At 41.3% G+C, this 244,343-nt stretch overlaps 1 protein-coding gene across 2 annotated transcripts; it reads left to right on the top strand.

Moving 5' to 3' along the window:
* The first annotated feature begins 874 nt into the window (after window positions 1-874).
* LOC149451490 (SWI/SNF-related matrix-associated actin-dependent regulator of chromatin subfamily A member 2-like) lies at window positions 875-191,957 on the top strand. 2 transcript variants are annotated; one of them, XM_089690612.1, is made up of 22 exons: window positions 875-971; window positions 5,483-5,636; window positions 10,329-10,492; window positions 13,256-13,322; window positions 16,003-16,113; window positions 19,025-19,267; window positions 26,624-26,737; window positions 30,429-30,536; window positions 31,602-31,688; window positions 40,804-40,850; window positions 54,644-54,810; window positions 64,996-65,159; window positions 69,376-69,603; window positions 106,880-106,933; window positions 110,356-110,433; window positions 122,742-122,960; window positions 153,578-153,798; window positions 183,048-183,153; window positions 185,359-185,460; window positions 186,746-186,878; window positions 189,851-189,993; window positions 190,963-191,957. In XM_089690612.1, the coding sequence occupies exons 2-22, from the start codon at window positions 5,517-5,519 to the stop codon at window positions 190,996-190,998; spliced, it is 2,712 nt and encodes a 903-aa protein (XP_089546738.1). In that variant the 5' UTR covers window positions 875-971; window positions 5,483-5,516; the 3' UTR covers window positions 190,999-191,957. The 2 variants fall into 2 exon arrangements, with proteins under 2 accessions (XP_089546738.1, XP_089546739.1); XM_089690613.1 differs by lacking the exons at window positions 875-971; window positions 5,483-5,636; window positions 10,329-10,492; ... (11 more) ...; window positions 110,356-110,433; window positions 122,742-122,960 and adding an exon at window positions 151,040-151,151.
* The last annotated feature ends 52,386 nt before the right edge of the window (window positions 191,958-244,343 follow it).

Here is a 244,343-nt window from a genome sequence, read left to right as displayed (position 1 = left end):
CAAGCCCTTAAAGGAAACCTGAAGGCTTCCATCGCTGTTTTGTTTACTATTCTCGTTTTCAGGCTTGCTGATCATTTTGTTACAATATTTTGAGTCCTATTTTGAGTTCCCAGAACAACGTTGCAGATAAGGACTACTGGCTTTACGTTTCCTGAGTTATATAGATGTTCTGGTCCAGTGACTCAAATGATAAAGTATAGTGTGTAGGCATAACTTCCAGGCAACTAGGAGGTTTTTCAGGAGGTGATTAGCAATGGCAACCCCATATTTCTCCCATGATCGTAATTTAATAAACAATTTTCAGTGAATGCAGGGTGTTCCCATCACAATCTACCTTTTTGTATTCCATGCACCACTATAATTTGTGCTTGTAATCTTTTTCTTCTATTTCCCCATCCATACCACACAATTGGTATAAAAGCATCACTTCGTTACATTGTTACAACAGTCTTTTGGGCACTGAGATCTAACAGTCAGCAGAAAGGAACATGCTGATCTTCTCATGAGTGGACTGAGCAGTTCCATTCGTCATTGAGAAGATGCCAAATCTTTAGAAGTTACGCATGCTGACTTGTGATTTTTATATATTCATTGCAGCTACATTACTTTTATTCTAGTCATTTACACATGACTTGTGTCATCATGAAATGGTGTATCTTCCAACAGCTGTTCTGTGCTTTTTGAAACCACAAGCCCTGGTAACCAGTTTCCATGTCAGACACACAAGTGCAGCTGCAGCTAATCAGAACATATAGAAACTGTGTATGGGGAAGACTAATCATGCGTCATTCAAAACAATTGTGCAAGTGTTGCTGTGCTTATATGTGCCCAAAACTTGTCTTTAATTTAACATTTTTTTTTAACACATAGGATGAAGATGAAGAGTCTAGCAGATTGGAATCGGATGAAAAGAAAAGTTCTAATCTGACCAACGAGGACCGTGCAGAACAGAGCGCTAAGCAGATCATTGAGTATGTCCCGGATTATCCTTTGGGAGTCCTTTTTCATGCTGTCTATGCCAGCTGTTCCTTCCTGCAGTGTACTAAAATAAAATATAAAAATTATTTTAAAATAGCCTTCTCCAGATAAATTAATTCTTACAGTCCATATTTTCAGGTTCTGCCTTAATACTTATCTGACAGGTTTTTTTCCCCTTATAATGAATATTGGGCTATTAACGGTTTAATTATTTTCTTTTGTATCTAGTGATACAGAAATAATGTAACCTTATTATAATTTTCAGAAACACTTCATATGGTCTCTCTGAATGAAAAAAAAACAAAAAAGCTGAACTCTAGGCAGTTATAAAAGAAACACATTAATGCTGCTCTATATGCGTTAATAAAGCTTTGAGTTTATTTTTTAAATGCAGCTAGTGTAAATGCTTGAAACAATATCAATAGGTATACGAGCGCTAGGTAGTGCAGGGAAAGGCAAAACCTCTTAACCTTCATAAATCCAATAAATGTATGCTAGCGCTGCATACATTTATTAGTGTAAATGCTTGAATTACTATTAGCTTCTTGCAAACTTCTACACAACAAAACTCAAATTGGGGAAAAGAGAGGCAGGATGGGGGGAGTCAGTCAGGTGTGCTACATGCAGATGTGCTGATAGGAGTTAGAAGAATTGCAGAGAAATTACTTCATCAGTCCGTGGCTCTTCTTTCATTGTCCAGTGAGCAGCTGCAGGTGAAGAGGACACCATTGTATTCATAGTATAGTATAGTATAGGCTGAAAGTTATGTCATCCTCCTGGATGTGCTACCTGGCAGGCATTTGTAAATTTTAGAATTGGATGGCCAGAAATACAAATTGACAGATAACAGAGCCCAGTTGCACCCTTTTTATCTAATATTTGGCTATTTGGGGTGGAGTTCAGCTTTTTAAATGAGGGTTTATGGAAACATGGATATATTTTAATCCTTATTTCACTGTGGCTCCAACCCAGTCCTTTTTGGGCATGCCTATGCTAACTATGTATGATTGGGAATTTCTAAATAAAGAAAAAAACAACTCTCATGATGCATTCAGGGATGCTCAATTTGTATCGCCTGGGTCATTCAGTTATGGGCGCTGTTCAGGTAGTTTTCTTTCCACATTTAGCACTGCTGCTGCTCTGCTGCCCCCCAAATGCTTCCATTTACGCAGATAAAGTGTGCCCCCTGCCCATCATGTGTCCCCAACTAATGTAAAGTGTCCCCCTCCACCCCCAAAAAAATATAGGCCCCGCCCCCACATACATTCAAACGTAAATAAACGTCATCATATTGTAAGGTCTCTCTCCTCACTGCTAGTTCCCAGATGCAGTTCTGAAGACCGGCAGGGAGGTGAGTAGGAGATAAACCACGCAATGTTAAAAATATTAAACGTTTAAGTCACTATAAACCCCCCTTTTGTTTATAAAAGCTCCCAACATTCCTAAGAGCACCTCAGATTTAAATATCTGTTTTGTTTTTTTTGTTTGTTTAATCAGGACAGGTAGATAGTCGTGAGGGACAAGAAATTTTGGGACCCCGATTTAGTCCCTTGGACAAGTAGTTTTTTTTAAATTCAAAAACCCACTTTATTAAAACTAGTTGCAATGTATACATTTAACATACACTCACCGGCCACTTTATTAGGTACACTTGTTCAATTGCTTGGTAACACAAATTACTAATCAGCCAATCACATGGCAGCAACTCAATGCATTTAGGCATGTGCACGTGGTGAAGATGACTTGCTGAAGTTCAAACCGAGCATCAGAATGGGGAAGAAAGGGTATTTAAGTGACTTTGAACGTGGCATGGTTGTTGGTGCCAGACGGGCTGCTTGAGTATTTAAAAAATTGTCAGTCTACTGGCATTTTCACGCATAACCATCTCTAGAGTTTACAGAGAATGATCCAAAAAAGAAAATATCCACTGAGCAGCAGTTTTGTGGACGTAAATGCCTTAATGGCAGAGGTCAGAGGAGAATGGGCAGACAGGTTGCTGTGACATTCAGATGGTAGGGTCAGAATTTGGAACAAACAACATGAAAGCATGGATCCATCCTGCCTTGTATCAAAGGTTCAGGGTGGTGGTGGTGTAATGTTGTGGGGGATATTTTCTTGGTACTAGCAAGATGTACCTGATAAAGTGGCTGGTGCTTATATGTAACCATACAGAGGCAACATGCAAGCCATATGAGTTTAATAGCAGACTGAGTAAAGCATGTAAACGGGGAACCATTACAGTTGGCAGTTAATAGAACAAGTATCTATGCATAATCATATAGCAGACAGATACAGTGCTCAGCATAAATGAGTTCACCCCTTTTGAAAAGTAAGATTTTAATCAATATCTCAATGAACAGAAGAACAATTTCCAAAATTTTTACAAAACCAAGTTTTATAGAACATTTGTTTACCTCATTACATGAAAGTAAGGTTAGTAATATAACTTAGAAAGTTAGAAAATGTTCAGTTTTACTCAAATTGGTTGATGCAAAAATGAATACACCCCACAACAAAAACTACTACATCTAGTATTTTGTATGACCTCCATGATTTTTAAGTACAGCATCAGGTCTTCTAGGCATGGAATGAACAAGTTGGTGACATATTGCAGCATCGATCTCTTTTAGAGCCTGGATGCTGGATGGAGAGTAATGCTCAGCTTGTCTCTTCAGAATTCTCCATAGGTGTTCGATTGGATTCAGATCAGGAGACATACTTGGCCGCTGAATCACTTTCACCCTGTTCTTCTTCAGAAATGTAACAGTGGCCTTAGATGTGTTTTGGATCATTGTCATGTTGGAAAAATGATCGACGACCAAGGGCGGGGAGTGATGGTAGCATCTTCAGTTTCAATATAGAGCAGTACATCTGTGAATTCATGATACCATAAATGAAATGCAGCTCCATAACACCAGCAACACTCATGCAGCCCCACAGAAGGACACTGCCACCACCATGTTTCACTGCAGGCACCATGCATTTTTCTTTGTACTCCTCACCTTTGCGATGCCATACAGTTTTGAAGCCATCAGTTCCAAAAACATTTATCGTGGTCTCATCATTCCAGAGTACAGAGTCCCAGTAGTCGTCTTTTTCAGCATGGGCCCTGGCAAATTCTAGGCAGGCTTTTTTGTGCATGGGCTTTAGGAGAGTTTTCCTTCATGGACGACACCCATGCATGCAATTTCTCTGCAGTGTACACCATATTGTGTCACTAGAAAACGATCACCCCAGTGTGGCTTTCTACTTTTTTAGCTAACCACAGTGAACTTGCATTGTGATTTCAACCCTTCTCATCAGAAGACAGTGTTAACTTCCGTGGACAGCCCGGATGTCTCTGTGAGATGGTTGCAGTGCCATCTTAATTTTTGTATCACTTTTGCTACAGTATTCTGACTGATAAGTAATGCTTTGCTGATCATATTATTTTCTTTCTCAGGCCTTGTGATATTTTTCTACCATGTAGTGCCATTGCTGACAGCATGAAATGGGAGGGGGTTTTCTTTGTTTTGTAAAATCCTTTTATAATCTACTGTCTGCTGGACACCTGTTTAATGAATAATTAGACTCACCTGTAGTTGAATTTATGTTAATTAGGATTTTGAGGATGTCTAAAATTTAGCTTTGCTCCTAAGACTTTGGGGTGTATTCATTTTTGCAACATGGTCTTGAATGAATTTGTTAGGAAAAATACTTTTTTGTGTGTGCAAATTAACAAATCGTCAATGGCCCACATTTGTCGCAATATTTTGAAGTATAGTTTCCCATAGAAAAATGTTGATTCTGAAAGTAAAGTAAAGGTTTTCTGACAAATCTGTTGTGGTGTACTCTATTTATGCTGAGTACTGTATATGATCAGGTCCAGCAATCAAATATGGGTTCCCAGAAACAATAAAGGGGAGACATCTCAAATATATGTGTCAGGTTTTGCTAACCATCTGTCCCACACCTTATTGTATTTAGCAGGACAGCCTCTGTTGGTGTAAATAATCTTTTTATAGGGAACAGTAAGGTTCACCTCACATACCCAAGACAAGTGTGGTGGGGGGATTGTATCTGTAAATATTGTTTAGGAATATAGTTTGAAATTTATCTATATCAGGGTCTGGGAGAAGACGTAACAGACAGGGTTTGGGATCTAGAGATAAAGGGGAGCCCATGTGATCATGTAAGAAGTGAACAACCTAAACCCAATAAGTTTGTACAACAGGGCATAACCACATGAGATGATAAAAGGAGCCTGTTTGCAGAATAAGTAGTTTTTAAAAAATTTGCCACACGCCTGTGCACTGCACTTGAAAACCAGTTTGATGTGAAGGAAAAGATGGACATGGACAAATATGTTTTTCCTTGATTACATATTCCACATACTCAGAAATGTAAGGGGAAGGTAAATTTGTTCATAAGTAGTATTTGGTGATCTCTATGCTATATTGTATTCGAATTCTTTAATTTTTACTTCTAAAGTGAAATTGTAATGATTCGTTCTTTTATGCCCTAGGACTGCAAAGCAGGATGTGGATGATGAATATAGTATGCAGGCAGATGCAGATGAAAGACAGGCTCAGTCTTACTATGGAGTGGCTCATGCCATTACAGAAAGGGTGGAAAAACAATCAACCCTTCTTATCAATGGTACACTGAAGCATTACCAGGTACTTAAAATTTAATTTTCCATACCTGTTTTTTTTTCTTGCTGTTTAAAAGACAAAACATAACATGGAAAAAAAATGAAATTGTTTCGATCTATTGTTTTTTTGTATTCTGTTTGTTTATAGGAGTTATATTTTCCATATTTATTTTAACATCTTTCTGATTTTTATGTGGCTTTGCACTGTATGAATTGCACTTTAATGCTCCTTGTTTCTCACTACAAGGCTATAGTTGGAGGCTTGGCAGTCTGTTACTCAGCTCTGGTCTTAAATGACTACCAACAGTAAAGGACTTTGAGAATATGAAGTCAGAAATCTAACTGGTCACAATAAATATTAACAAATTTTTTTTTTTATTAAATAGTAAGGCTATATTAATTTTAAGACAAGTACAGACATTATAGAAAAGAAAGCTACATCAAGGTGTTTCCAAAAAAGGAGCGAGTTCAATAGTTAATGTATGAATACTGTCCATAGTAGCCTAAGGACTCGTGTATAGAAGAGCAACGGTAGAGAAACAACCAAAGGCTAAAAGTGCATGTAACAATATTTGCAAGCTAAAATGACACAAGAAAAAGGGAACATATTATACCCATCCAGTATGCCTCATAAAAGGAGGACGTAAACCAAGTAGATTGGTAGATGTTGTCAGTAGGTCTGTCACAGAGGTCTCCGCAAGGGTCTTGGATAGTAAAAATAAAAATTAAAGTGTAATTTTTGCTATACTGTTGTGCTCAAACATTTGACAACGCTGGCAGAAACCTTGACATTTTCGCATTGATATTGAAAAAATGGCTGATCATGCAAAAATACTGCTTTTTATTTAAGGATAGTGATCATATTAAGCCATTTATTACCACATAGTTGTTTGGCTGCTTTTTAAATGATAATGATAAAAGAAATCACCCAAATGGCCATGATCAAAAGTTTACATTTACGAAAGGTTACACACACAGGTAAAAATGGCAATTAAAGGTTATTTTCCCACATCTGTGGCTTTTTAAATTGCAATTCCTGTTTGTGTATAAATAGTCAATGAGTTTGCTCTTGTGTAGCTGCACTGAGCAGGCTAGACACTGAGTCATTGGTGGTAAATTCGGGGATCTCTTGATGCCAAGCCAATTCTAGGTGGAGCAAGAAAGATTGCATCCACAACCGCCAGAAGAATTGTTTGAGATACAAAGCAAAACGCACAGGTAAACCCCAGGTGAAATACAGGCTGCTCTGGAAAAAGATGGTGTGGTTGTTCTGAAGGAGCACAATACTTAGTGTTACTAAACCCAGGAGCCTGCACTCACTATATCTGGTGTACCACAGTACACAGAACATGGAAATGCAATTATTTTAGTAAATATAAACTGCTAAATACCTTTTCCCATCAGCAGTTAGAGCAGTCTTGTGACTTCTATCAGTGTTCAGCCAAGCACCGGTTAAAGCTTGTAGGAGGAGTTTTCTTTCTGTTCTAGGAGAATGAAGAACCGCTGACCTCTGTCTGGACAGTGCTGATTGGCCCTGTGCTGTTCACATGCATTTTCCCAAGAAAAAAAAACCCTCTGGCAATACACACTAAACTGAGCATGTGCAGAGTGACTTCACATGATACATCTTATCAGGAGATAAGAGGGGGGCACTGGAAGAAGGGGCAGGTCAGAGAAGTCAGGATCAAACAGCATTTTTACACAATGCAGAGAATTAACCCTTTAGATTCCACAGTGAGTATAACAAACATGCTTTACAGCACATACAGACTGATTTTACTGTTGTGGGTTTAGTAACACTTTAAACAAAAATGAACTGCATGGTTGAGTTGCCAGAAAGAAGCGTTTACTGGCCAATTCCACAAAAAAGACTGGTTACAATATGGCCAACCCCACCTTGACACACCTTAAATATGATAAAGTCCATATAGTTCCCCAAATGGATAGAAGTAGGTGCATAAGAGGAAAGATTTGATCCAAAAGCCGTCACCATCCATCCAAACAAATTGGCCTCCTACCAGAAGGTTTGACCGCACAAAAGGTCGGTCAACATGAGCAGTATGGTATATCCTCAAATGCAGCAGTGGATCGTCAATAGAAATCCCCTCCAGAATAATAAGCAACTTCTCCAACTTCAATAAACCTCCAAATGGCAGAATCTCCCATCTAATGGTAAAGGAATGCATAGACAAGAAAGGCAGCTCATACTGTAGTATTTAAATCAATCAATTTATTTAGGTTCCATGTACATGGATGAATATAACAACCAGTATGGTAAACACAGGATGTTTCTAACCAACAAAATGGCCACTGTCCATCCAGAGCACGATGTCGTCACACTGCAAGGCTCCACCCCATGCGTTTCATCATCAAAAAGACGTTGTCAGGCGTGACTGCTTTTGGATCAAATATTTTCTCTTATGCACCTACTTCTATTCATTTGGGGATCTCTATAGATTTTATCATATTTAAAGTGCTATAAGACCATTGTATAATTAGCGCTGCATTTATCTATCTATATCATATTATTGCCTTCAAATGTGCAAGCTGCTTTTTTATTAATTTTTGTTGTTTAGATTCTGAGCGCAAGTGTTTGTTTATAATTACCTTGACACACCTCTCTGGGTTTTTTTGTGGCCTAAAACCCGGTTACAATATGCCTGACAACACCTTAACACATCTCACCTGGCTTTTTTGTGCCATCGGCACAGTAAAGTCTTCTTTTTGGCAAGTCAACTATGCAGCTCATTTTTATTTAATTATCGTTGTATTGTGCTCCTTCAGAACAATCGTCTTTTTCCAGAGCAGTCTGTATTTCTCCTGAAGTTACCTGTGGGTTTTTCTTTGTATCTTGAACAATTTTTTTGGCAGTTGTGGCTGCAATCTTTCTAGGTCTACCTGTACTTGGCTTGATATCAAGAGATCCCTGAATTTTCCACTTCTTAATAAGGAATTTAACAGTACTGACTGGCATATTTGAGATTTTGGACACCTTTTCCATTACCTTGTTACGCAGGTCTTTTGACAGTTCTTTTCTGATGCCCATGACTCAGTATTTAGCCTGCTCTGTGCATCCATGTAAGAGCTAACAAACGTATTGACTATACACAGACACTAATTGCAATTTAAAAAGCCACAGATGTAGGAAAATAACCTTTTAATTGACATTTTAGCCTGTGTGTTTCAACTTGTGTGTCTGTACCAAGGCCAAACATTTCAGGGTATGTCAACTTTTGATCACGGCCATTTAGGTGATTTCTGTTATGATTTAAAAAGGAGCCAAACAACTATGTGATAATAAATAACTTAATGGGATCACTACACTAAAATAAAAGACCAGGAATTTTGGTATGATCAGTCATCAAAACAGTGCCAAAGTTTAACAATTTCTGTCAGGGTATGCAAACTTTTCAGCACAACTGTAAGTAAGTTTAGAAATCTCCGCTTCTGCCTGTAAAGCGCTTACTGTTTCGAACAGGGTTCCGATTCGAGACTACAGTGGATGTAAAATTTAAAACATTTTCTAGGTGGTTTATGATGCTGATTCCACTCTCACATTCAGATCCCCATTAGAAGGGAGCCCATAAAGCCGTTGATGAAATAGGATCATAGAAAAGTAAATGGTTAGGCTGAATTGTTAGCACTGTAACTTGCAACACCAAAGTCATGGATTTTGTTCGCACCAAGATGTTGCATGAATAGTGTTTGTATGTTCTGCTGTATTTGCACCAGTTACTGTTTAGTACCAGGGCTGTCAAGTTAATACTTTCTGGTACTGGTATACAGCTAGTGAAGTCACAAAGTTTGATTTGCATACTTATTCCAGGACTGTAACAATGTAGCAGGCATGGGAATGACAGCCCTGTACCTTGCGTATTTGAATTTAAAAAGAATTCAGCAGTAGGTGACATTAGTGTTATGCCAGGTTCAGTTTTCGTGTTTGCCTCGGACTGCAAGCTTCTGTTAGGCAGGGACTTGTGTCAATGGTTAAGTTTTCTTTGTAGGGTGCTGTAAAGTTTTTGTCACTGGAATATAATGAGTAGCATGAAATGGAAAGCATGCAAAAATCATTTAAAAATCACTTGCAGTTCATCCTTAAAGTATCTTGCTCATACAGCACAGGACACAGGCTAACTATTCGTAGACCCTGGGTTATAGGTTGGTACGTTCACTGGCAAAACATTTGCAGATACACATTTTCGTTGTCCCCCTAAAACCGTACCCACTTCTATGTATCAAAATAAGAACGTCTGAAAATAAGAAGCTTTTTCCTTTTGGTGTGTTTTTGATCTAGTTAATTCCCAATTATAAGAAGACTCAATACAATACATATTCCACTGTGCTGTGCGAATTTGATACCTAGCTGCACATCGAACTAACAAAAAAAAGTAAATGTCCATGATTAATGCTCTTACTAATATGATCAGTATTGGTTCAGAAGCAGGAATTACAACTGTGGCCATTTTTAGGAGGAAAAGAAAGTCCCTCCTGACTTTAAAAAGGTAGTCTGATCAAATCCCTAAACAAAGTTACCATACTAAGAGTGCATACTGTTAGTTTTAAGACTCTACCCTGTATAACAAAAAGTAATATTGTATACCCACAAAATTGTGAATCATATATTTTCCTTCAGTAGACTTCACTCCTCATTCAGCTGTAAGTCATTTCTGTCAGAAGTGCTTTTACAGAGTTGTCCGTTTTTGTTCTGCAATTTCAGATCCAAGGTTTGGAATGGATGGTTTCTCTATATAACAACAATTTAAATGGAATTCTAGCTGATGAAATGGGGCTTGGAAAGACAATTCAGACTATTGCACTCATAACATATCTGATGGAGCACAAGAGGCTTAATGGTCCCTATCTCATTATTGTTCCACTCTCGTAAGTAGAACATTTGTTTCCTTTGGTAGATTTCTCGTTGCTGCATAGTTTTAGTTTTGAATGCCCTTAAGTCTGTTCTATAACTGTTCTACTAAATATGGAAAGTATTTGGGAAGTAGAATCTATTGTATTACATTTAAATGATAGAAAGGAATTTACTTGGGAGACTTGTGTTTAGTTCTCTTCATGGTATGAAAAACAAAAATCAAACCATAACTAAGAAAGCCGGCTTATACTGTATGTAGGTTTTATGAGGTTTTATACAATACTGTTGGCTGTTACCATGTTGCTAGGACACACACAAATGTACAATTATGTAGGTACTCAATTCATTTTTCACTGCAAAGTTGCTGTTTAGTATGTTTAACACATTTTAGATATGCAGATAAATCTGATCAGCTTGATGTATGCAACCTTAAAATGTTTTCAAAGCCTAGTAGTTTGTAATTGTATATTGGCGAGGTGGTGGCCATATTTGCTTATTACACACACAAGAATACTTCCTGTCTTGCAATACTATACCATGGTTGTTCAGCACGGAGAACTGTGTAGCTGCTATTCCCACAGTAACCAAGCTGTTAGGTTGTATTCAAATATATGGTTAAATTTTAACTAAAGGCAAAACTTTTTTAAAAACTCTGAATAGGTTGGAGAGGAATTAGAAAACATGTCAAGCTTTTTTTTTTGCTGTCTTTGATACTGTTAGGGAGATTCACCCTCTCTATTTGTCCTGTTTACGATTATCACCAAAAAGTGAAAGTATTATTATTATTATACAGTATTTATAAAGCACCAATAGTTTGCTCAGTGCTGTACATTACAGTATAAGAAAAGCCCAAATTTTGGGTTGTCCCTAGAACAGGAATAGAAAGGAAATTTTTCAGCGGGGGTGCTAGCTCTCTTGATAACCGTGGATTTCCTCACTTTGGAGAGATTCCTGTCACTTCCTGTTTTGGCTATGGGTCAGAAAGTAAAGGGAGATCTTCCCAGTGGGACAAAGAGCAAACAAAAAACAAATTGATAGGGACTATAATTCATCCTTACTCTATCCAAAATGGAAAATTGAGCCGGTGTGATGGTGACATCTACAATTACTTTAAAGCTGATTTCAAGGCAGACAGCTGACATCCCTAAATGCTGGCTTTTTTACCTGTCAAATGACTTATATTATGTTTTATGGACTTCTGTCACACTGCATAGTTTAAGCAGTGCTTTCTGGAGCTCTTCTTTAAAGTGGTATTAAACCCTAAACCAAAAATATAATACATTGCAGTTTACCAATCAATAGATGGTGGTGGCTGCATTTTTTTTTTTCCTCTTAGGCTTTTTCCCTCGGTTTTCACCTGGTGATCTGGCCAGTAACATACCTCCTGTATTAGAGTGCCCCCATTCTGAATGAATAAGCACAGGGGACACCTCTGCACAGCAGCATTGTCAGCCTGGGGGAGGGGAGTTTTGATGTACTAGCAGATTTAATTACACTAACAAATTGAAGCCAAACTCCAGCTAATACTACATAAGCAGTTAGAGCAGTTTTTTCCTTTTCCCTCTTGAGAGATTTTACATAAATAAAAGTTCATTGTAAGCACCCTTTCTAGTGTTAAATGGTTTGTCTCATCTCCATAACTGATTACATCCTGCTGGAGAGCTTGTACTTTTGAAAAAAAACAATCTTAAGCTGGCCATACAGTGGAAATTCAGCAGGGACTGGACGTATTTTAATCCATGTATTGACAGAGTGGTTTTGTAGATGTTGATCTACAGATCAACTTCTGTAATACCACCCTGCTCAAAAATTTCCTGCTTGCTTCCTTGTTATAGCCAGCAGCGCTGATCAGTGCATTCTGATATTTTGATGGTGGCGAAGTCTCCCCAGTGTCAGAATACAAAGGCACAGCGGGGAGGAAGCAAGTGGTGTGGTTTTTTTTGTTTTTGTTTTGTTTTTTCTCCAAATGGTTAAATGAAAAGCTGGATCGCCAAATGAAAATAGTAGAAAAAAAGCCTAATAAAGAAAATTAATGCAGCCATTACATCTAAGAATTGGTAAGCTGCAATATATTAAATGTTTGCTTTTCAGTTTAATACCACTTTAAAGCTGAAATGTCAGTTTTAAATCTAGGATTGGGATATTGTCCAGCAGAACTGAATATATCACCTTTTTCCCTCTAAATGTTTGCCTGCTTGTCACTCACTCTTGTTGCCAGGCAAGGGGCACTTTCATAACCCAAGAAAATGAAGATTATACAGATAAGTTTCTTTTTCAATTAAAGAGGAACTCTGCTGCGTGGTCTTAAAATTTGATAGCATAAGCGGAGTATAGAGTGAACCTTGGGCATATAAATACACTTGCATGACCTTGAGCTGACAGTTCAATAATCTAAAGTCCCAGGCTCTGCAAATCAGACTTTCTTCATTCTGCAGCTCCCTCCGCTGGTCTTCTGCTTTCCTGTAGACTTGCTATGGATGCTGACCAGGCATAGTGGAGTGGAGACATTGAGAGTAGTGGTATTTTTTTATTTTACATCTCTTTAGTCTCTGGTTAACAATTTAGGAACTTCCTAGAAAGCTACTACTTTCTTTTCTGTGAAACTTTGCATATCGCACAAAAGAACTAGAGCAGTTAGTATGCATTTCCATGCAATGTCACATATCCTCCGGAACATTATTTGATGTTCCAGAATGCAGTTCACAATGTTAGTTTAAATTGGGTATTATGGAAAGTTGTAACCTCCATTTTGTTTTGCCTATGTCATTCTTCCATAGGACATTATCCAACTGGCAGTACGAGTTTGATAAATGGGCTCCTTCTGTGGTGAAAATCGCATACAAGGTATCAAGTGTTTGCTTAGAACATCAAAGATTAGAGATCTTGTCTGTGTAATTTCTTTTCATGGATTTTTTTCCCTTAAGATGCCGCAGAACATTACCACAATAACTGCAACCCAAGCTAATCATTCTAAAGAGAGTGCTGCAATAAAGACTAATTACTTTCAGATGGGAAGAAGCTGCACAAAATTGTTCATCATCATATCCAATATACTTTGATGAGTGCAATAATATATCTGCTGCGTGCCATTTTGCATGTTTGCTTGATTGGATCTATGCTTGAGGATGCCCACCTGCTTCTCAGAAATGTCACACATCGCTCACTTGTCATACTCGGCTTTGGTGATGACGGTTATAGCTATCTGCTGTGATTTCCACCTTTTTGCCTGATTAGAAGCCTTTGTGACATTTGTAGAGTGGCACTATTATTCTGTCTATCATTTTTGTAAAATACAAATGCACTAAAAAGTATTATATGGTTTGTTTACTGTATATTCACACTTCGTGGACAGGAGACTTTAAGGCATGCCAAATGCAATAAAAACAATGTGGATCTTGTATGGGTCAGAATGAAATAAGATGCTTTTAATTCCAGCTGCAACACTAAGATTACAATTAAAATTGAGATTTAATCAAGGAATCCCTAATGACTTTATTTTTACACTTCAAATAAAATGACCAAATGTCCTTATTTTATCTCCATAAGTGTATCAATAAAAGAAATGGGGCACTGTCTTATTCTAATTGACCCTATTATGGCATGACTTACTGATGGCTGAAACCAGTAATCAGGGCTGTAGACATTTTTTTAAAAACTACTTGTCAAGGACTAAATTGGGGTCCCAATCTACGTGTCCCTGATGATAATCTACTTGTCCAGATAATACAACCATATTTAAATCTGAGGTGCTTTTAGAAATGTCTGGGGCTTTAAAATCAAAAGGGTCTTTATGGCAACTTAAATGTTTAATATTTTTAACATTGCGCTGTTTATCTCCTCCTCCCCTCCCTGCCTGTCTCCAGCACCTCATATGGGGACTAGCAAGGAGGAGAGAGACCTTGCAGTGTAATAAGCACCGATTAGGTGCTCCTCAGAAAAGGGGAGTGTCCTGCTTATCCTTTATCCCTTTCGCTGCCAGAGCCGTTTTTGCATTTTTTGCACAAGTTTAGAAAATCATTTTAGGCTTGAAGATTACGAAAAATCTCCAAACATTATATATTTTCTCAAAGCAAAGACCCTAGATGGTTGTGGTTCCAATTTTTTATGTTGCATGATATTACCAATATTACTACAAAATTTCAGTAAAGAATACACTTAAGTTCATTTTTGGTCACAAAACGCAATACATTACCCTATTTTTTTTGTAGAATATAAAAGATGAGATTGCACCGAGTAAATAGATATCCAACATTTCAAACCTTAAATTTGCGTGCACTTGTAAAATGGCGATGAACTTCAGTACCCTATATTTTATGTAGGTGACACTTTTAAAGCACCTTATAGGTCATCAGTATAGTGTGAAGGAGGATGTCTCATGCTAGAATTATTGCTTTCATTCTGGCGTGCGCAGTGATATGTAATGTGTATCGCAATCAACATTTTCATGTGTAGGTGACAGGTTCTCTTAATCGAGACATCCAAGGTCTAAAAGACACTGGATGTTTCCACTTTGCTCCACTGATTGTAATGCAGTGCACATCACACTGCATTACATTCTTTCCTGGTCTCGTTCGTTGGCTGGGAAATCTGTCAACAGGGACCCGGCAGTGACATCATAATGTCACTTCCTATTTAGGACAAGAAGAGCAGGGGAACCAACTACATGTCCGGGACGTCAGGCAATATAAATTCAACATTCCTGAGTAATGAAATATAAATGGGTGTGGCTTTTTCAAATACATTATGTTGCCATGGTGCTGGACTAATGACTGACTGCATCTAAAATAAGAACAGTGATGATGCCATCTTTGAGAGTCCAAAACTCAGCGTTGGGGTGGAATTTGTACTGCATAATTGTATTATTTGGAAATGTTTGTTTTCCACAACTATATTTAATGTGAATGTTGTAATTTTAGCTGCCAGTTTGCCTGAAATTTACTATTAAAGAGACATACATTAAATGTCTGTAACAGCTGTAAAAGCAGTGGAAATTACTTCTGGTCTCCAAGACCCAAAACTGCTTTTGCCAACTGTTAGCCTAGTGTTATCTTTGAGGCACAGAGCCTGTATTCCATCTGAAAGGTGCAGTAGAATTTTTAAGGATAAGTTCACCTTTCGTAACATGTTACACCCCTATTCAGACTGCCCTCCACACTCCCCCTGATCCCCTCAGTCCCCCGTTGTGACAGCTAGCAGGGGATCTCTCTTCCCCACTAGCTGTCACAGTTAAAAAAAAAAAAAAAAAAAAAAATGTGGCCGTGTGGGGCTTTTCCCACTTGGCCGTGTCATTCATTCATAGGGTTCTGTGAATAGGAAACTACAAGTCCCCGCAGCCTTTGCAGCTGTCGGCTGCTGTCGGCTTGTTCTCAGTGAAGGTGAATTTATCCTTTAAATGGAAATATTATTTTATATATGTTTGTAAAGTGTTTAGTATAGGCTATTTCAAATCCACATAATTCTGTTAACTGCTAATGAATGGTGTTGTAAATTTCAATTTTCTTTGCTTTTTTTTTTTTTATTTCAGGGAACGCCAGCTATGAGACGGTCTTTGGTGCCACAGCTTAGATCTGGAAAATTTAATGTCCTCTTGACCACCTATGAGTACATTATCAAAGACAAGCACATCCTTGCTAAAGTATTTTGATTTTCTCCACCCTTAATCAAGACCCTTTTATTAATCACCAAAAAATAATTGTAAAACATTTTTGTTAGATGGTGTAGATTTAAAAAAATTCCTAGAAAATAGTTACTGCTCTAATTTTTTTTTTTTTTTTCTTGCTTGAGCGTATTGATATTCCATAAACCTGTATGACCTGTGAACTTAAAGAGTTAAGGTCCCCTGACAACATTTGCTGCAAGGTACCATATTCAGTTCACTTATTATCCAAAAAGACCCATGTATCAGTGTCTTAGAAGCATATACAAGGGATGCATGTTAGCTCATTTCAAATCTCAGCAGCATGTCACCTCCCAAAACATGCTATGCTGGGTTAATACACAACCAATAAAGTCCTCTCTTCATTTCAACTGTGAGAGAAGGACCATAAAGACACTGGGACTTATAATATGCAGACTACTGTGCATGACCAGTTTTCTAGAAGTTAATCAGTACCATAAAAAGTTTAAACATCCCAAAGTATACATTTTTTTCCCAGCCAGCAATTTGTTTTCACATAGCCAGATGTGGTGCATCCTATATGGGTAATTTGTAGCTCAGGCTCTTCTAATGTGCAATCAGGGGAGCATTGTACTGCCTTGATCCACAATGGGTAGCAAAAGACAACATCATTGTGCAACTCTTGATTGCGCTCTCCTGATGCTGTGTTTTACAGTTTGGCCAGTACCACCTTTTTTTCTTTTTGGATAGATTCTGCTCTGGGTTATAATCCCATTAATGCATGAATCCATGTTCAGGAGGATTTACTGGTGCATTAAAATGATTTTATTTGAAGTTGTTGGCAAGAGCTCAGGAAGTCTGGCAAAACAACTGCAGCCTCGGAAGGTGGAGTGGATAGCCGACCAATATATTCATATGCTAACGCTTTATGGAAGTTGCAGATAAAAATGTATTTATTATTTGAATAAGCTAAATCTCATACTACAGTTGGTACATTTTTCTCTAGATATTTATACTCGTGATGTAATACATTGCCCCTTGGGTAGATGTGTCTCTGTGACACATTCGCATTAGAAGTGTTCACACTTCAATCACAGGCTTTGCGCAGCTTAATTGCAAAAAAAAAAAAAAAAAAAAAAAAAAAAATCATCATCAGTCTCTAACACATGAATGCATTTGAATGAGGTTTTTGAAAAATGTGTGTCGTGACCTAAATGTACATTTAAAAGGGAATTCTTGCAAAATCCATAAATTGCTTTCTTTGGGATCTCTTGAAACCTCTAAATATATAAACTATTACTCGTTTTCTGTGTGACTGAGAAACCGCAAATATGCAGAATCTGTATGTGATAAGTGATGTTTGTAATATTATATTGTTTTGACTTTCACACAGAAAGCTTGTTTGTAAGAGTTGGCAATGGTCAGAAACGTATGTGTGTGTTTATATATATATATATATATATATATATATATATATATATATATATATATATAATATGTGTGTGTGTGTGTATATGTATGCAGGTGTACGTGTGTATATGTGTGTGTGTATGTATGTATATATATATATATATATATATATATATATATATATATATATATACATATACACATACACACACCCTCCGGCCACTTTATTAGGTACACCTGGCTAGTTCCGAATTGGACCCCCTTTGGCCTTTAGAACTGTCTTAATTCTTCATGGCATAGATTCCACAAGTTGTTAGAAACATTCCTCAGAGATTTTGGTCCATATTGACATGAGTTACTGTTGCCGTTCTATCATCTCTATCAATACATTTTCATCTACACAATTGCCACTCATTGGATATTTTCTCCTTTTCAGACCTCTCTGCAAACCCTAGAGATGGTTGTGCACAAAAATCATCAGTTTTTGAAATACTCCAGACCAGCCCGTATGGCACCAACAACCATGAACGTTCAAAGTCACTTAAAGGATAAGTTGATGTTACATGTTCACCCGATTGTAGGGTCGAACATGTAACCTGTTACCGCCCCGTCAGATTTTACTCGACCACATGGCCGCTTCACTCATTCATGGTGTTCTGTGAATAAGTGTCTCCAAGTCCCGACAGCCTTAGTGGCTGTCGGCTTGTAGTTTTCAATAAACTACCACGGTGCAGTGAAGCGCTGTGGTAGGTTCATTGAAGCTTCCTGTGCATTCCGTATGGCAAGCAGATATACTGCAGGTCTGCAGGAGATCTACTGATTGCTGGTGCAATGCTTTCCAGGCTCCTCCAGACAAAAATAATAAATGCCAGTTTTTTTATATCTGCAAAAAAATTACCTTTATTATATTTGTCCAAAAGGTGACCTTATCCTTTAAATCCCTGTTTTTCCCCGTTCTGATGCTCAGCTTGAGCAAGTCTGCTTCACCACGTGTACATGCCTAAATGCATTGAGTTGCTGCCATGTGATTGGCTGAGTAGCAATTTGTGTTCCCAAGCAACTGAACAGATGTACCTAATAAAGTGTGTATGTGTGTGTATATATGTGGGTGTGTGGGTGTGTATGTATGTGTGTGTTATAAACACTTTTTTGCGTATTACCAAATGGGGGGGGGGGGGGGGGTCTGCAGGAGCCACAGAAATGGCAGTGCACTGATCTTCCCAGTGATTAGCTGTACAGGGGGGCATGTCAGCAGACAGGCTGTGCTCCCAAGTAGAGTACAAAGAAGAAAACTATTCACACAAAGGAAGCAATGGGAAAGTGAACAGAATACTTTTTGATACACATTCTTGGAAGTATGGACACGAATCAGAAATGTGAAATGTTGGTAATTTACACTTTAGATTGTGTGACAACTTTAGAAACAAACAGTGCTTAGCAGTATACCTGTTTAAGGACAGTGCCTTGGTATCTAGCTTTCAAATTGTCTTTTTTTTGTTTTTGTTTCTTTTTTTCTTAGATACGATGGAAGTACATGATTGTAGATGAAGGACATCGGATGAAAAATCATCACTGCAAGTTAACGCAGGTGTTAAACACTCACTATGTGGCACCAAGACGAATCTTGCTAACAGGAACCCCACTGCAGAACAAATTACCAGAGCTTTGGGCCCTTCTGAATTTCTTGTTACCTACCATCTTCAAAAGCTGCAGCACCTTTGAGCAGTGGTTTAATGCCCCTTTTGCCATGACTGGAGAGAGGGTAATGACCTTTAAAATATATCAGGAAGCTGATTACAATTTAACAAGACTTGCAAAACACACAAATAAGTGTAATAGAAATGTTGATCTAATTTTGGTAGAATATTTATTAGTCGTACTTACGCTGTCTTTAGTGAACATATTACAGGTTAAAAGCATAACTTCAGGCAAAGCATTTTATCTTAACTGTACAGTACAGGGCACGTGACTTGTCTTCATAGGCCACATGTTCGAGCCAAGTAATGGCATTGCCATTGGCAGAAAGCTTGCTAGGGTCCTTTAGAACATACTCGTATAACCCTGCCCATTTTGTGAAACTCGAGTTTTTTGCTAGTGTTCTTAAAGAGAAGCTACAGTCTGCCCGAATAATTTTAAATAAATATATGTTTGTGCTTGTTTGTGAGCACTCTTCTCACATTAGGTATTGATTTTAATGTTAATGGTGCCTAAATTACTAAAATCCCTACCCGAACTGTTGCTCTAGAATGGCTGGCAACGGCCATGTCATCTGCTGGCATCTGAAGCTGCCTGCTCTTCTTTTCCTGTATTTTGGGCTGCTGGCTACCCAGCATGCATAGTAACAACACGGTTGAGCGCAGTGTTGTTGTCATAGTAACAGCAACGTTGGCGGACATCCCGCCCTGTTATGTCAACAGGGAACATGATGCCCGAAGCGGACGATGCCTTTTGACTCCTGAGATTAACGACACTGATATCCCAGGAGTCAACGGGACACTATGGATGGCATATATCGCCACAGTGACAAGACCGGAAGTGGCTGAAATGAAAAGAAAAAAGGTACTTATACTAAAAATAAAGAAAAAAACAATTGAAGCCAGAGGTATTAGCTACTAATAGGGACATGATTGTTAGGTAGGGTGTGTAGTATATTGTGTGTAATATGTATATGTATTGTAGACATTGAAACATACTGTTCATTTTTGGATAAGCCAGTGATAAGACCACTTTACACACCAAAAGGACTCCTTACTATGTTAATGTATGCAGGAGGTAATTACCTTACCTTTGTTGTGTGGGGTTAACCTGTTTTGGGTAAATATATGGAGTGTCAGGGGAAGTTTAAGAACAGGTTAGTTGCAAATAGATTGGGAAAAGTCTTAAATATTCATGATGTGCTTGTTTATGGTGAAGAGAGAAAATTTGCCATAAACAAGACAAGTAGTATCTATTTAACTTTTTCATTAAAAGCTATTAGACACATAAGATCAAACAAGCTAATAAAAGTGGCCAGAGTGCTTGCCATTGTACTGAATGGGGAAAATGTGTATATTAACACAGGACACAGAACAGAGGATGGAATACAAAGGTAGCAGAGCACAAGTGAGGATACCTGGGCAGAGCACAGGTCAGGATACGTGTGACAGAACACAGGTTGCATGGAAGCTACCTAGTTGCATATTATAGATTGGACACTTGCTGGATGGTGTAGTATCTCTATGCTTGATATGAAGTATCTTAAATGGGACTTTGAGAGCTGTTGTTTGTTGTAATCTTTACAAATATTCAACTGAATTTCTGTCATCTGTAACAAATATCTTTATCCGAATAAATGCATCTCTCTGGAAAAGGACTATTGGTTGCTGCGGGAATAGTACATATATAAATACACCCTGGTCATCCGGAGAAGGGCTGGATCTCCATGCTTGATATGAAGTATCATTATAATAAGACAACAGGGTGAAGCTCTGCTTTAAGTGATAGACCTGTTCCCCCTCTGGAGAAGTATTTTTTGTTTTTTTAAACCATGTTTTGGTTTCTTTTGGGGTTTTTTTTTTTTTTTTTGTTTTTTTGCTTTGAAGCATCTCTCAAGACCTGACTGTTTGCTGCTCTGGGCTTTCTAGCAATTTCCGTGTGGGGTCAGCCTGTAATCTTTGCTTCAGGCACTGGATCTTATGTTAAGAACTCATCTTGGTACACAGTGCAACGTATGTAGTTATCCACAGGGTGCTATACAGGTCCAGTTTATTGCTATTTCCTGGACCCTGAAGACCCTTTCGGGGGTATGTCCACTGCCATGATGGACGAAATCTGGACTCTTGGTAGGCCCAGCGTTGTGGATACGATAAAAGAGTTTCCCTGGATGTTGCCACTGGTTCCTGGTTTTTAATAGTAGAATCTGCAATGCAAAGCACACTATGCTGTTTTATAGTCAAAAGATATAGGAGTAATTGACTGTTGTGATAATCCCTGACATTTTGTCTCCATTTCTTGGAGCAAGCAATTTAAATTTGACTTTTTTTTTTTTTCTAATTTAGACTGAATGTTTTTCAGTCTGAATTTTTTTGTTCCATTTCCTTAATCATTGATTTTTTTTGGGCTTGTTGGCAGGTCTGATTGCTATGTTGTTGCCCACCCCTATTGCTTGGGTATGTCCTATTGTCTGTGAATAAAAGTCCTGTGTATTGTACTTTTAAGATAATAGGAATTTTGGCTTGCTTGTAAACTCCCTATCTAGGAGACAGAACGCTCGATCCTCCCCTCTATTTTGATCTCTCCCTATTAAATACAAGTCAAAAATTGCATTGCTAATCAATGAAAAGTGGCAGTCCAACAAAATTGTGTTCCTATAACAAAAGTCCAAAATATGTGTAAAATAGTGCTTCCAGAAAGTCCAAAAGGAAGAAGTGCTCACCAATCCAATACCACTGAAGGAAAAATGGAGAACACTTCGGAGGTCCAGTGGTAATGAAGGTAAAGTGGATGCTTACCAAATTAAGTCAACATCACTTTAGGGAATAGCCCCAAACCAATCCTCATCTGATAATGGGATGCTGTTCTGACCCTGGGCTCTACTCAGAATACACTCCCAAGTTCGTAAGCAATTAGTTCGAAGAGTAGGTTGTAAATATGTGATACGAGTGCCGTACAACATGTTGTCTTCGCACCTGTGTTGGCAGAGGAGAGAAGGCATTACGTCTGTTACAGTCTAGGCACAGGTTCCAAACAAAACAGATTTCAGGCCCTTTCTGGAGGGTTGAGACCCTCGAGGGCCTCAGCAAGTTACTAAAAATACAAAACTTCAAGATGGTGTCCACCCAGACAGTGATTGTTTTGTTCTTCATCAAGGCGACTTTCTGGTGTTGTATGGGACAAATGCCAGGAGTCTTTGCATTTGCCAGTGCATCTGATTCTCAAGACCTGGTCTACTCTGGAATGGTGGATATCCACACAGATTCTGGATACAGGCAAATCCTTCCAATAAATTGGAAGGTCTTGACTACGGATTCAAGCCTGCAAGCTGCGTGGGTATTATGTACCTGTATTCTGTGGCTGTTGGTGGAGCGGAGGTTGCCAGTCAATATCCTGTAGGTTCAGGCTTTTCGGCTGGTTCTCCTACACTGGTCTGACTGCCGCCTTGGGAGCCCCCTAGTCATAGTGCAGTTGAACAGTGCCACAGCTGCGGCATACATTAACCATGTAACCAAGGACCCTGGCGAAGCCACTTGGGTTGGTGGTGTAATGCGTGGGATGGAGCTGAGTGACATCACTTTTGGTTACGGACCAGAACTTCGGAGATTTCATGCTGTTATGCTGATACGCTATTAAATCCTGATACATTGTAAGTGCAAACTCTGGTTTGTCTTGATTCATTTATTAAATGGTTTTACACTATTGGGGACTGTTCTCTCTTCCTATATGCTGAGACTGAGCTGTGAAGAGGTTCCTGTGGGTGATTCTGTATTACCATCCTTGTAAATGTAATATCTGAGCCCTTTCCTGCCATCTGGAGTCCATTTATGGAATGATCATGCTTGTTAGACCTATGTTGATATATAGGTCCATTATTTGAGGTGGGCGGCCATCCTATTTCAGGTGGAGGGGCACTGAATTCACTTTGGCGGTGGAGCACTATCAGTGGAAGCACAAGAATTTATTTTGCTGTGGAGCACTATCTGTGGAAGCACAAGTGTTTATTGCCTTTGGGTGGATTGAGCACTGAGACTTCACTCGGGCACTGTTTATATATTTATTGATTTATATATTATTATTGTATTGTATGAGTAGCGCAGCACTATTCTGTCTAATTTAGCAGTTTAGATTTACTAAAATATTGCATTTCCATGTTGTGTGTACTGTGGGAGACTGAATATAGTGAATGCAGGGTCCTGGATATAGTAACACTTTAAAGCCCATTCCACCAGGAGTGCAAGTGCCTCTTTGGCTATTCAGCATCAAGCTTCCTTGTTAATGTTTGTAAGGCTGCTACCTGGTTTTCTCTTCACTAAATTCTACCAGGTAGATGATTATAGCTCTGTGGATGCCAACTTTGAGGTCTTGCAGGTGGTTTTGTAGTCGAACTCCCCCCTTTTTTCTTTCAGGGTATTAGGTGTGTTGGCCTTGTTGCTGTGTTGCCCACCCCTCATGTTCGATGCTTTTGGGATATCCCAGGTAGTGATGAATATGAACTCCTCTTTGTCTTTTGATGTAAGATTAATATTTTTGGTTTACCAGTAAAATCGTTTTCTTTGGAGTACATCACGGTACACAGATTCCCTCACTCTTGCATGTGTTCTTCATTGTTTTGCTACAAAGCTGAAGTTTAGCGGAGCTGGGAGGTTTTATGGCTGGGTGCAGATTCCTGCCTTTTTTGTTTTTGGCCAGTGTCCATTCACCTGAAGGTGGCAGCAATAACCCAAGTAGTTGTGAATGTTAACTTTTCTGCATCCTGTGCTGTACTCCAAGAAAAGGATTTCTATAACTATAATTAAATCAGTATGCCAATATTCAATCCACCAATGCTTAATGCACTCGGTCCCATTTGATTTGTGACTGTATTTTGTACTAAAAGGAAATCTTTTGTTTGGTTTGTGCTGTATCTCCTGCTGAAGCCCAATTTATGGGCGTTCCTATGAGTGAGTTATAGAACAACACTGATTCCACCGCCCCCTCTCTTTTGTAGTGTGTTACATGCATAATTCACATTAATATTGATATTTATTATTTTAACTCCTCATTTTTACCCATTTTTTACACCACATAGCACTGTGCAGACAGTTGCCACATTCATAGACTTACTGTCCCCTTATTGCCAGCAGTGGTAATTTATCTTTTACAGCATTCGTTATTCACAACAACAGAATGACGACAACACAAGCGCCCTGCTAGTACTGTGCCTATGGAAAATTCATCATCACCTTGTTGCAGGGAGTTGGTGTGGACACAGTGGCCACATCCATATGTTTGTGCCAGCGAGGCATTGATGTTTTACCGGTTGACTCCCCGCTCAGTGTTCGTGAGGCAGTGATAGATCTTTTACAGGCAGAGTGCTAGCTGGCGGTTTGTGTTATTTGCAACAACAGTAAGTGGACAGCTAGTACTATGCCCGTAAAAGCTTAATCACTGCCCCACCTGCACTGAGCAAGGAGTCATTCTGTAAAGGATCCTCTCCTGCCGCGTTGGCACTGAGCAGGGAATCCTACTTGTTAAAGGGCAGTCGCCTTTCTGTCAGCACTAAACAAGGATTCAGCATAATAAGCCCATTGATACTGTCTGCAGTGAGCCCCATAGAAAAAAACCAGCATCCTACTTGCTGTAGTGATGTTGTCTGGGCTCCTCCAAGAGAGGAGAGGAGGAGATCAAACCCAGCTCAGAGCCCTTTGTTTATTGTGAGTTAAAGTGATTTGAAAAGCTTAAGTTTTTTTTACCTTCATGCCCCCCAGCTCTCGCAATACTTATCTGAGCCCAATCACAGTCCGGTGATGTGCACAGGAGACTGCTTTCCTAGATCTATCTCTCCCCATCGGCTGCGATACCGCAGCAGGAGCTATTGTCTCTGTCAGTTACAGCTTGTGAGGAGGGAGCGGAGGGCAGGGTTGAGTACCGCTCTGCTGTTTCCTAAGAAAGAAATGGCGGCTTGCTATGGTGGCACTGCTTAGGGGGGAGGAGCCAGAAGCGCCAGCGGGGGACCCGAGAAGATGATCGGGGCTGCTCTGTGAAAAACAATTGCACAGAGCAGGTAAAAATGACATATTTGTTCGTTTTTTTTTTTTTTGTTGTTTTTTTTTAAGTTTTAAAAAAGCCTCAGATTGCTGATCATTCAGAATAACCAGAGCCACTATTGTATGGAATGGACATATCTTCTAGGATATCCTCCGCCCCCAAATAACCACAAGTTTTTTTTTTTTTTATTTTGAAAGGGGTCCTATTTAGAGGCAGAGTAACATGACTGAAACCTACCCTTGAAACCTCACTCAGAGCAAATGGTACAAGGAGATTGGTTTAGAAGCAAAGTTGGAGGCCCTACTCTGTACAATCTCCTTCTGAAAACCTCTACTGTATACAACTAGAAGAAAAGAACTGGTTTAGCCCAGGTCCTACAAAAAGGTGTAGGGACAGATCTGGGGCACGCTAGTTAGGATTGCAGCCAGAAGACAATGTGTTACAGAGTGCACTATGAGGATAAGAGGTTCTGTTCGTATAACAGGGAAGAAGGTAGAGAGGTATACCAAGTGTATGTCTGTCTGAAAAATAGTTTACAGTAAAGGGAGAGAACTACACAAAGAACTTGAGAAACCCCCAATCAGCCATTGGCTGAGTGTGCTGATTGGATGCCGATCAGCAGACATTTTTCTGCCATGCCCCTTCGCCAGAAGCTGGACGAACATCCGGTTGCCGTACACACAGCCAAATGTTGGCTGGTTCCTGTTGAAACAGCCGATAACGTCGGATATCTGCACGTGCGTACAGGGCTTTAGGGAGAAGTTAAGATGTGAAAAACCACATTTTAAAGCATGGATTTTTGTTGTTAACAAATGTGTTAGTCTAAATGAAAGAAACCAAGAAAACAGCCTTTCAATGTCCTTTTTTTTTTTTTTTTCTTTTTTTTTTTCCTCTTTCTCTTGCCGCTGGAAAAGATGTGATGGTATTTAATAAGCAAAACATCAAAAACTGTCAATCAATAATGCAATTTGGATTATAATCTCTTTGTGGACCAATCGGCAGCTGGTTTTGCTTATGTTCTGTTTCCTGATTTATTATACCGAGCACCTGCAGGGAAGAATTAATCCCTGAGAAGAAAATTGTAACATTGCCCGTTTTTAGCTCCTCACACCAGACCAAGCAGCTTTGTGGTAGCAGACAACAAAAGAGACCTTGGTATGCTGTCACTGATTTATAGTAATGGAATTTATTCATAAGGCTAATATCCACAATATAGGGGAGCAGAAAATGGCAAACTCCGTTAATGGCAAATATTTGCCTTGCTAGACTTCTGGGAGGAGGGTTACATATATATCTATTAATAGTTTTTTTTTATAAGAATTACAATTTGTGTTGTGTGTTTTCATAAATATGTTCATCATATAAAATCCAGTAAATGGTCTTTGTACTGTTAAAGGTGGATTTAAATGAAGAAGAAACAATATTGATCATCCGCCGTCTGCATAAAGTGTTGCGGCCCTTTTTGCTGAGACGACTGAAGAAAGAAGTTGAGTCACAGCTGCCAGAAAAGGTTTGTGATGCTAGTACCATTGAACTAATTGGTATACCATTTAGGGTTTTTTTTACACTTTACATTTACTTTATAACCACAGTTCAAAAATAGTTAGTTATATATTATGCAAGTGCATTTCACATGAGCTGCAACAGTGGTACTGCTTGTTACTGTACTGACCAGAAGAGGAAATGTAGTTGCTGTGGGCAAAAAAATAATGGGTTCATCCATAACACATGACTTTTTGTGACCAGTACATCATGTGTAGTTGTTGGCACAGCACAGGGCTTTCAACAGTGAAGACAAGTTCAGAAAAGTGTTTTTTTTTCGTTTTTTTTTTACCTGTCACTAACATAGTGTTTTACCAGCTAACAGCCTAACACCTAAAACACTTTGGATCTTGACCTCCTCTTCAGTACTTAACTTAATTCTGAAAGCTAACCCTTGCTTTTAATCACAAACTACTAATGTAAACTCATAATAAAAATCTATATAGAGGAAGTATGGAGACTGTTGTTGTTCAGCTTCCCTTCTTACCCTCATGAAAATACTAGTTGGGCTGTGTATGTACCTTTGTTCATAGGCTGTGTGTCCACTATCTTCAGAAGCTCCTACAAGAGAGACCTGTATGTGATGGGAATTTATATATTTCTTAATCTAGGCCAGGGGCATTGAATTAAAATCCACCGAGGTCCAGTCAGTAAAATTTTCTTCCAGCCGAGGTCTGAATCATGTTTGTTCTATGAGTCAGATCCTTCGCATCACAGCCCCCTTCCCCCTTCTCTTCTTAGGCTCTAGGTTCACATCTCTGTGACTGGGGAACATTGAAATTGCATCTTCCCACCCACAGAGAAATGCGCTGTACTTCAGCAAATGCGTGAAGGTGCCATTAATTCTTAATGGCCCCCTCACACATTTTTGCGTGCACCAAACCACATGGTGCTGCAGCACCATGCAGCATGATGTGGTGCGATTAATAGAAAAGAAAAAAAAAAGTTGAGACTTCTAAAATGAATGGGTTGCCCTACCCGTTTCGTGCATGTGCAAAAGCGCATGCACAGATCTGAATCGACCCTTATATTACAATCCTGTTCTTAACATCAGTCCCCCATTCACATCACAGTCACTCCCCTCCACCTCAAAATCCCTCCTTCACATTACTGTCCTCAGTCCCCTTCTTACGTTACTGTCCTCATCCCCCCCCTTATGTTACTGTCCTCAGCCCCCCTTTATGCTATTGTCCTCAGCCCCTCCTTACACTACTGTGCTCCTTTTCCCCCATTACTTTCCTAAGCCCCACCATTACTGTTCTGGTCCCCCAGTTACTGTCCTTAGTGACCCTATTAATGTCATCAGCCCCTCATTACTGTCCTAAGCCCTGTCATTACTGTCCTGAGCTCTCCCCCTTAATTGTCCTGAGCCCCCCATTACTGTCTTCAGGCGCCTCCATTATATTCCAGAGCTCCCTTAACTGTTCTCATCCCCCCATTACTGTTCTGAGCTGCCTCATTACTGTCCTTAGTCCCCTCTGTTGTTGTCCTAAACCCTCTTTAATTGCCCTGCATTCCCCCTTAATTATCTTAAGCCTCCCCCATTATTGTCTTCAGTTCCTCCATTACTGTCCTCGGTCCCCTCCATTATTGTCTTGAGTTTCCCCCTTAACTGTACTCAACCCCCCTGTTAACTGTTCTGAGCCCCTTCATTACTATCCTCAGCTCCCCCCTTTCCTGTCCTAAGCACAGTCTTGAGCCCATGCCCCCCCCCCCCCCCACACACACACCCCTTAAGTGTCCTGAGCCCCTCCATTACAGTTCTCAGTGATCCCATGTCCTCAACCCCTCTTCACAACCCCTCTTATTATGCCCCACCCCCCTTCCTTTCCTACCTTACACACTTACGTAGATGAAGGAGGATGGGAGGAACAGCAGGTTTGGCCAGAAGGCGGGAGCTGAAAGCTGGTGATTCGCTGCTAGGACCTCCTAGCAACCAATCACCTGCTTGTTAACGCATGCAGCCCCCGCCCTCCATCCAGAGCTGTCTCAGCTTCCGCTGTCGGCTCTTTGAGAATGGCGGCGGTGATGGTTCTGGGCAGAGCGGCTCCTAAATGGTGGTCCGGATTGGACATTGACTCGGTCCAGACACAGTGATGCCTCTTACCATATGCCCATAAAACATTGTACTCTCAATGCATTTTTAGTCAACAGTACAGGACACAGGCTCTTTGTAGGAGAACCCATATAACCCCTCCCACATCAAGAAATCAGATTTTTGCTAGTGACCTCTCTCTGAGCGTAGATTTGGACTTATTATTTCTAATTCTAAGTGGAAGGTTAAGACTCCACATGTTCTTCATACAAAGAATTTCTTTTTTGCACCAAGCTGCATCTATAGGCTATCTCCTGCAGCTTCTAGATTGGTGTTAGCTGTTAAAAGAGAAGTTTGGGGTTTGGAAAAAAAACACACACTTAGGTGGATGCAGAGTCAGTCCAATGCTGCATCTGTTGCCCACCAGCTCTAAGACCGAGAACCAAGCGATCAAAGACCACTCATTACTCAGTTCTTGCTCTTCAGTAATCAGAGAGCCAGTGACTTGGCAGTCACCAGCTCTACTCTGCCCCTCACGTGCTTCCTAGAGCTTCGGCCTGTCGAGATGGTGGGAGTGGCTGGTTCAAGCTTTCAGTGGTGCACTGAAAGTCTGAGCCAGCTGCCGGTCAGGCATCTGTGTGGATCCTGACTATAAAGTTTGTGATCGCTCCAGAGCCTGGCTCAACTCAGTGACATCAGCTTTAGCCCACTGTCGGCTGAATACTGTTCACAGGAGTGCAGAGCTAAATGCACTCCTGTGACCTATAGGAGAAGTAGGGCCAAAACAGCTTTGGTCCTGCTTCTCCTTTAAATTGTTGTGTCAGTCTCAATATTTTCTTATTTAAAATGTTACATGAAGGACACATTTATGAATTTTATAGCTAGTGTTTTATTCTTACCTGAAAAAAAAAATACACGTTTGTATAGTATTAATTTTGTAATACATAAAAGGGATTTTGGTACCCCTCCTTAGCAGGGTCTTATACTCTCTCCAGGTCTTTTTGTTTGAATTATCTGGCCATACATTATACAATTTTATTACTCAATTTCCTTTAGATATACCTTCAACTACGTAGTACAAGGGCATGTCTGATTACATACCATTAAAAGTGTTTAGGTTTGACCTCATATTATATGGTTTTGGTAAATCTAAAAAAAAATTGTAAAAGAAAATTGTATAATGAATAGCCAGCCTTACTTTAGGTATTGATGACATCAAATCAGCATGTTGCCCAGGGAACTACCATTTTCAGAAGGAATGACAGCGTACTGGTTTCCTTTAAGATTAACAGGTTCTTGCAGACACCACAAGATGCCTGCACTTTAGCATTATTGTTATATTTCAGTTGGCTTCACTGTTCTTTAGAATTTTGCTGTGTCTGTAAGACTGCATTCATTTTCTGTGCCACTTGAAACCGTGCCTATTTTTTTTTTGTTTGTTTAAAGAAAATCATAATTTCTTACCAAGATGCTTGTAAGCTCGAAAGAGCAGGGCCCTTGATCCCCTCATGTTTTGCATTGTATTGGTATTGTTCTGTCACATGTTCTGTTCCCCTTTGTAATGTACAGCGCTGAGCGAACTATTGGCGCTTTATAAATACTGTATAATAATAATCTCTCTTAGGTTGAATACGTGATTAAATGTGACATGTCAGCTCTCCAAAAGATCCTTTACCGCCACATGCAAGGAAAAGGTATTCTCCTCACTGATGGATCTGAAAAAGATAAGAAGGTACCTTGAATGATGTTCTTTAAATCTACTGAGGTTCCCACCAGATACATGCTATTTGTAGATGTGTTTCAAATAGATGGGTGAAATAGCATTAATGTATGTGTATACAATAAAGTCTTCCACTTTATTAGGTTTACCTGTTCACTTGCTTGGTAACACAAATTGCCAATCACATGGTAGCAGCTCAATGCATTTAGGCATGTATACGTGGTGAAGACAACTTGCTGAAGTTCAAATCAAGCACCAGAATGGTGAAGAAAGGGGATTAAAGTGACTTTGAATGTGGCATGGTTGTTGGTGCCAGACTGGCTGGTCTGAGTATTTAAAAAACTGCTGCTCTGCTGGGATTTTCATGCACAACCATCTCTAGAGCTTACAGAGAATGGTCCGAAAAAGAGAAAATATCCAGTGAGCTGCAGTTGTGTGGACGAAAATGCCTTGTTGATGTCAAAGGTCAGAGAAGAATGGGCAGACTTGTTGCAGCGACATTCAGAATTTTGCGTAAACAACATGAAAGCATAGATCCATCCTGCCTTGTATTAACGGTTCAGGTTGGTGGTGGTGTGGGGGATATTTTCTTGGCACTAGCAAGGTGTACCTAAAAAAGTGGCCGGTGAGTGTATTTAGAATATGATAGCACTGACCTCTCTTGACCAGTGGCATCAAACATGGAACACAATTTTCCTACAAAAAAATACACCTGCTGTTGGAAGTTAAAATCCAGTGATTATGCATAAGTCAGGCAAGAATGTAACCAAACCCTGTATGATTATCACAAAGAAATGATAAAATGGGGAACCTAATAAAGGCGATGTAACTGCTTTCTGTAGAAAATGTGTTTTTAAAGGGCCTTTGTTCCAAATGTTATCTTCATCCTCTGAAATTAAAATCCAGTAGCTTGGAAAAGGGTTGCATCTAGCCTAATCCCCAGTAACCACTTTGTGGCACTCCTATAGTTTACCCCTTCCAACATTGAACTTGGGTATTGCCTTTGCTTTAGATTTAAACCAACTATAAGAGAGAAACCACTGTGTTAATGACAGTGTGACTAATTTTGTGTTCTAGGGTAAAGGTGGAGCAAAAACACTTATGAATACCATCATGCAGTTAAGAAAGATCTGCAATCACCCCTTCATTTTCCAGCACATTGAGGTGAGTTAAAGGACTTGTATATTTTCACTTGTCAATGCAATAGGATGTGATGCAGTGGGACCTATATATTTGGAATACAGTATTCCCCCCGAAATTCACGGGGATTAAGTTCCAACAACACCTGCGAATTTTAAAAAACTGCAAATTTTGGATGTGGTAAAAAAAAAAAAAAAAGTAAAATGTATGGTTACTCACCAGTAATAAATACTGTACGATGAAAGCAGGGGATTTGCAGCTCCTTGGATGGTGCCTCTTCTTCAGGTACTTTAGGAGGAGTCCTATATTCTCCCAGGTCTTCTTCTGGTGGGGTTTCAGGCTGGCTTTTCTTGATAGGTTTGAGGAACATTGAAATGGGAAGTTGCTGTTGTTGTTTCTTCATGGTGGCAAGGACGGTTTTATATGCCTGAATGGCAGCATCAATGCCATTATTAACTTGAGAGCCCGAACCATATGGGGATCCCATGCTTCAATCATCCCTTGCAACTCACGGTTTTCATTATCTGGGACAGACATTCCAATGTTAGGCCCTGCTCCTCCTCCTCCTCCTCCTTGCTCTAGATCTGTTACTTCCCTCTCCTCTTCACTGAGTTCATGTGAGTTCTGGACGACATCTTCTTCCAGAACAAGCGAGTCTCATCCATGTTGAAAACTTGTTCAGGCTTGTATCCCTTCTCCTCTATGATGTGCCTGAAGGTCTTGTGGTACTTCTGTGCAGCTGTGCGGCTTCTTTGTCGGCAGATGCTGCCTCACCATGTAGAGAAATACTTTTAATATTGAATCGTTTCTGAAATCAACAATCAAACCATCCCTTACTGGCTTGAAAATCTTCATGCTCCGGTGCTGTTGATGGTCCTGGTTGCGGGTCTTCTGCATTGTCTCCTGTAGCAAACCACTGGTACAATTTCCATTTTGTCCATTTTTGGTAACGGATGATGTTACCATCCAAGGGGATGTTTTTCTTCCTGCAGACAGTGATCCACAATGCCAAGGCAGATTCCATCCTGACAATTTTCTTATTTCTTACTGTTGTTACCTTTTTGGCACTATCACAGAAACGTACTGCTACAGTGCTCCTGATTGCTGCCTCATTCTTCTTTATGTAGTTTACGGTGACTTCGTTGATGCCATAATGGCACACTACTGTGGCATAACTTCTCTGTTCACGAAGCAAATCCAGTAGTTCCACCTTCTCCTGAAATGTTTTAAACTTCTTCTGGTGCCTAAGTTCATTGCCAGAAGCCTTAGAAGGTGCAGACCGTTTGGGCGGCATCTTAGGTCTCTTGCTTTCACTCACGATAGCTACCACGTGGTAAGCTGGAAAAACCCAGGAACAACTGAGGCTGCAAATACTGAATCACAAATTTGCAGGGGAATACTGTATGTCTAAACCATGAATGGCAAGGCAATCTAATGACATTTCTACTACCTTAGGGGTTTATTTACTAAAGTTTGTTAACGCAGAATCTTGTGCACCTGTGCATGGTAGCCAATCAGCTTCTAAATTCAGCTTGTTTAATTAAGCATTAGCAATAAGACCTGGAAGCTGATTGGTTTCTGTGCAGAAGTGCACGAGATTCTGAGTGAACCAGCAAAGTGAATCAGCAAATAAAACACCATAGAGACACTTTATTGAGTCTTTATTGAGTGTTTTATGCTACTGTTGTTCTATAAAGTATTTTTTTCAGTTTGATTCTGCAAGCTAAAACTCCCAAGTTTTATAAGTTAAGTTGAAAAAAAAAAACCTGATGCTGCATCCCTTCCCCATAATGCTGCTCTTTGTGCTGCTAATGGAACAGTCAAGGTCCCAGTGTGTAGACAGAAGCTGGATACAACAGTGAATGTGTCCGCAGTCGTTAGCACAAAATTATATATAAGTATTCTGTTATATCACCCTCATAAACAAACTATTATTATTATTACATCGAGTTTATATAGCGCCAAAGGGTTTGCTCAGCGCTGTACAATAGAGGGGGAACAATACATGAAACAGTACAGCAACTACAAACAGCACACGAGGGTTAGAGGGCCCTACTCTTTCGAGCTTACAATCTAGGAGGGAGGGGGTAGTGGTACATGAGGAAGTGGCTGTGGGGGATGGAGTGGTAGGAAGGAGAACGGCAGTTAGGTGAGGGTGCGGTAGGCTTTCCTGAAGAGGTGGGTTTTCAGGGAGCGCCTGAAGGTGAGGAGAGAAGGTGACAGTCTGATGGATTGGGGTAGTGAGTTCCAGAGGATGGGGGAGGACCTGGAGAAGTCTTGCAGAGGTGCATGGGTGGAGGAGACCAGGGGGCAAGATAGGAGGTCCTGTGAAGAGCGAAGGGTACGGATAGGGTGATACCTGGGAATCAGGTTGGTGAGGTAGTTAGGGGCAGTCTTGTGAATGGCCTTGTAGGTCAGAGTGAGTAGTTTGAATTTGATGCGTTGGGCGATAGGGAGCCAGTGGAGGGAGAGGCAGAGGGGGGTGGCAGAGGTGGATCGGTTGGTGAGGTGGATGAGTCTAGCCGCTGAGTTCAGGATGGTCTGGAGCGGGGAGAGCCTGCACTGGGGCAGGCCGGTGAGGAGGGAGTTGCAGTAGTCGAGGCGTGAGATAATCAGGGAGTGTACGAGTATTTTAGTGGTGTCTGGGGTAAGGAAGGTGCGTATTTTGGCGATGTTGCGAAGGTGGAGCCTGCATGTGTTTGTAAGTGATTTGACATGAGGTTGGAAGGAGAGGTTTGAGTCCAGAATAACGCCAAGGACTTTGGCTTGCGGGGCGGGATTGATGGTGGTGTTGTTGGTAGTGATGGATAGGATGGGGGGGGCGCGGGCAGGGGGGAAGACGAGAAGCTCGGTTTTGGAAAGGTTAAGCTTGAGGAAATGGAGCGACATCCAGTCAGAGATGTCGTTTAGGAGGTGAGTGATGCGGGCGGAGAATGTGGGGGTGAGGTAGGGGGTGGAGAGGTAAATTTGAGTGTCATCAGCGTAGAGGTGGTAGTTGAAGGCGTGGGAGTGTATGAGTTTGCCAAGGGAGGAGGTGTAGATGGAGAAGAGAAGGGGTCCAAGGACAGAGCCCTGGGGGACCCCAACAGAGAGGGGGAGGGAAGGGGAGGTGGCACCATTGTAGGAAACGCTGAAGGAGCTTCGGGATAGGTAAGAGGAGAACCAGGAGAGAGTGGTGTCTCTGATGCCAAGGGAGAGTTGTTTATTGAGGAGGGGGTGATCAGCTGTGTCGAAGGCCGCAGAGAGGTCCAGGAGGAGGAGGACAGAGTAGTCGCCTTTGGCTTTGGCGGTTAGTAGGTCGTTGGTGATTTTGAGGAGGGCGGTTTCGGTGGAGTGTAGAGGGCGGAAGCCAGACTGTAGTGGATCAAGGAGGTTGTTGTCAGTTAGGTGGGCGCTTAGGCAGTCGTAGATTAAGCGCTCAAGGAGTTTGGAAGTGAGTGGCAGCAGGGAGATGGGTCTGAGGTTGTTTGGGTCAGTGGGGTCCAGGGAGGGCTTTTTGAGTATGGGGGTGATGTGCGCATGCTTTAGGGGGGAGGGGAATACGCTGGTAGAGAGGGAGAGATTGAAGATGTGGGTGAGGGAGCAGATGAGGGAAGAGGGGGGTGACCGGAGGAGTTGAGAGGGGATAGGGTCCAGGGGGCAGGTAGTGAGGCGGGCTTCTGAGAAGACCCTGGTGATTTCCTCAGTGGTAGCGGGGCTGAAGGAGTGCAGAGCTGGGGGGGGTTACGGTAAGCGGGGTCTTGGGTGTGGTGGGGGGCAGTGCGATTGCGAGGTCAGAGGAGGGAAGAGATGAGGGGGAGATGGGGGGGGGGGGGAGGCTAGGTGGGGAGGTAGATCGCGAGTTGACTATATCCATACGGATTGCATCAATCTTGTTGTGGAAATGAGTGGCAATCTCGCGGGCGGTGAGTGAGGTACTGAGTGGAGTAGGGGGGGAGAGAGTAGGGAGTTGAAGATGGAGTAGAGTCGGCGAGGGCAGGAGGAGAGGGTGTTGATCAGGTTTACGAAGTAGGCCTGCTTGGCGGCATGGAGGGAGGAGGTGTAAGTGAGGAAGGCAGATTTGTAGAGGGAGAATGCACGAGGGGACCTGGTTTTGCGCCAAAGTCTCTCTAGCGCGCGACTGCAGCGTTTGAGGCATTTAGTGTGGTCGTTCTGCCATGGTTGGAGCGGTCTAGGTTTGATGTAGCGTGTGGTTAGGGTTGCCAGAGAGTCTAGGGTAGCTGAAAGTGAGTCGTTGTACGCGGTGGTGGCTAGGTCAGGACATGACAGTGGAAGGATGCTGTCGTGTAGCCGGTCAGCAGCCGAGTGGAGGGGGCTCCGGGTTCAGGTTGCGGAGGTTGCGGCTGGTGATGGTTTGGCGCTTTGGGGGGGGGGGGGGGGGGGGAGTTAGGGGAAGGGGAGATGGAGAACGTGAGGAGGTGGTGGTCGGAGAGAGGGAAGGGGGTGTTGGTGAAATGGTTGAGGGTACAGAGGTGGGAGAAGACGAGGTCCAGGGTGTTTCCATTGATGTGAGTGGAGGATTGAGTGTGCTGTGTGAGCGCGAAGGAGGAGGTTAGGTGGAGGAATTGTGAAGTAGCCGGACTGTTGATGGGGATATTGAAGTCCCCAACGATGATGGTCGGTAGCTCAGAGGAGAGGAAGAAGGGAAGCCAGGCGGCGAAGTCATCCAGGAAGCGGGGTATGGATTCGGGAGGCCTGTAGATCACTGCAATCCTTAGGGGGGTGGGGGTGAAGAGCCGGATGCAGTGAGCCTCGAAGGAGGAGAAGGTTAGGGAGGACCTGGAAGGTGCTCAGCGGTGATAGGAGCAGGCCGACACCACCACCTTTGTGACCGCTCAGTTTTGGTGAATGGGACCAGACGAGACCTCCATAGGAGAGTGCCGCAGGGGAGGTGGAGTCAGTGGCCTGTACCCAGGTTTCGGTGATGGCTAGGAGGTTGAGAGAGTGGGAGATAAAGAGGTCATGGATGGCGGTAAGCTTGTTGCAGACCGAGCGGGCGTTCAGGAGTGCAACCGAGAGAGGGGGGGTGGATGCGGGGAGGAGGGGCACAGGTATGAGGTTGAGGGGGTTATGGCGGCTGGCGGGAGCAGTGGGGTCCCTAGAGGAGGGGTGAGGGGCCAGGGTTCGGGGAGATGTCCCCAGCGAATAGGAGAAGGAGAAGGGTGAGGAAGGTGGCATGGAGATGGGAAGTGCAGGAGCGTGTGGGTCTGATAGTGGTGGCACGTGGGTCGACGGGAGAGTGCAGTAGCAGGAGGAGGTGGTGAGTGCCATAGTGGGGAGAGGGGAGAAGTGAAGGGGCAATGTAGAGCTGTTTTGGGGGGGGTAGGCAGGTAGAGGGAGGCGATTTTTGGGATTGTAGAGAGGAAAACGAGGAGGAGGAGTGCAGGTGGCATGTTGGGGTGAGTGGGGTAATGGTCGGGTCAGGGGAGGTGAAGGGATACAGGTCAGGGCAAGCTGATGTGGAGAGTCTGTATCACCGTGGAGGAGTCCATTTGAGTCCTTCTGTAGGGGGAGAGTGTGAGGGTGGAGGGCGGCATCTGGCTGGCTGCAGTCTGTGGGTACAGTAAGCTGGCGTCCGTGGGTGCTGCGGCACGTCTTCAGTGGGTCCGGTGGTTCGGCGAGCGGAGGGGTCGTAGGGTGCGATGACCGGGGGTGTTGGTAGGCACGGCGACTGGTGATGCTGGCGGCTCGGTGACTGGAGATGTTGAGGCCAGGCGTCAGCTGCTGAGGGCTCGGCGTCGGAAGGTGCTGAAGGGCGCAGCGTCAGGAGGTGTTGAAGGGTTGTCGTCAGGGTCGAGCGGGGCGTCGCGGTAGCGATCGTCGGCCCTACGTGGTTTGCGCTCCTCCGTGATCTGTTGCGGCCAGTAGGAGAGACCGTGGCTTCAGGGGTCGTGGTGGGCCACGAGTCGCCGGGGCTTCGCCAGAGGGAATAGCGTGCTGGAAGGCAGGGTGGTGGGCTAGCGGTCCCTGGTGGGCTGGTTGGCTGGTAGTCCCAGGTGGGGTGGTGGGCAGGCGATCCCTGGTCGGATGGTGGCCGTGCTATCCCTGGTGGGGTAGTAGCGATCCCTGGAGGGATAGTGGCTTAGGGTCCCTGGTGGTTTGGGGTTTCCGGTGGATGGTGGTATCCCTGAGTGTTTCCCTGGTGGCTGGCGGTGTGATGGTGGTTGGGCTCCCTGGTGGGCAGTGGGTGCCCCTGGTGGAGTACCTGGTGTCCTGGGTCCTGGAGCGTCAGGGTGGAGGTGTAAACTAAATGTAGCTTTGTGAAAAAGTGCACAAAGCACTCTTAAAAACAATACCATAAATCACACATACAGTGCAAATACTGTAAATCTGTAACATAAAAGTAAAACGGAGGTTCTTCAGTAAAATGAATAACAGGAAAAACAGTAATTTTAACCTTTCTTCTTTATAATCCACAGTTGTGAAAACACACAAAATAAACTGGGGGGGGGGGGATTTACTAAGACCGGTGCACACAGAATCTAGTGCAACTGTTCATAGTAACCAATCCGCTTCTAGGTTTTATTTCCAAAGCTTAATTGAAAAAACTAAAGTTAGAAGCTGATTGGTTACTATGCACAGCTGCACCAGATTTATTAAATCTCCCCCGCTGCATTTTCTGTTCTCCAAGACCAAACAAAATACCACTTTGTAACAATTTCTTTCCACCTGATGCGTGCCAGAGTAACTCGCCAGAAATATATAACTTTAAGACCCCTTGCAAACAGGCTTCATAATTTACTGATATTACTCAGGAACTTGTTGACAGACTGTCCCTGAGTAAAAAAAAAACTATGTAAAGACCTGAGTAATGTTGAGTATAATACCAAAGAACGCAGCGCTCATAATAAAGTGCAATGGTGGCATATAATGCGCAATCTGATGCGCTAACAAAGTGAACATATGCGTAATATCTTTAATAAAGACAATAATTGGTAAAATGTGACATCATTTCATTGCGACATAACAACCAATTTGATATATATAAAACGTCCTGGGAACTTGCGTCAATGGTAATTTTTGCTCGTGACTTCAGTGATATGAAGAAAAAAGGGGTGTACTTACACTCACTAGACGTATAGTAATAATGCGCATATAATGTACCGTATTTTTCGCTCCATAAGACGCACTGTTTTCCTCCCAAAAAAGGGGGAAAATGTCAGTGCGTCTTATGGAGCAAATGTAAAGCGGCCAGTCTGGTATTTCTGCCGCCACCATGTCGGAATATCGGGTCGGCCGCTCAGCTCTTCTCTCCTGCCGGACCTTACCTGTTCCTCGCTCCAGCGCTGCAGTGTTCCCACGGCGGCTTCTGTGACAGCCGGGTGCTCACTGCACATACGCGAGAAGCGCTGCACTTTGTGAATGGTCCGGTGTCTTCTGGGACACATGACATGTCCCAGAAGGCTCCAGGCCATTCACAAAGTGCAGCGCTTCTCGCACATGCGCAGTGGGCATCCGGCTGTCACAGAAGCCGCCACGGGAAGAAGGAAGGAAGGACAACTCTGCGGAAGTGAGAGCGGGTACCTGTCAAATTCAGGTGCCCGCTCCCCCTCCTTCCCCAAAGGTTCGCAGTCTCTGGTAATCTCCTTTACTGTCTGCAGTCTCTGGTCATCCCCTGCACTGTCCGCAGTCTCTGGTCATCCCCTGTACTGTGTCCGCAGTCTCTGGTCATCCCCTGTACTGTGATTGCAGTCCATTGGTTCAGAATATTTTTTTCTTGTTTTTCTCCTCTAAAACCTAGGCGCGTCTTATGGTCATGTGCGTCTTATGGAGCGAAAAATACGGTAAGTAGTCATCTAGGACCCAATGGATGAGTGACACTCCAATGACACTGGAAACAACCTGGGTAAAACCTCCGGACCTCTCAGTGATTCCTTTCAAAGGATGGGGATTCCTCGCTGTCTTTAATACCCAGTAGTAGATAGACTCGGCAGGAACACCACCTTTAGTAGCTCAAAATAAATCCACCAAAAACAAAGGGCTAATATAGTGTAGCAATTTTTTATTTTCCAATAATGGTGTGCAAATTAGAGCAGCATATTAAATGATATCAGTCCATAGCCAAAAGCAGACATTGGTGGGTAACAGCTACAAATGTTCTATTTTTGTTTTATGGCTCTGTAGTCAACGCTATATTACTGTTCTATACTCAGCTGCGTGCATTGTTCTATAGACAACAATGCATCTTATTTCAGTTCTGTTAAAAAAAACTACTCATTCTTTACTCTCATATGCAAGAGGCCTAAGCATAATAAAGTCTTGTCATGTTTTAAGCCAAACTTCCAAATATCTTTCTCCATTTAAAACATCTATTGAAAATCTAAAACAACCAAATTGCACTCAAATTTGAATCATAAAAAAACAGTATGAATCAATGTACATACTACACCAAATCACTCTTAGCTTATGTCTTCTATATCCACTTTCCTCTTCTTCCCAACATGTTTTGTCCACTGGACCTTATCAAAGGATTGGACTTAATTCACTAATCACTTTTATGTTACAGATTTACACTATTTGCATTTTCTGTGAGATTTATAGCAGACAGCATTATAACAGCATTTTCTGATTTAATAAGTTATCATTTTTTTAGACTAAATGTTCAAACTTACATCTTGTTACCACAGATCTTAGGCTGGCCAAACATTATGCAATTTTATTTCCTTCAGCCACAGGTTGAAGGAAAGAAAATCACTTTATATCCCCATCAACAGTATCAGTGTTGATGGGGGAATCCCTCCCACTGTCAGAATAATATAATCACTGCTGCCCGGTATAGAGGACAATACCTCTAAAAGTCTAAAAGAAAGACTTAATTACACCCCTCTCACACACTGCAAAGCAAACATATAACTATTATTTTGGTATTGTACAAAGTGACAAGGTTTTCAGTGAATCAATATACATATTAGATTATATGTAAAATTTGCTCTATACTACAAACCGTAAACTGCAGGAGCTGAAAATGTCAGTCATCTGGTTTTCTGCCTGTTTTATTTTTTTAGCCTATGACTAATTCTATTTAAAATTACCTTCTTGAAATGTAACTCCGTCCCCTTTTATTAAATCTAGTTGAATAGTTTCTTATCTTGCTTGTATTTGTTTACAATTTCTGAATACGCCATTTCTGTTTTTGTAGGAATCCTTTGCCGAACATCTGGGATATGCTAATGGTATCATCAACGGGTAAATCATTTTAATATTTAGCATTTACTGGTAGATTTACATAATTCTAAGCATGAAGCTCCTTGCTTCATGAATAACTAAATGTGCCATTTTTCTTTTTCTCTGACATGACAACCAAAATTCCATCTGTGATTGCTGTGTTTATTTTATGTTTAATTTTTTATTAAAGCGGGATCACTAAATGTTTGCTTAAAGTGGAACTTTAGTCAGAAAATTAAGTCCTGCTAGATCATCTCAGGCTGGCCCCGTTTTGCAGGTATAGCTATCTAAAACATTAAAAATAAGTGTCTATACCAGCGGTCACTAAATGGCAGACCAAGGTCCGAGAATGGCCTTAGCAGTGCTCCTGCTCAGACTGTCAGCCCGCCAGACTGGAATGACAGATCAGCTGCTCAGCAGGGCAGTCGTCCCAGCAACTGATGACATCACTCATCAGTTGCTCCTGTCTGCCCTCAAGGTAGGGTGTGTTCTTTCTGGGGGACCTTCATGGGCACATTTATATTAAGGGGCACTATGATAGGCACATTTAATGGTAAAGAGTAATGCTGATGGGTACATTTAATCTTAAGGGGCACTCTGATTGACACAACATAGAATGTGCCCATCAGAGTGCCCCTTAGCATAAAATGTGCCCATCAGAGTGCCCTTAAAATAAATGCGCCCATCAGAGTGCCCCTTAATATAAATGTGCCCATCAGAGTGGCCCTTAGCATAAAATGTGCCCATCAGAGTGCCCCTTAAAATAAATGTGCTCAACAGAGTGCCCTTTAGCATAAAATGTGCCCATCAGACTGGCCCTTAACATAAAATAAGCAGCATACTGATGGGCAACTTTTTATGCTAAAGGGCACTCTGATGAGCACATTTATGTTAAGGGGCACTCTGATGGGCACATTTATATTAAGGGGCACTGTGATGGGCACATTTTATGTTAAGGGCACTCTGGGCACATTCTGTTGTGCCTATCAGAGTGCCCCTTAACATAAGCAGCATATTGATGGGCACATTTTTATGTTAAGGACACTCTGATGGGCACATTTTATGTTAAGGGACACTGATGGGCACATTTTATGTTAAGTGGACACCCTTGATGGGCACACTATGCTAAGGAGGCACATGTGGGCACATACTGTGGAAAGGGGCACTCTGATGGGCACATGTGATGTAAAGGGGCACTCTGATGGGGAAATATGACGGAAAGGGGTACTTTGAGTGCAAGAGGGCACTCTGACAGCAATACCTGATGTAAGGTTGGCAGTGTGATGGGGATACTTGATGTAAAGGGGTACTCTGATGTGCACACCTAATGTGATGGGGATACATGATGGAAAGTTGCACTGATGGCAACACCTTATGTAAGGGGGCATGCTGATGGGCACACCCTATGTAAGGTGTCACCATGATGGGGGAACCTTATATAATGGGGCACTCGGGGAAAACTGATGTAAGGGGGCACACTGATGGGAGACACCAAATTTAAGGGGCCTTCTGATGAAGAAACCTGATGTAAGGTGGCACTCTGATGGGAATGCCTGATGTAAGGTGGCATTTTGATGGAAATGCCTGATATATAGGGGCACTCTGATGGGAACGCCTGATATAGAGCTGTACTCTGATGGCGGCAACTGATTTATGGCGGAAGTCTGATGGTGGCACCCAATGTAATAAACTACTCTGGAGGGTGAACCTGTTGTAAGGGGGAACACTAATGGGGTCATTTATTTTTGGACCTCGGCCAGGAAACGATTTTAGTTACTGGACCTACTTGAATTTTATTTCAATACCCCTGGTCTATACTCTTTAAAATCATCAGATTCCGAGATCAACATTTTTATTTAAAGAAAAAAAAAAAAGACCTAAAATAATGTCTTGCAGATTTTCAGACAGGAGTGTGATATAATGTGCATGACTGAGTCCCTTGTCATAGGCAGGTAGCTTGATGCACAAACAAGTTTTTACTTCAAAAATTTTCATTTTAACCATAAGCCGCCCGACCAATAGCCGTTTGGTGGACGGAAAAATGCATTAGATTTCTGGGTGGACGCCATACGGCGTACTCCCGGGCATGCGCAGTTTGCACGCTTGCAGAGCTGCGCAGCAAAGCGATCTGTCACCGGCCGTATACCTCGGACACGGCCGATGACAGATCTGAGTACCGGCCCCCGTTGCTGGTACCATGTGACCTGCTGTGACCAATCACAGCAGGTCACATGACAGTTGTATACATTCATGCTTCATTCATGCCATCCATTGTATACTAGTGTCTAGCTGTGAATGGTCACAGCGATCACATGCACTTGTCATGTGATTAGCTGTGGCCTAATCACAGCTAAGCACAAAAAAAAACCCTGAATGAATCGATGTCATTCAGGTAAATGCTTGCTTATAGCAAAGTAATTCTTTGCTATAAGCAAATTGTGTAAAAAAAAAAAAAAAAAATACTGATCACTTCCCCAAAGCAGTACAATGTTATTATGGTAACATTGTACTACTTTGGTCATAGTGAAATATGAAAAAAAAAAAATCTTAAAAAAAAGAAAAAAAATTTAATAAAAAATTAAAAATAAAAAAATAAATAAAAATATTTATATATTTTTTTTTTTCTTACTGTCACCAGTCGGTGTCCCTGATCACCGCTATGCCAGTTATAGGATGACGCTGTACTGCACTGGTGACAGTATGTAAAAAATAAATAGTGAAAATAATTTTTTTAATTTTTTCATTTTCCGAAAAATTATGACAAAAAAAATACAACTTCAAAAAACTCGCCATGCCTCTTATGAAATACGTCGGATTGTCTACTTTGCAAAAAGGGGTCATTTGGGGGATATCTGTACTGTTCTGACATTCTTGGACCTCAAGAAATTAGATTGGCTGTCAGTACTTCAGGATTGATCAATATTCAGATCTATAACATAGTTTGTGAACTCTATAACTTTCCTACAAACTAAATAATACATCCTAATTTGGGTTATTTTCACCAAATACATGTAGCAGAATACATTTTGGCCTAAATTTATGAAGAACAATTATTTATTTACAAACTTTTATAACAGAAACAAAGAAAACCATGTTTTTATTTTAAATTTTCGGTCTTTTTTTGTTAATTTAGCAAAAAATAAAAGCCCCAGTGGTGATTCAATACCACCAAAAGAAAGCTCTAGTTGTGTGAAAAAAATTATAAAATTTTAATCTGGGTACAATGTTGTACGACTGGGCAATTCTCAAAGTGTGAGCGCGCTGAAACCTGAAAAATGGCCTGGGCAGAAAGGGGTAAAAGTGCCCGGTATGGAAACGGTTAAGAATGTGTGTTCGATTTTCTGATCATTTGTGGGGTCAAAGCAACATTTGTTTTCGACCACAGTGACTGGAAAATTTGAAGGAAAACTTTTCTTGATCAAACTTGTCACAAACTTTTCATACTTACCTGTTCTGTGTAATGGTTTTGCACAGAGCAGCCCTGATTCTCCTCTTCTGGGGTCCCCCACCTGTTCTTCTGACTCCTCCTGCCTTCAGAGTGCCCCTAGAGCAAGCCGCAAAGTATAGTATAAAGTGCCCCATAGCAAGTTTAAAATAAAACAAAAACAATTCTGCATTTAGAATCACTCGCTTCCTTCTCCTGTCCACAGCTACATGTCCCACGAGGCATTGCTCCTCACACATTCACAAGCTCTCAGGCACTTACTGACCTGTATGGACAGTGTACTGAGCTGTAGGTGTGCTTCTCTGTATTTTCTGATATGTAAATAAATAATGCATTCTCTGTGCAGGCCAACTAATTGGCTGACTAACGAATCGATTATGAAAAATAGTTGACAACTATTTTTATCAATTATGTTGATTATTTGTTTCGGACCTAGCTGACAGCCTAAAAATGTAATGCTGCTCAGTGAAATGGCAACCTCCTGCGTGAAAAAACAGAAACAATGCCAGCAATTTATAGCACACACTAGTTTTGGTGGCAGAATTATTATTGTGGAATGTATGTTCCTTGCTAAACATTTTTTATTAAGTTGTTATGAGTAAAATTCTGCTTTAAATACCCTTTATCTTTGTGTACATTGCTATCTTTGTATTAGTTTCGTCAATGATTTGTTTAAGCAGGAAATGAGCATGGCAAATGCTATTTACCTGCTTTTATCTGAGCTTTTCTGAAAGAAATGCTTCATTAGGTCTTGGTAATAGGTTTTTTTGACACTATTTTGTTATATATTATGCTCTGCAGCATGGGTTGATAAAGACACAGGCAAAGTATTTATAGATCCTGGATTAAAGACTCCTACCTTCTGGTGATTGGACGCAGGCACTGCTTTTGAGGACACACCGCTGGGCGCCTCTATTTAAACCCTACACCACTCCATGAGTTCTTCGTTTTTGCTAGTGTCCTAAGGTGTATCCTCTTCTTGCTTGTGAAGAAATCATGCTTAGCTTAACCACTTGCCCTCCTGAGGATTTACTTCCCCTCCTGACTAGGCCATTTTTTTGCTTTACTTCGCTGCGTTACTTTAACTGACAATTGCACGGTCATGCAACTCTGCACCCAAATTAAATTTATGTCCTTTTTTTCCCAACAAATTGAACATTCTGTTGCTAGTATTTGATCGCCTGTGCGGTTTTTATTTTTTGTGCTATTACAAAAAAAAAAAAAAAGACAATTTTGAGAAAAAAAACAATATTTTTGACTTTTTGCTATTAAACATGTTCAGTAAACATTTTTTTAAAAAATCAAGTTTCATCACAAATTTAGGCCAAAGTGTATTCTGCTAAATGTCTTTGCTAAAAAAAAAAACAAAAATCCCAATACGTGTAAATTAATTGGTTTACGTGAAAGTTATAGCGTTTACAAATGGCGCTATATATACTGGAATAATTTTTTTATTTTTACTAGTAATGGCAGAGACCAGCAAGTTATAGTAGGACTGCGGCAGGCGTTCTGACACTAGGGGGAACTAACTTGGTGTCACTCACATCCCCAGTGACACCAATACAGTGATCAGTGCTAATAAAAAGCACTGACTAGTGCTGTACTAGTGGCACTGGGCAGGAAGGGGTTAACATGAGGGGCGATCAAAGGGTTATCTGTGTGCTGAGTGTGTTTTACTATGGGGCCGTTTGTGCTTCACTGTAAGCACAGCCATCCAAAGCTGTGTGCACGAGCTGGCAGGGAGGAGAACTGTTTTGTTTACAAACCGTTCTCCTCCCCGTTGGAGATCCTCTGCAATCACCGGGTGCGACGAGTAATCACTGGCCAGGAGCCGGTGATTGACAGCCGCGGCTGCGAATTGCAGAGCGGGTAGGGCACACACTATGCTGAAGGCCCACACAACACTCAACCTCGGAGTGATGATGCTTCCTTTGCACTGAATCAGGAATCCATTTTAACACAAGTTTCTGCATCAAATTTTACCTCTATCTTAGGTATGCATCAAACGGCCTGCCTGACAGAAGCAGAATTTTCTGCATCTATGTCACAATTCCTCAGACAACTAACCACTTGAACACAACCTTCTTTGTCCAGGGCTACAAAACACTATGTCCCTTCTCCAGCTTCTTCTTCTCTGCCTGCGGTAGATCTGGATATGCCTGCCCTAAGTGAGCCAGACACGGTAGATAATGAAAGGGATATAGAAGCAGTGCTGGAAGAGGCAGCAGAAGATTTTTTATTCCCCCACTCTTTTACACCTGAAGCGGTAGTTTCACACAAAATGCTGACTAATGTGTATAAGCTTACTATGGCCTTACGCAAAAGCCTCTGCATTGTAGAATTTACCTCTCTTCTGTTTGCCATGCCCCGTAAAGTACAAAGAGAACTGTAAAATCTATAAAGTCATTCCATGTTTATGAACAAATAGAATGTGCAATCTATGACAATTGGATCGCTCCATAAAAGATTTTCACTCCTCCAAATATCTTTGCCGAACTCTGTCCAGTTGAAAAGAGGACACTAAATAGTGGTCTGTTCCTGTAGTTAATCCTGCTGTCTCAGTCAGCAGTCAGCACACAGGCCACACCCCTTGCTATTCCTTGGTCTCTTTGCATTGCTGGTTACAAAACTGAGGACTCAGAGTGGGGTAGGGTTATAAAAGAGGGACCCAGGGGATGTGTCCTAAAAAGCTTTGGCATTGTTATATCACCCGCAGGTATGAGCCTATAATCCTGGGTCTATGAATACTTTGCCTGTGCTGTACTCCTCCAAGATATGGAATTTACAGGAAAGGTTATTAGGAAAAAATAAATGCTTTACATCCTCGTTTCAGGTAGGTTCACCTAGGAGAGGTGGTGACCCTGGCTCAGGGCCTTTTTCTGTAGTCCTGGGAAAATTAGGTAGCCCAAATCCCACAATAATGTGCTCCTGCTAAGAGGTAGAGTATTTTCTTGCGCATTTTACCCTCAATGTACCCCCAATGTTGTACTCAATCTCAAGGGATTCTTTTTCCCTAGGTGCATTATTTTACATTTAGAAACCTTGAACTGCAATTTCCACTTTTTTGACCAATCTTCCAGCAATGCCAAATCATGTTCCATGTCACATGCATCTCCAGGGATATCAACCCTGTTGCACACCTTTGTGCCATCAGCAAAAAGACATACCTTACCACTTTTAGATATGTTACTTATAGATTAAATAGAATAGGACCTAATACAGAGCCTTGTGGTACACCACTAGTAACTGGTCTCTTTTCCGAGTGAACCCCATTTACAACCACACTCTAGCTGCATATCCACTGAGCCACCCAAGGGCTAACTCCTAGCTTGTATAACTTTTGTATTAGATCATTATGTGGAACTGTATCAAATGCCTTGCTGAAATCAAGATATGCCATGTCCACAGCACCACCCTGGTCCAAAACATTGGCAATATAGTCAAAAAATCCAATCAGATTAGTCTGATATGATCTGCCCTCAGTAAAGCCATGCTGCTTTGGATCCAGCAAGTTGAGTGTTTTTAAATGATCAGTGATCCTTCTTTTCAGGAGTGAATCCATTAACTTGACTACAACCGATGTTAACCCCTTCATGCCTAAGGGTAAAACAAATCGTAACGCCTAAGCACAGTTTTGCAACTTTGACATGTGTTAACAAAACCGTACAACTACTTTGTGCATCCAGGTGGATTATACCTTGTTTTTTTAGGACATTGGTTCTCAACCTGTGGGTCGCGACCCCTTTGGGGGTCAAACGACCCTTTCACAGGGGTCCCCTAAGACCATCAGAAAACACATATTTCCGATGTGTAAAGAGCAGCTACTGTGTAGAAAGCAGCTGCTGTGTTGAAAGCAGCTACTCTGTTAAAAGCAGCTACTGTGTTGAAAGCAGCAGTATTGGAGGTAAAACGACACTCATGAATTATAATTACTGGGTAAATAATTTTATGGTTGGGGGTCACCACAACATGAGGAACTGTATTAAAGGGTCACGGCATTAGGAAGGTTGAGAACCACTGTTTTATGACAAAATAAGCTTTCATTTGGTGGTAAATGGTAATGGATATCTCTTGATTTTTATTTATTACCAAAGGAAAACTGGCTCAAAATAGTAAAAAAAAAAACAAAACAGTTTTTTTTTTTAAATGTAGCTGTATATTTCTTGCTACTACCATAACCTACCACCAAAGAACAACCCAAAATAATTTCTCCTGCTCCTGACGATCGTAGTGATACCACATGTGCGTATGTTGTTGTTTGTACTCGTAGTACAGCACAGAAACAATAGTGCACAATAATTTTTTTTATTTTATTAATCCTGCCGCTAACTGACACTGACACTAATTTTAAAAATTAAAAAAAAAAGCCCTGACCAAAAAAAACTGACCCTGACCTTGACCCAAACATTAACGCTAGCACAGACCTAGATCAAACTGATTTTCTCAGCCATCAGCAGCTGAATCCGGAAGAATGGGCTCCTTACCTGGAGGTGCTTTCAGAGATCTGCCTGTGCTGATGGATGCCAGATGTGGGTCTCTTTGTGTCCACATTCAACAATGAACTGGAAAGGTTTGTATCCATAAGTAGGGATCCTTGGACTTTTCCAGTAGATGCTCTGGTTATTCCTTGAGATCTGAATGCCTGATCTATCTCTTCCCATCACTTCAACTTCTAGCCTTATGCTGTTGTACAGTATAAAGATGCACAGCATTCTTTTATTTATGATTGCACCAGCTTGGCCAAGAAGAACGTGGTATGCTGACGTTGTATGTCTCTTTAGGGACAAACTGTAGGCTTATTCAGACAGGCCGCATTTGTTGTTTTAGGGTCCGGTCTTTAATCCTGCTATGACAGCATGTCTGTTGAAGCCAAAGTCCTGAAGGATAGGAGTGTTTCTGATTCTTTGATTGCTACCCTTCTCAAGGCTTTAAAGTCGACCACCAGGAGAGTGTACCCTCATACATGGAATGCTTGGTTTGAAGTTTGTAAGTTTCCCATTATGTCATGGGGGTCTTTTTGCCTTTTCTCCAGTCTGGTGTGGAGATGTTTCTAATTACTAGATGGCCTTGATTAGCCTCAAGGGATATTTCTCTGGTTTGGGTTTGGTATTTCAGAGACCTATTGCATTTGTTGTTTGTGTGGCCCCCTTTACCTCTGTGGGCCACTAATTAGGTCTGGACTCTTTAGTAGTCTTCTCCATTTAAAACTGAGATTCTGTTGTTGATTCTTACGTGCAAGGTTGTCTTTTTGGTGGCTGTTACATTGGCTTACGGGGTCTTCGAGTCACTGCTCATGGTGTTAAGGCCTCGGCCCTCTTTTCTACTTTAGCTGGTGTCTTCATTCCACCTGAATCAGGACACTCTATTGCCATCTTTTTTTCCTAATCCTGTACATCTTGAGAAGGTAAGTCACTCTTTGAATGTAGATCGAGTTTATCTGAAGTCTACAACTTAATTTTGACAGTTCTGATTGTTCTGTCTGGGGGTCCTCACATGGGTTAGGCTGCTTCTCAACCCACTATTTCTAAGTGGATTCCTCAGTTCATTTATCAGGGCTGTTTAGTTGTGCCAGGTAGATGTTTATACAGTCAGGTCCATAAATATTGGGACATCAACACAATTCTAACATTTTTGGCTCTATACACCACCACAATGGATTTGAAATGAAACGAACAAGATGTGCTTTAACTGCAGACTGGCAGCTTTAATTTGAGGGTATTTACATCCAAATCAGGTGAACGGTGTAGGAATTACAACAGTTTGCATATGTGCCTCCCACTTGTTAAGGGACCAAAAGTAATGGGACAGAATAATAATCATAAATCAAACTTTCACTTTTTAATACTTGGTTGCAAATCCTTTGCAGTCAATTACAGCCTGAAGTCTGGAATGCAAAGACATCACCAGATGCTGGGTTTCATCCCTGGTGATGCTCTGCCAGGCCTCTACTGCAACTGTCTTCAGTTTCTGCTTGTTCTTGGGGCATTTTCCCTTCAGTTTTGTCTTCAGCAAGTGAAATGCATGCTCAATCGGATTCAGGTCAGGTGATTGACTTGGCCATTGCATAACATTCCACTTTTTTCCCTTAAAAAACTCTTTGGTTGTTTTTGCAGTATGCTTTGGGTCATTGTCCATCTGCACTGTGAAGCGGCGTCCAATGAGTTCTGAAGCATTTGGCTGAATATGAGCAGATAATATTGCCTGAAACACTTCAGAATTCATCATGCTGCTTTTGTCAGCAGTCACATCAATAAATACAAGAGAACCAGTTCCATTGGCAGCCATACATGCCCACGCCATGACACTACCACCACCATGCTTCACTGATGAGGTGGTATGCTTAGGATCATGAGCAGTTCCTTTCCTTCTCCATACTCTTCTCTTCCCATCACTCTGGTACAAGTTGATCTTGGTCTCATCTGTCCATAGGATGTTGTTCCAGAACTGTGAAGGCTTTTTTAGATGTCGTTTGGCAAACTCTAATCTGGCCTTTCTGTTTTTGAGGCTCACCATTGGTTTACATCTTGTGGTGAACCTTCTGTATTCACTCTGGTGAAGTCTCTTCTCTTCATTGTTGACTTTGACACACATACACCTACCTCCTGGAGAGTGTTCTTGATCTGGCCAACTGTTGTGAAGGGTGTTTTCTTCACCAGGGAAAGAATTCTTCAGTCATCCACCACAGTTGTTTTCCGGGGTCTTCCGGGTCTTTTGGTGTTGCTGAGCTCACCGGTGCGTTCCTTCTTTTTAAGAATGTTCCAAACAGTTGTTTTGGCCATGCCTAATGTTTTTGCTATCTCTCTGATGGGTTTGTTTTGTTTTTTCAGCCTAATGATGGCTTGCTTCACTGATAGTGACAGCTCTTTGGATCTCATCTTGAGAGTTGACAGCAACAGATTCCAAATGCAAATAGCACACTTGAAATGAACTCTGGACCTTTTATCTGCTCATTGTAATTGGGATAATGAGGGAATAACACACACCTGGCCATGGAACAGCTGAGAAGCCAATTGTCCCATTACTTTTGGTCCCTTAACAAGTGGGAGGCACATATGCAAACTGTTGTAATTCCTACACCGTTTACCTGATTTGGATGTAAATACCCTCAAATTAAAGCTAATAGTCTGCAGTTAAAGCACATCTTGTTCGTTCCATTTCAAATCCATTGTGGTGGTGTATAGAGCCAAAAATGTTAGAATTGTGTCGATGTCCCAATATTTATGGACCTGACTGTACCTCTGCAGTTCTCAGCTTTGTGCAAAAAGTCTTGCAGGTGGGTTTTCAGTGCAGTTCCCCTCTGTTCTGTTATTTGTTTTGTGTTTGGGGCATGTTGTTTTGTTGCTGTAGCCCACCCCTTCTGTTCAGAGCTTTGGGACATCCCAAGTACTGTAGTCATATACCTGAAGAACTCTCTGTCCTGTGATGTACGATTTACGATGTACGCTCAAACTTGCACCAGAGCAGGACCCTTGATTCTAGCTCTTGTTTCAGGCATGCAATAAACAGCCCACCTGACTAAGGCAGATTTTTCTGCAACTATGTCACGTTCTTGGACAACAAATCAAATGAGCAATCTTCACCACTCTGAGAATCAATGCCGAGGTATATCCATTGGAAGTGGGTTGTTATGGTAGTCGTTTCTGCTGTCTCCTGTTCTTTCATTTAAAGATTCTTCTAACTAAAAATTTGAGATGCTCTTAAAGGCTTTCTTTATCCTTTCAGGCTCAGCTTTACAACTGGCTATTGCTGCTATTTCTATATGCCAGACCACAACTAATTGGGCTAGGGCAACAATCAACCAGCAGGATTCTGTCTTCCATGACTGAACCTAATGCTCTGATAATTCCCTTGATTCCTTTCCAGTTCATATATGCCTTTCCTCCAGTAGAAATTCTGCCTCGACAGCTCCACAAAATAAAGCAAGAGAAGACACTGGTGATTTTTCATTGCACCAAACTTACCAAGGAAAACCTGGTACTCAGACATACTCAAACTTCTTGGAGACAATCACTAACTTTACCGGCATGGCTATTGGCTTGAGGGACAGGGGTATCTGACTGTCATTCTCACTAGACGTTCACACCATCGTTTAGCAGTCCTAATAATATTCAATTCCCAGCCATTTCCCTATTATAGTTCCCTTTCGATATCTCCTTGTATATGTTTGATAATACTCTTGGATGCATCAAGCACAAAGCGCAAGTTATCATTGGCCTTTCCCGCTTATTACTAAGCTTTGCAGGGAGGCACATATATTTCTGTTAGGTTTGGTTGGTGCTTTCCACCTACTAAGTCAGGTATCACGGTTTTAATTAATTAATTAATTAATTAATTAATTAATTATTTTTTAATTTACATTATATCTATTTTAAAATACTGTTTGTTATATGTATTACAGTGTGTGTGTGTACAGCAGGTAAAATAAATATTTAACACATCACCATTTTTCTCAGTAAATATATTTCTAAAGGTGCTATTGACATGAAATTTTCACCACGTCAGTAACAACCAATGCATTCCATACATACAAGAAATCAAAATAAATACATTTAGAAATTAAGTTATGTGTAATAAAATGTAATGAATGGGAAAACGTATTGAACATGCTAACTGAAATTGATTTAATACTTCGTACAAAATCCTTTGTTGATAATGACAGATTCAAGACACCTCCTGTATGGAGAAACTAGTTGCATGCATTGCTCAGCTGTGATTTGGCCCATTCTTCCACACTAAGTGTCTTCAAATCTTGAAGGTTCCATGGGGCCTCTTCTATGAACTCTGATCTTTAGTTCTTTCCATAGATTTTCTATTGGATTCAAGTCAGGGGATTGGCTGGGCCATTCTAGCAGTTTTATTTTCTTTCTTTGAAACCAATTGAAAGTTTCCTTGGCTTTGTGTTTGGGATCATTGTCTTGCTGAAATGTCCACCCTCGTTTCATCTTCATCATTCTGGTAGATGGCAGCAGATTTTTTATCAAGAATGTTTAGGTTCATTTTTCCATTCATCCTTCCTTTCAATGAAATGAAGTTTGCCAGATCCGTATGCTGAAAAACCGCCCTACACCATGATTTTTCTGTTGCAGCCTGATACTACAGTTATTTAAATTCTCATTATTTTCTGCACTCAGTTCCCCATAATGACAAAGTGAAAACAAAATTTTAGAAATGTCTGTGAATGTATTATATAGAAAAAACTGAAATATCACATGTACTCAAGTATTCAGACCCTTTACTCAGTACTTTGTTGAAGCACCTTTGGCACCAATTACAGCCTTGAGTCTTTTTGGGTATGAAGTGACAAGCTTTGTACACCTGGATTGGGGGATTTTCTGCCATTCTTCTTTGCAAATTCTTTCAAGCTCAGTCAGGTTGGATGGGGACCGTCGGGCAACCATTTTCAGGTCTCCAGAGATGTTCAATAGGGTTCAAATCATGGTTCAAGTAAAAGAAATGTTAATGTCTGAACACAATTTTGCAACTCTGACTGGTTTTTGTAAAACTGTACATATCATCAGAACTACTTTGTATATACAGGAAAACTGGCCCAAAATAGAAAAAAAATAATTCTCCTGCTCCTGGCGATCACAGCAATACCACATATGTGTATGTTAGTTGTTATTTTTACCCGTAGTACAGCCCAGAAACAATAGTGTGCAACATACTGATACTAATTTAAAAAAGGATTTTTAAGAAAAAAAAAAATCCTGCCTAAAATATATGGGCCCTCGCCATGACCTTTGACCCTTACTTGTCCCAAACACTAACCTTGCACTGACTTAGATCAAATCTTGATCTGGCTATTGTTTTTCTTCCCTCCTTCTTCTTTTTTTTTTTACACACTTTTGTTTATTTACATCTTTCTCCATACAAGGAGTGAGAGATGCATTGTATCTCTCCCTCCATTCAGAGAGATAGAAAACACAGGGGCAGGCTGCACAGTGATTACTGTGACAGATAGTCAGAGACTATCACATCGTTTAGGTGACCTGGAGCCAGGAGGACAGGTCTGGATCATTAGTACGGGACCCGGGGCTTTTGGTGAGAGCCCGGTCTCTGTTCTGGGATCTCACTGTGCAGCGTGCTCCCTGCACAAAGACAGGTATGTATATATGCGGCCCATATCCGTGAAGCCATATATATGTGTACTTTCAGCGGGAAGGGTTTTTTTTTTATTTATTTATTTAAGTTTGGGTTCTAGGCAGCATGTAAACCTTGAATTATTATTGACTGCTTTATAGTTTAACTTTTAATGATATATAGAAAATTTACAATACAAGTGTATATATTTACCTTTGTTAATAATCTTCCTTCTGATTATTTGTTTTTGGATTGTTGTCCATTATCTGCTTTTTTTTTGGTCACACAGGCCTGACTTGTACAGAACCTCAGGAAAGTTTGAGTTGCTTGATCGAATTCTACCAAAGCTTAGAGCCACAAATCACCGTGTTCTGCTTTTCTGTCAGATGACCTCTCTCATGACTATAATGGAAGATTACTTTGCTTTTCGCAGCTTTCTTTACCTTCGCCTTGATGGTTTGTATTTTTATTTGATTCTTTACTTAGAGCAATACTGCTATCATCAGAGCAGTGTACAACTCCAATTCCAAACAAGTTGGGACACTGTAAAATATACATAAAAACAGAATGCAATGATTTACAAATCTCATAAACTCATATTGTATTCACAATAGAAAATGTATCAAATGTTTAAACTGAGAAAACTTACCATTTTAAGAAAAATATAAGGTGATTTTGAAATTGATGGCAGCAACACATCTCAAAACAGTTGGGAAAGGGCAACAAAAAGCTGGCAAAGTGGTACTAACAAGGAAGAGCTGGAAGAACATTTTGCAACTAATGAGGTTAATTGGCAACTGGTTAGTAACATGATTGGGTATAAAAAGAGCATCTGAGTCAGATGGTAAAGATGGGCAGCGATTCACCAACCTGTGAAAAGCTGCGTCTACAAATTGTCAAACAATTTTAGAATTATATTAAAAATTGAAAAGAATTTAAGTTTATCATCATCTACAGTACATATCAAAACTTCCTGAAAATTCTGGAGAAATCTCTGTGCACAAGATCGAAAACCAGTATTGAATGTTTGTGATCTTCGGGCATTCAGACTACAGTGTATTAAAAACTGGCATGATTCTGGAATGGACCTCTACATGGACTCAGGAATACTGCCATAAATCACTGTGTGTGAACACAGTTAGCCATGCCATCGAAAAATGCAAGTTTAACCTCTATCATGCAAAGAAAAAGCCATAACCGATCATGATTCAGAAATGCAGTAGTCTTCTCTGGGCCAAAGTTCATTTAAAATGGTTTAACGCAATGCGGAAAACTGTTCTGTGGTCAAATTAATTGGAATGTGACTCTTTGGCAAACATGTGCATCATGTCCTTCGAACTAAAAAGGAGAGGAGACTTCTTGCTTTTATCAGCAGTTCAGAAGCCTTCATCTTTGTTGGTATGGGGGGGAATAGTGTGTATGGAATGGGCAGTTTGCACATCTGGAAAGGCACCATGCTGAAAGATATATCCAAATTTTAGCCATGCATATTTCATCAGAACAATGATAAACTGAACTGCATGCTATGCCAGCATGGCTTTGAATAGTGGAAGAGTCTGGGTTCATAACTTAACAGTCCTTTCACCAACTGGATATCTTTGGCACATCTTGAAACGAAATATGACAAAAGGTCCAGGACTGATGATTAGTTAGAATCCTATAGCAGGCAGAAATAGTACATTATTCCTCTCCCAAAACTCCAGCAACTGGTCTTCTCACTTCCCAGAAATTTGCAGTGTTGTTAAAAGAAGAGGATTCGCTACACCATGGTAAACATGGCACTGTCGCAACTATTTTGAGATGTGTTTTGGTCATCAAAACTCAACATTACCTTATTTTTTTCCCTTAAAATTGTACATTTTCTCAGTTTAACCACTTGAGCTCCTGAGGATTTACCCCCCTTAATGACCAGGCCTCTTTTTGCTACTCATTCTGCACTAATTCAACTGATAATTGCGCGGTCATGCAATGCTGAACCCAAACGAAATTTATGTCCTTTTTTTCACACAAATAGAGCTTTCTTTCGGTGGTATTTGATCACCTGTGCGCTTTTTATTTTTCACGCTATAAACAAGAAAAGACCAAAAATTTTGTACAAAAACGATATTTTTTACTTTCAGCTATAAAAAATATACAGTAAACTCAAAGTTAGTTATAAATTTATTCTAAAATGTATTCTGCTACGTTTTTGGTAAAAAAAAAATCCCAATAAGTGTATATTGATTGCTTTGTGTGAAAGTTATAGCGTCTACAAACTATGGTATAGATACTGCAATTTACGCCATTTTTTTGCTATACAGCGCTGCGCTAGTTTAACGGACAATTGCGCTGTCATGCAATATGGTACATAAATGAAATATATGTCCTTTTTTTTTAACACAAATAGAGCTTTCATTTGGTAGTATTTTATCACCTGTGCACTTTTTATTTTTGGTGCTATAACCAGAAAAATGTTGAAGAAAAAAACAATATTTTCTCATTTCGGTCATAAAAAATATCCAAAAAAACTAAAAGTTCGTCATAAATTTAGGCCAAAATGTATTCTGCTACATGTTTTTGATTGAAAAATTCCCAATAAGTGTATATTGATTGCTTTGTGTGAAAGTTATAGTGTCTACAAAATATGGTATAGATAATGGAATTTACACAGCTTTTAATTTCTGACTGCTCATCAAATTTCTTGAGGTGCAAAAATACCAGGATAGTACAAATACCCTCAAATGACCCCTTTTCCGAAAGTAGACAACCTAAGCTATCTGCTGAGAGGCATATTGAGTCCATGGAAGATTTATTTTTTTTCCACAAGTTTCTGGAAAATGACAAAACTTTTATTTTTCTTTTACACAAAGTTGTCATTTAAATTATTTATTTCTCGCACAAGCCATGGGTATATGTGGAATTACACCTCAAAATACATTCTGCTACTTCTACTGAGTATGGGGATACCACATGTGTGAGACTTTTTGGGAGCCTAGCCACATACAGGAGCCTGAAATCCAATGACCACTTGAAAGCCTGAAGGTGCGTAACTTCCTCATTACACTTCCTCACTACCTATCACAGTTTCAAAGGCCCAAACATGCCTGGATAGCACCAACCCCCCCCCCCCCCCCCCAAATGACCCCTATCTGGAAAGTAGATACCCCAAGGAATTTAAAAAGAGGCTTAGTGAGTATTTTGCAGATCTCATTTTTTCTCAAGGTTTTGAAATATAAAAAAAGAATAGAAAAAATATGTTTTTGTTTTTTTTCTTCATTTTCCAAAAACTTGTGGCAACAAATGAGATCTGCAAAATACTTACCGTGCTTTTTATCAAATTCCTTGGGGTGTCTACTTTCCAAAAAGGGGTCATTTGGAGGAGTTAGGTGCTATCCTGGCATTTCAGGGCCTCCAAAACTGTGATAGGGAGTCAGGAAGTGTAATGAGGAAATAAAGCCCTTTAAAAGCCTGAAGGTGCTTATTGGATTTTGGGGTCCTGTGCTTGGCTAGACTACCAAAATGTCTCTCACATGTGGTACCCCCATACTCGGGAGAAGTAGCAGACTGTATTTTGGGGAGTAATTCCACATATACCCATGGCATGTGTGAGCAGTAAATCATTTAAATGACAATTTTGTGTAAAAAAAAAAAAAATTATATATTTTTTGTCATTTTCCAGAAACTTGTGGTAAAAAAATAAATTCTTCTATTGATTCAACATGCCTCTCAGCAAATAGTTTGGGGTGTCTACTTTCCAAAAAGGGGTTGTTTTGGAGGGTGGGGGTGTTTTATGCCCAGCATTAGAAGTGTATGCCACACATCACTCACTCTTCTAACCACCTGAAGATCAAGCCTTTTCTGACACTTTTTGTTCACATGAAACAAATCAGTATTTTTTGCTAGGAAATTAATTTAAACCCCCAAACATTATATATTTTTTTAAAGCAGACACCCTAGTGAATAAAATGATGGGTACTACAATTTTTTATGGCACATAGTACTCGTGCAGCGATTTTTCAAAAGCAAATTTTAAAAAAAAATACACTTTTTTTTACTTTTAATGCACAAAAACACAATATATTGGTCAATTATTTCGTAAAATATAAAAGATAATGGTATGCCGAGTAAATAGATACCAAACATGACATGCTTTAAAACTGCGCGTGCAATGGCGACAATCTGCAAACATTTTTAATATCCATAGGCAACGCTTTAAAAGCCTTTAAAAGCTGCCATTTTAGATTTACAGAGACGGTCTAGTGTTAGAATTACTGCCCTTAAACTGACGTTCACGGCAATACCTCACATGCATAGTGCAACCGCTGTTTACGTTTTTCTTTTTTTTTTTTTTTGCTTTGATCACTTCTAATGCTATAACAGGGAATGCAGATATCCCCTATAACTTCAATGGGCATTGTCATATATTCTTTTTTGAGAAATCTGGGGTCTATCAGACTCTAGATATCTCCTCTGCCCTTACTTTATCTAATCAAACCAAAATCGGTGTGATCAGATGCTTTCCCAATTTACAAATGGCGCTGTTTATATCCTGCAAAACTGAAGTGATGAAATGCTTGTAGCTTCCGAATTCTTAGGCTATAGAGATGATTGGCACCATTCTGGTCTCCAATCAGCTCTATGGTCAGCTGGCAGAAACACCGGCTGCATTCTCAGGTTCCCCCGATGGCACAAGACTGCCCGAGAAGGGCGGGGGAGGGGGGGCATCACCTCCCACTGCTTGTAAAAGCAATCCTGCAGCTAAATAGCCACTATGATTGCACTTACGTGAAAGCCGATCGCCGGCTGAAAAAAACGATACCAGGATGATGCCTGCAGCTGTAGGCATCATCCTGGTATAACCATTCAAAGTCCAGTGATGTACCAGTACGTCGCTGGTCCTTGTTGGGTATATATACTATCTTCTTTTTTTTTTTTTTGTATGCAGCCTGTGGACTGAATGACAAAAATGAGAAGAAATCTCTGCCAGAAAAAGTGTGTGGTATGCCCACCATTAGAATATACCACCCTGCATCCACCCACTTCTAATGGTGGGCACACATTAGGTCACAATTTGCCACAAGCGCCAGTTCCAAGATTGAACAAATGTCTAAATAATGGCACGCTTGAATAAAAATTGTCCACATATAAGGGGTACCCATATGGAAAAGGATGACACCAAGTCCCAAACTATCTTGTCACTGCTCCCCATGTAGTCTGGGCATCCAGGGGGCTCCACATGAAGCCGAAACTTATAAGTATAGCCTGTTGTCCTCTCACAGGTCTTCTACATCTTGACCCCATATCTGGCACGCTTGCAGGGGAGAAATTGTTTGAATGTAAGGCGACCAGAAAAATTAATGAGGGACTCCTCAACGCAGATGTTTTGCTGGGGAGTATAGACATCTGCAAATTTTTGGTTAAAGTGATTTGCGAGGGGCTGAATTTTGTGGAGCCGGGCAAATTAAGGGTTACCCCGAGGATGACAGAGTGTATTGTCGTTGAAATTCATAAAACACATTATACTCTCATATCTATGCCTGGCCATGGCAGCAGAGAACGCGGGCATATGATGAATCGGGTCTGCGGACCAATACAACCGCAATTCATTTCTTTTAGTAATGCCCATGTTGAGGGTTAGGCCCAAAAAAAATGTAAATTTGAAAACCGTAATGAGTTTCCATGCGAATGGTCTGGCAAGGTTTGAATTTGGGTTGGCGGCGATAAATTGTTGTGCATATAAATTGCTTTGATCCACAATCAACGCATACAGATATTCCGTGAAAAACAGCTCCAAAAATCAAGGAGGTATGTGAAAGACCAAGATGTACTAGACCTCTGGTACTTGCCAGTTCACCAAAAGGTAGAGCAGCACTAGTACTGGCACTCTGCTGCATATGAAAGTCATCAAAATTTACCGGCAAGTGCTAATAGAGATCAAGCCTGATTCTGCCAACACTGCGGTTTTGTGTGCAATGTATCAAGTGACCTACTGACACTGCACTTGCTGGGGGAGAAGGGGGGGGGGTAAGTGTAGGGGCTAAACACAGGTGCTGGCAGGTGTCGGGGCTGATCCCGCTAACGCTGTGTTTTTGGAGACGCTATACTAATGTGAACGCTGGTATAGTGCTGAACTGATCAAAGCTATTGACCCGTTCAGACACTATACTAGCACTGGAGGTTTATTGTACATGAGTGTGCTCCTTGCAATCAAGGGGTTAAATGTGATGACTGGTGTATTGACGGGCAATCTGACACTATCTGGGAGGGGCGTGAAAACCATGGGAGCGAAAATCATGTATATATATATATATATGTGATTTTGCGCACCCATGCCGCCCTGTAGCAGTATTTCTGCTATAGGGTGGTCAGGAAGCGGTTACAGAAGAGGTTTGTGTTATGGTGCTGCGTTACTTTAACTGACAATTGTGTGGTCATGCAACACTGCACCCAAATTAAATTTACGTCCTTTTTTTTCCACAAATTGAGCTTTCTTTCGGTGGTATTTGATCGCCTGTGCGTTTTTTATTTTTTGCACTATAGAAAAAAAAGGCTGACACTTTTGAGAAACAAAAACAATATTTTGGACTTTTTGCTATAAAACATGTCCAGTAAAAAAATTTTAAAATAAAATTTCGTCAAAAATTTCAGCCAAAATGCATTCTGCGACATGTCTTTGCTAAAAAAAAACAAAAACAATACGTGTAAATTAATTGGTTTACGTGAAAGTTATAGCGTTTACAAATGGCGGGAAAGATACTGGGATTTTTAATTTTTATTTATACTAATAATGGCGGCGATCAACGACTTATGGCGGCGATCAGCGACTTATGGCAGGACTGCAGCGGACATTCTGACACTGGGGGAGAACTGACTTGGGGTCACTGACATCCCCAGTGACACCAATACAGTGATCAGTGCAAAAAAAAAAATACTGACACTGTACTAATGGCACTGGGGAGGAAGGGGTTAACATTTTTATTCAATGACATGGTTAACTGTGTGAGGGGAGTGTTTTACTAGGAGGCTGGAGTGTGTACTGCAGGGAGACACGCTGATCCGGACAGATAAACTCTTCTGTCCCGATCATCTTGTCAGGAGCTGACAGGGAACTGACAAAGAGCAGAGCTGTGTGTAAACAATGCAGTCCTGCTCTCTGTCAGTGTTTGCCGCTAATCGCCGGGAAACGGCCGGTAATGACTGACATCCGTGGCCGTGATTGGGGACACAGGTAGGGTGGTGGCGAGCCTCGCGGACGCCCCCTACCTGTTTTGCAATAGCACGTTTTAAAACGTGCTTTTGCGCAGCCGTTGCGCCCTGCAAGCGTTTTAATGCAGTGGCTGGTCTTAAAGTGGTTAAACTTTTGATATGTTTTCTATTTTCTTTTGTGAATAAAGTATGGGTTTATGAGATTTGCAAATCATTGCATTCTGTGTTTATGTAGAATTTAAACAGTGTCCCATTGGAATTGGAGTTATATAAAACCTTTCAATAGATTTGTGGTGCAAATAAATTCATTTGAATCGCCACAGAAAATTCAACCTGAGATCTGTGCCATTATAGTCTGAAACTTTCGCATGTTGGTTTTTTCTTCTAGCATATTTTTCTGATGCCACTTACAGTGGTTTATCAGTGTCACAGGATTGTAACTACATAACTGTCACATGATTATAACTATAATGTGGCTCAGGTCTAAATATAACTGTTTACCTTTTTGTTGATCACAATTTTTTAAGTCATCTTAAAGCGAAGCTCCACCCAAAAGGGGAAGTTCTGCTTTAAGCCTTTGTCCCCCGCACCCCTTTAAGGACTGGCACCTTTGAGGTGCGGGAGCGAGCGGGTACCCAAGTCTGATAGGTACCCACTTCCTCTGCGATCGTCTAAAGGCGAGCGGAAGTTGTCCTCCCCGTAGTCTTCGGGGACATGAGACAGGTCTCAGAAGACTACGGTGCCATTCACAAAGTGCAACGCTTCTTTCACATGCGCAGTGGGCACCCAGCTGTGAAGCCGCAAGCTGTCACACCCTGGTCCCCACACTGAAGATGCCGGGGAGAGAAGACGGCCGGTGAAACCAGCTGCAGTGAGGACACCACTGGACCGAAGGACAGGTAAGTGTCTGTATTTTAAAAGTCAGCAGCTACAGTTTTTGTAGCTGCTTACTTTATTTGTTTATTTTTTTTCAACTGGAACTCCGCTTTAATGTTTAAATATTGTTAGCAATTTTCAAATCCATAGTCTTACATGGGTTTGTTTAACATTAGAACCTGCCGTGAACCGTAGGGCACGCATAATACTTTAGGTCCCTGATTTCTCTTAATGGAAGGATCAGACCTACTTGCAGAGAGATTTTCCAACAATTTAAACATTTTTGGGTGATGATAAATGCTTTTGACTGAACGAGCTGAGCTTGATCGGCTTCTAGCATGTGAAAATAGTTAGCTATGCTAGAAATACTGGGCATCACATGTGATTCATTGAGGTTGATTTACTAAAACTGGAGAGTGCAAAATCTGGTGCAGCTCTGCATAGAAACCAATCAGCTAACATATTATTTTTTTTTTTTTTTCAAAGCTCACAAAAGTTGGAAACAGATTTAATAATTTTTAAAATTACCGTCATTTGAGTATGGGGTTCTTGCTTGGCCTCCTTCCAAAAAATGCTAGTTGCATGCTCTTAGTCCTCTATATTCTAAATCAGGGACTCAGAAAGTATTGAAGACCTTGCAATTTGACAGTCAGGCAGAGGGCATATTCAGCAGAGGGGTAGCATTGTCATTGGACATGATTCTCTCATTAAAGGTTTCCTTTAGGCTCGGTTCACACTATGCAGGCTGGTTTCAGGTGCGGGAAATGCATGTGTTCCCGCAACCGAATCTCACTGCTCTCAGGAGACACGCAGGTCTGCCATTCATTCTAAATGGCACCCCCACGTATCTCAGCCTGCAGAGCGATTCCAGGTACGGAAACCACAGGTAAACCACCTGGTCTCCCTGCGGCTGCATTTTTAAAAAGTGCATGCACCTTTTTTGTGCTGAAAATGTGGGCACAAACCTCCATTCAAATGAATAGGCTGCTGTGCCCAAGCAAACACGGGCCACACGGCTTGCAATAATGTGAACCAAGCCTTAAGTGCAGTGGCACTCAGCAGCATACTCTAGTTCAGTGGTTCTTAACCTGGGTTCGATCGAACCCCAGGGGTTCGGTGAGTCAGTCTCGCGGGTTCGGCGGAGGTGAAGACCCACACCCGACTCATATGATTCGTGATGACATGCCCCGCTTGTCCATCATTGGCTGCAGGTGGTCACGCAACATCGCTTAGCCCAGTGGTCGGCAAGCCGCAGCTCGCGAGCCACATGCGGCTCTTTACACGCTTTAATGCGGCTCTTGTGTGCCGGGCGCCCGCTCCCCTCCCTCCTCTCGGGCGGCAGGGACTCTGCAGCGTGATCCAAAAAAAAAAAACAGCCAGGGCAGCGCGCTCAAATGCAATGATTGGCCAGTCTCGCTGCCACTCACATCCTGATAGCCAGTGATTGGCTGTCAGGATGTGTGTAGGCGGGGCAGCGTGACGAACGTGAGAGGAGCTAGGCTCCTCTCACAGTCCGCCCTGAAGACCGGAACGGCGCGGGAATATGGCAAGAGGAACGCGCGGAGCAAAGGTAAGTGAATTGACACAGGGGGGACTTGGCTTACTACTTGCTACTTACTTACTACTACTATATAAGGGATGAATTAATATGGGGGATGAATTACTATAGGGGGGATGAATTACTATGGGGGATGAATTACTATATGGGGGATGAATTACTATATGGGGGATGAATTACTATATGGGGGATGAATTACTATATGGGGGATGAATTACTATATGGGGGATGAATTACTATATGGGGGATGAATTACTATGGGGGATGAATTACTATATGGGGGATGAATTACTATGGGGGATGAATTACTATATGGGGGATGAATTACTATATGGGGGATGAATTACTATATGGGGGATGAATTACTATGGGGGATGAATTACTATATGGGGGATGAATTACTATATGGGGGATGAATTACTATATGGGGGATGAATTACTATATGGGGGATAATTTACTATGGGGGATGAATTACTATGGGGGATGAATTACTATATGGGGGATGAATTACTATGGGGGATGAATTACTATAAAACAGTGGTTCTTAACCTGGGTTTGATCGAACCCCAGGGGTTCAGTGAGTCAGTCTCGCGGGTTCGGCAGAGGTGAAGACCCACACCCGACTCATATGATTCGTGCAGTAAATATTCATTATTATGTTTTTGTTTTTGTGTGAAAATCATGTTTTAATAATTTTGTTCTTTGTTCTTAACGGTTTTGTTCATTTTTGTGCACCTATGTATAAATATATACCTATGTTTTGAATTTTAAAAATCATATTTTATTTTTCCAATTAAGAAGGGTTCGGTGAATGCGCATATGAAACTGGTGGGGTTCAGTACCTCCAACAAGGTTAAGAACCACTGCTCTAGTTTGTTTTGCCCTGATACAAATTGAGCTAATCAAATTATTAATGAGTTGTTTAAAGTGGTTTAGTTTTTTTTTTTTTTTTTGGATCTTTCATGTACAGTACAGAATATATCTCAAGCTAAAAACTAAAACTCCTTTGCTGTTTCCTAAGGTACTACCAAGTCAGAAGACAGAGCTGCATTACTGAAAAAATTTAATGAGGAAGGTTCACCAGTCTTCATCTTCTTGCTGAGCACTAGGGCTGGAGGTTTGGGACTGAACCTTCAAGCTGCAGATACAGTCGTTATTTTTGACAGTGACTGGAATCCTCATCAGGTTTTTATCTAATTATTTTTTTATTTTATTTTTTGTTCATTGTCGTGCACTTCTCTCTACTTCTTGACTTTCATCCAACCACTCATTACTTTGCCTTATTAATAATGTAAAAAAAACAATATTGCTGTGAATTTTTTAGTTTAGATTTTTATGTAGTGTCATCTGTATAGCATCATGCAAACCTATCCTGTCTCTATATAGTATTAAAGGTAAGTGTGCTACTTTTGTGTTTACATGGGGAAAATCCTCATCTAATCTAGTAAGATTCCACCCCCGGCAACCCATTGATCTTTCCTTGATACAGGTTTAAATGTAAAGTGCACTGCAGGCTTTTTGCACCCTTTCAGCTTTTGCTGCTACATAGGTATTTTTCCATCTCCCTCTATGCTCTTCCCTTCAGTGTTCACTCTCCCTACCCAACTACAGGTGAAACTCAAAAAATTAGAATATCATGCAAAAGTTCATTTATTTCAGTAATGCAACTTAAAAAGTGAAACTAATATATGAGATAGACTCATTACTTGCAAAGTAAGATAGTTCAAGCCGTGTCTTGTCATAATTGTGATGATTATGGCTTACAGTTCATGAAAACCCCAAATCCACAATCTCAGAAAATTAGAATATTGTGAAAAGGTGCAATATTCTAGGCTCAAAGTGTCCCACTATAATCTGCTAATTAAGCCATAACACCTGCAAAGGGTTCCTGAGCCTTTTAAATGGTCTCTCAGTCTAGTTCAGTAGGAATCACAATCATGGGAAAGACTGCTGACCTGACAGTTGTGCAGAAAACCATCATTGACACCCTCCATAAGGAGGGAAAGCCTCAAAAGGTAATTGCAAAAGAGGTTGGATGTTCCCAAAGTGCTGTATCAAAGCACATTAATAGAAAGTTATGTGGAAGGGAAAAGTGTGGAAGAAAAAGGTGCACAAGCAGCAGGGATGACCGCAGCCTGGAGAGGATTGTCAGGAAAAGGCCATTCAAAAGTGTTGGGGACTTTCACAAGGAGTGGACTGAGGCTGGAGTCAGTGCATCAAGAGCCACCACACGCAGACGGATCCTGGACATGGGCTTCAAATGTCGTATTTCTCTTGTCAAGCCGCTCCTGAACAAAAAACAACGTCAGAAGCGTCTTACCTGGGCTAAAGAAAAACAGGCCTGGTCTGTTGCTCAGTGGTCTAAAGTCCTCTTTTCTGATAACTTTTGCATCTCATTTAGAAACCAAGGACCCAGAGTATGGAGGAAGAATGGAGAGGCACACACTGCAAGATGCTTGAAGTCCAGTGTGAAGTTTCCACAGTCTGTGTTGATTTGGGGAGCCATGTCATCTGCTGGTGTTGGTCCACTGTGCTTCATTAAGTCTAGGGTCAACGCAGCCGTCTACCAGGAGATTTTGGAGCACTTCATGCTTCCTTCCGCAGACTAGCTTTATGGGGATGCTGACTTCATTTTCCAGCAGGACTTGGCACCTGCCCACACTGCCAAAAGCACCAAAACCTGGTTCAATGACCGTGGGATTACTTTGCTTGATTGGCCAGCAAACTCGCTTGACCTCAACCCCATAGAGAATCTATGGGGCATTGCCAAGAGAAAGATGAGAGACATGAGACTGAACAATGCAGAAGAGCTGAAGGCCGCTATTGAAGCATCCTGGTCTTCCATAACACCTCAGCAGTGCCACAGGGTGATAGCTTCCATGTCACACCACATTGAGGCAATATTTGCTGCAAAAGGGGCCCAAACCAAGTACTGAGTACATATGCATGCTTATACTTTTCAGAGGTCCAATATTGTTCTATGTACAATCCTTGTTTTATTGACTGCATGTAATCTAATTGTGGATTTGAGGTTTTCATGAGCTGTAAGCCATAATCATCACAATTATGACAAATCACGGCTTGAACTATCTTTCTTTGCATGTAATGAGTCTATCTCATATATTAGTTTCACCTTTTAAGTTGCATTACTAAAATAAATGAACTTTTGCATGATATTCTAATTTTTCGAGTTTCACCTGTATTCTTTCCAGAAAAGCACCTTCTGTTTACCTGTTCATGGTACGGAAGCTTCGTTCAGCAAAACAACTTTAGATTGTCATGGCTCGTGAAGTTCCTCTGTGTCTCTGCTGCCCTCTTCAGTGTTGATCTTCACCTTATTTTCTCCTTACAGCGTTACAGTCCCTTGTGTGTCTGTTTCCCCTTTTATTTTCATTCTGTGCCCCCATTGTAGTACACAGATTCTGAAAGTGAAGATCATACTTTCAGTTACAGGTACTCATTCACAGCAGACAAAAGTACACATTTAGTCAGAGAAGGCTGTTAGGGAGCACCCAGCTGCAACACTCCAAAGAAATAAGAAACTTTTTAGCCCTGTTTATTAAAACTTTTTCAAGGGCTTTTTGTGATGTGGTAGCTTTATATACTATAGGCAAAGCCATTGCTTTGATGTGTTTAATGTTGAATAATACATGTTGCTTATAGCTACTGATAGATATTCCTGCCCTCTTTTTTGCAAATTTTTACAAATTGCAATAGCTATAGTGTAGTATTTCGGCATAACACAGGCATGCCCCTTTCTAATATTCTCCGTGAGCCCATGTATGAATAGAACAGAACCCTTGTATTTCAAAAGGATATAGTTTTGTGTGTTTCTTTCTCTTATGTTATGGATCACCAGGTTTCAAAAGTGGGAGCATTGTCATAGAGGATGAACATGTTCCCAAGACCTTGGCAAACTGACTTTTATGTTATCATAAGTCATATGTTGCCTTTTAGAGGGGTAGATTGCTGGTATGGGAAGCATGTCCTCCTTCATGTGAGGAGAATAATTTTCCTAGTGTAGAAAATGAGCATATTTTTTTATGTACAGTAAGTTGGTCATACAGAATTGCTTGAAAAGTCAGCTTCATCACCAGCCCTCGAAGGCTAAGTCCGCGTCTTATACAATGTTTCATGTTACACTCATATTTGTTAACATTCCAGTACATTAAGCCCCTCCGCCACCATGATAGATGGGGCATGAGCAGAGTGCACAGAAGAGTCGTCCTCCCTCATGGTTGTATAGTTCAGGTGCACTTCCTTCAGCCAGGTTCGTATCTCTGTATGGACTTCAGGCTGGGGGAACACACTGAGACAGCCTGTGCATTGCACCCATGAAGCACTGATTATGAGTGTATTGCTCTGCAGTTTTTTTTTGTTTTTTTTTTGCAAAATTGCAGTAAATGCATATAATATATTTAAAGTGTTACTAAAGGCAAAGCATTTTTTTTAGTTTTGGGAAGAGTGGAGAGGGATTAGGACACTTGCAAGTTTTTATTGCGATCTGTGCCATCATTAGGGAGATTTGCCCTCTCTATTTGTTCCATTTACCATTATCATAGAAAGTAAAAGAAAACCCCAAATTTTGGATAGTCCCCAGAAAAGTAATAGAGGGAAAACCTTACAATGGGGACACTAGTTTTGGTGACCTGGGGGTCCCCAAGGAATTTCCTTAATTTGTAGGGATTTCCTCTCCTTTCCTTTGTGGCTATGGGACAGGAAGTGAAAGGAAATCTCTGGAACCACAGATGGTGAAAAAAAAAATCTGACAGTGGTTATAACCATCCCTTGCTCTATCCAAAATGGGAAAAAAAAGTTTTGCCTATAGTTCTACTTTTAATTAATTTTTACAAAAGCTGGTCTGTAAAAAATAAGTAATTGAGGCATAATCCCAATTTATATAGTATAACACTGATATATTATCATAATCACTGAGACCGTTTAATGTTAATGTCCTTGAATTTAGATCAGTCATCTGGTTCAGTGTGTGGAATCTTACTTTTATCCATTTTCTGGAAATTGGGATATCTAAGGTGTTTGGTACAAAGTATTGCTGAGTAGAGTCACTGTTGGTGTTGCCTTCCTTTTCTGCTCAGTATAGAGAAATTTGATATTGGTTAGGCTGAGCTTTAGTAGCATGATTGAAATGCAATTAGGGAAGCCTTATACTCTTCCTGAAATTGCTGGAAAGGTTTACAATTTTGCTTGGTAAATAGTGTATAAACTGAATTCCAGCAACACACCATTTAGCAATATTGGGGATAGTAAAGTATTCTGAAAGGTAAGGGTTTAACCAAATTGTTATTTTACAGGGTATTTTAGACAGACATATGTCAGTCATAATAATTTGGTGAGATATTTGTGGGTAATGTTTACATTGCTTTTTAATTTATGTGCATAGGACCTACAAGCACAAGACAGAGCACACAGGATTGGTCAGCAGAACGAAGTGCGCGTGTTGCGTCTTTGCACTGTAAATAGTGTGGAGGAGAAGATTCTTGCAGCCGCTAAGTACAAACTGAATGTTGATCAAAAGGTTATTCAGGCCGGGATGTTTGATCAGAAATCTTCCAGCCATGAAAGGAGAGCATTTCTTCAGGCCATTCTAGAACATGAAGAGCAGAATGAGGTATGTGTTTTTCCTATGCCCTATCACAGGTCAAAGGCAAGTCAAAAAACTACTGATTGATCTTTTTTGTCTCAAAACCTTTTATGGAGAGAAGGGGGTTTATGTGAATATGAATGTTGCAAGTAAAGTAAACCTGTCACAAATATGAGCCCAATTGAAACTGATCATACAGTTAGGAAAATGCATAAACACAGGTTGACTTCAGTAAAACTACATGAAACCATCCAATTTTTACATTGTTGGTTAGACTGAATAAAGACACTAGTCCATCCAATTCAACCTAAGTCTGTGTGTGTGCATGTGAGTGTATTTGTTTATGTCACTATCATTTTCAATGTAGTACATTGTGTTCGCTTAGAAACACATATAAAAGTTTTTTTCAAAAAGTAAAGACCTTTTTACTATGTTTAAAATTGACCCGCTTATCGTCAAAATTCATTGTGTGGCCGTGTGTCTTTAGAGACCTTAGTTTATATAGCTTGCTCCCAATGCTGGTCACCATTTGAAGATTTGTATATTGCTTCTACTCCAGGGAGTTTAATATTGTAGTCATCCTTGATAACGAAGGTCCTCCAGCCTCCTCATTAGCTTTCATTAGCTTTGTTGCCATATTCACTTTAGCTCAAGCACATCCTTCCTGAGGACTGGTGACCTGAACTGGACAGCATACTATGTAAGTGTCCAAATCAGAGTTTGATAAAGTGATACAATTAATTTTATCTCTTGGGTAAATACACTTTTAAATTCATACCCTAAATTTGCATACGTTACTCCATTTACAACTAGTTGCCGTCTTGGCTTCCCACATCAATTCCAGTAGGGTTTTTTTTTGTTCTTTAATTAAGTAAAGTTGCCCTTCATTGACAGGGCTAGTTGTATACATTGTCAGAATAAATTGTGTTGTGCAGCAGTGTTGCATCACTGCCTTTGCAAACCTATCATATACAGTAGACTACATATTACGTTTTGGTGTGAGATCTCAGAATTAGCTTAAAATGTATCTGAAGCCAAAACTTGTTTTGTCTTTTGGATCGGGTGGTGATGGGTTAAAACCTCTGTCAGGATTTTATTGATAATGTAGAAGAAATCCAGCATGCTGGGTTCTGATTAACTGCTTTACAGGAGTTCCATAGCACAGCTGCAGTAACTAGAACTCGTGCTGATTGTCCTCTACATTAGATTTGGTGGGGTGTCATGGTTTGCTGAGAACCCTTCTGTACACCAATGAGGTGAATGTTTAAAACAGTTTGTTTTCATTTAGATTTTTTTTAGTGCTAGGTAGGTCAATTGTTAGGGAGCTTTAATCTCCAAATTTGTATTGACAGCTGTCATTTGAAGTCAAAAGAAGGAGAGTATAACATTTTGAGTTGTCACCAGAAGAAAAACGGAATCTTCCAATGGTGCCACTTATTTCTGTAACAACTGCCTGAGAGGGTAATTTACATGACTTGGGAAAGATTTACTCTCACTTTTTTATCTAGTCTCCGGGACATGAAGTAAAGGTAACTCTCTCTCAATTGAAACACAGATGCCCAAAAAAAAAACAAAAACCTGACAGGTTTAACCAATACCTACTCTATCCAAATACTTTTGAGTGTAGAATAGTGATAACAACATTAAAAGAGAAACTATGAAGGTTTTTGTTTTTTTTATATATATTGTATATGAGTTGATTAGCTTAAAATAAGTTTTCCTTTCCCTAAGCATGTAAAATTAGGGATGCTTGCATAATGTGCTCCATCAGCTTTTTCTCTGCAGTCTGCAGCTAACCCTCACCTTCATATCTAACCATTCCCTTTGACCACTGTTGTATGTGGTAAGAATTAACACAGATTTTACAGCAGGCAGAGATGTCTTTGCCTGCAGGCTGTAATTGACAGCCTGGTCTCACCTTTTCTATTCAATGCCTGGGGCAAGGTGGTGGCTCCCAATGAGGGGAAAGCTAGGACTCTGGTGACTGTTTCTAAGCATATTTGGCAGTAGTTTCCTTGAAAAACGGTAAAGGATTGATTTCATCTACATAATCTTATAAATTAGTATTAATGTTTGATGAACCTTGTCTCTGTGTTTAAAATTGTAAATGCATGTGTATGTAGATCCAGTACATGTACAGGCTATAGGTATTGCCCAGTAATATTGTGCTGTAACTGTGCTTCATATTTTTTGCTCTCTATGCAAGTCTCAACTGTGGCCCCTGACATCACCAAAAGGACACAATATTCATATCTATATATCTATACACACACACACATTATGTACACACAGTGGGTATAGAAAAGAATCCCCGCGCCCCCCCCCCCCTTAAAATTAAATTTTGTTGCTTTGCAGCCTAAAAGGAAGACACAGACACAGTTTTTTTCTGTATATCAGTAACATTTTCAAATTTTCAAAAACAGAATCACTGAGTTGGAAAAAGGATCTCCCCCTTGTGTCAATATTTTGTTGAACCACCTTTTGCTTTAATTACAGCCTTTAGTCTGTTGGGATATGTCTCTTCTAACTTTGCACATCTAGACTTTGCAATATTTGCCCACTCTTCTTTTCAGAACTGCTCAAGTTCAGTTACATTTGATGGTGATCGTTTTGTGGATTGCAGTCTTCAAATCATTCCACAGATTTTCAATGGGGTTTAAGTCAGGGCTGTGACTCGGCCATGCAAGGACGTTCACCTTTTTCTCCTTCAACCACTGTGTGGTTATTTTGGATGTGTGCTTTGGGTCATTGTCGTCATGTTGGAAGGTAAACCTTCTTCCTTTGACAACTTTCCGGCAGAGGGCAGCAGATTTTTCACAAGAATTTGATGGTATTTTGCCGCATCTATTTTTCCTTCTGTCCTGACAAGTTCTCATGTCCCTTCTGCAGAAAAACACCCCCATAACAGGATACCACCTCCATACTTTACTGTAGGAATGCCGTTATTTGGATAGTGAGCTGTATTGGATTTCCGCCAGACATATTGTTTGGTGTTGAGGCCAAACAATTTAATTTTAGTGTCATCTGACTATAGCACCTTTTTCCACATGGATTCAGAATCTTCAAAGTGCGTTTTGGCAAAGCTCAGTCGTGACTGCATGTGGCCTTTCTTCAGGAGCGGCTTTTTTCTTGCAACCCTCACAAGCCACATTTTAGAGAATTTGCGATGTTGCCACATGTACACAATGACCACTCTTTGTCATAAGTTCCTGCAACTGGTTCAGAGTTGCTGTAGGCCTCCTGGTATCCTCTCTGACCAGTTTCTTCCTGACTCTTTCAGTTTGGAGCGATGTCCTGATCCAGGGATGGTCTGTGTTGTACCCAATACCTTTCACATTTAATAGACTTCAATGTGCTTCTAGACATTGATAAAGCCTTTGAAATTTCTTTTGTAACCATCTCCTGAATTGTGCCTGTCTATTGACTAACTTTATTCCAGGGATCTTTTGACAGTGCCTTGCCGCTAATAGTTGATAGTTTGCTTCAGTTAAACTACCAGAGACTGAAATACTCCAGGAAAGCTCCTTTCATGGTGAGCTAATCAAAATGACCATTGGAAAAGTGATTAGCTACACCTGATTGAGTTTACAAGTCATTTTTAGGAGGGGGGTGATCCTTTTTCCAACTCGGTGGTGCTGTTTTTGCATTGTTTTTTTGTCTGACATGTTGGTGTTCTGTCTGCAACTTGAATGTTATAAGTTGCACTTACATAAATACAGCTGGATAAAACAAAAACTGTGTCCGTCTTCCTTTCAGGCTGCAAAGCATGCAAACAACAAAATGTGATTAAAGAGGGGTGATTCTTTTCTATGCCCACTTTGTGTGTGCATATATATGTTTGTGTGTGTGTGTGTGTATGTATGTATATATATATATATATATATATATATATATATATTCATTCAGGTAAAGTAGGTACATGATCCATACATACAGAGAAACCAAAACAAATAAGTTCAGAAATTAAGTTATGTGTAACAAAATGGAATGGCACAGGGAAAAAGTATTGAACACACTAACTGAAACCCCTTTTGGCAATGACAGATTTAAGACGCCTCCTGTATGGAGAAACTAGTCGCATGCATTGCTTAGGTGTGATTTTGGCCCATTCTTCCATACAAACAGTCTGCAAATCTTGCCGGTTCCGTGAGCCTCTTCTGTGAACTCTGGTCTTTAGTCCTTTTCATAGATTTTCTATTGGATTCCAGTCAGGTGATTGGCTGGGCCATTCTATCAGCTTTATTTTCTTTCTTTGAAACCAATTGAGAGTTTCCTTGGCTTTTTGTTTGGGATCATTGTCTTGCTGAAATGTCCACCCTCTTTCATCTTTATCATCCTGGTAGATGGCAGCAGATTTTTATCAAGAATGTCTTAGTACATTTTTCCATTCATCCTCCCTTCAACAATACGAAGTTTGCCAGTATTGTATGCTGAAAAACAGCCCCACACCATGATGTCCCCACCTGCAAACTTCACTATTGGTATTTTGTTTTTGGGGTGATGTGTAGTGCCATTTTGACCTCCAAACATGGTGTGTATTATGGCATGCAAAGAGTTCAATTTTGGTCTCATTTGACCAGACTATAGTCTCCCACTATTTCAAAGGCTTGTCTAAATGTTGTACAGCAAACTTTAAACGAGCTTCAATATGCTTTTTCTTGATCAATGGAGTCTTGTGTGGTGAACATGCATACATGCCATGGCAGCTGAGTGCATTACCTATTGTTTTCTTTGAAACAATTTTAGCTGCTAATTCCAGGTCTTTCTGAAGCTCTCCCCAAGTGGTCCTTGGCTCTTGGACAACTCTTCTGATAATTCTTTTCACTCCTCTGTCAGAAATCTTGCAAGTAGCACCTGGTCCTGGCCAGTTTATGGTGAAATTAGGTTCTTTCCATTTCCAGATTATGGCCCCAGTGCTCACTGGATCATTCAGAAGTTTAAAAATCCTTCTGTAATCAATGCCATCAATATGTTTGTGAAGGTCTTGAGAGAGCTCTTTTCTTTTACCCATCATGAGGTATTTCTTGTGTGACACCTTGGTAATGAGACAATTTTTATAGGCCATCAGTTGAGACTGAACCAGCTAATATTAATTTGCACTGACAAGGGGCAGGATTTCTTTCTAATTATTGATATAATAATTTGGTGTCTTGGCTTTCCATGCCTTTTTTGTGCCTCCCTTTCTTTGTGTGTTCAATACTTTTTCCCTGTGTCATTCCATTTTAATACACATAACTTAATTTCTGAACTGCTTTGTTTTGGTTCCTTTGTATGTAAGGATTGCATGGGTTGTTACCAATATGTGGTGAAAATTTCATGTCAATAGAACATTTAGAAATATATACCTAGAAAAATGGTGACATGTTCAGTAATTATTTTACCTGCTGTGTGTATATATGTGTGTGTGTATGCATGTATGTGTGTGTATGTATATGTGTGTATGTGTATATATATATATATATATATATATATATATATATATATGAGTGAGGAACAGAAGTAATTGAACACCCTGCGATTTTGCAAGTTCTCCCACTTAGAAATCATGGAGGGGTCTGAAATTCCCACTCTGAGAGACAGAATTAAAAAAAAAAATTCAGGAAATCACATTGTATGATTTTTAAAGAATTTATTTGTCTTACACTGCTGAAGTATTTGAACACCTGAGAAAATCAGTGTTAATATTTGGTACAGAAGCCTTTGTTTGCAATTACAGAGGTCAAACGTTTCCTGTAGTTCTTGACCAGGTTTGCACACACTGCAACAGGGATTTTGGCCCACTCCTCCACACAGATCTCCTCTAGATCTGTCAGGTTTCGGGGCTGTCGCTGAGCAACATGGATTTTCAGTTCCCTCCAAAGATTTTCGATTGGATTTAGGTCTGGAGACTGGCTAGGCCACTCCAGAACCTTGATATGCTTCTTACGGAGCCACTCCTCGGTTATTCTGGCTGTGTGCTTTGGGTCGTTGTCATGTTGGCAGACCCAGCCACGACCCATCTTCAATGCTCTGACTGAGGGAAGGAGGTTGTTGCTCAAAATCTCACAATAAATGGCCCCATTCATCCTCTCCTTAATACAGTCCACTCGTCCTGTCCCCTTCGCAGAAAAGCACCTCCAAAGTATGATGTTGCCACCCCCATGCTTCACAGTAGGGATGGTGTTCTTGGGATGCAACTCATCCTTCTTTTTCCTCCAAACACGATGAGTGAAGTTTAGACTAAAAAGTTCTACTTTGGTCTCATCTGACCACATGACTTTCTCCCATGCCTCCTCTGGATCATCCAGATGGTCATTGGCAAACTTCAGACTGGCCTGGACATGTGATGACTTGAGCAGGGGAACCTTCTGTGCATTGCATGATTTGAAACCATGACGGCGTAGTGTTCTACCGACAGTGACCTTTGAAACTGTGGTCCCAGCTCTCTTCATGTCATTGACCAGCTCCTCCCTTGTAGTTCTGGGCTGATTCCTCACCTTTCTTATCAGTGATACCCCACGAGGTGAGATCTTGCATGGAGCCCCAGTCTGAGGGAGACTGACAGTTGTCTTCAGCCTCTTCCATTTTCTAACAATTGCTCCAACAGTTGATCTATTTTCACCAAGCTGCTTGGCAATTGCCCCTGTAGCCCTTTTCAGCCTTGTGGAGGTTGTCTCTGGTGTCTTTTGACAGCTCTTTGGTCTTTCCCATGGTAGTAGTTGGTGTCTGACTGACTGTGGGGTGAACAGGTGTCTTTAAAGAGCTCAGACAGGTGCTACTAAGTTAGATTAATGAGTGGAGTAGAGGTGGACTTTTTAAAGGCACAGTAACATGTCTTTGAGAGCCAGAATTCTTGCTGTTTCTTAGGTGTTCAAATACTTATGTTCAGCAGTGCAAGACAAATAAATTATTTTTTTAAATTCTGTCTCTCAGAGTGGGAATGCACCTACAATGTGAATTTCAGACCTCTCCATGATTTCTAAGTGGGAGAACTTGCAAAATCACAGGGTGTTCAAATACTTCTGTTCCTCACTGTGTGTGTACAGTGGGGATCGAAAGTTTGGGCACCCCAGCTAAAAATTTGTATTAATGTGCATAAAAAAGCCAAGGAAAGATGGAAAAATCTCCAAAAGGCATCAAATTACAGATTAGACATTCTTTTAATATGTCAACAAAAGTTAGATTTTATTTCCATCATTTACACTTTCAAAATAACAGAAAACAAAAAAATGGCGTCTGCAAAAGTTTGGGCACCCTGCAGAATTTATAGCATGCACTGCCCCCTTTGCAAAGCTGAGACCTGCCAGTGTCATGGATTGTTCTCAATCATCGTCTGGGAAGACCAGGTGATGTCAATCTCAAAGGTTTTAAATGCCCAGACTCATCTGACCTTGCCCCAACAATCAGCACCATGGGTTCTTCTAAGCAGTTGTCTAGAAAACTGAAACTGAAAATAGTTGACGCTCACAAAGCTGGAGAAGGCTATAAGAAGATAGCAAAGCATTTTCAGATGTCAATATCCTCTGTTTGGAATGTAATTAAGAAATGGCAGTCATCAGGAACAGTGGAAGTTAAAGCAAGAACTGGAAGACCAAGAAAAATATCAGACAGAACAGCTCGCAGGATTGTGAGAAAAACAATTCAAAACCCACGTTTGACTGCACGATCCCTCCAGAAAGATCTGGCAGACACTGGAGTTGTGGTACACTATTCCACTATAAAGAGATACTTGTACAAATATGGTCTTCATGGAAGAGTCATCAGAAGAAAACCTCTTCTACGTCCTCACCACAAAAATCATCGTTTGAACTTTGCAAATGAACATATAGACAAGCCTGATGCATTTTGGAAACAAGTTCTGTGGACCGATGAGGTTAAAATTTAACTTTTTGGCCGGAATGAGCAAAGGTACGTTTGGAGAAGAAGGGACACAGAATTTAATGAAAAGAACCTCTGTCCAACTGTTAAGCATGGGGTTGGATCAATCATGCTTTGGGGTTGTGTTGCAGCCAGTGGCACAGGGAACATCTCACGAGTAGAAGGAAAAATGGATTCAATAAAATTTCAGCAAATTTTGGATGGTAACTTGATGCCATCTGTGAAAAAGCTGAAATTAAAGAGAGGATGGCTTCTACAAATGGATAATGATCCTAAACACACCTCGAAATCCACGGGGGATTACATCAAGAGATGTAAACTGAAGGTTTTGCCATGGCCTTCACAATCTCCTGACCTCAACATAATTGAAAATCTATGGATAGACCTTAAAAGAGCAGTGCGTGACAGACAGCCCAGAAACCTCAAAGAACTGGAAGACTTTTGTAAGGAAGAATGGGCAAAGATACCTCAAACAAGAATTGAAAGACTCTTGGCTGGCTACAAAAAGTGTTTACAAGCTGTGATACTTGCCAAAGGGGGCAGTACAAGATATTAACTCTGCAGGGTGCCCAAACTTTTGCAGACCCCATTTTTTTGTTTTCTGTTATTTTGAAAGTGTAAATGATAGAAATAAAATCTAACTTTTGTTGACATATTATAAGAATGTCTAATCTGTAATTTGATGCCTTTTGGAGATTTTTCCATCTTTCCGTGGCTTCTTTATGCACATTAATACAAATTTTTAGCTGGGGTGCCCAAACTTTCGATCCCCACTGTATGTGTGTGTGTATGTATACGTGTATATATATATAATATATATATATATATATATATATATATATATATATATATATATATATATATATATATATATATATATATATATATATATATATATATATAGACACACACACACACATAATGTTACATACTTGGGTATAATGCTACATAATGCTTGGGTTTAGGTTTGAAATTACATGTAATTTATTTTGTAGGTTCAGCTTACCGAGTCAGGTTCTGTTTTTGAAGTTGTATACAATCATGACACAAGCACTCGTCTTACAAATATTAGATCACATATCAAATAAAAATATTAAATATTTGATCAAAAGACATTTCCAACTCTTCCCATGTGGGTTTCTTGCTATATGAAGAAATGTTGACAAAGTTATTTCTCACATCACTACATGTTATGGATTGCATCCCTTTCGAATTTAAGGGTAATGCTCCACAGAGCTTTGCTCAGGGGTGTACCTACAGGGGTCGCAATTGCAACCCAGTCCCCCTGTACACCTGGATAGGAGGAGTGCTGAATTCCTGTAGGAGGGAGAAGAGGAGAAGCAGGCATTCAGCAGCTGCAGGAGGAAGATTGAGAGATTGGTTCCTCTATTTGCAGCTGCTCCTCCTATTCAGCTTCTTTCTGCCATGTGTCATTTACCGGTCCCTTCCTTTTCTGTACCGATCCACCAGCTAGAAAAAAAATGTTAAAAAAACAAACAAAATTAAAAAATTAATGACACTAGTGGCAGAACTACCAGGGTCGCAAAGTTTGCTCTTCTGACCGGGCCCCGGCGTTCATCCTCCGGTTTGGTGTCATGGGAGCCTTCATGGTTTTTTGCATCGGGGCCCTGATGGGTCTCGTTACACTACTGGCTTTGCTCAGTACAGTAGATAAGACTGTGAAAAGGGTTTGATTGCACTTTTTCTATTAAATATGAGATCTTTTTAAAGACAATTCAAAGCAATTTCTGGACACTACATGTAAACCGCAGTAAGTGGGATATTTTTAAAATGCACCGTAGGAGCTCACCTAGGTGAAAACTGGATCATTGGGTATAATTAATTGTCCAAAACTTTCCTTGTCCTTTTTTTGTTGTACAACTTTGGAAGTGTTAAAGCACAGAGTTATAAATGGGTCCTTAGATGCCATCCCACTGCAGACAGCAAAAAAAAGCATTGGTAGCAAAGCAATATGATCTAGCAACCTGTCCCATCCAGGCATGAAACCTGCACAGTTCTAATGCTATGGAAGTCCACTGTCACATTGAATCATGGTTAGAGTTCTTATTTAGAGTGAACCTATAACAATAGAAGGTATCGGATATTCTGCTTCTGACTTGTTTTTTTAAGTTTACAGCTTTGTGGCTATCATCTTGCTCCTAGTTTTTCTACCAAGTGGGTCACTGACCTGAAATTAGCATGCAGCGAATGAACTCTGAAAAGTCTGGACCCTTTTCCCACATACTAGTCTTAGGTCAGTGACTAATTAGGTAATCAGTATGACAGCCCAGGAGCATGCATCTTAAGAAAACAAAGAGCAGAGACAGGTGCCATTCAGTATCCTTAAAGGGGGGGCACAGTTGCCTTGCAGCAATAATCAGTTTAAATATGTGTGGCATCTGTCAGTATTTTCTGCCTTGTTATTTTGCTATTAATACCTGACTTGACACATCAGAAGAAATCAAGCTCATATTTGAGAAATGTGCAAGCTACTATTTCCAATGAGTAATGGAATGAAGAGTTTCCACCAGGAATGAACAGAGATTACAGATATACAAGTTTTCTCACTGTATGGGTATTATGTTTTTGTGCTCCTCAAATATAAAAGACTAGTTCCATTTGAATTGTTCTATAAAGAGGGGAAAGTAATTGTACCTGTTTTTGTTGTGTTTCCAAAATCTAACTCTTTCATATCGTTCGTTTCTTACAATAGGGGGACAAAAACAAGTAGGGCTTAGAAGGTAAAGGGGGGATAAGGAAAACTGAAAGGTGGCAAATCGTAACGGAGACCATGTCTGTTTCCTTAGCCGAGTGTGTCCCCATAATGCATCTTCTTAGGTAAAAGGTCTATCTTAATTGTGCTGCACACAGGTTTGTACCTTAAGGTGATTGGACAATGGCAAGCTTGAGGACATGCCCCCTGGGGCTCCTTGCCTATGTCCCTACTCCACTCAGTGAGTCCTCAGTTTTTTGCTAGAGAAATAAGCTTCACTAGATTGTTTGTTTTTTTTCTTTCCAAGAATTTTGCAATCACCCCCCCCCCCCCACCACTATCTTCTACTGCCTACACAGAAGTTTGGTATCCAGATTGGTGCAACCTTGGTAAAATCTTGGGAGCCATAACTGAATCCCCATGCTATGAGGAGTTGCTTTGAGCACTGGATCCCTTGTGAGAAGCTCACCTTGGCACTTGGTGCAATGCTTTTGAGTTAGCAACAGGGTTCTATACAAGTCCAGGGTCGTGGTCCATAACTATCATCCCTTTTCACCACGCCGAGTGAATTCTGGACTTTAAATGCAGTACCTTATTGTGGACTGGTATCACTGATTAGTTACTGATTGTGCTTGAAATGTATTCACTTCGCAGTGCACATTTTTCAAATTCAACCACTCAAAGCTCAGTTTCAGGTGAATGACTAAGTGTTACATCAACCTCAACAGAAGTTAGACCCTGATATGCCCGTCCTAGAAGAGGCAGAATCAGAAGGGAATGAAGATTCTGTTGAGGCAGTATTGAAGTGAGCTGTGAAAGATTTATCTCCCTCACATTGTCACTATAGTGAAAAGAGCACTTCACGCAGCATGCTTGTTAATGTCGATAAGCTCATTGCCACTGTCCGTACCAGTCTTGGCATTCTGAAAATTGACACTCCCCTATCTTGTCATTCCCCTTTTGGCAAAAACTTGCAAAACATTCTCTGTTCATGAACAGGTTGAATGTGCAGTCTGTAACGATTGGGTCATTCCTGAAAGGCTTTTCACTCTGTCCAAAAAATGTTTAAACTGTATCCAGTGGAAAGAGTTTGCAAAAAAGTGGGCTATTCCTGTGGTTGATCTCTGTCATCTCTGTCCTAAACAAACCTCTCACTGTACCTATTTGAAAGATTTCTAACCTGGCAGGCCTAACCTTGAAAGCAGCTCTCACTGCAGTTATGTATGTCAAACTGGAGCTAACTACACTGTGTGCACAGTTATTAGGCAAGTTGTATTTTTGAGGATTAATTTCTTTATTGAACAACTACAGTTCTCTTGGTACATCCAAAATGTTAATAAACCTCAAACTTGAATATTATTTAAAAAAGAAAAAGTGAGTTTTTGGCTTTCTTAAGAGAATATCTGTGTGAACAATTATTGGGCAACTATTAGTGTGCAGAATTATTATGCAACTAAATAAAAAAACTGAAAATGTTCCAATCTCACTTATTTATTTTTATCTGTTAAAGTGAGAATAATACATTTTATTATGATTATACAGGATTTATATTATGCCAACAGTTTGCTCAGCACTTTACAATATAAAGGGAGACAATACAGTTCAATATAAGAGGGTTAGGAGAGCCCTGCTCCTTAGCGCTTACAATCTAAGAGGGAGGGGCTAGTGGTACAAAAGGTAATAACTGTGGGGGATGAACTGATAGGAGAAATAGAAGATTTGGTAATTAGCTGAAAGCAGGATAAGCTTCCATGAAGAGAGAGGTTTTCAGAGATCGCCTAGAAGTGGGCAGAGTAGGCGATAGTCGGATAGATTGGGGTAGAGAGTTCCAGAGGATGGGGGAGGCTCTGGAGATGTCCTGGAGACAAGCATGGGAGGAGGAGACAAGGGAGCTAGATAGCAGGAGGTTGTGGGAGGAGCGGAGAGGACAGTTTGGGTGATATTTGGAGACAAGATTGATGATGTAATTTTGGGCAGAGGTATAAATGGCAGAGAGGGATGGCAGATATGGAATGGTTGGTAAGGTGGATGAGTCTGGCAGCAGCATTCATGATAGACTGAAGAGGGGATAGCCTGCGATTAGGTAGGCCAATGAGGAGGAATTTACAATAGTCAAGGCGAGAGATAACAAGAAAGTGAATAAGTTGTTTAGTGGTTTCCATGGTTAAAAACATGCTTATCTTGGAGATGATGCTGAAGTGAAGTTTACAAGATTTGTACAGTGATTGGATATGGGGCTGAAAGGACAGATGGGAGTCCAGGATTACACCTAGTACCCTGGCATGAGGGGAGGGAGTGATGGTAATATTATTGATCTTGATGGAGAAGTCAGGGTGGCACGGGCTGGAGGGAATAGTATGAACTCCATTTTAGAAAGATTTAGTTTGAGGAAGTGGAGTGAGATCCATGCTGATATGTCACTTAGTAGGTTAGTAATGCGAGAGGAAACCGAAGGTGTGAGGCGAGGAGTAGAAAAATAGAATTGTGTGTCATCAGCATAGAGATGTTTCTTAAAGCCATGGAAGTTTATCAAGTGACCAAGGGAGGAGGTGTAGATGAAGAGAAGCGGTCCAAGGACAGAACCTTAAGGGATTCCTACAGAAATAGGAAGTAGAGAGGAGGAAACAGAGTTATAGGTAACACTGAAGGAGCGCTGCGATAGGTAAGAGGAGATCCAGGAGTGAGCAAAGTTTCGCAGGCCAAGAGAGTGGAGTTTTTTGAGGAGGAGGGGATGGTCAACAGTATCAAAAACTGCAGAGAGGTAAAGTAGTAAGAGTATGGAGTAGTGGCCATTGATTTTAGCAGTTAGGAAATTATTAGTGTATTCTAGCGGGGCAGTTTCAGTGGAGTGAGTGAAAGCCAGACTGTAAAGCGTCAAGAAGGTTGTTATTAGTGAGGTAGGAGCCTAAGCGATTGTAGAATAAGCGTTCTAAGAGTTTAGAGGTAAACTGGAACGGGGAGATGTTCAGGTTGGTGGGGTCCAGTGAGGGCTTTTTAAATATGGGAGTGATCTGTGCATGCTTTAGAGGGGAGGGAAAAGCACCAGTAGAGAGGCAGAGATTAAAGATGTGAGTGAGTGAGGGAGCAAAGAATAGAAGAGGATGACCCTAGTTGTGATGTAACAGAATCCAGGAAGCAGGTGGTTGAGATGGGCTTCTGAGAAAACTTTAGTGGGCTCTTCAGTAATAGCAAGGTCAAAAGAGGAAAGTGTTGAGGGAGGTTTAGTATAAGGTATGTTAAGTGGGATAGATGTCTGTGTAGAAGAGATGCCCCTACGAATTGCATCAGTCTTGTTTTTGAAATGGTTTGCAATCTCGTAAACACTGAGTGAGTTACTGGGTGGCGATGGAGAGAGTAGAGAGTTAAAAGTAGAAAAGAGACGTCAAGGACTGGATGAAAAGGTATTAATAAGAGTGGCAAAGTAGGCTTGTTTGGGAGCATGAAGGGAGGAATTTTATTTTAAGAAAGCAGATTTATATAGGGTGAATGATTTCTGGGATTTGTTTTTACGCCACAATTGCTCCAGTGCACGACTATATCTCTTAAGATTTCTGGTGTCCTCAAGTCTGCCAAGGTTGTAATGTTCGGGGCCTGATACTTTGTGTAGAGGAGCAAGTGAGTGTAGTGTGGATGAAAGTGAACTGTTGTAGAAAGAAGTGGGCAGGTCAGGGCAGGACACAGGAGAGATTTTGTCATAGAGTTGGTCAGTTGCAGAGTAGAAAAGAGAAGGGTTAAAGTTGCGAAGCTTTCTGCGGGTAGTTGTTTGCTGCTTGGAGGGATAGGTGTTTGAAGATGAAGACACAGTGAAGGTGATGAGATTGTGAAACAGCTCAAAATTTACAAATAAACATTTAAAAAAAAAAATCAGTGACCAATATAGCCACCCTTCCTTTCAATAACAATCATAAGCCTTCAAATCAAGGAGTCTGTCAGTTTTTTGATCTGTTGACGATCAATGTTTCGTGCAGCAGCAACAACAGCCTCCCACACACTGTTCAGAGAGGTGTATTGTTTTCCTTCACCATAATTCTCTCATTTACAAACGGCCCACAAGTTCTCAATAGGGTTTAGGTCAGATGAGGAAGGGGGCCATGTCATTATTCTTTCATCTTTAAGGCCTTTACTGGCTAGCCACGCAGTGGAGTACTTCGATGCATTCGATAAAGCATTGTCCTGCATATAAATATCATGGTCTTCTTGAAAGATGCAGACCTTTTCCTGTACCACTGCTTGAAGAAAGTTGGTCTTCGAACAACTGGCAGTAGGTTTGGGAGTTGGTTTTGAGTCCAACTTCAACCCAAAAAGGTCCAACCAGCTCATCTTTAATAATATCAGCCCATACCTTGCTGGCATCTGAGTTGAAGTGGAACTCTGTGCCTTTTACTGATCCAGCCACTAGCCCATTCATCTGGTCCGTCAACAGTCACTCTCATATCATCAGTCCATAAAACCTTTGAAAAATCTGTCTTGACATTTCGGCGTATGTGTCTTGTTCAGTGGTGGTTGGGTTTCAGCCTCCCTTACCTTGGCCATGTCTCTGAGCACTGAATACGTTGTACTTCTGGACACTCCAGGTAGGTTGCAGTTCTGTAATATGACAGCACTGGAGAATAATGGGTTCCTGGTAGCTTCATGTTTAATTCTTATGAAATCTTTTTCAGGTAATTTGCATCTTTTTTTTTTTTTTTCTCAACATGTTTCCTACGACCCTATTGGCTATTTGCAACAAAACATTTGGTTCTGTAATCACACCCCAAAATCTTAGGAATTTCAAGAGTGCTGCATCCCTCTGAAAGGACCTTTTTGCTTTTCAGGGTCAGTTAAATCTCTTTTTTGACCCATTTTATCTGAGGAAAAGGAGCTGCCTAATAATTATGCACATGTTGATATAGGGTGTTGATCTCCTTAGGCCACACCCTCCCTCATTACACAAATTCACATCACCTGATATGCTTAAATCCAATAAGCATTCACGTTTATACAGCTTGGAGTTGGACAATATGCATACAATTTTTTTCCAAAATACTTGCCTTATAATTGTGCACATAGTGTAGATTAGAACAGTGAATAGCAACTGTGACCCTGTATTTCAGGATTGTGCAGTTTCTGAGCAATTACAACAATTACCTTCTGCTTTTTTGTGTGTAGATGCCTTGGAACACTCATGAAGTAAATATCCATAATGGCTCTTATAAACCAAATCATTAGAGGTCCCAGACGGGAAGGTTATACATCCTCAGTGGAAGGTACCAAAACCATCCTCCTCAGGAGCCTCTAGCTTCTCTAAGTGCAGAGCACATGCCAGCTCTAGCCTAACTTCAAATTCAAAACCTAAGTTTAGCTCTTCTTTTGACATATGGCTTGGCCTACATACCGTCCCCAAATTCCTCTTCATAATGAAGAGGTGGTCTGTGGGTCCCAGACCTCCCACAAACTAGGGGTTCAAAAGAGTACAAGATAGAGTTCAAAATTCAACTTACCACTTTCTTCTTCAAATCTAAAAAAAATTGTCCAAGAACAGTCAGATTTGCAGAATACCCTGAACCAGCTTGTGCACCAAGGAGTTGTATCGGAACTGCCACAGGACAAGTTCAAGGGATTCTACTTAAAGCTGTTTACAGTATCAAATCCCAGTTAGGGTAGTGACATCTTTGATCAGGAAGATGCATTCTTAATTTGTCCCATCCTCAGGGCCTCACAAGGGACACACTGCTTCCAAGTCCACCACTGCTCGATGAATAAGAAATCTAATCTGTATAGTTTACACTCTCACGGACAAATCTCCTCCTGCACTATTAATGCACCCACTCCACCAGGTTGGTGGGAGTTTCCTGGGCACTTGGACACCTGCCGAATAGCTTACACAGAGGGAGAATTTTTCTTTTTCATTATAAGTGAATGATTTGTTTATTGCCTCATGCCGACACTTTGTTACTGGTGTGTGGTTATGTTCGAAACGACACCCTCCTGTCAGTGTATTGATCTAGGTGGACTCCTAGTTAGTTGTGATGGACATTGTATGCGAGCAGTGGGGTTAACAAAAAGTTAGGATTTCAAGCAATCTGTGTGATTTTTGTTCAATCTGTATTTATTGCCAGTTTTATAGAGGAAGATAACACAAAGGTACAAACAATTCAGAAGTATATCAAAAAGAAGATGGGTAATAAGAGTATAGATCATTTCACTTTAATAGAAATATATCACATACATTTTTGTACTAGCACAAGAAAGATAGTTACAGAAAAGGGCGCACAGCACATCATTAGGAACAAGTATAAGATCATGAGTAAACATATGAACAGGGGACTCTGTAATACCCAATGTTACATATAAAAGCAGTAATGATGGGAGCACACCACTGACTATAAAGGAGTGATAAGTGTAGCAGGCTACACACCTTTACGAGTGAACAGATAAAGGAGATAGGGATAGAGATTCAGGTCAGAAAAGAGATGAAAAAGGGGGAGAAGGTAAAAGATATCCTCCACCGTGGCTACATAGAGGAGGGATCAGTGTCACTGTCAACCCAGGAAAGGAACTCAGAAGTGGACATGAGGTCCAGATAAGTGAGAACTTGTCCTCTTTTCCTGCTTTCTGCACCAAAAGGCGTCCCAAGTCTTGTGTAGACTCCAACTCGTTGGCCCATTCCCCAAGGGATGGCACAGTAGTTGATTTCCATTGGCGCTGAATGACCGCCCTAGCCGCAGCCACAAAGTGTCTCGAGATATCTTTCTTCACGGATTTAAAGGGTCCAGGCATCATGGAGAGAAGGGCTATCTCAGGAGAGGGATGAACAGTTGTGGCCATCAGTTTACTGTATAAATCGAAGATATATTGCCAGAATTTCCGGATTGGGGACAGGCCCACCAAATGTGTAGCATATTGCCCTGGGAGTTTTGGCAACACCAACAGATATCAGGAATGGAGGCGTTAAGCTGGTGGAGGACCAATGGACATCTATACCACCTAGTTACCAGTTTAAATCTTTTTTTCCTGGGTTTTGGTGGCAAGAGAAAGTTTGTGAGTTAAAATAAAACACTTTTGCCAATCTGAAGGGGAGATAGTGTGGTGGAGGTCTGCTTCCCAAGCTTGTGTATATTGGGGAAAATCAGGAGAGGATGCTTGTAAAAGATGTGAATATAGTTGGGAAACTACATGGGTAGGAGGGTCTGCTTGTAAAAGGACAGATTAAAATTCTGTTGATTTAGCAAGAATGTCACATACGGAAGGCAAGGAACGGACATATGACGCAACTTGCAGGCTCTGCAGCCACATTAATGGAGTGGATGGGGAGAGCACAGAAGGGATGTCTAAAGTCAGGGATAGGTCTGCTTGGAAGGCTTGAGCAAGCCTCCTGTGATCTTGTTTACGCCATTCTCCAAATCCTGAGACAGAGAGGGCTGGGTGGGGGAAAGCTGGAGTCCTAAACAAAGGGGTCATGGGTCCAGTGAATTTAGAAAGAGAGAGGTCAAGTCAGGGAAGGTCTGAGATGTGGTTCCAACAACATACTGGGCATGAAAAACGTAACTGTGAAAAGACAACATTCCAAAAAAGTTATGTAAGGTACATAGTGTCAATCCCTGTAGAAGTGTGGCATGAGCAAGGCATTATCGACAGGGCACAGTAAATGACCTACATGGCCTGGTAGGAGGCTCAGCGCTCTACAGCTGACATCTCCTGGTCCTTAGAGATATAGCAGGCGATATAAAGAAATAGATAAATCATATCAAACAGTAAGACCCCAATGAGGCATTATCGACAGGGCACAATAAGATCCCAATGAAGGAGACCCCCACAACAGTCTTGAGTGTACTACCAGCCAGATAGGAAAGTTGACTAATTTAGCATATGGGAACAAATAAGCAGCCTAAAGGAAAAAGGTGCACATCTTAAAAGGAGACTCTGAGGCTCCATCTGAGAGGAGCGCAAAGGCTGTATATTAAGTAGGAATCTGCATGTAAAGGTTAGGTAGTTTGGGGCAATAGGAGGCACTTCGGGAGAGAATCCTCAAGGTGGCCATCTGGAAAGCTATGTAGTAAGGCTACTGTAGATGGTAAAGCCTTGGGGTATTGTATTAACAGGGAGTTGAGTACGATATCCGTAAAAATCCCCAATCAGGCCCTGACCCGTGTCCACATCAGTTATCTCTTGGGTGTGATACCAAGAAACGAGGGCAACGAACTGCAGATAGTGGGAGAGGCAAAATACTCCCCATTTACAGAAGATGCCACATTGGTCAAGGACTGAGCGGGGCTCAAAACAATAGCAGAAGAGTAACAATAAACAAATCCCTCCTAATGCCCCAGCTAAATAAGTAACACAGGAAAGGGCATATGAAGAACTCGTTTAGATATAGGCATATTTCTCAGATGAGGTACTTTGTTTTATAAAGAAGTAGATTGCACAGCTCACAGTGGAGAGTCAGGTCAGTCCTCTGGTGACACAGGCGAGCATGATCCTCCTGGGCCAGAGTCAGGGCGGAGATAGCAGAGCTTGAGTCTGAGATTTGCCGTTTCATAGTTTCCAGTTCCTTGTGGAGGTAGGATTCCATTTTGGATGCCCTGTATTCGAGGTCCACCCAAAAGGCAGAGATGAGGGCCATGGTCTCTGAGCTGGTAGGAGCATGCTACTGAGGGTGACAATGCTGCCACATGACCTGTAGAACTGCACTGGCATACTTTTTGCAGATTAAGTTCATGCTCTGCAAGGCTGAGTTCACACATAAACGCAGAGCTGCCAGAGCGACTCACTGCTCCAGCAGCTCTATGTTGCCAGCTGTGTTGAGGGACAGTGTGGTGTACAATTCTGTGCATCACACAGCTCCCCCTTTTTTTTTTTTTTTTTAAATAAACATTTTGAAGTGTAAAAAACATATACTTCACTCACTGCAATATAGGGCAGTATGATGCGCTGCGCTGTCTTACGTGGCAGTGCAAGTCGGCACGGTGTGCTTTGGTTAAATGCAGCATGTCTTCATCGCAGTGTCAGGCTGCACTGCTGTGTGAATGAGGACACATTGTTTCCTGTGTGTCCCTGCTGTGATAGATGTTTTACCATGCAGTATATTGCCTGTCGCCACATATAGTGTGAATTCACCCAAGTGATGCAGGAATATTGAGACCTATAGTTTCCTATGTAAGGTTCAAGAACTGTAGAAACATCAAAGGGTCTGGTTTCCCAGCTATAAGGTTAGTATACTTGCATTTACGCCGCAATTTTTTTCATCACTTTTTTGAGTTGTTCAAAGTTAGTTTCAGTCTGCAGACCATTGTCTAGCTGTCTAGTATTAGTGTGAATCTGCGGATTTAAAAATTTTACATTTTAAAATCTGCACAACTGTTCGGGGCTCAGCCTGAACAACTGCATCATTCGTTCACAGCAACCTGTGAACAAATTTACTACAAGTCTTATCTGTTACTGCAGCAGATGGCTTATAGTTCTCAATTGACTGCCAGGGCCCCAATGAGCTTCTTTGTAGACCACTCATACTGCCTACAACTCTGTATAGAGGTACAGGCAACAGAGCTGCAGGAAGTATGTGCAGGAACCTGGCATTGCTCCCATGATCCACTGATCACAGGTGCAGTGCTCTGCACCCTGCTGTAAAAAAAATAATAAATGTTATTTTTTTTCCTGCTAAAAAAAAAGTGAACTTGACCCTTAAAAATAAACAACTTAAAGGATAAGTTCACCATTGGGAACATGTTACATGTTCCACCAGTTTTTAAGGTGGAGCATGTAACATTTCCCCACTGCTGCAGCTGCTGCCCAATTTTCCCCCTCCCTATGGTAGCAGTTCGAGGAGAAGTTCCCGGTAATAGCGGTAAGTTTTTAAAATTAGCGAGGTTGTGCAGGGCTCAGAGTTCTATGAATGAATAAACTACAAGTACCAACTTCCTTTGCGGATGTCGGTTTGTAGTTTTCAATGGACTACCACGGCACTGTGGAAGTTCATTCATTCATTCTTCTTGTCAGTGTTAAACTGTCTGCTTGTGCAAGGTACAGGCACACAGATTAAACTGAGAGTTTGCAGGAGATCTGTATAGCACCAGCAATATGCTGATAGCTGGTGCAATGCTTTACAGGCTGCAAAAAAAAGTAAACCATGCACTTTTTTTTTGCCTCCAAAATAAGTGCATTTATTATTATTATTTTATTTATTTTTAAGTGAACTTTAATGAATGGATGAAAATCATTATTTCATCCATAATTGATCAGTGTATACCCCCACATAACGTTCAAAATGTTCACAATCAGGTAAAACTTCAGGGATGTTTTACAGACAGAAGTAACAAAATAAGTTCACAACATGTAAAGAAGAAATGTCTTATGAATGAAAGGTGTAATATCTGGGTAAGTAGGTGTGCTTCTAGAAAAACTGGAGAGGGGTGATGTCAGGCTCGAGCCTACCAATGTGCACATGAAAAAACACAACTTATTGTTCTTTTGTATATCATGAGCATCTGGAGGCCTGACCAGGTGATTTTACTGCTACTTAATCAATGGTAAGGATAATACAATGCTTGCATCAGTGCAATACACAGCTGTGTATGTCTGAATCCATAAAGCATAGCTCAACCTCATAGTTCCACTATAAAATCCTGGCAATCCAGACTAACAGCCAAGCTGTCTTTATTTACATTGTGTACAGAAAACCCTTGTCATATCTACCAACAGAAACCAAAAGTACAACATATTGTTCTGAAATTGTTATACATTGGTTACATTCCGCATCCTTCAGTAGGATAAGTCAAGTGCTCACCTTAGCTTCTTGGGTAAATGTGAACTTAGGGTAACAGTTGGCCATAGGTGTGCAGGTATCAACTTGAGAATCAAAGGTGAGGACACTTCTATGCCTTTTCAGTGCCAGGACCTACCATGGTACTCTAAGAGTGTTGGGCAAGCAGGTGTAATTCCTCTCCACTTCCCCCACCCCATCACCAAAAAAAAAAATGTTTGCAGCTGCTGATCAATATTACATGGTTTGTGGGGGTTTCTTCTCTATTACATTTAGTTGTCATAAGCTTCCTCAAGATGGCACCATTTAGACACAAATACCCTACTACACTGTAAATGTGCTCACAGGCAACACAAACTACAATGCATATTGCGGCTGTTGCAGCATGAAGTCATTAAAGGACAAGTTTACTTTTGTTCACCTGTTTTTTTTTTTTTTTCTAAATTTCAGCTTCCCTATGTACCGGTATAGCATCAATGTAGTACTTTTGCAGAAATTCAAAAGCTTTCCATTTTTTTCTATCCACCTTTATGTCAGTGTCAAGATGGCTGTAATAAAAAGCTTTTCCATTACTTCTGCATTATTTCCTGCAGAGACTTTAGGTCATGACACAGGTAGGAATTGACCAGCGGACCTCATTGGCACACATCCTGCATCACCTACCCTCCTACCTACCACCCACTTCCAGGTGCACAGATATTAAATGAAAAGAGATCACTGTTCTCACTAACTACACAGTCATCAATATTTATTTTTTCTACCTTAACTTTCATCTTGAATAGATCATTAGTTTGGCATAGTGTGCTTCATGAACAGATTGCAGCCTGGGTGGATAGAGCTGTAGTATTGAAAACAGGAGAATTGTGTTCTGGGTTCTGTAAAGTTCACATTCATTTTACAGTCTGATTTGCACAGTCTCCTTTAGATCTACCATCACCGGTGTGGAAATTTTTGAAAAAACTACTTGTCCAGGGACTAAATCGGGGCCCCAATCTACTTGTCCAGATTAAAAAAAAAAAAACGTATTTAAATCGGAGGTTATTTTAGGAATGTCTGGGGCATAAAGAGACTTTATGGCGACTTAAATGTTTAATATTTTTAACATTGCGCTGTTTATCTCCTCCTCCCCGCCTCTCTCATGAACAGATTGCAGCCTGGGTGGATAGAGCTGTAGTATTGAAAACAGGAGAATTGTGTTCTGGGTTCTGTAAAGTTCACATTCATTTTACAGTCTGATTTGCACAGTCTCCTTTAGATCTACCATCACGGGTGTGGAAATTTTTGAAAAAACTACTTGTCCAGGGACTAAATCGGGGCCCCAATCTACTTGTCCAGATTAAAAAAAAAAAAACGTATTTAAATCGGAGGTTATTTTAGGAATGTCTGGGGCATAAAGAGACTTTATGGCGACTTAAATGTTTAATATTTTTAACATTGCGCTGTTTATCTCCTCCTCCCCGCCTCTCTCCAGCACCGCAGCCGGGTATTAGCAGGGAGGAGAGAGACCTTTCAATATTATGAGCACTGATTGGCTGCCCATCAGGAAAGGGTGGGTCAGGGCTTATACTTTATCCCTTTCGCTGCCAGAGCCGTTTTTGCGTTTTTTGCACACGTTTAAAAAAATCATTTTAGGCCGGAAGATTATATAAAAACCCCAAACATATATTTTCTGAAAGCAGAGACTCTAAAGAATAAAATAATGGTAGTTCCAATTTTTTATGTCTCATGATATTACCGCAAAATTTCAGTAAAAAATACCAGTAAGTTAATTTTAGGGCACAAAAAAGCAATAAATTGTCTTATTTTTTTGTAAAATGTAAAGGATGAGGTTGCAGCAAGTAAATAGATATCCAACTTGGCAAACCTTAAATTTATGCACGCTCATGAAATGGCGACAAACTTCAGTACCCCATATTTTCTTTCTATAGGTCGACACTTTTAAAGCTTCTTATAGGTCACCAGTTTAGTGTTACGGAGGAGGCCTAGTACTAGAATTATTGCTCTGTGTATCGCAATCGACTGTTTCATGCGTAGGCGCCCCAGTGTGTGCTTTTTCGTTTGTACGTGCGTATATGTGGGGGTGGGGGCCTCAATATATTTTTCAGGGGGATGGTATGTGCTTGGGTGTAACTTTCATTTTTTACAATTAAAAAAAATAAAACTTTTTTTTTTTTTTCATCACACGGGACAAAGTCCCCTATGTGATGATTTTTGGTGACAGGTTCTCTTTTTAGACGTCCAAGGTCTAAAAGACCCTGGATGTCTCCCCTCTGTTCCACTGGGGATTGCTCTTTCCAAGGGATTGCATTACAATCTTTCAATGGGGACCCATAAGTGACATCGTAAGGTCACTTCTGGGTCAGCACAAGAAGAGGAGGGGAACAGACTTGTCCACTCTTCTCCCTTCCCTCTAGCCGACGGCGAGCCAGGCCCACGGATGGGCAAGCGGAGCCTGGGAGACCTCACACCGGGGGCACGGAGAGGCTGGCACTGTCTGGAAGCAATCGGCGACAGCACTGCCTGTGATTGCTTCACCTGACAGGTGAGCCCTGCTGCTTACCTGCAGCAGGGCTAAAGGTAGAAAGAAACTACCTGCTCTGCACCCGGAACTACATGTCCTGAGCGTCGGGTGATAGGAATCCAACATCTCTGCATCAACTATGTAGTGCAAGGGCCTGTCTGATTGGATACAGAGTGATTGGGTAGATAGGTGGGCCCTCCTATTTCATAGTTCTGGAAAATCTAAAGGAAATTGTACAGAGAAGTACATTAATGCTATATTGGTACACAGTGTAGCTGGAATTTAGAAAAAAAAGGTGAACTTATCTGTAAGAATAGATTTTTATAATTATTCATACAGTATTGTCATGAACTTGTACTTTGTGTTTCAATATAGATAAATGGCCATGCAACCAATTTTGTTTGCCACATGTTTTCTAAGGATAATGCAAAATTTTGCATCATTTTATAATTTTTAAACATAAAAGAATCAGAAAACATAGGGGGTTTAGGGGTCTTGCCACATTTATTTATCACAGTGTAGCCAAATGATTTTTTTTAATAAACTAATAATTCTGAGGACCTTGTATAAAATCTATAAAAATATTTGCATATTGCTGAGATCAAATTCGATTTTTAAAAACTTGGCACGTGATAGTTATGTTAGTTATTCTTGAATTATAATGTGTAGTCTTTTAGGATTGGTCTCAGAATACCTGTCTCAGAGGCAAGTCACAGGCCCGAACCTCCATTACTCCTCACAACCTTACTTCATATTGAAACAGATGGTTTCAGTCTCCCGCTTAAAAATTTGACCAGACACTTGATAAATGCAGCATGAGTTCTCATCCCCAGATTTTGGAGCTCTCCCACAGTTCCTTCTGTGAAGGAGTGTGTAGAACATTTAGACTACATTCATGATATGGATGCCTTTATGCACTATAAACTAGACAGACTAACTTCCATAGCACATGGCAGGAATGGAAAGATTTTCAAACCTGTATCCTATAAACTCATAAAAGGACTGAATTAAAGTTGATTTAATTTCTTTAGGAAATACAATGAATGCTATATACGCTCCTATTTTCCAGACATCGTGATTCCCCTTTTCTGTTCAGTCCTTATTTTTTCCTTTCATTCTTACTGGGTCACACCCTTGGATTGAAATATCGGATAACTATCTCCTCTACCTGACTCACAAGACTACTAAAGCGGAGGATGTGCCCACATTCTCTGGACAAAATTGCAGGATAGAGGGAGTAAGACGTTTTTTGGAGGGATTTTTTTTCTCTCTTTCTCCTCCCTCCCTCTCCCTTTCCCCATTTTTCTCCCTTTCCCCCCTTTTCTCCCTTCTTGTACATTTAAACTCAGTTGGACAGTCTCTGCACAATCTTGTCTCTGTACTCCTACAGGGTTTGCAGAATTGAGTACATCGGAGCTGTCATCCTTGCATGTAATACATTTTTCTGCTTGTCAATTTTTTATTTACTAACCTTCTTAACCAATCTTTATGCAAGAATTAATATTGTTACCATAGTTTTCACTGTTTATTTGTACAATATTTGCTTGTATTGTAAACATTATCTTTAAAAAAAAAAGTTAAAAAAACCTGTCTCAGAATCCCCTGAAGGAAATTGCCTTTCCTGACTGCACACTAGATCTAGGACAGTGATTTCATTGACATTGAAGCTGTATAGCTCTACCTCACATGTAGTGATTGACAACTGTCTGCATACTTTCTTAAGAGCTAGTAATAGCTCTTTGTCTGTACTTGTTAAATGCACAAACTTAGCTCTCAGCAGAGCAAATAAAATGAGATCCACATAATCACGCAACTGAGCAGATTTCTGATTACACTTTTTGGGACAGGAAACAAGATGAAAAGTAATATGTCTGAATGGTTAGTATAGGAATATTGAAGTTTATTATGTATTTCCTTAAAGGCTAAGTTTCAGACTTCTGAAGACATTGCCTACAGCTTTCTGCCTGTACCTCTGTACGGGTGTTATTAGAAAGCTGTAGGAAGTGTCAATGAACTGCAAGAATGCCCACAAGCGCCCTCACAGTTCATTGAAAACTAAAAGCCATCTGCCACAGTGGCAGATGGGACTTGTAGTGCATAGAATCCTGTAAATGAATGATGTGGCTGTGTGGGTGGAGCCCCGCATATTTTTAAGTTATGACAACAGGTGCAGAGAGAAGAACCCTGCCTACTGTCAGGGATGAAGGGATTGGGTTGCAAACAGGTGCTGTATAGTTACATGTTACACCTTAATTACAAGTGTAACATGTTGTTAAAGGTGAGCTTGGCAATAGCATTGTATTCTGCAAATCTGCTATTTGCCATTCCATATCAGGCAACTCCAATTGTCTTCAAGCAGGTCCTTATCTACTCGAGAGGTCTCAAGAACCATACCAAAAAATACATTTTTTCGCAAATACCAACTGGCGTTTATGGTCACTTCTATTGGCCTGCCCTCTGCTGCACCACACCTTACTGTTAGTTGGTGAGGCCATCCATCACAGTGATGGGCAGAATAGTTAGGTACAGGAGATGTGCCAGAGCCAGGAGCTAGAGAGGGTGATTAATAAATAATAGGAAAGCCATCCCTTTTGCCTGGGTCCTGGACTCCTGTAGAGGCATCGGTTTTTTAATGTCATTGTCTGTATGAACAATTTTGTTCTCCCCACAGGTTCGCTTTAATTAAAATTTAAATATATTTTAAAATATCCCCCATGCTTTTTATGCTGTTACAGCAGGGAAATTTGGCAGGGATTTTTACATATTGCGCTATTTTTACACGATACAGGAGCCCTTCTTGGATTTGCTAGAAAAAGCACTCCCTCTTTCCATCATGAGTGTAAAAAAAAAAAAAAATTACTTTATTTCATAAAGTACGGCACACAGAATGTTCATATAGGTGGGTACCTTTAGGTGTTTAGACATTGGCAAAGCTTTTGAGGTCAGCCACCCTGGTTTCTTCCCCTATATCCTACCCCACTCCATGAGTTCTCAGTTTTGTGTTGGTGTCTGAAGGTGGTTAACCTCTTTTCTCCACAAATAAAAAAAACCCTTTGCTTTACTAGTTTCTTTTTTTTTTCTTCCTTCTTGAAACTTTAATGTCTTTAGCTTGCTGCTGTCTTCTCATACCAGCATATAAGTAGTGTATTTGGATTTTTGCAGCCTCTGTAAAATCTTTGGAGCCATACCTGGACCCAAGGCTTTGGGGATATCCTGTAATGTTGCTTTGGGCATTGTGTCCTGTGTGTGCACTCACCTTTGCACTTGCTGCAACGTGTTGATTTAGGCACAGGGGGTCAAGGGCTGTGGTCTATTGCTGCAGAACCCAGTCCCTGAAGACCATTTGGGGTTATGATCACCATTGCAAGCAAATCCTGGACAATTTACACAGTCTAGCGTTGTGGACAAGTAAGACAGGGTCACCCTGTACCTCTGGCTGCTACTGTATAAATTGGGCTATGTTTGGAATGTGCTGGCTTTTAACACCAGTCTCCGCATCCTATTCTATCTTTTTTTCAGGCATGCAACAAGTGGCCTTTTTGACGAAAACAGAATTCTCTGCATCTGTCACATTTCCTCAAACGTATTATGGCCTTAATAGAGCCATCTTCAGCTAGGGCCCAAACATGCAATGCCTCTTCTACTTTTCATAACCTAATTTGGACCTGATATGCTGGTCCTAGAGGATGCAAACGCAGAAGGTAATGAAGGGTGATGTTGAGGCATTGTTGGAAGAAGCTTCTCCCCCAAATTGTCTTTTATATTGCACTTCACACAGCATGCTTGCTACTGATGAAAAAGTCATTGTCTCTGGCCGCAAATGCCGTTGTACAGCTTGGCTCTCCTCCATCTCACAGTACACCTGTGGGTACAAAGGGAGCTGCAAAATCCTGCAAGGTATTCTCTGTTCATTAAAAGATACACTCACCGTCCACTTTATTAGGTACATTTATATATGTTTATTTGCTAGTACTGGGTTGGACCCCCTTTTATTTTAGAACTGCCTTAATTCTTTGTGGCATAGATTCAACAAGGTGTTCGAAACATTCCTCAGAGATTTTGGCCCATATTAACATGAGTTACTGTTGCCTTTCTATCATCTCGAACCAGTATGCCTATTCTCCTCTGACCTTTGACATCAACAAGGCATTTCCATCCACACAACTGCCACTCACAGAATATTTTCTCTTTTCTGGACCATTCTCTGTAAACCTTAGAGACGGTTGTTCATGAAAATCCCAGTAGATCAGCAGTTTTTTAAATACTCGGACCAGTCCGAAAACAATGCCACATTCAGAGTCACTTAAATCCCCTTTCTTCCCCATTCTGATGCTTGGTTTGAACTTCAGCAAGTCGTCTTCACCACATCTAGATGCCTAAATGCACTGAGTTGCTGCCATGTGATTGGCTGATTAGCAATTTGTGTTACCAAGCAATTGATTAGGTGTACCTAATAAAGTGGTCGATGAGTGTAGAATCTGCAGTAAATGACAACTGAATCACTCCAAAAAGGATTTTGATTCCACGCAAAAATTATTTGCCCAACTCTATATAGTGGAAAAAGTTTGCAAAGGAGTGGGCTATTCCTGTAGTTGATCCTTCATTCTGTCCTAAACAAACCTTTCACTGTGCATATTGAAAAGGTTCCCTTTTCTAATGATTCTGTAGATCTAAATTTTGAGACTCTCTCACTGCAAACATCAGTATGTCAAACTGCAGCTAACTGAACTAGGACAATGAAAAATCAACATGACCCTGTATATCCGATTGTGCTGTTAAAGAGCAATTACAGCAATTGCCTTCTGCTCTGCTTTTTGTGTGGATGCCCTAGAATATGTAGTCTCCAGAATGGCTCTGCTCTCCATTGGCATGCACTGGACCTAAAGATTGGACAGCTGATGTTGCCTGCATAAGGCCCCTCACAGGTATTCCCTTCCAGGGAAGATATCTATGTAATGAGGCACTTGACCAATCAATCAAAGAGGTCACTGGTGGGAAGGTTTTACTTCCACAGGGGAAGGTTCCAAAACCCCCTTCCATCTCTTGTTCCATGAAGTTGTTGTGCCAGTACCACCACAAGTACCAAAGCCCAACTGGGTATTTGTCCTATTCTGGACTTAAAGTCCGTCGAACCGAGTCCTTTAAATTGCAAAATGTTGCATGGAAACGGAAAAGTTAGTAATTGCCCCTCTGAGACGGGGGGGGGGGGGGGGGGTGTATGGCATCCATAGACATCCAAGACACCTATCTGCATGAATCAATTTACCCACCTCATCAGCAATTTCTAGACTTCACATTGGCAGACAAATACTTTTTGTTGCACTGCCGTTCATCTTATCCTGTGCTCCCAGAGTGTTCACAAAAGTCTTACCACCTCTCTTCACCCTTCTATTGGATTCCAATCTTGGCATCCAAGTCGTGATGACATCTTAAGGACTTCTCTCCCTTCCAGCAGAAAACGTCCACAAGACAATTCAGATGCTCTGTTCGTTTGGCTGAGTTATCAGTTTCAACAAATCTGCTCTCCAGATTGGATACTTGTGTCTGGTTCTGGACACATTCCAAGCAAAAGTCTTTCTCCCAAAAAAGAAAGTAATCTCTTTAAGAGCACGTGCTCAAAAATCTAGATCAGAGCCATCTCATAATTAGAATCTCCATGAGAGTTCTAGGCCCTATGGTAGTCACCTTCGAGGCAGTACCATTCTCGTAATACCATTCAGTAACTCTCCAGCTAAGCATCTTGTCGACCTGGAAAAAGCAGGCTCCTTTTCTCAAATTTTACCATGCTCCTGTCTAGCCAAGCAAGATATTTCTTATCTTACTGGATCACCACCACAGCTTTAACGGTCCTTTCTTCCCTATTTGAAGGTTATCACAACAGATGCAAGTCTCTTAGGCTGGGGAGTGTTCCAGTCCTTGACAGTCCAAGGAATGCATACAGTAAATTTAAAAATACCCTTCCACACTACGGTCTAAAATCCCCTCAAAAATGTCTCCGCTGCTATAAATATGTCTCACCCCGTTAAAATAACAAAACAAATTACAGCACTGAATATCCATATACAGTCAGGTCCATAAATATTGGGACATCGACACAATTCTAAAATTTTTGGCTCTATACATCACCACAATAGATTTGAAATGAAACGAACAAGATGTGCCTTAACTGCAGACTGTCAACTGTAGTGCAGACTGTCAGTGAAGCATGGTGGTGGTAGTTTCATGGCGTGGGCATGTATGGCTGCCAAGGGAACTGGTTCTTTTGTATTTATTGATGATGTGACTGCTGACAAAAGCAGCAGGATGAATTCTGAAGTGTTTCGGGCAATATTATCTGCTCATATTCAGCCAAATGCTTCACAACTCATTGGACGCTGCTTCACAGTGCAGATGGACAGTGACCCAAAGCATACTGCAAAAGCAACCAAAGAGTTTTTTAAGGGAAAGAAGTGGAATGTTATGCAATGGCCAAGTCAATCACCTGACCTGAATCCGATTGAGCATGCATTTCACTTGCTGAAGACAAAACTGAAGGGAAAATGCCCCAAGAACAAGCAGGAACTGAAGACAGTTGCAGTAGAGGCCTGGCAGAGCATCACCAGGGAAGAAACCCAGCGTCTGGTGATGTCTATGCGTTCCAGACTTCAGGCTGTAATTGACTGCAAAGGATTTGCAACCAAGTATTAAAAAGTGAAAGTTTGATTTATGATTATTATTCTGTCCCATTACTTTTGGTCCCTTAACAAGTGGGAGGCACATATGCAAACTGTTGTAATTCCTACACCGTTCACCTGATTTGGATGTAAATACCCTCAAATTAAAGCTGACAGTCTGCAGTTAAAGCACATCTTGTTCATTTCATTTCAAATCCATTGTGGTGGTGTATAGAGCAAAAAATGTTAGAATTGTGTCGATGTCCCAATATTTATGGACCTGACTGTAAATCACAAAACGTGTACAGAAATTCAAATATAACAATAATCTTGGTGAAAAAAAAGATATACTTAATGGGCAATAACAGTGGTGAATGCACTGCACTGACAAATTCCTCTAAAGAGTCCAACAGTGTAAAAGGATCCAAGTCCAAAAGCGTCGTGTCTTAAAATTTTCATCCTCGCGAGATTATTTGATAAGCGATAAATCTTCACTCTGAAAGTGCTCTTCACCACTCTATAGGGAACGCACTTACTGAAGGTGCATGCCTATCTTTACACAAGAGTAGGCAAACACTGCTTTAGATGTCTTCCACACAGGTGCTGTAAGTTCACTTTAAGGCTCTCTTCTCTTCCTTTAACAACAACATTCAATGTTTGAACATGTAAACCTGTAGACAAAAGCCCCAATAGTTTAGTACCATTTAACCAAACTTTATTAAATAAAAGATGCCAATACACTCAAAAAAATGAAAGAATACAGGCTACAATGAAAACATGTAGAGCACAATGGTGTCGGCAGGATACATGAGAAAACTGCTGGCTGACAGCTCACCGGTCACAGCACACACGGAAACAGATGGATAACAGTCCAAAGAAGCTCCCAGCACCCCCTACGAGTTCATCAAGATTGACTTTCTTATGTAAAGATAGATACACACATTCAGTAAGTGTGTTTCCTAAAGAGTGGTGGAGTGCACTTGTTGGAGTGAAGAATTATCACTTAAAGGAATCACCTGGTGGTTGAAATTATGCACTGTTGGACTTTTGTTTTAGAGGAATTCATCAGTGCATTCACTACTAATCTGTTATTTTGCACTAAGTATATACAGTTGCAAGAAAAAGTATGTGAACCCCTTGGGATTACGTGGAGTTTTGCATGAATTGGGTATAAAATGTGCTCTGAACGTCATCTGAGTCACAACAATAGAAGAACACAGTCTCCATTTGTAGACAGTCTGTCTTACCGTGGACACATGAACATCAAGGCTTTTGGAGATACTTTTGTAACCCTTTCCAGCTTCATGCAATTCAACAATTCTTGATCGTAGGTCTTCTGAGAGCTCTTTTCTGCGAGGCATGGTTCACATCAGACAGTGCTTCTTGAAACCAGTAAACCCAAAACAGGTGTGTGTTTTTTAAGGGCAGGACAGCTGTCAGCAACACATCCAATATCATCTCACTGATTGGAGTCAAGGTTGGCTCACTCCTGGCTCCAATTAGCTCTGGGAGAAGTCATTAAGCTAGGGCCTCACATACTTTTTCCTCCCTGCACTGTGAATGTTTACATGTTATGTGCAATTAAACCATGGCAACATCTAATATTTGTGTAGTATTATGTTCAGCAGACTGTGTTCTTCTATTATGATTTAGATGACGTTCAGAGCACATTTTATGCCTAATTCATGCAAAACTCCACGTAATCCCAAGGGGTTCACATACTTTTTCTTGCAACTGTGTATATATATATATTTTTTTTTTCACCAAGATTGTTATAACCAAATTTTCATACACATTTTGTGATTTATAAGTCCAATTGACCCTGTGGCACTAGACCCCCTTCTAAAGTGACACCCAATCCAGGTGCAGTCAGACAATCCCATGGCTGTGGCCTAGGTCAGCTTCAAGGGGGCACCAGGAGTCTGGCTGTCTAGAAATAGTGGACAACTGGATAACTGATTACCTTACCCACCATCACCTGGATCAAGGTAATGAGCTCTTCGTCCAGATGTCTTCAACCTGATATTCCAAAAATGGGGAACTACAGATGTAGACATTCTAGCTTCCAGATTCAACAACAAACTAACAGTGTTTATAAATAAAAAATTGTAGTGCTGTGAAGTCACATTAATAGTCCAAGAATGACAGTCTCATCAACTTGGCCTATTAAAATTAATTCATAGTTCCTCTGTGCAACATATGTGTTGTTATACTCTATTTCCTCCGATCAAAATCAGACTATTAACCTACAGAGGACTGAATTCAGAGATACCCCGAAAATCAAAGTGAAAAAATTATGCAGCAGGCTGGTCCATGTTGCTGAAATTTCATTGCAACAACTCAAAATGATACTCAGTAGTTTTTATGGCACCCACATGCTTGTATGCTTGCCTGACAACGTCGGGGCATGCTTCTAATGAAACGACGGGTGGTGTCCTGGGGTATTTCCTCCCAGATCTGGGCCAGGGCATCACTGAGCTCCTAAACAGTCTGAGGTGCAACTTGGCGGGGTCACATGGACCGAAACATGATATCCCAGAGGTGTTCTACTGGATTTAGGTCAGGCAAGCGTGGGGGCCATTCAATGATATCGATTCCTTCATCCTCCAGGAGTTGCCTGCATACTCTCGCCACATGATTCCGGGCATTGTCATGCACCAGGAGGAACCCAGGACCCACTGCACCAGCATAGGGTCTGACAATGGGTCCAAGGATTTCATCGTCTAGCCTGTACAGGTCTGTGCATCCCTCCATGGATATGCCTCTCCAGACCATCACTGACCCACCACCAAAACACCAAAACGATGTTACAGGTAGCTTAACATTCTCCACAGCTTCTCCAGACCCTTTCACAAATGTCACATGTGCTTTGTGTGAACCTGCTCTCATCTGTGAAAAGCACAGAGCGCCAGTGGCGAACCTGCCATTTCTGGTGTTCAATGGCAACTACCTGTGCAACCTCTGTAGGGTCCAGGCATCACCTCATGCTACCAGTAGTAACCCTGATCCTAACCAAATATAAAACTAGTGAAAAACAGAAACGATGAGTATGGAAAAAATGTCAGTGGCCTCCACCTGTAAAACCATTCCTGTTTTGGGGGGTTATTGTTGCCCATCTATTGCGCCTGTTAATATCATTAACACCAAAGGAGCTGAAACTGATTAACAACCCCCTCTGCTACTTAACTGACTAGATCAATATCCCAGGAGTTTAATTGACCTGATGCTATACTCCTGAATAACAAGTTTTCCTTTAGTTTTTTTTTTGAGTAGTGTATGTGTTGTTCTACTCGATTTCCTTTGATCAAAATCAGACTATGCACCACTGGAAATCAGAAGAATTGCCAACTCACCACAAATATATGCTGCCCTGATATAAATTGCTATATCAGTGTTTTATCTACTCATCACAAGACCATCGTCCTGCTTGTGTGGCTCCTGGGGGACTGTTCCACTCCTCCTACTACACTGTGTATCTTCATTTGTTTTTGGTGCCGCATTGATACAAGTCCAATACCACAAAGGAGGAAGGAGTGGAGCAGTCTCTCAGGAGCCACAAATGCAGATGATGGTCTTGTGATGATTAATTAAAACACTGATGCTGCACTTTATATCAGCGCAGAATATATTTGTGGTGAGTTGGCAGTTCCTCTGATTTCCAGTGGTGGATAGTCTAATTTTTATCAGAGGAAACAGAGTATAACAACACACTATGAATGAATTATAATATGCCAAGTTGATGGGACCGTCATCCTTGGACTATTAATGTGACTCTAGAGCGCTGAAATTTTTTATTTATGGTTCATGTGAAAGGTGGTGCATATTTACCTGTATTTGCTAGCCACTTATTTTTACACTAATAGTGATTGCTGACTTTATATATTTTTGTTGTAAACTACCAGTGTTTGTTGCCAGAACCAGGGTTCCTCTAGCTCTAGACTCGGATTTCTTGATAATCCTCTTGTCTCCATTCAGTCAAATGTATACCCTCTAATTCTACTTCATCTGTTCAAGAAAATTAAAGTAAGAGAAAAATAGTGTTCCTATTTGCACCAAACTGCTACAGATGAGCCTCTGGCTTTAATGACATGGCTGTTGAAACCCATGTCTTAAAGAATAGAAAAGTAAATTGTCACCTGGAAATCTTTTTTGGCTGGTGTGACCACAGCTACTTTGTCCCAGAGATAATACTATGCCATGCATTTTTGCCTTCCTACAAGCATGTCTTGACTAGAACTTGGCCTTAAAGTGGTATTAAACCCTAAACCACAAATGTAATATATTGCAGCTTACCAGCAATTAGATGTAGTGGCTATATTAGTTTTCTTTTTTAGACTTTTTTTCCTTTCTTTTCCCCTGGTGATCTCGCCAGTAACACACCCCCTGTATTATAAAACACTACTCTGAATGAATGAGCACAGGGAGCGAATTTGGACAGCACCATTTGGACAGTGCCTGGGAGGAGGGTACTTGCATATTTAAAGACACTAAGAAAATTAAGCTGAATTCCAGCTAATACTTTAAAGCAAACAGTGTTTTTCCCTTTTGGGATAAAGGTTTTACATAAAAGCTGATAATTTTAAGCACCCATGCCAGTGTTAAATGGTTTGTCCTATCTCTGTAACTGCAAGAGAGCTTTTCTGGCTGGATCACCAGAAGAACAGAGAAGAAAGAGAACCTAAAAAAGTAAACTAATAAAGTCATCACATTTAAGAATTGGTAAGCCGCAATATAATAAAGGTTTGCTTTTAGGTTTAATATGGATTTAAGCTTTCTCAAAAGTCAAGTCTCGGCCTTAACCATCCTTTTTCTAAGGCCTCTGGCTTTGCTGTTTCTCTTGAAGGAATTTTTCTTTTAAGTGGATCTTCACCCTCAAATTAAGTGTCCCTCTTATCCACCCCTCTTCCGCTCTGCTTCCTCCATGTCAGCTTTTTTTTTTTTTGCCTTTTTTTTTCGGAAAAGGGTTTGGTCCCACCTCCAATACATCTCATTTGTCTAGGCAAATGACGTGCTTTGCTTCCTGAGATAAATACATCACCTATCTCAGGAGATCTTAGTGTTTCATTCATAAAGGAGATGAGAGGTGGGCCTAGTGGCATATCATTGGGAGGCTCGCTGGCTGAACCTGGAAGAGCCAATTCCATCAGTGACGATGACGGCACACACAAACATGGCAGCATGGGACCCAAGTGACTGTTGCTGAAAATAGAATCTCAGCAGGACAACGCTGGATCTGCTGGGTGGGTAAGTATGTGAACTGTGGAGAACCCATTACAAAATAAGCAGGGTTTAAAAAAAAATAAAGGGGTAGTAAGAAGGTGAAGATCCACTGTGTGGTGTATCCCGTTATAAGCTCCCCTTGTGGCATCCTGTGCGTCCTTGGTCTCTCAGCTTGGCACTTTCTGCCCTGTAGAAACCACCCTTTGAACCTATCAGGGACATTTCCCTAGAGGATATTTATTGCAAAGTATCCTTCTTGATCTCCGTCATGTCTGTCAGACCTGTTTCTGATCTGGTGGCCCCTTTCCTCTAAAGAGTCTTTCTTCATACTTCACAATGACAAAGTTGTCTTGTGCCCAAGGCCATCTTTTCTTTCAAAGGTAGTTTCAGTATTCCACCTTAATGAGGATGTTGTCTAACCATGCTTATGTCCTGCTCCTAAGCATCCAAAGTAAATCTGTCTACATTGTGGGGATGTGACTAGAGCCATTAGAGTATAACTCAGGGCTACTGATTAAGTCAGATGGGTGCTCTTTTTTTCCTGTCCTTGATAACCCACAAAAGATAGCCTGCTTCATATTCCACCATCGCACGATGTGTATGGAATCTGGTTGCAAGAGCTTACATTCTCAAAGAAATATCTCCTGCGTTTTTATGCGCCCATTTCACCTGATTGGTGGGAGTTTCCTCGGCACCAAGCCTCTGTAGTTCAGTTGTGTAAAGCTACCACATGGTCTTCTGTTCTTACTTTTTCAAAGTTTACCAGGTGGACATCCAATCTTCTGCCAGTGCAGTTTATGGCCTTTTGACACAGTTATTGCTTACCCTTCTTTTTCATTGCTTGGTGTGTGAATCTGTCTCTGTCCTGTACTGTACAATTAAGATGAGAGGAATTTTACCTTACCTGTAATTTCCATATCTTGAAGCCCTTTCCTTGGTTTACTCTGCATTGCTTGCTACAAAACTGAGGACTTGTGGAGTTGAGTAGGTTTATTGGGAAAGTGCCCAGGGGCGAGTCCTCAAACGTTCTGCCAGTATCTAATCACCTGAAGGTACATACTTATAACCCACAGTGTATGAATAATCTGCCTGTGTCTTGTACTGTACTCCTGGATATAAAAATGTACAGGTAAGTCACAATTCCTCTTTTTGCATATTTTCAGAATACACAAAACATAAAAAGCAGTGTATGCAGAGAGGAAACCTTTACACATTCAGTCAAGACACGAAGGAAAGCATAATGGCAAAGTTTGTTAGGAGCCAGCCTTTTGGACATTGCTGCACTGGTTTCTTCATCATGGAACACTTAATGACCAGAGACTAGGGACACCTAGTATGACAAATCCTCCTGCAGTATGGTGGCAGGATACACAGCAATATTGATTTAATTTTTGTTTTTTTTAATCTGCTATTTTCTTTAAATTCAGCATCATTAGGAAACCAGTGTATTTAGTAATCTGGGGTATTCAGGGAAAAAAAATAAACTGTTTCTGCATTATTGATAGGTAAATGTTACTGTCTGTATGGATGTTTAGTAGTGAGGTTTTTACATTGTTAAGACTGTGCTCCTGTCTAATATAGTGTTGTACTGATTGACCTAGAGCCAAAAGAAAGATGAACTTTCAGGAGATAATTGCCAAGAAGGTGCCAGCCAGGTTGGTGGTTTCAATGGCTTCTGCAGTGGTCAGTCTTTTGCATGTAGCACTTGTCATCCATACATATGTTGTCCTTTTATTTGCATATTGCGTTATTGGCTGGGGCAGTCAAGGTGATGTACAAGTCATATTGCAAAATGTGCTGATGTAATTGGCTCTAACAGCAGCAACAGCTTACATTTCTTTCCTTTTTTTTAAATACATTTTCATTGCACTGTTTCTGTACCGAATTTTATTTATAACATGACATAATTATTTTTTTTTTCCAAAATCATTTTTGCTAGAATTGTCTGCTTATTTTTTGTTGTTGAAATACATTCATTCTGTTTGCATAAACAGTAGTACAGTTGATTTCTCAGTATGAAAACAAATAAAACTCCAGCTTGATATAACATGGTAATTCATAAGTTACACAGTCAACAATATTTTTAAAGCTGTTAAGTCTTAAATGCTAGTATAGATTTTTTTTTTTTTTTTTTTATAGGTTACAGGATAATTTTGTAGTCTGAAAATACAAGTAGGGTTTCTAAACCCTTTTGTCTGTGTTGAAAATGTTATTTTCAAAATAATCAACCATAGAAAAGGGCTTCTTTTAGCCTATACCTATACCAAAAAGGTAAGTAAATATTAGCACTGTTTTTGATGGTAATAAAAATATTACCACATTACAGTGGGTTCCTTGATAGTAGCAGCTGCTATATGCTAGAAACGCCTGTGTGTTTCATAGTTAAAGGGTTAAACAACTTGAGAAGATAAGTTCTGAACTGCTGATGATGGAAGTAATATAACTACTATGCAATTCCCCTAAACAATACATACTTCCATTAATACAAGTGAACGTATAAATATATAATTGTATATTAATAATAATGAAAAATTATCATCATAATTCACTGATTAAAATTGTTATAAGTTTATCCACCATGTAGTGTCCTTTTTAAAACATCCAGCTTGTGTAGCAGGTGAACAAATCTCTCATCTCAATAAAATATAGTGCTAGTGCTTCCACTGTTTCCAAAATGTACCCCAGTGGCAGAAGTCGCTCACCGGATTTGACCTCTGGTAAATAAATAGGACAAACCAAGATGTACTGCAATCTCCAATGGACAAGACCCTTCCAAAAAGCCCAAACATAGAAAGCACAGAAAGAAGATGATGATATGGCTTGAAAAGTATCACTTCTTAAAAATCTATAAAAACATACCGCTCAAATTGTGCTTGCAAGGGAACTAGAAGCAAAACAGCATCTGATTATCTCTAGTTGTATTGAAAAGCAGCTGTTCTAAATATAGGGGGTATATTTAGGTAGAGCAAAGATTTTCTTTCTAATTACTGGTTACATATGTACTAAAGTTACATAGTTGAGAACAGGCAATCTATTCACATGCATAGTTTTAATCCCCTGTCTTGTGCAACCTCCCTTTCATGCTTAGTGTTGTGTGAACACAGCTGAGAGAGGGGGCAAAGCATGAGCTGACAATTATTTTGTCCCAACTTTTCTCATGTTTAGTCTTTAGGGCATGTACAAGGTGTGACAATTTAATGGGCTGTAAAAAAAAATTGTTTTTTTTACCTTTTACAGTAGATGAAATTTGAAGACTGCGTTCTTTCTGATCTTATGTCATGATTAGAGGCACCATCTTTGCGGAACGTTTTCTCATTCCCAAATTCTCCATTGGAATCCGTCACGCTGTTTCCCTGTTCTTGTTCAATTCTGCCATCATTCGCACACTGAATCTTCAATCTGAGCATATAAGGGTTTGCACTCTGTCCATGTTTGCATCCGTCCCTTGCGTTTTTGGTTGCCCACTTCTTGTGTCATTGTGGACATCTTCCTACCCCTCCTTTAAATCGCCTATACCATTCAAAAACACTTGATTTCCTCATGAAATGTTCACCATAAGTCTGTTGTAATAGAGCTAAAGTTTCACTCACTTTTGCCAATTCGCACGCAAAATTTGATGTTAATCCACTGCTCCAGATTCCTTTTACTCATTTTGCTCCAACAGCGCAACACACAGATGTTATTTTTTCCACTACTCTGTAATGCCTGGGTGGCACACCAGTTGACTCAATCAAGTGCATGTCAGAACACGCTCAAGTGTGAATGGCTGTGACTCACCACCATACTACTACGCCTTGGGCATTCTGGGAATTAAATTGTCACACCTTGTAGAATATGCTAGTGGGGCATTTGTGTGTACTTTTAAGACCTAGAGGTGGCCATTCATCTAGGTTTTTGGTCATTTAACTACAAATAATACAGCTAATGAACACCAGTTGTGCATAGAAATAATATATGCACGCACTTTCTAAAAGACCTTCCTTTTTTTTTTTTTTTTTTTTTTTTTTACACAATATGCAAGCTTATATATCGCCCCTCACTCCAACTCTGAGCAACAGTGGGATCTGGTCAGTGCTAAACCAGCTGGTCTGGTTGATTTCTCCCAACAGTTAGATTAAGTTGTCTGTTCTAGCCTTTCCTAAATGTATCAATGAAAGGAGAACTTGTTACCCAATTCTAGGAAATTGGTCAGACTTGGCAATGCTCAGTTCTCCCCAAGTGACAAGCAGCTGGCTCAGCCTCTCAGCTGCACTGCTGGGTGACTGAGCCAGTCAATCCTTCCCCTCCCCAGCCCGGCATTTGAGGGCAGAGCAGAGAGCCAGTGACTGACAGTCACCATTCTCTGCTTGCAGTGGAGTGGAGAACTGAGCAATCAGTGGTGTTTGATTACTCAGTTCTCAGTACAGAGACGGTGGGGACAGATACAGTATCGGATTGATGCTGAATTCACCTAGGTGGGTATCATTTTCATTTTTAATCTTTTGTAAACCCCATACTTCTTTTTTAAAATCTTAGCACATAACATTAATGTGTACTGTGTGTCCTGTGGACATGCCAAATTCACTATATCGAAATCCCAGCTTTAGTTTTTTTTTTTTTTTTTGACAAGCCTCTCCATCCTTTGATCTTTTCATGCTGTGTAATGGTAGCTTGACTATTACAAAAACTATTCCATATATACATTTTAATGCACTTACATTTTTTAGAGGTTTATTTATATATGTACATATTTTTTATTGGTTTCAAGGTTTGATTTGTGTGTTCGTGTAGTGCATTCACATGATTTTTGGGTTACTTATGAGTGGACGGCCATAAATATATATATAAATATTATACACATCCACACCCCAAGAAGTGGGTCTTACAGGATATGAAAATTACTTGTCATGTTGTTGATATAGTAAATAGGTACTGGTAGTTTATTCTGTTGCTCCTTATAGAGTTTTCCTAACTTATTAATTTCTTTGTTATGTATTACTGTATGTACCACAATACAGGTTCTTTATGTGTTTTCATTCTGGGGCAGATGCCTCTTCACTGACATTTCTCACATCACTGTTTGTGTATGCTTCTTTAGGAGGAAGATGAAGTTCCTGATGATGAAACTCTAAACCAGATGATTGCACGCCATGAAGAAGAATTTGACCTTTTCATGGTAAACAGATTAGAAATTGCATTTTTTGTGACCTCTCCATTATGAGATAGCAGCACTGTCTGCCATACAGATATTCATTAGTGATTCTTGACAAATCTTTCAGAATTAAAACATTTATTAAACAGCATCATGGGTCTAAAATGACATTTTATCAGTATGTGTGTTTTAGCTTAAACTGGTAAGAGTGAATTCAGTTATTCCATGGTAGGTCTTGCTCTTTACACAGAGCTGAGAGATGTGAGACCAGACTGTCTTATGTTTATGGTAGAGCTGTTTAGTTCTCTTCGTAAATTTATGAAATATGTTTCTATGCAAGAACACAGAATAATTTGTTCACTTTTTAACCCAACCTTGCATTTCAGTCATTGAAAGTCAGCATATGCTGTGCTTGTGCTGCCCCTACCATGAGTGGCCAAGCACTGCTGATGAAATGAGGTATAAAGCATCCAACACAAATAAAGATAGCATTTTGATCATTTTAATTTGCTACAGGCATTATATAGCCTTTTGTAAAGATGAATTTCTAGTTGCATACCGTACAATCTATATGATATCTTTATTAATAGGGAAGCAAGGATGACCCATGAGATTGCACCATTAATGGAACCAAGTACACTAACTTTTCTTCAGAACAGATATTATTTCCATTGTTATACTAGACTGCGGAGAGTCTGTTTATCAAGGCATCAGTTATGGATCAAACTTCCATATACAAACATTTTAATAGCTGTGATTGTTTTCCTAATTTGCTGTACGTTGTGTGAAAGTAAAATGTAACTCATCTCCCACTGAATGACCCAGTATTTAATGTTCTTGAACTGTGAGTTATAATGCCACCTGCAGAAAGACTAGGTGCAATAAAACTTGAGACCAGCCTCTAGGGGCCATAATTCCTTTCAAAACCAACTAGTTCAGTTTAACCTATCGTCCCAAAGCAAGCAAAACCTTGATGTGCCTTATTGCAAGAGCAAGACTCTGCTTCAGGTGGCATATCCTACAGCTACAGAGGTTGGGCACTAACAAGCGCGCTCTATATAATATACAGTTGTGTTCAAAATAATAGCAGTGTGTTGAAAAAAGTGAATAAAGCTCAAAATCCTTCTAGTAGCTTTTATTTCCATACACACAAATACATTGGGAACACTACACATTCTATTCCAAATCAAAACATGAAAAAAAATATATCAAATTTGTAGTGTTCCTCTTAAAAAATTGAAGAAAAGTGAATATTAGACTGTTCAAACAAATAGCAGTGTTTGTATTCTTCTTTACAAACTCAAACATTCACTATATAAACTGAAAAATGTTTGAAGATTTTGCTTTCCTTTGAATCACTTAATTAATATTTAGTTGTATAAGCACTGTTTCTGAGAACTGCTGTACATCTGTGTTGCATGGAGTCAACCAACTTCTGGCACCCATGAACAGGTATTCTAGCCCAGGATGATTGGACTACATTCCACAGTTCTTCTCTCTTTCTTGGTTTTGCCTCAGAAACTGCATTTTTGATGTCACCCCACAGGTTTTCTATTGGATTAAGATCCAGAGATTGGGCTGGCCACTCCATAACGTCAATCTTGTTGGTCTGGAACCAAGATGTTGCACGTTTACTGGTGTGTTTGGGGTCGTTGTCTTGTTGGAACACCCATTTCAAGGACATTTACTCTTCAGCATAAGGCAGCATGACCTCTTCAAGTATTCTGATGTATTCAAACTGATCCATGATCCCTGGTATGCGATAAATAGGCCCAACACCGTAGTATGAGAAACATCCCCATATTATGATGCTTGCGCAACCATGCTTCACTGTCTTCACAGTGTACTGTGGCTTGAATTCAGTGTTTGGGGGCCGTCTAACAAATTGTCTCCGGCTACTAGGCCCAAAAAGAATAATCTTACTTTCATCAGTCCACAAAATGTTGCGCCATTTCTCTTTAGGCCAGTCAATGTGCTCTTTGGCAAATTGTAACCTCTTCAGCACGTCTTTTTTTCAACAGTGGGACTTTGCGGGGGCTTCTTGCAGATAGCTTGGCTTCACGTAGGCGTCTTCTAATTGTAACAGTACTCATAAGTAACTTTAGACCTTCTTTGATCTTCCTGGAGCTGATTGTTGGCTGAGTCCTTGCCATTTTGGCTATTCTTCTATCCATTCGAATGGTAGTTTTTCGCTTTCTTCCACGTCTTTCAGGTTTTGGTTGCCATTTTAAAGCATTTGCGATCATTTTAGCTGAGCAGCCTATCATTTTCTGCACTTCTTTGTATGTTTTCCCCTCTCCAATCAACTTTCTAATCAAGGTACGCTGTTCTTCTGAACAATGTCTGGAACGACCCAGTTTCAGAGAGAAATGCACTGTAACCAGCATGTACAACATTTGCTGCCTTCCTTCCTTAAATAAGGGCAATAATTGCCACCTGTTTTTCAAAGAATGAATGACCTCACTAATAGAACTCCACACTGCTATTATTTTGAACATGCTCCTTTCAATTAGTGATTCAATTACACAGAATCAGCAGCATGCATGTCATGATTGTGGGGTCTGTTGGATTTCTATTACTCTACTACACCTGCTAGTAAATTATTTGCCATGTAGAAATATCATTTCTACCAAAAACAGTGATTGATCAGGTTAGTGATGTCTGACTGCTATTATTTTGAACACAACTGTACATTTTCTGGCATATCCACATTGATCTCAGGATGCAATATTTTTTTCAGGTCTGTTTGCAAGTGGGTTGTGCATACGATTCCCTCCTGTTTATTTCCCCCAGTGCTTTTGTATGCTATGTTTGATACTACTGTGCAAGGGTATCACTTTGTTTGCAAACCTTGATAATTTTCCATGCTGGACTCAACCACCTTGTCTGAAGCTAGTTGCTATTCAAAGAAGGAGTATTCACTATATGCCTTCTTTGCGACAAGTGGGGACTTCGTGTCTGAACAAAAGACACAGCTTTATCTGGGCCTTCCCAATATCTTTTGATTTCAATTTGTCAATTGTCTGCGGTAAAAGCTGTGGCCTCTTCATTGGCTGTTGCAGATTACATTACAACAGAGGCCTTTTACTCTTCTATGGAGGGATTTATGTTGCACTATTCATAGCTCGTGACGCAGCCTTGTGAATTGGGCTGTGTATACTTTCACCCATCTACCCATCTTTACCCAGCTGCCTGGTGAAATCAAACCTTGATGCACCAATCCTGGATGTATTGGTCTTAGGTCTTTCAGTGGCTTTGTCTACCCTTACCATCAGAAACCAGCGGTTGCCCTTTTCATTGTTTCACTTTGCAGCACTTTAAATTTGCAGGATTCTCTGCGCTTTTACTGTGATGAAGTAGCTCACAATCTACTAATGGTTCAGATGCTGTTTACAGGAGGCCCATTGATGCGGCTGACATCTGCAGGCTGAAATCGTGGCCCACTTTCCTTGAATCTATCCCATCCTTGGAGTTTTTCCTGGCCCTGTTGGGTGTGGCGGGCTTATTACTTCTTTCTTTGCTGAAGTCTTTACTGCAGTCATGCATGACTTTATGGCACAAATCAAACCGTTTACTTCCATGCTATTCCTTGCAGATTCTGTATCTGATCAGCCTGTGGCTTTAGCAGCTTCTGTGCCTTCAACCTCTAAGACTGATTCTGGGTCACTTCAAATCTTACTGCACAAGTTTGCCTCTGAGGAGACACAGTCTTCTACTATTACTCCCAACTTAAGACTGTTGTAGTTCCTCTTTTTTTTTTTTAAATTTAAATATTATATTATTGTTTTTCAAATCACCATTTTAAATATAGAAAAAAAAATAAAACCGGTAGAATACATTACATATATCTGTCAAACATTCCCCACATATAACCTTAGTCTTGGTGACCTTTTACCCCTCCCCTTTCCTATTCAACCCCCCCAACCCCGCTTTGATTATGCTCTTTTAATTTCATACTTAAAAATCTATTCCTTGAGTAATACTGATATTATACTATACTTATCCCCTTTAACTTCTTTTCCTTATTTCACATGTTTTAGGTATAAGTCTGACTTTTTAAATTGCACCCACTTTTCCCATCTTGTACAGAAGACCTCCATTTTATCTTCCTCCATATGGCAAAGTTCCTCCACTCTATATATCTTCTCCACTCTTTCTACCCAACCCTTTATTTTCGGTGCCTGTTGTTTCCTCCAAAACTTGGGTATCAGTCCCTTCCCTGCATTCAGATAATACAATAATCCAGTTTTTTTATATTTTTGACTGAGAACGTGGTACCATAAAGAAGACAAGTCTTGAGGTCCTTAGGAATATTTACCTTTGTTATTTCCTGAATTATACTCACTATACCCTCCCAGTATTTTTGAATTTTTTGACACTCCCACCATAGGTGAAATATTGTACCTCTCTCTCTACATCCCCGCCAACATAAAGGTGAGTTTTCTCCACTTATTCTATGTGCTTCATATACCATCTTACTAAACACTTGTAATTAATTTCCACTTCCTTCATGTTTACATTGCCATGAATTAAACTATATATTTTCTTTTGTTTTCCCTCATCAATTATTACTTCTAAATCCCTTTCCCATTTTTCTATACATGATGGCCTAATAGCCGTGGTTAATCCTGTGAGAATCTTATATATTTTAGTAATCCCATGCTTCCCATCTCCTCTTGTATCTAATAAGTGCTCAAAGGGGTTCCAATCTTTTTTTCTTAATGGCATTGGGAGACACCCTACAAGATGTTTTAGTTGACAATAACGCCATTCATCCATTCTCGCAAATATATCCCTCTTACTTTCCATTTTGCTAAGTGAACATATTTCTTCTCTCGCCATTATATCTCTTAATTGAACATCTTTCTTCTTTATGCACTTCCCTGTAATACTCTGTTTACCTGGAAGAAAAAACTCTGTGGATCCTAGGGGCATTAGCATGGAATTAAATTCCCACCCCCTTTGTTTGTGTAAAGTATTCCAAACTCTCAAAACATTTTGTGTAAACAAACTTGTGCTATCTTTTAATCCTCTAAATTGAGGCGGTACCCATATGAGTCTACTTAAATTTGTGTGACTTAGTGTATTTTCTATATTTACCCAACTTTTCCCCTGTGCATTATGTGTCCAATCAAAAATTCTTGCCAATATTATTGAGTTATAGTATCTCTTCAGATCCGGTACCCCCAGTCTGCCTTTTCCTTTATCTCTACTTAAAATTTCATAATTTATTCTAGGCTTCTTATTTCTCCAGATATATGATGTTAAAATTTTTTTAATTATTCTAAAATATGCCTCTGGGAGCTTAATTGGTATCATTTGAAATTTATATAGAATTTTAGGAACAATTACCATTTTTATTAAGTTTATCCGACCAATCCATGACTTGAAATCCTCTTCCTAATTTCTTTAATTCGTCCTAATCTCATTTAATAGTGGGATATAATTTAATCTATATAGGTTCTTTAAAGATAAAGTCCGCTTTATACCCAGATATTTTAGATCTCTTTCCATCAAGATGAAAGGGAATTCCTCCTGTAACATTTTTTTCTCTCTATTTATAAGGTTTATATTTATGATCTCTGTTTTTAGTTGGATTAATTTTTAAATTTGACATCTCTCCGTATTCTTTTAAAGATTTCAAGTTTGGTAATGTTATCGGATTTTCTAAATAGAACAACATATCATCTGCATAAGCTGCCACCTTATGCTCAATTTCATCTCTCCAAATTCCTTTTATATCTATATTATTGCTAATGGTAGCCAAAAGAGATTCTAAAGACAGTACATATAACAATGGGCATTCCTGTCTTGTTCCGTTCTGCATCCCAATATACTCAAATATTTCCCCATTTACCATTATTGCTACCGAGGGTTGTCTATATAATTTCCTAATCCATTCTCTCATTCTTGGTCTCATGCCTATTACTTCTAAGGTATCTAACATATATCCCCAATTTTCTCTATCAAATGCTTTTTCAGCATCAATCGAAAGTACCAACGCCGGAATTCTTTCTTTCCTACTTTTTTGTCTAAGGAACAGAGATCTTAAACCGTTTTCTCTACCCTCTCTCCCTGGGACAGACCCCACTTGATCTATATGTATCCATTTCGGCATTAGGTCCTTCAATCTACTTGCCAGTACTTTTGCATATGGTTTAGTATCTATATTTAATAAGGAAATCGGTCTATAGCTTGAACAATTAGTATTATCTTTACCTTCCTTTTGTATGAGAACCACATGAGCTTGCAGGGATTTCCGCCTCATCTCCATCTCTCCACCCAAAGCATTCATATATATTCTCAATTTAGGTAGTAGAATTTCTTCATATTTTTTATAATATCTCACTGTATACCCATTGGGTCCTGGACTTTTCCCAGCTACTGTGCTTTTTAATGCAAGGTGTATTTCTTCCTGAGTTATTGCAGTTTCTAGGGATTCTAATTGTTCTTCACTTAATTTCGGTATCCCCACCTCTTTTAAATATGCCTGTCTTCTCTCTTTATTTCTTACTTCATCTTCTCCTTTGGTACCAGGAGGCTCAATATTCTATAACTTGTAATTTTCTTTAAACACTTTTAGTATATCTTTAGTTGAATGAACCAATTCTGCTTTATTATCTCTTATTTTCTCTATATAATTCCTAGATATTTTTTTTCCCTCTGAGCCCTCATTAAATACTTTTTTGGTTTATCCCCCCCATCTATACCTCTCACTTATCATTTTATTAAACACTCTCCTCTTCTCTTCTTCCAGGATATTATTTAATTCTTCTCTTTTATTTATTATCTTCGGCGTGATCTCTTTTGTTACTCTGTTTTTATGTGTCAGCTCTCAGTCACAAAGTTCCCCTAAAAGTGTGTTTACTTTTTCTCTTCTTTCCCTCTTCTTTTTTGCTCCTATCGCTATTAAAATTCCTCTAATATAAACCTTGTGTGCTTCCCACATCGTGGCTACCGACACTCCCTCAGAGTCATTTTCTGCAAAAAATTGCTCTATTTCCTTCTTAACTTTCCAATCCGTCTCTTGATCCTGGGGACGTGACTCATTCAGCCTCCATTACTTTCTTCCCCACTGTTCATTACCCCATAGCAATTGCATTGTGACAGGAGCATGGTCAGAAATCGACTTAACTTCTATATTTACTTTGACCAGAGACTCAATAAGCCTATGGTCCAACAGTATGTAATCCAATCTTGAATACATCTCATGTGCATGAGAGTAAAAAGTGTAGTCTCTTTCCTTCATATGCTTAATTCTCCAAATATCAACAAGTTGACATTGAAATAACACTTTTTTCAAATTTTTCAGAGATCTACCACTATCTCTCAGCACAGGAGAGGCCACATCTATTTGTAGATCCATACAAAAATTAAAATCTCCAGCCACAATCAAATCTCCTTTTTTGAAATCCATTAATTTCCTCAGAATATTTTTTAAGAACACCTCAGGGTTCTTATTCGGGAAATAAATATTTGCTAATGTATATTCTATTTCCTGTAGTTTTCCTTTCAAGAACAGAAATCTCCCTTACGGATCTACCAATCTATCCTCCAACTTAAACCTTATTTTTCGCAAATCCTATTGCCATTCCCTTTGCACGTTTAATTGGGGAATCTGCATAATACCACTAAGGATAATATCTAGATTGTAACTTCACATTTGTTTCTTGTACTAAATGTGTCTCTTGTAGAAATACCACTGAAGAAGATCCATGCTGAAGTTCTTTAAATATCTTAAATCTCTTACCTGGACTATTTAAACCTTTGACATAATAAGTCACAAAGTGGATCTCTTCCGTTCTTCTCTTTTTCTCACCTCCTCTCATCCCTTTTCTCCCATCTCCTTTCTCTCCCTCTCTTCCCTATACATTCTCCTTTGTCCTCCAGGATTTCTCCAGATTAATATATCTCCCACTTTCCTGCATAATCTCAGGTTACCAACCCCCGCCCCCCATACCCTTCCCCCTCCCCCCCCCCTGCTCCCATCCCCTCCCCTTTTAGGCTATTCTTTTGCCTCTGAATCATTTGTTGGCCTACTTCCACTTTTAAATTCACCATAGGGTGGAGCTCTGTTCATGGCCAGCACTTCCCATTTGCCCTCCCCCAATGTCCTGCCAGAAGAGGAAAAAGAAACCAGAAGGGGGGGAGGGGGAAAAGAGGAGCTGGAGAAAGAATAAAAAAAAAACAAACAGACCCCCACCACCACTTCTCCCCCCCCCCCCCCCCCCAGGAATATCTATTTTCTGCAACTCAAGTCTCTCAGCTCTTTGGGAAACTTTACTCTTGCCGATCGTCCATTTTTCCAGCCGATCAAACATGCTGGGGACCTCCAGCTATATCAGACGTTCTGCTTTTTCATTTGGTCTACTAATGGTTTTAATATTTTTCTTCTTGACAAAGTCTCTGCGGCAAGATCTGCAAATATCTGTAAATTTAGTTCCCCATACTTTATAATAATGCTTCCTTTCATCTTCTTCCAGATCTTCTCTTTATCCCTATAATATTGAAATTGAGCAATGATATCTCTTGGTCTTTCTTTTCCTCCTTCTTGGTATATTCTTCCAATTCTGTATGCTCCATCAATTTTATAGGGTTCTACTGCAGCTCTCTCCATTATTGTATCTAACATTTTCTCTACCGTTTCCCTCAAATCTTCTCCTTGGGGAATCTCCGGTAAACCACGTATCCTTAGGTTGCATCTTCTATTCCTTTTTTCCTGATATTCCAATTTATAAAGCAGATTTCTTTGTTCCTTTTTCATTTCCACCATTTTATTTTCTAAGACCTGTATCTCTTGAGCCTGTTTATTTGTTTTTTCTTCCATCTCCTCCACTCTGGAAAGAACATATCCCAGATCTTTATGTAACTTTCCCATCTCATTTTTATAGATAATTCCAGGCCTTTAAACATTTCTGCTGTTTCTGTTTAAGTTGGTAAATGTAAATCTTGATCTTCCGATTTATCCATACCATTTATCTTTTCTATGTCTGCTTCTTCCAAATTTTGGCTAAAATTGGACATTCCCAGGGATTTTCTGGGGCTCCCACCACTACTGTTCTCTGTCACACTTTTTTCATTAATTCCACTTTGCCTCTCTGGGGTCTGTTTGTCCTGCCTGGGAATATATTTCTTAATTGAACATGAAATAGGGGCTTTTGATCCACTTCCTTTTGTTGTTTTGTTCTTCATTTTGCTATATTTCGGATATCTAATGGAATCAATAATCTCCTCCTCCCTTTTATATTTTCACCTTCTTCTTTCCCCCTATCTCCCTTTTTGGCCCCCTGCAGGAACTAACATCCTTTATTTGTTTTAATTTGAAAATATGGGACCCTCTGTAGTCTCCGTAGTGCCCCCTATATGCAACCCCCACTCCTTTAACAGTCCATGTTTACTTCATTTATCATTTTGACATATATTACATTTCATTTCTTCTGCCACTATCACTCACCATTAGACTTTCACTTTTCCAGTGTCGATCTTCTCGGGGGGGGGGGGGGGGGGGTGCAAAAGAGAGCCCCTCTAGTTCAAGGGTGTCTCTGGTGAGGGGTTCCCAATCATATATCAAACTTTTGCCCCTTTATCCCCTCTCCAACTCCAGTCCACTGCAGGCTCGATTTGTACTCCTTCACAAAGAGAGGCGGGGGGGGGGAAGGGAGACAGGGAGAGCTGGGGAGACCAGAAGAGAGGGGAGAGATCAAGTTCACATATACGCCCCTATGCCGGCCGGCATCCCCCTCCTCTCAGGACTTCCCTTCAGCCGGTCACGTGTCTACCCGGCATCCTCCGTGCCTCCGTTCCTAGGGCTTTCCGCCCTCCAGCTCTCCTCACAGCACACCGAGGACTCCTGGCTGACAACCCCGCTACAGGGTCTCGTCCGCGGGATTCCACAGCCGTCCAGCCCACTCCTCCTCCCTGATTAATGTAGGTCATTCGACCTGTTGGCAAGTCGTTGGGGGAGCCTGGGTGCGGGAGATCTCACCACAATTTCCCGCTCAACTCCATAGTCAGGTTCCTCCGTTTGTAGTGCCTCTTGATGCGGTGCATGTCATGCTAAAACTTAGCCTGTTGCTTCTACCAATTCTATCCCCAGTCTTGTACCTTTAGAGCCCTAAAACCACAAGGACTTTCCTGGTGACTATTCAAAGAGATTGGAAACACCCTGACAAACTGTTTGCCCCCAAAGCGCTTATTAACCGTGTATTGAAAAACACTTTATTAAAAGTGGTCTTTCCCCACTGTGGATCCAGCAGTTTCCTGCCTGGAAAAAAAAAAAAAGAAAGCAACCACCTTTTAAATTTGGTGGCTCAAAAATCTGGCTCTGGAATCAGGGTAATTCTTCTTTCTCATCTTTGGAAGATCCTTGCGTCATATGCCAGCCTGTCAAGCAGGGGAGAAGTTCTAGGAATCCTGTCTGTGCATTCTTAACATTCTGGAGCTTTAGTGATTTAGGTGTCTCTGCAGCATTGGACCTTCCTCCATGAGGGTTTACTTGATCTGGATTCAGTCACACATCACCACAGCAAAGGCATTTATATGCCTTCTTCTTGTGGCAAGTGGAGTAGATCTGATCATGTCCTGGTTAGAACTTAATCTTCCAGTGTTTTCCATCATTTTTTTCTCATGATCAGACACTTGGCAGGTACATTTCCCAAGCCAGCAGTTGTTTAGTGACAGGGGAGCGGTCCCTGCACCGTTAGGTGTTCTAGGACCTGTGTCAAAGGTGGGGGATGCTAGATGTGAACCTCCTAGCCTCAAGGTTCAACAACATACTGGACAGGTTTGTCTCCAGATACAGAGTTTCCTTAGTGGAAGCAGGCGCCTCTGGATTCCAATCTTACAATTCTAAGGCAATCTCCCCTTCCCCAAAAATAATCTTTTAGGCCCTCTGACAGGGAAGTGGATCTTGTGTCAAGCTCCACCAAAAGCTTTTTACTTAGAGTACATCACATACACTATATTGCCAAAAGTATTGGGACACCCCTCCATATCATTGGATTCAGGTGTTTCAATCACCTCCATGGCCACAGGTATATAAAATCAAGCACCTAGGCATGCAGACTGCTTCTACAAACATTTGCGAAAGAATGGGTCGCTCTCAGGAGTGTGGTACCGTGATAGGTTGCCACCTGTGCAATAAGTCCCTCCCTGAAATTTCCTTGCTACTAAATATTACACTGTCATCTGTTACTGGTATTATACCACAGTGGAAGCAACTGGGAACATCAGCAACTCGCAGTGGTAGGCCAAGTTTTCGTGGGTTGGGCTTGGCCTCTTAGTTCCAGTGAAAGAGCTCTTAAGGCGTCAGCATACCAAGACATTTTGGACAATTTCATGCTCCCAAATTTGTGGGAACAGTTTGGAGATGGCTCCTTCCTGTTCCAACATGACTGCGCACCAGCGCACAAAGCAAGGTCCATAAAGACAGAACTTGACTGGCCTGACCTCAACCCAATATAACACCTTTGGGATGAATTAGAGCGGAGACTGCAAGCCAGGCCTTCTCGTCCGACATCAGTGCCTGACTTCACATATGCGCTTCTGGAAGAATAGTCAAACATTCCCATGGACACACTCCTAAACCTTGTGGACAACCTTCCCAGATGAGTTAAAGCTGTTATAGCTGCAAAGGGTGGGCCAACTCAATATTGAACCCTACGGACAAAGACTGGGATGCCATTAAAGTTAATACTTTTGGCAATATAGTGTACTTTATACATCAGTCTCTCAGCACAATGTGGTTATCTCTGCAAGCCAAGGCACTGTTAAGACAGCACCTTGTATAAAGGATATCATCAGCTTAATTAGGCCAACACTAGCTTTAGAAAGAAAACTCTCTTCCTTGCTTCTTAAGTCCAGGAGTACAAAATCCTAGTTTTATCCAGTAATGCACATACTACCTTTCCCTGGAACTTTACATCTCAGAAAAATTTAAACACCTTCCTCATGCATCACCGTGCATCTCTCACAACACCCAAAGACTACAGTTTGATGAAAAGAACTATTTTCTACATAAGGAAAGGATATTTAAAGAACAATAACCCAGCTGAAAATAAGCTAATGTGCTATATTGGTACAAACTAGCCAACTCTTTTTTTTTTTTCCCTTTGTTGTTATGACCTCACCTGCCGTTGCATAGCAAACTGACCACACTAGGTCCAAGAGGTATGGAAACCTCCCATGCTATTAAAACATGTTTAATGCTTAGTGCTTTGCAACCGTTTTTTGTTTTTTTTCTGTACCAATGGTGTATGTTAAATTACTTTGTTTTGAGCAACTTGGAAATCCTTTTTACATGTAAGCTTACTTGTATTTCCTTTCAAATGCAGCGTATGGACCTAGATCGCCGCAGGGAAGATGCCCGAAACCCAAACCGCAAGCCACGCTTGATGGAAGAAGATGACCTTCCCTCCTGGATCATCAAAGATGATGCTGAAGTTGAACGTCTGACTTGTGAAGAAGAGGAGGAGAAAATATTTGGAAGAGGGTCACGCCAACGGAGAGATGTAGACTATAGTGACGCTCTTACAGACAAACAGTGGCTCAGAGTAAGTTAGAGTGTCTTTTCTTTTTTTATGCATGCTTATTTCTAGTGTATCGAGTGTGTTGGTGGATGACCCTGTATATTAGCCTGGTACTCCACTAAAAATCATTAGATTGTGAATACCTTCTGGCGAAATCTAGACTCCACTTACTAACAGGTGAGAATTTGGAGGATGTTCCATATTTATAGAAACAATAGATAAGATGAAATCAGAAGCTGCTGTAAATGTACATAGGGAATACGTTTCCGCAGCTGTGATGCCTTGAGCCTGGTTAGCAGGTTTGCAGATGTTAAGCTGAAATGCAGTTACAGACCACATTATGATTTAATTGTCTGAAAGCAGTTCTGTTTGCATGGCTCTAAACTTTATCCTTATTTTCAAAAAAATCATCCATACGCATCCGCTACTTGAGGGCCCTGTAATCTATTTTTCATGAAATTGTTTTTTACTGTGTTTTTCTGCCTCCCTGAAACATTGTCTGTGAGCTCCTGATCCTCTCCTTTTCTATCTCAGTTCCAATTGTTAGGCGTGAACAATGTACATTAGTTACGGTCTTCAGCATTGCATTATCATTATACAACCCCTATAGTCCATCTCAGGAGTGAGCAGGAGGGGATGGCTATGTTGTTGTAATAACCACATATATAATATATTGACCTAGGTACAGAAGCTGTTCGATAATTTAATACCTCTCCCACACACACCAATAAACTGGCAGCTTTAAATTCCTCATTCTCCAACCCTGATTACTCCTAAAGTGAAGAGACACACCAGAAGGACAGCAGTGCACAATGGCAGCTAAAAGAATCTGATTTGTCCCCCGTAACATATCCAGCAAGCAAAACAAATATGGAGACCACCCCAGTTTATAACTAGCCTTTAGAGCAAAGTGCACATGGAAGGGCTATGCACACAGTAAAAAACAAAGCAAAATATATTTTCCAGCATGCTTACCAACTGGCCCTCAAAAAATAAATTACACTGCCTTAAAATATTTTTGGTTGCACAAAGTTTTTAAATATATGTGAAAGCCACACTGCCTTGTCAAGACCCCCTGTGCAACTTGTGTCATTTTGTTTTGGTTTGTTTGTTTTTTGTTTTTTCTGGCTAGTTGGTAAGTGTGCTGGGAAGTACATTTTGTTTGGTTTTGCTGTGTGCATAGCCCTTCCAATGTGCACCTTGCTCTAAAGGCTAGTTATAAATTTGAGCAGTCACCATTTTTGTTTTCTTGTGCCTGAGCTATTGTATGTTTCTAAAAATTTGACCTTTACACCTTAGCGCTGTTAAAGCTGATATCCAGCTTTTCCTCCTCAAAACAACAAACGCATTGTGTATGTGAATGAATCACAGCCACACTGTCAGTTTATGTGCAACGTCCCTCCTTTGGCTTTATACAGTAGGTTTCTGTCTCTATGATGTCACACCTCCTCCTGGCTGAATCTCAGAGTTCTCTGACCTTCTGCTTCCTTCTCTGGCCAGTTCTGATACTTCATCTTCCATGATCCTTTGAGCCTTTGTAGTTTCAGGGCGGACTATGGGAGTCACTTGTACCAGTTTTGGGAGTTGATGTGGGTGGATCTTCAGGTTACTGAGGGCATTTCTGGGCATTCATATGGGTGCTGAAAGGGGAGGAATGAAACTGTGTTATCACCGCACACAGTTCATTCCTCTCCACGGTGAATAAGGAGCAAGCATGAAATGTAACCTTATAAACCATCTCCTGGACAAGAAATGTGCAATTACAGACGTAAAGGGCACACAAATTAAGATCACATGATCATGGTTTTTTTCTCCTCCGATTCCATCCTTTTTAAGGCTGGGTTCACACTTCAGCGGCTCTGCAAAATGTGGTTTATCATTTGAATGGACTGCCGTGTCTCGTGAAACTCAGGGGAAAAGGTCCCTGCACTATTTTTGGAATTGCAGCCCAAACGGGAACCTCAAGTACAGTGTGGTTCCCATTGCAGATGTGATTTCCAATGCGAATGTCATGCCATTAGGATTAATGGCACCCGCCCGCATCTCCTGTCTTTCACTGTGCAGGTGGTTGCGACTGTGGGAACATATGTGGGTCCTGCCGCGGCAACCAGCCGTACAGGTGTAAACCTAGCCTAACAGAGAAACATCTTTTTTTTTTTTTTTTTTCAGTGTTTTTTTTTTTTTTTTTTTTTGCAGGCATGATTTGTAATGTGTGACTCTATATAGTGTAAGTTATCCTCACAGATCATGTGAGCATTTTTTGTCATGCTTGCTTTACTACTTAGGCTGCGTTTGCAACTGCGCTTTTCCAAATTCATGGCAACCCACACAGATAATCCGCACTTTGCCATGTGTTTAAAAAATGTGTGGCAACGCGTGTTGTGCTCACGTTACCATTCATTAGCGTCTGTGCATTTCTGAACATACAGCAACCTAGAAGAGAACACGCTTTGCCGTGTGTTTTGAAAATGTGCAGCAATGTGCGTCACACCTGCTTTACTATTTGTTCACATCTGTGCTTTTACGAAAACATGGCAACCCTCAAGAAAATGCACACTTTCACACATTTTGATATCGCGCAACATTTTGCATCATGTTTGCGTTACCACTTGGGCTGCGTTCACATCTGCACATTTCCAAACACATGGCAACCCCCACAGAACATGCACTCTTTGCCATGCATTTCAGAAATGCATAGCAACACGTGTTGTGCTTGCGTAACCATTCATTAGCATCTGCGCATTTCCAAACACACAGCAACGTACAAGAAATCGTGTGCTTTGCTGTGTGATTCAAAAAACTCATGACATTGTGCATCACACTTGCGGTACCATTTAGGCTGCGTTTGCATCTGTGTGTTTCCAAGTATCCAGCAACATGCATGGAAAACACGCTCTTGAAAATGAACAGCAATGCACATCACTCTTGCATTACCATTTGGTCACATATGCGTGTTTCTGAATGCATGTCAGCCAACAAAACACATGCTTTGCCATGCATTTTGAAAAGATGCAATGTGCATCACGCTTGGGTCACCATTTAGGCTACGTTTGCGCCTGGGCTTTTCTGAACGCCCGACAACCCACACAGAAAATACGTGCTTTACTGTGAGTGTCGAAAATGTGTGGCAATGCACACTGTTCTTGCATTACCATTTTTTGCATCTGCATGTTTCCAAATGCACATCAACCTGCAAGAAAACATGCGCTTTGCTGTGCTTTTCAAAAATGTGGCAACACCCATTGTGCAATTATCATTCATTCACATCTGCGTGTTTTCTAATGTATGTCAAGGCGCAAGAAAATGCATGCTTTGCCATGCATTTTGAAAACCCGCGGCAATGTGCGTCACACTTGCATTACCATTTAGGCTGTGTTTGCATATGTGCATTTACAAACACGTGGCAACCTCCACCAAAAACGCATGCTTTCCCTAAACACACATCGCACGTGCCTTGCCAATATGGCGACACAAGCATGATGCGCATATGCAGTGCATTTTTTAAATGTGCAGCAAAGCACGCATTTTCTGTGCGGGTTGCCGTATATTTGGAAACGTGCAGATGTAAATGAAGCCTAATTGTTAACGGTACCCCAATCATGGTTAGCAGACACCGTGTTTTGCTGTGTGCCAAAATGCCCTACAAATGTGCACTGAGAAAACACGACACTCAACGGCTGAAAACATTCTAGAACTACTTGGGGCATTTGTCACATGTAGGGCAGCCCATTCACCTGGGGCGACATGTTTACGCTTGAAGAACATGCAAAGAAATCAAGCATGAACACACATTTCAGCTACAGTTCAGGTGTCAATAGAATATGCCTGGGAGGAAGTTTGTAGGCAGCAAGGATGACCAGGGAGGAGAGGTGAGTTTAAATATTTTTTTGCCTTCCTTTGGATAAACTGTGGGTGTAGGATTATAACTTTTTTTTTTTTTTAATGGTTGAACTGGATGGACTTTTGTCTTTTTTTCAGCCAGACTAACTATGTAAATAAATAAAAATAAACACTGATCCATCAGTTACATAGGAATTCTTCTTACCAGTGAAGTCACACCTGGCTGAGGAGAAGTGTACAGCAAAGCCCTGCTGGAAGTTTTGACTTTCATGTTGCACTAGTGTGAACCAGGGCTAATTGTGATCTATTCAATCCTGCCAAGAATCCGCACACCTGTCTTTCACAGCAGGCTGTGTATAATATATGAAGGGGTTTCCTTTTTGGATAATGCTGCGATCTGTAAGGCGGGACTTAGGAGGTTTGGACTCTTTCTGTAGGTGTGACTGGGCAGAATTGAATGCTAATTTGGATGTATTTAATCCCACCCACTTTCAGAGCTGTGAGGGAAATTACGTCATTTACAGGATCTAAAAGACTACAAACGGGAGTGTGCAGACTCTGGGCACTTCATAAAATGGCTGTGAAAGGAACAGAGTCTGTCCGCAGGATATGCAGAGTGTCACATGACACAAAGCAACAACTAAACCCAGAATATCTAGGAATCTGCAGACAACCGGGCAACATGGTACAGAGGTATGATTTATGCTGGTATGGATCTTTACATTCAGTTCTAGTAAAAAGAAAGTTGGAATTCAGCTTTAAAGTTTGGGCCTGCAATGATTTTTCTTGCTTAACAGCTTGGTATGCATGGCTATGTGTTTACAAATATGAAGCCCTGTGGTGTATATATATAAAAAAAAATGCTAATGACTGTTTTTGCTTCTATTACATACTTTTATGCCATAACAATTGTTTTGTTATAGAAATCATCTAAAATATAAGACACATAACGTTAACAAGGGGTAACATCTAAAAACCCTACTTTCCCCATACGTGGATAATTACAGCATTGGAAAGTTCCGTGGAGGCAGTTTGCTCTGTTAATGCACAGCAAATCTTACTACAGTAGTGTAAGACCACTTGAAATCTGACTTGTCTTCCCAGTGCTACACATGCATGGAGTAGTCTTGTAGATCCTAGAGCCATCACTGGGTGGTGATGCAGTTTTTACAACTACAAGCAGAGACACTGATGTACTGGAATTTAAAAGGCATGAAATTGAACTTGCAAAAAAACGTGCTAAATTATTCAAACTGTCATGTAAAAAATACTCAATATTATTGGATACAAAACTAATAATAAACATATATGGACTATGTTGTGTTGTCTCTTTAAGTCATGACACTATAGGGTCTGTTTTGTGTCTTTTCCATGCCAAGAATTACTAATTTTCTGTGGATACTGGCAAGGGCGTGCAGCTGATCGATCCAGCCGTCCAGTGAGCGCTTTTAGACTTCTGTGTTTGTGGGTTCTAACAATCTGGTTAAGGGTGTGGCATACTGTTGGAGGAGTGCTTGATGGGTTCAATGCACAGAAGAGTCATTTGGGGTGTTCACGTGTTTATGGACTACCACTCCCCCAACCCCCCCGTGAACTTTCCCTATAACCCTACCCAAGCCATGTATCTGGATCGGTGCCACCTCTGTAATACACTGGCACTTGATGCAACGCGTTGAGTTAGCTGCAGGGTGCTATACAGGTCCAGGGCTGTGGTCCATGTCAAAGGATGTCAATCCCTGAATGTCCCTTCTGGAGTATGCCCTTTGTGTTGGGCTAAGCCTGGACTTTATATACAGTCCAGCATCATGAAGTGGTCAGACAGGATCACCCTGTATATTTCACAAGTACCATGTAATACTGATATACTGGTGTTTGATGACATGGACTCAGAGGACAATGAAAAGGACATTGAAGCAGTGCTGGAGAAAGTTGCAGAAGAGTCCTCTAACGTACACTGTCACTATATTTAAGAGGGAGCTTCCTTTAACATGCTTGCGAATGTTGAAAAGTAGCATCTGCCCACAAAACCTTTGTCTTTGTACAGGTAGACTCTTTTCCATCTCACTAGGTCCCTTTGGGCACAAAAAGACCCTTGCAAAACATTCCCTGTTCAGAAACAGATAGAATGGACTGTTTATTATGATTGGAAAACTCCTAAAATGATTTTTGCTTCCCAAAAATCTTTTCTAAACTCTATCCAGGTGAAAGAGTTTACAAAGGCTATGCCTGTGGTTGACCCTGCAGTCTCTGTCCTAAAGAAACATCTCACTCTGCCTGTTGAAGATGTTACATCTTTTAAAAACTCTGTGTGGACAAAAAATTTTAGAAGCCGCTAAAAGCTCTCTTCACCCTTGCTGGCCCAGCCCTTCAGCCAGGTTTTGCTGCTACTGCAGTATTTTAAACTGAAGCTAACTGTACCAGGACAATGAACAACCATGACCCTGTTTTTCAGGATTGAGCATATGTAGAGCAATTACAAATTCTTCCATCTGTTCTTCTTTTTTGCGTACCCAGAACACATCATAAGACAAATATCTAGGATAGCTCTCATCCTTGTTCATATGAGGAGGATTCTTTGGCTAAAAGCTTAGACAGCTGAACCTGCCTGCAAGAGGCTCCTCGTGTATACCTTTTCAAGAAAGATGCCTGTTTGGTAAGACACTTGAGCAATTCATTGAAGTTACAAATTACAATTCATTGAAAAGGTAACAAACCCTCCTCTTCAGGTGTTTTACCTCCTCTAAATGCAGAGCACCTTTATGCTGCTCCCAGGCTTCAAGTTCAGAATCTAAGTTCAGCCCTCATCCTGGCACAAGGTCTGGCCCAAAAAGGTCACCAAGCCCTCTTCATAATGAAGAGCACCCTCACACTTAGGAGTGAGGGGATGTCTGCTGCAGTGTGCATCTCACCGGACTACTGGTATCCCATACGTATGGGTTCAGTAGGTGCTTTCAAAGAGGATTACGAAATATAGTCCAAAACTCTAGCTCCTCATTTCTTCCTTCTGTCAAATTGCCTAAAAACTGACCTAAGAACATTCAGATTTGCAAAAGGCCCTGCACCACCCCTTTGCCCAGGTAGCTGTTCTACCAGGACCTCTACTGCGCAGTATCAGGGGATTCTACTAAAACCTGTCCATGATGCCAAAGCCTAACTGAAGTCATCAAAATCCTTTACCTAGGATGTTGACATAACTCCTGGTATTCTTCCTGACTCTTCTAATGGGACAGACTGTCTAGACAACCTTCTCCTGGAGGAAGTATCCTCTTCATATCTTGAATGGAAATGTGCAAAGACTTTACACCTGTTACAGTCCTTTGGCTGGGTAGTCAGCTACTACAGATTCCATTTGCCTAGGGTATATGGATCTAATTCTAGATGCATCTTAAATATCTTTAATCCAAAAAAAAATAGTACTCCACTACTGAGGTTCTACAGAAATACCACAGATTCTCCATGGGTAAAACGGTTTGCCTCTTTAGAGACCGTGTCCTTTGCCCAGTCTCACTAAGAACACTCTAACTAAACCTTCTATCAGCAAGGAAGAAGCAAACTCCCTTTCCCTGAATTAAAACATTAGTGTCTTCCCCACCCAAGAAATTTCTTGTCCAGATGTATCACCACAATTGGAAGATTTTCCAAACAGCTGTGAGGTTATCTCTACAGCACTGGACCCTTCTGTGAAATGTGCTCTGTTTGGGTTGTCTTGATTCCAAGAAAGTCGACTAACTCTTACAACAAGGGTTAGGCTATTTACAAATAAGGTTATACAGTCAGGTCCATAAATATTGGGACATCAACACAATTCTAACATTTTTGGCTCTATACACCACCACAATGGATTTGAAATGAAACGAACAAGATATGCTTTAACTGCAGACTGTCAGCTTTAATTTGAGGGTATCTACATCCAAATCAGGTGAACGGTGTAGGAATTACAACAGTTTGCATATGGGCCTCCCACTTGTTAAGGGACCAAAAGTAATGGGACAATTGGCTTCTCAGCTGTTCCATGGCCAGGGGTGTGTTATTCCCTCATTATCCCAATTACAATGAGCAGATAAAAGGTCCAGAGTTCATTTCAAGTGTGCTGTTTGCATTTGGAATCTGTTGCTGTCAACTCTCAAGATGAGATCCAAAGAGCTGTCACTATCAGTGAAGCAAGCCATCATTAGGCTGAAAAAACAAAACAAACACATCAGAGAGATAGCAAAAACATTAGGCGTGGCCAAAACAACAACTGTTTGGAACATTCTTAAAAAGAAAGAACGCACCGGTGAGCTCAGCAACACCAAAAGACCCGGAAGACCACGGAAAACAACTGTGGTGGATGACCGAAGAATTCTTTCCCTGGTGAAGAAAACACCCTTCACAACAGCTGGCCAGATCAAGAACACTCTCCAGGAGGTAGGTGTGTGTGTCAAAGTCAACAATCAAGAGAAGACTTCACCAGAGGGAATACAGAGGGTTCACCACAAGATGTAAACCATTAGTGAGCCTCAAAAACAGGAAGGCCAGATTAGAGTTTGCCAAACGACATCTAAAAAAGCCTTCATAGTTCTGGAACAACATCCTATGGACAGATGAGACCAAGATCAACTTGTACCAGAGTGATGGGAAGAGAAGAGTATGGAGAAGGAAAGGAACTGCTCATGATCCTAAGCATACCACCTCATCAGTGAAGCATGCTGGTGGTAGTGTCATGGAATGGGCATGTATGGCTGCAAATGGAACTGGTTCTCTTGTATTTATTGATGATGTGACTGCTTCAAAAGCAGCAGGATGAATTCTGAAGTGTTTCGGGCAATATCTGCTCATATTCAGCCAAATGCTTCAGAACTCATTGGACGCCACTTCACAGTGCAGATGGACAATGACCCAAAGCATACTGCAAAAGCAACCAAAGAGTTTTTTTAAGGGAAAGAAGTGGAATGTTATGCAATGGCCAAGTCAATCACCTGACCTGAATCCGATTGAGCATGCATTTCACTTGCTGAAGACAAAACTGAAGGGCAAATGCCCCAAGAACAAGCAGGAACTGAAGACAGTTGCAGTAGAGGCCTGGCAGAGCATCACCAGGGATGAAACCCAGCGTCTGGTGATGTCTATGCGTTCCAAACTTCAGGCTGTAATTGACTGCAAAGGATTTGCAACCAAGTATTAAAAAGTGAAAGTTTTATTTATGATTATTATTCTGTCCCATTACTTTTGGTCCCTTAACAAGTGGGAGGCACATATGCAAACTGTTGTAATTCCTACACCGTTCACCCAATTTGGATGTAAATACCCTCAAATAAAGCTGACAGCCTGCAGTTAAAGCACATTTTGTTCGTTTCATTTCAAATCCATTGTGGTGGTGTATAGAGGCAAAAATGTTAAAATTGTGTCAATGTCCCAATATTTATGGACCTGACTGTAAATACATAATATTTACAAATAAGGAAATAGGGTAATACAATGGGTAGGGAGAGTGACTGGGGAAGGAAAGGGATGTAAAGCTTCTACACATACATCCTCACTCATTCTTATTGACTCTCATACCAGGGTCCTTTTTGACTAGGGTTGAGACCCACACCCCCAGCTGGGGGTTGGCAATTGTAGTCAGAGATATCTTGAACAAAAGGTCATAAAAGTACATTCCAGGCTTATAATTGAATTCTTGATCAGATGTCCATAAGGTCTCCCAGCCCAGGAGGTAAACTGTCATTCTAGCCTGATTTTGGCAGTAAACCCTTGCAGAGGGTACTAGTATTAAGAATGTCCACTCCACCTTTCCCCCTTCAGTAACCACGCTGTCCAGGTGTGGGGCTGGGGTCTAATTAGTCAAATATTAATGGACTCGTATTTATCTAGCCCCTGGTTAGCTATGCAGATGTACATATTTCAGTTCATGTCTAAACGCAGTTATATAAATTTTTATCAAATCTTACACCTTCCCTTCTTAAGAAACCAAATAGGGTGAAGTTTGACAATGCTACCACAGTAACATATACCAACCATCAAGAAGAGCATGAGGAGCTGTCTTGAATGACACAACCCCATTTTCTCTTATGGACAGAAACTCCTTGCCCAGTGACCTCTCCAATCCACATTATCTTGGCCACCAGCTTCTGGACCAAGGAAAATGTGCTCTTTATCCAGCTGTGTACAGTCTAAAATTCCAAACATAGGGGACTCTGGATGTGGGTATCCTAGATCCATAAACTCAGCTGCCAGACTCATCCACCTCACCAGCCGCTCCACCTCTGCCACCCCCCTCTGCCTCTCCCTCCACTGGCTCCCCATTGCCCAACGCATTAAATTCAAACTGCTCACTCTGACCTATAAAGCCATTCACAACACTGCCCCTAACTACCTCACCGACCTGATTCCCAAGTACCACCCTACCCGTACCCTTCGCTCTTCACAGGACCTCCTTCTATCTTGCTCCCTGGTCTCCTCCTCCCACGCACGACTGCAAGACTTCTCCAGGTCCTCCCCCATCCTCTGGAACTCACTACCCCAATCCATCAGACTGTCACCTTCCCTCCTCACCTTCAGGCGCTCCCTGAAAACCCACCTCTTCAGGGAAGTCTACCCCACCCTCACCTAACAGCCGCTGCCCTTCCCTCCTCCTACCACTCCATCCCCCACAGCCATTTCCTCCTGTACCTCTACCCCCTCCCTCCTAGATTGTAAGCTCGAAAGAGTAGGGCCCTCTTACCCCTTGTGTGCTGTTTGATGTTACTGTACTGTTTCATGTATTGTCCCCCCTCTATTGTACAGCGCTGAGCAAACCCTTTGGCGCTATATAAACTCGATAAATAAATAAATAAATAAATAAATCCTCTAGCTCTGGCCTCAGTTACGGCTACTTATGCTTTTCTTCCACTGAGCATTCTATCTCGCCTACCCCACTAAACAGAGTGGGAGAGGGAGACCGGGATTATTCTGCTACCAAACTGGGCCAGAAAAACCTGGTACATACTGTAGAAATCCTCAGGATAGAACAGGAAGGCACTTCTAAGTGCAGTATATTCAGAAGAATCTTTTAATAATGACAGTTAGAAACACTTACAAACTCATAGTTAAAACAGGCTCAAAAAAATCGTCAGAGTGCAGAGGCTCAATCCACCATGCAAGAACACTCTGTGCCGGCCAGCAGCTGCAGGGGGAGCTGAGGATCAGATGCCCAAGATGGCCGTCGTAAGTTCCGGGATCACTGGAATGCATGCTGGAGCGCACGCTGTCCAGAAAACCGGAGGTGATGTGGGTTATGAACGGGCGTGGAACGGTGACGCATTTCGGAGCATGCGCAGAGCTCCTTCTACTACCCTCCAACTATTTCCGATTGTTGGCATGTATCGATGTAATAAACCTCTCTGTCCAACATGGCCAAAAAGAATTTCACATAAAAGGTACAACATACAAGACTGCTGCATTCCAGGCATGCTCTTCAGAATTTGTAGTCTACTGTCTGGCATGCCCCTGTGGCCTATATTATGAAGGTAGGACCATCCGCACTCTGCGTAAACGCTTCTGGAAGCACCGCCGCCTCATTGAAGATGGTATTGACAAACATAGCGTCCCCCCACATTTTCTTGAACAGCACGGTAAATCCACCATGGGACTAAAATTTTGGGCTTTTTAGGCCATGCCAACCGACCTTCCTAAATCCCAGCGGATTCTCACGTGGTGGATTGAGCCTCTGTACTCTGACAATTTTATTGAGCCTGTTTTAACTACAAGTTTGTAAGTGTTTCTAACCGTCATTATTAAAGATTCTTTTGGATATACTGCACTTAGAAGCGCCTTCCTGTTCTATCCTCTTCACATACAGAGTTTGCTTCAACTCCTAGAAGTTCTGCCCGGTGCCTGTTGTCCAGTGTCTCCTCCATCCCCAGCTGACATCTCTCAGTCCACAGCCTCATCCATTGATGCACCCTATACATATCCTCTACTCCACTCCTCCTGTAGAAATCCTCAGACTTCCTACAGGAGAACCCTGGGCTCTTTCCAACAAGCTGGAGCTGTTTTCTTTTGACCCTCTATTCTACCCTACATCACGGTTTCTAGCTAATGAGTGATGTTAATGAGCCATCCAAGGAACATCTGGTTCACTTACCCTCTCTATTTATAAATGTTATTTTATTTTGTCCTTCAGCAATGCATATATGATAGTTCACAAAACTGTAATATTCAGTACAGAACAATATGGCACATTGGAGATCATAAGTGATTGATTACTCAGAGACAACTTAGTAGTAATGTCAAAGCAAGAATACAATGTTGCCATATGACTAAGAGGTAGGTAAACTTTCGGACCCCATATACTCCACCTACAGTGAAGAATTCAATCAGGCGTTTTAATTGTTAAGGGACTTATTTAAAAAGTAAAAAAAAATTTTTAGTATGTAAGAGGTTCAGAATGACCAAAACAAGTGAGAAGAAAAAGGGTATTAGGGCTGGAAGAGGCTGTATAAGTTCAGAAAAAGTAAAAAGAAAAAAAAAGCCGGGGGTGGGGGGGGGTTTGGCTGAAGTGTAAAGAGTAATTGGAGTTCTGCTCAGAACTGAAAACATATCCACATGGGCAGTAGACTATCAAGAACAATATATGTTCTCTACTGAGACAGTAGCAGTGTAAGTTGGCTAGGTTTGAAGTGTATTCTTGTGAGTACTAGAAATCCTGCCCAATAGCACTACGTTTTACAGAACTGTTCATTTTTACATTTTATAGCCACCTTCCGGCATTCCATGTAATTGATTTAATTTACCATAGCGATCCATTGCCCAAAAGTTGGTGGGTCAGAACCTCAAGTTATTGGAGACATAAGGATGGGAGCCTGATGTCTGATGTTGAATGCCTGAGGTCTGCCATGGTAGGCTCTGTAACAGAAGGGGAGGGAAAAAAGCTGCGCCAGCCCCACTCTTGACATGTGGATAGCATAGAAATATTTGAAAGGGTTCGAATGCCAATGCCCCCTCTCTCTTTTGCAAAGCCAAAAGACTTTAAGTTATCCATTTTGTCTTATGACTCCAGAGAAAGGCCGAGAATTCCTCTTTAATCACTGGAAGGGGTCTACAGGAGCTATAACAGTCTCGGGAGGACTGTAATTTTTAAAATACTATTTAAGATCTGACTTTGTTGATGACATGAGCCATGAAGGGAATTTCTTTCAGGATTTCTGAGAGCCATAAGATTTGATTTTCTTATTTGTTCAAGTGAAGGGAAAGTTGTATTGTATTCGTTGCAGAGAATCTGGAGCAAAATTGATGTTTAGGGCTTCCGACTTGTGTACATTTATTTTATAATTATAAATGCCCACAAAAATGTGTAGTTCTTGTAATAAATTGGGGATAGTTATGTCAGAGCAGGTTACAAAGAAGAATAGGTCCTCAGTGTATGCTGCTACCTTTATGGTGAGTGCACGAGCTTTGGAAACCTCTTATGTCTGGATTAGTTCTGATTTGACATAGTAGGGGTTCTAGTACCAATACATATATTAGAAGGGATTATGGACACCCCTGCTTGGTTCCATTGCTCAAGGAAAATCCTGTTGATAGCGCTTCATTGTCCTGGAACGCCGCTGTAGGGTGAGCGTGAATGCCATCTAGCCATGTACACACATATTGGTCCTTGGGCCAATATGCTGGAGTTCCCATTTCATGAAGGCCCAGTTGACCAAATTAAAGACCTTTTTCACATCCACTGAAATCGGCAGTGTCGGCATATCCTTTGATCAGGCCAAGTGGATTAAATTTAATGCCATGCACATATCATCCCTAGCCTCCATATTTGGGATACATTACACTTGTTCATTCTAAACCAGTGAGGGTATGAACGGAAGGAGACAGTTGACAAAAATTTTTGTGAAGATTTTAAAATCCAACAAAGCATCAAGTTGCCTCCAACCAGCTATATGCCTTCCACAAATTCTGAGAGGCACAGTTCAGTAAACCCTACCTGGCCCATATTAGAAGCATAAATGTTAGCCAGTGTAACTTGGTGTCCAGAAATAGAACCTTTAATGAAAAGAAATCTACCCATATCATTCCAGAGAATATCAGCACTTGACCAGCCTATTTTGTTAGACATTAAGATACTGAATCCCCCACCCGCTCTTTCCCTGGAACTTGGAATTAGGAAAGCAACTGTGGTAAATGAAAGGATATTGTGCATTTCCAAATCTGGGAAGATTTGTCTCTAAAATGGGACTCCTGAAAAAACAATGTGGTTATGATTCTGCAATACTTCTCTTAAAATCTGTGATATTTTCTCAGGTAGATTGTCGCTTCACATTGAGGGATAACATTTTTTCCACAGGCATGGCTTCACTTCTGTTAATGGTACTCCAAACTCAGTACCCAATTCAAATAAAAAAAGGGGGAGGGGGTTGGTCAAAGTAGATGGGTAAAAAGAGTAGGTGAAACCGAGAAGCAAGAGAAAATCCAAGGGTGTTTCAATGGTGAGGCCTGGAACTTTGAAAGGACTACTCGTTAATGTACACATTACTGGACATGGGATCAGCCAAATTGCTCTACAGCAGCGGTTCTCAACCTGGGGGTCGCGACCCCTTTGGGGGTCGAACGACGCTTCCACAGGGGTCGCCTAAGACCATCGGAAAACACATATTTCCGATGGTCTTAGGAACCGAGACACCGCTCCTCGCCGCCGCCACCGCCGTCTCCAGGTGTGGGCGGGATGACATGCCGCCCCTGTCATCTGGACACACCTCAAGATCAATCCTCGCCTGTGATTGGCCGCCGGCACTGTAGCTCAGGAGAGGCACACAGGCGGCCAATCACTGGCAAGGAGGTGGAGCTTGGAGAGGAGGAGCCGAGCGGCACCGCGAAGATCGAGCGAGTGAAGAGGAGGAGAGCGGCCGGAGAAGGAAGACAGCTGACAGGTAAGTGTCGGTACCATGGGAGAGGGAGGGAGCGAGCGAGCCCAGGCTGGAGCAGGGGTCTGCAAGGTAAGTATCATTGGTGTCAGTGGGAATAGTGCCCCATCATTGGTGTCACTAATACCAATAATGGGGCACTATTCCTCCCACTGACACCAACGATGGGACACTATTGCTCCCACTGACACCAACGATGGGGCACTATTCCTCCCACTGACACCAACGATGGGGCACTATTCCTCCCCCAAATGACACCAACGATGGGGCATTATTCCTCCCCCACTGACACCAAGGATGGGGCACGATTCCTCCCCCCACTGACACCAAGGATGGGGCACAATTCCTCCCCCCACTGACACCAAGGATGGGGCACAATTCCTCCCCCCACTGACACCAAGGATGGGGCAGTATTCCTCCCCCCACTGACACCAAGGATGGGGCAGTATTCCTCCCCCCACTGACACCAAGGATGGGGCAGTATTCCTCCCCCCACTGACACCAAGGATGGGGCACTATTCCTCCCCCCACTGACACCAAGGATGGGGCACTATTCCTCCCCCCACTGACACCAAGGATGGGGCACTATTCCTCCCCCCACTGACACCAAGGATGGGGCACTATTCCTCCCCCCACTGACACCAAGGATGGGGCACTATTCCTCCCCCCACTGACACCAAGGATGGGGCACTATTCCTCCCCCCACTGACACCAAGGATAAGGCACTATTCCTCCCCCCACTGACACCAAGGATGGGGCACTATTCCTCCCCCCACTGACACCTATGATGGGGCACTATTCCTCCCCCCACTGATACCAATGATGGGGCACTATTCCCCCCACTGACACCTATGATGGGGCACTATTCCTCCCCCCACTGACACCAATGATGGGGCACTATTCCTCCTCCCACTGACACCTATGATGGGGCACTATTCCTCCCACTGATACCGATGATGGGGCACTATTCCTCCCATTGATACCGATGATGGGACACTATTCCTCCTCCCACTGACACCTATGATGGGGCACTATTCCTCCCACCGACACCAATGATGGGGCACTATTCCTCCCACTGATACCAATGATGGGGCACTATTCCTCCCACTGATACCAATGATGGGGCACTATTCCTCCCACTGACACCAATGATGGGGCACTATTCCTCCCACTGACACCAATGATGGGGCACTATTCCTCCCACTGATACCAATGATGGAGCACTATTCCTCCCACTGACACCAATGATGGGACACTATTCCTCCCACTGACACCGATGATGGGACACTATTCCTCCCACTGACACCGATGATGGGGCACTATTCCTCCCACTGACACCAATGATGGGGCTCTATTCCTCCCACTGACACCAATGACGGGGCACTATTCCTCCCACTGACACCAATGACGAGGCACTATTCCTCCCACTGACACCAATGACGGGGCACTATTCCTCCCACTGACACCAATGATGGGACACTATTCCTCCCACTGACACCGATGATGGGACACTATTCCTCCCACTGACACCGATGATGGGGCACTATTCCTCCCACTGACACCAATGATGGGGCTCTATTCCTCCCACTGACACCAATGACGGGGTACTATTCCTCCCACTGACACCAATGACGAGGCACTATTCCTCCCACTGACACCAATGACGGGGCACTATTCCTCCCACTGACACCAATGACGGGGCACTATTCCTCCCACTGACACCAATGACGGGGCACTATTCCTCCCACTGACACCAATGAAGGGGGCACTATTCCTCCCACTGACACCAATGATGGGGCACTATTCCTCCCACTGACACCAATGACGGGGTACTATTCCTCCCACTGACACCAATGAAGGGGGCACTATTCCTCCCACTGATACCAATGATGGGGCACTATTCCTCCCACTGACACCAATGACGTGGCACTATTCCTCCTACTGCAAAATTACAGTTATGAAGTAGCAACGAAAATAATTTTATGGTTGGGGGTCACCACAACATGAGGAACTGTATTAAGGGGTCGCGGCGTTAGAAAGGTTGAGAACCACTGCTCTACAGCAATACTCCAACCAAGCAGCTGTGTCACACCAACATTATAGGGCAAGTAGATAAGAAAATATAACCCAGAGTTTGATCGAGTACCTCCAATCATACCCTGAATCAATGGTCCCACTGGTTGTTGGCATAACAAAGCCCTAGTACTGATGAGAGAAACACAGAGTGGGCATGGGCATCATATCCACCTGCCTTTGTGGAGCAAGGCCTGCATGTAAAGACTGCTAGAGTTGTCATTTCTCAGAGAGGTAGATATTTGGGACGATAGTAGACTTAGACAACAATAAGAAATAACCTATTCCTCAACATTATGGTAAAGCAAGAACATGAGACTCCTGAAAGTAGAGTTGTCCAGTGGGTTAACTAGGCATACAGCCTAAGGGTCATTAATAAACCTGACACAGACTACTCCTATACAGAAGAAGCACCCATTGTCACTTGGAAGGTCAGACCCACGCCAAGGGGCTTTGGGGTTCAGCTCATCACAGGAAGACAGAGAAGTCATGTAGGTACTGTCCCAAAGCCAGTTTTAAGAAGAACCAAAACGAAAAGATAAACCACTAGAAAACAATATACAAGTGACTAACATGCAGCCCATTTGTTGAGCACTGGACTATAAGCAAGAGTTATGGTGTGAAAGAGCCAAGGGCACTCTAGATGGGATGTGCTTAAACTAAGCATGTTTTCTTTAAGGTAACAGGAGTCCAGTGGGTGACCATAGTAGAATTATAATAGGTGAGTACAACCTCCTATCAACCATCTTATCACAGGAGTCTGGACAATGTAATTGCATATCTTACTTTAAAGATGCTGCACTGCAGAGAGAGGTGAGGAGGCTCCCCTAAAAGATGTTACTGATTCACCTGATCCAAGTCCAGTAAAATATGTCCAAGAAAGCTCCACTCAGAGTTCAGAGACCTACAGGAAAAGCTCAGAGTGTTGGGGCATTAGCACGCCGAGAGCACAGGCACTGTCTTCCTTTGTGGCAGAGAATTTGACAAGGATGCGGTTAGAGCTTCCTTTGCAAGTATTTCCAGACAGTTAGGAACTGACATTGGTTCAATACCAATTAAGTGAAAGTGTTCCTGCAGCTTGTCCTCTTTAATAACAATGTGGAAGGAATAGGCCCACTTATAAGTCGCATCCCCAGTGTAATCTGCGATAGGTCAGGGAGAAGGTGGATGGTCGCCCATCAAACAACGTGGTACCCAGGTGCCATGATTTTTGTAAAATCACACCTTTCTCCTGAAATAGTGCACCCTGCAGAGAACGTCTCTCAAGAGCGTTCTGCCAGACATTTTAGGGTTTAGCACCCTATGGACACAGTACAGCTCAATTGCCACAGTGGGGGCACAATTTTTTATTTTTTTAAATTTTTATTAAAGATTGCTGTTACCTAGGCTGGGAGAACCACAATGGACATTGTCCTTTGGTATGCCTCTGGACCATATGTTTCTACTGCTGAGGTTTCTATGTCCTCCTCCGCTCGCAGTTGAAACTATGAAGTGGTAAGATGATGCTGCAACATAGCTTCCAGTGCCATGATTTGGGTCGCATGTGTAGCTTGGGAGGATTCCAGGGTAGAGACCCGTGTGTCAGTAGCTGCAGTTCGGTGTCTGATTTCACCCACCTCTCGTTTCGGAAAGGTTTCTATGCACAATGCCCAATGCTTCAGCTCAGTTTTAAAAGAGAGAGAAGCCAGGCTGCTCTGGATGTTTTTGAGCTCCGCCAACAGCACTGTGTCAGGCTGTGATACCTCAGATTCCTCTGATCTAGCTGGGGAAGCGAAGGCAGTCGTGCTACCCTTACCTCTGTCATTTGAGTGGGCACACTGGAGGAGTGGCTTCTGTCAGGGGAGCAGTGGTCTGTGTCTGTATAGCAGGATGTAGTAGGAGACGGCGTTGAAATCTCAGAAATCTTGTTTCTTTGATCTCAACATAAGTTGGTCCCTTGACCTCAACTCTGTTGGATATCACTTAGGTTTTGTAGGAACCTCTGGGAAGGTTTGAGAGTCCTCCCTGTGTCAAGACATGTGACCTGGTCTCTACACTGAATGAAATGGACAATACTTAACTGCATGGTCTCCCTTATATATGTTCCTTTGAGAGAGAGAGGGTGCAACTCAATTCCTGCAGGAAGAGACCATGTGCCAGAGGACCCTGTTTTTTCCTGCTTGAGGGTATACTCTTTTGTGGATAGGGCCCTTTGGTACCCGAACCCCTCAAGTTTGGTCTATTCTCTATAGCTGGTTTGAGGTTTCTCCTGACCTATTTCTTGGTTCTGACTCTTTCATCCCTCTCCCTTAGTCAGGTTAACTTTAGGGTTGGTACCCCTGAGCTGTTTCCAGTTCAAGGGAATTTTTGCTCATCTTTTATAATATTACACTGTGAGGTTTATCTCTCCCCCTAGATATCTTATGTGAGAGGGTTGTCTGGTTCTTATCCTAGTATTGTCCATCCCTTTTTCCAAGAGATGGGTGTGTAAAATTTGGCCCTTTCATTGAAGACTAGCTGCTCTCCTTTTGTGGACCTGTTTTGTCCATGGTTCTCTCTGGCAACTTGTTCTGCTGGGGTTTGACCCAGAGTTGTTTATTGTTGACCGTATTACGCTGTTTGTATATTTTTGTTTTTATTTTGTCAGGCAGTTGTCTTGTTTCGCATGTTTTTGGTGGTGTTTTCATTTATAGCTTCTTCCGGCATGAGCTCAGTGTCTGCTCTCAATGGATGGCATGTCACGAGAGCTGTGATGCGAAGTGACATCATTGTGGTTTCGGTCATTCAAAAGACCAGAGCCCTTGAAACCGTAAGACCGTCAGTGGTGACAGTGCACCGCTGGAGGGCATTGTTTTAAGGTAAATCTGTCATAATGCTAGCATACAGTGCGTTCTCTGCATTAAGGAGAAAATCGTTTCAAGACTAGCTCTCCCCAGCCCTCATAAATACTTAACTGAGCCTGATCTTGATCCAGCGCTGTGCCAGAGAACAGCATCACTGTTTTCTCTCTCCTTGCTGGACAGTGAGGCAGCAGCAGGAACCATTGGCTTCTACTGCTGTCAAACGGATTCAGTGAGGAAGGGGGCACACAGAGCCTAGCTCCGGAGTGAGCCCACACATTGCTTGCTATGGGGCAGACAATGAAGAGAGGGAATGGACAACACTGGTGGGAGAACCCGAGAAGGAGGAGGTTTGGGGCCGCTCTGTGCAATAGCATTGCACAGAGCAAGTAAGGATAACATTTTTTTGTTGTTTTAATTTTAATATTCAGTAATGCTTAAAGGGGGACAGTTTCTGGTTTCCTCTGGTTCTGGTAATGGCTGTTGACCATCTCTCAGATGTGCTGCTTTTGGAAAGCTGTTCCTGAATTCCTGTGTCCCTCAATGGATAGTGTACATTGAAGGACACGGGTCCTGTCCCTCTGTTTTTTATTGACCCTATGTACTGCTTACTAACAAAACTGAGGCATGTTGGTAGAGGAAAATTTTTCTGTTTGTTTTTCCTACCTCCTGTAGGCAGACGTGTAACCCAAACGTTTCCCTGTGTTACTCAATGTACTAGAGAAAAGAGACTTTATGGTAGTATAAAAAATGTATTATTCTAATATTGCTGAATGAATTGTGCTGTGTACAAATATTATTTGTTTCACATTTGGTATTTGCTGCTTGTTTGACAATTTTCAGAGAATGGGAGAGGAGCCCAGACAAATCTGGTATATAGGAGAAACACATTGGCTCTACAATTGACAGCAAATAAGCATGAGGAGGAGAAGACTTTGAATACTTTAATGTTAATTAAATTTTTTTTTCTAATGGCGGTTATTTGAAAGATGGGTTTTTATTGATCCCATCATGTTTTTATGTAACTTTCCTGGTAGGATTAGAAAGCTGAACAGAATTGAAAAGTAAGTTCTGTTGACCTGCTGCTTCTGGATTCAAGATATTCTTAAAAGATACATTTAGAGTGTATGTTCATCCAAAACTTTTGTTTTAGTATGGAATTGAATGAGAAAGGCTATGAATTTTACTGCTATCCATGGATCCATTAGTAAAATGTTTCCCTTTCTTTACTGTCCCAGGAACAGACAGCACAGACAGAAATAAAATTCTCTTTTTAGTAGAGTAGGGGGAGGGGATAACCCCTATCCGCTTTTTATTTATTTGTTCCTGTTGCAGATTTTCCTTTTGCTTCTGGCCCAGTGATTTCATTGTCACTGTGATGGAAAGTAAGGGAAAATCTCTCTAACAGTCTCCTGGATAGCAGTTAAAACCTACCTACACAAAGTTTTGGCTGGACATACACTTAACATAATGCATGTATGAAGGTAAGCCTTCAACAGAAAGATGTGGTAGACTCCAAGAACCTACTCATTCTTATCCAACACCCACAGCAACATTGAATGCACACTCATTGCAGTGTGTAGACAGTGAAATAACCCTTCTCTTTTTATATTATGAGTTAAGGGATGACTGTTCTTTTTTAGGATTGTCCATAAAGTTTGAGAATCATTTTAACTGACACCACCTTATGTATCTGGCGCACTTCTTACCATACACTACCTGATAGTGACCAGTAGTCCTGGAATCCACCTCAGCACTCACTGCCAGTTGCAGTCACATACCTGTTCAGTGGATGGTTAGTTTAAAGGATAAGTTCACCTTTCGTTCACATATTCAGGGTGTAACCTGTTACTGTAGCACTTCGCCCATCTGTTGGTCTCTACCTAACACCTAGCCAAATAGCCAGCTCCTCAGCACTAGCTTTAGTGGCCATACCCAGACCCCGCTGGACTCTACATGTGGAGCGAGCCTGAAATGTGTCCTTTGGTCACTTGACCCTGCATTTTGGTTCTTTTTTCACCTTAGTGTACTGTTAACTTCGTGTCCACAACAGTGGCACAGCCCCAATGGTGACTCTGTTTCTGAACATTTGCTTAGTAAGATTGATCAGACTGAAACACCACAAACTACCTCTCTATTTGCACCAAAAGGTGCTTTTTAGGTTTCTCACAATTGCAGCAAAGAGATCAACCACGGAAGTCAACCTGATGGGTGAAGTGCCACTCCCGCCATTCAGTTTGGAGGAAGTATCCTCCCTCTGCTGCTCCTGAAGCACCATATGAATCTCTGAAGCACCATATGAATCTCCTGAAGCACCATATGAATCACTATTGTGAACTTTAATGGCATCCTAGTCTTAGTCCGTATGGTTCAATATTGAGTTGGCCCACCCTTTGCAGCTATAACAGCTTCAACTCTTCTGGGAAGGCTTTCCACAAGGTTTAGGAGTGTGTCTATGGGAATGTTCGGCCATTCTTCCAGAAGCCCATTTGTGAGGTCAGGCACTAATGTCAGATGAGAAGACCTGGCTCTCAGTCTCCACTCTAATTCATCCCAAAGGTGTTCTATCGGGTTGAAGTCAGGACTCTGTGCAGGCCAATCAAGTTCCTCCACCCCAAACTCACTCATCCATGTCTTTATGGACCTTGCTTTGTTCATTGGTGTGCAGTCATGTTGGATCAGCAAGTTGCCATCCCCAGACTGTTCCCACAAAGTTGGAAGCATGAAATTGTCGAAAATGTTTTGGTATGCTGACACCTTAAGAGTTCCCTTTACTGGAGCTAAGGGGCCAAGCCCAAACAACCCCACGCCATAATCCCCCCTCCACACTTTACACTTGGCACAATGCAGTCAGGCAAGTACTGTTCTCCTGACAACCACAAAACCCAGACACGTTCATTAGATTGCCAGACAGAGAAGCGTGATTGGTCACTTCAGAGAACACGTCTCCACTGCTCTAGAGTCCTGTGGCCACTCGCTTTACACCACTGCACCTGACTGCATTGCACTTGGTGGTGTAAGGCTTGGATAGAGCTGCTTGGCAATGGAAACCCATTCCATGAAGCTCTCTATGCACTGTTGTTGTGCTAATCTGAAGGCCACATGATGTTTGGAGGTCTTTAGCTATTGACTGCAGACACTGTGCGCTTCAGCATGCGCTGACCCCGCTCTGTCATTTTGCGTGGCCTACCACTTTGTGGCTGAGTTGCTGTTTCCAGTTGCTTCCAATTTGTTATAATACCCATAACAGCTGGCCATGGAATATTTAGTAGCAAGGAAATTTCACAGATGAACTTATTGCACAGGTGGCAACCTATCACAGTACTACGCTTGAATTCACAGAGCTCCTGAAAGCGACCCATTCTTTCACAAATGATTGTAGAAGCAGTCTGCATGCTTAGGTGCTTGATTTTATACACGTTCTTACGTTCCTAACACATTACGCTGTCCAGTTTTTCCCCATTGAGATCTGATGTGTTTTCAAAGTGTTGTGTTGCAGCCATATACTACAGTTGTTTAATTTCTTTTCTCATTAATCTTCACTCAGTAGTACCCCATAATGACAAAGTGAAAACAGAATTTTAGAAATATCACATTGGCATAAGTATTAACACACTTTGCAACAACATTTAAAATTTAGTTCAGGTGCATTCTATTTCTCTTATATCTCTCATTGCTGGGATGTTTCTACACCTTGATTGGAGTTCACCTTTGGTAAATTTTAATTGATTAGACATGATTCAAAAAGGCACACACCTTTCTATAAAAGGCCTCACAGATGACAATGCATACTGTATCAAAGCAGAAGCCATTGAGGTCAAAGGAACTGCCTGCAGATCTCAAAGACAGGATTATTGCAAGGGACAGATCTGGGGAAGGCTACAAAAAGGTTGTGCTGCACTCAAGGTTCTCGAGCACAGTCACCTCACTAGTTCTCAAATGGAAGAAGTTTGGCACAACCAGGACTCTTCCAAGAGCTGGTCACCTTGCCAAACTGAGCAATTGGGGGAGAAGAGCATTAGTAAGAGAGGTAACCAAGAACCCAATGGTCACTCTGACTGAGCTCCTGAGATCCTGTTGCAAACTCCAGAGAGAGTTTGAGTGACGGGCTAATGATGTCACAACTTCTGACCCAGCCAGTCAGTGGAAGCTTTGTGTTTATTGATAGAATACATTGCTTTCTCTGAATGGCTGAGTGCTGCTGTGATACTCTACTGTGCTCTGGGTCTGAGACTGGAAGTCTTGTCTCGCACCTGAAACACAGTACAGTATGCTGTATGTAGCCGCACATCCAGCGGCCTCACAGGTTAGTGGGGGACATAGTTTGTTTTGGCCAAGCTGGCCCAAAGGAACTATGTAAAGTATATCAAAAGGTGGAGATCACTTTTAATTGAACAATCTGAAGTTAGAAGCTGATTGGCTACCATGCACAGCTGCGCCAGATTTTACACTCTCCAGTTTTAGTAAAACAACTCCATTGCTTGGAGTTTCCATTTGTGGCACAGGGAATTGCAAGGACAAAGGATCTAAAAGGATCAACAGGTATTTTTCTGCACTTTCAGAAGATGTTTTTTTACCTGAAATGAAACTAATGCAGCCATTGTGACTGGTGAGCTGCACTATTTTTGTTCTTGGTTTTCGATATGTTTGAAGTGCATTATACAGTACACATTTCAAATATAACCATTGGTCTCAGTTGCACACATTGCCAAAATGTTAAATATTCGTGCCACTACAAGGCAGTTTTTTTTTTCTTAGGCTTGCTCTTTCCTATAAAGTGCCATAAGTGTAACATATGGGAATTCATTAAAGCGGTACTAAAACCAAAAAGCAAAAATGTAATATAATGCAACTTATTATTTATTTATTACAGATACTTATATAGCGCCGTCAATTTATGCAGCGCTTTACATATATATTGTACATTCACATCAGTCCCTAACCCTCAAGGGGCGTACAATCTACGGTCCCTAACTCACATTCATACTTACAAATACTAGGGCCAATTTAGACAGGATCCAATTAACCTACCAGCATGTCTTTGGAGTGTGGGAGGAAACCAGAGTACCCGGAGAAAACCCACACAGGCACAGGGAGAACATGCAAACTCCAGGCAGGAGGTGTCGTGGCTGGGATTCGAACCAACGACCCTAGTACTGCCAGGCAGAAGTGCTATCCATTTAGCATTTGTGCTTACCAATCGTTAGATGTGGTGGCTGCATCATTTTTCTTTTTTTCTCTGGATTTTTTCCCTCTGTTTTCACCTGGCGATTTGGCCAGTAACAGACCCATATTAGATTGCCCCCACTCTCAATGAAGCACAGAGGCACATTTGGACAGCAAGCATTGTCAGTCTGGAGGGGAGGGAAGTGTTAGATGTACTAGCAGTTCACATGCAGTTACAGCATCAGTTTTTTTTTTTTTCTTTTGGGATAAAGGTTTTACATAAATAAAAGCTGATTGTTGTAAGCAGCCGTTAGTGGTAAATGGGTCTCAACACTCAAACTGCTACGTTTGCAGGGAAGCTTGTTCTGTTAAAAAGCAACAGATTTACTGGCTGGATAACCAGATGAAAATGGAGGAAAGAAAGCCTAAAAAATAAAACTAATGTAGCCTTCACATCTAAGAATTGGTAAGCTGCAATATAATAAGTATTTCGTTTGGGGTTTAATACGGCCTTAACCACTTTACCACCGTGCTATAGCCGAATGATGGCTACAGCACAGTAGTCCAGTTCTGGGAGGGCATCATTTGACATCCTCCCAGAATGCGCCCCCAGCTGTGCACACCCGACACTGTGATTACTGTGTCTTTTGGACACAGCTGATCACATGACATGGTAAAAGGCCAATCACAGTGGCCTTTTGCCACATGAACGGCTGTGTCCAATCACAGCTGACCACTATGTAAATATGCTTGCCTGTTATCGGCAGTACTTTCCCACTGTCACAGCGTGAGGAAAGTACTGCTGTTAACTGGCAACTGTCAAAGCAGACATCTGCACTAATGATCAGTGCCCTGATTATCAGTGCAGCCCCAGAAGTGCCCAACAGTGTTGCCAATCTGTGCCAGTCAGTGCTACCTATTAGTGTGCTGCAGTGCTGCCTATTGGTATCCATCATTGCCACATATCAGTGCCTCCTCATCAATGCCCACCAGTGATGCCTATCAGTTCAGCCTCATCAATGCACATCAGTGAAGGAGAAAAATGACCTGTTTGCAAAATTTTATAATAGAAACAAAGAAAACTTTTTTTTCTTCAAAAATTTCACTCTATTTTTTTGTTTATAGTGCAAAAAATAAAACACCCAGCGGTGATTAAATACCACCAAAAGAAAGCTCTATTTGTGCGATCATTTCATATGAGTACAGTGTTGCATGACTGCGCAATTGTCATTCAAAGTGTGACAGCACCGAAAATTGGCCGGGCCAGAAGGGGGTAAAAGTGCCCAGTAGGCAAGTGGTTTAAACAGACCTATGTGAAGGCTACCTAAATTATTCTTATGGTACATACACAGGAGACTTGCTCAGATCTGCTGAAGACTTCTCGTATCCAGCAAATACAACAAACAGAAAGATATGGCAGCCACTCAATCCATGCAGGTGCAAATAGTGCATATTGTAATTTTTTTCTGGTTTTGCAAACTACGTACGATGCTGGTAAATCTGCCTGCATTTGTAGTGTGATGATCTTTTCTTTGCAGCAACTGAGACTCCAGGAGGTCTACAGCTGCTATGAAGAAATCTGAACCTCTTCGGTGAAAATATTGTTCTGGGTTAGGGTAACCTTGTTTATATGGAAATGTTCTTAGAAATAAGCAATTGCAGAACAGTCCCATATACACCAACTGGGCAATTAAATAGTATGCACTAAAAAAAAGTGGATGTGCTTGTCAGGAGAACATGAGATCTTGAAAATCTGATCTTCTGGTTCTGATGCTCAGGTCTTCACATGAATATCTTGTGTTAGTAAGTCAAAGTGGGAGTGTATTATCATACATAAATCAATGATTGTTAGCTAAAATAAATGCATACATTGGTTGTTATCCAAATTCCAGTGTTTTGTGAATTTTCCCTAAGTGGTCTTGCTAATTGTGCAGACGAGTATGCACTATTGTACAAACAGACCTAATTTCTCTCTTGCTTCAGGTCTCGGACTGCCAGGGGTTAAGCTTTTTGCTGCTCAGTCCTTGTGCCTGCCTTTCCATTCACCTCACTAAATTGAGAAGCCGATCAGCAGGAGAGGCGTCACCGTACTGAATAAGGTCTCACTGCAGCGCGTCACCAATCAGAAATGTGGGATTTGTCTTTGTGATTTATAATTACCATGCTGAAGATTTGGATGGTCATTCTGTTCTCTTTCTGTTTTGTTTCTTGTCACCCTTAATCACTGGAAGTCTAGTCTTTTATAGCAAGATGATTTTTTTCGGAGTCCAGTTGTCTGTATTGTATGCATAAATTATCTGTGAAATCATTCTAGTATGTAGAGAGGCGGCAGCCTTTTTCCATTTTTGTCATTTATAAGCATACAGAGGCAGCATGCATTTTAATTTAAAGGCACAATAGAATTCTTACCATCAGGCATCTGTAGCCCATCCCTCTAATAACAATATAGAACAATAACATTTTCAATGCCACTGCTGGATATATACACCATTTTGTTCAATTTATCTTTTTTTTTTTTTTATTAATACCATAATCATATACCTGCTTCTTGAGCTCAAATCATCTTCAGGACCGATAATTGTGATCACCCTAATCCCTGTAGGACATGCAGGTATAAATGTTCCGAGTATTAAATATATACATATATGTATATAACACACACTATTTGCCTGCTAACGTAATTGTATGACGTTCAACACTGTCTAATTGCTGTCATGCTTTTCTCACAAACATGAAAACTTTTTTAAACATAAATAGATTTAATAATTGTGTGTATTAAAATACATGCATAATCAGTATTTCTGAATGTTGATGTATTTTCCTTTAATGCAAGTACTTTTTGGGAAAAAATTCTAATATACATTGCAGAATATGCTACTTTGTATATTCAGGCCGTATGCAAGAAGACTTGCCAGTAAAGCTGAAAATTATGCAAACCGTATTACAATGCCATTATGGCTACCGCATAAATAATTAATATTACATGTATATTTACCTCGGCTCTTCTTTTCAGACGGTCTTAGCTTAGTACAGTTTCTTATCCATATTCTGAATTTAGTGACTTGGATGAATGATTGCCCTTGATGACTATCTCATTCTTGTGGCTGGAATAATGAGGGTAAATATGATAAGCAGTTGTCAATAATAAAGCAGGACTATAGGAAGAAGGCTTCAGGCCTTCTGCTAGGCAGAATGAAACAGCAGATTTGAGTATCACGATCTCCCCAGTATTACATTTTCTGTAAAAAATAAAATTACTTGTATATGAAAACATAGCCTTTCCTCGGCTCCCTTTTTTTTTTTTTTTTTTTTTTTTTTTTTTTTTTTTTTTCCCTGATCAGCTGATGAAGAGACTAGCAGCTCGCTGCTTTGCTGGCTTGTTAATTTTGTCCCCACTAACAGTGATTTCCGATAGCCGGCCTGCTGATAGTGGTAAGGTAAATATCCTTTTTTTTTCCTTGTCGTCTCGAAGATTCGGTAGAACTTATATAACAGGCATGTGTAGGTGTGTAGCACATCAAAAGCTGGTGTTCTTCGTGTTTCTCTGTTCATCTGAGTGCTCAAGGAAAGCAATACCCTTAACTGTTGACTGCCTTGTGTGCTGCGTTTTAGACTGGAATTTAAAGCTGTCAGACAGGGCACGCTAGACATTCAGAACTGTAATTGTTTGCTAGCTGCAGTATGATGGGTAATGCTGTCTTAGCCACATAAATATTAATGACAATGTATTTTTCTATCTGATTCACTTTCCCTTTTTATTTATTTATTTTTGTGCGTGTGTGTAAATCAGCAGATTTTGTTCATCCTTTCTGGTGATTGTGTCTGAACGCTACAAGCATGATGGAAATTGACTTCTGATTATTAAGGCCTAGTCTGGAGCTGTCCCTCAGGATTTTCTTCTCATGTTTGTTTGGTGGGTTTAGACTTTGCAAAACGATACATAGAAAACCGATCTGCCAGTCCCTTTGGCATGCTCACATGCCAGGTTAAAGGATTTCCTCTTCTTTTTGTGTTTTGACATTTCATGTCTGGGATTTGTGCTTTCCTCTTCTTGCAAAGGAATTTAGGAAAATATCTTGGTTATGAAGTGCTTTTATCCTTGCTGATTGTTCTACTCCTCTGATTGTAAATATTGGTTATGTTTGGTGCTGTGGAAAAGTGAAGGTAATTGCCATTTGATTAGACTTCATTTCAGCTGCTGTCAAAGGCTGGTAAACATTTGTATGCAGACAACAATATTTAAACGCATAACTAGTGTTTATCTACATAATGTTACAACAGATGTTCTTGTGCTTCCTTCCCTCCTTTATTTTTGCATGTTTGAATTTTTGACAGCTGAAATAGCTGGAAAAGGAAAAAATGGCAGCCAGTGTGATTGTATATGCTTTTTTTCCATCATATTTTTTAACATTTTTCTTTACAGAAAAAATGTTTATTTTTTTGCTGATTTGTATTTGCCTATGTTTTAAAGTAGCGATTTGAACTATAATTCTTAGATACCATGGATTCTGTTTTATCCTATGCTGAGATGTTATTTGGGTTACAAACTATGCAGTATTACTCTTCCAATTGCTTGCCTACTTTTTTGTCATTGGTTTACACAAATGTAACAATGAATCATTTCACTTATTATAAATGGTTGCCTTGTGGCAGCCATTTTGTTTGTGCACACATTGAGGGTTTGGAAATGTAAGTTCACATATCAAGCAGGAAAATGCAAAAGAATAACGATTGGGTAGGAACCCAACAGGCTTTAGTTTACTAATGTCACATATAAAAAGGTGAATGGCTATGAACAAAGGTGTAACTGGGAACATTGTTGGAACTTCTAGAATACCCCTCTCTTTGGACATGTTTTTGCATGTTCGGTATCACGGGTTACTTTTTTTTTTTTCGCTTTGGATGTGATGGGTTAGCCTAGGCAGCACTAGTAAGTTTTTAGCACATTTTGGTAAATAAAGAGACATAGGTAAAGTGGACTAACCATAGCAATCAATCACTCCTCCATTGTAAGGAAACTGAAAAGCTGGTATTTTTGTTCTAGCATATACTGTAGAGTTATACCATGGGATGTACAGGTCTACACACCTGTTGCATACCAATGCAACATGGAGGGTCCCACTCTCCCTGCAGATTTTTATTAGCAATTTTATATTGTGGGAAGCTTACAGTATTCCAAAGTAAAAGTGAGAATTCCTGTTTTCATGGCATGAAGGGTGAGACTTTAAACTAAACAGAAACAGAGAAATCTCAGGACTGCTGAAGGCTTTTAGGGCCCATTTAAAGCTATACATGTGCGTAGAGGTGCTTTTTTGTAGTGTTAGGCAAATGAATTGTCATGCGTTTTCCCTTCTGCGTTGACCTGCATTGATTCATGCTTCCAGTGCATTTTTGGATTTGAGGGTGGATAGAGTTAAAATCCATTGACCAAGGCTTGTTAACAGCTGTTGCAAACCCATAAAAATGCATCAAAACTCATTATTTTGCAAAATGCACTGCTACCCAGAGAGTAAAAGAAGTACTATTTTTTATTAAGGGGAACCTGAACACATCCATTTTAGCATGTTGTAAACGGGCCTCTTGAGATAAAAGAAGCCAGACGTTGACTCCACATTGTGTAGTACCTGTTGGTGTTTTGATGGAAAATTGTGACAAATGTGTGCACTAGCTAAACAAAAGAAAATTAGATGGAGATCATTGTACTGTTCTAATATAGTCCTTGTGTTTTATTTGCAGTCCTTTTATGTGTGTATTCATAAATGTTTTTGTAGATGGCACTTTTAGTGGTTGTTGCCAAATTGCATATATTTAGCAATACAGAAGGTACCTGTTTTTAATGAAAAAAATATGTCCCATCCCTTAGGCAATCGAGGACGGGAATTTGGAGGAAATGGAAGAGGAAGTCCGGCTGAAAAAGCGCAAGAGGCGAAGAAATGTGGATAAAGATGTTGTGAAAGAAGATGGTGAAAAGAAAGAGAAAAAGAGAAGGGGACGGCCTCCTGCTGAAAAGTTGTCACCAAATCCACCAAAGCTGACCAAACAGATGAATGCTATAGTTGATACTGTAATAAACTATAAAGACAGGTATGTTTTTTTTGTTTTTCTTTAATTTGTTCCACCTTGTAACTGTATAGGCTGAAATGTGAATGTCAACAGGTGGGGGTATTGATGAACAAAATGCTGCCAACCTCCTTTTACTTTGTTTTTAAACAATATCAAAGTTGCAGAGCTACCATTCTGTATATTTGTTGCATTCTAATGCTATAGAAAGATGACAAAATGTGTTTGCCTGGGATCGTTCGTACACAGCCTTTGAGAGCCGATTAGGACAATATCCGAAGGGACAAGCGCAAAAATTTTTCTTGTACGATACCAGATCGTACAATTTTCATGTAATCAGTACAGTAGTCATCTGAAAATACGATACAATACAAATACAATACAATACATGACATCACTTTCGAAATTCTTTTCTTTTTAGGAGAATTTTCGTAGCTTTAGTAACATTTTCACTTTTGATGTGAGACTAGCAGGCAAAAAAAAAAAATAAACGGGCGATCGTTCGTCCGGTATTCTCATCGTGTGTACGGGGCTTTAGAGGTTTTAAGTTGAAATTACATTGAAAGCAAATAAGTACTATTTCTGCAGCAGTTGACTGCCTGTTCCACTACAGAGATGGTTGTTGGGTGATTTCTTCCTGTGTAAGGCATGAATGGGTTAGTTTGTTGTGTTAGTAAATGGGAGTGCATCCCAACCATCATGTTTGTTGGCCTTTTCCATCCTTGGCCAGAACCAACAGATAGCTGATTAAGGGGGATTTATGCCACCTAAAGGAGCAATATAGTTACAGATGATTGGTCTCCAGCCATTCTAGAAGTCTCCAGTATTTTTTGTTGTTAGTAGGGACTCAATTAAAATGATTGTGTTTACACTATATGTATATTAGCCTTACATAATTGTTAATGGCATCAAGAGAGATTGGATGTGTCCTAACCTATCTGGCATATACATATAAAGGTTTTTCGAGGAGAACAGCAACATTTTGTTAGAATTACCTCTGTTGTTTAAGGATACCCAGTCTCCTTCCAGTAGGCAAACATGGATCTTCTCAACCCTGTGTATAAAAGGTGCATCAGACCATGCTATAGATGTGGGTTTTAATCCTCCTTTACCTTGCTACATACTCAATTCACCTCAAGAAATTAGCACAATTTCCTTTTGACTTTTGCTGTGTTTAAATAGGGTGCTCAGTATATTCAGTGCATTAACTCCCTCAAATGTTTAACTTGGCACCGCATTCAACAGGTTTCCCTCACCCTCAGTAGGCAAATATAAAGAAACCTGTCAGAATACAACTATTAGAGCATCAAAGTTACCCGAAAGTCTGACGATTGTTGGACTGCCAACAGCCTGACCACGCAGTTTTGACTACCATATTCTAAGTGTGTAGTGTGGGTCAGTTGGTGGACAGGCAACATATTTTTAGACTTTAGGTGACCTCTAACTACCGGACACTCCAGCTAAAGTGTCTGGCTCAGTCAAAGTACATAGTGAAGTAAGAAAATGCCAGAAAATATAAATGTCAGTACTTTATTTATGCAACTCTAAAAGCAACAAGGCACCTGCTGTGCATTCCAGACAAAGCTGTCGTCCTGCAAGGCTTGAGAAAGGAAAGTCATGTTTGAAACACATAGCAGGGGCTTTTAGAGTAGTTTTAACAAAGTGACAGCTTTTACAGGTTCTAGCAGGAGCACTGATCACATTTTTTTCATTTGTGCCAAGTAGGCAACAGAAATCTGAGTTCACAGGACACAAACCTGCCATGACTAACCTGTGCTAACAATTGCTAAATTTTTCTTTAGTCAAGTCTGCACTGCTGCTGGACATTTCCACTCTGATTGCAGTAATCTGGCATGGTTGTTCTCTGCTTAGCTTTTGGACCCCACTGGATTGTGCATTGTGGGGCTAGCCTGGAAGTGACCTTTGGCACTGAGTTTCATATAGGGTGCTTTCCAGCCTGAGATCTGACATTGCACCTCTTGCCCTGTCTCTGATTGCTCACTTAATGAGTAGGCTGGTTGGAACAAGCATTGGGATCTCCCTAATTTCTACTCTTATTCACGGTTTTCCTGCTAGTTTTGCCAAAGCAGAGGTTAAAGCCATGCTGCTGATGTCACCCACTGGGCAGAGTGTTTTGCGCTATATATCATCACCTCCCTGCTGCTGCTGTTGCTTGCAAGTAGCCATTTGGAATTTTGATCTTCAATCTTTGCCTGCGGCCTGCCTTCAGTATATGGTCACTTTTTGGCAGCAGACCCTCACCTGATATCAGCTGCCTGTGTTTCTTGCGGTCTTGCCTCTTACCTTGAGTTAGTATGTTGCCTGTCTGCACTGTGGATGCAACATGTTGTTGTGTTCTAGACACTGGGAGACCGTCCCACTGTACCTTGTGGCCTCAGCACACATTCAATTAACAGCTCCATAGTTGCTTGCAGCACACCTAATGGTGGTGCCAGAGTCTTCAGTCTGCAGTCACGCTGTCTTCTGCTGTTAGTCTTTTCCATCTATGGAGTGACTGGATCTTCTGCTCTTTTCGATTGAGGTTTTTAAAATGGTCACGCAGCACTTGACAACCCAAATTACCCATTTGTGGCAGACTCCACAAGAGCACCCACATTCCCTTTCCAGCAGCTTCTGAGCCATTACCTGCTGATGCTGTCTTTGACTCTTAAGTCACTTAAATCCTTGTCTGATTAGCTTTACCCCCTGAGGATTCATAGCGTACTGCTTTTACCAAGTTAAGGTACCATTAGTTGTTGATGCAGTGCATACCCACTCTTAAACTAGAGGATCAGCCTGTTGCTTCTACCAATGCTGTTCTCAGCCTTGGGTCATTTAGGTCTCCTTAGGCAGCAAAGACTTTCCTTTGGCACCCAGTTTTCCAACTGTTTTTCTATTGAATTTGGAAGCATTCTGACAAGTTTTCTGCTCTATCAAAGCACCTGTTAGCTTTGATAGAGCAGAAAACTTTGGATCCAGCCTTGTCCCACCTTAACAAAGCAACTATCATACCGTGGAGGATGCAATTTTTTCCTTTAAAGACCCAACCAATAAGCAGTTAGAGATCCTGAGTTCTTTTCTTCCTGGCAGGTCCCATCCTGGGACCAATTTTGGCTATGCTTTCTTTTCTGTCAAACAACTTCAGACTGGCCAAAGATCTAATAACCACCAAGGTGGATATCTTGATTGTTGAACATATGAAGCAGATAGCTATAGCATTTTTTGTGCTATGAATGTTTACTGAAAACCCTCCCTTAAGGTTCCTGACTGTTCCTCCTATTGGTGTATATGCACAGGGCAAAGTGTTGGACTGCAGAACTCTTGAAAGAAACCTTTTGATTTTTGTGGATTCCAAGGGACAATGCCTCTTTGGACCACCTCTTGATTAAATCATTAAGGTTGCCACAAATGGCAGAAGCACCAATCTTCCCCAGTGGAAGAAGTTTAAGGAACATACTGCAAAGTCCTCTCCTTCTCTGACCTTCAAAATCCATCCTTTTGTTTCTCCACTCCCTTGATTTTAGCCTTCCAGGCTTGGCTTCCACAAGCCCCAAAATATTGCATTTCAAGTCTGCCAAATCCTTCAGAAAAGCCTTCCTCTGCATGAAGTTGAACTTCCACTTTCTAGAGTGGGGGATGTCTGAACTTTGCAGACATTTTGACAGCTTGTATTGCAGATGCGTGGATGCAAGAGGTGGTGTTCCAGGGCTGTAAAGTCAAGTTTTGTTTCTTGCCCCTCCTTGTTTTCACACTCCCAATCTTCCTGTGTTTCTGCACAAACTATCGGATCTCTGCTGGGCCCTCTAAGGCCTTCTGAGTCAGGATATCATTTGCCCAATCTTTGCTACAGACTGGTTTCAGGATTTCTACTCCATCCTGCTTACTGTTTCAAAACCCATAGACGGTGCATTCAGACCATTTTGTTTACCAAGGTGCTAGACCCTTGTTGCATTCATATGACAACCCCATTGTGGGATACTTGGACAACCTCCTGTTGAGGGAACAGTCAGTGAGGGCTCTTTTTGAGGTTTGGGTGGATCATGAACCTTCAGAAATCATTGCTGAAATCAACATATAGCTTGGAATGTCGGGGTCTGTTCCTTGATTCATCCCAGGCCAGTGTTCCTTTTCCAGAAGAAGCTTCAGACTCTCTAGGCTCAGATTTGAATTCTTCAGTTCAGAAGCTGTCAAGCCTCTGTGTGAGTGTCTTGAGGCTGATGGTAACCTTTAAGGCAGTTTTATTTGTCTAATTCTTTGGCAATGCAATGTTCTTTCATCATGGGACAAATTTTACTCTCTCTCTGTACAGGCAGACACCGGGTACTATACTGTCCCTGGCTTGGTAGCTCAGAGTCTTGCTCTGGAGTTGGGGGAAGTCTTTCTTCTTACTACTGACACCATCCTGTAAGGCTAGGAGGGGGGAGTCCTGGGAACCTTGTCAGTGGCTGGGGTCTTCATAGGAGATCTATAAATATTTTTAAATGTCTTTGAGTTTGGGCATCGCTAAAGTCGAATCTGACTCAAGTCCTGAGGAAGGAGGTAGTGTGTGTGCGCGAGCCCCAAACACTTTTTTTTTTTTTTTAATTACTGATCATCCAATAAACTATCTTTCTACACTCTACTACCACTGGTTTGGTGGCCTTATTGTGTTTTGTATATTTGGATTTCACTTAAACCTGGATATTGTTATCTGCCCCTTTTTGTGCAGCTCTGGTTCCTCAAAAAGAAAGACATTTACCTCCAATGTCTTGGTTTGGGTTTGTGTGTGTTTTATATTTCTGCGATTCCCTTTTTTGTCATTCTGAATGGACCCTAGAATGGCACCTCAGCTCTTTGTTCCGTCATCTCTAGGTTGATTAGAAAGCTCATCAGTCAAGCTTATGGTCTCAAGGGTCAGGTTCCCACTTTCATCTTAAGGCTTACTCCACTAGATCTGTGAGTGCCTTTGGGCATTTTGGCATCAGGCATATGTTTTCCAGATTTGTATGTTTGCCATCTGGTCTCCGTAACATGTTCACTTACAGTGGAACCAAGTACTCCTGTCCTAGCTATGACACCAGGCATTTGAGGGTTTGATTGAGAGTGAATATAAGCACACTACCAACTGTACCAATTGCTATTCCAGGGATAGATTTAAAGTAACTATTTTGGGAAACTTTCAAAATAGTAGGTTTAGTTCCACTTTACATTCTACCAGGTAGATGTTTCTGCCTCTGTTGCCAGCTTCACTGAAACTAAACCAACTGGTTTAACTTTTTCTTAAAACAGTAACACTCAAGACATACAGTGAATAACTGTCAAGCCATCAAATGGCTTGTGCCGCAACTGATCACTTGTGCAGCACCATGGTAATTACAGTCAAATAGAGGCTAAGATGGCAGCTTAGTGTGGCTGTAGAGGATAAGGAGGCTTTAGTTCCACTTTTCAGGTAGCTCTTTGAGTTGCAGGAAGTCCCAAGGTCCTGTTTACATTTCGGCCGGTTTTGGACTGTTTGAAATGTTGCCCACTCCTCAGATGTCCCTTCCCCAATTCCTTTATATATTGGGCCTGTTAGTGGTTGTTCGATATTTTGCCCAATGCTTAGATGACTTAAAGGTTTAAGATCCCCTCAATGAATGGGAAAAAAATTATTTTTTATGCACGCTAAAATCTTTTACGTAGAATCCATTAAGGAGTCCCACTCTTCTGTGTGTTTATCATCATGCTGTCTGTAAGGCTTTTCTCCAAACCTGAGGCTTGCTAATAGCAGAAGGGGTAATAGTCTAGGATGGTCTAGTTTTTTTTCTTCTTGCCATTATCCAATCATTCTGTATGTGGCTGTAAAACCCAAATGTTTTAAAGACTTTGCATATCTCGGTGGACTCCAAGAAAAGAATATATGGCTAAAATCCTATATCTTAATCTTACTTATACAGCATAGGTTTTAGGTGTGTACCTTCAGGTGATTGGACACCGGCAGAGCTTTAGAGGACATGCTCCTCTAGGGCTTTTTCCCTATAACCCTACCCCACTCTGTATTGCCTTTGTTTTTGTGCTAGTATGTCGTTAATGACGATTGGGTCAGTCTTGGGAGAGTTTTCACTCAACTAAAAGTCTTTGCTGAACTCTATTCCATAGATAGAAAATTTGACACACAACTAAAGGCTCTCTTTGACCACTTGTCTAACAAAGTAGGCCTCAAAACAGCATGGTAGAGAAAGGGTTAAGTCAAGCTAATAGCTGCAGCTGTGAGCTTGGTACCAGCTTTAAGAGCCGATGAAGGGCTTTCTGATAAAAAGTGATCCGGACAGCTCCAGAGCAGCCCAGTCACTTTTATGGGGCTCTCAAAATGCAACAAGAAATCCGGGGCACCCCCCTCTCCCCACCACCACCACACTCTTCACAGGTGGCATCCATAGTGGTTCCCGAGCTCTCCTGTTCCTTCTTCTGGGTGCTCTGACCATGGGAAACAGCTTTCACGGAGAAAGGAGGAGAAACCCCCCCTTTTGATAGCAACAAAGTAGCAAAAAAAATGTAAAAATGAGTTTAACAAAATATACACACACACACACTATATTGCCAAAAGTATTGGGATGCCTGTCTTTACATGAACTTTAATGGCATCCCAGTCTTAGTCCGTAGGATTCAATATTGAGTTGGCTCACCCTTTTGCCACTATAACAGGTTCGACTCTTCTAGGAAGGCTGTCCACAAGGGTTAGGAGTGTGTCTATGGGAATGTTTGACTATTCTTCCAGAAGCGCATTTGTGCTTCTGGAATTCTCTGCTCTAATTCATGCCAAAGGTGTTCTATCGGGTTATAGTCAGGACAGGCCAGTCAAGTTCCTCCACCCCAAACTCGCTCATCCATTTCTTTATGGACCTTGCTTTGTGCACTGGTGCGCACTCATGTTGGAACAGGAAGGGGTCATCCCCAGATTGTTGCCACAAAGTTGGGAGCATGAAATTGTCCAAAATGTCTTGGTATGCTGATGCCTTCAGATTTCCCTTCACTGGAACTAAGGGGTCAAGCACAACCCCTGAAAAACAACCCCACACCATAATCCCCCCTCCACCAAACTTTACACTTGGTACAGTGCAATTAGGCAAGTACTGTTCTCCCAGCAACTGCCAAACCCAGGCACATCCATCGGATTGCCAGACAGAGAAGTGTGATTTGTCACTCCAGAGAACATGTCTCCACTGCTCTAGAGTCCAGTGGCGGCATGCTTTACACCACTGTATCCGACCCTTTGCATTGCACTTGATGGTGTAAAGCTTGGATGCAGTTTCTCAGTCATGGAAACCCATTCCATGAAGCTCTTTACACACTGTTGTTGTGCTAATCTGAAGGCCACATGAAGTTTGGAGGTCTTTAGCTATTGACTCTGCAGACAGTTGGCAACTTCTGCGCACTGTGCGCGTCAGCATGCGCTGACCCCACTCTGTCATTTTACGTTGCCTACCACTTTGTGGCTGGGTTGTTGTTCCCTGTTGGAATATTTAGTAGCAAGGAAATTTCACAGATGGACTTATTGCACAGGGGGCAACCTATCACGGAACCACGCTTGAATTCACTGAGCTCCTGAGAGCTGCTCATTCTTTCACAAATGTTTGTAGAAGCAGTCTGCATGCCTAGTTGCCTGATTTTATACATCTGTGGTCATGGAGGTGATTGGAACACACACACACACACACTCTCTCTCTCTCTCTCTCTCTCTCTCTCTCTCTCTCTCTCTCTCTCTCTCTCTCTCTCTCTCTCTCTCTCTCTCTCTCTCTCTCTCTCTCTCTCTCTCTCTCTCTCTCTCTCTCTCTCTCTCAAAAAATTTCATTGTATGATTTTTAAAGAATTTATTTGTCTTGCACTGCTGAACATAAGTATTTGAACACCTGAGAAAATCAGTGTTAATATTTGGTACAGAAGCCTTTGTTTTGCAATTACAGAGGTCAAACGTTTCCTCTAGTTCTTGACCAGGTTTGCACACACTGCAACAGGGATTTTGTCTCACTCCTCCACACAGATCTCCTCTAGATCTGTCAGGTTTCGGGGCTGTCGCTGAGCAACACAGAGTTTCAGCTCCCTCCAAAGATGTTCTATTGGATTTAGGTCTGGAGACTAGGCCACTCCAGAACCTTGATATGCTTCTTTACGGAGCCACTCCTTGGTTATCCTGGCTGTGTACTTCGGGTCGTCGTCATGTTGGAAGACCCAGCCATGACCCATCTTCAATGCTCTGACTGAGGGAAGGAGGCTGTTGCTCAAAATCTCACAATAAATGGCCCCATTAATCCTCTCCTTAATACAGTGCAGTCATCCTGCCCCCTTCTCAGAAAAGTTCCCCCAAAGCATGATGTTACCACCCCCATTCTTCACAGTAGGGATGGTGTTCTTGGGATGCAACTCATCCTTCTTTTTCCTCCAAACACGACGAGTGAAATTTAGGCCAAAAAGTTCTACTTTGGTCTCATCTGACCACATGACTTTCTCCCATGCCTCCTCTGGATCATCCAGATGGTCATTGGCAAACTTCAGACGGGCCTGGACATGTGATGACTTGAGCAGGGGAACCTTCTGTGCAATGCATGATTTGAAACCATGACGGCGTAGTGTTCTACCGACAGTGACCTTTGAAACTGTGGTCCCAGAACTCCCTTGTAGTTCTGGGCTAATTCCTCACCTTTCTTATCATCAGTGATACCCCACGAGGTGAGATCTTGCATGGAGCCCCAGTCCGAGGGAGACTGACAGTCATCTTTAGCCTCTTCCATTTTCTAACAATTGCTCCAACAGTTGATCTATTTTCACCAAGCTGCTTGGCAATTGCCCCGTAGCCCTTTCCAGCCTTGTGGAGGTCCACAATTTTGTCTCTGGTGTCTTTTGACAGCTCTCTGGTCTTGCCCATGGTAGTAGTTGGCGTCTGACTGACTGTGGGGTGGACAGGTGTCTTTAAAGAGCTCAGACAGGTGCTACTAAGTTAGATTAATGAGTGGAGTAGAGGTGGACATTTTAAAGGCACAGCAACAGGTCTTTGAGAGACAGAATTCTTGCTGTTTCTTAGGTGTTCAAATACTTATGTTCAGCAGTGCAAGACAAATAAATTCTTTAAAAATCATACAATGTGATTTCCTGAATTTTTTTTAATAAAAATTCTGTCTCTCAGAGTGGGAATGCACCTACAATGTGAATTTCAGACCCCTCCATAATTTCTAAGTTGGACAACTTGCAAAATCGCAGGGTGTTCACATACTTCTGTTCCTCACTGTGTGTGTGTGTGTGTGTGTGTGTGTGTGTGTGTGTGTATATATATATATATATATATATTAATTTAAAAATGATTTTAAAGCACCCCTGTACACTCCTCATATGAAACGTACAACCTAGGGCAAACGTGTATGTAAACACAATTGCACCACACGTATGAGGTATTGTTACGAACATGAAAAGTAAATGATAACCTGTAAAGGCTTTTAAAGTGTCACCTATGGCTGAATTTTGGGTAATGTAGTTTTTTGTGATTTCACAAGCGTGTGCAATTTTAAGGATGGATATGTTTGGATTGTGTCAAGTAAATACATACCAATACTTTATATTTTACAAAAAAATTGGGTATAATACTGTGCTTTTGCACTAAAATTCATTATGGTGTATTTTTCCCTAAAAAATATGAGTTTGCTAAATAGCTCAACACAAGTTAATCGATTGAACGACTTGTGTACAATCAGCCTGTCCCTACTGAACTGGCCAAATTTCGATCCATGTATAGCAGCTTAACATGTAATACTGTATACAAAAATAACATTGCAACTGAAAAAATATGTGACAAACCCTCCAAACGAATAACAAAAAATCAAGCGCAATAATAGTGTGTACCACCAAATATAAATGTGAATTACAAAACATAAAGCTCAGAGCATAACAATGCTGAAGCAACCATTGCAGTCCATGAATCCAATCCAATCTGTAAACATTCTGTGAAGGAATATGTGTCCGCAGAAAAGGCCATCACCTTTATTCCCTTTTGGGCATTCTATCACCTTGAAGTATGACCCTCATCATAATAAGGTCACATAAGCGCACATTCAGAACATAAATTCCCAGTTGGGCAGTGGTGGATGGAATGACAAAATATTAATCCTGGACCTTCCCACACAGGTGTCTTCAGCAAATTAACTCAAAAATCAGCCAAGCCAGTTCAAATAGATCACTACACTTCAATGACTTCGATTAATATTCGTATCCAGGCTCAACAAAAATGGACAGGAAAATATAGTGTGCACTGCTGAATACCTTTATTAAAAGAAAAGTTAAAACCGTACTCAATGAGATGAGAACCACATACAAATCCTGTGAAGCAGTGCTGCTGCATGTTGTAGGTGTTGTGTGTCCTACTGGGTGGATGAGAACCAACAGCCTGCAGACAGCCTTCTCTTTCCTCACTCAAAGTTCCACCCAGGGCGGAAGAGCAATTGCTGTGCATGCACATCACAGGGGAAAATGTCTTTTTTTTTTTTTTTCCCTGCTTGTCGTTCTGAGTGTGAACACAGTATGTACAGTGAAGGAAATAAGTATTTGATCCCCTGCTGATTTTGAATGTTTTCTAACTCACAAAGAAATGATCAGTCTAAAAATCGCATGGTAGGTGTATTGTAACACTGAGAGACAGAATAGCAACAAAAAAAATCAAAAGAAATTTTGCACTGATTTGCATGTTCATGAGGGAAATAAGTATTTGATCCCCTATCATTCAGCAGGATTTCTGGCTACCAGGTGTCTTTTATACAGGTAACAAGCTGAGATTAGAAGCAGTCTCTTAAAGGGAGTGCTGCTATTCTCATTTTGTTACCTGTAAAAAAGACACCTGTCCACAGGAGCAATCAATCAGATTCCAAACTCTCCACCATGGCAAAGACCAAAGAACTGTCCAAGGATGTCAGGGACAAGATTGTAGACCTACACAAGGCTGGACTGGGCTACCAAACTAGCATCAAGCAGCTTGGTGAGAAGGTGACAACAGTTGGTGCAATCATTCGCAAATGGAAGAAACACAAAACAAATCTCAATCTCCCTAGGTCTGGTGCACCATGCAAGATCTCACCTCAAGGAGTGTCACTGATCATGAGAACAGTGAGGAATCATCCCAGAACTACGCGTGAGGATCTTGTCAATGATCTCCAGGCAGCTGGGACCACAGTCACCAAGAAAACAATTGTTAACACACTACGCCGACAAGGATTGAAATCCTGCAGTGCCCGCAAGGTCCCTCTGCTCAAGAAAACACATATCTAGGCCCATCTGAAGTTTGTCACTGAACGTCTGAATGATGCAGAGGAGGACTGGTTGAAAGTGTTGTGGTCAGATGCGACCAAAATTGAGCTCTTTGGCATCAACTCAAGTCACCGTGTTTGTGGGAGGAGGAATGCTGCCTATGAATCCAAGAACACCATCCCAACTGTCAAACATGGTGGTGGAAACATTCTGATTTGGGGGTGTTTTTCTGCTAAGGGGACAGGACAACTGCACCGCATCAGAGGAATGATGGCGGGGCAATGTACCGTCAAATCTTGGGTGAGAACCTTCTTTCCTCAGCCAGGGCATTGAAAATGGGTCGTGGATGGGTGTTCCAGCATGACAATGACCCAAAACACATGGTCAAAGCAACAAAGGAGTGGCTCAAGAAGAAGCACATTAAGGTCCAGGAGTGGCCTAGTCAGTCTCCAGACCTTAATCCGATTGAAAATCTGTGGAGGGAGCTTAAAGTTCGAGTTGCCAAACGTCAGCCACCAAACCTTAATGACTTGGAGAGGATCTGCCAAGAGGAGTGGGCCAAAATCCCACCTGAGATGTGTGCAAACCTGGTGGCCAACTACAGGAAACGTCTGACCTCTGTGATTGCCAACAAGGGATTTGCCACCAAGTACTAAGTCATGTTTTGTGAAGGGGATCAAATACTTATTTCCCTTATGAACATGCAAATCAGTGCATAATTTGTTAGACATGCATTTCTTTTGAATTTTTTGTTGCTATTCTGTCTCTCAGTGTTACAATACACCTACCATTCGATTTTTAGACTGATCATTTCTTTGTGAGTGGGCAAACATTCAAACTCAGCAGGGGATCAAATACTTATTTCCTACACTGTAAGTAAAAAAACAATATTTGCAGCACTTGACATTTGGCACTGTCTAGACAAATGAGCCTGCTTTGGACCACAACAGAAGTGTACAGGACTGTAGCTTAAAGCTACAATTCTGCAATAAAAGTTGGTAGAAGTTAGACTTTTTGACAGAGAGACATGCAGTGTTTCTTCTGCCAAAAATATGCTCCTATCACGTTTTTAATGTTTTATTTCATTCACTGCCAAGAATAGAGCAGGGTATGATGTGTATGTGCACAGGTATTACATCCTTAGTGGCTGCCCAGTAGTCAGAGGAGAGGCATGTTACCTGAAAGTAACAAAAGGGTACATGGTGGTCTCCCACAGTACACCAAACATGGAAATGCAATTATTTTACTAAATATAAACTGCTAAATACCGTTAGAGCAGTCTTGTGACTTCTATCAGTGTTCTGCAGAGCACTGGTTAAAGCTTGTAGGTTAAGGTTCTTTCTGCTCTAGGAGGATGCAAAGCCCTTGACCTCTGTCTGGGCAGTGCTGATTGGCCCTGTGCTGATCACATGCACTCTCCCAAGAAAATAAAAAACCTCTCTAGCAATACACACTAAACTGAGCATGTGCAGAATGGCAATGGGTTCAGTCTGTCTTATCAGGAGATAAGATGTGGACATTTGAACAAGAGGAGGGGCAGAGAAGACAGGATCAAAGGATGTTTTTACACAATGCAGAGGATTAACCCCTTAGGTTCCCCAGTGAGTATACCAAGCATGCTTTACTGCATATACAGACTGATTTTATTGTTGTGGGTTTAGTAACACTTTAACCTAATATGCCAGTTTAAATCTTTTTTAGAATAATTATCTTGCAGTGCAGCTGGAGAGCTTGAAATAATATGCAGACCTCCAAGGTGTGGTGAGAGCAGCTATGCCCCACCCTCCACATGACAACACTCACACTGTTTCAACCTATCGGGCCCATGCTATGTTACATTGGGCATGCTGCCTAAGCAAAGTTGCCTATGAGAAAGTGATAGTGACTCTAACCTCTTGTCAGCAGCATAAAGCATTAATGTGGCAGCAAAAAGGTGGGCTTCAGCAACCAGCTGCCACTGCACACGTGTCCACTTTGGCAGGAGATTGTGTGCTCACTGCGTGCTTCCAGAATACTGACCCAGCTCTTTGGTTACAGCTTCAGATCAGGAGTAAGTGGGACAGGCTTTCAATCATGTGACCACTGTGAGACAATCACAGCAGTCACATTATACTGAAGCCATACTGCCACCCAGGCATTAAAGACCACTGTTTATTGTCGCCTCTTGGTGGTCATTTAAAGTTAAGTTAATATATTACGTAAACATTTTGTGTGTACCGAGCTGTTTAGCTTGATAGTTTTTCAATATACCTGGCACACCAACCTTTCCAACTTTGCCCATTTTGTATTCACAATAATTTTAGTATATTTAAACTGCAGAAATGGGTAAATAAAAAAACAGAATGATATGATTCTATCTTCTTCACATTCTTTCATTTCTTGACTACTGAACATATACTGTATTTATCACTGTTGAGTTATATTTTAAAACCTGTGCTACTGCCAAGTATTTTTTTATGTTTTATTAATTACGCTTCTCTAGAAAGAAACCAAATGGCTTAGTAAAATGAGTAATTGGGATTCATTGAAAATCTTTGCTTGAAACATCAATTGTCTTTCAATTACCTATTTTTATGACATCTTAAGTGACTTGAATGGTTATCGTAATTGCTGGATGATCTGTATATTTCTTTCTAAATACTTTTAGCATTGTTTTAGGAACATGATTAACTGGTTGATTGGAACTTGTACAGGGAAACAGAGGCCTATATTGGGTCTCTAGTTGATCTTAATTTACTCTCAGCAAGTTGAGTATAGGATATCTGTTTTTACTTGTAATTGAGCTATGTCTGTAAAATTTGCTAAAGTAAGTAAATGGCATGTTGTGTGCTGGTTTGGTCAGCCGCTTTTGCAATTAAAGCCGAACACCAGGAATTACCTTTATTTGCAAGCCTCCATTGGTCCAGCTTGGCTCGATGTAAGTATCCATAACTGTAACGCAAACTACTATTGTGATCTTCAGCATCCCCAATGACCCTCTGGATGTCATACAGTGAGAGCTGTGAATTTGCAGGTTCTGCTCCAGCAGCTTACCTCTGCACACTGAACAGGGGGTTGCTCTCAATGCACTGGTATTCAGAGAACAGCCAGGGTTTATTTAATTAAATACAATTAATTCTCCAATTAACACTTTGCATTTATTTCACTGAATACAAGGCATTCTCTGATTAATGCCTTGTATTTATTTCACTGAATACAAGGCGTTCTCTGATTAATACCTTGTATTTATTTCACTGAATACAAGGAGTTCTCTGATTGAATGAGGTGGGGTCGATGACATCATGATCTCTACCTCCTCTAATGAAAAAAACTATAATGTGTTCTCCGAAAGGAGGCAATGCTGAGTGTGTGACTCTTCACATGAAAGAAATGACCCCCAATTTATTCCTTTATATGGTTGGGTGGGTCCTCTTCGCTGCTTGTTTGGGTCCTGTGGAATATAGACTCTCTTCTAGCTTGTGGAGTAATTATATACACTCACCAGCCACTTTATTAGGTACACCTTGCTAATACTGGGTTGGACCTCCTTTTGCCTTCAGAACTGCCTTAATTCTTCGTGGCATAGATTCAACAAGGTGTTGGAAACTTGCCTCAGAGATTTTGGCCCATATTGACATGAGTTATTGTTATCTTTCTATCATCTCAAACCAGTCTGCCCATGCTCTTCTGACATCAACAAGGCAATTTCCTTCACAACTGCCGCTCACTGGATATTTTCTCTTTTGCAGACCATTCTCAGTAAACCCTAGAGATGGTTGTGCGTGAAAATCCCAGTAGATCAGCAGTTTTTTAAATACTCAGACCAGCCCATCTGGCACCAACAACCATGTCATGTTCAAAGTCACTTGAAGCACCTTTCTTCCCCTTTCTGATGCTCATATTGAACTTCAGCAAATCATCTTCACCACGTCTAGATGCCTAAATGGATTGAGTTGCTACCATGTAACTGGCTGATTAGCAATTTGTGCTACCAAGCAATTGAACAGGTGTACCTAATAAAGTGGCAAGATAAAGTTATAACCCTTGTCAAATTTTTGCCATCTGTGCCCCACTGGGGAGATTTACCTCTCCCATAGCCAAAACAGGAGTTGAAAGGAAATCCTACAAATTAAGGAATGCCTTGAGGCCTCCCAGGTCACCAGAAGCAGTGTCCCCATTGGGAGATTTCCCCTCTATTACTTTTCTGGAGACAGCCTAAAATGGGCAGCACAGTGGCTAAATGGTTAGCACTTCCGCCTGGCAGTACTAGTGTCGCTGGTTCGAATCCTAACCATAGCACCACCTGCCTGGTGTTTTCATGTTCTCCCTGTGCCTGTGTGGGTTTCCTCCGGGTACTCCGGTTTCCTTCCACACTTCAGAGACATGCTGGTAGGTTAATTGGCTCCTGTCTAACTTGGCCCTAGTATCTGTATGTATGTAGGTTAGGGACATTAGATTGTATGCACCTTGAGGGTTAGGGACTCATGTGAATGTACAGTGTATATATATGTATGTAAAGCACTGTGTAAATTGACAGGGCTATAGAAGTACCTGCAATAATAATACATTTGGGATTTTCTTTACTTTCTCTTTCAGTGATAACATTAAACAGAACAAATAGAGGGGATGAATCTCCCTAACGGGGGCACAGATTGCAATAAAAACCTGGCAGGTGTTCTAATCCATCTCCATTCTGTCCAAAACAAAAAAAAGTGTTTTGCCTTTAGTTATACTTTAATTTTTTTATTATTATATGTCTCCACTCGAGTTTTTCTGTTTTAAAGTCAGAGCTGCTAGTGGGTAACACAGGGAAATGCCAGTCCTTGAAAACATTGTTCATGCCAACCAACTGGTTTTGGTTTTCAGTGGTTTAATCGTTATTTGAAAGTAAATAAACTATCTGATTGGTTAATATGTGGAATACCTTTTTACATTTTTCCTATCTTTTTATGCAAATGTTGGGGGTTCCATAGACCCATTATATTTTCAGACCGAAATGTCTTAATCCAAAGTATAGCTCTTTTTATGTTGTGGAAGGTTGGTGGGTTATGGTTAGAAGATTAGCGTCATGAGATTAATCTCACATAGTACTAGGTGGCTGATTTACTAAAGTAAAGCATGTTTATTTTATTTTGAAGTGATTTTTCACTTTTTAAGGGATTTTTTACTTGACATTAGTGAATAAGTTGTTCTATTTTCTCCTCTTCTTTGCAAATCACATTTTCACCACAATTACTAAGTAGTATTTAACCCCTTCTAAGTTTTCATTTTGTGTCCTAGAAAAATTGAATTGCGCTGGGTTTAATTCTGGCTGTAGTTGTATATTTAAGTAGTGTTAAGTGTTCCTTATAGAAATACATGTGTTTGGAAGTTCCAGCATCTGCTGAGTCAGTATTTTATCATGACCCACACCATGAAGAAAAAATAAAACACTAAACAACTCTATGAAAATGTGAATAAAAGGAGCATATCAGCAGTTGGATACAACAAAAAAAAAAATCGAAGTCACTGCATTTCTCTTGAAGTACAGTTAAATCAGTCATACGAAGTGGAATGATTAAATATGCCAGAAACAGGCTGTCCACCAACATTTAGCCTGGGTTTACATATATGCGGTGAGGTATATCACATGTGATTCGTACAGGAACCGCACCTCATTCCTGTGCAAATCACATGCGATTTGTGTGCGTTGCGATTGGAGCCATACATTTTGTATGGCTCTAATCACAATGCACCTACACCAGAAATGTGCAGGACCCCTTTTTTGGTCCGCACTAGAATCGGATCGCATAGGTATTCACACCAATGCGATCCTTTTCTGCACATCACACAACGTTTTGCGGACCGCTTTTGGGGTGTTGTTAACATACACACCCGCAGCGGTTCGCATGAACGGGGTGCGATTCTGATGCACCATTGTGACAGGAAGAATACCAGTGAGGGAGGCCACCAAGAGACCCACCATTGTTGTCCATGTGCTTTGCCAGTCACATCTTTGTGAATTACTTTGCAGAGCTCGGTTTATACTTTTACACAAAAGAGTCGTATTATGTTATTGCTAAAACCAGAAAAAAAAATACAAAATTTAAAAGCACTGCGATTTAGTGTTCTATGACAATAAACTTAAATGCTATCATTCGAGTCTGTGGAGAAGCAGAGTGGAGATTAAGGTGATTGTAAAGGTAGTTTTTTGTTTTTTTGTTTTTTTTAAAGAACGTCATACTTTACTGCCCTGTGTAATGGTTTTGCACAGAGCAGCATCAAGACCTCTTCTGGGTCCCCTGCCAGTGCTCCTGGCGCCTCCTTCCTGCCAAGAGCCCCCACAGCTAGCAGCTTGCTGTGGGGGCATCCGAGAAGGCCTGCTCTTGTCCATTCACACGCAGAGATGTGGTTTGGCCCTGCCCCCCAATCTCTCTTAACTGGCGCACTAGCTGTGATTGACAGTAGCAGGAGCCAAGGAGAGAGAGAGTTGGGATTGAGATAGGGCTCGGGTAATTATTGGGGGGGGGCTGCACACAGAAGGTTTGTTGCCTTCATGCATAGAATACATGAAGGTAAAAGAGCTTGAGCCTTTACAACCACTTTAACCATGACTAGTTTTCTGATACATAAGTGGATGAAAGAATTGTGTAATCGGGGAGATCGGTTGTTCCTTGGTGCTGCCGGATCTTTTCTTTTGCAGCTGCTCTTATTACAACTATAGTAATGCAAGCAAAGAGAGAGATCTTGTGAAATTTTATTAGCAAGCTTGGGCTACAGAAAATCACACATACAGTTTAAACCAAGGTAAAATGGGTAAATCCAGTCTGATTAACCTAGACCTAGCAAGCACATGTACTATCAATATGCCGTCCTTTCAGACGTATTTAAATCGCTTCTTATGGTTGACAGGACTTCTGTAACGTACATCATCACAGACAGTTATCCACATATGCTCATTGTTACACATCAAATATGTGATTAAGGGTCTTGATTCTGTATACAAACAAAGCAATTTGGACATCTCCTGCCCAGACATGTATTCTTTATACATCCTTCTGCCACACAAACACTTAAAGCCATTACTGCAGTCTCCTTTCTCTGCAGCAGGCATCCCCTGTTGCTTAGAAACCGTAGTAACAGTAAAGCGCGTGCGCTGCTCAGGCAAGCTGGGAGCACAGCATGGATTTTATTCATTGCCAACTAAAATGGACATTATCATGTGCAGCCATTTAATGCTTTGTTAGTCCAAGCATCAAGCCCCAAATGCTTAATTCTTCTTTTAGTTGTCAGCCATACGGTTTCTTCTTCTGTTGAGATCTGTTTGGCTTTAGTAATAAATTGTACAGGTTATTTAGCATATCTTGTGATTCTTATATTACAATTCATTTTGCATTTTAAAAGAAATAACAATCTTATACACCCAGGGATTGCTTAAACTTACACATGTGCAGCTATGCCTAATGCAGCTTTTTAGATGACAATGAATGAGCTAGCCTCATGTATTTCAGGGTAACTAATGTCATTTGCTTCAAACAATAGGATTTCTGGACGGTTTCCGGTTTTCAATGAAATTATAAAATGTCCAGTATCATCAATGCTGTCTACCACTAGATGGCATCACCTGCTTAAAAATTGTGCAGTGGAGAAATGGCATTGCTGGGATTGCACTAGTTCTAAGGTGTTTGTTCAGCACCTTGATTTCAGACAAAGAAATGTGCGAACAGAATTATTACACTGCTAAAATTTCATTAAGTGTCTCCAGTGATGCGCAAAGGGTGTCAGATCTCTTTTAGCTAGTCCAGTATAATCTTAATATTGAAAAATGTTGGATTTTATGGAGAAACTAGAAACTATGGAGTTATTTTCTAAAACTGGAGAGTGCAAAATCTGGTGAAACTGTGCTTAGCAATCAATCAGCTTCCAGGTTTTATTGCTAAAGCTTAATTAAATAAGCTGATTGGCTACTGCTGCAACAGATTCTGAGTGCACCAATTTTAGTAAATCTACCCCTTGGTATACTAACTTAAAGTAAGGTCCTTTGTGTCTAAGGGCAGTCTCACACTGCTTCGGTGTGGTCTCACTGCGCTTTAGCCAAAGTGCAGCTAACCCGCCGTGCTTTCCCATAGAATTCTATGATGTTCAGTGGTTTTGGTGCGGTTCTGATGCGGTTTCAGAAAGCTCACATGCAAGAGTTTTGGTGCGCTTTCTGAAACCACACCAAAAGTGCAGGACCTCTTTTTCGCTATGTTCCAGTGCAGTTCCTTGCAGAAAAAATGCAGCATGTTCTACTTTTGTTGACTACACCAGAACGCACTGCACTGGTGTGAACTAGGGCCATTGGAATACATGGAAACACCGTGCATGCATTTTTGATGCAGATTAAAAATGCACTGGACTGCACATGGCGTGAACCTGCCCTAACTTGTAGCCACTTGTGTATAATCACATACAGGCAGGCATGGTAGAGGTGAAATCTAAAACTACAGATATAATAGCTTCCTAAATCACTAAATTTGTAATTCTTTTTTTTTTTTTTAAAGGTGAATTACAGCCAAACTCTTTTGGCTGTATTTCTTCTATGGATCACAGGAGCGCAGTTTGTTCTGCATGCTTGTGACCTGTTTTCAGCTGACAGCGAGCTGAAGCCAGTCACTCCGTTGGTCCAGCCAGGGGAAACATCCCGACTTTAAAGTTTCAATCCACCCAGATCCCTGGATTGGCACCTGGCTCAGCCTCTCAGCAAGCCACTGAAAGCCTGAGCCAGCCCCCTGAGCCAGCCCAGTGCTCCAGTGGGGAGGGCTGGGGTAGGGCAGAGAGTGGTGACTGAGAGTCAGTGCTCTCTGCTCAGAGCAGTGTGGAGAACTGAGCTATCAACAGCCATGTGATTTGCTCATTTCTCACCCTTAGAGTCAACAGGGGGGCAGATGCTGCATCCACCTAGGCAAGTATAATTCTAAATAGAAACAAATCCCATACTGCTAATTCGGAGACTTTTTATTAGTTAGATATAAAAAGTACAAAACAGACAAGCGCAAACAGCAGGTTTATATAAAACTCACAATTAAAGAGAAAAAGCACAGGAGTTCAAAATACACTCACATTGCAGGCAGAGCATTACAGTTGTGAAGGAGTGCTCCAGACATAACAAATCACATATGATACATACAATAAGACCTGATATTTAAAGAAGATGTGGCACTTATATGACCTATCCATCTAGGTCAGGTAGTAAAGCATCAACCATCATTGCAGGTGTTAACAAGTGAATATAATAAAAATCCTCTTAAAATGTGTCACAGCATTCCAAGGACCTATACTCCTGAGTGAAATGAAGCAAAATAGGTATAAGCACAGGTATTGGCATATCGTACCACCCATATCTGAACAGAAGGATCCACCTAGTAGCCTATCCAGCCAGGCATCCCAGATTTTGAGAATTTAGTAGGACAACCCATGTTGATACACTAGCTTCTCCCTTAAGAGAGAATAGATTACCAACTGTTTCCACTCGTCATGGGATTGGAGAAATTGTTGTCTTTTGGGGGTTTTTTTGCACGTTAAGCTTTCGCGTTATAATAACAAGCAGGTAACAGCAACAATTTACACACAACCAACCCAATACACATAACTTAGGATCAGGTTGTGAATTAACAGAAAAAGACAGTGATGGTGTCTAAAATTAATGTCCAGTGTCAAAAAAGCTTGAGATATTTCCAGAGCATGTGGATCATCAAACCTGTGTCTAATGCACATCTCGCACAAAAGGGCAAATCTCTTCTATGCCATCTACATTTTTTGGGGGGAGTGTGATAGGTTCTATGGAAAATAAACTGTTGCATCAGTTTCTGTGTAGTAGATGGTGATACCTGTAACATATTTAGGATATCAGACTGTTCATCATCCAAGATAGGCTCTATGTTAAGTTGCCAGTGTTCCCTACATTTGAGTCAGAGTGCTATAACAAGGCTGTAAACGAAGATTGCATGTTGAAGTTGCAGATATTGAAAAAGCATCTATTGGACAATCCAAACGCCTCTTTCAATGACTGAAAATCTTTAAGGACACTTCCAGTATACAGTTGTGCAATATAAACAAGACCGTGCACAGCCCAGGCGTCAAAGCCTTTCGGTTTAACAAGCTTCGGGATAATCAAAATTATGAATAAACATGGTGTAATTCGTAAACCCCAGGTAACCCTTGTGTTTTTTTACTCTGTTCCACACTTTATCAATTAACCACTAGCCTACAGGGCACTTATACGCCCTTCCTGCCCAGGCCAATTTCCAGCTTTCAGCGCTGTCACACTTTGAATGACAATTGCGCGGTCATGCAACATTGTACCCATATGAAATTTTTATCATTTTTTTGAGACAGATAGAGCTTTCTTTTGGTGGTATTTAATCACCTCTGGGATTTTTATTTTTTCTTAAACCAAAAACCACTGAAAATTTTGGGAAAAAAAACGTTTTTTCTTAGTTTTTGTTATACAATTTATGTAAATAAGTGATTTTAATCCTTCACTGATGTGCACTAATGAGGCTGCAGTGATGGGCACTGATAGGCTGCACTGATGGGCACTGATGAGGAGGCACTGGTAGGTTGCACTGATGGGCATTGACAGGCATCACTGATGGGCACTGAAAGGCAGCACTGATACATGACACTGATAGGCGGCACTGACTGGCACTGATAGGCGGCACTGACTGGCACTGAAAGGCAGCACTGATAGGTGGCACTGATTGGCATTGATAGGTGGCACTGACTGACACTGATGGGTGACATTGAAAGGCAGCTCAGATGGACAATGATATGTGGCATTGATGTGCACTGGTATGCATTGATATGTGGCATTGATGTGGCACTGATGGGCACTGGCACGTGGCACTGATTGGCACTAATGAGCACTGACAGGTGGCACTTCTGGGGCCACACTGATCATCAGGGCACCGGCTCTCCTCTCCTCTCGAGCTGTCAGCGTGACAGCTCGAGAGGAGAGAAATGCCAATAACCGACATTTCCGTGTTTACATGTGATCAGCTGTGATTGGACACAGCTGATCACATGACCAAGCCGACATCTTCGGCTCTTTCCGTGATCCGCTTTGTCCCACGGCTCCCTGAGCCGCGCATGCGCAGTGAGAATGGTAGGACGTCATAATGGTAGGACTATCAGAATGAGAGAACCACCTTGCGCCCATCGTACTATAGGGCGGGCGGAAGGTGTTTAAAAAAAAAAAGGCAGGTAATGAGTTCTGAGCTCTAAATCTGCCAGCCTCTAAACTATCTATCAGCTGGGCATTAGGAAAACTATTGCTAAAATGGCTCTGTTCGGGTCATGATGTTCAGCTGTTTTCCAACCTGTTAAGTTTTGTAATTGCTTAGCTAAAAAGTAAAGATATGGGTTAGGAACTGCTAGACCTCCAGCCTCTTTAGAGTTTTGCAGCGTTTTCAATTTGATTCTAGTGCTAAGTTTTATAAAAATGAGAGCATGAAAAACACATGTAACGGAATCCAAACAGTCAATATGTAGTACATATAACAGAGTGGCCCATATCCTTTTGATAAGATTGGCACATTCTACAACTGTCAGCAGTAGCATGCACCAACTGTACTTTTAAATTTTGTAATAAGAGGGAGGATATTAAGGGAGATATACTTGAATATACACGGGTGTAAATTTATACCCAGGTAACCGAAGGAATCCATCAGTTTAATTTGGGAGGCATAGCTCAGGATCGTCCTGGAGGAAGTAAGAGTGGATTTGTTCCAATTAATTGTAAAGCCTGGAAATTTTCCAAGATCTCTCTACTAGGCCCATCAGGCTTTCTAGGGAAGCACAAGTATCCCCCAGAAACAAAAGCACATCATTTGCATTTTCTCAAAGTCCCCTCTTTTAAACTATGGATGGGTCTAGGCATATAGCGGCTGCCAACGGCTTAATGGACAGGGCAAATAACAGAGGACAAAGTGGGCATCCTTGCCTAGTACCTCCTAAAAAAGGAAAATGGCTCTGACAGGACATTATTGACTCATATTCATACTCATGTGTTTAATATAGCAGCTTTATCCAGGCTATAAAATTGGCAGCTACATAAAAAATTTTCAATACTTTCCACATTCATCACTATCAAAAACCTTAGTGGCATCTAATGAGCAAATAGCTTTATTTCCTGGGTTAGACTCTGGGAACTGACTTTTACATATAGTTGTATACGGTTGACAGCAGTGGACCTATTTGGGATGAACCCCAGTTGATCTTGGTGTATTAATTTAGTCATCTATTTGAAAGTACTTTGGCCATAAATGTTTATCTGTCATTGAGAGAAATGGGCTCATAGGCAAATAAGTGTTGGGCCCTTTCTCAGCTTAAGAATTACAATAAGGGCTTCAGACATGGGCAGTGGTGAAGAGCCCTGATCTTTTGCAGAGTGGAGGGTTAATAGGTGTCTTGGGAGTAGGGTTTTCCTGAATATTTTTAAAATTTCAGTCTAGGTGACCATCACTCCCAGGTGTTTTACAGGTAACAAAATTGCAATTTCTCCAGAGTAAGGTAGATTGAGCATTTTACTATCTGCATAGTCTAGCTGTGGAATGGTTTGGTAGTAAGTCCAGGAGGTCTTCCTCATGAAATACTACGTTTTATATATGTTCAAAATATGTTCTGAAACTATGCAAAAACGAGGGGGTATCAGGTGCCATAGTAGTAAGAGAGGTGGCTATAGAAGAGACAATTGAGGGTCTTTCCTGTGATTGTGCAATGACCACTAACAGGAGACCTATAGGAGTAGGGTTAGATGCTGTAAATATAATTTTTCAATAACCTCAATTCCAGGCATGATATCAGTTTTAATAAACAGTTTTTATTTCAAACAAAGCCCGCTAAGATATGCTTTCAGTGTGTCCCACACAACCATGGTGGTAACCGAGTGCCTGTTAATCAGTGAAAACATTTTCAATTGAATAACCATATGATCCAATATCTAAAAAAGTTAAGCCAAAGGGGTTTGGTTTTCAGTGGGCCTGAGGGGTATTGCCATTAAGTGTTAAAGTAGTTGGCAGTAATGCTGAGTTGCCTGTAAGGCCCTTAGGCAAATACCAAACCCTCGTCATCAATGGGAGCAGTGGATCATTACCCAAGACAAGGTCCATTCGGGACAGAGAGGAGTACGTGAGAAACAGAATTGTGTGGCATGTGGACAATTCTATCTTCATATTATCAATAAACCCTATCTCCAATACATGTCTAGCAAAGGGAGTCCTGGTTCCGGGAGAGTGAGGATTAAAATATTTATGGACTTCCAGAGAGGGATCAAGATAATTGTTAGATTCTCCCACCACAATTAGGGTGGCATGCAACAAAGTGAAACAGGCATTTCAACCCCTCCATTTTGAATGGTGGGGGTATATAAACATTGGTCAAAATACATAATGTCATATTCACTTTACGCAATAGAAACCTATATCTGCCCCATGTTTTCTGCACAAGTTTGGTTCACAGAAATAGGGGATTGACCAGAAATCAAGATACTAACACCTCTTGAGTAGCTGGCATAGACCGTGTGATATTGAGTTGGATACCGAGTATGTTTTAGAAGGCAGGTAAATGTGTTATGCGTTTGTAACATAGGTTATGATGTTGTAACATAGTAAACATATCCACTTACAAGCATCATATAGGCCTCTAACATTCCATGAAAGTGTAGAGAGATTAGCAGCTACCATAACAAATAAGGCAAACCTTTATGTGCGAATAGGATTATCCCACAGGTTATATACATACAGTAGCCATCTCGCTGAGCCAGAGGAAGATCAGGAGATTGAGGAAGTCTTTAGATTTAAAGAGTTGATGACTGCAGGTGATGGTTGCTGAAACATCAAGTAAGCTGGAGAGCTGATCATCGTAGAGAGGTGCAAAAACAAACTTGCAAAACCGTCAAACTTTAAACACAGCAGGCAAGAGTAAAAATCCACGCAAGGATCAGCAGTGGAGAAAGAAAAATTGGCGTGCGTTGCCAAACGGTATGACGCAGTCATGTAAACGGTATTGACCATTTCAAGTAAGTAATAACATTCTGTCTAGATACCGTAGCGGGGAGGGAACTGTAAGACAACAAAGTCTTACGTCAAAGTCTTAAATATATAGGACAGACCTCAATTCCCTCAATTGTGCAGGATACAGCACTACATAGAGTAGATTCAAATTTCTCAGACAACATTTGACATCCAAATATTTAACTCTACAGCTTTGTATTTCAGCTGAAAAATCTGTGAAGATAGAGATTGTGGTACCATAATTTCAAGCACTGGCATTTCCCTGGCAAATTGCAGAATTAAACCTGGATCCTTAAAATGAAGGTGTTTGAACAGGAATGGCCTTGGGGGTCCCCCTGGTGGCAGAGAGTGGGAAGGCAGTCTGTGTCAGCTCCATAGAACAATGAGATAGATTACCTTTACCATAAGTGTTCACAAGCCAAGATTCAATATATTTGGCCACGTTTCTCCCCCTTAGCCTTTTTATGGGTATCTATTAAATGGAGATTATTTCCTCAGGCAATTCTTCATATCCTCAATACTGAAACCGTGTTTGAATACTTTAGCTGAATTAGCATGCACATCTTGTTTTAAGAAGCGGGAGATCATCCCTAACAGTGAAGTCTCAGCAGGAGAGGGTTAGCACATGTAAACCTGCTCAGCTTGGAGACCTTTCCTCTCTGCTTAGGCTTGGTGGCTCTCTGAGGCAGCACCACTTCACCATCTTAAATCTGCAATCTGAAATTGTCAAAATATAGTGCAGGAACCTTTTTTTAAAATCGGTGGGGGGTACCACAAAGTCGGAGTTGCAGCGATTTGAACAGTTCCATTGTCGGCAGTGGGGTGTGACTCATCATATGATTTTGAACTGTCAAATCGCATTGGTGTAAAGTCCCCAGAGAAGGATAATAGACAGGATGCTGGACAGACATACCAGATTTCTGCTCTTGATCACATTGATGGCCAAGTCACACCCCCTTGTAATTCTATTTACAGTATAATATAGAACCTTTTGTCAGTGTCGCCTTTGTAAAGGAAGATCTATGTATCTATATTTATAACACTGAAGTCTGTAACCAGAAGCAGATATCAATACTTATTACACATGAAATGTATGCTGAATTTCTATTCAGTGTCAATTCTGCTTTGTCCTGCAAGGTACATAAGATTTACTTTTATTTAAAACGAACTCCGTTATTGTTTATTTTATATTAGGATTTTATTGATCTAAATGGAAACTTTAATAACCATTATCTTAATGGATAGAATGATTATAATTAGTGGTGCACCGAAATGAAAATTCTGGTGCCGAAACTGATACCGAAAATTCAGAATGCACATGGCTGTAAACCAAAACCGAAATGTCTGCGTAAATGGTGGGGGTGGGGAGGCTAAATGTTTTTTTTTGGGGGTTTTTTTGTATTTTTTGTTTTTTTAACTTTAATGTGTAATGTTTTCATTTTTTCTTTACTTATGATTTTGCTATCACATAGGCCACGGGTGTCAAACTGGCTGCCCTCCAGCTGTTACCAAACTACAAGTGACAAGTCCTCTTTGGGGGGGGGGGGGCAGTGTGTGCAAGGAAGGGTCAGAAGAGGATCAGTGTATATAGTGAGGGAGCAGTGTAGTACACACTCATGCTCCCTCACTGGCTGCCCCTATGTCACTGCCAGATTTTATATGTAATTACAGGCATTTTTTCTTCACTATAGCTCCAAGAATGAGCAGTCATTCTCCTCTCCTGTCCCTTTTTAATGCAACATTAAAAAATGACAAACAAAATAAATGTAATATGGTGATGGCTAGAAAAATAAAAGAAAAGATCTGCAGGAAAATGACAGCTATTTGGAAGAAGTTAATTGGGCATGAAAAAAAAAGCGGTAGGTCCCAATGACCCTGTGCCTCCAATATATCACTTCATAAGTAAATCTCCTTTCTCTTTCCCCTCTTACTCCACTCCTTTTTTTTTTTTCTTCTACTTTTCTGTCCTTCCTTACTCATTCTCTGTCCCTCTTCTCTGCAGATACCATGGTCTTGGCGGCCTTTTAGTTCAAGAATCAGCTTCCTTTCTTATCCCCCCCCCCCCCGTCCCATATCTTCATATTTTCTTAAAAACTGTCAACCCAAAACTCATTTAATGTGTCAATATTTGAATATGTGGGGGGTGGGAGGGACAATTTAGGGGTGTGAAAAGGATGTTCCAGCCTACTGCCTCACCTCCCCTCCCATTCTCTATATTTGTCTTTCTCAAGATTTTCATCATAAAGAAACCCTTGAAATACCTTTCTGGGAACTCCTGCTAAAAATGACTGTATCCACAATTCGTGACACAGTCGTGTGATGGTCAGTGGAAAGAATGCTACTTACACTTGTGGACATTGGGAGGAATTGCCCCCTTACAGATAGCTAAAAAGATAAATGGTATCAGTGGGAACTTATCTGAGAGGCAGAAATTGCTCATTGCTCAGGGAACCGCTAGCAACCTCTGGAGAAACTCTAAGGTTCCATGGTACCCTGGTTGAGAAACCCTGCTCTATATAGTGAAACCTAAATTTATTTATCACCTAGTACTGTACTTGTGTAGGTCATATTCCCAAGTTCACTCATTAATAAATATTACCCTCCCTTTATTAGTGACTTCAGTATGGAGGATTGTAAAAGGGGGACAATGGACCCCTGGGGTGGTTGGTTAAGGAGGGTTAAGGGATTTATATCAAAACAGTGTTTTATAAATACTTAGATGGTCCATTTTGAGAGCCGCAGCCTCTCTCACTCCAGTATTTACACAGCAACACCTGGTTGTCATTTTGAAATGAGAGGGGTATGACAGCAGCGAGGCAGAACGATAGAATGTATTACCACATATCCTGCGTGCTTCATTGAAAATGTTTAGGAGGTGCAGTATGTCCGGCGTCCACAGCTGGTAAAAGAACAAAATATAAATGGCTGCTTGTGTCTGGAAAAATGATTTTTGTTTAGGAATTAGGAAGAATTTTCATTTTGTCTGTTGGGTCAAAAAGGACCAGTTTTATTCTTACCCCTGGATCAACCAAAGTTTTTAAACTATTAACCTCCTCGGCGGTATGATTCTTTCCGATTTTTTTGTGCTGAAAGCGGTACCATTTTTTTGCATAGAAATATGTAGTTTTTTATTGTAGGCTGTAATTTTTAGGAATAACTCACTGAAATCTGTACGAACAAGAGTCTAGTAAACATCCTGGGTAGGATAAAATTTGAAACACGAAATCATAAATTATAATTTAATAAATAATCATAAAAAATAATAATATAATAATAATAAATTTAATTCAATAATATAATCAAACCAAAAACACTGAAATTTGAAATACAGAGGCAAATTCGCACATCGCTGAGCAAAATCGTTTGATGACGAATTTCCCCACAAATCATCACTCAAATCTGCAAGTGGTTCTGATTTACTATGGCTGTTCTAAAACCGCTTTTGACCTAAAGGGACGCTTTTTGGACGCCATGGACTTTTCTAAGTTTCCAGGCAGAAAGAACAGTCAAAATGCAGGCAGGGCGCAGGACAAAGCAGTAGGGACAAAATGTATGTGAAATGCATTGAAACAGCAATGACAGCAAAAATGACATTTTTTAAAAATTTCAAATTTCCCTCCTGTTCCGGCGCCCGTACATCCCGATGTCACAGGGACCGGAACACGGAAGCCGGATGCCGGCATCGGCCGGAGGAGATGGCCGGGGATGCTGCAGGGGACACATCGTGGGAGCGAAGGACAAGGTAAGCTCTGCAGGGACTCCCTGAGCAACACCGCATGGTAAGCCTGAGTGTAGCTCGGGGTTACCGCTCTTGGTACTGAAATTTTACCCTGAGCTACACTCGGGAATACCGCTAAGGAGGTTAAACATGTTTTTTTCAATTTCTTGCTGAAGGAATGATGACATATTAACTGCAAGCCGTAACAAAGTTATTATGCAGGATTGTTGCTTACTTATCGCAGTTAAAATATGTAACACATTTTTAGTTGATATTTTTGCCTGTTTAATTGTAAACAGCTCTGGACGACAGCTAAGTGAAGTCTTCATCCAGCTTCCCTCCAGAAAAGAACTGCCGGAGTATTATGAATTAATCCGTAAACCTGTTGACTTCAAAAAAATAAAGGTATGACACACAGTAATTTGAGAAATGTTATGTCTTACGTACATGCTCTTTTCCACAGTATTGTACACTGAAGGAAAAAAAGGTCTTGATAATCACTAGTAAATAAAGCTTTTGTCTGGTTATATTGCTGTTTTTTTTGGTAGCAAAAATGAGCAAGATTACATAAGTGGGATCTGTTGTATTGTGTTTGTCTTCATGTTAACTTACATTTGTTTTGTATACACTATATTGCCAAAAGTATTGGGACACCTGCCTTTCCACGCACATGAACTTTAATGGCATCACAGTCTTAGTCTATAGCGTTCCATATTGAGTTGGCCCACCCTTTGCAGCTATAACAGCTTCCACTCTTCTGGGAAGGCCGTCCACAAGGTTTAGGAGTGTGTCTATGGGAATGTTTGATCATTCTTCCAGAAGCACATTTGTGAGGTCAGGCACTGATGACGGATGAGAAGGCCTGGCTCACAGTCTCCACTCTAATTCATCCCAAAGGTGTTCTATTGAGTTGAGGTCAGGACTCTGTGCACACCAGTCAAGTTCCTCCACCCCAAACTCACTCATCCATGTCTTTATGGACCTTGCTTTGTGCACTGGTGATAGTCATATTAGAACAGGAAGGGGCCATCCCCAAACGGTTCCCATAAAGTTTGGAGCATGAAATTGTCCAAAATGTCTTGGTATGCTGACGCCTTAAGAGTTCCCTTTACTGGAGCTAAGGGGCCAAGCCCAAACAACCCCACACCATAATCCCCCCTCCATCACACTTTACACTTGGCACAATGCAGTCAGGCAAGTACTGTTCTCCTGACAACCACAAAACCCAGACACATTCATCAGATTGCCAGACAGAGAAGCGTGATTGGTCACTCCAGAGAACACATCTCCACTGCTCTAGAGTCCTGTGGCCACTCGCTTTACACCACTGCATCCGACTGCATTGCACTTAAGAGTTCCTTTCACTGGAACTAAGGGGCCAAACCCAACCCTGAAAAACAACCCCACACCATAATCCCCCTTCCACCAAACTTTACACTTGGCACAATGCAGTCAAGCAAGTACCGTTCTCCTGACAACCGCCAAACCCAGACACATCAGTTTGATTGCCAGACAGAGAAGTGTGATTCGTCACTCCAGAGAACAAGTCTCCACTGCTAGAGTCCAGTGGCGGCATGCTTTACACCACTGCATCTGATGCTTTGCATTGCATTTGGTGATTTAAAGCTTAGATGCAGCTGCTAAGCCATGGTAACCCTTTCCATGTAGCTCTCTATGCACTGTATTGACAGCTATCTAGTCTGCAGTTGGCGACTTCAGCGCACTGTGTGCTTCAGCATACGCTGACTCTGCTCTGTCATTTTACGTGGCCTACCACTTCTTGGCGGGGTTGCTGTTGTTCCCAGTTGCTTCCACTTTGTTATAATACCACTAACAGTTGAGCGTGGAATATTTCATGGATGGACCTATTACACAGGAGGCAACCTATCATGCTGCCACACTTGAATTCACTGAGCTCCTGAGTGCGACCCATTCTTTCACAAATGTTTGTAGAAGCAGTCTGCATGCCTAGATGCTTGATTCTATACACCTGTGGCCATGAAGGTGATTGGAACACCTGAATTCAATGATTTGGAGGGGTGGTGTCCCAATACTTTTGGCAATATAGTGTATGCTCTTCATGTTCTTTTACTTATGGGTTGCAGTACTTATTCGTAGAAACTATTTAAAGCGGAGAGATACTTACCTTCACTCCCGTTCTGTGGCATCCTGGGGATCCTAGTCTGCATCCTCAAGCACCTTGCTTCTAGGTACCATTGCTTGCCACTTTCATTGGCAAGGCTGAGATGACGTGACTCCCGCACATGCGCAGGAGTTCATTCATCTCGGCATAGCCAAAATTGTACAAGAAACAAACATGGTAGATGTATGCTGTAATATACCCGTGTGAACAAGGTCTTAATTGTCACCAAGGATATACTAGTCAAACATCGCCTTACCGTGGACCTAAAACTTTAGCTGAATAAGATTATTCTAGATTTTAAGTTGATTTAAATAAAAAAAAGCCCACATTTCCTGATCTAAAGAGGGCTAGTTATTATTGCTGCAGCCATTGATGCCTATAGCATTTCTATATTGTTTTATTTGATCGCACAGAATCACATTATTTGGACAGTCAGATGACTCATTTTTCTTCATTTTTTTTAATAGGAAAGAATTCGTAATCACAAATACAGAAGTATAGGTGACCTAGAGAAGGACATCATGTTGCTTTGTCACAACGCACAGACATTTAACCTAGAGGGGTCACAGGTTGGTATTGTTTCTCCTTATCACTTTATTAAGTTGTTGCTTTCGAGATGCTGAAGAGTACTTTTGATTCCTTATAACAAAGTATAGCAAACCATACAAGATTTGACCCTCTGTAACATTTTCGCTGAAATTTGTGAGGCCGGACAGTACCTGCATCCTATTAGATGTATTCACTGTTCGGTTACTCAGGAAGACGCGGTTGCAGCAGCTGCTGGAATACAATAGCAGTCAGTGCACATTCCTCCGTCCATGCAGTTTAGCGTGGATGGAGGAATGTTTTGATTTTCTCTCATTCACTTGGTAATGTCTGTGTATAGCTTAAGTGTATGGTTAGCTTAAAGTGGTTCTAAAGGCAAGACATATTTTACCTTAATACATTCTTTGCATTAAGATAAAAAATGTCTCAGTAGTTCTATGGGCCCCACATCTCCCTATATAGTTGACTGGGTCCTATATAGATCCAGTGCTGTGCCCCTCTGCAGTGCTGCTGTTCTTTGTTATTCTCCTCACTGGATGCAGACACAGCAGCTGGAACAATTGGCTCCTGCTGGTGTCAATCAAATCCTATGAGGAGGGAGCAGAGAGCTGGGCAGAGCCACACTGTGTGTCTATGGATGCACACAGCCCAGCTCAGGAGTGAGCCTGCATGTGTGCTACCCTAGGAAGTGGCTTCCTATGGTTGTACACTCAGAAGAGGAGAAGCTGAGAGCACTGGCGAAAGACCCCAGAAGAGGAGGTTCAAGGCCACTCTAAGCAATACCATTGTACAGAGCAGGTAAATATAACATGTTTATTTTAGAAACAATTGTAAGCCTTTATAACCACTTTAAGTAAAAATAGATATTCTGCCCCATTCCCTGGCACCCTGACCATATCAGCTATCATTCAGCCTTATAGCAAGAGTTATTGTTTGTTTGCCTTCCTCGACTGCCCTTTAGGATCATGTATCATTGTGCTTAATAAAAAATAGAGTTTACAACCTCAGACTGTGACTGAAGTTGGGATATGTGAGGGAGAGCTTCCCTAGGGGGTCCCTGATATTGACATGCAGATGTTTTCAATTTTGGATGCCCTTATTATTGTATAGAATACCTTTACACTATTGATCACCTATTGGGTCTACAGTGCTGTCCAGTAATGCTGGCTAAGCCCATTTTTGAGTCCATGTAAAAAGTCAAGCATGACAGGGGTGAAAAGATCTACTGGTCAGTCTCCGATAGAAGTAAAAAAGAGGGGTCATTAATTCTTTTGATGTAGTTACTGATCTACTTTAATTTATTTTTAGATATATGAAGATTCAATTGTGCTACAATCGGTCTTCAAGAGTGCAAGACAAAAGATTGCAAAAGAGGATGAAAGTGAAGATGACAGCAATGAAGATGACGATGAGGAAGATGAAGACGAATCAGAATCTGAATGTAAGCCATTATTTTAAAAGCAGCAACATTTTTGTTGTTGTCTTAACTCCTATATAAAACAATACCAATATTTTTTTTTTTAACACCACTATCACAGACTTGTTCTTCTTAATGCCCAGGATAGCAACCACATGGGGTTAAACCAGGCCAATTTTCAGCTTTCAGAGCTCTCACACTTTGACAATTGCGTGGCCATGCAACACTGTACCCAAACTAAAATTTTATCATTTTGTTCACACAGCTTTTCTTTTGGTAGTATTTATTCACCACTGTTTTTTTTTTTGCTAAATTAATGAAAAAAGTGATTTAATGAAAATGTTGAAAAAAAAAACAAATTTTTCTTCATTTCTGTTATAACATTTTGCAAATAAATAATTGTTCTTCATAAATTTAGGCCAAGATGTATTCGGCTACATTTCTTTGGTGAAAATAACCCAAATCCGTATTTATTATTTAGTCTGTAGGAAAAGTTAGAGTCCACAAACTATGGGATATATCTGAAAAATCGATCAATCCTGAAGAACTGACGGCCAATCTAATTTCATGAAGCCCAAAAATGTTAGAACTTTACAGATATCCCCCAAATGACCCCTTTTTGTAAAATAGTCTGAAGTATTTAGTTAGAGGCATGGCGAGTTTTTTGAAGTTGTAACTTTTTGTCATACTTTTTTGGAAAATTAAGAAGTTATTTTTTTTTTTCATACTGTCACCAGTGCAGTACAGCGTCATCATATAACTGGTGTGGTGGTGGTCAGGGACACTGACTGGTGACAGTAAAATAAAAAAAGATTTTTTTTTTTTCGTACTTTATTTTTTTTTTAACACACTGTAATCAGAGTAGTATAATGTTACCATATTACCATTGTACTACTCTGGGAAAGTCATCAGTATATTTCTTTTTAAAAATTATAACTGCTTATAGCAAAGAATTTCATTGCTATAAACAAGAATTTAACTGAATGAAATTGATTCATTCATGTTTTTTTGTTGTGATTTAGCTGTGATTGGCCACTGCTAATCACATAACACAGATGGGCTGTGACTGGCCCACTCTGTACCATGTGATTACTGTGAGCAATCACAGCTAGTGACTCAATTGTATACAATGGATGGCATGAAAGGAAGCCATCCATTGTTTACAATTGTCATGTGATCTGCTGTGATTGGTCACATAGTACAGGCAACGGGCCGGTACACAGATCTGTCGTCATCTGTGTCCAAGAGACACAGCCAGAAATAGATCTCACCGCAGCGCAATCCAGGAGGACGTCCTATGATGACCACCCGGAACCCAGCTATTGGCTGGACGGGAACTGATTAACATGAACGTCTATTTGCCTGTATTCACTTCTACTTCTGCAAAACAATTGTGATGTGAACTCCGATGATTACAAATTAGATTGGTATTGTCAACTATAATGCGTATTTGATACAACATGTTTGAAATTTGTTTTATATTTACCCTTTATTTCAGTGGTCTCCAAACTGTGGCCTTGGAGCCGAATGCGGCTCTTTGCTTGCCTTCATCAGGCCCTTGAGGCATTACTCCTGCCACTGACCCCAATAATGGGGCATAACTCCTGCCACTTACACCAATAATGGGGCACTATTCCTTCCAATGACACCAACAATGGGGCACTATTATCCCACTGACACCAACTATTTCGACCCCTAACACCAAACATTGGGCATTGTTTACTCCCACTGGGCACAGTCTGGCCTCCCTAAAGTGTGGAGGACCGTAAACTGGCCCTTTCTTTAGAAAGTTTGGAGATCCCTGCTTTATTTAAATAATATTTTGTTCTAGGTTTTCTGTCTTGTGTATTCAATGACAAACTTAAATAATTAAATTAAATCACCTCTGTCAAGGCCCCTGGTTTAGAGCCCCTTATGAGTTTTGGTACCAAAAACAGTTGAGTAATCTACTTTTAATGGTCCTGTTGCAGGAACTGCCTGTTGGGAGGCAAGTTAAGGTGTTTTGCAAGGCAGTGTATGTCTGCCCTGCGATATGACTTCGCTGCATGCCTCCTGTTCCTAATTTTCAGTGGTAAAACAAGAATGTCAATCCAGATGGTGTGGTGACTGCTCCAGTGCTGAGGGCAGGGCTTAGACCATGGCTGACAGCTAGTGTAGAATCAAGTTTGGACTACTTTATCCACCATGTGAGTTAGGTACTACTGTGGTTCAGCTTCTGATTGGTGGCAATTTATGTGAAAGGATTGTCGCTTTTCTGATATTTTACTGTCACAATTCAGTGTTTCTCTAAGTTGATTGTTATTCTTTTTCTTCTTTGTGTAACAAAAAATATCCTGGAACTGGTGAGTGGCCAGTTTCTTGAAAACTGCTGTCTGCATACCACTTGATTTTCCTCTTGTCAACTGCGAATGCAATGGGGCTTAGGAGCTGCAATGTAGTTGGGCAGCACCACATCATAGCCACTTTTACCTACTAATCCAAGCTGCTACCCAAAGAGGGAAAACCCATACAGTTGTTTAATGCCGTGCAGAGGCAGAGGGGCTGTGTCAGCAGTTCTTGCCATGGACCTGGTACTGCTGTACCATCAGTGACTTTCTTTCAAGAATCTTCGGACTGGAGTGATTGTCCCTGTGTTTTATCCCTGTAAATACAGAAAAATGCCTGTTCATGTGCCAGGAATGCACTCACCTCTTTAACCTTGTTGGCAGGAAACGCACAGCTTTTTGTGTATTAAGTGGTGTCAGCCCGCCCATTGTCTTTTGCTAAACTTCTCAAATGATCCTACTGTCAGATCTCTACAACATAAATAGAAAATCGTACTGTAGCCCAAGATGAGAACTGGGAGGGTTCTTTGAGATAACACAGGAAGTATGCAGAGTTGACAAGATCAATAGGTAGATTTGTACCTAGAAAAAAAATGTTTTTGATAGTATATTTATAAAACCAAAAAGGAGCATTCAAGAGGGTTTACATACACTTTTTCTTTTTTTTCATAGCAAAATCTGTGAAGGTGAAAATCAAGTTAAATAAGAAGGATGAAAAGAATCGAGATAAGGGAAAAGGGAAAAAACGCCAGAGTCGTGGGAAAGCCAAACCAGTTGTCAGTGACTATGACAGTGATGAAGATCAAGACGATAATGTACGTTGTACAAGTAAAAGAACTGTTACCTATGCAGTCTGTATAGTAAAGTTGAAAAAATTTTTAAAATATTTAGAGTTTCACTTGTCAAGGCTGTCATGCATAAGTCTGTGTAAAGGGTCATCCAGTTTGTCGTCATTACAAAAGTGATGCATTGAAGTGGTTAAGTTGATGCAGGTGAATTTATTGTATGTGTTGCATCATGCAACAGTTACATAAAAAAAATTGATATGTGTATAGCCAAAAAAACGCCTATCTGTGTTGTCTGCTTGTGTATCTCATGTAGCAGCTAACTACACATATGGAATGCACAGTTATAGAGTCTGTGGCTATGTACACATAAATACTATGCAACGTTTCTGGAGTGAATCACAATAGAAGCACCTGTATTCCCAGGCCCCTAAGAAAATGGCATTTACTTCATGTGGACTAGGAATTTGTGTAATGCAGAAATATAAGGGTTAATGAATTTATCATTTGATCTAGGCCCAGACGCCAGGAGGCCGCATATTTGCGTTCGGCCGGCGCCAATAGGTTAAAGTAATGCGTTTATTATTTTTTGTGTCTTGAACCTCTAAAGCATTGCACCAGCAATCAACAGATCACTGGTGCTATGCAGGACTCCTGCAGACCTATCATTGTATTTGTGTGTCCGGACACCTCTTACAGGCAGATACTTACTGACAGGAAATCTCAATGAACCACTACGGCGCTCCACAGCACCATGGTAGTTCATTGGGAACTACAAGCCAAAAGCCGCAAAGGCTTTCCGAACTTGTAGTGTACTCATTCACAGAATACTGAATGAGTGAGGCGGCCAGCCCCACACAGCTACGTGTTTTTTTTTTTGTTTTGTTTTTTTTTTAAATTGTGAGAGCTAGTGAGGGGAGAAGTTTATTGTAGTGTTTTCTTGCTGTCCTGCTGATTTCCACTTTCTAATTATGTTTTTTGTAATGGGTCTTGTTATAGGATCAATCTGAAGGAACCGGAAGCGACGATGAGTGATATACAATTAACCTGCTTTCTGGACGGAGTTTGTCATTTTCTAGTTTCAACTCATCCAATGGTTTTTTTTTTCTAATAAAAATGAAAAAATACACAATGGGGTTGTATCACTACTCATCTAGAAGGATTGTTAGACTAGTGTCAGAAATACATGATCTCATCGTGTACAAAAAAAAAAAGAAAAAAAAAAAAGATTTTTGTAACATTGTCACCAAAATGGGCCTGCAATATGAAGCAAGTGTCACATTTTTAAAGGAAAACTGTGGATTGTTAGTACATTTCTGTAGGTGGACATTTAGCTGGGTCCCCTGTGCCTGGTTTCCTATGCTATGGTGCAGCTTACATCAGTGCAAAGCTGAAAAACAATTTTTGTAGCAACATGAACTGGGACAAACTGATTCAAGTAACTGGTTATTTTATTTTTCGTCAGGCAATTTTATCAGTTTTATGTTGCTGTGGTTCAGTATTTTTTTTAATTTCTTTAATTTTTTTTATGATTGTGGTACATATATGCAACTCTCATGTACTGATTAACCCTTTTGCTGCTGGAAGGGCCTACAGTATCTTGCTTTCCATGCTATGGCTCTGCTAGCGCATAAGGTGTTAATTTGCTGTTGTTCTTTTTCCTAATGTTTCCTCTCCCAGCCTCTTGTTTTTTCCCCCCACTTTGAACAGAGTTCTAAACTTATAAACTATATGGTTAAAGTAATGATTTTTTTTTTCTATTACAATTTCTATTTGTTATGAAGAAGTTTGGTTAAACATGTTAATTGTTGCAAACTATATATAGTATGATGGAATGCTTATTTCTCCCTTTCCCCCTTTTCTTCAAACTTTGTTACCAATGTGGATAATCAGCTTTTCCCTGAAGTGTACTTAATCTTTGCTTTCTTTGCACAATGTCTTTGGTTGCAATTCATAAGCCTGAGGCAAATAAAATCCCAGCAATTTTGAAAACATTGTGGTGTTGTGGTTTCATGAGTATCACTTTCCCTGTAATGTATTCTTGTATAGTTGTAATAGACTGTCAAACTTTTGGGCACAGCCTGATGCGAGCAGTTTAATGTTTTGTCTAGTAGTACAATGATCTCACTGTATAAAATAAGAAAAAGATCAATGAATTGCCCCAATAAGCAGAAGGAATATAGGAATCAAACGATAATAGAAAAATGTTTAGAAATTACATATTTAAAATACAGTGGGGAAAATAAACATTTGGTCCCCTGCAGATTTTGTACATTTGCCCACTTACAAAGAATTGAAGGGTCTATCATTTTTATCATTGTATCTATATGACGGAAGATGAGTCTGGAATTTAATATATGTACCCCCCAGTGTAACACCATCCCAGCAAATGTCTAGAACAGAAAACCGGAGTGTACAGTTGCATCCGGTCAAACCGGGTGGTCCTGTTCTATCTCTAGTGTATGTGTCAGCCACCGGGAGGATAAATCTGTAATATCGAGCAACAATAATAAACAATTTATATACTTTTATTGGTTCATTATTAAAAAACGAAGTCTCACTTCACATTTTAAAACCAAATGGTCTTTGAAGATGACATCAGCATGTGGTTGCATTCATATAGCAGTAAAATCAACACAATTCGCTGCACTTGCTTCCTCAGGATCCACACTTTAGATGAACCACTCGTATCGACTGCAAGTATATCAAAGGGTTGGACTTTAGTAAGCAGTGCTTAGTTGTATAAAGCAATGGTCATAAGCCCTCCTTGGGATGTTCCTAGTGATGATTGGAAAGATTAATAAAGTGTACATAATGTATAATTTTTTATCATAGGTGTATTTTAAATAATAGAGACAGAATATCAAGCAAAAAAATCAGAAAAAACACATGATACAAATGATATAAATTGATTTGCAGTTCAGTGAGTAAAATAGGTATTTATTTGATCCCCCTAGCAAAACATGACTTGGTACTTGGTGGAGAAACCCTCGTTGGCAAGCACAAAATTAAGACGTTTCTTGTAGTTGGTCACCAGGTTTGCACACATCTCAGGAGAGATTTTGGTCCACTCTTCTTTACAGATCTTCTCTAAATCCTTAAGGTTTCTTGGCTGTCGCTTGGCAACTCGAAGTTTCAGCTCCCTCTATAAATTTTCAATAAATTGTCATGCTGGAAGACCCATTTACAAACCATCTTTAGTGTTCTGGCTGAGGGAAGAAGGTTCGAATGCAAGATTTTACAAGACACGGCCCCGTCCATTGGCTCCTCAATGTGGCAAAGTCAACTGTGGTCCCAACTGCCTAGAGATCATTCACAAGCTCCTCCTGTGTAGTTCTGGGCTGATCCCTCACTTTTCTCATGATCATCCTTACCCCATGAGATGAAATCTTGCATGGAGCTCCAGACCGAGGGCGATTGATGGTTATTTTGTATCTCTTCCATTTGCGAATAAACACTCCGACAGTTGTCGCCTTCTCACCAAGCTTTTTGCTGATGGTCTTGTAGCCCATTCCAGCCTTGTTCAGGTCTACAATCTTGTCCCTGACATCCTTTGACAGCTCTTTGGTCTTGCCCATTTTGGCAAGGTTTGAATGGAAGACAGAGATTCTGTGGACAGGTGTCTTTTATCTACATAACGAGCTGCCCTTAGGAGCACCTGCATAAATTGACAGGACTAATCTGTGTACCACATAAGCAGTCTGCGGAGCCAGAATTATTGTTGGTAGGGGATTAAATATTTGATTTGCTGAACTGCAACTTAATTTATACCATTTGTATCGTGTATTTTCTGAATTTTTGGTTGATATTTTGTCTCTTATTTAAAATACACCTAGGATAAAAATTATAGACCCTAGAAGGGCAAACTTACAAAATCTGCAGAGGATCAAATATTTTCTGTACTGTATTACATGATGCAGTATAACCGTACTGTATTACATGATGCAATATAGCCCAGCAATGCCATGGATTTCCAGCAGTTGGACTATTTCTACCAGCAGCTTTTTTTTGGCAACTAATCATGTGGACTTTTTTGCTCGCTTTCTGGTGAGCAGATTCGGACGACCAGAGTACAAAGTGCTTGGCTCCACCTACTAGCAGTATACAATGTCAAAAAAGGTGCAAATCACTGCATTTTGAGCTACAGCAACGTTTCTTGTTTATAAAATAATAGCAAGTGTCATCTCTGACATATTTTGTACTAAAAAGAGCATTTCTTAATCATACATTACAGGGCATAGTGAACCTGATATTTGACATGACCACTTTCAACTTGGCTAAGCCTCAGATGTTTCTCTGAAGATTTTCCTTATAGGGGCTTGTTCCCGATTTCCTGGCCTGCTCTTAGAACCCCTTATAAGGTAGAGGAGGGGTTCAAGCTGATTGAACACTATGTCCTAATGGCCAGGAGGGACTGCTCCAGGACCCCACATATAAGGGTGGGGACAGATCATGTATGGTATGCTAGTCAGCGGTGGGTCCTGCGGATGGTGCAGTCCAGAATATAGTGTATCCTGTGACCTTGCAAGGTTGCTGCTATACAGGTTCAGGGCAGTGATCACCCTAGAAGGGAATAGAGTTCCTAAAGGCACTGCGGGGCAGGAACGCTGTGATGACTGAAGATTGGACCTACTGCCCCTGCAGCTTTGGACTGGTGAGTGCCTCTGATGTTTATATTGGAGCATGTGGCCATCCCAGCTGGGAATGTACTTTGTGTTTCTGAAGTGCTTGGGCTGTTTTTCTTATGGAGCAACTTGTGGGAGTGGGAGTACAAAAGGGGTTGTACAGCACTTGTATGCGATGACATTGTCATGGTCAGGCACCAATTTTACCAGTTCCAAGGCACAGAGCGTGTTCCTGAGTAGCACTTGATCATTCATTGTAGCACCACACTGGAATCCACCTAAGTAACACCATCCATGTCCTGACTGACACCTTATTCAGTATCGTTCTGCCTTCAGTTGCTACTTCAACCAGTGACGGCAAGTATTGGGACACTTGTCTACCAGGGTGACTTGATATATAAGTGTTCTAGAGTTGGATGACACTTCTCTCTGCTGGGTGGCAAATTCCCTCTGTGGTTCACGTTTTCTTAACTCAGCAAGCCATGGCCTCATGCTAGCAGAGAGGTTGGGGGAAGGGCAATGGATTAGGTCCCTAAATTCCTTTGTCAGGTAGGGAGCACCTCCTGCAAAGTTCGTCTTGCAATGGCATCCCAAAAGTCAGATTCATTCTGAATCCCTGTCCCATATCTGGTATTTCCAATGTTTCAGAGGCAGAATCCTCCACTTAATTTGGTCAAACGGAAACCTTTTCTGCAGCCATATCTGAACTGTGTGAACAGCTCTCTGGTTTTCCATGGTTTGCAAATGTGGTTGCTTTTCTTCCCCTTATGAGGGAGGATGAGGTGTCCGATGTAACTCCTTGTGATGAGGAGGAAATTGCTTAGGATCAAAAATCCTCTGTGTACAAGTCATCCTAAAAGGAATCTTCGGGTCTAGGACTGTCTTAGAACAAGACTGACATAGAACACCACAGTGAGCTTTCTAGAGGATGTGTGGTTTTCTCTAATATTATTATTATACAGTATATAGCACCAAAGGGTTTGCTCAGCGCTGTACAATAGCGAGGGGAACAGGACATGAGACAAAACAGTAACAATACAATACACGAGGGGTTCGAGGGCCCTGCTCTTTCGAGCTTACAATCTAGGAGGGAGTGGATAGTGGTACAGGAGGAAGTGGCTGTGGGGGATGGAGTGGTGGGAGAAGTGGAGATCGGTTGTTAGGTGAGGGTGGGGTAGGCTTCCCTGAGGAGATGGGTTTTCAGGGTGCGCCTGAAGGTGAGGAGGGTAGGTGACAGTCTGATGGATTGGGGTAGGGAGTTCCAGAGGATGGGGGAAGTCCTGGAGAAGTCCTGCAGTCGGGCGTGGGAGGAGGAGACCAGGGAGCTAGAGAGTAGGAGGTCCTGTAAGGAGCGAAGGGCACGGGAAGGGTGGTATTTGGGTATCAGGTCAGTTAGGTAGTTTGGGGCCGCGTTGTGAATGGTTTTGTAGGTCAGAGTTAGTCATTTGAATTTGATGCGCTGGGCAATCGGGAGCCAGTGAAGGGATTGGCAGAGGGGGGTGGCAGATGTGGAGTGGTTGGTGAGGTGGATGAGTCTAGCCCAGGGGTGGGCAACTGTGGCCCTCCAGCTGTTGGTGAACTACAAGTCCCATCATGCCTCTGCCTTTGGGAGTCATGCTTGTAACTGTCAGTTTTGCAATGCCTCATGGGACTTGTAGTTCTACAACAGCTGGAGGGCCACAGTTGCCCACGCCTGGTCTAGCCGCTGAGTTCAGGATAGACTGGAGTGGGGATAGCGTTTGGGTAGGCCAGTGAGAAGGGAGTTGCAGTAGTCCAGGCGTGAGATGATGAGGGAGTGTACGAGTTGTTTAGTAGTGTCTGGGGTGAGGAATGTACATATCTTGGAGATGTTGTGGATGTGGAGCCTGCATGACTTTGATAGTGATTGGACATGAGGTTGGAAGGAAAGGTTTGAGTCCAGGATGACACCCAGGACTTTGGCGTGTGGGGTGGGATTGATGGTGGTGTTGCTAGTAGTGATGGAGAGGATGGGGGGGGTGCGGGCTGGGGGGAAAACCAGGAGCTCGGTTTTGGAAAGGTTTAACTTGAGGAAATGGAGTGACATCCAGTCTGATATGTCGTTAAGGAGGTGGGCGATGCGGGCAGAGAGTGAGGGGGTGAGGTAAATTCGTGTGTCATCGGCATAGAGGTGATAGTTGAAGCCGTGGGAGTGTATCAGTTTGCCAAGGGAGGAGGTGTGGATGGAGAAGAGGAGGAGTCCGAGGCCAGAGCCTTGGGGTACTCCAACAGAGAGGGGGAGGTGGCAGCGTTATAGGTGACGCTGAAGGAGCGTTGGGATAGGTAGGAGGAGAACCAGGAGAGAGCAATGATGCCAAAGGAGTGCAGTTTGGTAAGGAGGAGGGGGTGGTCAACTGTGTCGAAGGCCACGAAGAGGTCGAGGAGCAGGAGGACTGAGTAATGGCCATTAGCTTTGGCGGTTAGCAGGTCGTTAGTGATTTTAAGTAGGGCGATTTCGGTGGAGTGTAGGGGACGGAAGCCAGACTGTAGTGGATCAAGGAGGTTGTTATCAGTGAGATGGGCGCTTAGGCGATTGTAGGCCAAGCGCTCAAGGAGCTTGGAAGTGAGTGGTAGCAGGGAGATGGGTCTAAGGTTGTTTAGGTCAGTGGGGTCAAGGGAGGGTTTTTTGAGTATGGGGGTGATGTGTGCATGCTTTAGGGGGGAGGGGAATGTGCCAGTAGAGAGGGAGAGATTGAAGATGTGGGTGAGGGAGCGAATAATGGAGGAGGGGGGTGACTGGAGGAGTTGTGAGGGGATAGGGTCCAGGGGGCAAGTGGTGAGGCGGGCTTCAGTTAATACCTTAGTGACCTCCTCACTGAAGGAGCGGAGCGTTGGGGAGGTGATAGTGTGCGGGGCGTTAGGTTTGGTGGGGGGCAGTGCGGTTATGAGGTCAGAGGTGGGGAGAGTAGAGGGTGTGATGGAGGGAGGGGGCTAGGTGGAGAGGTAGATTGTGAGTTGACAATGTCCTTACGGATTGTGTCAATCTTGTTTTGGAAATGAATGGCAATCTCGTGGGTGAGTGAGGTACTGAGTGGAGGTGGGGGGGGAGAGAGTAGGGATTTGAAGGTGGAGAAGAGCCGGCGAGGACAGGTGAAGTGGGTGTTGATGAGGGTTACGAAATAGGCATGCTTGGCGGCGTGGAGGGAGGTGGTGTAGGTGAGGAAGGCGGCTTTGTAGAAGGAGAACACTCGAGGGGATCTGGTTTTGTGCCATAATCACTCCAGTGCACGACTGTGTCGTTTGAGACATTTTGTATGGTCGTTCTGCCAGGGTCGGGGTCTGATGTTACGCGTGGTTAGGGGTGCCAGGGAGTCGAGGGCAGTCGACAGTCGTTGTACGCAGTAGTGGCCAGGTCAGGGCATGACAGAGGAAGGATACTATCGTACAGACAGTCAGCTGCCGGGTGGAGATGGGCCGGATTCAGGTTGCGGAGGTTACGGCTGGTGATGGTTTGACGCTTTGGGGGGGGGGGGGGAGTTAGAGAAGGTGGAGATGGAAAATGTGAGGAGGTGGTGGTCAGAGAGGGGGAAGGGGGTGTTAGTGAGGTTGTGGGGGGGTGCAGAGGTGGGAGAAAATGAGGTCCAGGGTGTTTCCATCGGTGTGGGTGGAGGATTGTGTGAGCGCGAAGGAGGAGGTTAGGAGGAGGAATTGGGAAGTAGCCAGGTTGTTGGCATTGATGGGGATGTTGAAGTTCCCGAGGATGATGGTCGGTAGCTCGGAGGAGAGGAAGAAGGGAAGCCAGGCGGCAAAGTCGTCCAGGAAGAGGGATATGGATCCAGGAGGCCGATAGATTACTGTAATCCTCGGGGTGGGAGAGAAGAGCCGGATGCAGTGGGGTTCGAAGGAGGAGAAGGATAGGGGGGGTTAGGGAGGACCTGGAAGGTGCTCAGCGGTGGCAGGAGCATGCCGACCCCACCACCTCTGCGACCTCTCGGTCTGGGTGAGTGGGTCCAGACGAGGCCTCCATAGGTGAGTGCTGCAGGGGAGGTGGAGTCAGTGGCTTGGATCCATGTTTCGGTGACCGCTAGGAGGTTGAGGGAGTGGGAGACAAAGAGCTCATGGATGGCGGTGAGCTTGTTGCAAACCGAACGGCGTTCAGGAGTGCAACCGAGAGAGGAGGGGTGGATGCGGGGAGGAGGGGGACAGGTATAAGGTTGAGGGGGTTGCGGCGGCTGGCAGGAGCAGGGGGGTGCCGAGAGGGGGAGTGGGGAGGTGGGGGGCCAGGGTTCAGGGGGATGTCCCCGGCGGTTAGGAGAAGGGTGAGGAAGGTGGCATAGGAACAGGATGTGCAGGAGCGTGTGGGTCTGTTAGTGGTGGCGTGTGGGTCGGCGGGAGAGTGGAGTATTAGGAGGAGGTGGTGAGAGCCGTAGTGGGGAGAAGAAAGAAGTGAAGGAGCAATGTAGGGGGAGTAGGGGGGTAGAGGGAGGCGATTTTGGGAATGGATGATGAGGTTATATGAGGTTACCGCTGCCAGAATCCTCTTTTAAAGTCACTGGTTTTGAGTACTGGTGGCCATCAAAAAATTATTTCCAGTGCACCCTCTCTTACAGTACATGGAGTGGTGTATGCTGAGTGGGCTCACTCAGAGAAAGTGTTTTCACCATTGAATCATTTTACTCACATGTACCCCATATAGGAGGAATTCTACAAAGCCTGATGGTCCCAGTGGATGAGGTTCTGGTCTTTACAGACACCAGGAATAAGAGGTTAGAGACCCTCTTCAAGACATCCTTCTCCTTGGTAGGAGAGGCTCTGTAGTAGGTGCTTTTGGGTGAAGTGTGCGCTCTGTTTCAAAGAAACAGAGCCGAAAGATCCTGCCATTTGGCAACTCTGGAAGATTTTCTGAGAGCCTTGAGTTTCGCATTAGGTGCCTTGAAAAATTCCATATGTTAACTTTCAGCAGTAGGCACCATGTCTGTCCACATGAGAAGAATCCTATGGCTCAAGAGTTGATTGGCAGGACTTCTCTCCAAGAAGCTGGCCTTGGAGGGCATGAGGGCAAAGCTTTGCTTAGACCATCCTTGCATGCCTTCATCCAGAAGGTGATGGTGGGGAAAAGCACACTCTTATCCCTAAAGAAGAAGGTGGGAGTGACAGGTCAAAAACCGATAATTCCTTCATAATCTGTAGCCTTTCATAAAAGTTCCTTGCATAAGAAACCAGCCTCAGGCTCTGAGCAAACATTTTTACACCCAAGTTCTGTAAGAAGAAATGAACTTCCAAGTCCTCTGGTTATGGAGACAAATCCTCCTTGCAGTGAAGAGGCACCCCCATTCACATGGGTGGGGGGAAATCTATTGGTCTTCGTGGCTGCTTGGCCATGGCCAGTCACAGGCAACAGGGTCTGCAGCTTGGTGTCAAGAGGCTACAATTTGGAGTTCTGCTGCTTTCCCCCTCCACACGTTTGCGCTTGTCTTCAGATCACCAAAAAAGCAGTTATCTTTACAGATCATCACACCTATGGCAGCAGAGGAGAGGTGTCATGGCTTCTATTTCAAACTGTTCACTGTTTCCAAGCCAAACTGAGATGTCCGGCCTATTCTCAGCATGTTCATGAATAATTCAAAATGGAGTCCACACAGTCAGTGATTGCTTCACTTGATCAGGGGGACTTTTTGCCATCAGTGGCTGTTAAGGATGCCCACCTATACATCCAAATTTGTTGACCTCCCCAACAATTTCTGTGATTTATAGTGGAGAATTGCCACTATTAGTTTGTGGGTATTGCCTTTTGACCTTTCCAAAAACCCCAGAATGTATACGAAGGAGTTGAATCAGGTTGTCAAGTTTAGGTTCTGGGGTACCTTTACAACCTGCTTCTCAAGGGGCAGTCAACTCAGAAATTGATGCCTAATATCCAGCAGATGGTGCAAGTCTTGGGGAGATTTTGCTGGGTGCTGAACCCTAAGGAGTAAGCCTTGGTTCCAACATATTGTCTTGAGTACTTTGGCTTAGTATTCAACAAAGCGCAGGCTAAGGTACTGTTTCCAATGGAGAAATGCTTGTCTCTTCAAGCCCAGGTGAACTCCTTGAGGTCACTGAAAGGTCCCTCAATTTGAGCATGCATGAAAGGTACTTAGGAAGATACAGTTGAAACTCGAAAAATTAGAATATCGTGCAAAAGTTCATTTATTTCAGTAATGCAACTTAAAAGGTGAAACTAATATATGAGATAGACTCATTACATGCAAAGCAAGATAGTTCAAGCCGTGATTTGTATAATTGTGATGATTATGGTTTACAGCTCATGAAAACCCCCAATCCACAATCTCAAAAAATTAGAATATTGTGAAAAGGTGCAATATTCTAGGCTCAAAGTGTCCCGCTCTAATCCGCTAATTAAGCCATAACACCTGCAAACGGTTCCTGAGCCTTTAAATGGTCTCTGGTTCAGTAGGAATCACAATCATGGGAAAGACTGCTGACCTGACAGTTGTGCAGAAAACCATCATTGACACCCTCCATAAGGAGGGAAAGCCTCAAAAGGTAATTGCAAAAGAAGTTGGATGTTCCCAAAGTGCTGTATCAAAGCACATTAATAGAAAGTTATGTGGAAGGGAAAAGTGTGGAAGAAAAAGGTGCACAAGCAGCAGGGATGATGGCAGCCTGGAGAGGATTGTCAGGAAAAGGCCATTCAAAAGTGTTGGGGACTTTCACAAGGAGTGGACTGAGGCTAGAGTCAGTGCATCAAGAGTCACCACACACAGACGGATCCTGGACATGGGCTTCAAAGGTCGTATTCCTCTTGTCAAGCCGCTCCTGAACAACAAACAACGTCAGAAGCGTCTTACCTGGGCTAAAGAAAAACAGTCCTGGTCTGTTGCTCAGTGGTCCAAAGTCCTCTTTTCTGATGAGAGCAACTTTTGCATCTCATTTGGAAACCAAGGACCCAGAGTATGGAGGAAGAATGGAGTGGCACACACTGCAAGATGCTTGAAGTCCAGTGTGAAGTTTCCACAGTCTGTGTTGATTTGGGGAGCCATGTCATCTGCTGGTGTTGGTCAACTGTGTTTCATTAAGTCCAGGGTCAACGCAGCCATCTACCAGGAGATTTTGGAGCACTTTATGCTTCCTTCCGCAGACGAGCTCTATGGGGTATTGCCAAGAGAAAGTTTAGAGACATGAGACAGAACAATGCAGAAGAGCTGAAGGCCGCTATTGAAGCATCCTGGTCTTCCATAACAACTCAGCAGTGCCACAGGCTGATAGCTTCCATGCCACGCCGCATTGAGGCAGTAATTGCTGCAAAATGGGCCCAAACCAAGTACTGAGTACATATGCATGCTTATACTTTTCAGAGGTCAGATATTGTTCTATGTACAATCCTTGTTTTATTGATTGCATGTAATATTCTAATTTTCTGAGATTGTGGATTTGGGGTTTTCATGAGCTGTAAGCCATAATCATCACAATTATACAAATCACAGCTTGAACTATCTTGCTTTGCATGTAATGAGTCTATCTCATGTATTAGTTTCACCTTTTAAGTTGCATTACTGAAATAAATGAACTTTTGCACGATATTCTAATTTTTCGAGTTTCACCTGTAGTAGCCACCTTCAATGCAGTCCTTGCTCAGTTTTACTCTAGAGTTTGGTTATAATATTGTGTTTGCCCTAAAATTCATTTTAGTGTGTTTTTTTTTTTATAAATAACTGTATCATGCAACATACAAATGCAACTACCACCATTTTATTCTACAGGGTCTCTGCTTTGGGGGGTTTACAGTAATTTCTAGCAAAGCATGAAGATTTTAACGTGCACAAAATGAAAAAAAAAAGTAAAGTACAGAAATATTTGTATATTCAAATCTAACTCTCAACTAACATATATTAATTATGAATCTTTAGTTCTAATTATGATACCATATGTACAAAACACTATATATTCCATTTAACAGCCAACCATATTGTACTGGGGCAGTCATGGGTTCACTGTCCAAGGAATGTAATTATATGCCAATATCTTATTAAATGTATAGACATTGAGGCTCCATGAACACTAGAGTTTTTTTCTTAATCTCAAAAACGCTGAAAATAGCATGTTTAGTAGCGTTCAGAAGCATTTAGGAGCATTAGTGTTTTATTAGCACTTTTACAGTACATGTGGAGGGGAAAAAATAGCTAGAAAAACTAAGTAGCATTTAGCATTTTTTTTCTGCTGGAAAAACACTCCAAAAAACTACAAAAACTGTTTTTTATTTTTTTTTTGCTCCTAGACACTGAAGCTCAAAAAATGCTAGTAGCTAAGGTGACACTCACACCACAAAAACACTCCATATGCATTCTGTTCTAGTGTGTTTTTCATGTGTTTCGCTGTGTTCCAGTGCAGTTCTGTGCAGAAAAAGTGCAGCATGTTCTAATTTTTTTCTGCTCCGGAAACTGACTGAAACAGACTGCACTGGTGTGAACTAGGGCCATTGTAATACATGGAAAACACTGTGCATACATTTTTGATGCAGAACAAAATGCACTGGTATGAACCAGCCCTAAAGTAGTGTGCATGGACACATAGGATAACACTATTTAGCTTCTAGGAGCAGAAGAAAATGCTAATAACAGCTTCTAGTGGCTTAAAAAAATGCTAATGTGCATGAAGCCTAAGAGATAGATAAAATGTAAGCATTGTTGTGGGTTAAGCAGAGTTTTTCACAAAACCATGTAGTTGTAATTTAAGTCACTAGGTATAATATAATTTCAAACCCGCCACATGGTGTCACCAGGAATATACTGAATTTTAAAATACAGAAAAGTGAAACTTGTATCAGATTGTCAGTGTGCAAGATGCTTCATCAACTTAGGGTACTGATTCAGAGTGCCAACCAGGACTGCCAACTCATTCCTTTAATTAATGATGCTTTACAATTACACGGGTTATGTAGTTAGTCAGCCGTGTACTATTTTTTCTTCTCTGACATTTAGTTTACTGGCAGCAGGCAAAAAGAAACCACTATTTGTACTTTCTTGGAGGTCTCTGACCCTGATAATAGCTGTCACTCATCATGGCAGTAACTCTTTTAGCACACCAGTGGAATGGCAACGTTCATCCACTCAATATGGGCATAGTCCTAAAGTCTATCTCCAGGCTACTGCAGTCAGAACTGTTTGTGATTCCTAGAGGGAGAAACGGGCAAGGAGACTTCTCTAAGAACACCTTTGGCATGGATCACCAAGGTTATTTGGCAGACCTACACGGTGTACCCACTTCTGGTGACAGACGGGGTGACTGCACATGAGCAGCATCACGGATGGTGTCCATTGAGACTATCTGCAAGGAGGCAACGTGGACACCAACACATCCCTGTCTCACTACTGTGTTTGACTGCATTCACTGTTGAATTAAGAAAAAAATTGTATTGCCTCCCACCAAGTCTGTGGTAGTTATATACCATGTGTGATGCTGTGGCAGCACCCAAATATTGCAGAGTTCCCCTTTAAACTTTAACATTTCTAACAGCCTCTGTTCGCAAGGTCATCAGCTCACTTCCCCCCACCCTTATTTCCTGTGTAACAATGTGTTCCAGTCTGCACCTGGTACTCTTATTTTCAACTGAAGAGAGTTTATCTATCTGTGAAACCACAAGGTCATATTCTGCACTGTTTAGAAAGTATTTTGAATGCACAGAAAATGAAAGAGGAAATATATGCATTGTGACGTAATTGCTGATATGTGTACCCTGTGAGATGCTTTTCAAGGCATTTAGCTTGCTGACATGAGTCCTTGCTAGGTCACTCAGCGCTGATTAATAAAAGTTTTTTTTTTCCTCAAGTTCGTGCCCGGAGTTTTACCTGGTATTCCCAAAGTTTCCATTATAATGCGATAGAGATGTTAGGAAAACTGGAAACTGATTACAATACTTAGGTCAGGATTGAAAAATTATACTATCTCAATGACATCACACAAGGCCACCCAGGGTAAGAATATCTAGTTATGAAATGCCCCTGCTAGGGTGGGATTTAAATTTATAGACCAATTGATATAGAACAAAGTGAGCGCTACTGATAAATTGTCACATAAGCAGCTAAAAGCACAAAAGATGATCACAACCACCTCTAATAAAGAAAAATGAGTAAAGTGCAGCGCTAAATAACACAATATAAAATTCTATGAAATTCGATCTAAATAGTTCGATCAAAGATAAATGTTCATAAGATCCTGCGATCGATTCATAAATGAGGTGAACACAGCTTGTATCAGATCCGGAAAATGGCAGAAATGCGCACTCACCGACCGCGCATAGGAAATGCGCATATGTGTATCAAATCCCCCAGATGTCGTGTCATCAGTCGATCTGCTGGGCTAACAGGGCCTCCTTAGATTTGGATCAGCCAAGGTATATGTTCCTTCCAGGTGCAGGATTCCCTCCTCTGGATAAGATATGTAGCTGTGTCTGCCAACCCCTCAGTGAGGGGTAAAAATAGGGAAAGTACCCATAGTGTAGTATGTAAAGGTGAGGAGTTAATAAAAGGAGGAACTGACAGCCTGTGACGCCTGATCTAGCCGTCCAGACCACGTGGAGGTCTGGCGACCAACCATTACTAGGGTCAGTAATTTATTTTCTTTTATTAACTCCTCACTGTGTGTTCTTCTGGCAATGTGCCAGAATTTTGTTCACTGACCTGATTTTTAAAGATTTCATGCACCAATAAAACATTTTACATACTACACTATGGGTACTTTCCCTATTTTTACCCCTCACTGAGGGGTTGGCAGACACAGCTACATATCTTATCCAGAGGAGGGAATCCTGCACCTGGAAGGAACATATACCTTGGCTGATCCAAATCTAAGGAGGCCCTGTTAGCCCAGCAGATCGACTGATGACACCTCTTCCTGGAGGACACGACATCTGGGGGATTTGATACCATATGCGCATTTCCTATGCGCGGTCGGTGAGTGCGCATTTCTGTCATTTTCCGGATCTGATACAAGCTGTGTTCACCTCATTTATGAATCGATCGCAGGATCTTATGAACATTTATCTTTGATCAAACTATTTAGATCGAATTTCATAGAATTTTATATTGTGTTATTTAGCGCTGCACTTTACTCATTTTTTTTTTTTAATTTATAGACCACATCCTGGTGGGCTGAACAAAAGGTGTGTAATGCTATGAAGACGGGAAAATAAAAAAAAGGAAAATTATGGTAAATCAATATAATCTATCAATGTAACCACTTGCCGACCAGCAGTTTAACCTTTACTGCTGGCTGGTAGCTCTTTTGTTCCCCTGCAACTTACCCATACGTCGGGGGGGCTGCAGCATTTACAGGCATACATGTGACCCCTGCTGCTCTTGCTGTGGTTGGACACAGAACAAGTTTTTCAGCGGGCTCACAGCCAATGATTTTAGCTGTGGACTTGCTGATGGCTGTGGCCAACCACAGCATAGAGATCAGTATGTTGGTAAACACACAACCCAGATCTGGCTGGTTATGCTTCTTGATCTCACTTAGCATTCAGACCTGAGATCAAGAAGAAAACCCATCCAGTCTCTGAGTAAAACCAGCACATTTAACCCCTTGATTGCCCTCCTGATCATCCCTGTCATCCAGCCAGTGTCATAAGTACAGTAATAGTGTTCAGTGTTGTCACTCTATGACCTATCAATTGCCAGTAAAAGTATCGCAGTGCTGAATAGCAAAAAGTGTTCTGAGAATGAATGGAGTAAAATCTTCCGGTCTAATGGAGAGAGTGGCTGCTACACTTTCTTCACAACACAGCCCTTAATTAAGGTTGTTGATGTAAAATTAGGAACAAAAGTTGCAGCAAACACGCAGGGTTTTATTGTCTACAGCTTTTTTTTCTGTCTGAAACATGTATTTTTACGTCCAGAAGGTGTTCTGGATTTCATATCCATGAAGAAAGAGTTCAAAAGTTTATCATCGCTCACTGACCTACTTAGATCAGGGATCACAGCACCATCAAGAGGAGTGAGTACAAAGCAAAGACACAATAAATTACACTTTTTTGCGCATATGTTTACCCAGCCTCTTGCCATATGCTTTTTGATGAATGAATTTGTTTAGCAACAAAAGTAATGTGTTGCTGAAGATTTGGAAGCTATATTTAGAATAGTGCAGTTTACAAGCAGAAATAACCATGGTTTTGTTTCTGCACATTGCCATGTCAACATGAATGAACACGAGTCAAATAAATGTTTATAAAGTGGTGATGAGAAGAGAATAGAGATAATCATGGATGAAAGGGGTCAAGCAGACAATCATACTTTGGAAAGGTCACTAAATGAAGGGTTAATATAGAGCAAGCCATGGAAGTTAATTTAAGGAGATTACCCATTGCAATACACTGAAGCTGTACATACAGTATGTAGCAGATCCCAAGAATTTCCTCTCCCAGTGCAATAAATGAGTCCTTATTGATTAGATCTGAAGGGGCCTGTCAGCAATAAATAACATGATAATGCCAAAACAGGTATTTCAACCCAGTAATTAGACTCACAGTTTGCATATTCCCTTCGAAATTTAAAAAGGCATATTTATAAAACAGTGAATCTGGCAACTGGCAAATATTCACTGTGGGGAATCTTTCAGGTGCATATGACTGATTTACCACCAAAGAAAGACACATTTACTTCTTTATAAATGTATGTCAAGTCAAAAAGCGGTTTTTTTCTAGTTTGGACAGAATTGGGAAGGATTAAAACTAATGTCAGATTTTTACAGCTCCAGTAACCACTTGCCCTCCAGAAGATTTATCCCCCTTCCTGACCAGGCCATTTTTTGCGATACGGCGCTGCGTTGCTTTAACTGACAATTGTGCGGTCATGCAACACTGCGCCCAAATTAAATTTACATCTTTTTTTCCCACAAATAGAGCTTTCTTTTGGTGGTATTTGATCGCCTGTGTGTTTTTTATTTTTTGCGCTATAAAAAAAGACCAACAATTTTGAGAAAAAAAACTATATTTGTGACTTTTTGCTATTAAACATGTCTATAAAAAAACAAATTTTGTCATAAATTTAGGCAAAAATGTATTCTGTTCCATGTTTTTGCTAAAAAAAAAATCCCAATACGTGTAAATTAATTGGTTTGCTTGAAAGTTGGAGTATATGTACAGGGATTTTTTTTTTTTTAAATAGTAATGGCGGTGATCAGCAACATATAACAGGACAGCAGCGGGCATTCTGACACTGGGGAGATCTGACATGGTGTCCCCAGTGACACCAATACAGTGATCAGTGCTAATAAAAAGCACTGACACTGTACTTATGGCACTGGGCAGAAAGAGGTTAACATGTGGGGCAATCGATGGGTTAACTGTGTGCCGTGTGCTGTTTTACAGTGTGCTGTGTTAATGCTTCACTGTAAGCACACTCCTTTGTATGGCTCTGCTATGCACAGTCATGCAAAGCAGTGTGAATGAGGCGACTAGTGAGAACTGTATTGTTTACAAACAGTTTCCCCCCCCTCCCCCGTCGAGGATGCTCATGCTCGACAATCACTGACCGGGATCCGGTGATTGACAACCGAAGCTGCAAATGGCAGCACGGGTAGGGCGCACGTCCCCTACCCGGAACTGCAAAATCACGTATGTATACGTGATTTTGCGCACCCGTGCCGCCCTGTTGCAGTACTTCTGCTATAGGGCGAACGAGAAGTGGTTAAAGAGATTTTCTGTCACTTCCTATTCTGCTGACAATGATTTCACCAGACATTAATTGAGCAAAAACTGTAACAGAGACCCAGACAGAAATAAAAATCTGGCAGGCATTTTACTTCCTCCACTATGGAAATCATTTTTATCTGTTGATGATGCTGTTGGAAAGTTTCCCTCATTTTCTATATGGTAAAAGGTTGTCAGCAGAAGAAGTGTGAGGAACTCTCACTTATGGATCCCTGGATAAAAGAATCTCATGCTATCCAAAAGTAAAAGAACAAGTTGTAGCTGAACATTCATATGGTCAACGACAATACCCAAAAATATGGAGAACATGGAGGCTAACTCATCCTTTTGGAAACCTGGCTGCTTTGGTGATCCAGTGACTACAGTATTTCCTGAGCACTGGCCCAGAACAAATATACAACTCAGGAGTTCTGAATTCACTCCAACTTTCTAATCTCCATGCTTGTTCTGGATCTCTGTTCTGAAAAGTATTGAAGCCACAGACAACCAGAAAATGAATGTCTTCTAGGTCAGCTATCACGCTCCCCCCCACCCCTACTTTTTTTTTTTCCTTACTACAGGATTCTTTCAAACTGAACCAAACCGCCCATTCACATAAGAAATAAACAATAAATCCACAAATGATTTGCCACATAGTGCTCCCACTGTTTACATAGCAAGAAGAGCCATGTATGGCATTCATCAGTCATCTCCATAGGAAGTTTCTGCAAGACCAGTGATGTTGGAAGTCAAATGGCACATGCACAACCAGAGGGAAAGAATACAAGTATGGTATGTCATTTGAAAAAAAGAATTAAAAAAACCTGATTACATTGCATTTACATAAGATTGAGAAGAATTATGAAGCTCCTGCATTCCACAAGAATAATTATGTAATGTTACAGTTGCAGACAAAAGACACAATTCACTAACATTAACAATCATCATTTTCAACAATGAGCACTAGTAGGAGCTAAACATAATCCTATAGCTGAAAGTAATGATCATTATAGGAACAACACAAGCTTTACAGCTTAATGAATTGAACCTCATAACACTTCACTTTTCCCAAATCTTAAAGTGACAGTTCAATTCATCATTTTGCCATGCTGTTTTCTACAGTGACAAAAAGTGCTTAAGTCGTGAAATTGTAATTGCTGTTTCCCTGAGCTCTGGCCAGCATAAACCTGGACTCGCTAATTAGACACTGTCTAATTCAGAGACCCCCATCCTTTTTAACCCTGTGGTTTCATAACTCACTGTACCATTTGCTATTACAAATTATGTGATATGGGCTGAAAAAATAAAATGATCACAGTCAAAAAAGTAATGTATCTTTCCTAAAATTATAAAGCTAAAAACATAGACACTGTCCTGAACATAACCTTAAACAGTAAATTAACTTCAAACACAAAGTGGTATTAAATCCTTGTTTTTTGTTTTTTTTTTAAATAACAAACATGTCATACTTACCTGCTCTGTGCTGTGGTTTTGCCCAGAGCAGCCCTGATTTTTCTCTTCTCAGGTCCCCTGCAGGTGTTCCTGGCTCCACCCCTTGAGCAGTGCCCCCAAAGTAAGCCACTTGCTCTGGGGGCACTGATGCGTACTCACTCCACTCCCAAGCTGCTGCTCTATGCACCCATAAGACACACAGAGCCACGGCTTGCCCCTTCCGCCACTCTCATTGGTTCACTGAATGTGAATGACAGCTGTCTCAGCCAATGAGGAGAGAGACTCCCCATAGAACAGAGGCTCTCATGAACATCAAAGGGGGCACAGGTATGGATTGTGGAGGCCGCTGCACAAGGTTTTTTACCTTCATGCATAAATATCACTTTAACCTGACCCCTGAACCTAACCTTTAAAATTAACCTGTATGTTGCCCCACATCTAAAGACCATACCTCACAATGAAACTGTGGCTGGAGGAATAGTCTACTGGAACCAGAGCATTGAACCTGTGATCCACTGATTGCGGTTGCAATGTTTTTCAGCCTCCAATGCAAAAACAATAATACTTTTTTATTAATGAATATGAGTGCCCTTTTATTTGGTATTAGCCTTTAACTCTTCTACACTTTACCAAAAAAAAAAAACGTTCCAGTTTAATGCAAAGGAGAAATCACTCAGTTCTCGGTCAGCTCTGAGCAGAGAGCGGTGACTATCAGTCACCGCTCTCTGCTCTGCCCCACCAGTGCCCACTGGAGCACCCAGCTGGGGAGGGGGCAGGATCAGCTGGCTCAGGCTCTCAGCGGTTTGCTGAGAAGCTGAGCCAGCTGACAATCAGGCATCTGGGTGGATCCTGTGACCCGAAAGAGAAGTATGGCCAAAAGGCTTTAGCCATACTTCTCTTTTAAAGATACTAATAAACCTAAATATTGAAGTAAACCTAACCCTAACATTACAAAGATGAAAGTTTAATTAGAAATGCCAGTGTGAAAAATGTCTTATGTCGGTGTCCAGAGCACCCAATAAATGACACTTTCATATTTGAAACCAGAGATATATTTTCTATGATGCCAAGTCAGTTTTTCTTTATTCTGTCATTGCTATTAATGTATGGTGACATCACAATGTCAAAGTTGTTAAAGCTGAACGTAAAATATGTTATAATTACCATCTATGTGCAGTGGTTTTGCACAGAGCAACCGCAATCCTCCTCTTCTCGGGTCCCCAGCTGGCACTCCTGGACCCTCCCCCCTGTTGAATGTCTTGTGTCTTCTTGCTCCTGAGCTGGCCATTGACACACAGAGCTGTCTAGGTCCCACCCCCTCTCTCTCTTCCCTGGCTGTGATTGACAGCAGCAGGAACCAATAGCCCCCACTGCTGCTTCTCTGTCCAATGAGGAGAGAGAAAACAGAGAGCTGCTGCTCTCGTGCACATTGCTGGATTGAGATTGGGCTCAGGTAAGTATAAGGGGAGGGCTGGTGGGGGGAGCTGCATGAAGAAAGGTATTTGCACAGAATGCATTAAGGTTAAAAAAAAAAGCCTTTTGAACCATTTTAATCGAAATTAAAAACTACCTTTATAGTGGAGCTCCCCTCGCACTACAAAGGTTAAATGTTCATTTTTGCCTAGGGTACCATTCAACAGCACCTTTATTTACCTTACTCTCGCTCCTCCAGAAGCCATCATCCTTTGCCCTCTGATGCTCTAGAATCAGGGGTGTCAAACTGGAGGCCCTCCAGCTGTTGCAAAACAGCCCAAAAAAGGTCCCATCATGCCTCTGCCTTTGGGAGTCATGCTTGTAACTATCAGCCTTAGAATGCCTCATGGGACTTGTAGTTCTGCAACAGCTGGAGGGCCGCCAGTCTGACACCTGTGCACTAGAATCAGGGGTGTCAAACTGGCGGCCCTCCAGCTGTTGTTAAACTACAAGTCCCATCATGCCTCTGCCTTTGGGAGTCATGCTTGTAACTATCAGCCTTAGAATGCCTCATGGGACTTGTAGTTTGGCAACAGCTGGAGGGCCGCCAGTTTGACACCCGTGTTCTAGATTATGAGCAGACCTTTAGAGTCCTCACTTATAATGCAGTACAGCTGGTCCTGTGGTTATGTCAGAGTGTGCTAGACAGATAAGGGGTTATTTACTAAAGCTAGAGAGTGCAAAATCAGGCTCACTTCTGCATAGAAAGCAATCAGCTTCCAGGTTTTATTGCCAAATCTTAATTGAACAAGCTGAGGTTAGAAGCTGATCGGTTTCTATGTAGAAGTGAGCCTGATTTTGCACTCTCCAGCTTTAGTAAATAAACCCCAAAGTGCTGAAGAGAAGCAGCTTTGCGGCATTGGTCACATGGAGAAGAGCCTATGGGAGCAAAGGATTAGGTAAGTAAAAGTCATTTTTAATGGAAGGAACCCTAAGAAAAACGAGCATTTAACATTTGCAGTACAGGAGGTTCCACTGCATGCATAGTTTTTTAATTTCCCCAGAGTTCAGTGTTAATCAATAGGTCGGCACCTCTGGCAAATCTATGAAAAACAGCTTCATTATGTTTCTTTCATTTTATTCCAGAAGGAAGTTTGTCACTTTTCTCTATCACATTTGAAGTCATTTCTGAAAATGCAAACAGCAGATTATATGGTAGAAATGTTTGGGGAGTTATATACTTTTGAAGGGCATGGTAAACGTACACTCCCTCAGGGGCAGACGGGGTGTCTGACAAAGTCTTGTTAGTAGACAATGTCATTAATCAAACTACATCTTTGGGATGGGAAGGTTATGTGTCTAGGACCAGAACTCTATTTCCATTTTTAACATGGCTTGTTAAATAAATATTATTGGGACCCCTTGATGCAGATTTTTCAGGGAAGTGCATTTCTTTTGTCAATATCATTGAAACTCAAATTTGCTAGCTGTGAGCTTGTGAGATAATGCAATCTGTCACTAGTCAACTGTCCCCAAGGGCCTGCAATTCTGTAACATCATTAAGGAGATCTTTACCAAATGCCAATCAGTTCAGCAGTGAATTGTTACGATATGGCTGAATGCAATGGAAATATTCTCAAAATGTCAATGTGGCACATTTCATATTGCAACTATTCTATTAACGTAATAAAAGTCAAACTGTAAAAAAAAAAGTGTGTTCCCAGATATGTTTCAAAGAAACAAAATTAAATTTTGAATCCTAACTATAGCAAAACATTTTTATAACAGAGAGATGAAGAATCAGAATATGTCTCTGTCCTTGCTGGGAACTTCCTGTCTCAGTGGTCTGGAACAGGACACCACACAGGGCCGGTGCTAGACTATTTTGTGCTCTGGGCAAGAACAGCTACTTGCGCCCCCCCCAAAAAAAAAACTACATTAAAAATGTAAAAAACAGAAAATATCAAATCAACAAAACATGAAACTGCTAAGTTTCATAAGATGCCACCAGCACCAATATTAAAGACAAAATCAGTGTCTCAGATGGACTGTATCTGTGGCTGGCAGTGGCAGGGTGACGGTTGCAGTCAGTGGAGGATGATGGATTCACACTCTGACAGATCCCAGGCTGAAATTTCCCAGGCAATGGGGGGAGATAAAATGCTGTGACAGCAGGCAACCCAGCCCACACACACAGACCAGCAGGCACTAGAAGAGCAGGCTTTGGGATTGTGATGATGTCATCACTCACTGACACCTTGCACATGTGATGGATGGATGGATGGATGGACAGGTCACACAGACACGAGATATCAGAGTCAGGCATTACCTTCCACCGCAGGCACAGCTCTGCCTCCACTGATGAATGGGAAGAGAAGGTTGGAACACCACAGTGATCATCGGCAGCCATCAGCCGGCTTGCAGTAAGGGACTGAGTTTGAGAGAAACAATAGAAGCAATGGCAGCTCAGCTGCTACACTACCGGGCCTTTCTGCCGTCTGGTGCCCTTCCCCCCCAGCTGGAGGATCATTCATGACCTAGTGTGTTCCATGCAGAGAGAGTGCTGGCCTGTGCTGTGCCCAGTCGCCCCTAGGTGGTAGTGCGTCATAGTTTGCCTAGTGGAAGCACCGGCCCTGACACAACACAGAAGGAAATCCCTCTAGTGGGGTTACAGAAACTAAGAAAACCCTGGCAGACAGGGCTGGTGCTTCCACTCGGCAAACTAGGCAACTGCCTAGGGCACACTACCACCTAGGGGCGCCTGCAGGCAGCACAGGCCAGCACTCTCTGTGTGGGATGCCGCCACATCATAAATGATCTTTTAGCTGAGGAGAGGGGCAGCAGAGGAGAGGAAGAAAGAAGATAGGAAGATGCTGGGTGTCTAGGGCCAGTGTAGCAGATGAGCTGCTGTTCCTTCCAGTGTTACTCTCAGACACGGTCCCTTACTGCAAGCCTGCTGGCGGCTGCTGATCACTGTGGAGTTCCAGTGCTTCTCTTCCCATTCATCAGCAGAGGCAGAGCTGCACCTGCGGAGGAAGGTAATGTCTGACTCTGATGTCTCACGTCTGTGAGTGTGACCCGACCAGCCGGATATCCATCACATATGCAATGTGTCAGTGAGTGATGACATCATCAAGATCCTACAGCCTGCTCTACTAGTGCCTGCTGAACTGTGTCAGTGTTGTTGTGTTGTGTTGTGTTGGATCTTTCACTGTGTGGGATCGCTCAGTTCAGGTGTTGTGTGTTTGTGTGGGCTGCCTGGTGTCACAGCATTTTATCTCCCCCATTGCCTGGGAATTCCAGCCTGGGATCTGTCAGTGTGGATCCATCATCCTCCACTCACTACAACTGTCACCCTGCCACTACCAGCCACAGATACGGTCTGTCCATGACACTGATTTTGTCTTTAATATTTGTGCTGGTGGCATCTTATGGCACTTATTTTGCAGATTAAAAGAATTTTAGCAGTTTCATATTTTGTTGATTTAATATTTTACTGTTTTTTAATATTTATATTTATTTATTGGGAGGGCCGGACTGACAACTCATGGGGCCCCCGGGCAATAGGGGATCATGGGGCCCCTGTGTCCTTGCCCAAACTCAAAAAAGCCTATGAAAAAGGTACCAGGGGCATCTCATGGGGCCCCCTACTGACCCCGGGCCCTCGGGCAGTGCCAGAGTTTCCAAATGGTCAGTCTGCCCCTGGGGGGGGGGGGGGCACAAGTAGCTGGTCTTGCTTAGGGTGCAAAATAGTCTAGCACCAGCCTGCTGGCAGAGTGTACCTATTCTCTCGCTCTGTCAAAAAAAAAAAAAAATAGCTGGGAGTCCGCCATCCTGGTAAAGGAGCAGGGCTGTATCCATGACTTGGTGAGTCTACAGGGGACAGCTCCAGATATAGTAGTGTGAGGATAGCAGTCAGAGCTGTTTTTTTATTTTGAAACAGATGTTGGGGACTTTGTAATTTCTTTTGACAATACTGGAATTGGGCTTTAAGCAAGCTAACAGTTCAGAGAATCTCCAAAATATACCACGTGATCTCTCCCCTTGTGAAAAAAAAAAGGCAGAAATGCTTCCTATTCACACGTATAAGCTAGAAGATACATATAACAGGCAGGCACCAAGCTTTATCAGGAACTGCTAGCTACATATTTCACTCTTCATGAATCATAGTTCACAGAAACAAAAGCCATGACAGTTGCCTATACTTGGCAGGCTATAAAGCAACGGACACATCTAATAGTCGCCTCTTTGTCAGATCAGATGCCAATTTATAGAACATAATAGCTGGCCTCGTTGCAAAACAAATGACCATGCATTTCAGAGAGAACAAATAAATGAGCAGAATCTATATTTTTTGCACACAAAAAAGATTATGAATCAGTAGAACATAATATTATTCCACCAATCCTTTCATAAAATAATTTCTATAACTAAGCACTATTACACTTTTTCAGCAATTCAACTCTTTCCACTGTTTGTAAGAAACCAAATATGTGCTCGATAGAGGGCAGTGTCTAGATTTGTTTCAGAGATTTTTATTTAGTTTCATTCATTTATAGTGAACTAAATGATAATGTCAAACACTACCATTTCAGAACAACCTAGATTACACTGTATATCAAAAGGTTTCTAGAATATCAGTAATACTAAATCAATACACTATACACAAAAGTAATTTGGAGAAAATGTCAAGTCTGTAGTATTTAAAAAAAATATATTACTACCATTTGAGGTGGGATGTGAATGTTCTGTTTGGTAGACATTGGTGTTTGATATAAACCTTTTTCTGAATGTGACCAATAAGTCCTCATGCACACGGGACGTTTTTACAGCTGCTGTTTTTGGCTTTTGGCGTTTTTGTTCTACAGCCAATAAACTCCCCAGCATGTTATCCTATGTGTCCATGCACACATAGACTGTAATCAGCTTTTTTTTGGCAGGGGCGTTTTTTGGCTGGAAAAAAACCCCAGAACTAATGGGTTTCTAAAGGAATTATATAGCTGTAAAAATGTTCTAAAGCTGAAAAACGCAGTAAACCTTTTTTTTACTTTTTTTGAGCAAATAAAAAATTTTTTTTTGGTAGAAAAAAAGGCAAAAAAACACAGCTAAACGCTAATGTAAAAACCTCTGAAAAACTCACATTTTTAACGTGACTTTACACAGCTAACGCTGCCAACGTTATTAAAAAGCCCCCCCAGTGTGCATGGAGCCTTAGAATAACTGCACTTTTGGAGACGTAAGATCAAAAGGAGCCAGGAAATCGCTCTTGCTATGCAACTAAGCAAAGTAACAGAAAAGAAGTAGCAGCTGTTAAAAGGGAAACAATAGGATAAAATGTAGAAAACAAAAATGACATTAAAAATTCTTGGGGATGCTAAAAAACAGTTTGAAAGCCTTTGAAAGATACCAGTGGCATCTCATGGGGCCCCCTACTGACCCTGGGCCCTCGGGCAGTGCCCGAGTTCCCAAGTGGTCAGTCCGCCCCTGATACCTCTAACAACAGTAATAGGGTCATTAAACCAGGCAGGGACACCTATAGGGTAGGGTGCAAACACCCACTTACTGTCTCTTCACTGACACTAATCTGCATGCAATCAGGTTAGATACAGGGGCAGACTGACCATTTGGGTGATCGGGCACTGCCCGAGGGCCCGGGTCTGTAGGGGGCCCCATGAGATGCCCTTGGTACCTTTCATAGGCTTTTTTGGGTATGACTTGAGTGTGGGCTAGGACACAGGGGCCCCATGATCCCCTATTGCTCGGGGGCCCCATACGTTGTCAGTCCGCCCCTGGTTAGATACCTTGTTTTTTTTTTCCAAGAAACTGCTACAATCACAAAGATCAGCCACATGATGCAATCCCACACAAATTACCAATGACTTTCAACCATGTTTATAGGCCCTGGTGATACAGTACAACTACACCCACAGTAGTCTTGTCAGATTTGTGTTTTCTTTAGAGCAATAGAAAAACAGCTTATTCATTTTACATCCCTAGCTGGGCAGTGCATTGTTTATTATATGTATTGATATATTGTATATAATACCGAATATTTAAACAGAGCTTTATGCTGTCCTCAAGGAGCTCCCAATCTAAGGTCTCTACCTCACATGCATATACTAGGGCCAATTTAGACAGGAGCCATATAACCTACCAGCACATCGAAGGAAACCAGTATATCTGGAGGAAACACATGCAAGCACAGGGATAATATACAAACCCCTTGAAGGTAGTGTCCTATTTGGGATTTCAAACCCTAGTGCTGCAAGGTTATGTGTTACCTCCAAGCCAGCCTTTCTCAACCAGGGTGCCCAGGCAACCTTGGGTGCCTTCAGGCTTCTTCAGGGTTGCCTTGGCAAAATGCCCAAAAATTGTATACAAGCCAGCAGGTGGATCAATCCTGCTTTTTAGTACAAAAAGCCACAGGTTTTCATTGTGCACTTTTATGACCTTCTAGTTGCCAGCATCCAAACAACCAATGACATCATCAGTTGATAAGGAGGACATCGGGTGCATCTACATCATCCTTGTTTGCTCCTGTCAGCACTGAAATCACATTAGCAGAGTGAGGGAGAGAAACAGAGAGACACATGGGAATACTAGTCAGTACCAGTGTACAAAGGTGTATTTTCTTTGGAAGAATAAATCACCTCGAATGTTGGATGTACTGGATGTGTGTAGAATAGTTTAATACATTTTAGATTGGGGTGCCTTGAGATTGTGCAGAATTTTAAAGGGTGCCTTAAGATTATCCATAATTTTAATGGGTGCCTTGACTGGAAAAAGGTTGAGAAACACTGCTCTAGGCCACCATGCTGCCCACTGTGCATAGAAAAGGTTACTCAAAAGTTGCAAAATTAGACACACATAATGAAACAGTATTGAAAATAAATAAAAGGGATAAAAAGGTCATACTCCACAGCATAGTTTAGACCCATCAAATATGACACAGTTGATTACAGATCTCAATTTTTTACCTTTAGAGATGAATTCCCCCTCTACACCAGTCTAATTGAATGAAAGGGTCTGACAGTTGCATTTAACCTCATCAGCACAGGTGGGATTTGGGTGATCAGAATCTTTAAAAACTCATAACCATTCTGAGTTAATAATTATAGTTTCTTAAGCAAGGGTAATGGTTTCCACTGTTGTTCTACTATATGTAGACAGCAAACTGTGACTCTTACACCTAGCAGAACCAGTACCAATGAAGAAAAACCCAAATTGTAAAGCGATAGTAAACTGCGATTTACAAAAACTAAGCCCTGCAAAATAATGGCATAATGTGCTAGTATGCATCACATGAAATGTACCTTAAAACAATGCCCTCCAGTGACACGCTGTCACTTCTGACAGGGCTTCCATCTTCACCAGCCCTTCCGGGTTCGTGGGCTCCAGCGGCTTGAATAGCCGAGCTGTAATGACATCACTACCACGCATGTGTGCAGGAGTCACTTTTTATGGCACACAGCTCTGAAGGAATGGCACGGACATGCTGTTGCTTCAGAGCGTATGCACCAGTGCTTGACACAGATAAATATCTCCTAAACGGTGCACGTATAGGAGATATTTACAGTACCTACAGATAAGTCTTATTATAGGCTTACATATAGGTACAAGTACAAAAACTGACTTTACCACTTGCACTCTGCCCTATAGCAGAAGTACTGCTTCAGGGTGGCACGGCTGCGTAGTCATGTATATATACGTGAATTGAATTTCCAGGTAGGGGGCACGTGTTCCCCGCCCTACCGGCGCCAGTATTGGCTGCTGGGAAAGCGTCAAGGTCCTACCTTTTCCCAGAGGTTATGCTGCTCCATGTGCTGGCATCCATCTTGGGTTTCTGCAGAGCATGGTGGGAGCCTTTTATGCTTTCAGGCCTCTGCGGTCCATCCCCCAGAGGGGTGTGGTTGATCACATATAAGCCTGTTTTCTGCACTTGCTGTTTGCATTCGTGTCTTGTATGTTCGTGTTGCAGCAAGCTCTGTTTCTACTCTCGTGGCTCTCCTGGAAACTGACTCGGCTTTGTCTAGACTATTCTCAGCCTTATCCCTTTATCTGACCTCTCGTTGCTGAACCCGGCTTGTGACCTGTATATTCTTGTCTACCGTTCTGTACTGTCTGTCCCACTGTTATTGACCTGGCCTCCCCGACTACGCTATTGTCTTATCTGGTTCCTACCAGCTATACGCCATTGGCGGCAGCTATTACCACAGCTGGGGTGAATCGGGGGCCGCGACCTGGTCCCTGGCTGCGTCAAGTCCATTCCCACCATCAGGGGCCCTGGTAAAGGGCAGCCTGGGGCTTAGACTCCGCGCCCAGAGGGACTCCGGTCTGTGGGTGGTGGTTGTCGTCAGTCGGTGCCTGACCCTGCCATTAGGCCTGCCTGTCCATTCCACAGCTCCTGCCCTGACAGAATGTCAATCAACGATTATTGGCAGGACTGAGAGGGAAGAGATCTGTGTGTAAACAACACAGATCTCTCTCCTGTCAGCATGGACATGCTGCTTTGTATCTCTCTGCTGTGCAGAGAGATACAAAGCAGCATGTCTCCCAAGTAAAACAGCACACAACATAAAACACACACAGCACACTATTAACCTTTTGATCCAGAAGGACACTATGGGCTCTACTGGCCTGTGTTCAAATTCTTGGTGGCTGCAGGACATTTTGGGGACACTATACTATTGTGAATGCTGGTATAGTTCTGATCTGATTAAAGATATTGCACAGTTCAGACACTATACTAGCAATGGAAGTTTTTAGTGTGTATGTTAGCGTGTTCCTGGCAATCAAAGGGTTAAATGTAATGGTAATGTAGTGGCGGGCAATATGACGCTATCTGGGAGGGACGCTAACTGATGCTAAAGCTATCTAAAGATGCCTGTGACACTAATACAGTGATCAGTAAAAAAAAACTGTACACTGTACTAATGACACTGGTGACAGGGCAGTGAAAGGGTTAACTGGGGGAGGTGATATAGTCATGCAAGGTCTTGTTTGACTCATATTAAAATGACCTATCCGAATATGTACTTCATATTAATTTGCCCAGTCCTGGCTGAAGTGTATGAATTTGTATTAAAAATGACTCATGTGTAATGTACATTTTATGGCATGCTTTAGCCCTAATGGCCTAACAGGTCATGACTGACTGAGTTATTGTTTTACGATCGGGCAGCGGAAAGTGGTTTTTCAAAGAAGATCCCCTGGGACGAGACTAATTAGTGGTTTACAGCCATGGAGCTCATGTAGCTGTGTTTATCTAGGACAAGAGGCACTCCTGACCTCTGTTCACTTACAGACTCACATTCCATTCAAAAGAGAGGAGGGAGGAGAGGAGAAACAACATGGCCACGACCTAACAAGATGGCTTATCACGTACAGCGTCCATGCCTCTATTGCGTACAATCGTCACACGGTCGACAACTGGTTAATAAGATGTCCTTCTCTTTCGATTCAGGTTTTGTGTAAATAAGAAGCCCGCACTGTTCAGAGGTTGGTTGTGGCCTTGTCACAATTTGCTCTGTACGCAGTGTCTGTCTCTTTGGGATAGCAACACATTAATGTGACAATTGTCTCTTTTCCTATTCGAAATCTTTCATAGTTCACACACTCTGTTTCATAGTTCCAAATCAGAGACACCATAAAATTCTTCATTTTAATTCATAGAGGCTCTGACAATACTAATAATAATGGACTTTTGGGAATTATTCTGTGCATAAGCCTTTAAAATGACTGAAATCTAACCAAAGCCTTTATCTTAGGTTTTGGCTGAAATTAGTTGGGGTTCAGTTACTTACTGGGCTGGTTGTGACCCTGGCTTGGTGATCTCTTCCCAAGGGCTAAGACAACCAGGATACTGCCATCCAGTAAAATTCAATGTAATTGTAGTAGCAATCAGGGGTGGACTGACAACTCATGGGGCCCCCGGGCAATAGGGGATCGTGGGGCCCCTGTGTCCTTGCCCAAATGCAAAAAAGCCTATAAAAAAGGTACCACGGGCATGTCATGGGGCCCCCTTGTGACCCCGGGCCCTTGGGCAGTGCCAGAGTTTCCAAATGGTCAGTCCACCCCTGGTAGCAAGATGAATGCCACATACCCTCATTAAAATAGCCAACAAGAACTAGTCCTATTCTGATATATTTCATGCTAGGAACAGAACTTTCGTAAGAATCCTATGAGAAATATTCTTTGAGAAAACTCTGTGCCTAGCATTAAACATGCCTGTACATAACTTGCTGGCTATTTTTATAAAGCAATATTATTTTGCATCTCAGTGTGTGGCTTACCTATTGCTAGTACTATTAAATGCTTTGGTGGAGACAAGCGGTGCCAACACCTGAGACCTGTGATTGTGGAGTGTGGAGCCTGATCTCAACCGGATCAACATTATTCAATAAAATTACATGCTTTTTTCTCTGGAGTGCATTCCCAATATAATTTTATGGTGAAACCACTAGGGGTTTGCTAACATCATCATTCTTCTCCAGGCCCCTGGTGGATGGTTCTTATGAATATACAGTATAAAGAATGCATTCCTTAGAAAGGAATTAGGATGTTTGACGCACAAGATATAACTGACTACCAAAAAAGAAATAGAGGAGATGGGAGATCTCCACAATGAGGTCACATACATCAGCAAAATCTGTCAGGGGATCAAACATTTCCACAATCCACTCAAAACAAATAATAAAGAAAAAAGTTTAGGGCTGAATTTTACTTTACAATGAACCATAAAATATCTGAACTATACCACACATTACTAAGTTTACTTTTCACAAATGTTTGAGTGAAAGGCACAATAATTTTCATCCTTCAAACACTTTACAGAACAATAGATATGGATAAATCAGGTGTCCTATATATGTGCAAACTGTAATTTAGTCATATAAAAATCACATTTGCTTGGTGAATTGTCAGAAATGAGTGTTTATGTCTCAGTCATTCAGTTATGACCTCCAGTGTTAGGGGTTACAGGGGAGATGTGTGTGTATGTAGTATCCATCCTTTTTAATGTATCATTGAGCAAAGAAGAAAGAGTATTTGCAGTGATTTATTTAATTCATCCATGAACTGAAAAATGCCTTTGTAACTACACAAAGACATCCCTATTGCCCTCAGATACAACCATTCAACCATGGCAGTATTCCTGCTAACAGGAGCTGACCAGCAAGAATCTGAAGTATCTATGAAAAGACTATTAGAACACCACAGCCATCATCACTAAATGGGTCTTTTCTTCCTTAACATAACACAAAGAAAACAAAGGATATTGCCCATTCTAACCAAAACTAATGAAAACATTAATTAACCCCATTTACTATAAAGTGAAATTGTTAATTTGATTTGAATGAAACTTTGTTGAAGAGCAGCATGCTACAAGTGATAAATAATTTGAATCTGAATTCTTCCTTGTTTCCAAGCCTGACTGCCTTAAAGCAGAGTATAACCCACTGTTATGACCACCCGCAGTAATCACGGAAAGGAGGCAACAATTCTAAATGTGCATGTCATACTTGCAGGCTACTAAGATAGTATATTGGTAACTGGTTTTATATCCTCCTTGCTATATTAACTGAAACAAGGTGTTAAGACCATTTACAGCTTGGAGTATGGGAGGGTGCACACGCTGTATATACAGTATATAAATCCATACAAACAAATTTAGGATAAAGTTCAGTAGAGACACTATTCAGACTGGTTTAGAAGAGTAACGCCCTCCAGGTTAGCCAGATAGATGTGTTGTTTTATTTTTTAGGCAGAGAATGAGTCGGCCTGTGAATGAGGCAGGAGTTCACCTCAGGGTAAGCTAGGGAGGTTCTAAAGGCCAGGGCTTCTGGAGCCCTTCCACTTCTGCAGAACCCTGAGAACTTTCTGGAGGAGGGATGGAGGAGGGGAAGAAGCATACACTATATTGCCGAAAGTATTGGGACGCTTGCCTTTACACGCACATGAATTTGAATGACATCCCAGTCCGTAGATTTCAATACTGAGTTGGCCCACCCTTTGAAGCTATAATAGCTTCAACTCTTCTGGGAAGGCTCTCCAAATGTTTAGGAGTGTGTCAATGGGAATGTTTGACCATTTTTCCAGAAGCGCATTTGTGAGGTCAGGCACTGATGTTGGATGAGAAGACCTGGCTTGCAGTCTCCTCTCTAATTCATCCCAAAGGTGTTCTATCGGGTTGAGGTCAGGACTCTGTGCAGGCCAGTCAAGTTCCTCCACCCCAAACTCGCTCATCTAATGTCTTTATGGACGTTGCTTTGTGCACTGGTGCACAGTCATGTTGGAACAGGAAGGGGCCATCCCCAAACTGTTCCCACAAAATTGGGAGCATGAAATTGTCCAAAATGTCTTGGTATGCTTACGCCTTAAGAGTTCCCTTCAATGGAACTAAGGAGCCAAGCCCAACCCCTGAAAAACAACCCCACACCATAATCCCCCCTCCACCAAACTTTACACTTGGCACAATGCAAGTGTAAAAATGAAGTGTGATTCGTCACTACAAAGAACATGTCTCCACTGCTCTAGAGTTCAGTGGTGGTGTGCTTTACACCACTGCATCCAATGCTTTACATTGCACTTGGTGATATAAGGCTTGGATGCAGCTGCTTGGCCATGGAAACCCATTCCATGAAGTTATCTACACACTGTTGTGCTAATCTGAAGGCCACATGAAGTTTGGAGGTCTTTAGCTGTTGACTCTGCAGACAGTTGGTGACTTCTGTGCATTTTGTGATTCAGCATGCGCTGACCCCGCTCTGTCATTTTACATGGTCTACCATTTTGTGGCTCAATTGCTGTTGTTCCCAGTTGCTTCTACTTTGTTATAATACCACTAACAGTTGACTGTGGAATATTTAGTATCAAGGAAATTTCTAGGATGGACTTATTGCACAGGTGGCAACCTATCATGATACCATGCTTGAATTCACTGAGCTCCTGAGAGCGACCCATTGTTTGTAGAAGCAGTCTGCATGCTTAGATGTTTGATTTTATACACCTGTGGCCATGGAGGTGATTGGAACACCTGAATCCAATAATTTGGAGGGGTGTCCCAATACTTTTGGCAATATAGTGTACTTGAGGGACCTTGGCCATACCCTGGCAGGAAGGGGCCCAGGGAAAGAGCCTACCAACAGACAGGTGCTGGAGAAGAGGATCTCCACTGTGGACATCCTGAGCAGCAGGGATGGAGTCAGCCCAGTGAAAGGCCTGAAAGCAGCCACCAACCCATTAAGCTATCAGGAGAGGACAGTGTGAGTATTCTTACACCCCATGGGCCGGATAAGAGGAGAGGGCAGTCAAGCAGAAAACCCAACTAGCTTCTCATCCGGGGCTGCTGCGCTAAATTGGCAATTTCTGGGCCCCCTTGCCAAGGGAATACCCTCAGTGCAGCTGGGTGAAGAGGATTCATCTGGGGTCTGAGGAGGTACACCAGAAAGCTGAAATGATCTTAAAGGAGAGACTTTTTTTTTGTCCACATCTGTACATAGTTGCTAAGGAGTTTGTCTTCAAGTTTGCAGTTTCCTTGGGCATCCCATAACCCAAGTTCTAACACCTTTAAAAAAAAATCACAAAACCAAGCCCAAGGACTGTTTACTGACTTCGAGTGCAAAGTGTGGAAGAAAATTTGGACTCAAAACTCAGCAACTTAACATCTTTAAATTCAGTAGTACTGGTACTTGTCTAAAAAAAACTACCTAAAAAATAGGCTGTCAGCCGGAACTGGGTTAAGGAGGACATTAGAGAAACAAACAAAAGGTCAGTGGTATCTTGAATCAGCTGCGCAGGTCCACAGCTGAGATGGGATTTACCTTTCATGTGACATATATGTCATTCAACTCTACAAAGCTGGGCTTTATGGAAAAAGCTAAAAAAATCATGTTTGGGCAACATAGCAAACAATCAGAAAATTGCTCTCTGACAACACCAAAACTGAAACTTTTGGCCTTAGCACAAAATGATGGAAATCCAACACTGCTCATCACCTTGAGGACACAACTCCTACAAGGAAGCAGATACCCCTGCATGGTGCAGAGATTCACCTTCAAGCAGGAAAATGACCCTCAACACATAGCCAGAGCAACACTAGAGAGGTATAGAACCAAGATCCTGAACATCTTGGAATGTCCCAGTCAAAGCCCAAACCTCATTTTACTTGAGTATATGTGGGTTAATTACTAAAACCGGAGAGTGCAAAATCTGGTTCAGTTCTGTATAGAAACCAATCAGATTTTAGGTTTTATTGCCAAAGCTTAATTGAACAAGCTGAAGTTAGAAGCTGAGTAGTTTCTATGCACAGCTGCACCAGATTTTGCACCCTCCAGGTTTAGTAAATAGCCCCTATGTGTCAAAACGTGTGTTTACTAATGGTCTCCATCATACCTAACAAACTTAAAGAAAATTTGTCAAGAAGAATGGGTAGAAATCAAATGGTAAAAAAAATCAAATTAAATCAATTTTAGTGCAAGGTTGTAAGAATACAAAATGTGAAAAAGTCCAAGAAAATGAGTACCCTTCTTCATCTTTCAAATTTGATATTGCTGATAGAGACGGGGAAATAGTGAACATGGTAAATAGTATTAATCTTTCTATGCTATGGTGAGATTGAATGCTATGTTTGTATGTTGTATTTAGCTTCAGGGCAAATTCACACTGCAACGCAGAGCAACCAGAGCGATTCACTGCTTTGCAGCCTGCGGTAGAGGGCATTGTGGTGCATGATTCAGTGCATCATAATGCTCCTTGTTTTTGTTTTTTTAATACACTTTATGCTAATTGAACAAAATGTACACTTCATTCACCGCAATGTAGGACAGTGCTATGCGCTGCGCTGCTGTACATTGCAGTGCAATTTGGCATGGTGCTCTGAAATAAAATGCAACGTGTCTGCATTTTACCACAGCATGCTGCAGCGCAGCTCTAGGATGCGTTGCAGTGTGAATGAGCTATATAGGAAATGATTGTATCCTGTGTGTCCCTGTAGTGACAGATGTTATAAATGCAGTAAACATCTGTCATCGCATATAGTGTAAATTAGCCCTTTGAGTAATTCACATAGCTGCAAGAAAAATGTGTTTTCTTGCAAGATGCTTCAAAACTTCAACATTAAATAGTGACCACACATAAATATACTTTATGCAATATTTATTTATTTTATGGCCCTTCCTCCCTCACCATATTAAATCTGTGAAAAAGGTAGAAAGACCCTTTATTGCCCAACTCCACCTCTATAAATATAGTTAAAAAATCAATAGATTGGGCCTTGCCAAAATTAAAAACTGTATACCTCTTCTTCAGGGCTGCCTACAACAGATTCACTGCTTCAAGGCTGCAAGGTAAAGCACTGATCCATTTCTGAGTAAATGGCATCCAGCCCGATTCAACCCCTTTTTCTGTAAACTCAGGTAAATATAGACTTGCTCCCTTGGACTGCATCATTATGCTGGCCTGGGTGTACACCCCTTGCTGCAGAAGAAAGGTTGACCTTTCTCCAATATTGGACAAGTAGCACTCTGCTAATTTTTTAATGTATGGGGCAGGGAAGTGGGGATGTCAACGGCTGACTTGGGAAAAGAGAAATGCAGTCAGGTTAAAAATCACAAGTAAAGTAAACTTATGTCAGCTTTTTTTTCTTTTCCTTTTTTTTTTTGCATTAAAGCACCTAATAATGCAGAAACATCCCTTCATTATTACAAGAACAAATTCCCATAATCAAAGGGAGAGGATTAAGCAGGATTCAATATTAAATCAACATGCATTGGGACTTATGGACAGCAGGGTGTCCAAAGCCCAGACTTTATGAAACATTATTTTTTACTTCTAAAAGCTACATCCAAATAAAAAAAAAATATATCAAAGCAGATGCTAACGTTTATCATTGAAATGTGCATTTTGCCTGAAGTTCTCCTTAAGTTTGGGTAAATTACCAGATTTCTGTGTAAAGAACATTTCACATGGAGAATGTTTTTAATTTAACATATGAACTTCACAAACGTTTTTCAGCAGCAGCCACGTCTAAAGCAATGATTATGTAAGATGACAGAATATGTTCTTTATAGCTAGAAGCTATATCTCTTTAATGTTTCAATGCTGAACTGACACTTTTGGCAGCACTGTATTTGATCAAAGGTTTCTACATTTAGTGGGAAAGCAGAGGATTAGGAACATATAGCTATGTGAATTTACTGTATAAGGGAAAAATAAGGTGCTGAATACTTTTACTTTTTATTATGTCCTAAAGTGGTTAAGTAGTTCTAAAGATAAAACCTTTTTTACCTAAATGTGTTCTCTGCATTAAAGTAAAAACATTTTAGCACTTGCTGTGTGCAACTCCTAAACACTTACCTGAGTCCTCTATCGATTCAGTGCTGTTCCCCATTGCACCTGGTCTCTCTTCAGTCACATGCTCCCACAAGAGGCTCTGAGAGCAGTGGGACCCATTGCAACCATTGCACAGAGCAGGTAAGTATAATATGTTTATATTTTAGAAATTACTCTTACAATTGCTTTAATTCAGTAAAAAAAAGTATTTTCAGTCTCGAGGCACCCCAGGGTTCATTCACACATAAGTTTGGGGGGCAGGGAAATCATGTGGTTGAGTCAAGTTTTTACTGCCACCTAACCACTCTTCCTTTAGCTGCAGAAGCATTGGCTAGGGTTGTACACATCCCATGGGCACAATGCTTTGCTGCACGGCCACAGCAGAAACTATACACCCTGTCACGTTCGGTGGGCACTACCGCCCAAACATGACCCATTCAAGTGAATTGGGCTGCACTGCAACCAACCTGAAACTATGTGCATTGTATGTGGTTGCAGCATGCAAACTCACATGCATGCATACATACACTCACACCCATATACATATACTGCCTTTTCACAAAATGCAGATTTACTGTATCTGGTTGAAACAGACACCTTCTCTTGGCTGAATTTAACATTTAAACTCACGTTTGGCACCCACACTGCTTGGTCAAATGTTTGATTACACTGTACTGCATGGTGGAGGTGGAGAAGTAGGTCAGGACTCAGGCAGAAGCCTCCCCCATGAACGGTTCTGCCCATTCCTGTTGCCATAATCAAGCTCCTACTTTGCTAGCATGTAGTTCAGCGCTTCTCTGCCTCCTTTCAAAACCTGGCCTTTCTCAACCAGGATGCTGTGGCATCCCTGACAAGCTCAGCTGGCCCCCCAGGGTGCTGCAGCACCCCAACTGAGGACTGCCTTAAGTATAAAATTCAGTAAAAAATTCATAAAATTCATATTTTTTTATTTAAGAAGAGCCTACCTATACATGCACATGAACTTTAATGCCATCCCAGTCTTAGTCTGTAGGGTTCAATATTGAGTTGGCCCACCCTTTGCAGCTATAACAGCTTCAACTCTTCTGGGAAAGCTGTCCACAAGGTTTAGGAGTGTGTCTATGGGAATGTTTGGCCATTCTTCTAGAAGAGCATCTGTGAAGTCAGGCACTGACAGGCACTGAGGTAATATGCACTGTACACTGCAGAGGAATGGCATGCATGGTGTCGTCCATGAGCGAAGCTCAAGCACAAAAAAGCCAGCCTAGAGTTTGACAGGGCTCATGCTGAAAAAGAAGAAAACTACTGGGACTCTGTACTCTGGAGTGATAAGACCAAGAAAAATGTTTTTGGAACTGATGGCTTCAAAACTGTATGGCGTCACAAAGGTGAGGAGTACAAAAGAAAATACATGGTGCCTACAGTGAAACATGGTGGTGGTAGTGTCCTTCTGTGAGGCTGCATGAGTGCTGCTGGTGTCGGGGAGCTGCATTTAATTTATGGTATCATGAATTCACAGATGTACTGCTCTATATTGAAAGAGAAGATACTACCATCACTCCTTGCCCTTGTTCGTTGTGCACTTTTCCAACATGACAATGATCCAAAACACACATCTAAGGCCACTGTTGCATTTCTGAAGAAGAACAAGGAGAAAGTGATTCAGTGGCCAAGTATGTCTTCTGATCTGAACCCAATCGAACACCTATGGGGAATTCTGAAGAGACAAGTTGAGCATCACTCTCCATCCAGCATCCAGGCTCTAAAAGAGGTCGTTCTTAAAGAATGGAAAAAGATAGATATTGCAATATGTCGCCAACTTGTTCATTCCATGCCTAGAAGATTTGGTGCTGTCATTACAAATCATGGACTTCATACAAAATACTAGATGTAGTAGTTTTTGTTGCGGGGTGTATTCCTTTTTGTATCAACTAATCTGAGTAAAAGTGAAGATTTTTTAATCTAAGTTATATTAGTAACCTTACTTTCATGGAATGAGCTAAACAAATGTTCTAGAAATTTCAGTTTTGTAAAAATTTTGGAAAATGTTGTGTTCATTTAGATATTGATAAAAATCATACATACAGGTGAAACTAGAAAAATTAGAATATCGTGCAAAAGTTTATTTATTTCAGTAATGCAACTTAAAAGGTGAAACTAATTTTTGAGATAGACTCATTACATGCAAGCAAGATAGTTCAAGCCGTGATTTGTCATAATTGTGATGATTATGGCTTACAGCTCATGAAAACCCCAAATCCACAATCTCAGAAAATTAGAATATTACATGCAATCAATAAAACAAGGATTGTACATAGAACAGTATCAGATCTCTGAAAAGTATAAGCATGCATATGTACTCAGTACTTGGTTTTGGCCCCTTTTGCAGCAATTACTGCCTCAATGCGGCGTGGCATGGAAGCTATCAGCCTGTGGCACTGCCGAGGTGTTATGGAAGACCAGGATGCTTCAATATTGGCCTTCAGCTCTTCTGCATTGTCCGGTCTCATGTCTCTCATCTTTCTCTTGGCAATGCCCCATAGATTATCTATGGGGTTCAGGTCAGGCGAGTTTGCTGGCCAATCAAGCACAGTAATCCACGGTCATTGAACCAAGTTTTGGTGCTTTTGGCAGTGTGGGCAGGTGCCAAGTTCTGCAGGAAAATGAAGTCAGCATCCCCATAAAGCTTGTCTGCGGAAGGAAGCATGAAGTGCTCCAAAATCTCCTGGTAGATGGCTGCGTTGACCCTGGACTTAATGAAGCACAGTGGATCAACACCAGCAGATGACATGGCTGCCCAAATCGACACAGACGGTGGAAACTTCAAAGCATCTTGCAGTGTGTTCCTCTCCATTCTTCCTCCATTTTCTGGGTCCTTGGTTTCCAAATGAGATGCAAAGGTTGCTCTCATCAGAAAAGAGGACTTTGGACCACTGAGCAACAGACCGGGTCTGTTTTTCTTTAGCCCAGGTAAGACGCTTCCGACGTTGTTTGTTGTTTAGGAGCGGCTTGACAAGAGGAATATGACATTTGAAGCCCATGTCCAGGATCCGTCTGTGTGTGGTGACTCTTGATGCACTGACTCCAGCCTTAGTCCACTCCTTGTAAAAGTCCCCAACACTTTTGAATGGCCTTTTCCTGACAATCCTCTCCAGGCTGCGGTCATCCCTGCTGCTTGTGAACCTTTTTCTTCCACACTTTTCCCTTTCAAATAACTTTCTATTAATGTGCTTTGATACAGCACTTTGGGAACATCCAACTTCTTTTGCAATTACCTTTTGAGGCTTTCCCTCCTTATGGAAGGTGTCAATGATGGTTTTCTGCACAACTGTCAGGTCAGCAGTCTTTCCCATGGTTGTGATTCCTACTGAACCAGACTGAGAGACCATTTAAAGGCTCAGGAACCGTTTGCAGGTGTTATGGCTTAATTAGTTGATTAGAGTGGGACACGTTGAGCCTAGAATATTGCACCTTTTCACAATATTCTAATTTTCTGAGATTGTGGATTTGGAGTTTTCATGAGCTATAAGCCATAATCATCACAATTATGACAAATCACAGCTTGAACTATCTTGCTTTGCATGTAATGAGTCTATCTCATACTTTAGTTTCACCTTTTAAGTTGCATTACTGAAATAAATGAAATTCTAATTCTAATTTTTCGGGTTTCACCTGTATATATATATATATATATATATATATATATATATATATATATATGGGGCCGTTGACTTGTGGGGTATGTATGTTTAAAACATAACAGGTGGCTGGCATTGGATCCACCAGGAGAGTGCTCTCTGGAATTCTGCAGGTGTCACTTAAAGTGTGCTTCCATTTTTCCAGTCAAATTTAAGAAATCCACATTATTTGTTTGTTCTGTGTTCCCATTCACATAACACATCTAAACATTTTTACCTTTTTAGGTGTTTGTTTAGAGCAATACTCAGGCATACTGCAACCTAATATGAACAATCTAAAATATGGAAGGAAATTCAATCTGCTCTCTAAAAGAGAGACATACTGAGTTTTCCCATATTAACATGCAATGAAGAAGCCCGGCCCAGCTTCTAGTTCTTTAACCTTTTGTTAACGTTCAGATCTAGTGTAAAACTGACAATGAGATCTGTCATCCCAGTACAGACTGGGTAACATTAACATTATGGTAAACATTAACTCTCCAGTCTCTTTGCATAGCAGAGGAAAACTTCAGTTTTGTAGTTTACAGAGCATAGCAAGTAAAATGTAAGCAATAAATTGGGTTTTTAAGTGATGCTATGTGAATTAGAACATGTAACAAATATAAAGTAGGTGTTATCCCAATTTGGCTGCAAGCATGAAAGTATACTTTTGGACTGGAAGTCATTAAACATAATACTGCCTCGCATACAAATGTTATTTATTTAGTTATTAAATTGTATGTATTATATACATTTATTTATTACAGATATTTATATAAAACCAACAATTTATATAGCATTTTACATATATAATATATTCACATCAATCTTTGCCCTCATTGAAATTACATGCCAAAGTCCCTACCTCACATTCATACATACACATATTAGGGCCAATTAGGACAGGAGCCATTTAACCTACCAGAAGGTCTTTGGAGTGTTGGAGAAAAGCCACATTAGCACAGGGAGGATATATGAACTCCATGCCAACAGTGTTGTGGTTGGGATTCAAACCAGTGATCCTAGTGCTACAAGGCTGAAATGCTAACCACTAAGCCAGTAAATAAGTGTAATAAATGTACAAATATTAAATATTATTTTTATTAAAATATTCAATAAAAATATTGTATTAATGAAAGTGGAATGGGGATCTAGTTTTTCACCTTGAAAAAAGGAACATCTTTCTGTACCATTCTCCAAAAGAAACTAGAAAACCTTCACACAGTATTCCTCCTACAGGATTTATCTTTACACATATAGTAGACAATAAACACACACAAAAAAATAAAAAAGAGTTAAGTTTCTTTCCACACAACACCAATGTTGGACAACAATGTCCAACAAAAAAAAAATTCTTTATTACAAATACACAATAAAAATGTTGTCTGAAAGTATATTGTATTGTATGCATTGTAATAAAAGTGTAATGGTGATCTAATTTTTAATGTTGAAACAAGGAACATCTTTCTGTACCACTTCACCTCAAGAGAGTCCCTTCTGACATTCTAAGTCTCACTTGAAAATGGAAAACCTCCACACAGTATTGCTCCTACAGGATTGCTCTCTACACCTACAGTGCTGCGAAAAAGTATTTGCCCCCTTCCTGATTTTTTTTCCTTATTTTTCACACTTAAATGATTCAGATCATCAAACAAATTTGAATATTACACAAAGACAACCAGACTAAATACAAAATGTATTTTTTTTTAAATGATGATTGCATTTATTAAGGGAAAAAAGCTGTCCAAACCTGCGTGGCCTTATGTGAAAAAGTAATTGTCCTCTAAACCTAATAACTGGATGTGCCACCTTTGGCGGTAACAGCTGCAATCAAGCATTACAATAACTGGCAATGAGTCTTTCATATCACTGTAGAAGATTTTTGGCCCACTCTTCTTTGCATAATTCTTTTCCTTCAGCCACATTTGAGGATTTTTGAGCATGAACAGTCTGTTTAAGGTCAGGCCACAGAATGTCAATCAGATTTAAGACTTTGACTAGGCCACTCCAAAACCTTATTTTTTTTTTTTTGAGCCATTCAGAGGCGGAATTGCTGGTGTTTCGGATCATTGATCTGCTGCATTACCCAAGTGTGCTTGAGCTTGAGGACACTGATGGCCGGACGTTCTCCTTCAGGATTCTCTGGTGCAGCACAGAATTCATGGTTCCATCAATTATGGCAAGTCATCCATGTCCTAATATTGCAAAGCAGCCCCAGACCATCACACTACCACCACCATGTTTGACTGCTGGTATTGTTCTTTTTATGAAATTCTGTGTAACGGAACACACACCTTCTAAAAAGTTCACAGAAAATTTGCTCAAAAGTCTTGGGGTTAATCAAGGTGTTTTTTGGCAAATGTGAGATGAGCCTTTCTGCTCTTTTTGGTCAGCAGTGGCTTTCACCTTGGAACTCTTCCATGGATGCCATTTTTGCCCAGTCTCTTTCTTATTGCAAATAACAAATAACACTGTGATAACTCCTTTGTAAACGGTAGGCTATATCCACTTTAGAGTGCACTCTATATGAATGGTAGCAATGAAATTTAAAACTCCTTAACCTCTTAAGGACTGCCCTATAGCAGATATACTGCTACAAGGCAGCACCTGTGCACAAAATCATGTATATATACGTGATTTTGCATTTACGGGTAGGGGGTGCACGAGTAGATGGTCAGAGATGTCAGATGATACAATAGATGGTCACTGTTCAGATGTCAGCTCATTTCTGGATTTGCCTGGAATGACTACAGCCCTCAGTACATTTCCACAGGCTTGTGGCAGGTTGATGTGCGCAAAGAGCACTGCAGCACAGTGTCCTAAATCGCTCTCTGTCTCTAGCCAAGCAGCTGGCTACATGAGCAGGGGCGGACTGACCATTTGGGAACTCGGGCACTGCCCGAGGGCCCGGGGTCAGTAGGGGGCCCCCTGAGATGTCACTGGTACCTTTTATAGGCTTTTTTGGGTGTGGTTTGAGTGTGAGAGAGGACACAGGGGCTCCATGATCCCCTATTCCCTGGGTTTCCCATGAGTTGTCAGTCCGCCCCTGTGCATGAGTAAAACTTCTTATTCTTCCGCTGACACCACCAAGTGCAGGCACCACCAGAAGACTGCACCTCAGGTCCTTATGTAATTTCTACAGTCCTGGCACCTTAACTCTAAGGATGCCTAACAACCTTCCAGGATCCAAAGGCTTCACCAGATAAAAAAGGCTATTGAGGCTGCCAGTCACTGTGGTGGGAGTAAAAGGTGGGAGGTGGCAAGGCCTTCCATTAGACACAGAAGTAGAAAACAGATCTAGTATGCTTTCATCTGTTTTTCTCTTCAGAAGGACAGTGCTGTCTTTTTTCAGGCACTATGCAGGGTCATTATCTACTTCCTGGCTCATAGATGACACAGTCATGGTAATATTGGTGCTTGTATAATCCTTAGCTATGTCCACAAATGTCTAATACTGATTACCCCCCTAATGCAGTCTCCCACTTTTTCACTTGCTGCAATGTTACAGCGTTGCGGTCTGATCACTGGGGGGAGAGGAGACTGAGAAAATGTTTCCTTCTGCCTGCAGAAAACTGATGACATCATCTAAGCCCTGGCAAAGCAAATTCACAAAGTAAGAGGTGACTAAGAAAATGCTTCCTCCTCCCTGCAGCAGATTAGTGACTGACTAGGCAGACTAGGCAAAGCCACTTTATTGGAGCTCCAAGCTGGCTTATTATTAATAACAATTAGAAGTTTTTGATAAATTATACTGTCATGCAAAATGTACATGCAGGCATGTTACTGAAAAGTCCACTTTTCACAGTAAAATATAAAAAGGGTTTACAGCTTTTTACAAAATAAATTTACTATTTGCATTTTGTTCAAGATAACATATTGTTATAAGTGATTGCCTGAATATATTTTTAGACTAATATCATGCTTGAATGCTGCATGAAAAATATATCTAACAGTTTTCAGCTTTATGTGAAAACAATAATGATGTACTGGTATTTTAAAAGGAATTACAGCACAATTTTGCAAACATTTTCATTTGTGATTGATGACTATGCAGTATGCAGTGTTAAAGAAAATAATAGTGTATTGATAAAGGAAATTTTGTGATAGTGGCAGTAAGTAATTAGTTTGTGTCGTGCAATATTTCTTAATTCTGTTGTGCATATTTCAAGAAAAATCTTGATAGTTTAAATTCCTTTATTATTTTAAACTGCCCACACACACATTATATTAATGTTATTATTTTCTGCTTTGATAGTATACAGTATATATATATATATATATATACACGTATACGCTGGTGCAGTGGGTCCTGGGTTTCTGCTGGTGCACGACTATGCCTGGCCTCATCTGGCGAGAGTATGCAGGCAATTCCTGGAGGATGAAGGAATTGATACCATTGAATGGCCCCCACGCTCGCCTGACCTAAATCCAATAGAACACCTCTGGGATATCATGTTTCAGTCCATCCGACGCCGCCAGGTTGCACCTCAGACTGTCCAGGAGCTCAGTGATGCCCTGGTCCAGAAATACCCCAGGACACCATCCATCATGTCGTTTAGCATGCCCCAACGTTGTCAGGCATGCATACAAGAACGTGGGGGGCCATACAAACTACTGAGTACCATTCTGAGTTGCTGCAATGAAATTTCAGCAAAATGGACTAGTCTGCTGTATCATTTTTTCACTTTGATTTTCAGAGTGTCTTTGAATTCAGTCCACTGTAAGTTAATAATTTTATATTCCATCAAACAATGGGCATCTTTATGTTCCTAACATAGTATCCAGTCCATATCAGTATAGATATCCAGCATATTTTTTCCCCATTGAGATCTGATGTGTTTTCAAATTGTTCCTTTCATTTTTTTAAGCAGTGTATATATAAATATATATATATATACATACACACAGTATTACCAGACAAAAGTTTTAGAACACCCCCATTTTTCCAGTTTTCATTTAAGCAGTTTAACGTCTCAATTTACTCTGAAAATAACATAAAGAACAAATAAACAATTGGACATAAAAAAGAAATCATGGAATTGTTTTTTTTTTTTAACAAATTGTCATTTAAATTTTTTTACTCATAATAGCCACCTTTTGCAGATACAGTATAACAGCCGAACACACTTGTATTCTTTCTACGATGGGATCAAATATTGTTTGGAAATTTCTTCCCAACACTGTTGCAGAAGATCCCACAAATGTGTCACCCTTGTAAGCTGCTTTGCTTTCACCCTTCTGTCCAGGTCATCTGGAGACTGTGCTGGCCATACCACCTTTTTCTTTTCTTCAAAGGTAGTTCTGACACAACCTGGCAGTTTGTTTTGGTTCATTATCTTTCTGTAGGATGAACCTCTGGCAAATTAGGCATCTTCCAGAGAGTATTGCATGACGCTGCAAAATGCTGTGATCACCGACCCTGGATCCAGCAAAAGTGTCCCAGACCATCATGCTTCCTACTCCATGTTTGACAGTTGGTGTCACACTGAGGAACAATCTTTTCCCTACTCAATATCATACAAAAACCCTGTGTGATGAACCTAAGATCTCAAATTTTCATTCATGGGTCCATAAGACCTACTTTCAGTCTTCAGTAGTCCACTGGTGGTGCTTCATGGCCCAGGCAGGCCTCTTTTTCTTATTTTGCCATCTTAGCAATGGCTTTCTTACAGCCATTCGACCTGTCAAACCTGCAGCTCGATATCTTTTCTTGCAACATGAAGGCACATCGAGCTATCCGTATATACATAAACTCTAAAATGGAATTTCCCCCACAAAAATAAGGGGGGGGGGGGTGGAACTTTCTGAATAATCTTTATTCAAAACTTTTTAAAACACCACATAGCCGGGGAGCTACAAACTACGCAATCATGAGCTGGATGTTATTTAGTATTCAATTTCCTAGATTTACACCTCATAACCTATAATTACAGCTTAATTCAAGCATAGATGTAATAAATGGAAGCTACTAATACTGCTAACAAAACATGATTCACCACTGCGTAACGTACAATCAAGATGAAAAATATATGACATCAATGAATACGTTCAGCAAGATTCTGCAGGCATATTGCACTGTAGTTAAAGGTCATATTGGCATTTTTGTCTGCCTTGAAATTCTGAAATTCAGACAATGGATAGGTGTTTCTGGATATGTTTCAATGGCTGTTAAAAACTTCCAAGTCTCACTGCCATGAGGCTAGTGTGCATCATAGTCCCTGCTGTCTACATGTTTTTGTGCCTGTACTTTCAATGACACGCAACATTTTTTGTGCCACATTCTCCTACTTTGAATGTCCAAATTTTACCAGGATTCAAGCACCTGCAACTGAATTAAAAAGGGAGATTAGATATTGCAGCATCTTCTTTCAGGTTCAAGGAGTGATAGGGAGAATTTTCACTGCAACAAGATCACTCAGGGACACCCCTCCCCAGTCTTGGTGTCATCCCTGGACACCATACCCCTGCCGTGTGCACATAGAAGTGGGCAGCAGAAGTTTATTTAGGCCGGGAGCATTGTGTCGCAAGGCTGTTGCAAAACGTTTAAGTAGTTTGTCACAGTCATGGAGCAACATGCAACACTTTTAAATAGTGTGTTGTGGCCATAACATACTATGCGCTGCATTTCTTATAGTTCGGACAGTTTGACACATCCCCTGCAACACAATGGTGAGTTCTGTGTGCAAAGTCCCACCCAGTCAGTTCAGATGTGCAAATTGCTCTGGCTGCACAGAAATTTTGTAAGAAAAGTCTGGAAAGAATTGTGTTTTATGGAGAATTACCCATTGGAGAGTCTTTAGACACCTTTATTAACAAAGTCATGGGCAGGAAGAGCACTTTCTTACCTAGTAAGAAGAAAACTAATGTGTTCACTGCAAAGGTAACCACTTCAAAGTCAAGTCCTCCACTCAGTTCTGTTGTAAGTTCTGGATGCCCAAGCCAGCCAAGTCTAGCACCAAGTTCTCCTCAAAATAAAGGGCTACCCCCAGTTTTTCAAGTAGAGTGATCTCTATTGGCATTTTCAGCCACCCGGACTCGGGCATTCCAGACCTTTGGTTCCAGGACATGGTCTCCCAGCAATACACACTGGAATTGATTAGGTCTGCAACTGCATCGCTGAAAATAATTATGGGGAAATAATAGAAAGTTTTCAGGCAAGAGCATTTGTACTGGGATGGAAAGGAGGATATGTGAGGTGTGTGTGCTTGGGGGGGGGGGGGGGGAGAGTTAGGGGGAAAGAGAGCATTTTTTCTGGGTTGGGAGATTTGGAGGGATAAAAAAGGGAGGATTTGTGAAAGAAGGAGGGTTTTGGGCGGGGGCGGACGGATCGGTCAGGGTTTATGCTGGGATGGGTGATTTGGGAAGGGAGGCAAAGGGTGTTGATGCCTACCCCTGCTTACACACCCCAGACTGCTGCACTTACACATTTTGTACTCCTCACCCCTGCTGTGCATTACACACTCCTATCCTCTGCATTCTGTACATATTACTGACTACCAGGGGCGGACTGACTATTTGGAAACTCGGACACTGCCCGAGGGCCCGGGGTCAGTAGGGGGCCCCATGAGATGCCCCTGGTATCTTTTTCATAGGCTTTTTTGAGTTTGGGCAATGACACAGGGGCCCCATGATCCCCTATTGCCCGGGGCCCCATGAGTTGTCAGTCCGCCCCTGCTGACTACTGCTCTCTATTGTAATATACACCTTAACCCGGCACCAACTGCAGTACTCTGTGCATTACATATTCCTGACCTTTGAATTCTTTGCATCACACACCCTGGACCCTGCACTATGTGCGTTACACACGCCTGACTCCTACAGTTTGTGTTCTGTACTTCTAAACCCAGCACTGACCACATCATTCTATGCATTACATACTCCTGACCCCTGCACTCTGTCCATTGCACACCCCTGACCCCTGTACTCTGTCTTGCAGACTCCTGCACTGTACTCCTGCACACTACTGTATAGTGTGCATTACATACTTCTCACCAAAGTGTTCATTGTCTCAACAGTTTATGGTTGCTAAGCAGTCTCTGACTGTTTTAATGAAGTTTCTCTTAAGGCAGGCTCAGACAAAGTGCTATCTCTCTTTTTATTTTCAGTGTGCACAAAAGTATCTGTAATTGAAGAGGGTTTTTTTTTATTATTAGCATTATTGTGCTGAGGTTTATATGTGTTTGTGAGACTATTTCATGTGGCACAGTGATCAGAGCATGATTCATACATGGAAGGAGGTTTTGTTTAACCATACTGCTCAAGCTCCTCTTACTAGAAATAGTTTGGTCACAAAAAGGGCTTTATTTTCTCTTGAGAAGAGGAGATTAAGGGGGGATATGATCAACATGTATAAATACATCAGTGGTTCATATAGTGAACTCGGTGTAGAGTTATTCACCCTGAGGTCATCACAGAGGACAAGGGGGCACTCTTTACGTCCGGAGGAAAAGAAATGTAATCTTCAAACACGGAAAGGTTTCTTCACAGTGAGAGCTGAAAATGTGGAATAGACTCCCTCAAGAGTTGGTTCTGGCCAGCTCAGTGGATTGCTTTAGAAAACACCTGGATTCTTTCTTAGATACACAGAATATAACTAGATATTAACATTAATAAGTAAAGTTGATCCAGGTAATATCCAATTGCCTCTTGGGGGCTCAGGAAGGAATTTTTCCCCTGCAGGAGCAAATTGGATCATGCTTTGCTGGGCTATTTTGCCTTCCTCTGGATCAACTGCGGGTATAGGATTCTAACTTTTTTTTTAATGATTGAACTGGATGGACTTTTGTCTTTTTTCAGCCAGACTAACTATGTAACTATATAACACTCATTGTTTGCCAGAGCATGCGCAGTACATCACATTATTGCTGTCTTCGGGGTATTCCAGGTCTGTTACAATCCTAGCAACACTTCTTCTAGAGGGATTTTGCTCTCTGTTCCATCTGATAGCAGCCAACAGTGGATGGAAGAGAGTGGATGCCGAGAGCACACCTCAGTCTCAGCATGGCACTGCTGGGGTGTGAGGGCAGACTGTCTCTCTTCCTGTCTGCTGTTGTCATGTGACATACCACATGACCTGAGATGAGAAGAATCAGAAGCTGCCTTCATTCACAGCAGGTGTCACACTAACATTGAGGGGTGAACTGTGAGTACAGAGAGGGTGCTGGGACACTCAGTTCTAGACCTTCCATTATGTTCTCAGAACCCCGCTTCCCCCAGAGCCATTAGCTCCCTTCCCCCAGAGCCATTAGCCTCTTCTCTCTTATAGGGCTTGTTTACACTTGCGGCAGCCCTCTGAATAGTGATTCGCAGTGGACAGCTTTTTAAAAGAAGTGTGATAGGAGGGGAGAAGGAGGAGTTACATTGCCTCCTCACTGCCTGTTTTAACCCTTAAGAGCCCATTTCACTGCTCACAGCTCTATTAGCCCCACCTCCTTTTCCATGTGGTGGGATGGGGGGACTGCAGCTTGCCAACCTCATCCTGGGCACTGGATGACCCTGGAACTACACAGAATCTAAGGGGTGGGGCCTAGATAGAGGTCTTGAAAAGCTGTCATCCCCACACACCAGTGGCCATATTATACAGTACAGAGCAAGAAACACAATGCAATTAGTTAGCCCTGCTTTCATAGGGTTTTTTGGGGAGGTGTGGGAAAGAGCAGGATCCTGTGAAAAGAATATATGAAAGACGAGAGAGAAATTGGTTCTTAAGAATGGTAGAATAGATCTGTTACCAAAGGAAATGAATTTATAAGAAATAGAAAAGGTCAGTTAAAACAACAGGATACAATATAGAACTGATAAATAAAATTAAGAAAGGAGGATAGAAGATTATATGCAGAAAAAAAAGGAAAACAAAAAGGATTGTCTAGGTACTATATCTTTTACTAAATTGTGTGGGGTGTAATACGCAAGGAATGAACACAGTTTTTGAATGTATTGAGATGTTATTTTGATAAAGGTTTAAATAAAGATTTTGTTTTAAAACTCTAACAGAGGTGAACATACAATGCAGTTAATGTATGCCACATCTGTTAGTAAAGGATGTTCACCTTTTGGAGTACACATTAGAGCTGCTGAGGCCCAGACTGCAGGGGCAGCAACCCCCGGGGGACCATCACCCTCCCTGGAGGGAAAAAAAACTGTGTTCAGGCTTCCTGAACATTTTTCACCTCCCCAACCACTTTCTGGATACCTCCTTCCAGGAATTGGCGGGGGCATGATAAATATTCAACTGATCATTAAAATCACCCACCCTATGCTCTGGAAACTTCTTTCAGAAGCAGGTGTGAGTAATCAAACTATCAGCTTAGGAAGCTCTGAACAGACCAATACCATCGATCATTGCTCCACTTACTACAGTGGAGACCAAAACTAAATTTACTAATAGCAGCCTAACTAGAGGAGGATGCTACAGCGGCAAAGAACATGATTTTGCCACACACTAGGTTACATGAACCATAAAGTTTTCATATGCAAAAATGGTTGGTTGAACACATATTTTGTACCACTTAGTCTTCTTACAGATGTTTCATATAACAATCAAAAAATAACAAATGCAACAAGTCAAAGACTAGATGAATGGTTTAATGTAGTTAAAAAGTACAATTTGTAAAGGGGTTTATACATCAGACAAAAACAGGGAAAAAAGAGGAGGGAGGAGGGACAGGGAACTTTTGTTCCAAGGAGGGACAGTTGTGACCTAAGTAAACTCTAATTGGGTAACATGTAGTTTGCTAAAGCCCTGTGAATAATAAACACTTGCTGTGATTCTTTAAACCAATGTTTTCTATTGCCTTCACATCCTTTTTTGAAACTCAGCCCTGCCAATCTCCTCCAGCCTTTATCAGCCACTTCCTGTCTACATGCACTGGTGTCAGCTGCACATTATTGTTTTGTTGTGACAACAAAATACCATGCCTGTGTATCATTACTGTTATCATGATTGTTACTTTTACTACAGCTCTTGCTTTGTTTTTGACTAACTACTAGACCAACTCTTTCAACACCTGCTTGCTGTGGTGGCAGAAGGGGCAAGTGTTAATCATTTTAACCAAGACTTTGAGATCTTATGCCCCTAAAAAAAACTAATGAGGACAATAGTTACCTTCAGATTATTATTATTATTATACAGTATTTATAAAGCGCCAATAGTTCGCTCAGCGCTGTACATTACAAAGGGGGACAGAACAATAACAATACAATATAATGCAAAACATGGGGGGATCGAGGGCCCTGCTCTTTCGAGCTTACAATCTAAGAGATAAAGTTGATTCTATGCACTAATGCTCATCTCTTCCATGGCAACTTCTGCATACAGTAGCACCAGTCCCTAGAAGTGTATTAATAATGATAATTATAATAATATAATAATAATTATTAAAATAATAATATTAATAATGCTGACAGCAAGTCCGCTACCTGTGGATAATTCATAAATACTTTATATTAAGATCAATGGCATTTACACTGATAGGGTGCCATCAGAATTTTGCTATGGGTCCCCATAATCTGTAATTTATAACAATGTGTGTTATATCATGCAGAGCCCCTAAAACCTTCAGCTTACATAACCTATTCACGAATGCTCACACTTTTGATGATTATTACTAACTTGTGAGGGAAAAAAACATTTACTACCTAACTATTAATGACATTTTCTATTGAGTACATTAACAAATGCAAACTATTTTGTTCACTAGATTTTTGTCTATAAACCCATGACATTTGTGACAACAGTTTCTTGTTTTCTATATTCTCTCTTGTGAATGTACAGTGAATGCACAAAACCCTGACTTAAGTATTTCGGCTGAAAGCACCAGAACGGATTTTACCGTGTTGCCTGGTAACTAGGGAACATTAACTAAAACAAATACCCCAAAATACCATCTTGGATGCCAAATGGCAGGTTTAGTTACTAGCAGGCAAATGGACATTTCCCACTTCAGTGAGATGTTTTTAAACCAGCATTTAATTGGAACTGTATTTTATGCAATTAGCTGTAGTTGTATGTCCTTTTTATAGGACACTGATTGGTCAGTAATGTTACTAAGCAATGTATTCTACATATTCCTCACATTCTCAAATGTTGCTAGGCAGCTGCCAGAATTCATTAGGCAAAAAACTTAAACATGTATTGAACCTGAAAAGAAGCGCCCAGCAGTGATGCTTGGACTGCTGGATGAAGGTAATAGAATAGGAGACCCAAATAATGTTACATAGCCTCCCATTATTTTATTGATGAGGAGACTAGAGTATAAAAAATATGAAGAATTTTGTTTGAAGTGTGGGGTAAATAAATAATGAAATAGTTATGTAAATATATCAAATGATTGCGAACCCAAATCAGAAAACTGAGGTTTGCAAGTTCAAGAAATACAGTAAAGATTTTTAACATCATTGCTGAATATCAAATATAATTACTGTGAGTAGACATATTCACTAGCGCTCATTGCTCTATGAGCAACAGGTCTCACTACTGAATCGCGTTAAATGCAAAACGAGGAGGAGTTGTGGTGGCTGCCTTGTGCTAAGTAGCCTGTGTTTGCAAAAATGTAGTCTGTAGACATAAAAAAAAAAGAAAAAAATGATGAAAAAATGAAAAGAAGTTCAAATTCAAATTAGTGCTTACAACTGCAATCACAAAAAACTAGGGAATTATCCTGCTCAAAACTGTTGAAACCAACTGCAATTATGAAGTATAGACAGTTATTTTACACAGATGTTCATGCTTTGATGGAAAATTAGCAGCAGAATATTCCTTAGCAATATACTAGGCTGCGAAAAACCATGTTAGGAAAAAATGCATTACGTACAGTTGCAAGAAAAAGTATGTGAACCCCTTGGGATTACGTGGAGTTTTGCATGAATTGGGCATAAAATGTGCTCTTAACGTCATCTAAGTCACAACAATAGAAGAACACAGTTTGCTGAACATAATACTACACAAACATTAGATGTTGACATGGTTTAATTGCACATAACATGTAAACATTCACAGTGCAGGGAGGAACAAATATGTGAGGCCCTAGCTTAATGACTTCTCCCAGAGCTAATTGGAGCCAGGAGTGAGCCAACCTTGACTCCAATCAGTGTGATGATATTGGATGTGTTGCTGACAGCTGTCCTGCCCTTAAAAAACACACACCTGTTTTGGGTTTATTGGTTTCAAGAAGCACTGTCTGATGTGAACTAGGCCTCGTAGAAAAGAGCTCTCAGAAGATCTACGATCAAGAATTGTTGACTTGCATGAAGCTGGAAAGG

This window comes from Staurois parvus, unplaced genomic scaffold, assembly GCF_062004578.1.
Source record: "Staurois parvus isolate SC_StPar_1 unplaced genomic scaffold, SC_StPar_1.0 ptg000537l, whole genome shotgun sequence".
Classification (NCBI taxonomy): Eukaryota; Metazoa; Chordata; class Amphibia; order Anura; family Ranidae; genus Staurois; species Staurois parvus.
This window is presented reverse-complemented; position numbering and strand designations above follow the sequence as displayed.

Bases quoted from the DNA above. Each gene is read 5' to 3' on its own strand.
- LOC149451490 (XM_089690612.1), top strand. From the start codon at position 5,517: ATGCAGGCAGATGCAGATGAAAGACAGGCTCAGTCTTACTATGGAGTG. The intron at 10,493-13,255 runs GTAAGTAGAACA...ATTCTTCCATAG, and splicing joins CTCATTATTGTTCCACTCTC to GACATTATCCAACTGGCAGT. The intron at 31,689-40,803 runs GTGAGTTAAAGG...CTGTTTTTGTAG, and splicing joins TCATTTTCCAGCACATTGAG to GAATCCTTTGCCGAACATCT.